General features: G+C 32.9%; 1 protein-coding gene and 1 non-coding gene across 2 annotated transcripts; both read right to left on the bottom strand.

The window, feature by feature from the left end:
* Positions 1 to 69536: 69536 nt before the first annotated feature.
* LOC139874939 (uncharacterized) lies at positions 69537 to 286330 on the bottom strand. The gene is made up of 4 exons (XM_071862329.1): positions 286208 to 286330; positions 182749 to 182758; positions 69927 to 70060; positions 69537 to 69770 (listed from the first exon to the last, which is right to left on the bottom strand). The coding sequence occupies exons 1-4, from the start codon at positions 286328 to 286330 to the stop codon at positions 69537 to 69539; spliced, it is 501 nt and encodes a 166-aa protein (XP_071718430.1).
* On the bottom strand, positions 135688 to 135794 carry LOC139878967 (small nucleolar RNA R71). The gene has a single exon (XR_011769826.1). It is a non-coding gene; the product is annotated as a small nucleolar RNA R71 (small nucleolar RNA).
* Positions 286331 to 288358: the final 2028 nt, after the last annotated feature.

The following is a 288358-nucleotide window of genomic DNA, read 5'->3' as shown; positions in this document are numbered from 1 at the left end:
CATTAGTGAGTTTCTCTTTAAGAATATTAAAAGATTTGATACACTCATCTGAAAAGATGAATGGAGCATCCTTTTCTAGGAGTTTATTCATAGGAGTGGCAATTTTAGAAAAATATTTTATGAAACGTCGGTAAAAACCGGCATGCCCTAGAAAACTCCTAACTCCTCTAACATTGGTGGGATGTGGAAGTTTAGCAATTACATCTACTTTAGCTCTATCCACTTCAATTCCTTCTTTTGAAATTTTATGTCCAAGAACAATGCCTTCTTTAACCATGAAATGGCATTTCTCCCAATTAAGTACTAGATTTGATTGTTCGCATCTAAGAAGCATTCGTTCCAGATTAACTAGACATGATTCAAATGTATCACCGAAGACTGAAAAGTCATCCATGAAAACTTCCATGCATTCTTCTATCATGTCGTGAAAAATCGCCATCATGCACCTTTGAAAGGTTGCAGGGGCGTTGCAAAGTCCAAATGGCATGCGTTTGTAAGCAAAAGTACCATAAGGGCACGTGAATGTGGTTTTCTCTTGATCTTCGGGTGCTATTGGAATTTGAAAATATCCGGAAAATCCATCTAGAAAACAATAGTAACTATTTCCGGCTAGTCTTTCCAACATTTGATCAATAAAAGGTAAGGGAAAGTGATCTTTTCTGGTGGCGTCATTTAATTTTCTATAATCAATACATACACGCCATCCTGTTACAGTCCTAGTAGGAATAAGCTCATTTTTCTCATTTGTAATGACAGTCATGCCACCCTTCTTAGGCACGCATTGAACTGGGCTTACCCATGGACTATCAGAGATTGGATAAATTAAACCTGCATCTAGCAGTTTAATAATCTCTTTCTTAACTACATCTTGCATATTAGGATTTAGTCTTCGTTGGAGTTGCACATACGTTTTATGACCTTCTTCCATAAGGATTTTATGTGTGCAATACGAAGGACTTATTCCTTTAATATCATGAATCTTCCATGCAATGGCTGGTTTATGAGCTTTCAACACAGAAATGAGTTGTGATTTCTCATTTTCAGTAAGAGTAGACGATATTATTACAGGTAATTCAGATTCACCATGTAAATAAGCATATTCCAAATGGTTTGGAAGTGGCTTTAACTCTAATTTCGGGGGTTCTTCTATCGATGATTTATATCGATATCTGTCTTCTTCTTTTAGCATTTGAATTTCTTCTGTTGTTGGTTCATATCCATTAGCTATAAGTGTAGCTAACATTTCAGCTTCATCAATTGGTTCATTACCTTCTCCTAAAGAGCATTCTCCTGTTCCTTGTAATTCTGGAAATTCTTCTAATAATTCTGCATGTGCATCTATAGTTTGAATATAATAACATGTTTCATCTGCAGATTGTGGTTGTTGCATTGCTCTATCAACTGAAAAGGTAACACTCTCATCCTCTATACTTAGGGTCAGTTTCTTACCGAACACGTCTATCATTGCTTTAGCCGTGTTTAAGAATGGTCTTCCTAATATGAGAGGAACTTGAGAATCTTCTTCCATGTCCAGAACAACAAAATCTACTGGGAATACTAAAGTACCAACTTTAACTAGCATGTTTTCCATTATCCCTCTAGGATATTTTATTGATCTATCGGCTAGTTGTATGCTTATTCTGGTTGGTTTTAATTCTCCAAGGTCTAGTTTAGCGTATAGTGAATACGGCATTAAATTTATACTAGCACCTAAATCTGCTAATGCTTCTATTGAACTAAGACTACCCAGAAAACATGGAATTGTGAAACTTCCTGGATCAGATAGTTTTTCTGGTATCTTATTCAACAGCACTGCTGAACAATTAGCATTCATAGTAACAGCCGAGAGTTCTTCCATTTTCTTTCTATTTGAGATTAGATCTTTCAAGAATTTAGCATATCTAGGCATTCCTGAAATCACATCAATGAAAGGAAGATTTACATTTATCTGTTTAAACATATCCAAGAATTTGGATTGCTCGGCTTTAAGTTTTTCTTTCTTCATTTTACTCGGATAAGGAAGTGGTGGTTGATATGGTTTAACATAAGGTTTAGCCTTAGCTGTGTTATCTTCATTAATCTTTTCAACTACCGGTTCTTTTTCCTTATCTTGATCAGGTTGTGGTTCTTGTGGAGTAGGAATGGCTTCATCAGAAGTTACAGGTATTTCAGGTGGTTTAAGTGTTGTACCACTTCTTTTGGTAATGGCTTTAGCTGTTTCATTTCGGGGGTTAGCGTTTGTATCACTAGGTAGACTTCCCGGTTTTCTTTCACCTATTAATCTTGCTAGGTTACTTACTTCTTGTTCCAGATTTTGAATAGAAGCTTGTTGATTTCTAAATGCTTGAGCATTTTGTTCATTAGTTTGTTTTTGAGAGGTGAAAAACTGCGTTTGAGTTTCAACTAGCTTCGTCATCATATCTTCTAAATTTGGCTTTTTATCATCGGTTTGTTGTGGTGGTTTGTTTTGAAAATTCGGTCTTTGCTGGTTGTAAGTATTATTGGATACTTGTTGATTGCTAGGACCTTGTTGGTTGTTGTATGGAATATTTCGGTTATAATTTTGGTTTTGATTGTAAATCGGTCTTGGCGGTTGATAATTATTCTGATAATTATTTCCAGGCCTTTGGTTTATGTATGAAATATTCTCTCTTTGTTCCATTGTTAATTCAATACTGAGACAATCTTTTGTCAAATGTGGTCCTCCACACTGCTCACAACTAATTCGTATTGAGTGAATATCCTTAGTCATCTTTTCCATTCGTCTCTCCACAACATCTATCTTTGCGGAAATGGAATCTAAGTCATGGCTAGAATCAGCTCTAGCTGCTTTAGATGATCTAATGATATCTTTTTCTTGGTGCCACTCATGTGAGTGGGAAGCAGTGTTATCAATAATTTTGTAAGCATTAGTTTCGGTTTTCTTCATAATAGAACCACCAGCTGCTATATCTATGTCTTTCTTTGTAGTGATGTCGCATCCTTGGTAGAATATTTGTACTATTTGACAGGTGTCTAAACCATGTTGCGGACATCCTCTTAACAACTTTCCATATCTTGTCCATGCCTCATATAGAGTTTCATTTGGCTTCTGTGTAAACGTAACAATTTCTGCTTGAAGTCTTACGGCTTTAGATGCAGGAAAGAATTGTTTAAGAAATTTGTCAACTAAAACATCCCATGTATCAATCGCCCCTTCAGGTAACGATTCCAACCAATCTTTGGCTTCTCCCTTTAAAGTCCAGGGAAATAACATGAGATATATCTGTTCATCCTCCACTTCTCTGATTTTAAATAGTGTGCAGATCCTATTAAAGGTACGTAGATGTTTATTTGGATCTTCCTTCGGCGCACCACTAAATTGGCATTGATTAGTCACCATGTGTAGAATTTGTCCTTTAATTTCATAATCTGGCGCATTAATGTCTGGATGAGTAATTGAGTGACCTTGGCCAGTGCGTTTAGCTCTCATTCGGTCTTCCATACTTAAAGGTTCCAGATTCTCCATAATTGAATTTGTTGAATCGGTATCACTAGATGATTCTGATTTAATGGTTCGTTCCTCAACAATCTCTGTTTGAATGATTGGTGGCTCCGGAGGAAAGTTTAGTGGTTCAGGATCTACGAACCGTTCCTGAATATTCTCCGGATTCTCAATTGTGAGGTCAGGTTCAAAAAATGGATTATCGGAAATTTGAACTGAAGTACTTGGTCGACTGGATGACGATTCTAAAGAAAAATCAACGGCGGTTATATTTGCTAAATGTCTTGATCTAGTTACAGGTGGTGAACGTACAAAAGGTGGTGAACGTCTTGCTCGGTGCATTCACTGAATATCCTATTAGTTTTAAAAAGGAAGAAAAATTATAATAAGTTATCCAATTAATAGACTTTTCTGATTTTGCCCACGTTTCGAATAGCCAAAAGATGCAGCAGAGGGGCAGGATTCGTTTGGTCTCAATATAATTGAGGACTGTTTGGCTCCAATAACCCGGTCCACGTACAAATCCAACTATTACTACGAACCAGAAAATTTTGATGTATATTAATTTAACCACTTAAAATAAATTTTCGTAATTTTAAGAAATTTAGATAAGAAAAAATCTATGTCCTAAAACTAGAATAGCGAGAAATAAGAAAGAAAAAGAGTTCGTCGAAAAAAAAAAAATCGAAAAAGAAAAATGGTTGAAAAATAAAAGGTGACGGAAAAATAAAAGAAACTTATAAAACTTAAAAATACTTGACTAACCTAACCTTATTACTACAACTAACTTAAAATTATAATCGCAAATTGAGATTACTAATTGGAATGATAATTGATACATAGTAAAAGGTCGTCTAAAAATATTAAAGCTTACAAGAAAAACTAAATCCCAAATGGAAATAACTTAAAAAGAAACTAAAACTTAAAAAGGCGTCGCAAAATTCTAAAGTACCTAAATCTTAGTCTAAAGAAAAAGCACTTAAGGAATTCTACGGCAAAGCCTAAAAATCTAGGAGTAAAAATAACTATGGCAAAAACTAAGTTTAAAACTAAATATGAGCTAAAAATACAAAAGTTACGCTAAAGAGATTAAAAAGGGACAAAATATAAAAATACACAAAAAGTTGTAAAAATTACAATTTTTATAAAAATATTATTTTTATATTATTTATTTATTAAAACTACTAATTTTACAATTTAATTAAACTAATTAAACTAAATAAAACAAATTAAATAAAAAGAAATTTTAAAATAAAACTTAATTTTAATAATAATTGATAATTAGGGTTTTATATTAATAATTATTATAATTACCCGTAATTAATGCTTGATTAGGGTTCTGGTCAGCTGTGTCAGATGGTCTCCGCGACTTGCGGTATTCAAGGCTTCAAACCCCGCGACTCGCGGGGTTCCAAAATTCAGCTCACATGTTATTTTAAATTCGACGCGTTTTTCTTTATTTTTTTTTTTATTTTTTATTTTCTGTTTTTAAATATGTGTATTAATAAAACTTTATATTTAAAACTTAAATAAAAATAGAATTACTTTATAATTTTATAAATAAAAATCTTAAAACTAGATTTATATATATATTTTTTTTTTATGTTTTTAAATAAAAACAAAATACTTAAATAAAACTTATGTTTTTATAAAATAAAAACAAAGAAACTTTATAAAACTTAAATATTTATCAAACTCCTAAAAATATTTATATTTTTGTTTTTCTTTTTATATTTTCGAATATTTAAAACTTTTTTTTTTTATATAGAGCGTTGCGCTTCCGGCATTTAGAAAGTTCCCCGGCAGCGGCGCCAAAAATACTTGATGTCAAAGCTAAGGTATACGAAATAGTTTATATTTTACTAGGAAAAACTATTAAATACGATACAATTTTACACAAGATATTTATTTATTTATAGAATGGATATACTTAAACCTTGCTACAACACTTATAGGCAGTGTACATAATCGTACAGTAGTGTAGTTTTTAGTAAGTCCGGTTCGTTCCACAGGGAATCTTTTTTTTTAAACAAAGCTCAACGCTATATTAGTTTACTTTTATAAAAATACAAATATATATATAAGTAATATTATTATTATAAAGGGGGGTTTTTACCGTTTAATGACCGGTTTGTCGATTTTAAAACTTTAGTCGCAGTTAAAACCAAATGTAAAATATTAAAAATAAATACAAGACTTAAATTAAAGCATGAAGTAAATAACGATAAATGAAATTACGAATAATAAAAGTGCGATAAAATAAACTTGCGATAATTAAAAAGTACGATAATTAAAAGTGCAATTAAATATAATAACAATAAAAATGTGATAATTAGAAGTGAAATTAAATATAAAATAAAGGAAATTAAATATGAAATAAAAGAATTATGCTTATTTAAACTTCCGTAATCATGATGTTTGACGTGTTGATTTTAGTTTTATGCCCATGAGTTAATTGTCCTTTGTCCTGGATTATTTAATATGTCCGTCTGGTTTTTGTCCATAACAGTCCATCAGTCATAAATATAAAGTGCGAGTGTCCTCGTCAAATTATCCTTATACCCGAAGTCAAATATTCCAACTAATTGGGGATTCGAATTGTAACAAGGTTTTAATACTTTGTTTAATGAATACACCAGGTTATCAACTGCGTGTAAACCAAGGTTTTACTACTTTGTTAGCAATTACACCAATTACCCTTGAATGTAATTTCACCCCTGTTTTAATTATTCTAGTGGCTATTAATCCATTCCTGTGTCCGGTTAAATGAACGATTATTCGTACATATAAATACCCCGCCCATCGTGTCCGATCGAGTGTATATGGTAATTTATAGGGACGCCCAATTGTAAATCTTTATATTAACATTAACAAACTTTCATTTAGTTAAACAAATATAAAGCCCATTAATAGCCCATAGTCTAATTTCCACAAGTGTCGTTCTTTTGTCCAAACCCCAATTATGGTACAAAGCCCAATTACCCAATTTTAGTAATTAGCCCAACATCATGATTACTTCGTTTTAAATAAGCATAATAATAACTTAGCTACGAGACATTAATATAAAAAGGTTGAACATAACTTACAATGATTAAAAATAGCGTAGCGTTACACGGACAGAATTTTGACTTACACCCTTACAATATTCGCTAACATACCCTTATTATTAGAATTATAATTAAAATTAAAATATAAATTATAAATATATATATATATATATATATATATATATATATATATATTTTACGTATGAGAAGAAGAAGAAAAAGATGGATGAAAATGATCAGAATTCGGTTTGCTTTATAGGGAGTTTTAAAACTGGGGGCTCCGCGACTCGCGGCCTTTTTGGCCTTCAAACTCCGCGAGTCGAGAGTTTCAAATTACAGCTCAAAACTTTTGGAGTCTTTCTTGCCGACGGATTTTATATATAAATATAAAATATAAATAATTAATATAATTATTTATATATTATATTATATTCTTGTGCATAGTAGACTTGTAATTTTTAGTTCGTTGCGTCGAGCGTTGAGAGGTGACTCATGTCCCGGTTCCGGATTTTTGAACGTCCTTGCGTACAATTTTATATTTTGTACTTTGCGTTTTGAATCTTGTACTCTTGTAATTTCGAGACGTTTCTTATCAATAATTAGAACCTCTTTGATTGTCTTTTGTACTTTTGAGCTTTTTGGTCGTTTGCGTCTTCAATTCGTCGAATCTGTCTTTTGTCTTCACCTTTTATTATTTAAACGAATATCACTTGTAAATAGAACAGTTGCAATTAAAAGCTTGTCTTTCTTGAGGAATAATGCTATGAAATATATGTTCGTTTTTAGCATTATCAGAATAGCTGTCAGAATCCGAGGAACTCGAACTAATTGCGGGATCCATCTTGTACGATCAGGGAAATGATTTTTGATATGAAGTAAATTATATGACTTAGTTTGGTATTCTTCAATACATAATTTACATATGTATATATAATACCAAAATCCCATAAATTATAGAGGAACTTTCGGAAGATGTCGGGCAAATTTTACTGTAATAGATATGCTAAGATATGAATTTGTCTATACACTATCTATGCAATAAATTGAAACAACCCCAATCCGTTTATCCAAAAACGGAGTACATTTTTTTTTTTTATATATGTTAAGTCCCAATAGCAACCAAGTACACAACCATTTCAAAATAGTTTTCCGTATACAATTTATCATAATAACACGTTAACGTTTTATCTCGACTCTTGTTTTACAAATGACATCATACATCCTTACGAGAATGTATTTCACGTACAAGGTTTAACTCGACACAACCAAACCATACGACCCCGAAACATTTATTCAACACCACGGTTAAGACACAATAGCCCAACCCGATACAAAGAGCATAATCCCGAGGATCTACCAAATCCCCAATCCGCATCCGTATCCGAAAGCTACCCCATCGAGCCCAAGCGCTCCTACGCATCTAGTCTAACAACTTGCTAGATTCACAATCACAATACCGGTAAAAAGGTAAACAACGAGAGGGGTAAGCATAAAGCTTAGTGAATGCAATAATTATACACATACATATATAACCTACTTACTTGCAATCACTTACACAAATACCTCATACACGTTAGCATTTTAAATTAGCATACCATCTCAAAGTACAATACTAAATCCCCGATATCAAGAGCTAGCACAATCAATAGCATATAACACGAACAATATAATATGCTATACTACAACACGTAACCATGGTTAACCAATTGTATAAGGAATGGTACTCGAATTTCCCATCGGTGTTCATAACAACCATTAGAGTACTTAACACGTCGTACACTAATCCCACGGGTGGCATCTTAACACGTCGATGCTTCACCCCGGGTGGCATCTTAACACGTCGACACTTCACCCGTGATAATTCTTGGAGTGACATCTTAACACATCGATACTTCACTCCGAGTGGTGTCTTAACACGTCGACACTTCACTCTTCATATTACTCGAGGTGGCATCTTAACACATCGATACTTCACCCGTCAATTTCTTTGAGTGGCATCTTAGCACATCGATACTTCACTCCGGGTGGCGTCTTAACACATCGACACTTCACCCCGACTGGCGTCTTAACACATCGACGCTTCACCCGTCATACTACTTGGAGTGGTGTCTTAGCACATCGACACTTCACTCGCTACGCGAATATGGTGTCTTAGCACATCGACACTTCACATCTCACACTACACAAATAAATACATTATATACCTACGCATATAATTATTCCACTCACCTTGGGATGCCCGCACAAGTCATATATGTAAAACGTCTCCAAACGCAACCGAGCAAGCTTTTACCTATAATACGCATATAGATATACACACAATCAACATGCACTCTCTACAAGAGAATTCGACGCCAATGCCCTTAACCAAGGGTTTATACCTACCTCCACAATCCGCCCATTTAGACACCTAAAGTGGACTCCACCAATTACCACTAAGGGTGGTAATTCAAACTCACACTACAAAGTACAATTTAATCCTAATTATACTTAACACCAAATTAGACCAACCTAGGTCCCGACACTAGGTTACTACTTAGGTAATGACCATTTCAAACGCCATGTTCACCAAAATCATAACACTTGCAATATTGACCCATATTGCTTTGACTACCTTTGACTTTTGTTAAAATGCCATTTTAACCCAAAATCACTTCCCAAGATTACTTTCATTCAAAAACGCCATTTAACACTTAACAAAAGTGTTTAACATCCATTTAATTCAAAATTAGTGTCATTACCAAATTCGACCCAATCAAAGTCAACCCATTTTGACATAAGTCCCAAAAATGCCCAAAATCACTAACGGCTAGTGATTATATTTCCAAAACACCAATTAACACCTAAATCAAGTATTTACATACTTGATTCACCAAAACTTGGCTCAAAACTCATTTTGACAACAAACCAAGTCAACACCCATTTTGACTAGCAAACATGTTCTTAAGAACATCAAAATCACCAACACACTTACAATCTAGTAATTAACACCCAAACCCATGACAAATCTAGCCAATTTCAACATTAAACCCTAAACCCACCAACAACAACAATAACTAGCTACAAATAACCCATTTGAGGTCTAGATGGGTTTTTCTCACCAATTAAAGCTCAAACCTTAACTAGAATATCAAAGTAACAAAATGAAATTCAGAGTTAGAACTTACCAACACTATCAAAACATAGCCGTTCACGAGATGAACAACTTTAACACTTGAGGTTCGACCCGAAACACTCTTCTTCTTCTCCAAATGGAGCTTTCTCTCTCTACTCTATCCTCTCTCTCTAGGGTTGAAGATGAGAGTGTTTGGTGTGTGAATGAGGATAAGATTGAGATTGGATCAGTTTTAGTGACTCAAAACCGACCCTCAAGTGAAAAGACTCAAATACCCCTCAAAAACCCCAAAATTGAGTTTAAATTCGTAACCAGCCTGCACCAATATTGCGGCCGTAATCCCCAATATTACGGCCGTAATCCCCAATATTGCGGCCATAACTTGGCTGTTTTCAGAAACATGTCTCCCTGCTCAAAAGTTGCGGCCGTAAAGCCATAAAATGCCGCCGTAAGTTTTGGTTTTCAGGGCCTTTTTCGTTTTATGACTAGATTAAACAAACGTGGCTAAAGTCAAACACAATAAAGATCGAATACGCACCTTTGGACTTCGTACGTCGACCAAAACAACATGCCAAAGGAAAAACGGGGTGTTAGAACTCTCCCCCACTTATAATGGATCACGTCCCCGTGATCCTCATCATTTACCAAGAGGTAAATACTACATTGCCTTAACCCTTACACACAATAGGGACCACGCCCTACGATCCTACGAAACACAACCAGGCTCGACATCCATAATATCTTCCGTTAATCCGAAAATTTCACCACATGCTATAATCACTAGAGTGCATTACCGCAACCAGCGATATCTCGTACACTCAACGTCAAAATACGGAAAACACCATTTTCCCTTCAAGTTCTCTCGACTAAAACTCACAACAAGCTGCATCCATAACTATATCACCCAACGCGATCTACTAGGTCCACTACGTCGTGAACTAAGTCTTGCAATAATCCAAATCGAGAAGGATACATGCCTCATTAAAACTCCGTACTTCATCGGTTCATAAACGTACTACTCATACTAGGAACACAACTTTCCCATCATTTGCTCCGCCAACGATCATTCGTCACTAAATTAATTCAAGACGACAATAATATACCACGATCTAGCCAAAACATCAACACTCGACACCGGATTTCTCCCATAAACCCTACAACACGCCCATACAATACGGCTTCCTAGTACTATCATGGAAACTATTCATGTACTAGAATCCTGGCAATAGCGAATTATCGCCACAACAAATTCGCAATTCGCCGCACGACCTACAAAAATATTCATCAATGCCTGGCGAATCCTCCAACCTAGACCGTCCGTTAAGGATGGTCTCGACATTTTAATGCAACTAACGGGTTACATCACTAGGGAACACATCCTCGCAAACAAACAACATCCGCGCGTCTCGATGTGAGACGATCAGAACCGACACTCCCCGCCCTACAATCGTCCATAAAGTGGAATAATCCGCTAACAATTTCCACGATCACGTTTCCCGATAGGGAAGAATACAGTATTCACCACCATATCGAACTCGTACTCACTCGACAGTACTATCCGAGTTTCACACCAACCCAAATTTATATCACGAGAGCACCCGCAATAACAGTTACATTCTCTCACTTCCGTGATCTCAAACTTCACACTTGGTCTCACACCGCACTTTGGCACTACACGACCACCTTACGTAAGAAATTTTACACTTCACTTGATCTAGTACCACGGGAGCTTCCTCGGGCGGCAGTAAAAACTCCCCCACTTAGGATTTAGCTCCACTTTCTTACCGCAAAGATGGTAACATCCTGCGGAATTTCCATTCCACAACACACATGATCATTCTCATCACTGATCCTAAACACCGAATCACTGCAAATTCACTTTGGGCTCTCAGAGCTGTCGTACAAAATTACCAGAGATGTCGTACACGCGACGACTTTGTACCTTCATACCACAAATCACAATTTACAGTTCTTCATCGTTCGCAAAACGAACTCCACCAAAGTCCCACATACGCCTCTATGACTAGGCATATGCCACTCCGCTTGATCAGTCGTGCATCACAGTCGAGATCACCCGACCTTCTACGCAACGAACCTTTATCAACAATTACTCACTCTCATGGGGAAGAGTGACCAAATCCGGCACAATAATTGCATCGACCGCAATATCAACGCTTCATCATAACCTTCGACCTAATCGACCATTATGTCCATCACCGGCTCACCGGTCATCCTTACCCATCTATCACTTAAGAGCAACAAGATTCGCTCATCCCTCACTTCATAAGAAGTATTTCTGCAATGCTCTTAAACTTTGACTTTCGCAACCGTCGAGTTACAATCACTCGTCGATCACTATTGTAATCTCCGCTGCTTCCAAGGGCATCTCACGGTCACCCTAAGCACAAAGTGATCACACCACTACCGGAGTTGAACATTACACTAGCAGGTATAAAGGGGCACCTGACACAGTGTCATGCAGACTCCCACCACAATCCACTGAATTTTAGAAACTCGTCCTTTAGGTTCCATACACCCGATGTCACCCATCTCTCTATAATAATGACCCGAAGTCATACCTATCCGGCAAACCTTACGGTTTATCGTCTTATCGCAAGTTCCTAGCGATCACACGCTACCCGCAATTTCCACAAGGTCAGAACGATATAGCCTAACGAAACCTTTCATCCAACACTAAGGAGATGCTTGGGAACACCAAGTCTTACATCCTTCCACACCTCGATAAAACCACTACTACGAGGGATATTCCATTAGGAACGTTACCCCATAATCCACAATTTACAAACACACTCGTCATTATACGGGTCCCACTCCCATGAGTTTAACGACCCGGAGACTCCTCTATTCTCCAATTTCCAAGATGACTCATAACTAGAATCCTTACGCGATCCCCTAACCACACACTCTTCGGAGTGTAACCCAATTCTACAATCATTAGACTTACTACGTCCCATTACGAGATTTAAGTCTTCGTAGCACACACACTCGCTAATCGGTCATCCTAGTTACGATGAGTAACTACAATGAATGACAATCTCAATAATGCACCCACTACTTAGGGTGACCAAGTACGAGTCGAACTAGTGAGTTGGCTCACTCACTTAACTAACCGAATCCACCGTACACTTCCCGACTCGCAATGAACTCGATGTGACAACAAGCACATCACTCGAGACCACTATATCCTAGGAACCAATAAAAGATTCCTAATACGTCCCGTTCTACCCCAACCATGCCACGTTTCCTCCGTTCGGTACTTGTCATGTCATGCTTGGTGTCAAGATACACGGTTGTAATAATGGTGATCAATCACTATTACAATTGCATACCTTACCATTTTCACATGGTCACGCAAAGTACTTTACCCGGACTGGCGCGACATTCACACAAAATAACACGTGATAACTCCTAGTACCCGAATGACCAAAGTCCTTACCATGAACTTGATCACTCAAAACCGCCAAACATTCGAATCTCTCCAATAGATCCGTCTGTAGGACACTGCACCAAATAGATACCAGTATATATACACCTATATACAATATAATAATAAATGTACACAAGTACACCGCAACAACAAGTCAACCTACAACCTAGGTGACTATCACTAAAACAATGTCCAGGTTCACCTACTTACATTAGGCACTTTCAAAACTCAGTCTGACCCGTATTCCTACAAGTCCCGCATATAATGCATAACCGCCAATAAGTCTAAGACTAGACACCTATTCCAAGGTCACCTAATTCCCTTAGACTATGCTCTGATACCACTTGAAACAACCCCAATCCGTTTAACCAAAAACGGAGTACTTTTTTTTTTTATATGTTAGGTCCCAATAGCAACCAAGTACACAACCATTTCAAAATAGTTTTTCGTATACAATTTATCATAATAACACGTTAACGTTTTATCTCGACTCTTGGTTTACAAATGACATCATACATCCTTACGAGAATGTATTTCACATACAAGGTTTAACTCAACACAACCAAACCATACGACCCCGAAACATTTATTCAACACCACGGTTAAGACACAATAGCCCAACCCGATACCAAGAGCATAATCCCGAGGATCTACCAAATCCCCAATCCGCATCCGTATCCGAAAGCTACCCCATCGAGCCCAAGCGCTCCTACGCATCTAGTCTAACAACTTGCTAGATTCACAATCACAATACCTGTAAAAAGGTAAACAATGAGAGGGGTAAGCATAAAGCTTAGTGAATGCAATAATTATACACATACATATATAACCTACTTACTTGCAATCACTTACACAAATACTTCATACACGCTAGCATTTTAAATTAGCATACCATCTCAAAGTACAATACTAAATCCCCGATATCACGAGCTAGCACAATCAATAGCATATAACACGAACAATATAATATGCTATACTACAACACATAACCTTGGTTAACCAATCGTACAAGGAATGGTACTCGAATTTCCCATCGGTGTTCATAACAACCATTAGAGTACTTAACACGTCGTACACTAATCCCACGGGTGGCATCTTAACACATCGATGCTTCACCCCGGGTGGCGTCTTAACACGTCGACACTTCACCCGTGATAATTCTTGGAGTGACATCTTAACACATCGATACTTCACTCCGAGTGGTGTCTTAACACGTCGACACTTCACTCTTCATATTACTCGAGGTGGCATCTTAACACGTCGATACTTCACCCGTCAATTTCTTGGAGTGGCATCTTAGCACATCAATACTTCACTCCGGGTGGCATCTTAACACATCGACACTTCACCCCGGATGGCGTCTTAACACATCGATGCTTCACCCATCATACTACTTGGAGTGGTGTCTTAGCACATCGACACTTCACTCGCTACGCGAACGTGGTGTCTTAGCACATCGACACTTCACATCTCACGCTACAAAAATAAATACATTATATACCTACGCATATAATTATTCCACTCACCTTGGGATGCCCGCACAAGTCATATATGTAAAACGTCTCCAAACGCAACCGAGCAAGCTTTTACCTATAATATGCATATAGATATACACACAATCAACATGCCTTCTCTACAAGAGAATTCGACGCCAATGCCCTTAACCAAGGGTTTATACCTACCTCCACAATCCGCCCATTTAGACACCTAAAGTGGACTCCACCAATTACCACTACGGGTGGTAATTCAAACTTACACTACAAAGTACAATTTAATCCAAATTATACTTAACACCAAATTAGACCAACCTAGGTCCCGACACTAGGTTACTACTTAGGTAGTGACCATTTCAAACGCCATGTTCACCAAAATCATAACACTTGCAATATTGACCCATATTGCTTTGACTACCTTTGAATTTTGTTAAAATGCCATTTTAACCCAAAATCACTTCCCACGATTACTTTCATTCAAAAACGCCATTTAACACTTAACAAAAGTGTTTAACATCCATTTAATTCAAAATTAGTGTCATTACCAAATTCGACCCAATCAAAGTCAACCCATTTTGACATAAGTCCCAAAAATGCCCAAAATCACTAACGGCTAGTGATTATATTTCCAAAACACCAATTAACACCTAAATCAAGTATTTACATACTTGATTCACCAAAGCTTAGCTCAAAACTCATTTTGACAACAAACCAAGTCAACACCCATTTTGACTAGCAAACATGTTCTTAAGAACATCAAAATCACCAACACACTTACAATCTAGTAATTAACACCCAAACCCATGACAAATCTAGCCAATTTCAACATTAAACCCTAAACCCACCAACAACAACAATAGCTAGCTACAAATAACCCATTTGAGGTCTAGATGGGTTTTTCTCACCAATTAAAGCTCAAACCCTAACTAGAATATCAAAGTAACAAAATGAAATTCGGAGTTAGAACTTACCAACACTATCAAAACATAGCCGTTCACGAGATGAACAACTTTAACACTTGAGGTTCGACCCGAAACACTCTTCTTCTTCTCCAAATGGAGCTTTCTCTCTCTACTCTATCCTCTCTCTCTAGGGTTGAAGATGAGAGTGTTTGGTGTGTGAATGAGGATAAGATTGAGATTGGATCAGTTTTAGTGACTCAAAACCGACCCTCAATTGAAAAGACTCAAATACCCCTCAAAAACCCCAAAATTGAGTTTAAATTCGTAACCAGCTTGCACCAATATTGCGGCCGTAATCCACAAAATTGCGGCCGTAATCCCCAATATTGCGGCCGTAATCCCCAATATTGCGGCCATAACTTGGATGTTTTCAGAAACATGTCTCCCTGCTCAAAAGTTGCGGCCGTAAGTTTTGGTTTTCAGGCCCTTTTTCGTTTTATGACTAGATTAAACAAACGTGGCTAAAGTCAAACACAATAAAGATCGAATACGCACCTTTGTACTTCATACGTCGACCAAAACAACATGCCAAAGGAAAAACGGGGTGTTACATAAATGCAGTAAGAGGTGTCTAGACTGAAAAATGATAAGCAGGTAATTTCTGACAAGGAATGATAAGCAAAACTTTTGACATGCAGACACGGTCGAAGTCCAGACCCACTAATGCATCCTAACAAAGACCAGTTAGACACACTAATGTAAAATCTGGTTCGCTAAGACCAACGCTCTGATTCCACATGAAACGACCCGTCCAAATCCATATGGATGAATACATCAACATCTGGTCCCATTGCGAGGTACTGACCTCTATATGATACGTTTTACAAGCATTGCATTCTTTTAAAAGACAAACTTTCATTTCAATGAAAATTTATAAATATGCCTACCAATGATATTATCATGTTTCCCAAAAATAAATGATTAATCTATCATTTATTTAATAACAATTTTTTTGAACTCAAATGATTTGAATGCAACGTCTTTTGAAATATGCCATGAACGACTCCATGTAATGTCTTTAAAATGAGCAAATGCACAGCGGGAGATTTCTTTCATACCTGAGAACAAACATGTTTAAAAGTATGAACCAAAAGGTTGGTGAGTTCATAGGTTTATAATAAACAATAATTTCAGTAATTTTAATAGACCACAAGATTTTAATTTGCTTGGCAGAGATAGGTCCGTATCCTATTCTCCCCCGTAGGTTGCCTCGCAATTTTTAAATATAGTACACCTATCACGTGTACAAAAATAATTTTTCATAAATGCTTAGCAGAGGCAGGGACGTACCATTTTCTCCCCCGTAGGTTGCTTCACGATTTTTAATAACTGTACACATATCTCGTGCACAAAATAACATACACATAACATGTGTATAAAATCATTCTTTCTATAACATTGCCTGGTAAACGTCCTTAACAAAGATGCATATAGAATATCCCCAAAACATACAGAACCTTTCGTCTGTAATACATGTATCTCATCTGTATAATATAAACCTCGAAGTACTAAAGCATTCCATTTTCCAGAATGGGGGGTGTTAGTGCCCATAGATCTACCTTTAGGATTCGTGTCAATTAGTGGCCAGCTCACTAATTCTTAGGTTACCAAGCTAAAATAAACAGGGATATCGGGTATAACAATTCATTCGAGGAATGTTTTACTTGTGTCTATTTCGTCAAACATTTATAAAAGCATTTCATGTATTCTCAGCCCAAAAATATAGATTGCAAAAGTATTTAAAAAGGGAGCAAATGAAACTCACGCATATAAATTTTGTAAAACATTTATTAAAACATTGCATGTATTCTCAGTCAAAAAAATGTAAAGAGTAAAAGTGATCAAATAAACTCACGATACGATATTTTGTAGTAAAATATGCATACGACGGAACTGAACAATGCAGGGTTGGCCTTGGATTCACGAACCTATATCAATTATATATATTAAAATATATAATAATAATTAAACAAGTTTATATATTATTATTTGTAATATATTAATAAATTATATGTGATATTAATAATTAAATAACTTATTTTTATTCTATATTTTTTAATTATTTAATATTTATTTTCATAGTACATTTAATAATATTAATATAATAAATACTTATTAAAGTAGTTTAATAATATAATTTTTATCATTCATTATAATATATTAATAATAAAAATTTATATTAAGGTTTATATGTGATAAGAATATATGTTTATATATTGATTAATATAATTTATATATAGCTTAATTAATATCATTTTAATGATAAAAATATAGTGATATGTAATATTAATATAATTGTAATGTATTTTTATATAGGTAATATTTATTGCAGTAATACTAATAACAGTGATAATAAAAATAATGATAATACTATTAATATTTACTAATGATAATATTAGTAATAGTATTAATGATAATAATATTAATGATTAATAATTCAATTAAATCATAAATAAATTTTAATTTTAATTATTCTCATAATAATATTTGTATTTAAAATCTTTATTTTTATAACCATAACCTTAAAAAAGTTATTAAAATCTTAATTTTCATAATATTAATAATAATAATAATGATAATAATAAAAAATAATAATAATGATAAAAATGATAATTTTAATAATAATGATAATTTTAATAAAAATGATAATTTTAGTAATAATCTAAATGATAATACTAATAATAATAATCATGATAATAATATTAATAATAATGATAATAAAAATTGATAATTTTAATAATAATGATAATAATGATAATTTTAATAATAATATCAGTGATAATAATTATAACAATCATATTAATAATAATACTAATATTAATGTTAATGATAATTCTAATAATAATAATAATAATAATAATAATAATAATAATAACAATAATGATAATAATAATAATAATACTAATAATACTAGTAATAATATTAGGTAATAAAAATGGGACTGTAACTCACGTATCAATATTGTGTTCAATATTGCAGGAAATTATGCAGACACAACGGAGATGACAATTGTTAGGTTGGCCTTTGATTCACGAACAATACCCAGGAACTATACCCATAACCTCCTTAGATATAACCAGTAAATTCCTTAGCTTTAACCCGTTTAAACTTATTTTGAGATCACACGAACATAACCCCTTCGTAATATTTTATGTGTATTATTTATAACAATAATAATACTACTAATAATAATACTAAGACTAATAATGATATTAATAATCTTAATAATAATAATAATAATAATAATAATAATAATAATAATAATAATAATAATAATAATAATAATAATAATAATTTAAATAAAATAAATACGGAGTAATAGATGAGATAGATAGATATATGAATGAATTGAAACCAGAACACGTTCGAGTTTTATAGAACTTTTCTGGAACCCACACCCCCGCGATCGCGGAGGGTTTAAAGGCATTTGGCCCGCTATCGCGTGGCCCACCATTACATCTCAAGACCCATTACAAATTCTGCCGACACTTATATATATATATATATATATATATATATATATATATATATATATATATATATATATATATATATATATATATATATATATATATATATATATATATATATATATTTATATATATATATATATTTAATTAAATCACGGACAGTTACCAATAATAATTGTCAAAAAGTTTCAAAAAAATTCCAAATTTTAGAATATCGTTAAAATCTTTATCCTTGTCATGTCAGTTGAGAAACGAGTTGTTAAAAGTGGTTTTAGATATTTATAAAATTGTATGCATTTTAAAGAAGACGTAACACTCCAAATTATATATATAATTTCTATAATTTATAAAAATAAAAAGTAATGACATTTTTAATAATATTGTTTTCTTTTATATATTCAAAATGTTTTATATTTAAGTATAATATATATATATAAATATTTTCTAACAATATATTTTGAACCGTTGTAAAATATATTATCATTTTGTAATATAAGTTTGTACGTTTTATATTTTTGAAATAAAAAATATATATATATATATATATATATATATATATATATATATATATATATATATATATATATATATATATATATATATATATATATATATACTTGTAAATTTAATTTAATATTTATAGCATAAAGCTTTAATTAGGTTTTCTAATTTTATATACATATTCAAATTACATTATAAAACGTTTTAATAACAAAGTTCTTTTAGACTGAAAAATATTTTCGTACGTTTGAAACTAAATCAAATAAATATTATAAAATTTGGTTTTCCAAAACTAATTATATTAAAAATCCTTTTATTAAAAGGTTGTAATAATAAAAATGGTTATATCATAAAACGTTTTCATTTAAGAAAGTAAAATTATATATAAATCAATACGGGTTTCAGGTTTTAAATTACAGTTTGTTCGTGAATCGTAGGGTAAAGTCCAATGGATGATTAAACTTATGAAATCATTCTAATGTAACACGTCAATTTACTTAACTTGTCAGGAATATCAAATCATGGAATAGTTCATTAATATATATAATTATTTATATATAATTATTTATATATCCATATCTATTTACAAATAATTGTTCGCAAATTGTTGAAAATAGTCGAAGGGTAATTGAGTATATGAACACAGTTCAAAATTTTTGAGACTCAACTTAACAGACTTTGCTTATCGTGTCAAAAATATTAATTCATTTAGAGATTTGAGTTAAAAATAAGTCAAAATTTTCCGGGTCGTCACAGAAATGACCCGTGAAATCACGGGTTTGTTTAAACGAAATAATTTAATGACATGTTTTAGCTATTAAATGAATGTAAATGTTAAAGTCATTTATTTTAATGACCCGTTTGACTAAGAAACTTGTCGTTGTTTTTACAAATATATAGAGACATGTATTTTTTTGGGTAAAGGGTTATACCCGGAGAATTATAGTGACATGTATTTTCGCATACATATGTAACGTAATTAGTTTCGTAAAAAGAATCCATATTTGAATATTAATAATATAACAATTATAATTATAATTATTATATTAAAAGTAAATAATAATAATAAAGTTAGCTCAAAGTTGAGTATTTATATTTTTAATAATAATTATTATTATTAGTAATAATAAATGACTTTTAATTTTTTTTAGAAAATTAAGATACAATTATTATATAAAAGTTATACAATATTCTTTAAAATTTGAGTGTTCTGTAGAAGATTTTTACAATTTAGGAGAGATTAGTATTTTATTTTATAAAAGATTTTATATTATTTTTTAATTAAATTAATATAAAATTATGACATCATCATTATGAAAATTAAAGGATACTGTAATTAACTTAATGATGATATCATCATTTTAGAGCTTTATATGACTATATAGATTATGGAATATTAAAATATTAATTTCACCACACATGTATTTATATATTTTAATCACCAAATATTTTATTTACTATGAAAAAATAAATAAATAAGCTAAAAATGTTAATATGTACAATTTTTTTTCCATACATGTAGGCTTGTTAGCTACATATATTTATAGTTATCATTATTTCTTTATGAAAAAAAATATGTCACTATCACGTACTAATTCATTCTTTATATTCTTCACATATTTGAGTGTTGAATTTTTAAGCTTGCTTTCATCATCCACTAGTTTTTAATTTTGTTGTAGTGCTTGTTTTCCGGCCGCAAAACCTTGGTTCGTAGTTGTCTATCGTAATGTCAACATTTTGAAAGGTTTATGGTTGTCCATTGGTGACTTCTGATTTGGTTTGTGGTGGGTTGTCCTCGTTTGTTGGTTCTTTAGTGTGTTCAGAAGTCCGTTTTGGTGATATTGGGATCTCGATAAGTGTTTCAAGTGTTAGTTCATTCAATAAGTGGTTTCGTTCAATTGAATGACTGTAATAGTTTATGTTTGTAATTGGTTGGGTATAGTTTTTTCATTGGATTGGTCTTTAGTTTAGTTTCGTGCAATAGAGTCTAGATCAATTATTAATTCAAATGATCGTCGTAGCTTCAATCAGGCGGTAATAAGTTATAACACATTTTGATCTTTTTGATTTCATTATATTTAATTTTCTGTGTTTCGTTTAAATAAATAAAGGTACGAACCTTTGGGCCTTGGGGTGGCAGGGTGGGCCTTATTCTTCCCAAAACTCTGTTAAAAATGTAAATTTTATATTACACGTAACTAGTCCAATTTTAAAGTCCATAACCAATACTTCAATAGGTAACCATTACCAAATTCTGATTCCTTTTAATTTAAGTTAAACTAGTTAAATGACCAGTAAATTCACGATTTTGTTCAAGAAAATTATTTAAAAAAAATACAAGCATAGTTACAATTATTGTTATATATTGATACCGTTGGTCTTAACAGATTTTTAATGTAAATTCAAAATATAGATTGAAGATAAAATATATTATCATAGATGATCAAAGATAAAAATCTGAATATAAATCTCTTTTTAATTTAATAAAACATTTACAGATGTGATAGATTCATTGTTCTTATATTATATCTGATTTTATTTTAATAAACAAAATGGAATATAGATTTAATTTAACTTTCTTATATCGAATATAATAATGCTTTTAACATTTATGAACGTAGATATGAATACATCATTGTTCTGAAACAATAATTTCTTTGTAGAAGATAAATATCATCTAGCTAAGGAATAAAACCAAACTTCACAGAATTTTTGATAAAAAAATGAAAATATAAAAATCGAAATGTCACGATTTAAAAAACCCGTGTGAAGGTACAAACTTTTATTTTAAGTTGAATATCGAACGAAGAAGATCGAATGACCAGAATATTCGAGCTGCGAAAATACGAAAAAAATATGTGATACATAATGACAAATCAGATTTAATGAATGAATTTAATTCTCGAGTTTATTTAACCGTATTTAGTTATTACACCAATTTTTTGTTTAAATTTTGTGAATTAGTTAAAAAAATATATATATGTTGATTATATTGACTTATTTTAATGGAGGATTAAAAAGAGAATAATTAAACATTTAAATTAGGCAGAAGTTAATTCTCTATTTTCTTAAAAAATTAAAATTAATAGGTTATATATGACATCATCATAAGCCCTTATATCGCGACACATGTCAAGTCTTTTATTTAAGATGACATCATCAAATTAGTATTTTAATATAATCAAATTAGTATTTTAATATATACTATAGAAGATTTTAATTAAATCAGTTTATTTAGGCAGATACTCCGTAATTAAAATTTTATTGCCAGTGGATGGTTAGCCTACAAGTATAATAATAAGGTCACATTGCTGAATCTTGATCCAGTGAAATGTAATTACGAAGAAATATATAATATATCATGAGCTCGGTTGACAGTTGACACATAATAAAACTGAACTTTTTAAAATATACTATGTAAATACATATATATAAAACATAGCGATAAATATAAAATAATGTTAAAATAGTTAATTATTCATCTACCAATGGTCTAGTATTAAGAGAATCATCGACCTATCAATCGGTTTCATCCAACATTTATCTTAGTAAACTAAGATTTACTTGTATCTAAGTTTTAGCTAGTTATACTTAACTACGGGTTCGGATAGTGTGGAGTACACGCCTATAAAAGTTGGTTACTAACTGTCGCGTAAACTGCGGGGGTCAAGGGGTCACACCAACTAGCGTATAACAACTTCCCGCCAAAATGATAGGTTGCACCCTTTCATTTTACAACTGCCAATTAAACAGTTTTGATAATTGAATTTTTTTTTTTTTTTTTTTTTTTTTTTTTTTTTTTTGGCATTCTTGTACCACACGAAGTGATAGAAAACACATACTCTTTGATAATGATTTGTAATTTTATTGTCAAAAACACAAATTGCGTTCTTGTCTTATCCTTGTAAAGATTTCGTGAAACCAAGACAATTATTGGGCCGAAATACTTTATAGAGAAAGTGACTACACGATTCAAGAATCAATCCGGACATTCAAATCATACCGTGTTTCTAACATCAACTTTGAGATTGGGAGTTTGAGTTCTTTGATGGAAAGGAAGATGTGTTTGATATTATATATATATATATATATATATATATATATATATAGGTTGGAGAATATGTGACTGTTATACATGTAAGTTGGGTGTAGAATCAACATGTCATTGGTTAAAAAATAAGTCGGGTGCACATTTTCTAAAGTTTTAAAAAAAAAATTAATCATATGAACCAATCATATTTTGGTTCAACACCCAACTGTTGGTCCGATTAAGGATCATTGACAACCATATTCGAGCCAAATCAAATACGGAAGAGATAAACACGATGAATCAAACATAAATCAATATTATTAATATAAAAGTTAAACTTACAATTGATTTAAACGAAGAAACATCGGTTGGCCAGGGGAGATCGAGCATGATCTCCCCTATGCACTGGAATCGCCAAAATGGCTCTTCCAAATTAGGGTTCTAGCCTGACCCCAATTAGGGTTCTACTCTCTTGACCCTAAACACATGTGATACTGATATATATAGACTAACTAGACTTATGTTACCCTAATGGGCCTATCAATATGAACGGCCCAACAGTCGGCCCAACAGTCACATATGCTCCTGTAACTGATCAGTTTCACGCGTGTAATACATCTAGGTGTACAATGTAAGAATAAACGTTATTCGCCCAGCGACGACCATACAAAATATGCATCAACAATTTCCCCCTTGGACGTTGCTAGCGAATTTTGTAAACACCTCTTGCAATCTTCAGTCAATCTCTGCAGTAGTACCATAATCTTATGAATCACAAGCTCCATCAAAAGTCTTTCAGAATACATGAAAACCCAAACTTCGAACATCAAAGTCTTCCAGCATTGAAGTCAAAATGCTAATCGTCATCCTGTAGTCTCTTCAAACTTCACTCGTACGTGTTACCATAGTACCTATGCAGCAAGATTCCCACTAAGACTGAGCTGAGATCCCTATCGACATCTCTGATAAAATCTTCAAACAAACCGACTCTCTCAGAATCATACACTGTAGAATCTTCCCCTCACTGTTAGTTGTATCCTATTAAACATCATAGCACTAACGTTCATCCTGACTTGCATCTTGTAAAGGCAAAATATATAGAGGAGTCTGATCCACAATTAATAACTCAAATAAGTCTTTATTGCCATCAAACTCACCAAAGAAAGTCAAATAGGTACCACATGATCGCGAAATATCAACCTCAGTTCGCTTCACAAAGCGGAACTGGAACAAACATATTCCCTCCATAAAGCGAAATATCGAGAAGTACGAAATAATAAACGTTGTTGGCCCATAAATAGTCGTATGCTCCCGACTACCCCACTAATACTTCTCAAAACAAGTGTTTTCGTACTCACCTACTAAATAAGTCTAACTGGCAAGGAGGTTGTCCATTAAATCTGTACATTATTTCTTCAGTGAATAATACGATAGAAAGGTTTCGTGTGAAAATAATAATAAATAATTAACAGTGAATTGTAACGGCCGTTAAATAAGATTTGAGAATGATACAGCAAAAACAAAAAAATGTTAGTATTTAAATACTAAGAAAGGGGATGTGGACCCACCAGAAAAGTTAAAAGCTGAATAATGGAGTCCACCGAGAATAAATAAAAATCGGACTAGTTTAGAACACATGCGAGTCTTGTGTGTGGGGGAACAAGGAACAAAATAAGAAACACGTAGGTCCCACCAGTTAACCTTCACCCAAAATTACAACCATGCCACCCGAATATATTAGCTGTTTCTGCTTCTTCTTCGCACAAAAACGCGTACCAGGTCAGTTTTTCAAGCTCAAAATTCGCGAAATTTTTTGCGTTAATTTTCCAAAAACTCGCTTGAAAGATATTCTCCAGCGTGTTAGTTACATGTTTAAGCTTTTAACACGCGCGAAGATGCATGAACACGTGAGAAAATCGAAGATGAACATAGTGGGGGAGATGCGGTGGTTCATGGTGATCGGTGGCGGTGTTCATCAAAACCACCTTAAATCATCACCAAAATTCAGGAAATTTTGCAGATAGTAGCATTGAACCACGACTAACATTTCTCCATTCTCATATTTCCCAAAAACATAACGAATCTAGCATAATAAATCGATTTTTACACAAAAATTTCGGACCAAAAAATTTCCAGATCTCGATCTATATAACGAATTAGATTCTGAAACTTTGAAGAAACATTCACGAGATGATTTCTAACCTTTCTATTTAAACACTTTTCTTTAATTCGATCTAAATCTTCAAAAGCCCAAAAAGTCAACAAAAGTCAACTGTTGAGATCTAAAACGAATTTCAGCATATTTAACGTCTTTTACCTTTGATCCAATCAAGAGCTCGGTTGTACCAGCTCTGATACCAATTTGTTGGTCCGATTAAGGATCATTGACAACCATATTCGAGCCAAATCAAAGATGGAAGAGATAAACACGATGAATCAAACATAAATCAATATTATTAATATAAAAGTTAAACTTACAATTAATTTAAACGAAGAAACATCGGTTGGCCAGGGGAGATCGAGCATGATCTCCCCTATGCACTGGAATCGTCAAAACGGCTCTTCCAAATTAGGATTCTAGCCTGACCCCAATTAGGGTTCTACTCTCTTGACCCTAAACACATATGATACTGATATATATAGACTAACTAGACTTATCTTACCCTAATGGGCCTATCAATATGAACGGCCCAACAGTCACATATGCTCCGGTAACTAATCAGTTTCACGCGTGTAATACATCTAGGTGTACAATGTAAGAATAAACGTTATTCGCCCAGCGACGGTCATACAAAATATGCATCAACACCAACTACATGTATAACAGTCTCATATACACTTTACTCATATATATATATATATATATATATATATATATATATATATATATATATATATATATATATATATATATATATAGTCATAATCAAGAGGGAAGCACTTTTTGGGGAAAGTGGGGGGAAGTAAATTTTTTTCGTTTTTTTTTTTTAATTTTTTTTTTCAGGCATCAAGTTTAGGTGAAAATATGAACATTTAAAAAAGACACTTTGTGATGAATGTTATTATTTTGGCGGTAAAACGCTCGAAGAAAAAAATGAAAACATTCAATGCATTGAATGTTTTGATTCTGAGTTTATTTGCATCGTTTTGTTTTCATCTTTTGTGAAGTGTTTTTTTCGAAATTTAGCCCGATTTAGAGTTTAGGGTTTAGGGTTTAGTCCCTAAACCCAAAACCCAAAATCCTAAACCCTAAACCCTAAACCCTAAACTCTAAACCGTTCGTGTTAAAATATTTGTAACAACCCAAACCAAACCACAATCGAACCCGCTTAAAATATCAAAAAAAATTTTTTTGCTGGTACAGCACATGGCGCGGCGCGCCACCTTTCTGCGCGGCGTGCAGAATAGCCTGGACAGACTGCTGTCCCAAAAAGTCAAAAACGCGAAAATGTTTGACCACTTCCCGACTTATTTAGGCAAAACGCTTTTAACAACAAGTTCCCATATGTAAAACTAACACGAATCAAACATAAAATAAGTTTTACAAAGCGGGGCCCACATCGGCCGTTTTACGAGTTTCATACAAAAGTTTGAGTTTCGACCACATTAGTTTAATTTCCAAACGACACTACGAGCATGGTATTTGGGGTTAAACTACCCAAGCCTCGGTCAAATTCCAAAAGCTAACTCATCCAAAAAGCGTCCCCCAATCAACAAAGCGGAATCTCTAATCCAAGATAATGCCCTTACCCTTGTCCACAACCGAACCTATAAAAAGGTAAACAACGAGAGGGTAAGCAAAGCTTAGTGAATGCAATAATTACGCATACATATATATAACCCATCTATTTGCAATCACATTCATCAAATACCTCATAAGAACTCGTAACTCAATTAGCATACCATCGTACCCAAAACACTTAACATGTAGTGACCCGAACTTTTCCATGTTTATATATATTAATTGAGATTGATATTTACATGATTAAATGTTTCCAACATGTTAAGCAATCAAACTTGTTAAGATTTGATTAATTGAAATATGTTTCATATAGACAATTGACCACCCAAGTTGACCGGTGATTCACGAACGTTTAAACTTGTAAAAACTATATGATGACATATATATGGATATATATATAGTTAACATGATACTATGATAAGTAAATATATCATTAAGTATATTAACAATGAACTACATATGTAAAAACAAGACTACTAACTTAATGATTTTTAAACGAGACATATATGTAACGATTATCGTTGTAAAGACATTTAATGTATATATATCATATTAAGAGATATTCATACATGATAATATCATGATAATATAATAATTTAAAATCTCATTTGATATTATAAACATTGGGTTAACAACATTTAACAAGATCGTTAACCTAAAGGTTTCAAAACAACACTTACATGTAACGACTAACGATGACTTAACGACTCAGTTAAAATGTATATACATGTAGTGTTTTAATATGTATTTATACACTTTTGAAAGACTTCAATACACTTATCAAAATACTTCTACTTAACAAAAATGCTTACAATTACATCCTCGTTCAGTTTCATCAACAATTCTACTCGTATGCACCCGTATTCGTACTCGTACAATACACAGCTTTTAGATGTATGTACTATTGGTATATACACTCCAATGATCAGCTCTTAGCAGCCCATGTGAGTCACCTAACACATGTGGGAACCATCATTTGGCAACTAGCATGAAATATCTCATAAAATTACAAAAATATGAGTAATCATTCATGACTTATTTACATGAAAACAAAATTACATATCCTTTATATCTAATCCATACACCAATGACCAAAAACACCTACAAACACTTTCATTCTTCAATTTTCTTCATCTAATTGATCTCTCTCAAGTTCTATCTTCAAGTTCTAAGTGTTCTTCATAAATTCCAAAAGTTCTAGTTTCATAAAATCAAGAATACTTTCAAGTTTGCTAGCTCACTTCCAATCTTGTAAAGTGATCATCCAACCTCAAGAAATCTTTGTTTCTTACAGTAGGTTATCATTCTAATACAAGGTAATAATCATATTCAAACTTTGGTTCAATTTCTATAACTATAACAATCTTATTTCAAGTGATGATCTTACTTGAACTTGTTTTCGTGTCATGATTCTGCTTCAAGAACTTCGAGCCATCCAAGGATCCATTGAAGCTAGATCCATTTTTCTCTTTTTCAGTAGGTTTATCCAAGGAACTTAAGGTAGTAATGATGTTCATAACATCATTCGATTCATACATATAAAGCTATCTTATTCGAAGGTTTAAACTTGTAATCACTAGAACATAGTTTAGTTAATTCTAAACTTGTTCACAAACAAAAGTTAATCCTTCTAACTTGACTTTTATAATCAACTAAACACATGTTCTATATCTATATGATATGCTAACTTAATGATTTAAAACCTGGAAACACGAAAAACACCGTAAAACCGGATTTACGCCGTCGTAGTAACACCGCGGGCTGTTTTGGGTTAGTTAATTAAAAACTATGATAAACTTTGATTTAAAAGTTGTTATTCTGAAAAAATGATTTTTATTATGAACATGAAACTATATCCAAAAATTATGGTTAAACTCAAAGTGGAAGTATGTTTTCTAAAATGGTCATCTAGACGTCGTTCTTTCGACTGAAATGACTACCTTTACAAAAACGACTTGTAACTTATTTTTCCGACTATAAACCTATACTTTTTCTGTTTAGATTCATAAAATAGAGTTCAATATGAAACCATAGCAATTTGATTCACTCAAAACGGATTTAAAATGAAGAAGTTATGGGTAAAACAAGATTGGATAATTTTTCTCATTTTAGCTACGTGAAAATTGGTAACAAATCTATTCCAACCATAACTTAATCAACTTGTATTGTATATTATGTAATCTTGAGATACCATAGACACGTATACAATGTTTCGACCTATCATGTCGACACATCTATATATATTTCGGAACAACCATAGACACTCTATATGTGAATGTTGGAGTTAGCTATACAGGGTTGAGGTTGATTCCAAAATATATATAGTTTGAGTTGTGATCAATACTGAGATACGTACACACTGGGTCGTGGATTGATTCAAGATAATATTTATCGATTTATTTCTGTACATCTAACTGTGGACAACTAGTTGTAGGTTATTAACGAGGACAGCTGACTTAATAAACTTAAAACATCAAAATATATTAAAAGTGTTGTAAATATATTTTGAACATACTTTGATATACATGTATATATTGTTATAGGTTCGTGAATCAATCAGTGGCCAAGTCTTACTTCCCGACGAAGTAAAAATCTGTGAAAGTGAGTTATAGTCCCACTTTTAAAATCTAATATTTTTGGGATGAGAATACATGCAGGTTTTATAAATGATTTACAAAATAGACACAAGTACGTGAAACTACATTCTATGGTTGAATTATCGAAATCGAATATGCCCCTTTTTATTAAGTCTGGTAATCTAAGAATTAGGGAACAGACACCCTAATTGACGCGAATCCTAAAGATAGATCTATTGGGCCTAACAAACCCCATCCAAAGTACCGGATGCTTTAGTACTTCGAAATTTATATCATATCCGAAGGGTGTCCCGGAATGATGGGGATATTCTTATATATGCATCTTGTTAATGTCGGTTACCAGGTGTTCACCATATGAATGATTTTTATCTCTATGTATGGGATGTGTATTGAAATATGAAATCTTGTGGTCTATTATTATGATTTGATATATATATATATAGGTTAAACCTATAACTCACCAACATTTTTGTTGACGTTTTAAGCATGTTTATTCTCAGGTGATTATTAAGAGCTTCCGCTGTCGCATACTTAAATAAGGACGAGATTTGGAGTCCATGCTTGTATGATATTGTGTAAAAACTGCATTCAAAAAACTTATTTTGTTGTAACATATTTGTATTGTAAACCATTATGTAATGGTCGTGTGTAAACAGGATATTTTAGATTATCATTATTTGATAATCTACGTAAAGCTTTTTAAAACCTTTATCTATGAAATAAAGGTTATGGTTTGTTTTAAAAATGAATGCAGTCTTTGAAAAATGTCTCATATAGAGGTCAAAACCTCGCAACGAAATCAATTAATATGGAACGTTTTTAATCAATAAGAACGGGACATTTCAGTTGGTATCCGAGCGTTGGTCTTAGAGAACCAGAATTTTGCATTAGTGTGTCTTATCGAGTTTGTTAGGATGCATTAGTGAGTCTGGACTTCGACCGTGTTTACTTGAAAAATGATTGCTTAACAAATTTTGTTGGAAACTATATATTTTTAACATGTGAATATTATGTGATATATTAATCTCTTAACACGTTTGATATTATGTGATAGATGTCTACCTCTAGAACAAGTCCCATTGACTCACCTAATAATAATGAAGAGTCAAATGTAAATTGGAATGATTCGTGGACTGATTCACAAGTTCCCGAAGAGGAACAGGAAGAAGAATCGGAACCGGAAGAAGAATCGGAACCGGAAGAAGAATCGGAACCGGATGAAGAAATAGAACCGGTGGGGGAAATAATAAAACGGTTAAGTAAAAGAAAATCCTCAACCAACCGACCAAGGTTAATTATGGTCAATGGTGTTTCCGCCAAGGAAGCAAAATATTGGGAGGATTACCAATTCTCCGATGAATCGGATTCCGACGAGAATTCCGATGATGTTATAGAAATTACCCCAACTGAATTTAAAAAGGCAAAAGAAAATAATAAGAGAAAGGGCATAAAAATAGAGAAATCTAATTCCAACCCCGATGAACTTTATATGTATCATCAACCCCCGAAGTCCTTAAGTTGTAACAATGACCCGGGAACCTCTAAACCACCAGGTTTTTCTAAACCAATGTGGATCACGACGGCTCGTATTAGGGGAACATCATATATCCCTAGAAACTTGGCAAAACGAACCAAAACCGAAGAAGAAGAAACAAGCGAGTCGGAATAAGATAGTTGTATTCGTGTGGTGTAATATATGTAATATAGTGTGCTTATGCTTTATGATATATGTAAAAATTGCTTGTATTAATAAGTATTTTTTTTTATGAATCTAACTCTTGTCTATTTTACAGTATAAAAACACAAAATGGATAGACAACCCAATATTTTAAGAGACCTACCCGGAGACATGATTGATGAAATCTTGTCTAGAGTCGGTCAGAATTCTTTGGCACAACTATTTAAGGCGAGATCAGTTTGTAAGACATTCGAAGAACGTTCCAAGAATGCCTTGGTTTATAAAAGGCTTTCGTTCGAAAGATGGGGGATATCACATTGGGAAATCCATAAGTTACGATGTGTTTACTTTGACGCATATTTTGCGGGGAACCCAAATGCTATTTTACGCAATGGGTTAAGAAATTATTTTGACTCAATATATCCGAATATTGGACTTCGTGATTTAGAAAAAGCGGCTAACATGCAACATAAAGAAGCATGTTATGCTTACGGATTAATAATGTTCGCTTCTCACCAAAGTGAGAACAAGAACATCGGGCTACAACTATTAAACAAAACGTTTCCACAAGTGACGGAGTCGGTAATTGGGGTAAGAAATGAGGTTTTTAGATTGTTACGGGACTGTTGGACATTACGTAACCCTCGTCCCTTTGACGACGTTACAACACGCTGTCTTATCAACAGCCATAACGGTTATGTTCCACAAGACCAAGGATGGGAAGTAATCCTAGTAAAACCAGAATGCATGACTTGTTTCTGGACGTATGAATTACGTGTCTTTATTGCCTTTGCTGAACGACTTGTGTACTAGCTAGAATTATCTTCACAACCATCTTGTATCAAATTTATTGTGTGCTATATTTCATGCTATATGTAAAATAAGCGGTATTGTAAGTTTGTAAAATATTGTGGAAAAGTTTGAACGCGAAATATTATTATAATCAGTTTTTCATATAGAATTGTAGTAGTTGAATTGTATATTAGCTACTAAGTATGAACTTAACGGGTAGGTACTACCCGAATTTAAACTTATAAAACGCTAATATGAAGAAAAAGCTTTTATAAATGAGTTCATATTATGCTACGAAATACTATTAACTACTCTTAATATTCTGTATGATTAACTTTTTCCATTTAACTATTTTGAAGGAAATGGCACCGACTACTCGACACACCGTGAATATGAATGAAGAGGAATTCCGTACTTTTCTAGCTTCAAACATAGCCACAGTACAGGCTGCGCTACATACCAACAATAACCTTGGATCTAGCAGTACAGGAAATCGTGTAGGATGCACCTACAAAGAATTCACTGCCTGCAAACCTTTGGAATTTGATGGAACCGAAGGACCGATCGGATTGAAACGGTGGACCGAGAAGGTTGAATCGGTGTTTGCCATAAGTAAGTGTACTGAAGAGGACAAAGTGAAGTACGCTACGCATACCTTCACAGGTTCTGCGTTAACATGGTGGAATACCTATCTAGAGCAAGTGGGACAAGACGATGCGTACGCACTACCATGGTCAGCATTCAAGCACTTGATGAACGAGAAGTACCGTCCCAGAACCGAGGTCAATAAGCTCAAGATAGAACTTAGAGGGTTACGAACCCAAGAATTTGATATTACCACGTACGAAAGACGATTCACAGAATTGTGCCTATTGTGTCCGGGAGCATTCGAAGATGAGGAAGAGAAGATCGACGCGTTTGTGAAAGGATTACCGGAAAGAATCCAAGAAGATATAAGTTCACACGAGCCCGCCTCCATACAACAAGCATGTAGAATGGCTCACAAACTAGTGAACCAGATTGAAGAAAGAATTAAAGAACAGACTGCTGAAGAGGCCAATGTGAAGCAAGTCAAAAGAAAGTGGGAGGAAAACGGTGATAAGAATCACCAATACAACAACAACAGCAATTATAACAATAATCGCAACAACTATCCTAACAATCGCAACATCAATCGCAACTACAACAAACGGCCCAACAACAACAACAACAACAACAACAACAACAACAGCAACCACAACAATCATCTTAACAACAATAATAACCGCAACAACAACAACAATCAGAAGCAGCTATGCCAAAGGTGTGAAAAGTATCACTCGGGGTTCTGCACCAAATTTTGCAACAAGTGTAAAAGAAATGGTCATAGCGCGGCGAAGTGTGATGTCTACGGACCAGGGGTTAACAGAACGAAAGGAACAAATGGTGTCGGAACGAGTAATGGCGGAGCAAGTAGTGTCGGAGCAAGTTATGCCAATGTAGTTTGTTATAAATGTGGAAAACCGGGCCACATTATTAGAAATTGCCCGAACCAGGAGAACACGAATGGACAAGGCCACGGAAGAGTTTTCAATATTAATGCGGCAGAGGCACAGAAAGATCCGGAGCTTGTTACGGGTACGTTTCTTATTGACAATAAATCTGCTTACGTTTTATTTGATTCGGGTGCGGATAGAAGCTATATGAGTAGAGATTTTTGTGCTAAATTAAGTTGTCCATTGACGCCTTTGGATAGTAAATTTTTACTCGAATTAGCAAATGGTAAATTAATTTCAGCAGATAATATATGTCGGAATCGAGAAATTAAACTGGTTAGCGAAACATTTAAGATTGATTTGATACCAGTAGAGTTAGGGAGTTTTGATGTGATAATCGGTATGGACTGGTTGAAAGAAGTGAAAGCAGAGATCGTTTGTTACAAAAATGCAATTCGCATTATACGAGAAAAAGGAAAACCCTTAATGGTGTACGGAGAAAAGGGCAACACGAAGCTACATCTTATTAGTAATTTGAAGGCACAAAAACTAATAAGAAAAGGTTGCTATGCTGTTCTAGCACACGTCGAGAAAGTACAAACTGAAGAAAAGAGCATCAATGATGTTCCCATTGCAAAAGAATTTCCCGATGTATTTCCGAAAGAATTACCGGGATTACCCCCACATCGATCCGTTGAATTTCAAATAGATCTTGTACCAGGAGCTGCACCAATAGCTCGTGCTCCTTACAGACTCGTACCCAGCGATATGAAAGAACTACAAAGCCAATTACAAGAACTTTTAGAGCGTGGTTTCATTCGACCAAGCACATCACCGTGGGGAGCTCCTGTTTTGTTTGTCAAGAAGAAAGATGGTACATTCAGGTTGTGTATCGACTACCGAGAGTTGAACAAACTTACCATCAAGAACCGCTACCCACTACCGAGAATCGATGACTTATTTGATCAACTACAAGGCTCGTCTGTTTATTCAAAGATTGACTTACGTTCCGGGTATCATCAAATGCGGGTGAAAGAAGATGATATTCCAAAGACTGCTTTCAGAATACGTTACGGTCATTACGAGTTTATGGTCATGCCGTTTGGTTTAACTAATGCACCAGCTGTGTTCATGGACCTTATGAACCGAGTGTGTGGACCATACCTTGACAAGTTTGTCATTGTTTTCATTGATGACATACTTATTTACTCAAAGAATGACCAAGAACACGGTGAAAATTTGAGAAAGGTGTTAGAAGTATTGAGGAAGGAAGAATTGTACGCTAAGTTTTCAAAGTGTGCATTTTGGTTGGAAGAAGTTCAATTCCTCGGTCACATAGTGAACAAAGAAGGTATTAAGGTGGATCCGGCAAAGATAGAAACTGTTGAAAACTGGGAAACCCCGAAAACTCCGAAACACATACGCCAGTTTTTAGGACTAGCTGGTTACTACAGAAGGTTCATCCAAGACTTTTCCAGAATAGCAAAACCCTTGACTGCATTAACGCATAAAGGGAAGAAATTTGAATGGAATGATGAACAAGAGAAAGCGTTTCAGTTATTGAAGAAAAAGCTAACTACGGCACCTATATTGTCATTGCCTGAAGGGAATGATGATTTTGTGATTTATTGTGATGCATCAAAGCAAGGTCTCGGTTGTGTATTAATGCAACGAACGAAGGTGATTGCTTATGCGTCTAGACAATTGAAGATTCACGAACAAAATTATACGACGCATGATTTGGAATTAGGCGCGGTTGTTTTTGCATTAAAGACTTGGAGGCACTACTTATATGGGGTCAAAAGTATTATATATACCGACCACAAAAGTCTTCAACACATATTTAATCAGAAACAACTGAATATGAGGCAGCGTAGGTGGATTGAATTGTTGAATGATTACGACTTTGAGATTCGTTACCACCCGGGGAAGGCAAATGTGGTAGCCGATGCCTTGAGCAGGAAGGACAGAGAACCCATTCGAGTAAAATCTATGAATATAATGATTCATAATAACCTTACTACTCAAATAAAGGAGGCGCAACAAGGAGTTTTAAAAGAGGGAAATTTAAAGGATGAAATACCCAAAGGATCGGAGAAGCATCTTAATATTCGGGAAGACGGAACCCGGTATAGGGCTGAAAGGATTTGGGTACCAAAATTTGGAGATATGAGAGAAATGGTACTTAGAGAAGCTCATAAAACCAGATACTCCATACATCCTGGAACGGGGAAGATGTACAAGGATCTCAAGAAACATTTTTGGTGGCCGGGTATGAAAGCCGATGTTGCTAAATACGTAGGAGAATGTTTGACGTGTTCTAAGGTCAAAGCTGAGCATCAGAAACCATCAGGTCTACTTCAACAACCCGAAATCCCGAAATGGAAATGGGAAAACATTACCATGGATTTCATCACTAAATTGCCAAGGACTGCAAGTGGTTTTGATACTATTTGGGTAATAGTTGATCGTCTCACCAAATCAGCACACTTCCTGCCAATAAGAGAAGATGACAAGATGGAGAAGTTAGCACGACTGTATTTGAAGGAAGTCGTCTCCAGACATGGAATACCAATCTCTATTATCTCTGATAGGGATGGCAGATTTATTTCAAGATTCTGGCAGACATTACAGCAAGCATTAGGAACTCGTCTAGACATGAGTACTGCTTATCATCCACAAACTGATGGGCAGAGCGAAAGGACGATACAAACGCTTGAAGACATGCTACGAGCATGTGTTATTGATTTCGGAAACAGTTGGGATCGACATCTACCGTTAGCAGAATTTTCCTACAACAACAGCTACCATTCAAGCATTGAGATGGCGCCGTTTGAAGCACTTTATGGTAGAAAGTGCAGGTCTCCGATTTGTTGGAGTGAAGTGGGGGATAGACAGATTACGGGTCTGGAGATTATACAAGAAACTACCGAGAAGATCATCCAAATTCAACAACGGTTGAAAACCACCCAAAGTCGACAAAAGAGCTACGCTGACATTAAAAGAAAAGATATAGAATTTGAAATTGGAGAGATGGTCATACTTAAAGTTGCACCTTGGAAAGGCGTTGTTCGATTTGGTAAACGAGGGAAATTAAATCCAAGGTATATTGGACCATTCAAGATTATTGATCGTGTCGGACCAGTAGCTTACCGACTAGAGTTACCTCAACAACTCGCGGCTGTACATAACACTTTCCACGTCTCGAATTTGAAGAAATATTTTGCTAAAGAAGATCTCACTATTCCGTTAGATGAAATCCAAATCAACGAAAAACTTCAATTCATCGAAGAACCCGTCGAAATAATGGATCGTGAGGTTAAAAGACTTAAGCAAAACAAGATACCAATTGTTAAGGTTCGATGGAATGCTCGTAGAGGACCCGAGTTCACCTGGGAGCGTGAAGATCAGATGAAGAAGAAATACCCGCATCTATTTCCAGAAGATTCGTCAACACCTTCAACAGCTTAAAATTTCGGGACGAAATTTATTTAACGGGTAGGTACTGTAGTGACCCGAACTTTTCCATGTTTATATATATTAATTGAGATTGATATTTACATGATTAAATTTTTCCAACATGTTAAGCAATCAAACTTGTTAAGACTTGATTAATTGAAATATGTTTCATATAGACAATTGACCACCCAAGTTGACCGGTGATTCACGAACGTTTAAACTTGTAAAAACTATATGATGACATATATATGGATATATATATAGTTAACATGATACTATGATAAGTAAATATATCATTAAGTATATTAACAATGAACTACATATGTAAAAACAAGACTACTAACTTAATGATTTTTAAACGAGACATATATGTAACGATTATCGTTGTAAAGACATTTAATGTATATATATCATATTAAGAGATATTCATACATGATAATATCATGATAATATAATAATTTAAAATCTCATTTGATATTATAAACATTGGGTTAACAACATTTAACAAGATCGTTAACCTAAAGGTTTCAAAACAACACTTACATGTAACGACTAACGATGACTTAACGACTCAGTTAAAATGTATATACATGTAGTGTTTTAATATGTATTTATACACTTTTGAAAGACTTCAATACACTTATCAAAATACTTCTACTTAACAAAAATGCTTAAAATTACATCCTCGTTCAGTTTCATCAACAATTCTACTCGTATGCACCCGTATTCGTACTCGTACAATACACAGCTTTTAGATGTATGTACTATTGGTATATACACTCCAATGATCAGCTCTTAGCAGCCCATGTGAGTCACCTAACACATGTGGGAACCATCATTTGTCAACTAGCATGAAATATCTCATAAAATTACAAAAATATGAGTAATCATTCATGACTTATTTACATGAAAACAAAATTACATATCCTTTATATCTAATCCATACACCAACGACCAAAAACACCTACAAACACTTTCATTCTTCAATTTTCTTCATCTAATTGATCTCTCTCAAGTTCTATCTTCAAGTTCTAAGTGTTCTTCATAAATTCCAAAAGTTCTAGTTTCATAAAATCAAGAATACTTTCAAGTTTGCTAGCTCACTTCCAATCTTGTAAGGTGATCATCCAACCTCAAGAAATCTTTGTTTCTTACAGTAGGTTATCATTCTAATACAAGGTAATAATCATATTCAAACTTTGGTTCAATTTCTATAACTATAACAATCTTATTTCAAGTGATGATCTTACTTGAACTTGTTTTCGTGTCATGATTCTGCTTCAAGAACTTCGAGCCATCCAAGGATCCATTGAAGCTAGATCCATTTTTCTCTTTTCCAGTAGGTTTATCCAAGGAACTTAAGGTAGTAATGATGTTCATAACATCATTCGATTCATACATATAAAGCTATCTTATTCGAAGGTTTAAACTTGTAATCACTAGAACATAGTTTAGTTAATTCTAAACTTGTTCGCAAACAAAAGTTAATCCTTCTAACTTGACTTTTATAATCAACTAAACACATGTTCTATATCTATATGATATGCTAACTTAATGATTTAAAACCTGGAAACACGAAAAACACCTTAAAACCGGATTTACGCCGTCGTAGTAACACCGCGGGCTGTTTTGGGTTAGTTAATTAAAAACTATGATAAACTTTGATTTAAAAGTTGTTATTCTTAAAAAATGATTTTTATTATGAACATGAAACTATATCCAAAAATTATGGTTAAACTCAAAGTGGAAGTATGTTTTCTAAAATGGTCATCTAGACGTCGTTCTTTCGACTGAAATGACTACCTTTACAAAAACGACTTGTAACTTATTTTTCCGACTATAAACCTATACTTTTTCTGTTTAGATTCATAAAATAGAGTTCAATATGAAACCATAGCAATTTGATTCACTCAAAACGGATTTAAAATGAAGAAGTTATGGGTAAAACAAGATTGGATAATTTTTCTCATTTTAGCTACGTGAAAATTGGTAACAAATCTATTCCAACCATAACTTAATCAACTTGTATTATATATTATGTAATCTTGAGATACCATAGACACGTATACAATGTTTCGACCTATCATGTCGACACATCTATATATATTTCGGAACAACCATAGACAATCTATATGTGAATGTTGGAGTTAGCTATACAGGGTTGAGGTTGATTCCAAAATATATATAGTTTGAGTTGTGATCAATACTGAGATACGTATACACTGGGTCGTGGATTGATTCAAGATAATATTTATCGATTTATTTCTGTACATCTAACTGTGGACAACTAGTTGTAGGTTATTAACGAGGACAGCTGACTTAATAAACTTAAAACATCAAAATATATTAAAAGTGTTGTAAATATATTTTGAACATACTTTGATATACATGTATATATTGTTATAGGTTCGTGAATCAACCAGTGGCCAAGTCTTACTTCCCGACGAAGTAAAAATCTGTGAAAGTGAGTTATAGTCCCACTTTTAAAATCTAATATTTTTGGGATGAGAATACATGCAGGTTTTATAAATGATTTACAAAATAGACACAAGTACGTGAAACTACATTCTATGGTTGAATTATCGAAATCGAATATGCCCCTTTTTATTAAGTCTGGTAATCTAAGAATTAGGGAACAGACACCCTAATTGACGCGAATCCTAAAGATAGATCTATTGGGCCTAACAAACCCCATCCAAAGTACCGGATGCTTTAGTACTTCGAAATTTATATCATATCCGAAGGGTGTCCCGGAATGATGGGGATATTCTTATATATGCATCTTGTTAATGTCGGTTACCAGGTGTTCACCATATGAATGATTTTTATCTCTATGTATGGGATGTGTATTGAAATATGAAATCTTGTGGTCTATTATTATGATTTGATATATATATATATAGGTTAAACCTATAACTCACCAACATTTTTGTTGACGTTTTAAGCATGTTTATTCTCAGGTGATTATTAAGAGCTTCCGCTGTCGCATACTTAAATAAGGACGAGATTTGGAGTCCATGCTTGTATGATATTGTGTAAAAACTGCATTCAAAAAACTTATTTTGTTGTAACATATTTGTATTGTAAACCATTATGTAATGGTCGTGTGTAAACAGGATATTTTAGATTATCATTATTTGATAATCTACGTAAAGCTTTTTAAAACCTTTATCTATGAAATAAAGGTTATGGTTTGTTTTAAAAATGAATGCAGTCTTTGAAAAATGTCTCATATAGAGGTCAAAACCTCGCAACGAAATCAATTAATATGGAACGTTTTTAATCAATAAGAACGGGACATTTCATAACAAGTCGTACATTATCCCAAAACCGCATTAGCATATACTCAACACAATGTATATATATAAACAATATGCTAAATAAACGACAATCTCAATATGGTTAACCATAAACGCTATGGTGCTACCGGCTCGTGGTTCACACCATACGCAATTGAGTCATACTCTTTTATAGTGCTACCGGCTCGTGGTTCACACTCGATGCTACCGGCTCGTGGTTCACATCTTATTTTATAGTGCTACCAGCTCGTGGTTCACACTCGATGCTACCGGATCGTGGTTCACATCTAGTTTATAGTGCTACCGGCTCGTGGTTCACACTCGATGCTACCGGCTCATGGTTCACATCTTATCGCACACATGTTATGGCACTACCGGCTCGATGGTTCATACCATAACACCCACAAATAAACACGTCATATACACATACGTATAATTACTCCACTCACCTCAAAGTCTCTTGTGAAAAGTAATCAAATTCGGAAATCTTCAATGTAACGTACCTATTACATTATACATAATATCAATCACAACTCAAGTTGGTCAACCAACTAAAACTCCATTCTAGTATTATCTTGACCCATGGTGCAATTTCAACCCATTTGCGCCCTTAACCCTAATATTTGGGTTAACATCCCCAAAACCCTAATCATTAGCCAAGTTAGGTTTAAAACACATTTCAACACAAGGTTTATGCATAAATCACAAATTTTAACTAACTTAGGTCCAATTTGACCCATTTGACCAAATTAAGGTCAACACACCAATTTCGGGTCATCCACTAACCCACACAACGCCCATTTACTTATCTCTAGGTGTTCTAGTAATTAACTAACTAATTTAAGCTCATAAACATGAATTAATACTTTGAAAACCCTAGTTAGTCAACTTTGAGTCTACATGACCCAAATTCACCCAAAAACCCCTAATTCACTAACAAATGGGTTTTATGTACAATACCTCCCAAACCCTAACCCTTAATACAATTAAAGTAAGAAATTAGGTTTTATAACTTACCAACACAATCACCACGTAGCTAGCGACTAGATGAACGACTTTAGAACTCGCACTAAGATCCGATTCAACCTCCTTCTTCCTTTAATGGAGCTCTTTCACTCTAGAACTTCCTCTCTCTAGGATTTAATGGAAAGTGATAAGGTAGATGGAAATGGAGTAAATGAGACTCCAACAACTGGTCTAAAGCCTTAAAGTCGGATTCCTTGTGATTTTACCAATTTGCCCTCAAAATATCTAATTAAAAAGGAATCTGTCACAGACTACTGGTGCGGCGCGCCAAATGGCAGCGCGGTGCGCAACACCCCCAGCTCAAAATCTTTCTCCTTTTAAATATGTACAACAAAACCCCACTTCAAGCATCTTATTTACACCTATGTACACAACAATTATTTGGGTCTTACAACTCTCCCCCACTTGAATCGGAGCGCGTCCTCGCGATCCAAGCCGCATGACAAGAAGGAAAATAAACCAACACGAATTCTTCGGGCTCCCACGTAAACTCGGAACCTTTACTCCGACGCCATTGAACTTTAAAATTCCTCACTTCTTTATTTCTCAATCTTTTGACCTTCTCGTCAAGTATAGCAATCGGCTCCTCAACATACTCTAACTTGTTGTTTAACTCGATTTCGTCTAGAGGCATCCAAGAAGAATCATCCGCAAGACACTTACGGAGATGGGAAACATGAAATGTATTATGGATCCCCGCAAGCTCTTCGGGTAATTCCAAACGATACGCGACTTCACCGACACGAGCTAAAACCTTAAATGGTCCAATAAACCGAGGAGCTAACTTTCCCCGTTTTCTAAACCGAATAATGCCATTCCATGGCGAAACCTTAAGCATCACCATGTCACCCTCTTGAAATTCGATCATTCGCCTACGTTTGTCGGCATACGACTTTTGTCTATCTTGAGCCTTTTTCAAATGATCTCGAATCATATCAATCTTACTATTCGTCTCTAAAACCAAATCGGTACTCCCGATTTCTCTTTGACCAATTTCACCCCAACAAATCGGAGTTTGGCACCTCCGCCCGTAAAGCATCTCGTAAGGTGGCATCCCGATACTAGTATGATAACTATTATTGTACGAGAATTCCACCAAAGGTAAGTGCTCGTCCCAACTACCGCCAAAATCAATAATACACGCCCGTAACATATCCTCCAATGTTTGATTCGTACGTTCGGTTTGACCGTCCGTTTGAGGATGATACGCCGTGCTCAATTTCAATTGCGTACCCATATCTTTGTGAAACTTTTCCCAAAACCGAGATGTAAAACGAGTATCTCGATCCGAAATAATAGATATAGGAACACCGTGTCGAGAGATGACTTCCTTGATGAACAACTTAGCCAAGGTCCCCGACGATATCGCTTCCCGAATGGGAAGAAACAAAGCACTTTTCGTCAATCGGTCCACTATAACCCAAATCGAATCAAATTGGGTTCTCGCCGTTTTAGGTAACTTTGTGATAAAATCCATGGTAATGTGTTCCCATTTCCATTTCGGGATTTCTAACGGTTGTAACTTACCATACGGCTTTTGGTTCTCGACTTTAACTTGCAAACACGTGACGCATTGCTCAACATACTTCACAACATCACGTTTCATGCCCGGCCACCAATAATCTTTCCTTAAATCTAGATACATTTTTGTCGCGCCCGGATGAATGGAATACTTTGACTTATGTGCCTCATCAAGTAGCACTTGTCGATAATCACCCATCTTAGGCACCCACACTCTTCTTTGAAAAGATAACAAACCATGCGGACCTAAGGTAATAAACTCCATTTGCCCCACGATTCGTTCTTCATGCTTATTGTTAACAAAAGCTTCGATTTGAGTCTCGCCAAGCCTTGCAAGAAAATCGTTAGTAATAATCATACGTAACAATCCCAATCGTAACGCCGGGTGATGACTCTTTCGACTTAACGCATCCGCGACCACATTCGCCTTGCCCGGATGATAAAGTATTTCACAATCATAGTCTTTCACCACATCCATCCACCTACGTTGACGATAATTTAAATCTCGTTGATCGAAAAGGTGTTTCAAACTCTCGTGATCCGAATAAATCGTACACTTGACACCATACAAGTAATGGCACCAAATTTTCAACGCATGTACCACCGCCGCCAACTCAAGATCATGAGTCGGATATCTAGTCTCGTGTTCCTTTAATTTTCGAGAGGCATAAGCGATGACTTTACCTCTTTGCATTAGAACACAACCGATCCCATTTAAAGACGCATCACAATAAACCGTCATGTCTTCTACACCTTCCGGCAACACTAACACCGGAGCTTGACATAACTTCTCTTTTAACAATTGAAAAGCAATTTCTTGCTCGTTTTCCCAATTAAATCTCGCGTTCTTCCTTGTCAACTTCGTCAAAGGAGAAGCGATCTTAGAAAAATCTTGGATAAACCGACGATAATAACCGGCCAATCCGAGAAAACTTCGGATTTCCGTAGGCGTAGTCGGTTGTCCCCAACTCTTCACCGTCTCTATCTTCCCCGGATCTACTTGAATACCGTCTTTGTTCACAATGTGGCCAAGGAATTGAACCTCCCTTAGCCAAAATTCACATTTGGAGAACTTAGCATACAACTTCTCCTTTCGTAACGTCTTCAATACTTCACGCAAATGACGTTCATGTTCGTTCATACTCTTCGAATAAACAAGTATATCGTCGATGAACACAATTACCGACTTGTCCAACATAGGTTGGCACACTCGGTTCATAAGGTCCATGAATACTGCCGGTGCATTCGTAAGACCAAAAGGTATAACCACAAACTCAAAATGCCCATAACGCGTTCGAAAAGCCGTTTTCTCAATATCTTCCTCACAGACCCGCATTTGGTAATAGCCGGACCGTAGGTCGATTTTAGAGAAATACGTTGCACCTTGGAGTTGGTCAAGCAAATCGTCAATCCGAGGTAATGGATAACGATTCTTGATCGTTACTTTATTTAACTCCCGATAATCGATGCACATCCGCATACTACCATCCTTCTTTTTCACAAATAAAACCGGAGCGCCCCATGGCGAAGCACTCGGTCGAATAAAACCCTTTTCAAGTAACTCTTGGGTTTGATTTAACCACTCTTGCATTTCCGTTGGTGCTAAACGATAAGGAGTTTTAGCAATAGGAGTAGCTCCCGGAACCAACTCAATGCGAAATTCAACTTGTCTTTCCGCCGGAACACCCGGTAACTCATCCGGAAAAACGTCTTCAAACTCACTAACCACCGGAATTTCATGAATGGGTGGTGGCTCATCTCGAGTATCAACAACATGAGCAAGAAAAGCCATGCCACCACTAACAAGAAAACGACGTGTCCGTGCAAAAGTGCATATCGGCACAAGTCTTCTTCGCTTATCACCGTGAATAATTAACTCTCCCCCACTTGGGGTCTTCACACGAATAAATTTTTCGTGGCATGCGATATCGGCCCTATTATGATCGAGCCAATCCATACCAACAACGATATCAAAATCACCCAAAGTCATCGGGATAAGATCTATCTTAAAGTTTTCGGCACAAAAAAGACATCACAATTTTTACACACATCAACCACTAGCACCGTTTTGCCGTCCGCTATTTCGACTTCAACCGGACAACTTAACTTAGCTAACGGTCTATTAAGTTTAGGCACAAATTTTGGAGATACAAACGACAAATTTGCACCGCTATCAAATAGAATCCTTGCCGGATTTGAGTTAACCATAAAAGTACCTGAAACAACTTTTTTGGATTTATTGGCCTCATCATTGGTCATCAAGTAATTGCGACCCCAAGCCGTACCCGCCGCCTTTTCTAACATCTTGACATGATCATTATTCAAATCGGGACATTCCGGCCTCTTGTGTCCCTCTTTACAACAATTAAAACAAGTAAGCTTGGTCGACGCCTTGGTACAATCACGGGCTATGTGCCCTCTTTGATTACAATTATAACACGTGGGTCCGAAACCCCCGGAAGCACCCTTCTTCACACTATTAATGCTTTCGGAGCCTTTCTTGTTCTTTTTATTTGAGAAGTTCGAATAACTCGAACCATCAAACTTTCGCTTTGAAAAAGTGAAATCGCTTTTTCTTGGAACTTCCAGCTCGAAACCCCGAGCCAGTTCAAATAACTCTTCAAAAGACTTAGCCGCTCCTCGACTAATCTTACCCTTAAACTCATCATTCATGGTACGATAGAAATCCTTCATCAACTTGTGATCATCACCAACATATTCCGGACAAAAACGAGTCTTTGCCAAGAAGGTAGACTTGAGAGTAACCAAGTCCATTGAACCTTGTCGCAAATTGTGTAACTCGTCCCGGATTCTATCAAGGTCGGAAGAAGTTCGATATTCCTTGAAGAATTCCTTCTTAAACTCCTCCCACGTCAAGCTCATGCATTGTTCTTCACCATATAATTGGATTTTATCATCCCACCACAACTTTGCCTCTTCTCGTAACATGCTAGAACTATACCTCGCCTTCTTCTCGGGAGGACATTCCGCGGTACGGAAAGCTCCCTCGATATCGAAAATCCAAGATGTGCTTTTCAACGGATCTCGTACCCCATTAAACATCGGGGGTTGAGCATCCTTAAAATTTTTGTAATGGAAGTCCCGCCTTCCATTCCCACCGTTACCATCACCCCCTTCGCCACGAGGATGAATGTTTCTAACTTCTAATGCCTCCTCGATCGCGGCATTCATTCGCTCATTGATCATTTCGGTTACTTGCCCATCAACGATTCTTGGAAAACCTTTCGGACATCCTCAAGGAATTCCGCTCTTTGCTTTTTAATAATGGCCTCAACCTTGGCTGTGAACTCGGCGCCTTCACTAGTACCTCCGCCGTTAATATCATGCCCATTTCTCATCTTCATTCTATAAGATGGAAAAGATTAAACAACGAAACGAAAGGACTTATCACATATGTATATACATATACACCACACTACCCCATCTTGCTCAACAATCGTCGTACATCACTTATTTGATACGATTTGAACCCGTAACAATGGTAGCTAATCATTGTTACGCGAGCAGTCGCATTAACTTGCTAGTACAACGTCTATCTCGCTTGATGATTGCTAAACACAACACAAAACAATTAGTGCAAGGTTAGTTCACATAAACCCTAGCACTATCCAATCCCCGGTCCGACCCGTCTCCTACAAGTCCCGCATAACGCGCATACACAATAAATTCTAAGTCTAGGTACCTATCTCAAGTCGCCTAAATCCCTTAGACCATGCTCTGATACCACTTGTAACAATCCAAACCAAACCACAATCGAACCCGCTTAAAATAACAAAAAAAAAATTGCTGGTACAGCACATGGCACGGCGCGCAGAATAGCCTGGACAGGCTGCTGTCCCAAAAAGTCAAAAACGCGAAAATGTTTGACCACTTCCCGACTTATTTAGGCAAAACGCTTTTAACAACAAGTTCCCATATGTAAAACTAACACGAATCAAACATAAAATAAGTTTTACAAAGCGGGGCCCACATCAGCCGTTTTACGAGTTTCATACAAAAGTTTGAGTTTCGACCACATTAGTTTAATTTCCAAACGACACTACGAGCATGGTGTTTGGGGTTAAACTACCCAAGCCTCGGTCAAACTCCAAAAGCTAACTCATCCAAAAAGCGTCCCCCAATCAACAAAGCGGAATCTCTAATCCAAGATAATGCCCTTACCCTTGTCCATAACCGAACCTATAAAAAGGTAAACAACGAGAGGGTAAGCAAAGCTTAGTGAATGCAATAATTACGCATACATATATATAACCCATCTATTTGCAATCACATTCATCAAATACCTCATAAGAACTCGTAACTCAATTAGCATATCATCGTACCCAAAACACTTAACAAGTCGTACATTATCCCAAAACCGCATTAGCATATACTCAACACAATGTATATATATAAACAATATGCCTAATAAAACGACAATCTCAATATGGTTAACCATAAACGCTATGGTGCTACCGGCTCGTGGTTCACACCATACGCAATTGAGTCATACTCTTTTATAGTGCTACCGGCTCGTGGTTCACACTCGATGCTACCAGCTCGTGGTTCACATCTTATTTTATAGTGCTACCTGCTCGTGGTTCACACTCGATGCTACCGGCTCGTGGTTCACATCTAGTTTATAGTGCTACCGGCTCGTGGTTCACACTCGATGCTACCGGCTCATGGTTCACATCTTATCGCACACATGTTATGGCACTACCGGCTCGATGGTTCATACCATAACACCCACAAATAAACACGTCATATACACATACATATAATTACTCCACTCACCTCAAAGTCTCTTGTGAAAAGTAATCAAGTTCGGAAATCTTCAATGTAACGTACCTATTACATTATACATAATATCAATCACAACTCAAGTTGGTCAACCAACTAAAACTCCATTCTAGTATTATCTTGACCCATGGTGCAATTTCAACCCATTTGCGCCCTTAACCCTAATATTTCGGTTAACATCCCCAAAACCCTAATCATTAGCCAAGTTAGGTTTAAAACACATTTCAACACAAGGTTTATGCATAAATCACAAATTTTAACTAACTTAGGTCCAATTTGACCCATTTGACCAAATTAAGGTCAACACACCAATTTCGGGTCATCCACTAACCCACACAACGCCCATTTACTTATCTCTAGGTGTTCTAGTAATTAACTAACTAATTTAAGCTCATAAACATGAATTAATACTTTGAAAACCCTAGTTAGTCAACTTTGAGTCTACATGACCCAAATTCACCCAAAAACCCCTAATTCACTAACAAATGGGTTTTATGTGCAATACCTCCCAAACCCTAACCCTTAATACAATTAAAGTAAGAAATTAGGTTTTATAACTTACCAACACAATCACTACGTAGCTAGCGACTAGATGAACGACTTTAAAACTCACACTAAGACCCGATTCAACCTCCTTCTTCCTTTAATGGAGCTCTCTCACTCTAGAACTTCCTCTCTCTCTAGGATTTAATGGAAAGTGATAAGGTAGATAGAAATGGAGTAAATGAGACTCCAACAACTGGTCTAAAGCCTTAAAGTCGGATTTCTTGTGATTTTACCAATTTGCCCTCAAAATATCTAATTAAAAAGGAATCTGTCACAGACTACTGGCGCGGCGCGCCAAATGGCCGCGCGGCGCGCAACATCCCCAGCTCAGAATATTTCTCCTTTTAAATATGTACAACAAAACCCCACTTCAAGCATCTTATTTACACCTATGTACACAACAATTATTTGGGTCTTACAATATTCAATCTAAACCCTAATTTCTAAACTCTAAACCCTAATTTCTAAACCCAAAACCCTAATTTTTAACCCCGTAATTTCTAAACCCTAATTTCTAACCCCTTAAAAAAACTCAGAATTAAAACATTCAATGCATTGAATATTTTCATTTTTTTTCTTCGAGCATTTTACCGCAAAAATAATAACATTCATCACAAAGTGTCTTTTTAAATGTTCATATTTTCATGTGATCTTGATGCCTGAAATTTTTTTTTTAAAAAAAAACGAAAAAAATTACTTTCCCTCAAAAAAGTGCTCCCCTCTTGATTAAATATCTCCATATATATATATATATATATATATATATATATATATATATATATATATATATATATATATATATATATATATAATAACAAAATTTCATCTTATAGCGGAGAATTATCCAATATTATATGTTATGTCCTGTGTTATTTTTCGTCCAAGCCTTAACTGTAGCTTTCGAATCGGCCTTTTCTTATAGCGGTCAAGTTATATCGGATAGAAGGTGACCGTTATAAATAAAAATGTTGTTATTTCTATTATTTATTGTGTTAGCGTTATGACTTTTGTTTATATTGAATACATTATTGTTTCTCAAACGTTAAAAAAACTGAACCACTAAAATCGAATCCGAGTCCAATAAATATCCGAAAAACCAGTCGAGAAACGAAAAAGAACCGATTTCGAAAAAAATCCAAAAAAGTAAACCAACCTCGAGAACCGGAACTGATTCCGAAAAACCTGGTTTTTTGACCGGATCCGGATCAAGTCTGAATCCGGTTTTGTGCACCTGTAATTGGTTGGGTATGGTTTGTTTATTGAATTGGTAATTAGTTTAGTGCTCGTGAGATAGAATAAATTGTTATTTTAAAAGATCGTTGTATCTTCAATCGGACGGTTTGAATCAACTATTTACATTTTTTTTTACCTAATTGTATGTAATTTTTTATTTTTCGAGAAAAGAATAATCATGTACGGACCTTTGGGTGGCAGGGTGGGCCTTGGTCCTCCGATAACAATAGCAACAACAAAACTCAATACCATGTATGAGGTTGGTCCTCCTATGACTGTTAAAAATGTAAATTTAATATTACGGGCAACTAGTCCAATTGTAAAGCCCATAGCTAAAGAAATTACAACACATTGTAGGTTCCTTTTTTTTCTAGCCCATCACAATCATATAAGCTAATGAGGTTCTATTCTAAAACCAATTGGTAATAGAGGGAGTAGCCCACTAACTTATATATTGCCCTTGAAATTTATCTCCCTCCTATGTGGGATTGGGTTTGCACCCCAACACACATCATGAGCTGACGCATAACAAAATTGAACTTCTTAAATTTATAATATAGATTATAGATTATATATATAAATATATAAATATATAACGATAAATATAAATAGTTAAAATAAGTTATTCATCTTATAGCCGAGAGTTTGTGAAAATGGATTATAACAATATCAATTGGTCAACTACACAGCCATTTTGTTGCTTAAAAAAATAATAATGGATAAAATAAACTTTGTTAGAACAAGTATTACATCACTCATTTGTGATTTGTAAGCACAAAAATTGTGATTAATACAATAACTGTAGGATTAATGTGCAAGGTACAACATATAACTATATGGCCAACATCATTTGAGCCTTCGGGATCACACACATATACACCGAGACGTCAAATAAAATATATATATGATGTATATATATTACTCAAGTAACAAAATAGTAAATCGAAATTAATTCATTTACTATTCATATGAATAGTAAATGAATCGAAATTAATTAATTTACTATTCACAAGAAAGCGACATGATAGAAATTATTAATTATAAGTTACATAACATACCCCTGAAGTATTTGAGAAATACGACTTTATGATATTATATAAATCGAATACAATAAAAAAGATTCACGGGTTTTCCTAAAAAGCAATATATATATTATCTCTTTTGCAAGTGTGGAAGTAATATTATTTCCATTTTTGGTCGTGAGAGAAAGAAAGAAAAATAAATAACATTGTTTCATAGGGAGTATTATTTTGGGTTCAAAATATTAATCAAATGTTGATTAATTATTACTTGAGTTTGGACTAGCATCCATTGAAGTTGTTTGAAGTGTAGTGTGGACTATCCAAAGAGACGATCATACTTTTGATCGTAAGTTTCTCTCCATCTCAATCAGTTTCTTCAAGAAAGGTATATCGTTTACTCACTTTGTGAATTACATATTTTGACAATTATTAGTGGTGTAACTAGATCATTGGGAAAGATTAATCGTGTGCATGTTTCATTAAATAAGTGAAAATTTAATCTTGTTAAATTTAGTTCATAAAATAATAAAAGATTATTAGTTTAACTATCCGTTGCGTTAATCTGTTTTGGTAAAAGTACACACGATTTTCCATCAGTGGTATCAGAGCCGCTTTTACATCATCTTAATTGTCGCGTGATTTTCTTTAGATTTAGTTTTGTGGTGAATTGGTAACAGTCAAAATCTTTATGGTTTTGAAAGTCAACTTTGTTGATTACCTCATGACGCACAAATAAGATCTGGAAAAAATCACTGTTATAAATTTTGAATTTATTTTTATGGCTTGAATAATTGTTGTTTATTTCATTCCATGGTTGTACACATGCATTGTAACCATGGACAAGCCATATGTAGATTTTAATAATGTAGTTATTAAAATTGTGATTGCACACATAGCCTATAATGCCCCGACCTATGTATGATTGTTGTGATTGTTGATTACGGCAATATTATGTCATGTTGATTATTTATTAGAAAGGCCATTTTGAAGCCAAAGTTGTATTATATTTATTTTTTAATTTTCATAGTATTGTATTTAAGTTTATTCTAAATTGTAAAAGTACTAGATTAGTTGAATTTTTCAATTTTAAATATATGTAATAAGATGAAGATTAAAGATAAAGATGCAACGTGGAGTTTGACTTAGAAGATGGCGAACAGGTCAAGTTTACAACAATGGCGTTTGTCAAGTTTTCATTTGATTCTTGAATTAAGTGGGAGCTATGATATTACCCTTAGTTTGACCTCTTGATCCCATGTCGGCTCATGGGATTAAGCATAGGATTTTTGGGCTAGGCTATGTGTGTGTGATGCATGGTATGGTTGTGTTTTATTTTTACGCATTTATATTTAATTGTTGATTATAATGTATGCTAAATGTTTTTGATGAAAACATCAAATAAAACTAGTAACGAGTTTCAAAGGTTAAAATTGATGATTTTAAAAAGTTAAACTCTAATGAGTTTAAAGTTAAATATTTTTTTTGAAACTCAAATAATATATATGGGCGACATCTTTTAAAAATATTTTAAAATGATACACAATGTGTATTTGTTATTTTTTTTATATAAAATAAAATAACAAACTAGACGCATAAACACGATCGACATATATAAAATTGGTTAAAATGATTTTTAACAAATAGTGTAGCGAATCTTGTGTGCATGCATTATTCGTTAACACGAACATTTTCAAAATACCCGTCAAATTTAAGTCATGCCATCCAATGAGCTTGCAAACACTCCTCGTTATTTTTTGATTACGGTGAGACCTAATCGAATTATAGCCACGAGGTGAATTTTCAGTTACGAGTGAGACTAGACTGAATTTCCACTGTTTCCAAATTGGACGACTTAATCATATTCACGATGAGATCTGAGTTCGAGGCAAGGATGGGACAAACATGCCAATAGATAATAGTGGTTTGTTAGACTACACATATTTCAAGGTCCCATAAAGATCTAAGAGTTGCACCTGTGATGCAATTGGTACTCGCTACTTACCAGTAGACTCTATAACTGCTAGCTGATCAACAGATGTAGTTATGGAACCTCTATGTGGATCTTAGGCTTTCGTAAATTAATTGTTTTTAAATATATTAAAACTTGGGTAATTAATTTATTAAAGTATTATATCGAAAATACTAAAATTGAACCTTGTTCTTTTGTAGATGTCAAACAATCAAAACGTAAACCAAAACACCCTCCGTTCTTTGTTGGAGAAGGAGAAACTCAATGGTTCAAACTTCCTCGATTGGTACCGCAACCTGAGAATTGTTCTCAAATATGAAGGGAAGTTGAACAAAATTGAAGAACCCTTACCCGAAGCTCCTCCTGAGACAGCTACTGCTGCTTAAAAGAATGCTTATCAGAAGTTGTTTGATGAGCAAGAGAAGATAGCTTTAATCATGCTTGCTAGTATGACTTCTGACCTCCAAAAGGAAATGGAAGATCGCACAGCATATGATATGATGACTGAGCTGAAAAATATGTTTCAAAAACAGGCTAGTCAAGAGTTATATGAAACTTATAAGCTTCTTCAAACATGTAAAATGGAGGAGGGTCAATCAGTGAGCTCTCATGTCTTGAAAATGAAAAGCTACATTGACCGATTGGAAAAACTTGAAACTACCTTGCCACCTAACTTGGCTGTGAACACGGTTTTGGTTTCACTACCACAATCGTATCACCAATTTGTAATGAATTACAATATGCAAGGTTGGGAGAAATCTCTGGCAGAGGTGCACTCGATGCTCAAAACTGCTGAACAGGATATTCCATATAAGGTTTCCAATCCAGGTGTCCTGATGATTAGGGATGGTAAGGTGAAAAAGAATAAGTCGAAAACTTAGGGAAAAGAAAAAGGCAAGTCAATTGCTAAGAAAAAGATTCCACCACCTCCCAAGAAAGAAAACCCAGCGAAAGATGCCGAATGTTTCCACTGTGGAAAAGTTGGCCACTGGAGGAGGAATTGTCCTTCCTACCTATCTGAGTTGAGAAAAGGCAAAGCTGGTCAGATCAGCAAATTAGGTATATTTCATATACAGTTATATACTTTTTCTAGTGATTCCTGGATTTTTGATACTGGTTGTGGTACTCACATCTGTAACAATATGCAGGGAATGAGAAGAAGTAAGAAACTGAAGAACAACACACTAGACTTAAGAGTGGGGAATGGGGCTCGAGCTGCTGTCGAAGCTATTGGCACCTATGAGCTTACTCTACCTAGTGGTCTTATTGTTTTGTTGGAACAATGTCATTATGCTCCTAGTATTACGAGTAATGTAATTTCAGTTTCTCTTTTGAAAAATGTTGGTTTTGAACTAACATTTACGCACTTTGGTATTTCAGTTTCTAAGAATAATGTATTTTATTTTAATGCTATTCCACGTGATGGTATTTTTGAAATTGATATGCGTGGTGTAATTTCAAATAATAATTCTGTAAATACATGTACTGCCAAACGAGTCAAGAAAGACTTGAATAATACCTATCTATGGCATTGTCGTCTTGGTCATATAAACAAACAACGCATTTCAAAACTCCAATCTGATGGGCTTTTGGAATCAACTGGCTCTGAGTCATTTGATGTATGCGAGTCATGTTTATGTAGAAAGATGACAAAGGCTCCTTTCTCAGGTTTAGGGGAAAGAGCTAAAGATCTTTTAGGACTAATACATACTGATGTATGTGGCCCTTTTAGAACTATGTCTAGAAATGGTGAATCATACTTCGTTACATTTACTGATGATTATAGTAGATATGGTTATGTTTACTTGCTGAAACATAAACATGAAGTTTTTGAAACATTCAAAATCTTCCAAAATGAAGTAGAGAATCAACTTGGAAAGACCATTAAATCCCTTCGCTCTGATCGGGGAGGGGAATATATGAGTCAAGAGTTTTTGGACCACATGAAGAATTGTGGGATTGTCTCACAGTTCACTCCACCTTACACACCACAACACAATGGTGTGTCGGAGCGGAGGAATCGAACTTTACTTGATATGGTTCGATCTATGATGAGTCTAACTACTCTGCCGATGTCTTTTTGGGGTTATGCATTAGAGTCTGCTGCACGCATACTCAATATGGTTCTAACCAAGAAGGTAGAAAAGACACCATATGAATTATGGTATGGAAAGAGTCCTAAGTTGTCTTATTTGAAAGTCTGGGGTTGTGAAGTGTATGTGAAACGTGACACTTCAAACAAGTTAGAACCCAGAGGTATCAAATGTCACTTTGTGGGATACCCAAAGGAAACAATGGGTTACTACTTTTACTACCAAGCTGAAAACAAAGTGTTTACTGCTCGGTTTGCTGAATTCTTGGAAAGAGATCTTCTCTTACAAGAAGTTAGTGGGAGTAAAGTAGATCTTGAAGAAATTCAAGAATCACAAAGTAACATACCTTCTGAAGGCACTAACCAACCGCACGTTGAAGCTGAACACACTGTTGGTGAGCCAGAACGTGTTGCACCTATACTTCGTAGATCTAGTAGAACTCCTCATCAACCTGAGAGGTTAAATCTTCTGATTAATTCAGATGAACCTCATCTAGGGGATTATGATGAACCCTCTAGTTATGGTGAAGCCATGTCAGATCCACAATCTGACAAATGGGGAGATGCTATGAAGGCAGAGATGCAGTCCATGAAAGATAATCAAGTATGGGACTTGATTGATCTTCCACCCAATTGCAAGACAGTGGGCAGTAAATGGGTCTTCAAGAAGAAGGTTGACATGGACGGTAATGTAAACACTTTTAAGGCTCGATTGGTGGCAAAAGGTTATACTCAAACTCAAGGAATTGATTATGAGGAAACTTTTTCACCAGTAGCGAGCATTAAATCAATTAGGATACTTATTGCCATAGCTGCTTTTCATGATTATGAAATATGGCAAATGGATGTCAAAACCGCTTTCCTAAATGGCGACCTAAGCGAGGATGTATATATGGTTCAGCCGGAAGGGTTTGTGAATCCTAAGCATCCTACTAAAGTATGCAAGCTTCTAAAATCCATTTATGGATTAAAGCAAGCATCCAGGAGCTGGAATCTTAAGTTTGATCAGAAAATCAAAGAGTTTGGTTTTTCTCAAAACCAAGATGAGCCCTGTGTTTACATTAGAGCTAGTGGGAGCAAAGTTGTCTTCTTGATCTTGTATGTTGATGACATACTACTTATTGGAAATGACATTCCAACTTTGCAAGATGTCAAATCTTGGCTTGGAAAATGTTTTGCCATGAAAGATCTTGGAGAAGCTAAGTATATTCTAGGAATCGGGATCTATAGAAATAGATCCAAAAGGCTTATTGGTTTGAGTCAAAGTACATACATTGACAAAATCTTACGAAGATTTAACATGCAAAACTCCAAGCGCGGAGCATTGCCCATGCAAAAGGGCATAACCTTGAGCAAGTCTCAAAGTCCTATCACACCTGATGAGATAAGACGAATGAAATGTGTTCCGTATGCTTCGGCTATAGGATCCATTATGTATGCCATGTTATGTACTAGACCTGATGTCTCGTTAGCTTTGAGTTTGACGAGTCATTATCAACAGAATCCAGGTGAAGAACATTGGATTGTTGTTAAGAGCATTCTTAAATATTTGCGGAGAACTAAAGATATGTTCTTGGTTTACGGTGGTTTGGAAGAAGAGTTGAGTATTAGATGTTATACAGATGCTAGTTTCCAAACTGATCGAGATGATTCTCGATCCCAGTCAGGGTATGTCTTTGTCATGAATGGCGGGGCAGTTGATTGGAGAAGCTCAAAGCAGAGCACAGTTGCACAGTCTACAACGGAAGCAGAATACATTGCTGCCTCAGAAGCTGCTCAAGAAGCTGTCTGGATAAGGAAGTTTATTGCTGAACTCGGAGTAGTTCCCAGCATTGAATCCCCTATGGAAATGTACTGTGATAATTCAAGTGCTATTATACTTGCGAAAGAATCACGTGTACGTAAAGGTAGCAGACACATTCTTCGAAAGTTTGACTACGTTCAAGAAGTCGTTGAGAGGAATGACATTAGTATTCTTAAGGTTCATACAGATGATAATGTGGCTGACCCGTTCACGAAGCCCATGGCACACAACAAGCATGATGATAATGCTAGTAGTATTGGACTTCGTTATGCTGCTGATATTTTTAATTTGTAATTTAGTATTTGGATATTTTTGGAACATTAAACAGTTTTATCATAATGAATTGATATATTGATGGTATGATCGTTTTCATATATATCATTGTGTTCTATATTAGCATGTTTAATCCATGAGTAATTGTTGATTATTCAAAATCTCCATAATCAATCATGTTATGGGAATAACATGAATTAAGATTAATATGAAGTTTTGGTTATATTTATTGATGATAAATAGTTAACTTGTTGAGACCAAATTTCATATGTATTCATTGATAATGAATATTGGAATGACCCAACCATGAGATGTCACTACATGGATCGTAGTCAGTAGTGAATCTTTTAGTGATTATGTCTTTGTGTCCTTAGACTTGAGATGCACGTCCGTCTTGATGAGTGTAGCATTGTACTTTAATATGGTTAAACGATGTCCTGAATAAGGCTGTTATAAAGGCCATTATTGGGTATAATGTAAAGCTCGTGATAGACACGTGTATGCAATATAGGATTTGTTCCTACGAAATGTTTGGAGTTAGATATTTTTGAGCTCCTCGATGAATGAATAAGATATTTGTGTGGCCGCACCCAGATATAATTAAGATGAGACTTAATTAATTTGGTGATCTAATTCAGTTCTAAGATCGAGAAACAAAATTGTTAAACAAATGAGAATGACCGATGATTCATATCTCAAGTTTAACTAAAGTTATCTGAAACAAAAGGATGAATGACATTTAACACTTACCATAAACAGTTTTGAGAAACTACCCTCACATGAATTTGGGGACAATGACGTGTTGCTAGACGCTTACCATTGTTTGTATAGTTACTTGATGTTGTGCCATGCACAAGTGGGAGTCTGTAGGATTAATGTGCAAGGTACAACATATAACTATATGACCAACATCATTTGAGCTTTCGGGGTCACACACATATACACCGAGACGTCAAATAAAATATATATATGATGTATATATATTACTCAAGTAACAAAATAGTAAATCGAAATTAATTCATTTACTATTCATATGAATAGTAAATGAATCGAAATTAATTAATTTACTATTCATAAGAAAGCGACATGATAGAAATTATTAATTATAAGTACCCCGAAGTATTTGAGAAATACGACTTTATGATATTATATAAATCGAATACAATAAAAAAGATTCACTGGTTTTCCTAAAAAGCAATATATATATTATCTCTTTTGCAAGTGTGGAAGTAATATTATTTCCATTTTTGGTCGTGAGAGAAAGAAAGAAAAATAAATAACATTGTTTCATAGGGAGTATTATTTTGGGTTCAAAATATTAATCAAAGGTTGATTAATTATTACTTGAGTTTGGACTAGCATCCATTGATGTTGTTTGAAGTGTAGTGTGGACTATCCAAAGAGACGATCATACTTTTGATCGTAAGTTTCTCTCCATCTCAATCAGTTTCTTCAAGAAAGGTATATCGTTTACTCACTTTGTGAATTACATATTTTGACAATTATTAGTGGTGTAACTGGATCATTGGGAAAGATTAATCGTGTGCATGTTTCATTAAATAAGTGAAAATTTAATCTTGTTAAATTTAGTTCATAAAATAATAAAAGATTATTATTTTAACTATCCGCTGCGTTAATCTGTTTTGATAAAAGTACACACGATTTTCCATCAATAACATCATCAATGCTACCTAAAATTCTATCTAAAATCCAAATCAGTATTAAATCAACTGTCAATTGTCAAAAATATCAATATCAGCTATTTCTTCATGTTTCTTGATGATCATCGGCTAAGGCTTTCGCTAGCCTTTGGGATACAATGCACTTCTCCGCAGTGAATAACTTCTCTTGTACCGAACACGATGTGACCAAATCTTGGAGTTCTGAACCGAGTTCCTGCACATTGCATACCAGTTTATGATTACGTCTAAAGATGAACACTACGTATATATTCCTGAAAAAATTATTTTAATAGACGAATTAATTACCGGAGATGAGGACATTAGTTGCAAGACACTAACTTGAGCTTGCAAGAACTTGATGTATTTATAAGCAGCTCGAAACATCTCGGCCGTTGTCAACTTTTGACCACCGGGAACTAACTTCCCAAGCGCAGATGTTTTTTCACTTATCTTCCTTCTACGTACTCTAGCCGCCATACTTTGTGCCGATAACCTCCTTTCTCCGTTTCTCTCAGCAGCCACATCAGCATTACACCCGTAATTCGGTACCATTTCACTCGAAGGACAACCATATTGGTAAATTTGCGGTTGCACCATATCCATTGGACATAGATCATGAACCATTGGATAAGTAATATGCGAATAGTATTCTGGTTGCATTTGCTCCATTGGGTTTAATGCTAACAAATCAGGGCCGAAACCAACTTCCGGCCCTACACTAAAATTATCCTGAAATCATTAAAAAATTATAATTTACTCCGTAACAATTAAGTATCAATAAAGATAAGCAGAGGGTCACGTCAAGTAGGTCAACTTGACCTGACCCGCTTAATATTCTAGCCATATAAGAATTAATAAAAACTCAAAACCTGAATTTGTCCATGAACAAACTCGTCTTGATCATATACGTTAGGAACGAATAGTGGGTTCGAGTAACATTTGTAAGCCTCGATTGGATTATAAGAAGACGATAAAGCCGGGTACTTGGTAGAGTTATTGTGAAATGGTAGATAGTTGTTGGTGGTGGTGGTGTAGCCATTGTTGAAAGTTGAGGAGTGAGTGTTATCGGAAAAGGTAAAGTTGTCATGTGAGAGCTCCAGTGGTGGTGGGACGGCGGTGTTATGGTGGTAGGTTGGCCAGTTATTTGAGTAGAAACTTAAGCCCGGCATTATAGTAAATAACCTTAGAAATCAAGTAGAAAAGAAGTAAATATTTTGTGACGGTTTGTAAGTGAAGTTACATGTTTGGTTATAAATAGATTTGATCGATAGAAACGGGATTTGCATACACTATTTTTGACCACGTTCTTGCTTGACTCTGTCAAAATTCTAATAAAATTCTTTGATTATATTCTTACTTTCTTTTTAAGTTTCTTCTTTAGTATTTGTTCATTTGATAATTAAGGCTTAATCTTTATTATTTTTAAAAAAATTGTTATTATTAGTATTAGTAGTACGATTTTTCTAAGGAAAAGCTACAAAGTATAATTTATAGGGATTGAATTATTCTAAAATTTCCACCACTAAACTAATCGTTAGGGTTACTAATATGGACAAATTTATTTAAAAGTGTATAATTGGACAAAATATTTTTTAAATTCAGTCCATTAAGTTTAACTCAAACATGGCTTTTAGTACATACTCAACACCACATGAAATCCGACACAAAGAGAAAAGGATCGGGTTTGAGGTTTCCGATTAAAAAAATTAATTACTCCGTCATTGTCCAGTTTACTACGGAGTATTTCATTTGTCAAAAAAATATTATCAAGTTGCATAAAATAACTACTACGTATTAAAAATTATTAAACTCCTTAATTTAGCTTCATACTCATAATCATGAATTTCACTAAAAGTTTCATTTAAACAGACAAATTAGTGCTTCATACTCATAATCATTAATTTAATTAAAATTTTCAATTAAACAGACAAATTAGTTAAAATGGGACCAAAAGAGTTAATTTTTTAGTCGGTTTTGACTTTTGAGTCGGGTATATATACAATCAGGTTGGCCCACTAAATCGTTTAAAAGGTTTTATAAATAGTTTACTCTATGTAAAGAAACAAAATTTTAATATGGAGTATATAACTGAATGGATGTGTATAAAATACTGTCTTTAGTGCGTTTTGTTTCGTTTTTTACCCTAGGACATTACTCCAATTACTCCAATTATAGTGACGATGAAAGTAGTATGGTTACATGTAGATGATTTTTAGGGGAGGTTAATTAGGATGTAAAGATTACGTGTGAAAACATATGGGAATCGGTCAATAATGAGGTTAACGGATCCCCTAATTAATAGGAAAAGACTTTTTTTTTTTTTTTTTTTTGAAAGGCCAACAAACTTTATTGATAATTATAAAAGGAGATACAACATGAGAGATAAAATAAATACAATGGAAACTAGAAAAAAATAAGAGAACCCGACTAGCTAAATTATTACAAACATGAAGAAATAAAAGAAACCGGAGACTAACTATACAAGAAGGAATGATTAGCAAGATGAAAGCAGGAAAAAGCCATCATCTTTCGTTTACTAAACAAGATAACGGGGACAACTTGTAACGACAAGCTGGGGAATAGACTAGACACAGTGCTGTACCAAGGCAGCGACAAAGCATCCAGGCCATACCCCACTTAGCCCCGAGACAAGAAGAAAACGAAAGATTCCGGCATAAAAAACCCGCGCTAACCGATTCCTTCTTTTGTGGCTATACCATCGAAGTATCTCGGGTTCGAGGTCCATTTTAACCAATCAAGATTTCCTTTCTTCCACCGACTATTGATCCATTCGAAGCTTCTTGTTTGAATGTCAGAGATAATTTTTGTTGAGCTAAGGAAATTTCTACCAAAAACTCGATCATTACGGTTAAGCCAAATATGATAACATGTGATCCAAACTACAGCTTGCCAGAAAGTCTTCCCTAACGTGGAATTTAATTGACTATTATTGCATAATTCGAGATCCTGGATACGTGAAAAGTTTATTTGATTAAGATTCCACCAAGTTCGGATGCCGTTCCAAATGTCGATTGAATTATTACACGATAGTAAAGTATGATGAAGAGTTTCAATATCGTCGTCACACACCGGGCATCTTGTAGAATGCAAATCGATTCCTTTTTTATCAAGTTCAAATCTTACGGGTAGTTTGTTTTGTTTCGCCCTCCATAAGAAAATCTCTATTTTTTGTGGGACGAAAGGGTTTTGGATAGTGCGGCCCGCTGGAATTTGGGAAGGTATAGAGAGCGAATTTAGAAGTTGCATACACGAGTCGGTGGTAAAGATGCCACTGACGTCATGTATCCAAGACCACGAGGAAGTATCATTATTCGAAAACGAGTGATGTTTGATCAGGTTTATGAGCTCCATGAGTTCATCAACAGCCCGCCATTTGGGTTGTGTATACCATGCCCAGTTTAGAGTTATTACCCGACCCGATGTAGTTGTAACTTTGGTCGAAAAGGGTGGAAAATTTGCAGCGTCAGTGGGATCAGGGGAGGCAGGAGCTGCACTGTTTGGAGACGCGGTTGAGGGGGCAATATCTGTATTAATTGCGGCTACAGGAACAGAATGGTCCAAGTTGATTCGGTTCGCAACAGAGGCACTTTTATCGACCTCCAGCCTGAAAAGCCTTGGAAACTTAACACGCAATGGGGAGTCACCGATCCACTTGTCATTCCAAAAAGAAGTGTCACGGCCCGAACCTACATCCTTAACAAACGAGTTAGATAAATTACACCCTAACTTGGTTAGGGGTTGATCAATGCTAATGATATTAGACCAAGTGCGGCCCGAGAGCTTTTTTAAGTTTTGTTTGTCAATGTTTGAAAAACAACCCAACCCGCCATGTTTCCCATAAATGCTTTTAATTATGCGAACCCAAAACGAGTTCTCGTTGGATAAAAATCGCCACCGCCATTTTGATAGGAGGGATAGATTTTTTAATTTTAGGGAGCAAACATTTAGACCGCCGAATTCGAGTGGCAATAGTATTTGATCCCATTTGACCCAAGCCATTTTCCTTTCATCACTCGACCCGCCCCAAAAAAAATCCCGACGCAAACCTTCAAGATCTTTTATCACGCTTACCGGAGCCTTGAAAAGAGAGAAATAGTATTGTGGAAGGCTACTTAAGACCGCTTTGATGAGAGTTAGACGACCCCCATACGAGATGGATTTTGCTTTCCAATCGGCAAGTCTCTTTTTAAACTTATCAAAAACAGGTGACCAACTATTATATCATTTTAGATTAGCACCTATTGGCAAACCTAGGTAGTGGAAAGGAAATGAACCTTCTTTACATCCGAACTAAGTGGCTAAATTAGTTAATTCGATATTAGAGGTGCCGATTCCATAAACACAACTTTTGCAAAGATTAATTTTAAGTCCCGATAGATCTTCGAAACATTTTAGGATTTTCAAAATATTCCTAACTTCTACCTTATTCCAATTGCCAAAAATAATGGTGTCGTCAGCGTATTGAAGGTGAGAAACGACGACCTTATCAGTTCCAATTTTGACACCATTTATCAAACTTTTACTTGTTGCAACTTTTAAGAGGTGGTTTAAACCTTCACCCGCAATAATAAAAAGGAACGGAGAGAGAGGATCTCCTTGCCTAACTCTTCTTTTGGGAAAAAATTGGTCAGTTGGTGATCCGTTAATTAAAACCGAGATAGAGGTCGACCCTAGACACGATTGAATCCATTTTACCCATTTGGAACCAAACCCCATAGATCTCATTATGGAACTAAGGAAGTCCTAATCTAGACAATCAAAGGCTTTTTCGAAATCTACTTTAAAAATAAAACTTTTTTGATTTCTAGATTTGAGATCATCGATAGTTTCAAGGGCAATGAGAACTTCGTCCGAAATGTATCTATTCGAAATAAAAGCGCTTTGCTCATCGCCTATTAGCCTCGGGATTATTTTCCTGATTCTATTTTATAGCATTTTTGAAAGGATTTTATAATAGCTACCGATGAGGCTAATAGGACGAAAGTTAGAGAAATTAAGAGGGTCTTTAACCTTGGGAATGAGGGTGATGAACGAAGCGTTACATCCGTTTGAGATTTGACCTGTTTCCCGGAACCAGTTGATTGCTCTTATTAGGTCTCCTTTGATGATGTCCCAGAATTTCGAATAGAACTTGATGTTAAAGCCATCGGGTCCTGGTGCTTTGTTTTTTCCACACCCTTTGATTGCCTCGATCACTTCGCATTCTGTAAAAGGAACTTCCAATGCAACGGCCATATGATCTTCCAATTTCGAGCCATCCCACTTATTAAGCATCCATCCTTCTGAATTATTTTTATTGAAGAGACCCTGAAAAAAATTAAAAGCTTCAGTTTTTATTTTCTTAGGATCGGAAGTCCAAATACCTGCAGCATTAATCCCGTGAATGTTATTTTTTTGGTGCCTCCGGCGAATGTAAGAGTGGAAAAATTTGCTGTTTTCGTCTCCTTCTAGCGCCCATTTATATCTAGCTTTTTGTTTGAGCATCTCTACATGTGTTTTTTCTTTTTGAAAAAGAAGTTCTCGATCCTTCGCCCAAATCTGATATTTTTCTTCACTGAGATCACATTCCTCGGCTTTTCGTTCCCAATCATTCACGCTTTTCGTTAAATCTTCGATTTCAATTTTCATCTTGTCATGAGAAGTAGAAAACCATTTTCTAAGTTCCTGTTTCACTTTTTTCAATTTCTCTCGAAAGATCATGTCGGGTCTATTGCTGTTAACATGTATGTTCCAAGCAGACTTAATGATATTGTGTGATTCCGTGTGATTCAACCAATCGTCAAAGACTTTAACAGGTTTTGGCCCAAAATCAATGTCACCATCCTTTAAGATTAGGGGGCAATGATTTGTATGTTTCTTGTCAAGGACTAAGACATTTACGTTCGTCCATTGTTGTATGAAGTTTTCGGAAACTAAGAATCGATCAAGCTTGCTAAACTTTCTACCGTTGTCGCTGATCCGTGTGTATGTTCTACCCCCTAAAGGGAGATCGAGGAGGGAGTTTTCTTTGATAAAATCGTTGAAAAGTTTTGCTCGTCTTTCACATAATTCAGTGTTCTTTCTTTCGGAATTAAATCTAACTTCATTGAAATCCCCGAAAATGGCCCACATAGCGTTCGGATATCTCAGGATATCGGAAAAGTCGGCCCACATTTGCTTTTTTTCGCTGTCATTTTGAGGTCCATATGTATTCACCAGTATAAGCTCCGTACCTACATCTTTCCAATGTCCTTTTATCGCAATAAAGGACTCTCTTTCAACAACACGGTTAGTAACGAAAATATTTGGATCCCAAACCGTTAGTATCCCGCCCGAATTCCCTTAAGATTTTTTAAAGGCGTATTTATAGTCACAATTACCCCAAATCTTTTCGATCCATTGTTCAGAAATCTTTTCCGCTTTCGTTTCTTGCAAGGCGATTATATTTGGTTTTTGTTGAAAGCAAACTTTTTTAAACCAATTAAATTTCAATTTATCATCCAACCCTAATCCTCTAATATTTAGTGAAAGAATTTTCATGGCTAAACAATTAAAAAAAGAAAAAAGCTCGAGAGGAAGGAACCTGTGTTTATGCAATACCCGACTGTAGTTTCTTTTTTGTTAGTCCAAGACTCAGTCCCATTTGTTCACAGTTCAGTGATTTCCCAGAAAGAGATTGCGATTCTTTTGATTTCGATGAACGAGCTTTTGAGGGGGGATTGGCAATTCTGATGGTTCGATTCTTATTGATATTTCTGGCTTGACTTTTGGCACGTAATATTTTGGATGAGGTGTTCCATCTGCGGATGTTTGTCCAAATTGATTCAGATGAGTTTTTACTTGAGAGTTTACGTTTTTTGTTAGGGAGGGTAGTAGGGGTATTGGTTTTTTCTGGTTTTTTACTGAAGGATTTCCTCGAGTTGAAGGTAAATGGTGCAGAGACGTTTTGTTTAGTGGCATAATGATTTTCAAGAAATTCCAATGAAAAGCAGGGATTTGAGAGGCCCAAGTTTTCTTCGATGGGCTCACGCACGTTAATGGGATTTGGGCTGTAATTTGGAGGTGGGCTTGAAGGGTTCTTTAATGGGCTAAAAGTATCCGAGATATGTTCTGATTCATTAGAAGTATTTGGGATAGTGTTTTCTTGTGTGGAGTTGGGGTGATTTTGGGAAGAGTTTGCTTTAAATATCTTATCTTTGGAAATCTCACAAACATTACAGCTATCACCGGAAGTCGAGGGGTTGGCATTTATATCAGCTTGTGGAAATGGGCCGTTAAACTTGGAGTCGTGATCATTAATGTCACCCAAATCTGCTGACGTGGCTACAAACCTGGAACTTTCGTCTTCTCCGGTGTGATGATGATGATCGGTTTCTGGTGGATATTCAGCTTCTTCATCTGATTCTTTGCCGAAATGTTCAGAATCATAATCATTCTCGTAGTTGTTGTTGGAGTCGGTATTATCTTCATTGGATTCTAATTCCTCCATTTCAATTTCTACAATGCTTTGGAGATCCTCCATAATTTGGACATAGTACATATTATCTTTTGTTCTCACTTGGACAATTGTATTGAGCAGCTCGTTTCCCCATCTTTTGACTAGGACTTTCCCGGTGATAAGATTCTGGTTACCATTGAAATTGCAATTGTAGGTGTCAAGTATAGTCCCGTACCAGCTTGCGATCTTTTTGAAGTTATTTTCGGACCAATATGAGATGGGGACGCCCCTTATAGAAAGCCATGAAAGTCTAGCCGTTTTAAAGCTTTTGTCTTCCACTCTTCTTATGTTTTTGAGCCATTGGTGTATGACATGTTGTTTGTCATTGATAATGTTGGTAATTGTATCTTCGTCTTCGAAGGTAAGGCACAATTCAAGGCCCCCTAAATATTTGATATTGAATTTCGAAAGTCCTTCCGCAGTGCAGAGAGAGGGGAAACCTTCAATTAAATCAATGTCAATGATCTCTCCGATTACTGCCTTACTTAAAATTTCCTTATTCGAAACAACTTCATCCAAAATTACTTGTCGCGGTTTAAGGCTTGGGTGGTCGTTTGGGATGGTGTTATTTTGTAAGTTTGATTGAGGATGGGGAATGTTTGGAGGGTTTGGTTCAGTGTAGGTAGTTGACTGTTTTGGACCGGTAACGTTTACATTGGGTGTCGATTTGGGTCTGTAAACTTTTTGGGGGAGAGTGGTTTTTGTGTTAGGGAAAGGTGGTCTGGTAGATGAGGTTTTCGGGATAGCAGGTGTGGAAGATTTATCAGGTTGAGTAGTGTTTTGATCTTTGAGGGGATTGCTGTAGTTCAAAGGCTGATAGGAGTTTCTGTCATGAGCTTTGTACGCCCTAAGCCAATTCCCATCTAAATATATAGTGTTTAATCTTTTGAGTAGAAAATCGAGATCAGGAATGCTTTCAAATCTAACAAAACCAAATTGCTTCCCATTCCTTAATTTTTTACCAGTAGGAACATAGACATCAGAGACTTTGCCATACCTTTTGAAAAAAATTCTGAGATCAAAATTATTCCAGTGTTCTGGATGATTGAAAAACATGATGGATGTTGATTGATTCCGATCGGCATGAGAGGTGTATTGGTGGTTACATACAGGGATATTGTTAGGGGAGGAGACGAACGGTCGGCAATTATGTTTCAATGGAGGAGATAGATTGGGGTTGTGGTTTGAGTAATTACCATACTTCCGGATTAAATCTCTGAGGAAAAAATTGTCTTTTGTTTGTTTTCTTTCAGCGCGAAACCAGCCATATTTGTCGGATTTGGTATTGAATCTTGGTTTAACAGTGGGGGTTCGATGGGATGTGGGGGTGAAAGGTGAAGTAGGAAAAGAAAACATGATTGCTTTGAGGTGAAAAAAGTGAATTGTGTAGAGATTAGAGTAAAAAGACGGGAGATTAGAAGTTACCGGAGAAATAATTTGCCGGAGTTATTGCCGGAAAATTAGAGAACATGTAGGAAAAGACTACGGTTATACTACAAATAAATGTTCACATTTTGACGCTTCCATTATTTTTGACGCTAAACTATATGAATAAATTCGCATGTTTTTAACATCTATAAGTGTCACAAAGTTGGAAGCGTGGAAAAATATGGTGTCAAAAATTTGAAGTGTCAAAAAATATGGTGTCAACAATTATTAACTTTTTGACACTTTTAAGTGTTGATGAGTTTTTTTTTTTGACGCTTTTAAGTGTCAAAAACTTTGTGACACTTATGGGTGTCAAAAACATGTTAAATTATTCACATTTTAAGGCGTTAAAAACTAAGCAAGTGTCACAAAATGAAAACTTTTTTGTAGTAATTATTTTAATGTAATTAACAAACTAATTTTGATATTTTAGAAAGATTTAATTCAATATAACTTAAGATTTTTATGTAATTATTGTTAAGTGCATAGATGTATTGTACACTAACGTTATGAGGTAACTGCTCTGTATAATAAATTAATGCGCGACTGCGCGTTATTTTATTATTTGGATATGTTTGTTTTTAATTTCATGAAAATAAATAAGTTTTAATATGAATTTCATAAAGTAATTAGACTATTCCTAACCGTAATTGTGATGTTAAAGCAAGTGATGTACTTTTTAGTGATGTGGCAAGGTCAAGTGGTGAAGTTGTTTAAAGGGGAAGGTCAAATTTGAGGGTTAAATTTGTGGTGGGTGATGTGGTAAAATATTATTGGTAGTTGGGTATAAAATTTATTAATTAATAATATATAAAAATATGTGGTAAAATCTGATTGCCTGAAACAAATTTGACACTTCCGTAAAATTTCCGACTGACACCCCGGGAGTCAAATTTTGACACCGCGTTAGGGGCGTCAAGGGTGTCAAACAAGCTGCCATGTGGGATGACGGAGTAAAAGTGACGCCGGGTTAAAACCAGCCTTACGTTTTCAGAATTGACATAAGTGAGTCATTAGCATGTTAAAATGGTAACTTTAGTTATTTATAAAAGACATTACATGTTATCAATTGTGGACTTGAAAAATAAAAAACAAACATGCATGACCTAGTTGGTAAATAAGTTGAAACTACATATACTTGCTTAATCCAATACATTTTTTTTGAAGGCAACAAATTTATAAATAAATATAAATTAGCAAGACGCTAGTAATTACTGCAATCCTACATGATAACTTTAACAAACACGATTTCACGAACTACATTTCAATTTATGAAAGACCTTAGCACTCGATTCAACAACCAACCTCAAAAAGTACAACAAATATGACCACAATACAACAATCTAGAAAACGATCCGACATCCAATAAATACTACACAAGACCACTTAATCATGTAGAAAAAACATGTAGAGGGGAAAAAAGAAAGCATGTAAACAGGAAAAAAACCAACCACAACCAACTTATGATAAGTGTGACAAAACTGACTGAATCCTTAAACCAAATAGTTTCAATCAAACAATTTAACTAAATAGTATTATCATGAAATGTAGAAAACTAGAAATGTTAGCTGAGAAAGAAACCAAGATTGTAAAACTATAACCAACATTCCCACGAACCACTAAATTAACAAGAAACCACGATTATAAAAATTACTCCACCGAACTAACCATGAAATAACCCAACACACCTTTAATACAACCATAACAATCTAATACCTAGATCCCGACTGGCCTTAACACCACGACCTATAAAACACTTCTAAAAACATCCAAAACCACCACCTAACACCACGCCACAACACACCACAACCTGAAACCACCTCAATCACCACCTGGAACTACTACTAGAAACCATATTTTATTTAAACTCAAAGGCTTGTAAAGTGACACTAGTATACTAGTAAATTATGCTAAAACCATACAGGTTGCCCACAATAAACATGTACAGTTACATTCATCCAGTACTATTTCCTAGAGGTCTAAATTATTAAAGTTGAAGTAGCTGGTATGATATAATGTAGGATAAATCAAAATAATCAAAAATAGTTTAACCCCACAATAAACAAGTACAGTAACACTCATTTAAAGGTTCGATGGCAACAGAGGCCTTAAACTTTGCAACTAAATGTGGCAATAAGTTGAGGTTTTCTTTGAAAGACTGGTTAACACATGATTCCATACTCTTTATTACATCAGTCATGCTGTTTTCGAGCTTTCTGTTTTCGAGCTTTGCACGAAAGAATTCTTTTTGGCATACACCAATTGACCGAGTCAATCGTTCCTGAAAGTGATTTATCAACACCAGTAAAGATAATATTAAGGATACTCACATAATTTTGAGTTTATTTTAGTTAACAGATGCAAATAAGAGTAGAAAATGCTAGGTTAAGAAAATAACTCAATAACATTACGAAAGTATAGACTATTGCGAAATTACCTGAAACTTAGCCATTTCGGCTTTAACGAGCTTCTGAGCTTGAAGATCAGGAATATTACAACTCTCAACACAATTACTTTTATCTTCAGGATGTCTCCTTCTATCGAAACACTCATACGCACATTTGAAACGCACTATCTACACAATCGAATCTAATCACAAAATCAAACTACAAATACACCTTCTTAATACATTAATAATGACGTACGTCACGTCATGCCCCGTCACGTGCCTAGTCACGTGTAACGCATGACGTCTGGCACACGAGCCTGTCGGGAACCTAAGGCTGTGTCACGTGAAGCAACGTGATGTGCAGTTAAAAGGTCAAACTTGTGTATTCAAGTCACCTCCACGTGACTGGTAACGTGACGTCCTCACGAGGTTGACTTGGTATTGCTGAACTGGACTATAACCCTATATTTCAGGAACGTGGAGAACGTGGAGTAGGTTGTAGGCATGATTAGAAGGTTCTAGTGGCAGTTATGGATCGTGGGTGCTATTATAGTGGTTATTATGCATAACCGTCAATTATCAATCTATAAATAGCACCCCCAGGACTCATTTAAAGGCTAATCAATCAATCAATCAATCAATTAATCAACTTGCACACACTAATCTTCTCTTCAAGCTTACCTTGGAGGCTCGACAAAAGACAAACAACACCACACCCTTCATATCCCATTCAGCCGGAGGAACCACTTCTGAAGGTTAGATTCCATTCTATTCACCTGCACTCGAATCGAACAATTTTGGTTCGATCATTTGGCGCCATTCGTGGGACCCTTTGATCAACACTTTCGTACAAGATGACAGGAGGTTCCAACCCATCACCAACTACCAACGCTGGCAAAGAACCATATGATCCTTTGAAGCCTAACGACGATAGCACTTTTGAGACTCCAAATGATTCCACCAAACGCACCAGGTTTCAGTTTGACGTTGATGAAGACGAAACCAACCGGCGTGATGCGGAGGGGGCAAGAACCCTAGAAACGAATGTAGGTCAGCTCAAACCCATCGACAGCGAAGAAGCCATACGCTTCCTGGCAAAAGGAGAGTTCGTTTTGCCTTCACTCATGTCCAAAGGCGGCGAAAGGCCCACCGGCATGTCCAAAGCTCAACCACGATGTGACGACCCGGGAATTTCCGACCAAATTTAAACTTGATCTTTAATTACTTTCGACACGATAAGCAAAGTCTGTAATGTCGAGTCTTAAAATTTTGAACTATATTTATTTGACCTTCGACCATTCCCGACGATTCACGAACAACTATTTGTAAATAGATATATATATATATATATATATATATATATATATATATATATATATATATATATATATATATATATATATATATATATATATATATATATATATATATATATATATGTATATATGTATATAAATATGTATACTACTTGTAAATATATAAAATAATATTAAATATATTTGTTTAAAAATATATAATATATATCTATGTGATAAGACTGGTTATTTAAAACTGATTATATATAGAGAGAGAGTAAATGAAAAATGAATGATTTCGAGCTTAATTAGTAAACGTCTGTAACACTCGGTTGATGTTTTGTTAATTTTAATATAGATATTGTACATATTCATGAAGGGTTGAAATAAAAGTTGGACTGTAAATTGATTACGAATATTTTAGATTTTTTAAAAATATTTTTACATTTTAAGTTTAAATATTAGTACTCCGTACACATTAATTGGAACAGAAAATAAATAATTATCGAACCTTTTTGATCAGGTTTCAAACAGTTAATGAGTGAAATAATTAATTTTATTTAATCTAAAAATTTGGGATTTTTAGGAACACTTTTATACGCTAACTGTTTAGCAATGGACACGATATAATCATCCGGGACAAAGTGTCGGTAGAGTAAGTTAAATGAAACAACTGCTCCACTATTTGTGTGATACTGTTTTGGTTTGTTTGTGATCATCTTCTTCTTATATTTACATTGTTATAATTCAGTAGGCTTATAACTACCTTTAATGGTTATAAGAACAAAGAGAGAAAAAGAGAGAAGAAGGAGAGAAGAAATATTGATATTGATATTTCAAGAGAAATGGTGCACCTTAAATGGTTACCATACATGTCTATTTATAGTATAAAATATTACTATGCAAGAAATATAATAATAATAAAATTAACATCCAATCTAGATATTTTATAACACAATCTAGATATTTTATAACATTCCCCCTTGGATGACAATTTTATTAGAGAATAACTAGTACTGCCTCGTTAAAAACCTTGCTAAAGAAAACTCATTGGGATAAAACTTTAGCTAAGGAAAAAAGAGTGCAGCATAAAGTTGACTCCCCCTCAAGTAGGCAACGCCTGAGTTGTTACATCTTCTGAACATGCCTCATGCCAATATTATGAACGTGTGTTCTGAAAATAGCAGTTAGCAGTGCTTTGGTATAAAGATCAGCAGAGTTGTTGATTGAACGTATCTCATTTTAATCTGGTTGTCTTTTACGATATCTTGAGTATATGAGAAAAATCTGAGGTTTTCATCTGAAACTGTATCATCTAAATCTTTTATGTACAAGTTTGGCCCTCGTGATTTGTCTACAGTCTCCTTCATGGTTTGTTCAAACTGTTGTTTCAGTTCCTATTCCCTTTCAGTCTTTTTCTGAGCCTTACCAATATACCATTCTTTTCCATCAAACTTATGACCGTTAAGACCGTTTATAGCTTTAGCGCCTCGTCAGCATTTATGTTTTGTTCTGTCATTTTTGATACTCTTCTTTCATTTGTATTATGTAAGCTGTATTATCTTCATAGATAGTTGTTACGCTTTTATAGCGTTCTAGTCCACAAGAATCAATAATGATTTGTATCATTGATCTTAACTAAAATCATTCCCGAGTAGCTTCATGTAATGCAATCACTTCGGCATGATTTGATGATGTTGCAAAAAGTGTTTGTTTTGAGAACGTCATGATATTGCGGTGCCTCCATTTAGGAATACATATCCAGTTTGAGATTTAGCTTTATGTAGATCGGATAAATAATCTGCATCTGTATAACCAAACAAATCTTGTTTCGAGTTGTTAGAATAAAATAATTATAAATCAGTAGTTCCCCGAAGGTATCAAACTATTTGTTTGATCCCATTCCAATGTCTTTTGGTAGGGGCTGAGCTGAACCTTGTCAACAAATTAACTGCAAAAGAAATGTCAGATCTTGTATAATCTATAAGATACATAAGAACCTCAATTGCACTAAAATATAGAACTTCCGATCTGTTAAAATTTTCATGATCTTCGCAGGGATGAAATAGATCAGTGTCAATATTGAGTGATCTAACAACAATGAGTTTGTCTTTAAAAAAAAAATGTTTTAAAATCTTTTCGGTATAAGTTGTTTGATGTACAAGTAAACCATTAGGCATATGCTCAATTTGCAATCCAAGGTAATACTTGGTTTTTTCAAGATCTTTCATTTCAAAATAATTCTTTAGAAGTTGAATGATTTCATAGATCTCTTTATTTGTTCATATGATGTTAAGAACATTGACATAAACAACTACGATCTCATATCCGAACATTGTTTTTATAAAACATACGTGCAAAATAAGTTTATATTTATACCCTTTTTTTTATCAAGTAGTCATTTAATCGGTTATACCACATACGTCCCGTTTGTATAAACCCACTTAGAAATCTTTGTGATTTAATGGAATATATTCCCTTGGGTTTTACATTAGATGCTTATGATACCTTAACCCTTTAGGTATATTCATATATATCACTATTAAGTGATCCATACAGATAAGTAGTAACAACATTCATGAGATGCATTTAAATAACTACCAGGTTGATTAAGTATCTAATAAGTAATTGTATCCATTATAGGAGGATAATTTTTCCTCCTAATTCATTTCTGGTCTTTGTGGGAAATATTGAGTTACAAGTCTAGTTTTGCCTTGTAACTTCATTTGCACATTTCTTTTCGGATAAAAATTCATTTGTATCCCATACGTTTCACATCTTTAAAAGTGATAACGATTGATCCGAAAACTTTTCTTTTATCGAGCGATTCTAATTCAGCTCTTATTGCTCCTTTCCATTGAGCTCAATCATGTCCATTTTGTATATTCAATGACAGATTTTAGTTCCAGATCATCATCTTTATTCATGATGTCATTGTAACATTATATGAAAATATCTCATAGAGATTTTAGTTTCATTTCGGTTCCATAATATTGCATAATTTATCGCAATTTTAGTATTTACATTTATCAATATCCTCTGCAGAAGGAATATTGATTTGTGGTTCTTCTTGAACACTTTCTCTTACCTCATTATCAGCTGATTTTCTTTTTCGAGGATTTTTATCTTCGAAACCAATTGATCTTCCACGTTTGATGCGTGGCAAAGACTCAACAGTGACATTATTGCCAGCTTTTGGAATTTCAGTTCGAGCTGGAGAATTTATCGCTGGTATATATGATTTAGTCACTTTTTTATATCTGTAAATGCATAAAGTAATTAATTTGCAAGTTCTTGCATATGCATTATTTTTGAACTTTCGTTTCACATTCTTTTGTGCGAGTTCAATATACCTTAATTGATGTTCACATCATGAAGCATCATTTTATTTTTTATTTTTATTTCTCCCCCTAATCTAGGGAACAATGTTTTATTAAAATGACAATCAGCAAAACGTGCTGTAAAAACATCACCCATCATGGGTTCAATATATCTTATGATTGAAGATGTTTTATATCCAAAATATATTATCATCTTTCTTTGAAGAACCATTTTATTGTGTTGTGGTGATACAATTGGAACATACACTGCACAACCAATGTTTTAAGGTAGAAAATATTTGGCTCTTGGCCAAAATCAAGTATTAAGTGAAAATATTTACGACTTCCACATGGTATAATGCGAATTAATGTCGCAGCATGTAAATTTACATGTCCACATATAAATATTGAGAGATTTGTACTCATTATCAATTGTCTAGTTATTAGCTGTAAGCGTTTATCTATTGATTCAGCTAAACCAATTTTGTGTATGCACATGAGCAACTGGATGTTCAACAACAATCCCTGTAGATATATAATGATCATTAAATGCTTGAGATGTTAACTCACCAGCATTATCAAGTCTCATCCTTTTAATGGTGTAATCAGAATAATGTGTTCTCAATTTAATAATTTGTGCAAGAAACTTTGCAAATGCCATATTACGGCTTGATAACATACAAATATGAGACCATCCGCTAGATGCGTCTATTAGAACCATGAAATATCAAAATGGTTCACATGATGGATGAATTGGTTCATATATCTTACCTTGAATTCTTTCAAGAAACATTTGTGATTCTTTTTCACAATATACTTTTCATTAATCACCATATGTGCTTTCCATTAATCACCATATGTGTTTTTTTTTTTTTTTTTTATAAATCACCATATGTGTTTTTTTTTTATCATATATCCTTTTCACCATATACGCTTTTAATCATATGCGCTGTGTTTTTCACCATATGCGCTTTTAATCATATGCGATTTTCATCATATGCGTTGTGCTTTTCATCATATTCGCTTTTTATCATATGCGCTTTTTTATGTGAATAGTAAATTAATTAATTTCGTTTTACTATTCATATGAATTAATTTAGATTTACTATTTTGTTAATTGAGTAATATATATATACATCATATACTTGTGACTCCGAAGGCTCAAATGAATTTGACCATATAGTTATTCGTTGTACCTTGCACATTAATTTTCAGTAGAAGCTTTAGATGCATATTATTTTCAGTAGAAGCTTTAGATGCACTTTTTTTTTTAATCACCAAATACCACAAACACTTTGTTTGCGTTTGTTCATAGTCATCAATGAAAACCATTTTCTTTAATTTTATTTTATACAATAAAATTAACGCATCATTATTCTTTTCAAAAACAATAATCTATTGTTATTGTTCACTTGTGCCATGTTTAACAACAAAAGTCAACAACCTCTGTCTTGTTTGTTGTGGCAACCAAAAACAACCTTTGCTTTTGTTACCGAGAATCCAAGACCAAAAAAACAATTAATTTTTAATTAATCTTTTATCAAAACCATAAATGATTTTATTGATCTACGTTGATATGGCCATAAAGAATTGAAGGCTGACCTACTTTTGTAAGTGTATTTCGGCTATCATCCCGAAAACGCACAACGACCTTTTTTTTTTTTTTTATGAACTATTTGTTTCATATCTAGCTTAGGCAATTATTGTGAACATTTGGTCCCTATAAGAGCATTTATTTTTTAGACTTTTAGTTGATTTGTACTTGTCACAATTAGGGATAGCACCCGCGGGTCGTGGATGCGGATCCATTGAATCCATCACCCGTACCCGCGGATTTTTTTTTAAGAGACATCCAATTGAACCCTTGTTCGTTGAAACAATTTGACTATATTTTTACTCCCCATTATTAAACGGGCCATTTTGATGCACACTCTTAAAAAAATAATTTGTTTTTTAAGTTTTATTATTCAACCTCCTTTTTTCAACGGTCACGTTTTTAACAAAACATTTGACAAGTTTGAAAAAAAGTTTTTTATTGATTATCATCAAAAGTTTTCTATTGTCACTCTACTGGATGGAATTATGGCATACAACCAAAATTGCAACCCAACACTACATAAGAACAAAAAGGTTGTTTTTAATTAACATATGTATATGTGTTAAACTCGGAATAATAATAACTTATTTTAGAAAATTAACATAAGACATGTTGAAACATTTTTGTCACATTTAGCTCATCAAGTCTAATACTTATCATTGATAGATTTTATCACGTCTAGGAGATGTTTACTTTTTTCTTGTATTAAGTCCTACTTTCATTTACCTTTGTTTGGAAAAAAGTTTTTTTTTTACTTTGCTTTCCCCCTTTCTGTAAAACTCATTTAAACACTTTCTTTGTTTTTTTTTTTTAAAAAAAACTTCCTTTTTTTTACGTTACCCGTAAATTATAAATATATAAAAAAAACTTTTTGTTTAAATTTTTTTTTCTAGTTTTTAAAAGAACACTTGACCAATTTTTTTAATTCTTTCACAACACCTGATATCGTGATCGTGACCTTTCACCAAAGCAAGAGATATTCTTGATAAACTAAACACGGACTCGTGTTTGAAATTGTCGGCCACAAAAAAATTCATTTGATAAAAGTATATATATATTTTTTAGTTATAGAAGTAGACCACTTCATTTTCAATACTTCATTTTTGACAAAAAACTATTCTATTTTACCATCCCCTTTTTTTTTCTTACTTTAACTTTTAAGATATACTTTTAATAAAAATACAAACTACTTTTTCTTATTTTAACTTTTAAGATTTACTTTTAATAAAAATACAAACTACTTTTTGTATTTTAACTTTTAAGATTTACTTTTAATAAAAGTACAAACTACTTTTTCTTATTTTAACTTTTAAGATTTACTTTTAATAAAAATACAAACTATTTTTTTATTTTAACTTTTAAAATTATAAATTTAAGAATAAACATTAGTATGCATGAAATAAATAATGATTAATTGCATAAGTAATCATAAATGTTAGATAACATATAAAGACCCCGTCGTATTCGTATTGATCGGAATTAATCTCGACCCATGGTACCGTGTTGTCAAATGACGTGTTGCGTACATAAAGTACCGTGTTGTCAAATAACGTGTTGCGTACAATCATGAGGTCTTATTAACATAAATATAAATGTTAGTGAAGTTAATAAGAGTTAGATTATAGAAAATATAATTCAGGTGGTATAACCGACCATATATAACTTAAATAACATAAATATAAATGTTAGTGAAGTTAGTAAAAGTTAGATTACAGAAATATAATTCAGGTGGTATAACCGACCATATATAACTTAAATAACATAAATATAAATGTTAGTGAAGTTAGTAAAAGTTAGATTACAGAAATATAATTCAGTTGGTATAACCGACCATATATAACTTAAATAACATAAATATAAATGTTAGTAGTCCAAAATTTGATATATTCGAGTCTGAAAATTATTAATAATTTCATACCTTGATTAGTGATTCGTGATCGTTTGAGATATCTTTTAATTACACTAAGCTTTTCGTGCTGATAACGTGTTATAATTCAGTAGGCTTATAACTACCTTTAATGGTTATAAGAACAAAGAGAGAAAAAGAGAGAAGAAGGAGAGAAGAAATATTGATATTGATATTTCAAGAGAAATGGTGCACCTTAAATGGTTACCATACATGTCTATTTATAGTATAAAATATTACTATGCAAGAAATATAATAATAATAAAATTAACATCCAATCTAGATATTTTATAACACAATCTAGATATTTTATAACATACATTATATTATATCTATATACATAATAGATATGTATACTCTTATATGAGAAACTAAAAACCTTTTCCAATTCTATTTCTTTCTTCTTTGCCGAGCACCAAACCATACAACCGCCTTCATTGATCACCATAATTCGATTTAGAACCAATTGTCAAAATCTATAAATGCAGAGTTCTTAGGAATCATCCATATATACTATCTGTAAGTTTTCATAACTCAATTTAATCTTTTGATTATGAATTTTGAAGTCAAACTTTTAAATCAAAAAGTCAAATATTTTGTTCATGAAGAAATTCGAAGTTCTTTTGATGTTTCAGATTAAATTGAGTATTCAAAAGGTTTTCAGGAATCATTTAAAACATATTTCATATTGTAATTATAATCTAAAACTACTTAAAAATTAAAGTCCAATTTAGAGTTTATAATGTTCTTGGTTCAATTATTCAAAAACTAGAATTAGAAATCAATTGCAAAAAGTAATAATGTAGTGTTGTTATAAATCATCCACTTAAACTTTCTTCAAAATTGCAAGTTCCAATTCCTCAAAACGAATTTGAATTTCGAAGTCAAGGTTTTGGTTTTAAAAAGTCAAACATTTTTTCTTCAAACGAATTAGTGTAATCTGTTATGATTAAGGTTAAATTGATGATGCTAGTGTATACTAATGATCATTTAAAAGATAGTTCAAGTAGAAAAATTTGTCCAAAACGTACTCGATGTTGAAAACATATTTTTTTTTACAAAGCTGCGACAACAGCTATTATACTTGTTTTATTTTTTTTATTTATTTTTATTTTATGTTAATCAACCATTAATTATTTTTATTTCAGATTTAAATCCTAAAAAGTTGTTAATTGGTTTAATCCTTGGTTGAATTGATCTTGAGGAAGATGATTACACAGCGAATTTACTTGTTAAAAATATAATAGTGCGAATTATATCATAAATGCAAGGATAGATGAATGGTTGAGGGTGTTGGGTGTAACCAAGTGGTCACGGGTTCAATCCCCAGCCATGACAAAATTCTTTTTAAATAAACAACAGAACTGCTGGGCCACTAGTTTCGATGATGGGCCGAAAAATCTAATTAGGATTAAAACGATTTAGTAGTTGGGTTATTAAAGGTTGGGCCAAGAGAAGTTGGGCCGAGATCAATGTTATCAGATTGGACTAGCCGGTTTTGGGTTAAGTATATTAAGTTTATATTATAGATCAGAAAGACAGTCATGGAGCCATGGTTAAGGAGGGTTGCGAGTGAGTGGGAGGTCGCAGGTTCGAGCCCTGCTTGAGGCATTTTATTTTTAGGAAAGCATTAAAGGTAGTTTTTATTAATATTATTATTAGTATTATTAAAACTATCATTTTTAATATTATCATTACTAATAATTATTTTTATCATTTTTATTAAGATTATTTTTTTTATTTATTTAAAAATTAATATTTTTATTATTATTATTATTATTATTAGAATTATTTAAATTATCATTTTATGATCATTAAAACTATCTTTATTACTATAACTATTTTAAGTATTATCATTATTATTATTATCATAAAATAATACAACTTTTTATTTATTATTACTAATACTATTTTACCAATTAACGATCAGTTACATAAAATAAAACTATATTTAATACATATAACATATAATTTATTAAAATAACAAGTATATCATTAATAGTATATAAGTTATTCGATTACAATTACATGTGTTAATATATATATAAATGATATAGGTTCGTGAATCCGAGATCAACCCTGCATTGTTCAATATAGTCATATGTATTTTTACTACAAAATACAGTATGGTGAGTTTCATTTGCTCCCTTTTTAATTGCTTTTGCAATATATATTTTTGGGCTGAGAATACATGCGCTGTTTTATAAATGTTTTACGAAATAGGCACAAGTACTAAAACTAATTCTACGTGGGTTTAAACCAGAAATATACCCTTAGCTTGGTAACATTAAACTACTTGTCTATGTACGGTAGGCGCGAATCCTAAAGATAGATCTATTGGGCCTAACAAACCTCATCCTGACTATGAGATGCTTTAGTACTTCGAGGTTATTTTAAACACACATGATCTGGTGTACTTCAGAGGGTAAAACATGAACGTTAAGGCTTGTTACCGGGTGCCTACAACTTATAGAATACTTTTATACACTTGCGAGTCTACATATATTTATAAACGGAAATCTTGTGGTCTATTAATATATTGAAATGATTATTATGATAAATCTATGAACTCACCAACCTTTTGGTTGACACTTTTAAGCATGTTTATTCTCAGGTACAAATTAAGTCTTCCGCTGTGCATTTGCTCGTTTGAAAGATATTACTTGAAGTCATTCATGGCATATTTAGGTCAGTACTTCACGATGGGACCAAATGTTGAAGATTTCGTCCAGGTGGATTAGGACGGGCCTTGACAGTTGGTATCAGAGCGTAGGTCTTAGAGAACCAGGTCTTGCATTAGTGTGTCTAACTGATAGTTGTTATGATGTATTAGTGAGTCTGGACTTCGACCGTGTCTGCTTGTCAAAAGTTTTTGCTTATCATTTCGTGTCAAAAATTACCTGTTTATCATTCTTAGTCTAGACACGTCTTACTGCCTCTATTGCATAGACAGTGTATAGATAAATTCATATCTTAGCGTATCTATTACTGTAAACTTTGCCTAGTATATTCCGTAGATTCCTCCGTAACTTATGGGATTTTAGTATTATATATGCATATGTAAATTATGTATTGCAGGATACGAATCTACATCCTATAATCTAATTCCTATTAAAAATTCTTCATCTGATCGTACGAGATGAATCCCTCAACTAGCTCGAGTCCCTCAGATTCCGATAGCTATTCCGATAGTTATTCCAACAGCTATTCCGACATGGATATTCACCTAAGCTCCGAAAGCAGTGTAAATGAAATGGATCAACCAAACTAGTCATCTTCAATTCTGGATGAATTGAGGATGGGTTCGTAGTCGACTTAACCGATGGAGACGCGAAGAAAGCGATTCCTTCCATCAACCGAATTCACCTCTTGGTAAAGAACCTGAAGCACTTACCGGTGAACCAGTCCGAAACACCATTTTCAGCCTCATTACCCGAATATCTCGCCATGATTATATTCTATCTAAAATTCTAAACCTTACTCATCCGCTCGTTCCGACTAACAATCATCCTTGAGTAATGGAAGAAGTCAACGAGCTTCGCGCTTGAGTAATAATTTTGGAGAATATGGTGGAAAACTTACCAGCTTCAACAACATCACCAGCACCAGCACCAACATCAATACCAGTACCACCAACAACCCAAGTATCAACAATCCATGCCTCAACATCTCATTATGTACCTCGAACATAATCATCGTTCTACGTATCATTCTACATTATTGATCTTCGTTCGACATGGTGATTATGTAATCTCTAATGTTTTAGAGATTATATATTCTTGTTCTAATGATAAAATCAAATGAGATTAATATCATATTAATTCCTTAAATCCATGATTACATCTGAAGAAAATATATATGTATATATGTTTTCATAAAGATTGTAATTAAAAATTCTTTTGTACAAACTGTTAATGGTGAAATTATTTTAACGGGTAGGTAATACCCGAGGAATATTTAGATTTCACATTAATAAGTTACAATGTACATTCTTCGAATCTGATTCAACAGTCATATACTATCCTACTTACACCCACGGATATACATATCCGTTCACCGCAGAATAACCATTTTTATTCAATTTCATATTTGGATTTTGACCTATCAAAATCCCACAAGTGGCATAATGAAGAAAACATTGGACAAAAATAAAATTTGTTTGAAACAAACAAATTAACTATGAGAAACTTTGTTAAGAATCCGCGCTAATTGTTCCTAGCTAACTGTTCCTAGCTAACTGATTACATTTTATTTATCGCAATTTATTTATCGCAATTTTAATTATCGCAATTTTAATTATCGTCATTTAATTTCTGTTATTTATTTTACGCACTTTAAAAATCGGGACACGCATACAAGGTTTTGACATATCATATCGACGCATCTATATATATTATTTGGAATAACCATAGACACTCTATATGCGGTAATGCTCGAGTTAGCTATACAGGGTTGAGGTTGATTCTCAAATAATATATATACTTTGAGTTGTGATCGAGTCTGAGACATGTATACAATGGGTCACGATACGTATTAATTAATTCAAATATTATATATTAAACTATATATGAATTATTGAATTTCTAACTGTGGACTACTAACATTGGACAATTAAAACGAATTAAAATATTAATTATAATATATGAAACTAAATATTTCTTCAAGTTTGCCACTTGATTTCATCCTTTGTAACTTGATTTTATCTTAAACCTCATTTGTATCTTGACGATTCCAATCCGCGTTCAAACATTTCATAATTCTTGAAAACACCTCAATCGGGAGGATGAACCAACAGCACTTCATCTACGAAAGAAAAGATTTATGCATATAGTCATGCACCTGAAAACACTCGGAACCTGAGTAAACGTTTAACACGTATCTGTGCTAACTCCTTTGGTATTGTTATTACCGAAAATAGCATTGCAATTCTTTTTCAAATTAGCCAATTTTGTCACAGCTCCAGCAAATCAACTTCAATTTTTCCTTCGAATAAACTTTATTATAAAAATTACCCCTTCATCATCGTTACCGGGGAACCGTTTATATTCCACCACATTAGCAGTAAACTTACCAGCAACTTTATTACTCATTGACTTAAGCCTCTCCGAAGAACCATTATATTTGTTCATTAAAAACCAGCCTTCAAAGAATCCAAATAATTCAGTATCTGCTGAAGTCATTAACGAATACCTTGCTCCTGACTCAACATTTTTACGGACAAATCTTCATCATCATTCAACGATATTAGAAATTCTAAGATATCATCATATCTTTCATTATAAATATCCTCAATATTTCTGAAGACATCTTCATAAATATTCTCGTCCGATATTAATTATCTCTCCGCGCTATCTGTGTTATATCATAAGAGGAAACTGTTTTAATTTCTATATTCTGTAAACCTTCGAATTTAAAATATGGATGTTTTAGAAGTAGTGTTGGGAACTGAAGCATGAGTTAGTATAATATAATGACACTTGATTAACGTGATTATATTACAGTAAGTCATGCTGAGTTTTTAATGGAACGTGATGATTCACAGATCATAACGTCATCATGTGCCATGTTGCACGATTCTTACATTCTATCTAATATATAAACATATCAAGAACATAATTTCTTTATAGTTCTATCTTTTCTCTTGAATTCTGGTAATTTAACCAATCAAGATCGTGCTATTACAATTTCTCTCTTAGAACATTAGTCATGTTCATTCGAAACTCCATACCTACAAATTCGGAATCATTATTCGCTTGACTTAAAATCAGGAAGAGGAAACAAAAGTATGAATTGAGGAAGAAAGAATAGAAAGTGTGAGTTGTGAAAATAAGGAAAAGAAGGGAATGGATTTATAGTGAAATATCCGACAAAGCAATCGAGACAGATCATCGCATTTAATCAAAGAAGATCCTAATTTCCTTAATTTTCGAAAAATCAAATCATTTAGATTTCGAAGATTTTCTTTAAATCCCTTGAATTCCGGAATTCAATCGCGACTACGTCAAAAGTTATGGAAAAATCTCCATTTCTTCATCTCGTTCTTTTGTGATAGCTTCATTCATACGCTTCGATTAATCGAATCATTTTATCCATATTACTCAATGATGATAAAACTCTATTTATCAACTCATATTCGTCACGAAAACATTTTTATTGTTAGCCATGACCACCTCACTCAAATTTCGGGACGAAATTTCTTTAACGGGTAGGTACTGTGACGACCCGGGAATTTCTGACCAAATTTAAACTTGATCTTTAATTACTTTTGACACGATAAGCAAAGTCTGTAATGTCGAGTCTTAAAATTTTGAACTATATTTATTTGACCTTCGACCATTCCCGACGATTCACGAACAACTATTTGTAAATAGATATATATATATATATATATATATATATATATATATATATATATATATATATATATATATATATATATATATATATATATATATAAATATGTATACTACTTGTAAATATATAAAATAATATTAAATATATTTGTTTAAAAATATATAATATATATCTATGTGATAAGACTGGTTATTTAAAACTGATTATATATAGAGAGAGAGTAAATGGAAAATGAATGATTTCGAGCTTAATTAGTAAACGTCTGTAACACTCGGTTGATGTTTTGTTAATTTTAATATAGATATTGTACATATTCATGAAGGGTTGAAATAAAAGTTGGACTGTAAATTGATTACAAAGATTTTAGATTTGTTAAAAATATTTTTACATTTTAAGTTTAAATATTAGTACTCCGTACACATTAATTGGAACAGAAAATAAATAATTATCGAACCTTTTTGATCAGGTTTCAAACAGTTAATGAGTGAAATAATTAATTTTATTTAATCTAAAAATTTGGGATTTTTAGGAACACTTTTATACGCTAACTGTTTAGCAATGGACACGATATAATCATCCGGGACAAAGTGTCGGTAGAGTAAGTTAAATGAAACAACTGCTCCACTATTTGTGTGATACTGTTTTGGTTTGTTTGTGATCATCTTCTTCTTATATTTACATTATATTATATCTATATACATAATAGATATGTATACTCTTATATGAGAAACTAAAAACCTTTTCCAATTCTATTTCTTTCTTCTTTGCCGAGCACCAAACCATACAACCGCCTTCATTGATCACCATAATTCAATTTAGAACCAATTGTCAAAATCTATAAATGCAGAGTTCTTAGGAATCATCCATATATACTATCTGTAAGTTTTCATAACTCAATTTAATCTTTTGATTATGAATTTTGAAGTCAAACTTTTAAATCAAAAAGTCAAATATTTTCTTCATGAAGAAATTCGAAGTTCTTTTGATGTTTCAGATTAAATTGAGTATTCAAAAAGTTTTCAGGAATCATTTAAAACATATTTCATATTGTAATTATAATCTAAAAATACTTAAAAATTAAAGTCCAATTTAGAGTTTATAATGTTCTTGGTTCAATTATTCAAAAACTAGAATTAGAAATCAATTGCAAAAGTTAATAATGTAGTGTTGTTATAAATCATCCACTTAAACTTTCTTCAAAATTGCAAGTTCCAATTCCTCAAAACGAATTTGAATTTCGAAGTCAAAGTTTTAGTTTTAAAAAGGCAAACATTTTTTCTTCAAACGAATTAGTGTAATCTGTTATGATTAAGGTTAAATTGATGATGCTAGTGTATACTAATGATCATTTAAAAGATAGTTCAAGTAGAAAAATTTGTCCAAAATGTACTCGATGTTGAAAACATATTTTTTTTTACAAAGCTGCGACAACAGCTATTATACTTGTTTTATTTTTTTTATTTATTTTTATTTTATGTTAACCAACCATTAATTATTTTTATTTCAGATTTAAATCCTAAAAAGCGATTCGTTGTTAATTGGTTTAATCCTTGGTTGAATTGATCTTGAGGAAGATGATTACACAGCGAATTTATTTGTTAAAAATATAATAGTGCGAATTATATCAGAAATGCAAGGATAGATGAATGGTTGAGGGTGTTGGGTGTAACCAAGTGGTCGCGGGTTCAATCCCCAGCCATGGCAAAATTCTTTTTAAATAAACAACAGAACTGCTGGGCCACTAGTTTCGATGATGGGCCGAAAAATCTAATTAGGATTAAAACGATTTAGTAGTTGGGTTATTAAAGGTTGGGCCAAGAGAAGTTGGGCCGAGATCAATGTTATCAGATTGGACTAGCCGGTTTTGGGTTAAGTATATTAAGTTTATATTATAGATCAGAAAGACAGTCATGGATCCATGGTTAAGGAGGGTTGCGAGTGAGTGGGAGGTCGCGGTTTCGAGCCTTGCTTGAGGTATTTTATTTTTAGGAAAGCATTAAAGGTAGTTTTTATTAATATTATTATTAGTATTATTAAAACTATCATTTTTAATATTATCATTACTAATAATTATTTTTATCATTTTTATTAAGATTATTTTTTTTATTTATTTAAAAATTAATATTTTTATTATTATTATTATTATTATTAGAATTATTTAAATTATCATTTTATGATCATTAAAACTATCTTTATTACTATAACTATTTTAAGTATTATCATTATTATTATTATCATAAAATAATACAACTTTTTATTTATTATTACTAACACTATTTTACCAATTAACGATCAGTTACATAAAATAAAACTATATTTAATACATATAACATATAATTTATTAAAATAACAAGTATATCATTAATAGTATATAAGTTATTCGATTACAATTACATGTGTTAATATATATATATATATATATATATATATATATATATATATATATATATATATATATATATATATATATATATATATATATATAAATGATATAGGTTCGTGAATCCGAGGTCAACCCTGCATTGTTTAATATAGTCATATGTATTTTTACTACAAAATACAGTATGGTGAGTTTCATTTGCTCCCTTTTTAATTGCTTTTACAATATATATTTTTGGGCTGAGAATACATGCGATGTTTTATAAATGTTTTACGAAATAGGCACAAGTACTAAAACTAATTCTACGTGGGTTTAAACCAGAAATATACCCTTAGCTTGGTAACATTAAACTACTTGTCTATGTACGGTAGGCGCGAATCCTAAAGATAGATCTATTGGGCCTGACAAACTCCATCCTGACTATGGGATGCTTTAGTACTTCGAGGTTATTTTAAACACACCTGATCTGGTGTACTTCAGAGGGTAAAACATGAACGTTAAGGCTTGTTACCGGGTGCCTACAACTTATAGAATACTTGTATACACTTGCGAGTCTACATATATTTATAAACGGAAATCTTGTGGTCTATTAATATATTGAAATGATTATTATGATAAACCTATGAACTCACCAACCTTTTGGTTGACACTTTTAAGCATGTTTATTCTCAGGTACAAATTAAGTCTTTTGCTGTGCATTTGCTCGTTTGAAAGATATTACTTGAAGTCATTCATGGCATATTTAGGTCAGTACTTCGCGATGGGACCAAATGTTGAAGATTTCGTCCAGGTGGATTAGGACGGGCCTTGACACACGAAGCTCTACACATTCAGTGTCGAAGGCTGGTAAGAGTTCCGGCAAGACCAGGGAGGAGGCTCGTAACGATTTAATTCAGAACTTGATCCTGGCCGCACCGGAATCCATGAGTGCCCAAGTCGAACAGCCAGACGTGGCGGACAATATGCTGAATAACTGGTACGCCATGATGGGCGGAGACAAGGTGAAACGACCATTCGAAGTTTCCGCGACGTCGGAAAAATTCACTCGAGAGATAGCCACTCATCCGCTACCCACTGTCCTTACCACCCCCTTCACGCTGGGGATGTATGACGGTAGCATAGACTCGGAAGACTTTTTACAGCAATTTGAACATGCTGTCAAAACACAGCATTGGGACAACCCATGCCACATGTTCTCGGGACAACTTCAGTCTGTCGCGAGGGAGTGGTTCGCCAAGTTACCCGCTTTGAGTATCACCAGCTTTACGAACCTCTGGACCAAGTTCGTGCAGCGCTTTCAGAACTTTAAACGTACCGAGTTGACTCACCTGGACGCGCATAACATTAAAATGAGGCCACGCGAGTCTCTGATGAATTTTACCACCCGCTTCACGGCGGAATGCCAGAAAATTCCAGATTTGCCGGAGTCGCAACAAATTTCTGCATACATCATGGCGATCTTCCAGGTTCGACATTTATCTCTGGTAAAAACGATGCGGCGTAAGTTACCAAAAACGTATGTCGAGGCGGTAAAGATGGTGAGGGATTATGTATGATCAGAGGAGTTCGCTGATGCTGCCATCGGAGAACAGAGGTCAATGGACCGTAGCGATAAAGATGACAAAGGTAATGGTAAGGGGCACGCGAACAGCAAATATAAGGGAAGCGGTAGTAGCAGCGGCGGAAACTACGGACGCTCTAGTCATAAGTCTAGTGACCGCCACAACTATCGCCCGTATGAACGGTACGGTTCTAAGAGGTTTTCACATGAAGAGGAAAGCTTGATAAAGTCATTGTCCAAAACTCCCAAGGAAATCTTGGCGACGGAGGACGTAAGCAAACATTTCCCACCGCCGAAACCAATGCAGCCGCACTTAGCGGTTGACGAGAATAAATGGTGCATTTTTCATGAGGATAAAGGTTATGAAGTTTCCAAGGCCCGTCCTAATCCACCTGGATGAAGTCTTCAACATTTGGTCTCATTGCGAGGTACTGACCTAAATATGCCATAGATGACTCCAAGTAATGTCTCTAAAATGAGCAAATGCACAGCGGAAGTCTTAATTCGTACCTGAGAATAAACATGCTTTAAAGTTTCAACCAAAGGTTGGTGAGTTCATAAGTTTATCATAAATAATACTTTCAATAACAGTAATGGACCACAAGATTTCAGTTTCCATAAATATACGTACACTCGCAAGTGTATAAAAGTATTCTATAACCATGGGCACCCGGTAACAAGCCTTAACAATAATAATGATGAATACCCCTGATGTATAATAATATCTGCACCGAATCAAGTGCGTTTCGTTAACCTCGAAGTACTAAACACCCGTTAAATGCTAGCGCGACTAGCCCGGGTAGGGTTGTCAAACCCGATAGATCTATCAATAGGATTCGCGCCTACCAGTTCATAAACCAATAGATTAATGTTACCAAGCTAGGGGAATATTTGTGATTCTAACCCACGTAGAATTAAGTTTAGTACTTGTGTCCATTTCGTAAAACAGTTTATAAAATATTGCATGTATTCTCAGCCCAAAAATATATATAAAAAAGGAGCAAATGAAACTCACCATACTGTATTTTGTAGTAAAAATACATATGACTATATTGAACAATGCAGGGTTGGCCTCGGATTCACGAACCTATATCATTTGTATATATATTAACACACATAATCGTAATCGAATAAAATATATTATTTTTAATACTATACTTGTTAAATTATTTGTTATATAGATATAGATATATTAATTTTTATATTTTTATTTAACTAATGTTTATCTTTTATTATAACATAATAGTTTATATTAGGGTTTATATATAAAAAATATATATATGTATATATTATTTGATATATTTTATATATAACTTAGTTACTATCTTGTTAATAATAAAATTATATTGATATATGATATTAATATTCTTGTAATGTATTTTTATATAAAAATATCTATTAGTAGTAATACAAATAATAATAACTATGATTATAAAATTTTACTACTGATGATAATAATGATAATAAGTTTAATTACAGCCATAACTTAATCTTCTTATAATAACTGTACTTCTATTAATTAATATATTGAATTTAATTTCCATTATCATATTGAATTCTCACATAATAATAATAATAATAATAATAATAATAATAATAATAATAATAATAATAATAATAATAATAATAATAATAATAATAATAATAATAATAATAATAGTAATAGTAATAGTAATAGTAATAGTAATAATAATAATAAAAGTAATAATAATAATGAAAGTTCTACCTTAAAGAATACGCTTCCTAAAAAGAATTGTCATAGACCGGACTCGAACCCACGACCCCTCGTTCACCCTGACAACACCCTACACCACTCAACCATTTTTGTCTTTGTGATATAATATGAACCCGTTTAATTTTATTCTATTCTCTTCGGCCCAAATTACTTCAGGAGCCCAACAGCAAAATTTTAATCACGGCCCAACCGAAATTAGATTTTTGGCCCAACTATAATCTAATTGGAGCCCATCTAAATCTCATTCTCAATACAGATTTAAAAAGGGACCAGCGGTTTAAAAAAAATATAATTAATTTTTTTTATTTAAGTTGTAGCCAACCTTCTTAATCATCATCATCATCATCATCATCATATACAGTTCAACATCATCATCATCGAATTTTCATCATCATCACCATATATCATCACTGTTCATCGTCTCTTTCACCCATCATCATCATATTCATCGTAAAACATCATCTTAACAGAATCATATCATCTATCATCATCACGTCTTCCACCATCATTATCATAATGTTAACGGATCATCATCCCTCATCTTCGATCCTCGTCACAACTATTCATCAACGTTTGTCATCACCATCGCCCCAACATTTATATCGTTGTTATCATTCGGGAAGGAGAAAGGAAAACACGCAGTAACAGTCTCGAAATAGTCTTGATGTTTTTCGACCGGAACAGAAAGAAGAGACAGGAACAAAACAAAAAAAAATAAAAAAATAAAGAGGATGTTTGTGGTGGTTCGGTGTGGAAGTGGCTGTGGCCGGGGTTTTCGACGAATGAGAAAGAAACATAGAACAATAAAAAAAAAATAGGACGAGCAGGTTGTTCTCGATTATGAATGGAAGAGAGAGAGAGTCTAAAGAGGGATGATGGCGGTGAGAATGGTGAAGTGGTGGTGATGCTTCAGTTATGGTGGCTGAAAGTGGTGAGGTGGGTGGAGTGATGGTTCATGGGTGAAGAAGTTTGAGGTGGTGAAGAGGGTTTTTGCGAGAGAGAAGGCAAAAGAGGAGGAGGTGGCGAAGTGTGATCTGCTGAAGTGATGGCCACGGTGGTGAGGGTGGCTCCGACATAGGTGATGCAGGGTTGGTGTTAAGGTGATGGAAGGTGATGTGGTAGTTCGGTGGTTAACCGAGATGAAATATGATGGTTTGTGTTGATATATCTATAACCTTACATATGTATATATGTATATGAATGTAGAATAGGTAGATACTGTTATATATATAATATTAATTAGATTGATCAAGTTGGTGATGTTAACGTTAAATGACCATATGCAGAGATGTATCTATAATATCTACTCCATGTATTATTGGTTTTAACTAGTGGTTAGAAGGAATAATAACAATAATAATATAATAATATCGAATAATCAAGTAGGAGATTTAAACATGTACATGAGATGAATTGAAGTATCACAATAAAGCCATCATAACTTTTTATCAATTCAGTCGACATCCATAATTAAGGATATAATTTCGTGCTTCATTGATAACCAGTGACGCATAAAATTATTCGGAAAAATTCCAAATTAATAGATTATCTATATTTATTTATTTTGATCATTATGGTATAAAATTCGATCCTTAATTTGTTAAATAAAAATTACATCAACTGTCCCTCTCATTTATGGGTAAAATATAAAAAGTGTTAAAATTAAATAATTAGGTCCTAAATATACTTTTAACAAGCCTATAACTTATATAACTCATTTTCGTATCACCATTTATTTTAAAACCAAATAAGTTCCTTTCTAACCCATTTACTATTAATCGAATTTACAATTGAGCGTTACCGTTGTTTACTAAATAACTTTGAAATCACAAAATATATTTAATATACTTTTTATGTATATATATAGATCTATTTTATATAATAAATTTTATTATCTCTTATATTATTTTATCATATATTAAATCATCTATATTTCAAAGTATTATATATATTTATATATTTAAATATATATGTCTTTATTTATTTACATGTTATAGTTCGTGAATCGTCGGAAATGGTGGAAGTTAATTTGATTGTATGAAAATAGTTCAAAATTTTTGAGACTCAACATTACAGACTTTGCTTATCGTATCTGAAATATATAAAGATTAAGTTTAAATTTGGTCGGAAATTTCCGGGTCGTCACAGTACCTACCCGTTAAAGAAATTTAGTCCCGATATTTGAATGAGGTAGTCATGGATAACAATAAAAATGTTTTCATGACGAATATGAGTTGATAAATAGGGTTTTGTCATCATTGAGTAATATAGATAAAATAATTCGATTACTTGAAGAGTACGAGTGAAGCTATCACAAAATAGTGAATTGAGTAAATATAAGTTTGTCTTAACCGGTGACGTAGTCACTGTTGATTTTTTCGGAATTTAAGGGATTTAGAGAAAATCTTCATAATCTATAAGATCTGATTCTTCGGCGAATAAGGAAGTTAAGATCTCTTTAATTATATGCGGTAATCTGTCTCGATTGCTCTGTCGGATATTTTACTATAAATCCACCCTCTTCATTTCCTTTATATTTTGGAGTTCCACCCTTTTGTTTTCTCTTCTCGATTTTAAGTCAAGCGAATAATGGTCCAGAATTTATAACTATAGGGTTTCAAATGAACATGACTAATGTTCTAAGAGAGAGATAACACGATAATTGGTTAAATTACCAGAATTCAAGAGAAAAGATAGAACTATCAAGAAAATATGTTCTTGATTTATTTGGAGGTTAGGTAGAATGTAAGAGTCGTGTAACATGGCACATGATGACGTTATAATCTGTGAATCATCACATTCCATTTAGAAACTCAGCATGACTTACTGTAATATAATCACGTTGGCTAAGCACCATCATATTATACTAACTCATGCTTCAATTCCCAATACTTATCCACAATTCATTCATAATTTATACTTAGATTTTACGGAAGTTTCCAATATAATGAAATACATAAAACACGAAGAGGTAGATAATTTTGGACAAGAGTATTTATGAAAATATCCTCAGAAATATCGAAGATATTTATGATGATATTTTGGAATTTCTAAGTTCGAAGGTTGGTGAAGAAAAATTTTCCGCAAGATTTTAACATGACTTCGGAGCAAGATATTCTCTAAAGATTTCATCGGATCTAGAATTACCTGGATTCTTTGAATATTGGGTTTGGTCCTTGTATTTGTCCTTGGTCTCCTTCATGGTTAGCTCAATCTGTTTTTCAGTACTAAATTTTCTATCGAGCGTTCCCAACATTCCATTCTTTATCATCAAACTTTTGGCCGTTTAGACCATCTACCATTTTTCTGTTTCCTCTGCATTTAATGCTACGATATCTGAATCATCGGTTATCAATCCGAGGTGGTTTCAAGAGAATTGTGTTTTTAAATGAATAAACGCTGATGGTAATATGGTGGAATATAAAAGGTTCTCTGGTAACAATAAAAGAGTACACATATATATCAAGGTTATAATAAGGTTGTTTCGAATGAAAAGTCGAAGTTATCTTGTTAGAGCTGTGACAAAATTTGCTACTTTGAAAGGAATCACCAAGTTATTTTGGTGATAATAACACTAAATGAATTAGCACAGCTACGTGTTAAACGTTTACTCAGTTGCCGAGGGTTTCTCAGGTGCATAACTATATGCATAATTCTTTCCTTCCGAAGATGAAGTGCGGTTGGTTCATCCTCTCGATTGAGGTATTTTCAAGAATCATGAAAGGTTTGAACGCAGATTGAAATCGTCAAGATTCAAATGAGGTTTAAGATGAAATCAAGTGGCAAACTTGAAGAATTGTTTAGTTTCATATGTTATAATCAACATTTTAATTCATTTTAATTGTCCAATATTGACAGTCCACAGTTAGCAGTCCAATATTTCATATATAGTTTAATATATAATATTTGAATTAATTAATACGTATCGTGACCCGTGTACATGTCTCAGACTCGATCACAACTCAAACTATATATATTATTGTAGAATCAACCTCAACCCTGTATAGCTAACTTCAGCATTACTGCATATAGAGTGTCTATGGTTATTCCAAATAATATATATAGATGCGTCGATATGATATGTCAAAACCTTGTATACGTGTCCCGATATTTAAAGTGCGTAAAATAAATAACAGAAATTAAATGACGATAAATAAAATTGCGAAAATTAAAATTGCGATAAATAAAATGCGATAAATAAATTGTGATAAATAAATTGCGATAAATAAAAGGTAATACGGAATTAACAGTTAGCTAGGAACAGTTAGCTAGGAACAGTTAGCGTGGATTTATTAACAAAATTTCTTATAGTTAATTTGTTTATTTCTAACAAATTTTATTTTGTCAAATGTTTTCTTCATTATGCCACTTGTTGAATTCTGATAAATCAAAATCCAAATATGAAATTGGATGAAAATAGTTATTCTGTGGTGAACGGATTCGTATATCTGTGTATGTAGGTAGAATAGTAAATGACTGTTGAATCGGAATTGAAAGAATGTACAGTGTAACTTATTAATGTGAAATTTAAATATTCCTCGGGTATTACCTACCCGTTAAAATATTTTCACCATTAACAATTAGTACAAAATAATTTTTAATTACAATCTTTATGAAGATATACTTACATATATATTTTCTTCAGATGTAATCATGGATTTAATGAGTAGATATAATATTAACTCATTTGATTTACCGTTAGAACTAGAATACATAATCTCTGAAATATTAGAGATTACATAATCATCATGAAGAACGAAGATAAATGATGTAGAACGTCATGTAAAACGAAGATTATGCTCGAGGTACAGATGAGATGTTGGGGCGTGTGATGTTGAAACTTAGGTTGTTGGTGGTACTTGTGCTGTCTATTGATGGTACTGTTGGTACCGATGATGTTGTTGAAGCTGGTAAATTTTGCACCATATTCTCCAAATTGATTACTCGAGCGCGAAGTTCGTTGACTTCTTCTATTACACCGGAATGATTGTCGGTCAGAACGAGCGGATGAATAAGGTTTTGAGATAGTATATAATCGTGACGAGATATTCTGGAAATGAGAGAGAAAATGGTATTATGGACAGGTTTGCCGGTAAGTGCTTCAGGTTCTTCGTCAAGAGGTGAATTCGGTTAGTGGAAAGGATCGAATTATTCTCATCTTCAATGAATAACTAGATCACGAACCCATCCCCAATTCATCCAGAATTGAAGATGACTAATCGGTTGGTCCATTCCGATTGCACTGTTTTCAGAGCTCGTGTGGAAAATCATATTGGAATAGCTGTCGGAATCCGAGAAACTTCAACTGGTTGCAGAATTCATCTTACACGGTTCGATAAAGGATTTTCGATATGAAATGTTTTTCGGATATCGAATGATATTCTAATTACATAGAATACCTTTATGTAGTACAGAAGATCTCGTAGATTACGGCAGAACTTTCGGGAGTTATCAGGCAAAGTTAAATAACAGATACGCTAAGATATGAATTTTGTCTATACACTATCTATGCAGTAAATGCAGTAAGACGTGTCTAGACTAAGAATGATAAGCAAGTAATTTTCGACACAAAATGATAACCAAAACTTTTGACATGCAGACACGGTCGAAGTCCAGACTCACTAATGCATCATAACAACTATCAGTTAGATACACTACTGCAAGACCTGGTTCGCTAAGACCTCTACTCTGATACCAACTGTCAAGGCCCGTCCTAATCCACCTGGACAAAGTCTTCAACATTTGGTCCCATTGCGAGGTACTGACCTAAATATGCCATAGATGACTCCAAGTAATGTCTCTAAAATGAGCAAATGCACAGCGGAAGTCTTAATTCGTACCCAAGAATAAACATGCTTTAAAGTGTCAACCAAAGGTTGGTGAGTTCATAAGTTTATCATAAATAATACTTTCAATAACAGTAATGGACCACAAGATTTCAGTTTCCATAAATATACGTACACTCGCAAGTGTATAAAAGTATTCTATAACCATGGGCACCCGGTAACAAGCCTTAACAATAATAATGATGAATACCCCTGATGTATAATAATATCTGCACTGAATCAAGTGCGTTTCATTAACCTCGAAGTACTAAACACCCGTTAAATGCTAGCGCGACTAGCCCGGATGAAGTTGTCAAACCCGATAGATCTATCAATAGGATTCGCGCCTACCAGTTTATAAACCAATAGATTAATGTTACCAAGTTAGGGGAATATTTGTGATTCTAACCCACGTAGAATTAATTTTAGTACTTGTGTCCATTTCGTAAAACAGTTTATAAAATATTGCATGTATTCTCAGCCCAAAAATATATATAAAAAAGAAGCAAATGAAACTCACCATACTGTATTTTGTAGTAAAAATACATATGACTATATTGAACAATGCAGGGTTGGCCTCGGATTCACGAACCTATATCATTTGTATATATATTAACACACATAATCGTAATCGAATAAAATATATTATTTTTAATACTATACTTGTTAAATTATTTGTTATATAGATATAGATATATTAATTTTTATATTTTTATTTAACTAATGTTTATCTTTTATTATAACATAATAGTTTATATTAGGGTTTATATATAAAAAATATATATATGTATATATTATTTGATATATTTGATATATAACTTAGTTACTATCTTGTTAATAATAAAATTATATTGATATATGATATTAATATTCTTGTAATGTATTTTTATATAAAAATATCTATTAGTAGTAATACAAATAATAATAACTATGATTATAAAATTTTACTACTGATGATAATAATGATAATAAGTTTAATTACAGCCATAACTTAATCTTCTTATAATAACTGTACTTCTATTAATTAATATATTGAATTTAATTTCCATTATCATATTGAATTCTCACATAATAATAATAATAATAATAATAATAATAATAATAATAATAATAATAATAATAATAATAATAATAATAGTAATAGTAATAATAATAATAAAAGTAATAATAATAATGAAAGTTCTACCTTAAAGAATAAGCCTCCTAAAAAGAATTGTCATAGACCGGACTCGAACCCACGACCCCTCGTTCACCCTGACAACACCCTACACCACTCAACCATTTTTGTCTTTGTGATATAATATGAACCCGTTTAATTTTATTCTATTCTCTTCGGCCCAAATTACTTCAGGAGCCCAACAGCAAAATTTTAATCACGACCCAACCGAAATTAGATTTTTGGCCCAACTATAATCTAATTGGAGCCCATCTAAATCTCATTCTCAATACAGATTTAAAAAGGGACCAGCGGTTTAAAAAAAATATAATTAATTTTTTTTATTTAAGTTGTAGCCAACCTTCTTAATCATCATCATCATCATCATATACAGTTCAACATCATCATCATCGAATTTTCATCATCATCGCCATATATCATCACTGTTCATCGTCTCTTTCACCCATCATCATCATATTCATCGTAAAACATCATCTTAACAGAATCATATCATCTATCATCATCGCGTCTTCCACCATCATTATCATAATGTTAACGGATCATCATCCCTCATCTTCGATCCTCGTCACAACTATTCATCAACGTTTGTCATCACCATCGCCCCAACATTTATATCGTTGTTATCATTCGGGAAGGAGAAAGGAAAACACGCAGTAACAGTCTCGAAATAGTCTTGATGTTTTTCGATCGGAACAAAAAGAAGAGACAGGAACAAAATAAAAATAAAAAAATAAAAAAAATAAAGAGGATGTTTGTGGTGGTTCGGTGTGGAAGTGGCTGTGGCCGGGGTTTTCGACGAATGAGAAAGAAACATAGAACAATAAAAAAAAAATAGGACGAGCAGGTTGTTCTCGATTATGAATGGAAGAGACAGAGAGAGAGAGTCTAAAGAGGGATGATGGCAGTGAGAATGGTGAAGTGGTGGTGATGCTTCGGTTATGGTGGCCGAAAGTGGTGAGGTGGGTGGAGTGATGGTTCATGGGTGAAGAAGTTTGAGGTGGTGAAGAGGGTTTTTGCGAGGGAGAAGGCAAAAGAGGAGGAGGTGGCGAAGTGTGATCTGCTGAAGTGATGGCCACGGTGGTGAGGGTGGCTACGACATAGGTGTTGCAGGGTTGGTGTGAAGGTGATGGAAGGTGATGTGGTAGTTCGGTGGTTAACCGAGATGAAATATGATGGTTTGTGTTGATATATCTATAACCTTACATATGTATATATGTATATGAATGTAGAATAGGTAGATACTGTTATATATATATATATATATATATATATATATATATATATATATATATAATATTAATTAGATTGATCAAGTTGGTGATGTTAACGTTAAATGACCATATGCAGAGATGTATCTATAATATCTACTCCATGTATTATTGGTTTTAACTAGTGGTTAGAAGGAATAATAACAATAATAATATAATAATATCGAATAATCAAGTAGGAGATTTAAACATGTACATGAGATGAATTGAAGTATCACAATAAAGCCATCATAACTTTTTATCAATTCAGTCGACATCCATAATTACGGATATAATTTCGTGCTTCATTGATAACCAGTGACGCATAAAATTATTCGGAAAAATTCCAAATTAATAGATTATCTATATTTATTTATTTTGATCATTATGGTATAAAATTCGATCCTTAATTTGTTAAATAAAAATTACATCAATTGTCCCTCTCATTTATGGGTAAAATATAAAAAGTGTTAAAATTAAATAATTGGGTCCTAAATATACTTTTAACAAGCCTATAACTTATATAACTCATTTTCGTATCACCATTTATTTTAAAACCAAATAAGTTCCTTTCTAACCCGTTTACTATTAATCGAATTTACAATTGAGCATTACCGTTGTTTACTAAATAACTTTGAAATCACAAAATATATTTAATATACTTTTTATGTATATATATAGATCTATTTTATATAATAAATTTTATTATCTCTTATATTATTTTATCATATATTAAATCAACTATATTTCAAAGTATTATATATATTTATATATTTAAATATATATGTCTTTATTTATTTACATGTTATAGTTCGTGAATCGTCGGAAATGGTCGAAGTTAATTTGATTGTATGAAAATAGTTCAAAATTTTTGAGACTCAACATTACAGACTTTGCTTATCGTATCTGAAATATATAAAGATTAAGTTTAAATTTGGTCAAAAATTTCTGGGTCGTCACAGAAGTCGACGATTGTGGAGAACTTAAGAAAGTGATAATCGAAAGTGATGTGCTTTCGGAGTGGTATAATAAAATATATAATATAATATTAAAATGAATAGAAAATACTATTAATTACGTTACAATTTACACAAGTTATTTATTTATTTATAGAATGGATATACCTAAACTTTGCTACACACTTATAGGTAGTGTACATAATCGTAGAGTAGTGTAGTTTTTAGTAAGTCCAGTTCGTTCCATAGGGATACAGTTACAGATTGAAAACGTACTATATATTCTTACAAATATAAATATATATAAGTAGTAGGATTATTATTATTATAAAAAGGGGGGTTTTTACCGTTTAACGACAGGTTTGTCAATTTTTAAGTTTTAGCGTAAAGATAAATGACAATAATTAAAGTGCGTAAAATAAATAACGATAAATAAATGACGATAAATAAAATTGCGATAGAATATGAAATAAAAGAATTATGCTTATTTAAACTTCCGTAATCATGACGTTTTTATTTTAATTTGTTACTCAGGGTTAATTGTCATTTGTCCTGGATTATTTGATATGTTGATCTAGTTTTTGTCCATAATAGTCCATCAGTCATAATTATAAAGTGTGAGTGTCCTCGTCAAATTACCCTTATACCCGAAGTCATATATTCCAACTAATTAGGGATCCAAACTGTAACAAGGTCTTAATACTTTGTTAATAACTACACCAGGATATCGACTGTATGTAGTCCATGGTTTTAATATTATGTTAACAATTACACCAGTTGTCACTGTATGTAATCCACCCCTATTTCAATAAGTCCATTGATTATTAATCCATACCTGTGTCCAGTCAAATGGAAAATTATTAGTATATATAAATATCCAGCCCATCGTGTCCAATAAGGCGTATGTGGTTATTTATAGGTACGTCAAATTGTAAATCTCTATATTAAATTAACGAACTGTCATTCAGTTAAACAAATATAAAGTCCATTAATAGTCAATAGTCTAGTGTCCACAAGTGTCGGTCTTTTGTCCAAATCCTAATTATGGTCCAAAGTTCAATAACTCCGTCTTAATATTTAGTCCAACATCACGATTACTTCGATTTAAATAAGCATAATAATAACTTAGCTACGAGACATTAATTTAAAAAGGTTGAACATAACTTACAATGATTATAAATCGAGTAGTGTTACACGGACAGAGTTTCGACTTACAAAACCTTAAAACATTCGTTACAATAACCTTATTATTAAATTAAAATTAAAATTAAAATTATAATTATAAATATAAATATTTATTTGAGAGAATAGAGAGAAAGATTGAAATTAAGTGTCTCATTTCAAGCAGAAAACGTTCCAATTTATAGATGTGGCCAGCCTTCTGGGGTCATGCGATCGCATGGTTTCCCTTCTTCCTGGCCATGCGATTGCATGGCCAGCTGTGTCAGGATATTTTCTTTTACAAAACGTGGGCTGTCGAGTTATAATAATATATAATAATAATATAATATATATAATTTTATATAATTATATATATATTATATTATATTCTTGTGCATAGCTGACTTGTAATTTTATCTCCGTTGAGTCGTACATTGTTACTCGGCTTATGTCCCGGTTTCGGATTTTCGAACGTCTTTTCGTATGCTTAGATATCATGTACTTTGCGTTTCGCAACTTGTTCTCTTGTCATTTTAGACGTTATTCATCAATAAATTGAACCACTTGGATTGTAACTTGTACGTTTGAACATTTTAGTTATTTGCGTCTTCAAATCGTCGATTCTGTCTTTTGTCTTCACCTTTTATTATTTAAATGAATATCACTTGGAAATAGAACAATTACAACTAAAAGCTTGTCTTTCTGGAAGGATAATGCTATGAAATATATGTTCGTTTATAGCATTATCAAATATTCCCATACTTGAGCGTTGCTTATCCTCAAGCAATATAGAACTTTAATATAACTTCACACTAATCACTTCTTTATTGTTCACACTTTATACATCAGTGATTTTGATACAGCGGTATGAACAATGATAGTAACGTTGTGGTTTACAGTCCCACATGACTATAAAAATTTAGATCCTTTAGAAAATTGGATCTTTATGAAAACATTTGATCTTTTGAAAATTCAAGCTAGATTTTACCCTAGACAAGTTTTCCGGAATAACCCTTCACCGGTGTTTGCAAAATTGTTTTTGTGGGTTGTGGGTTTCAGATTTTAAAATTTTAGCTCAAAACTTGTGGTTTTGTGTCACCCACTTGCTAACCTTGTATTAGGAAAGCACACTTCCAGTCTACTTGTCCCGTATATTACCTTTCGGTAAACGACCGTCCGGTTGTAAAGGAAAACGATGAACAAGCAACTTTTAAGGCGATGTCTAATGACATGCAGATGATCATGGTCTAAAACGTGTCGGATGCGGTTACTATCCTTTGAAGGAGCAATAGTAAAGACCATCCTATAGTTTTTCGGTCTGGCACAAGGTCCTGTCTTTGACCATGCTATGCAACCATCGTTCTTACGGTTGACACCCGATTTGGTTCAGGTGACCTAATGAATTCTGATGAATTCTCAGAATTTTACGTTCAATGGTAATGAACGCATTGAAAATAGGTTTTTTAGAAAACAAATCGGTTTTAATTTTGATCAAAATATTTTCTCGTTCAAGCTCGAGTTTAGATATCATTGAATTCCATGAGTTTGAATTCTCAATCTTTAATATCAATCTCAAGGATTGAGTAATATCAGGCTTAAAAGCTGATTTTTGATCTTTAAGGAGATTAGCCTTTCTGGGGATCTGATTCATTAGTCTTATCCAGCTAATTTGCACGGCACCCTCCCCATTTTACGAGACAGATCCTCTCATGGTTAGAATAAGTCTGACCACTTGGCAACCCTGTTTGATGCTGAGGTCCGTGGATTTCCTGCTGATTTTAGAGATGACTTTTCTAGATTTTTTGTCAACCTACAGCTGGTCTGGACGACAACTTCTTGACCTAAATCAAGAAGCACGTGTCTTTTTCGGAAGACTTTACTTCCTATAATGATGGAATTGATTCATCGTGTAGATCCATCTTTCTTTCATTTATATTACAGTAAACCAAGTAAAACTGATTAGTTTAGTCCAAAGCAAAAGTACCTGCAATAATCTTGTACAAAAATATGTGATATATGCTTTAAATAACTTGGTAATTCTTCCCACATTAACCCAGAGTAACAAATTAAAATAAAAAAAGTCAAACATCATGATTACGGAAGTTTAAATAAGCATAATTCTTTTATTTCATATTCTATCGCAATTTTATTTATCATCATTTATTTATCATCATTTATTTTACGCACTTTAATTATTGTCATTTATCTTTACGCTAAAACTTAAAAATTGACAAACCGGTCGTTAAACGGTAAAAACCCCCTTTTATAATAATAATAATAATCCTACTACTTATATATATTTATATTTGTAAGAATATATAGTACGTTTTCAATCTGTATCTGTATCCCTGTGGAACGAACCGGACCTACTAAAAACTTTTAATTTTGATCAAAATATTTTCTCGTTCAAGCTCGAGTTTAGATATAATTGAATTCCATGAATTTGAATTCTCAATCTTTAAGGTCAATCTCAAGGATTGAGTAATATCAGGCTTAAAAGCTGATTTTTGATCTTTAAGGAGATTATCCTTTCTGGGGATCTGATTCATTAGTCTTATCCAGCTAATTTGCACGGCGCCCTCCCTATTTTATGAGACAGATCCTCTCATGGTTAGGATAAGTCTGACCACTTGGCGACCCTTTTTGATGCTAAGGTCCATGGATTTCCTGCTGATTTTAGAGATGACTTTTCTAGATTTTTCGTCAACCTACAGCTGGTCTGGACGACAATTTCTTGACCTAAATTAAGAAGCGTGTGTCTTTTTCGGAAGACTTTACTTCCTATAATGATGGAATTGATTCATCGTGTAGATCCATCTTTCTTTCATTTATATTACAGTAAACCGGGTAAAACTGATTAGTTTAGTCCAAAGCAAAAGTACCTGCAATAATCTTGTACAAAAATATGTGATATATGTTTTAAATAACTTGGTAATTCTTCCCACACTTAGCTTTTATTTATGTTTTTCTTTGCCTTTTTATTCATGTCTATTCCATTTTAAATGATTTCTAGCGTTTTAGGTTGTTTCTCAATTTATGTCCTTTCCAAGATAACAATAATTTCGGTAATAAAACCTAGTTTTATCGTTCATAAATATGTATAAACATAATTTTGAATTCATTTAATTGAAAATTTTTTAAACTAAGTGTATTAATAGTATGTTTAAACTGAAAGAATTTAATCCATTCCCACACTTAAGATCTTATAATGCCCTCATTTGCAAGAAATTAGTAACAATTTAAATTCATGAGGGTGATTAGCGTAGAAAAATGATTAAAATTTTACCAAAGTTTCCAAACATATTGTTGTTTGTTTGAATGATAAATGGTGAAATCGTTTGTTCATTCCATCATTTGTTACATCACATTTGTTTTTCATCTTATCGTCAAAATTAGTAGCTTTTGCTGAACTTAATGCCAGTCTTTGAAAGTTCGCTGTTTTACCCTGTTGTGTACAATTGACAATATACAATACAGATATAAACATGCAATAATTTGAAATAGAACTTAGAATCCCACTTTCAAATTATAAATACAATAAATGAAAATATTAATAATAAAAGTTTTTTTTTAAAAAAAACTACAATATAGAAAATATTAAATGTTTAAACAAAACAAGAAAGAAAATGTTAGAAACATGAATAATAAACAATGGAACAGATAATCAATCTGGATACGGGTTTTGTAACGACCCGAACTTTTCCATAATTATATTATATGTGACTAATATTTACATGACTAAATATTTCTAACATGTTAAGCAATCAAACTTGTTAAGACTTGATTAATTGAAACGGATTTTACATAAACGTTTGACCACCCAGTTGTCCGACGATTCATGAACGTTAAAACTTGTAAAAATGACATGATATATATATATATATATATATATATATATATATATATATATCCATATATATATATCCATATATATATATATATATATATATATATATATATATGGATATATATATATATATATATATATATATATATATATATATATATATATATATATATATATATATATATATTTGACATGGTATTATGATAAGTAAGTATCTCACTAAGTATATTAATAATGAGTTATATCCATAAAATGAGACTACAAAATTAAGAAACTCGAAACAATATATATAACGATTATCGTTATAACAACGTCTTAATTAAAATAAATACATATGTATCATATTAAGATATTAATACACTATGTTTAACATGATAAAATGATAATTGAATATATCATTAAGTGTATGAACAATGAACTACATATGTAAAACAAGACTACTAACTTAAGGATTTCGAAACGAGTTATATATGTAACGATTATCGTTGTAATGATGTTTTAATATATATATATATATATATATATATATATATATATATATATATATATATCGTATTAAGATATATTCATACACCATGTTATCATGATAATATAACAATTTAACATCTCATTGGATATAATAATAATGGGTTGATTACATTAAACAAGATCGTTAACTTATAAGCTTCGAAACAACACATACATTTAACGACTAACGATGAGTTAACGACTTAATTAAAATGTATATATATGTATTGTATTAAGATGTATTAATACACTTTTGAAAGTCTTAATGACATGTAACAAAATACTTATACTTAACAAAAATGATTACATTTACATTCTCATTCGTTTTCATCAACAATTCTACTCGTATTCATACAGTATTTGTACTCGTATTGTACGCAGCTTTTAGATGTATTTACTATTGGTATATACATATCAAATCATCATCTTAGCAGCCCAAGATCAGCCATCAAACATGTGGGAACCATTCTTTGTAATCTAGTGTGAATTATTTAGCAAGATTACAAAAATATTATTAATCATTCATGAATTATTTACAAGAAAACAAACTTACACATCCTTTATATCTAATCCATATACACGACCCAAAACACATACAAATGCCTTCATTCTTCAATTTTATTCATCTAATTGATCTCTCTCAAGTTCTATCTTCAAGTTCTAAGTGTTCTTCATAAATTCTATAAGTTCTAGTTTCATAAAATCAAGAAGACTTCAAGATTTCTTTCAATCCTTTTAATCCAACCCAACAACTCATCAAAGATCAAGAATTTCCATCTAATCTCAGTAAATTTTCATCTCATAATCAAGGTAATAAACTTATTCAAGCTTTGGTTCAATTCTTATAAACATAACTATCTTAAATCAAGATAGAATTCTTACTTAAACTTGTTTTCGTGTCATGATTCTACTTCAAGAACTTCCAAGCCATTAAAGATCCTTTGAAGCTCAAGTTTATTTCTCATCATTTCCAGTAGGTTTACCTACTATACTTGAGGTAGTAACTATGTTCATAACATCGTTCGATTCTTACTTATATAACTATCTTATTCGAAGAAAATAACTTGTAATCACTAGAACATAGTTTATTTAATTCTAAACTTGTTCGCAAACAAAGTTAATCCTTCTAACTTAACTTTTAAAAACAACTATACACATGTTTTATATCTATATGATATGCTAACTCAATAATTTAAAACTTGGAAACACGAAGAAGACCGTAAAACCGGACATACGCCGTCGTAGTAAAACCGGAGGCTGTTTCGGGTTGGATAATTAAAAAAAAAACTATATTAGACTTTGATTTAAAGATTTGTATTTTAGGAAAATAATATTTCATATAAACATGATAAAATATCCAAAAAATATGTTTAAACTCAAAGTAGAAGTATGTCGAGATAACTTCAAAGACAACAGTTTGTACAGTGGGTCGTGATTAAACCTTAGAAAATATATATACAATACGTCAGATAAATCGTAAGACACATGTACACAACACGTTGAGATAACTTCAAAGACAATAGTTTTACAATGGGTTGTGATTGAGTCTTAGACAATATATTTACAATACGTCAGATAAATCGTAAGACACATGTACACAACACGTCGAGAAACTTCAAAGACAATAGTTGTACAATGGGTTGTGATTGAGTCTTAGACATTATATTTACAATACGTCTTGATTATTCCAGGGTGATATATTGAACTATATATATGGACTACTAACGTTGGACTGCTAACATTGGACTACTAACGTTGGACTGCTAACTTGACAACTTAAATCATCAACACGTAAATAAAAATATGATTTGAATATATTTATCATACTTTGATATATATGTATATATTTGTTATAGGTTCATGAATCGATTCGTGGCCAAGTCTGATTTTCAACGAATTAAAAATCTGTGCAAGTGAGTTATAGTCCCATTTTTACTATCTAATATTTTTGGGATGAGAATACATGCACTTTTGTAAATGTTTTACAAAATAGACACAAGTACTTGAAACTATATTCTATGGTTGAATTACGAATACCGAATATCGCCCCTTGTTAGCTTGGTAGCCTAAGAATTAGGGAAATGGCCCCTAATTGACGCGAATCCTAAAGATAGATCTATGGACCTTGACACGTCCCATTCGGGTTACGAATGCTTTAGTACTTCGATTGATATATACTAATTGCGACGGCTGGTATATAGCATGCAGATTGCGAAATGCCTGTATGCGGAGGATATTCTATATGCATCTTGTTAGTTCGGTTACCAGGTGTTCACCATATGAATGATTTTTATGCAGATTGCGAAATGCCTGTATGATGTTTATGAAAAATGAAATCTTGTGGTCTATTATTATGAATTATTATATAGGTTAAACCTATGACTCACCAACATATTTTTGTTCACGTTTTAAACATGTTTATTCTTAGGTGATTATTAAAGACTTCCGCTGTAGCATGCTATTTAAAAGACAAGACTTGGAGTCAGCATGCTTGTATAATATTGTTTAAAAACCGCATTCGGAGTTATAAAATGTTGTAATATATTTGTAATGGTCGTGGGATAAATATGTATTTATAGATTATCATTGATTGATAATCTATATTATGTCATTTAAACCTTTATCGAATAAATAAAGGTTATGGTTTGTTTTAAAAATAAATGCAGGTTTCGAAAAACGTCTCATATAGAGGTCAAAACCTCGAAATGAAACCAATAAATATGAAACGTTTATAATCGATATGAACGGTTCATTTCAATTGGTATCAGAGCGTTGGTCTTAGAGAACCAGAAAATTTACATTAGTGTGTCTAACCGAGTTTGTTAGGATGCATTAGTGAGTCTGGACTTCGACCGTGTCTGTTTTAAAAACGACTGCTTAACATTTTTGTTGGAAACTATATATGCTTAACATGTAAATATTATGTGATATATTAATTTCTTAACATACTTACTATTATGTGTTAGATGACTTCATCCGATCACGCTAGGCTATCAAATGACTCCGATTACAGTAGTCATTCAAGCGACTCAGATATTGAGTCAAAATCTTCAACCAATGTACCAAAGTTAAAAATGGTCGATGGTGTCTCAGCTGAGGAAGAAAAATACTGGGAAGACTCCCAATTCCCTGAGGAACTGGAAGAGAATCCGGATGAGGATTCCGACAAAGTGATATAAATTACATCGGCTCAGTTTGATAAAAAGAAAAAGGGGAAATCTCCATCTATCAAGATAGAGAAACCTGATCCCAAGTCCTATGGACCATTAGTTATCAGAAATAACCCTGACCGTTCTTATCGTAAACACTCGTATCACTTAAACTTTAATTTTCGACCTGGAACATCTCAGAGACTACGTCCTTCTGAAAAGGGTGTGAAAATGACTGCTCGTATTAGGGGCGGAATGGGTATTGGTAAGAAATTAGCTGAACGAACTAAGTCAGAAGAGGAAGAAACAAGTGAGTCAGATTGAAGAGTTCATAGTAATGAGTTTTACCATGCCTTGTAATATATGTATGATAACGTGCTTGTGCTTTTATGCTATATGTAAAATTTTCTTGTAATGTCTTGTTATTTTCATTATCAGACTTAAGTATAATTTTCGTCTCTTTTACAGTTTATAACGAAATACAAAATGGACGTTAGGGATAGACAACCGAATATTTTAGAAGACCTACCACAGGAAATGGTTGTTGAAATCTTGTCTAGAGTGGGTTAAGATTCAGCTCAATTGTTTATGACGAAGTTAGTTTGCAGGGAATTTGAAAGGCATTCCGAGCATGCCTTGGTTTATAGAAGGCTTTTCTTCAATAGGTGGTGTATCTCACACTGGGGACACCCTAAGTTGGCCCATATTTTCTTTATGGCTATGTATTCTGGAAACCCTAATGCAATTTTTCGCTACGGGTTGAGGGCTTATTTTGACTCTAATTATCCCAATATAGGACTTCGTTCATTAGAGAAGGCTTCAAACATGCAACTTAAAGAAGCATGCTACGTTTATGGGTTAATTATGTTTGCCTCTCGTGAAACTGAGAAAAAGAACATCGGGTTACAACTTCTTAATAGAACATTCCCACTGGTAACAGATGTAGTAGTTGAGGTGAGAAATATGGTTTTTGACTTGTTACGGCGCTGTTGGATATTACGTAACCCCCGTCCTTTTGACGACGTTACAACATGCTGCTCTACCAAAGACCACAACGGTTATTTTCCACTTGACCAGGGATGGGAAATATTATTGGTTAAACCAGAGTGCATGACTTGTTTTTGGTCCTATGAATTACGTGTTTTTATTGAACGATTTGAGTTTAACTAAAATTGTCTTAACAGCTGTCTTGTATTATAATTATCGTGTGCTATATTTCATGTTGTATGTAAAATAGCAGTATTGTACGATTGTAAAATATTGTACCAAAGATTTAAATATGAAGTATTATTGTAATTTGTTTTTCATGATAGAATTGTAGTAGTTGAATCGTATATTAGCTATTAAGTATGAACTTTAACGGGTAGGTACTACCCGAATTATAATTATAAAATGCTAATTTGAAGAAAAGGCTTTTATAAATAAGTTCATATTATGCTATGAAATACTATTAACTACTCCTGATATTCTATATGATTAACTTAACTCTTTTGGCTATCTTTGAAGGAAATGGCACCGACTACCAGACAAACCGTGAATATGAACGTGGAAGAATTCCGTAACTTTCTTGCAATGAGCATAGCCGCAGTACAGGCTACATTAACAACAATCCCTCAGGGTCCAGTAGTGGGACTAACTCTAAAGGGAACCTTGTAGGATGCTCCTACAAGGCTTTCACTGCCTGTAATTGAGTTCGATGGAACCGAAGGACCAGTCGGACTAAAATGGTGGACTGAGAAGGTCGAGTCTGTATTTGCTATAAGCAAATGTACTGAAGAGGATAAGGTGAAATATGCCACACATACTTTCACAGGTATTGCGTTAACATGGTGGAACACCTATCTCGAGCAGGTGGGACAAGATACTGCTTACGCACTACCATGGGCCGTGTTCAAACACTTGATGAATGAGCTGTACCGTCCCAGGAATGAGGTCAACAAGCTCAAGACAGAGCTTAGAGAACTTCGAGCGCAAGGAAACGATATCACCACATATGAGCGACGATTCACATAATTGTCTCTAATGTGTATTGGTATGTTTGAGGACGAGGAAGAACAGATCGAAGCGTTTGTGAAAGGGCTACCATTTAGAATTCAGGAAAATGTAAGTGCATCCGCACCTACATCAAGGCAGAAAGCGAGTCAAATGGCTCACAAACTCATGGGCCAGATTGAGGGAAGAAATAAAGAGTTGGCAACCGGGGAGGCCAAAATAAAAGAAGGCAAAAGGAAGTTGGAAGAAACCAGTGACAAGGGTCACCAGTACAACAACAATAATAATCACAACCTCAATCGCACCATATATCGCAATAACAATCGCAACAACAATCTTAACCCCAACAACAACAACTACAACAACCGTCTCAACAACAACAACTACAACAACTGTCTCAACAACAACAACAACTACAACAACCGTCTCAACAACAACAACAACTACAACAACCGTCCCAACAACAATACCAATCGCAACAACAACAATAACAACAATGACGACAAGAGGCAGAAAATTCCGTGCCAAAGGTGTGAAGGGTACCATCCGACTACTTACTGTTTGGCATCATGTACCAAGTGTAATAGAAAGGGTCATGGTGAGACGAAGTGTGAAGTCTACGGACCAGTGGTTAAAGGAACAAATATTGCCGACATTACTTATTTCAGATGCGGGAAGAAGGGCCATTACAAAAGTGCGTGCCCAAACCAAGGGAATAACAATGGGTAGGGCCGAGGAAGATTCTTCAACATTAACACGGCTGAAGCGCAGGAAGACCCGGAGCTTGTTACGGGTACGTTTCTTATTGATGAAAAACCTGCTTATGTTTTATTTGATTCGGGTGCGGATAGAAACTATATGAGTAGAGATTTTTGTGTCAAATTAAACTGTCTATTAACGCCGTTGGATAATAAGTGTTTACTTGAATTAGCTAACGGTAAACTAGTTAAAGCCGATAAAATATGCCGGAACCGAAAAATTAAACTGGTTGGCGAAACGTTTAAAATTAATTTGATACCAGTAGAATTGGGGAGTTTTGATGTAATAATCGGCATGGACTGGATGATCAAGGAGAAAACAGAGATCGTTTGTTACAAGAATGCGATTTGCATTCTGTACGAGAAGGGAAAACCCTTAATGGTGTACGTAGAAAAGGGTAACGCAAAGTTAAATCTTATTAGTAGCTTGAAGGCGCAAAATCTAATAAGAAAAGGTTGCTATGCAATTTTAGCGCACGTCGAGAAAGTCAAGCCCAAAGAAAAGAACATCAATGATGTTCCCGTCGCAAAGGAATTTCTCGATGTATTTCCAAAAGAATTACCGGGACTACCGCCACACCGATCCGTCGAATTTCAAGTAGATCTTGTACCAGGAGCTGCACCGATAGCTCGTGCTCCTTACTGACTTGCACCTAGTGAAATGAAAGAATTACAAAGCTAATTACAAGAGCTTTTGGAGCGTGGTTTCATTCGACCAAGTACATAACTATGGGGAGCTCCTGTTTTGTTTGTCAAGAAGAAGGATGGTACGTTCAGGTTATGTATTGACTACCGAGAGTTGAACAAGCTTACCATCAAAAACCGTTATCCACTACCTAGAATTGACGACTTATTTGACCAACTACAAGGTTCGTCGATTTATTCGAAGATTGATTTACGTTCCGGTTATCATCAAATGCGAGTGAAGGAGGAGGATATTCCAAAGACTGCTTTCAGAATGCGTTACGGTCATTATGAGTTTATGGTTATGCCATTTGGATTGACTAATGCACCAGCTGTGTTTATGGACCTCATGAACCGGGTGTGTGGGCCATATCTTGACAAATTTGTCATTGTTTTCATCGATGACATACTTATATACTCTAAGAATGATCAAGAGCACGGAGAACATTTGAGAATGGTGCTAGAATTGTTGAGGAATGAAGAACTGTACGCTAAGTTTTCTAAGTGTGCATTTTGGTTGAAAGAAGTTCAATTCCTCGGACACATAGTGAGCAAGGAAGGTGTTCAGGTTGATCCGGCAAAGATTGAAACTGTTGAAAACTAGGAAACCCCGAAAACCCCAACGAACATACGCTAATTTTTAGGATTGGCTGGTTACTACAGAAGATTCATCCAAGATTTTTCCAAAGTAGCAAAACCCTTGACTGCATTAACGCATAAAGGGAAGAAATTTGAATGGAAGGTTGAACAAGAGAAAGTGTAATGGCCCGTCCAAATCCATATGGACGAATACAATAACATTTGGTCCCATTGCGAGGTTTTGACCTCTATATGATACGTTTTACAAACATTGCATTCATTTTTAAAAGACAACTTTCATTACAACGACAGTTGACAAGTATGCATACCATTTTACAATATAACCAAACTTTAAATGACTTAATCTGTCATTTACTTAATAATATAATCTTTTTGAACTCAATGACTCGAATGCAATGTCTTTAGAAATATGCCAAGAATGACTCCATGTAATATCTTTAATTTGAGCAAATGCACAGCGGAAGATTTCTTTCATACCTGAGAATAAACATGCTTAAAAGTGTCAACCGAAAGGTTGGTGAGTTCATTAGTTTATCATAAATATTTATTTCTAACAATTTAATAGACCACAAGATTTCCATTTTTCATTTTCATTTCCATAATCATTATACAGGCATTTCGCAATCTGCATAAAGATAAAATCATTCATATGGTGAACACTTGGTAACCGAACTAACATGATGCATATAGAATATCCCCCGCATACAGGCATTTCGCAATTTGCATGCTATATACCAGCCATCGCAATCAGTATATATCAATCGAAGTACTAAACCATTCGTAACCCGAATGGGACGTGTCAAGGTCCATAGATCTATCTTTAGGATTCGCGTCAATTAGGGGCCATTTCCCTAATTCTTAGGCTACCAAGCTAACAAGGGGTGATATTCGGTATTCATAATCCAACCATAAAATATAGTTTAAGTACTTGTGTCCATTTCGCAAAATAGTTTATAAAACAGCGCATGTATTCTCAGCCCAAAAATATAATAAAAGGGAATAATGAAACTCACTTTAACAGATTTTCAATTCGTCGAAAATCAGACTTAGCCACAGATCGATTCACGAACCTATAACAAATATATACATATATATCAAAGTATGATAAATATATTCAAATCATATTTTTATTTACGTGTTGATGATTTAAGTTGTCAAGTTAGCAGTCCAACGTTAGTAGTCCAATGTTAGTAGTCCAATGTTAGCAGTCCAACGTTAGTAGTCCATATATATAGTTCAATACATCACCCTGGAATAATCAAGACGTATTGTAAATATAATGTCTAAGACTCAATCACAACCCATTGTACAACTATTGTCTTTGAAGTTATCTCGACGTGTTGTGTACATGTGTCTTACGATTTATCTGACGTATTGTAAATATATTGTCTAAGACTCAATCACGACCCATTGTACAACTATTGTCTTTGAAGTTATCTCGACGTGTTGTGTACATGTGTCTTACGATTTATCTGACGTATTGTAAATATATTGTCTAAGGTTTAATCACGACCCACTGTACAAACTGTTGTCTTTGAAGTTATCTCGACGTATTGTGTACATGTGTCTTACGATTAACCAAGACTAGTATAGTATAAGGAAATATGTATAAATACATGTATAATACAAGAAAAGTTAGCTAGGACATGGTTAGTATAGATTTTTGCAAAATAATCCCGTAGCTATTTTGTTGATTTCTAACCAATCTTGTTTTGCCCATATCTTCTTGGTTATAAATCGGTTTTGAGTGATTCAAATTGCTATGGTTTTGTAACGAACTGTAGTATTTAGAATAGTGGTTTGTAGTTGGAGTTACAGGTTACAAGTCCATATTTGAAAGAGGTAGTCATTTTCGTCGAAAGAACGACATCTTGATGACCATTTTGAAAAAAACATACTTCTACTTTGAGTTTAACCATAATTTTTGGATATGTTATCATGTTTATATGAAATATTATTTTTCCAAAATACAAATCTTTAAATCAAAGTCTAAGATAGTTTTTTTTATCCAACCCGAAACAGCTCCCGGTTTTACTACGACGACGTATGTCCGGTTTTACGGTGTTCTTCGTGTTTCCAAGTTTTAAATTATTGAGTTAGCATATCATATAGATATAAAACATGTGTTTAGTTATTTTTAAAAGTCTAGTTAGAAGCATTAACTTTGTTTGCGAACAAGTTTAAAATTAACTAAACTATGTTCAAGTGATTACAAGTTATTTTCTTCGAATAAGATAGTAATATAAGTAAGAATCAAACGATGTTATGAACATCATTACTACCTCAAGTTTAGTAGGTAAAACTACTGGAAGTGACAAGAAATGATCTAGCTTCAAAGGATCTTGGATGGCTTGAAAGTTCTTGAAGTAGAATCATGACACGAAAACAAGTTCAAGTAAGATTATCACTCGAATTAAGATAGTTATAGTTATAGGAATTGAATCAAAGTTTGTATATGAGTATTACCTTGATTTAGAATGATATCTTACTGTAAACAACAAGGATTTCTTGAGGTTGGATGATCACTTTACAAGATTGGAAGTGAGCTAGTAAACTTGGAAGTATTCTTGATTTTATGAAACTAGAACTTGTAGAATTTATGAAGAACACTTAGAACTTGAAATGGAACTTGAGAGAGATCAATTAGATGAAGAAAATTGAAGAATGAAAGTGTTTGTAGGTGTTTTTGGTCGTTGGTATATGGATTAGATATAAAGGATGTGTAATTTTGTTTTCATGTAAATAATTCATGAATGATTTATAATATTTTTGTAATTTTGTGTAAACATGCTAGTTGCCAAAAGATGGTTCCTAAATGTTTAATGACTCACATGGGCTACTAAAGAGCTGATGATTGAGTGTATATACTAATAGTATATACATCTAGAAGCTGTGTATTGTACGAGTACGAATACGGGTGCATACGAGTAAAATTGTTGATGAAAATGAACGAGAATGTAATTTTAAGCATTTTTGTTAAGTATAAGTATTTTGATATATGTTCTTAAGGCTTTCAAAAGTGTATTAATACATATTAGTACAATACATATATATACATTTTAATTAAGTCGTTATTTCATCGTTAATCGTTACATGTATATATTGTTTCGAAACCCTTAAGTTAGTAGTCTCGTTTTTATGTATATAGTTCATTGTTAATACACTTAATGATATACTTAATTATCATTATATCATTTTAAACATAATGTATTAATATATCTTAATACAATACATATGTATTTATTTTAATTAAGACGTTATTACGTCGATAACCGTTACATATATATCTTGTTTCAAATTCCTTAATTTAGTAGTCTCATTTTATGTATATAACCCGTTGTTAATATACTTAATGAGATACTTACTTATCATAATACCATGTTAAATATATATATATATGTCCATATATATATATCATCATGTCGTTTTTACAAGTTTTAACGTTCGTGAATCGTCGGACAAACTGGGTGGTCAAACGTTTATGTAAAATCCGTTTCAATTAATCAAGTCTTAACAAGTTTGATTGCTTAACATGTTAGAAACATTTAATCATGTAAATATCAATCTCAAATATATACATATATTTATATACATATCTTATTTACAAATAGTGGTTCGTGAATCGTCCGGAAAAGTCGAAGGTTACATGAACACAGTTCCAAATTTTTGAATTTCAACTTAACAGACTTTGATTATCTTGTCGGAAACATTAATTCATTTAAAGATTAAGTTTAAATTTGGTCAGAAATTTTCGGGTCGTCACAGTACCTACCCGTTAAAGAAATTTCGTCCCGAAATTTGTTTAAGGAAAGTTTGATAATGGAAGTAAGCTTATTCTTGTTTCAAGAACTATAATTTGAATTCTTATCATGAATTCGATCGTTCATATAATCATTATCAAGGAAATAGATTAATGGAGTATTTTGAATACCTTGAATGAGTAGAGTTCCGTTTATGAATAGCACGAGTTCAATAAATATAGAGTTTTTTTTTTCATCTTTGCGAAAATATGGATAGAACAATTCGATTACGCGAAGAGTATGAATGAAGCTATCGTAAAAGATGGAATTGAGGAAATAAAGTTTCGTCTTAATTTTTGACGTAGTCACAGTTGATTTTCGTATTTCAAGGAATGTAAAGAAAATCTTCGAAATCTATAAAAGATTTGATTTTTCGGGATTTAAGGAAATTAGGATCCTCTTTAATTAAATGCGGTAATCTGCCTCGATTGCTCTGTCTGTTATATCCACTATAAATTGACCTCTTCCGATTCATTATTATCACCATCCCTACTTTCTTCATCAATTCATACATCCAAAAGATTGTGAAAAATGCTCAATCCAGTTCTGGTTCTTGACCTAATATTGACGTTCGCCACCATTATCCTTCTTTTCCTGCTCCCTCCGGAGAAATCTGTTTATTTCTATTATGCTCTAGGGATTGTTGTATTTATCATTCTCCCGTGTCTTTATATTGCTATACGCATTGATATACACGGTTTGTAATTTCTGATTTGTTATCGGGCTTCATATTTTCATTTATATTTAGGAGCTCCATGCTTTTGTTTTCTCTTCTCAACTTTAAGTAAAGCGATCAAGACGTCTCGATTTTGTAGGTACGAAATTTCAAATGAACATAACTAATGTTTTAAGCAGAAAGGAATTATAATAGCACGATTTAATTTGGTAAATTACCGGTATCATGGAAAAGATAGAACTATCAAGAAAATATGTTCTTGATATTTTTAGAGGTTAAATAGAATGAAAGAATCATGTAACATGGCACACGATGACGATATAATCTGTGAATCATCATGTTCCATTAGAAACTCAGCATGACTTACTGTAATATAACCACGTTGATCAGGCGCCATTATATTATACTAACTCATGCTTTGATTCCCAACACTACTTCAAAAACATTCATAATCTAAACTCGAAGTTTATAGAAATTTAGAAACTAAAACAGTTTCCTTTAAGATGTAACGCAGATAGCACGAAGAGAGAAGTAATTTCGGACAAGAATATTTATGAAAATATCCTCAGAAATATCGAGGATATTTATGATGATATTTTTGGAATTTCTAAGATCGAAGGTTGATGAGGAAAATTCTTCCTCAAGTATATAGAATAAGTAAGGAGCAAGATATTCGCTAAAGATTTCATCGGATACAGAATCATCTGGATTCTTAATGTACAAGTTTAGTCCTTATGATTTGTTCACCGTATCCTTCATAGTTTTGCTTAATCTGTTTTCTAGTATCAATTTTCTGTTGAGCGTTTCCAACATTCTATTCTTTATCGTCAAACTTTTGACTGTTAAGGTCGTTTACAGTTTTTGCTGCTTCTTCAGCATTTTCAAAACTCAAAGAACTAATTCGCAGGTTGGGGTGCTTTTCAGAATTCCAGAATTGGAGTACGTAAGTCCAGGAGATAGACGTCATATGTAAGTATATAACAGTTGATGTAGAAACGTTGCGAAATTCGAAATAATGATTGATGCTTCCCGGTATGTGGTATGACAGTTATCGTTACAAGACGTTGATGAGTATATGATGGATTTCAATGAATAATGATAGTGATATTTTGGAGTGATTTAAGTTGAAAAGTAACGAAGTCGCTGGTATGTTTACTGCTAATATGGTGGAACATAAACGGTTCCTGGTAACAATGATAGAAAGGCAATCGTATATATATCAAGGTTTAATTAAGGTTTCTCCAAATGAAACGTCGAAGTTGTCTTGCTGAAAGTGTGACAAAACTGGATACTTGAAAAGGAATTGCAAAGTTATTTTCAGTAATAATAATGCCGAAGGATTTATCACGGATACGTGTTAAAGTCTTACTTAGGTTTAGAGAGCTTTCCAGGTGTATGACTATAAGTATAACTCTTTCTTTCTATCGATAATGTGTGGTTGGTTCATCTTCTCGATTGATCAGTAGTTGGGGGTATTTTCAAGAATCATAAAGGGTTTGAACGCAGGTTGTAATCGTCAATATACATATGATGTTCAAGATGAAATCATTCATGATTTTGAATGAATATATTTATGAGTTTTATGAATAAGAGTGATGTTCTAGCACAGTTTTGGATTCAAAGTATGGTTTTAAAAGATGTAAGGATCTAAGAGTGATGCTATCTGTTATATCTTGACTTCGATTCTGATATGTCAAAATCAGAATATGTAATTGAATCTGAATGAAAATGGTTGTTCTGATTTCTATGGAAGAATATATATCATTGTGAAAGTAGTGAGTATAGATAATGAATATCGAATAATTGAAGAGTGTACAGTGTAACATATTAATTGTGAACTTAAATATTTCTCGGTGGAAGATGTTGGTGTTCGTGGAATTCTTGTGAATTTCGCAAGGTACGAATGATATTTTCTAGAAGGTTTCAGGTACATCTGAAATGAAAGTGTAAAATCAAACATAATTGAATAATACACTTGGTTTATTAGGGGACATAATTATTTGAGGTGATGTAGAGATTTAGGTTGTTAACGAAGGATGTATATCATGGCATTTTCGTAATGTGAATTAATTGAGTAGTATTTACCCTTCAAAATTCACATGTAACAGCTTAGTATGAAAAGATATAATATGGTTTCAAAATTCATATATATATAAAATATATATATATAAACTCTTTGGAAATAATGAGTTAATATTTTATAACTCGATAGTATAATATTCTTATTGGTGATTGATGTGTTGATATCTGCGATGGTTATGGAACTTGTGGAGCTTGTGGTACTGCCAGTGTTGATGATGATGGTGAGACTGCTGGTGATACAGGTGCAGTTGATGGGGGTACTGGTGATGCCGGTGGTGTTGCTGGTGCTTGTAAGTTGTGCACCATATTCTCCAGATTGATTACTCGATTGCGAAGTTCGTTGACTTCTTCTATTACTTCGGGATGATGGGCGGTCGGAACGAGCGGATGAATAAGGTTTAGAATAGTAGATATGACGTAATCATTGCGAGCTATTCTGGAAATGAGGGTGAAGATGGTGTTCCGGACAGGTTCGCCGGTAAGTGCTTCAGGTTCTTCGCCAAGAGGGAAATTTGGTGGATGGAAGGGATCGCCTTCTTCTTGTCTCCACTGATTAAGTCGACTACGAACCCATCCCCAATTCACCCAGAATTGGTGATGGCTGATTGGTTGATCCATTCCAGTTACACTGATTTCGGAGCTCAGGTAGAAATCCATATCGGAATAGCTGTCAGATTCTGAGGAACTCGAACTAGTTGCAGGATTCATCTTGCACAGTTAGATAAAGGATTTTCAGTATGAAATGATTTTTGGATATCGGATGATATTCTATTTGCATAGAATACCTATATAGAGTATAAAGGATTCCGCAAATTACGGAGGAATTTTCGGAAGCTGTCAGACAAAGTTTACAGTAACAGATACGCTAAGATATGAATTTTGTCTATATACTAATCATGCAATCAATGTAGTAAGACGTGTCTAGACTAAGAATGTTAAGCAGGTAATTCCTGACAAGAGATGATAAGCAAAACTTTTGACATGCAGACACGGTCGAAGTCCAGACTCATTAATGCACCATAACAACTTATCAGTTAGACACACTAATGCAAGACCTGGTTAGCTAAGACCAACGCTCTGATACCAACTGTAATGGCCCGTCCAAATCCATATGGACGAATACAATAACATTTGGTCCCATTGCGAGGTTTTGACCTCTATATGATACGTTTTACAAACATTGCATTCGTTTTTAAAAGACAACTTTCATTACAACGACAGTTGACAAGTATGCATACCATTTTACAATATAACCAAACTTTAAATGACTTAATCTGTCATTTAATTAATAATATAATCTTTTTGAACTCAACGACTCGAATGCAACGTCTTTAGAAATATGCCAAGAATGACTCCACGTAATATCTTTAATTTGAGCAAATGCACAGCGGAAGATTTCTTTCATACCTGAGAATAAACATGCTTAAAAGTGTCAACCAAAAGGTTGGTGAGTTCATTAGTTTATCATAAATATTCATTTCCAACAATTTAATAGACCACAAGATTTCCATTTTTCATTTTCATTTCCATAATCATTATATAGGCATTTCGCAATCTGCATAAAGATAAAATCATTCATATGGTGAACACTTGGTAACCAAACTAACAGGATGCATATAGAATATCCCCCGCATACAGGCATTTCGCAATTTGCATGCTATATACTGGCCATCGCAATCAGTATATATCAATCGAAGTACTAAAGCATCCGTAACCCGAATGGGACGTGTCAAGGTCCATAGATCTATCTTTAGGATTCGCGTCAATTAGGGGCCATTTCCTTAATTCTTAGGCTACCAAGCTAATAAGGGGCGATATTCAGTATTCGTAATCCAACCATAGAATATAGTTTAAGTACTTGTGTCCATTTCGTAAAACAGTTTATAAAACAGCGCATGTATTCTCAGCCCAAAAATATAATAAAAGGGAATAATGAAACTCACTTTAACAGATTTTCAATTCGTCAAAAATCAGACTTGGCCACAGATCAATTCACGAACCTATAACAAATATATACATATATATCAAAGTATGATAAATATATTTAAATCATATTTTTATTTACGTGTTGATGATTTAAGTTGTCAAGTTAGCAGTCCAACGTTAGTAGTCCAATGTTAGTAGTCCAATGTTAGCAGTCCAACGTTAGTAGTCCATATATATAGTTCAATACATCACCCTGGAATAATCAAGACGTATTGTAAATATAATGTCTAAGACTCAATCACAACCCATTGTACAACTATTGTCTTTGAAGTTATCTCAACGTGTTGTGTACATGTGTCTTACGATTTATCTGACGTATTATAAATATATTGTCTAAGACTCAATCACGACCCATTGTACAACTATTGTCTTTGAAGTTATCTCGACGTGTTGTGTACATGTGTCTTACGATTTATCTGACGTATTGTAAATATATTATCTAAGGTTTAATCACGACCCACTGTACAAACTGTTGTCTTTGAAGTTATCTCGACGTATTGTGTACATGTGTCTTACGATTAACCAAGACTAGTATAATATAAGGAAATATGTATAAATACATGTATAATACAAGAAAAGTTAGCTAGGACATGGTTAGTATAGATTTTTGCCAAATAATACCGTAGCTATTTTGATGATTTCTAACCAATCTTGTTTTGCCCATAAATATTCATTTCCAACAATTTAATAGACCACAAGATTTTCATTTTTCATTTTCATTTCCATAATCATTATACAGGCATTTCGCAATCTGCATAAAGATAAAATCATTCATATGGTGAACACTTGGTAACCAAACTAACAGGATGCATATAGAATATCCCCCGCATACAGGCATTTCGCAATTTGCATGCTATATACCGGCCATCGCAATCAGTATATATCAATCGAAGTACTAAAGCATCCGTAACCCGAATGGGACGTGTCAAGGTCCATAGATCTATCTTTAGGATTCGCGTCAATTAGGGGCCATTTCCCTAATTCTTAGGCTACCAAGCTAATAAGGGGCGATATTCAGTATTCGTAATCCAACCATAGAATATAGTTTAAGTACTTGTGTCCATTTCGTAAAACAGTTTATAAAACAGCGCATGTATTCTCAGCCCAAAAATATAATAAAAGGGAATAATGAAACTCACTTTAACAGATTTTCAATTCGTCAAAAATTAGACTTAGCCACAGATCGATTCACGAACCTATAACAAATATATAAATATATATCAAAGTATGATAAATATTTTTAAATCATATTTTTATTTACGTGTTGATGATTTAAGTTGTCAAGTTAGCAGTCCAACGTTAGTAGTCCAATGTTAGTAGTCCAATGTTAGCAGTCCAACGTTAGTAGTCCATATATATAGTTCAATACATCACCCTGGAATAATCAAGACGTATTGTAAATATAATGTCTAAGACTCAATCACAACCCATTGTACAACTATTGTCTTTGAAGTTATCTCGACGTGTTGTGTACATGTGTCTTACGATTTATCTGACGTATTATAAATATATTGTCTAAGACTCAATCACGACCCATTGTACAACTATTGTCTTTGAAGTTATCTCGACGTGTTGTGTACATGTGTCTTACGATTTATCTGACGTATTGTAAATATATTATCTAAGGTTTAATCACGACCCACTGTACAAACTGTTGTCTTTGAAGTTATCTCGACGTATTGTGTACATGTGTCTTACGATTAACCAAGACTAGTATAATATAAGGAAATATGTATAAATACATGTATAATACAAGAAAAGTTAGCTAGGACATGGTTAGTATAGATTTTTGCCAAATAATCCCGTAGCTATTTTGATGATTTCTAACCAATCTTGTTTTGCCCATATCTTCTTCGTTATAAATCGGTTTTGAGTGATTCAAATTGCTATGGTTTCGTAACGAACTGTAGTATTTAGAACTAAACTTAAAAAGTAGTGGTTTATAGTCGGAGTTACAGGTTACAAGTCCATATTTGAAAGAGGTAGTCATTTCCGTCGAAAGAACGACCTCTTGATGACCATTTTGAAAAAAACATACTTCTACTTTGAGTTTAACCATAAGTTTTGGATATGTTATCATGTTTATATGAAATATTATTTTCCCAAAATACAAATCTTTAAATCAAAGTCTAAGATAGTTTTTTTTTTATCCAACCCGAAACAGCCCCCGATTTTACTACGACGGCGTATGTCCGGTTTTACGGTGTTCTTCGTGTTTCCAAGTTTTAAATTATTGAGTTAGCATATCATATAGATATAAAACATGTGTTTAGTTATTTTTAAAAGTCTAGTTAGAAGGATTAACTTTGTTTGCGAACAAGTTTAGAATTAACTAAACTATGTTCTAGTGATTACAAGTTATTTTCTTCGAATAAGATAGTTATATAAGTAAGAATAGAACGATGTTATGAACATCATTACTACCTCAAGTTTAGTAGGTAAACCTACTGGAAGTTACAAGAAATGATCTAGCTTCAAAGGATCTTGGATGGCTTGAAAGTTCTTGAAGTAGAATCATGACACGAAAACAAGTTCAAGTAAGATTATCACTCGAATTAAGATAGTTATAGTTATAGGAATTGAATCAAAGTTTGTATATGAGTATTACGTTGATTTAGAATGATATCTTACTGTAAACAAAAAGGATTTCTTGAGGTTGGATGATCACTTTACAAGATTGGAAGTGAGCTAGTAAACTTGGAAGTATTCTTGATTTTATGAAACTAGAACTTGTAGAATTTATGAAGAACACTTAAAACTTGAAGATGGAACTTGAGAGAGATCAATTAGATGAAGAAAATTGAAGAATAAAAGTGTTTGTAGGTGTTTTTGGTCATTGGTATATGAATTAGATATAAAGGATGTGTAATTTTGTTTTCATGTAAATAATTCATGAATGATTTATAATATTTTTGTAATTTTGTGTAATCATTCATGCTAGTTGCCAAAAGATGGTTCCCACATGTTTAATGACTCACATGGTCTGCTAAAGAGCTGATGATTGAGTGTATATACCAATAGTATATACATCTAGAAGCTGTGTATTGTACGAGTACGAATACGGGTGCATACGAGTAAAATTGTTGATGAAAATGAACGAGAATGTAATTGTAAGCATTTTTGTTAAGTATAAGTATTTTGATATATGTTCTTAAGGATTTCAAAAGTGTATTAATACATATTAATACAATACATATATATACATTTTAATTAAGTCGTTATTTCGTCGTTAATCGTTACATGTATATATTGTTTCGAAACCCTTAAGTTAGTAGTCTCGTTTTTATGTATATAGTTCATTGTTAATACACTTAATGATATACTTAATTATCATTATATCATGTTAAACATAATGTATTAATATATCTTAATACAATATATATGTATTTATTTTAATTAAGACGTTAGTACGTCGATAACCGTTACATATATATCTTGTTTCAAATTCCTTAATTTAGTAGTCTCATTTTATGTATATAACCCATTGTTAATATACTTAATGAGATACTTACTTATCATAATACCATGTTAAATATATATATATATATGTCCATATATATATATATATCATCATGTCGTTTTTACAAGTTTTAACATTCGTGAATCGTCGGACAAACTGGGTGGTCAAACGTTTATGTAAAATCCATTTCAATTAATCAAGTCTTAACAAGTTTGATTGCTTAACATGTTGGAAACATTTAATCATGTAAATATCAATCTCAAATATATACATATATTTATATACATATCTTATTTACAAATAGTGGTTCGTGAATCGTCCGGAAAAGTCGAAGGTTACATGAACACAGTTCCAAATTTTTGAATTTCAACTTAACAGTCTTTGCTTATCATGTCGGAAACATTAATTCATTTAAAGATTAAGTTTAAATTTGGTCAGAAATTTCCGGGTCGTCACAGAAAGCGTTTCAATTGTTGAAGAAGAAGTTAACTACGGCACCTATATTGTCATTGCTTGAAGGGAATGATGATTTTGTGATTTATTGTGACGCTTCAAGGCAAGGTCTTGGTTATGTATTAATGCAACGAACGAAAGTAATTACTTATGCATCTAGACAATTGAAGATTCACGAGCAGAATTACACTACTCACGATTTGGAATTAGGCGCTGTTTTTTTTGCATTGAAGATGTGGAGACATTACTTATATGGGGTCAAATGTACCATATATGCCAACCACAAAAGTCTCCAACACATATTTGATCAGAAGCAACTGAACATGAGGCAACATAGGTGGGTTGAACTGCTAAATGATTACGACTGTGAGATTCATTATCACCCGGGGAAGGCGAATGTGGTAGCCGACGCTTTGAGTAGAAAGGAAAGAGAACCAATGCGGGTAAAAGCTATGAATATAATTATTCATACTAACCTTACTACTCGAATAAAATAGGTGCAACAGGGAGTTTTGAAAGAAGGTAGTTTTGAAAAGGAAATACCCAAAGGATTGGATAAACAGCTTACTATTCGGGAGGATGGAACCCGGTATTTGGCTGAAAGAATTTGGGTACTAAAGTTTGGGGATTCGAGAGAAATGGTACTTAGGGAAGCACATAAAACCAGATACTCAATACATCCCGGAGCGGGGAAAATGTACCAAGATCTCAAGAAACATTTTTGGTGGCCGGGCATGAAAGCCGATATTGCTACATACATAGGAGAATGTTTGACTTGTTCTAAAGTCAAAGCTGAGCATCAGAAACTATCAGGTCTACTTCACCAACCTGAAATCCTGGAATGGAAATGGGAAAACATTACCATGGATTTCATTACTAAATTACAAAGGACTGCAAGTGGTTATGATACTATTTGGGTAATAGTCGATCGTCCTACCAAGTCAGCACACTTTCTACCAATGAGAGAAGATGATAAAATGGAGAAATTGGCATGACTATACTTGAAGGAGAAATCATCCAGATTCAACAATGGTTGAAAACAGCATGACCATGTCGACAATGGTTGAAATCATCCAGATTCAGTAACGGTTGAAAACAGCCAGGTGTCGACAAAAGAGCTACACCGATGTCAGAAGAAAACCTTTAGAATTTGAGGTTGGTGACATGGTCATGCTTAAGGTATCACCTTGGAAAGGTTTCATTCATTTTAGCAAACGAGGGAAGCTAAACCCTAGATACATTGGACCATTCAAGATTATTGATCGTGTTGGGCCAGTAGCTTATCGACTTGAACTACCTCAACAACTCGCCAGTGTACATAACACCTTCCACGTCTCGAATTTAAAGAAGTGTTTAGCTAAAGAAGATCTCACTATTCCTTTAGACGAGATTAAGATCGACGAAAAACTTCAGTTCGTCGAAGAACCTGTCGAAATAATGGATCGTGAGATTAAAGGACTTAAGCAAAGAAAAATACCGATCGTTAAAGTTTGATGGAATGCTCATAGAGAACCTGAGTTTACATGGGAGTGAGAAGATCAGATGAAGCAGAAATACTCGCACCTATTTCCAGAAGATGCGTCAACACCTGCAACTACTTAAAATTTCAGGACGGAATTTATTTAACGGGTAGGTACTGTAACGACCCGAACTTTTCCATAAATATATTATATGTGACTAATATTTACATGACTAAATGTTTCCAACATGTTAAGCAATCAAACTTGTTAAGACTTGATTAATTGAAACGGATTTTACATAAACGTTTGACCACCCAGTTGTTCGACGATTCACGAACGTTAAAACTTGTAAAAATGACATGATGATATCTATATGGACATATATATATATATATATATATATATATATATATATATCGTATTAAGATATATTCATACACCATGTTATCATGATAATATAACAATTTAACATCTCATTGGATATAATAATAATGGGTTGATTACATTAAACAAGATCGTTAACTTATAAGCTTCGAAACAACACATACATTTAACGACTAACGATGAGTTAATGAATTAATTAAAATGTATATATATGTATTGTATTAAGATGTATTAATACACTTTTTAAAGGCTTAATGACATGTAATAAAATACTTATACTTAACAAAAATGATTACATTTACATTCCCAATCGTTTTCATCAACAATTCTACTCGTATTCATACAGTAGTTGTACTCGTATTGTACGCAGCTTTTCGATGTATTTACTATTGGTATATACATATCAAATCATCACCTTAACAACCCTAGATCAGCCATCAAACATGTGGGAATCATTCTTTGTAATCTAGTGTGAATTATTTAGCAAGATTACAAAAATATTATTAATCATTCATGAATTATTTACAAGAAAATAAACTTACACATCCTTTATATCTAATCCATATACCAAGACCCAAAACACATACAAACACCTTAATTCTTCAATTTTCTTCATCTAATTGATCTCTCTCAAGTTCTATCTTCAAGTTCTAAGTGTTCTTCATAAATTCTATAAGTTCTAGTTTCATAAAATCAAGAAGACTTCAAGATTTCTTTCAATCCTTTTAATCCAACCCAACAACTCATCAAAGATCAAGAATTTCCATCTAATCTCAGTAACTTTTTATCTCATAATCAAGGTAATAAACTTATTCAAGCTTTGGTTCAATTCTTATAAACATAACTATCTTAAATCAAGATAGAATTCTTACTTGAACTTGTTTTCGTGTCATGATTCTACTTCAAGAACTTCCAAGCCATTAAAGATCCTTTGAAGCTCAAGTTTATTTCTCATCATTTCCAGTAGGTTTACCTACTATACTTGAGGTAGTAACGATGTTCATAACATCGTTCGATTCTTACTTATATAACTATCTTATTCGAAGAAAATAACTTGTAATCACTAGAACATAGTTTAGTTAATTCTAAACTTGTTCGCAAACAAAGTTAATCCTTCTAACTTAACTTTTAAAAACAAATAAACACATGTTTTATATCTATATGATATGCTAACTCAATAATTTAAAACTTAGAAACACGAAGAACACCGTAAAACCGGACATACGCCGTCGTAGTAAAACCGGGGGCTGTTTCGGGTTGGATAATTAAAAAAAAATTATCTTAGACTTGATTTAAATTTTTGTATTTTGGGAAAATAATATTTCATATAAACATGATAACATATCCAAAAATTATGGTTAAACTCAAAGTAGAAGTATGTTTTTCAAAATGGTCATCGAGATGTCGTTCTTTCGACGGAAATGACTGCCTCTTTCAAATATGGACTTGTAACCTATAACTTAGACTATAAACCACTAATTTTTCAGTTTAGTTCTAAATACTACAGTTCATTACAAAACCATAGCAATTTGAATCACTCAAAACCGATTTATAACAAAGAAGATATGGGCAAAACAACATTGGTTAGAAATCACCAAAATAGCTACAGGATTATTTTGCAAAAATCTATACTAACCATGTCCTAGCTAACTTTTCTTGTATTATACATGTATTTATACATATTTCCTTGTACTATACTAGTCTTGGTTAATCGTAAGACAAATGTACACAATACGTCGAGATAACTTCAAAGACAACAGTTTGTACAGTGGGTCGTGATTAAACCTTAGAAAATATATATACAATACGTCAGATAAATCGTAAGACACATGTACACAACACGTTGAGATAACTTCAAAGACAATAGTTTTACAATGGGTTGTGATTGAGTCTTAGACAATATATTTACAATACGTCAGATAAATCGTAAGACACATGTACACAACACGTCGAGAAACTTCAAAGACAATAGTTGTACAATGGGTTATTATTGAGTCTTAGACATTATATTTACAATACGTCTTGATTATTCCAGGGTGATATATTGAACTATATATATGGACTACTAACATTGGACTGCTAACATTGGACTACTAACGTTGGACTGCTAACTTGACAACTTAAATCATCAACACGTAAATAAAAATATGATTTGAATATATTTATCATACTTTGATATATATGTATATATTTGTTATAGGTTCGTGAATCGATCCGTGGCCAAGTCTAATTTTCAACGATTTGAAAATCTGTGCAAGTGAGTTATAGTCCCATTTTTACTATATAATATTGTTGGGATGAGAATACATGCAGTTTTGTAAATGTTTTACAAAATAGACACAAGTACTTGAAACTATATTCTATGGTTGAATTACGAATACCGAATATCGCCCCTTGTTAGCTTGGTAGCCTAAGAATTAGGGAAATGGCCCCTAATTGACGCGAATCCTAAAGATAGATCTATGGACCTTGACACGTCCCATTCGGGTTACGAATGCTTTAGTACTTCAATTGATATATATTGATTGCGACGGCCGGTATATAGCATCCAGATTGCGAAATGCCTGTATGTGGGGGATATTCTATATGCATCTTGTTAGTTCGGTTACCAGGTGTTCACCATATGAATGATTTTTATGCAGATTTCAAAATGCCTGTATGATGTTTATGAAAAATGAAATCTTGTGGTCTATTATTATGAATTATTATATAGGTTAAACCTATGACTCACCAACATATTTTTGTTGACGTTTTAAGCATGTCTATTCTCAGGCGATTATTAAAGACTTCCGCTGTAGCATGCTATTTAAAAGACATGACTTGGAGTCAGCATGCTTGTATAATATTGTTTAAAAACTGCATTCGGAGTTATAAATTGTTGTAATATATTTGTAATGATCGTGGGATAAATATGTATTTATAGATTATCATTGATTGATAATCTATATTATGTCATTTAAATCTTTATCGAATAAATAAAGGTTATGGTTTGTTTTAAAAACGAATGCAGGTTTCGAAAAACGTCTCATATAGAGGTCAAAATCTCACAATGAAACCAATAAATATGAAACGTTTATAATCGATATGAATGGGGCATTTCAGGTTTCAGTTCATGTTGTCTTCCGGGTTCCATTGTTGGTGATACGTGTCCTGGTAGGCTTGGTTTGGGTCATAAAGGGCGTAGGGTGGTCTCATATCGGGCTGAAATGGTGGATAGTATGCAGGTTGAGTCGGAATGTAGTTCTGTGGTACCTGTTATGATAGATGGCTCATGATTTGGTGCTGATGAACATCCCATCTATCATGTTGTCGCTGCCTCGATTGCTCGTACTCATCTGCAGCTCTCCACTGTACATACTGATTATGTCGACTCTCGGCATTCATTTCCAACTCTTCTATACGCTGATATACATCAATATAACTATCTCTTACAACTTCCTTAATATCAGCTGCTTCCTCCATTTCCTCATCTGAGCCCCTTTCCACTTGTGGCCTGCTACCCTGATATTGTACTGCCCTATTCTGTCTCCGTGACAGTACCAGTGCCCCCTGATAAACCGAAAGGCCTATAGGTTTGGTTTGTTCCGGAACCTCAATCATTGGACCCCCTTGATACCTATTTACACCCAAATACTCTCCTATTAGAGTGACAAATATACCACCCCCGATTATACCGCCTTCCTGTATACCTTATACTACTTTAGCCAAATAATAACCAATGCAGTAGGGGATGTTAACAAAGCTTCTGGGGTCTCGAATGCACTTAAGGTAAAATAGATCATGTAAAGTAATCTTTTCCTTATTTTTACCCCGTTGTGTAATCGAGTTCGCTAAAAACCTATGAATCACGCAAAGCTCTGCTCTGTCAATATCTAAATAGGAGTGTTTTCCACCCCTCCTAAACACATCAAATTTTGACATTCGCCTCCAAATGGCATTAGCGTCAAAATTTCTATCTACCCTATCACCTTCATAAATCAAAGTTGTACAATCAGGTGATAATAAATCAGCGGGGGTGTAAATGAGCAAGGCCCTAGCCATGTTCAATAGGGACATCCTATACATCCTACCTCTAAGCAAAAATCTAAGAAAACTTCTATCTTCTAACACAGATACATCAGTATTAATTACAATAGTGCTCATAAATTCAACGCACCACTCCTTATATACCGGCCTACGTGTGGTAAACGAACGTTCCCAATCATGAAACAAAGAATTTCCATACCTTTGAATCAGCAAAATTCCTAACCGGTCCGGCTAGGTTAACCGCTTCCAAAGGTATCTAATCTATTACCCTTGGTACTTCCACATTTTTCGTGTAAAGCTTGTGTTTGTTGCGTTGGTACCTCGGGTAATCTATCCAATATCATTTAAATCTGAGATTGGGATGTAATTCCTGTTCATGAACAAGTGGGTGTACTATTAACTCGTGAGGTTGGAACTGTCTGTAAGCGTTAGCGAATTCTGGGTTGGGTTCATGGTATGGCAGGTGTTGATCATAATGTTGCTGCTCTTGTTGTGGCTCAGGTTGTGGTTTAGGTTGTGGCTCTGGTTGTGGTTCTGGCTCTGGCTCTGGTTGTTGAGCAGCTTGTCTAGAAGATGATCCACCATCAGTATCTGTATATCTCTGCAAAACACATTAGACACAAAATTTTGTGCATCCAAATAATGCATTAGTGTTAGCAAAATAACAAATTAAAACAATTACAATAACATGTTTAATCACAATTAAACATATACACATTTTCATAAATTTAACAATTCTACACTTTTTCAAATAAGCATATATGAAAATGTATACAATGTTCATAAGCATTAATCTTCTAAAACATGTCAAAATAATCATTATAACAATTTAAACGAGTTCCAAATAGCATTCATATCAAAATAACCAAGTTCATGCATTTTTGACTTGAAAAGTCAACAATCTTGCTCAAAAGTCATGTTTAGGATCAAAGTTTGGATCATTTAGCAACCTAAACATGTTACATTACTTAATTTAGCATGAATTCATAACAAAAATTGGCCAAAACTCCTTTATATCAAAAAGTCCCAAATTGCTCAAGAACACTAACCCTAGATTTCTAAAAATTTTGAAGTTTAAGGCTTCAAATCATGACAAATAGCATCAATCTAGGCTATACAAGCATAATATATGAATAATTTAACTATAATTAAGCTAGAAATCATCAAATATAAATTAGTGCAATTAGTTGACATAATCACTAAAATTGAGAATTTAAAGAGTTTATGGGTGAAATCGTTACATTTTTCTTTTCAAATCCGAGGAAAGGCATGTTTAGAGCGGATTGTAGCAACAAATTTGGCGAATTTTGGTTGAAAAACGAAGATTTTTGGGAGTATTTTGAGTTGAATTGCGTATGTGTGTGTGTATTGTGAATGAGGCAGAGAGCAGAGCCTGCGAGTTTTATCATTCTCTCCTGCCCCTGGTCCCCATGCGATCGCATGGGTTCCAAGGGCAAACCCCATGCGATCGCATCGGGTCTGTTTTTTTTTTTTTTTTTATAAAACCTTTAACTAATGAAACAATTAATTGATTATATTTAAAATTTTGTTTTCCTTTTTATTTAGGATGAGGTAGTGATAATGCTACAAACGAACATATATTTCATAGCATTATCCTTCCAGAAAGACAAGCTTTTAGTTGCAATTGTTCTATTTACAAGTGATATTCGTTTAAATAATAAAAGGTGAAGACAAAAGGCAGAATTGACGATTTAAAGACGCAAATGACAAAAAAGCTCAAATGTACAAGATACAATTCAAGTGGTTCAATTTATTGATAATTAACTTCCAAAAATGACAAAAGTACAAGTCGCGGAACGCAAAGTACAAGATATCTAAGCATACGAAACAGCGTTCGAAAATCCGGAAACGACACATGAACCAACTATCAACGTACGACTCAACGGAGCTGAAAGTACAAGTCAACTATGCACGAGAATATAATATAATATTTAAATAATTACTTAAATATTATATTATATATATTATGTCGACAAGCTAGGATCCAAATCAACAACCAGCTGGAAATGGGACCTCCGCGATCGCGGAGCCCCAAGGCACAAAAGTGCCGCGATCGCGGAGCAGCCAGGATTCAGAAATGCCTATAAAAGCAGCCGAGTTCTGCTGAATCCAAGGACACCAGATTGAATCCAAATTCAATTTTCTTCTTTCTCTATTTCTATATCTATATTTGTGTTATAATTTTAAGTTAAGATAATTTCAATAATAAGGTTATTGTTACAAATGTTTTAAGGTTTTGTAAGTCAAAACTCTGTCCGTGTAACACTACGCGATTAATACTCATTGTAAGTTATGTTCAACCTTTTTACTTTAATGTCTCGTAACTAAGTTATTATTATGCTTATTTGAGCCGAAGTAATCGTGATGTTAGACTAAATATTAAGACCGGATTATTGAACTTTGGACCATAATTAATGTTTGGACAAAGAACGAGACTTGTGGACATTGGACTATGGACTATTAATAGATGGGGGTATTGTCTAATCGAGTGACAACTCATTAGAGTCTGTCGAACCTATCTTCAAATTAATTAGCCTAATAATTAAATAATGATTATCGTTGTCCTATTTAGTGACGTTCATACGGAGTCTATTATAATCATTTAATTAATTATTCGGGTTGGGTAATTGAGTATTCAAACTGATCAAGTGGGTAAATTAATATTCATATCTAATTAAAACAGGGGTGGATTATATACAGTGATAACTGGTGTAATTGTTGACAGAAGTGATAACTGCGTCACAGTTTAAATCCTTAATTAGTTGGACTATTTGACTTCGGGTATAAAGGTAATTTGACGAGGACACTCGCACTTTATATTTATAACCGATGGACTATTATGGGCAAAAGCCAGATAGACGTATCAAATAAACCAGGCCAAATAACAATTAATCCGGGGTAATAATATATAATTAAAATGTCAAACATCATGATTTCGGAAGTTTAAATAAGCATAATACTTTTATTTCATATTTTATAGCCATTTTATTTACTCGCAATTTATCTTTATCGCTAAAACTAAAATTTGACAAACCGGTCGTTAAACGGTAAAAACCCCCCTTTTATAATAATAATTATATATATATATATATATATATATATATATATATATATATATATATATATATATATATATATATATATATATATATATATATATATATATATATATATATATATATATATATGTGGAACGAACCGGACTTACTAAAAACTACACTACTCTACGATTAGGTACACTGCCTATAATGTGTAGCAAGGTTTAGGTATATCTATTCTATAAATAATTAAATAACTTGTGTATATTGTAGCGTAATTAATAGTATTTTCTAAGCATTTATATATATATTTTATATATACCTCGTTGCACATCAAGTATTTTTGGCGCAGCTGCCGGGGACAAATCGGTTAAACGCTATATTTTTGTAAAATATAAAAATATATAATCTTTATTTTTAATTTTGTAAAAATAGATTTTTTTTTGTAATAATATAAAATATAAAACTAAAAATCCAAAAATATATATATTTATTTTTAAGAATTTTAATATATAATTTTATTTTAAGTTTTTAAATATAAGTTTATTTTTATTTTATATAAATTATATATCTTTTATTTTATAAAACTTAAAATCTTAAAAAATTTATTTAAAAACGTACTGGGCCAGTGAAGCCCAATTCAATTTTTTATTAAAATCAAACTGGGCCGGAACTGTTTCAGCCCAATTACAATCGGATACTATTGAGCTCCGCGATCGCGGAGCCTCAAAGGCAGAAAACTCCGCGAACGCGGAGCCGTCTCTGACAGACTCATTAATTGCAGAATTAGGGTTTAATTAATTATTATTATTATTATTATTATTATTATTATTATTATTATTATTATTATTATTATTATTATTATTATTATTATTATTATTATATTAATTAGGGTTAATTATTAAATTAATTAATTTTAGTTTTAATTTTAATTTAATTTGTAATTAGTTTTATAAAAAATTAATACTTTTATAAAATAATAATATAAAAATAATATTTTTATAAAATTTGTATTTTTAGCATTTTAGTTATAATTTGTATTTTTATCGTTTAATTCGTAATTTTTAATAATTATCGTTCGTAATTAGTTTTAAGTTATAGTTTTTGCCATAGTTATTTTTATTTCTAGACTTATAAGTTTTGCAGTAAAATTCCTTAAGTGCTTTTTTCTTAAAATTAAGATTTAGGCGCTTTAGAATTTTGCGACGCCACTTTAAATTTATAGATTTTAGTGCTTTTTAAGTAATTGTCGTTTTTCGTATTGATTTGCATTTTTAAGTTTTAATACCTTTAGGCGTAAACTTTTTTTATTTAGTTTGTATACTTTTTAAGTTTCGACGTTTTTCTTTCTTATTTTTATTTTTCGACGGTTTTTGACGCGCTTTTTCTTTTTCCTTTTTCACGCTCTAGTTTTTAGGACCTAGAATTTTGTTTATTTTTCTTTAAATTTTGGCGAAAAATTATTGTAAGCAATTAAATTGATAGACATCCAAATTTTCTGGTTCGTAGTAATAGTTGGATTTGTTAGTGGCGAGTTGTGGACTTCCGATTTAAAGGGTCCTGGCTACCTGCTGCATCTTTTGGCTATTCGAAACGTGAGAAAAATCAGAAAAGTCTATTAATTTGATAACTTATATAATTTTTATTTTTATAACTAATAAGATATTCAGTGAATGCACTGAGCAAAACGTTCACCACCTTTCGTACGTTCACCACCTGTAACTCGATCAAGGCATCTAGCAAATATTGCTGCCATTGAATTTTTAAAATCATCATCCAGTCGAACAAGTACTTCAATTCAAATTTCTGATAATCCATTTTTTGAACCCGACTTCACAATTGAGAACCCGGAGGATATTCAGGGACAATTCCAAGATCATGAACTATTAAACATTCCTCCTGAACCATAATTTATTCAAACGGAGTTTGTCGAAGAAGGAACTATTAAATTAGAATCTTCTAGTGATTCGGATTCAACTAGTCAAAATATGGAAGATCTAGAACCTCAAACTATGGAAGACCGAATGAGAGCCACACGTACGGGCTAAGGTCATGCCATTACTCAATCAGAAGTTACTGCACCAAATTTTGAAATCAAAGGACAAATTATACACATGGTTACTAATCAATGCCAATTCGGTGGTACATCAAAAGAAGATCCAAATGAACATCTTCGAACCTTTAATAGAATTTGTACTTTATTTAAAATCCGAGAAATTGAAGATGAAACGATCTATCTTATGTTGTTCCCTTGGACTTTAATTGGGGAAGCTAAAGATTGGTTAGAATCATTACCCGAAGGAGCAATTGATACATGGGATGTCTTAGTGGAGATATTTCTTCAAAGATTCTTTCCGGCATCTAAAGCCGTGAGACTTCAAGGAGAAATTGCCACGTTCGCACAAAATCCAAATGAAACGTTATTTGAGGCATGGACAAGATTCAGAAAGATGTTGAGAGGATGTCCTCAACACGGATTAGACACTTTCCAAATAGTTCAAATATTCTATAAAGGCGTTAACATCGCTACAAGAAAAGATATTGACACAGCTGCTGGTGGTTCCATTATGAAGAAAACCGCTACTGAAGCTCACAAGATTATTGATAAAACAGCCTCCCACTCACATGAGTGGCACCAAGAGAAAGATATCTTACATTCATCCAAAGTGGCTAGAGCCGATTCTAGCCATAACTTTGATTCCGTTTCCGTAAAAATAGATGCTTTTGAAAGACGAATGGAAAAGATGACTAAAGATATTCACGCAATACAAATCAGTTGTGAGTAATGCGGTGGACCACACTTAACGAAGGATTGTAATGTTGAGCAAACGATGGAACAACGTGAGAATGTTTCCTACATAAACCAAAGGCAGGGAAATAATTATCAAAATAATTATCAACAGCCAAGGCAAAACCTAAACCAAAGTCAAAACATTCTTTACAATCCAAATGGACCCAACAATAACAATAATAATCAAAACAACACTTTCAATCAACAAAGGCCAGGCTTATATAAACAACCACAACAAACTGAAGAGAAAAAGTCAAATCTGGAAGAAATGGTATTAAAGTTAGTTGAATCTCAAAAACAATTTATTGCATCTCAAACCCAAACAAATTTGATCAATCATTTAGAATTCAACAAACTTCCATTTTAAATCTAGAAAAACAAGTAGGTACTCTAGCGGGCCTGATGAGTGAAAGGAAACAAGGAAAGCTACCAAGTAATACTGAAATAAATCCTCGTAATGAAAATGTTAACATGGTTTCAACGAATTCTGAAAAACCAGAAATAAAGGAGGAAAAGATTTCAGACGATGAAGAAATAGCACCACCACCAGGTTTTGAAAAACCAATATATGCACCATACAAACCACCTATTCCGTTTCCAATAAAAGTTTAATATGAGCAAGAAATAGGTACTAAAATTTGTGTTGGTGATACCTCGAAAAGAAAAAGGAAGAGTAAGCAAGAACAAGAAACTAAAGCCATAAAAATAGAACCATTGAATACTATTCCACCGGAATTTCCACCTAAGTCGGGTGATCCTGGTGAATTTATTGTTTCTTGTTTACTTAGTGATTGTGTCATGTATAATGCACTAGCAGATCTAGGTACAAGTGTAAGTATTATGCCTCTTTCATTATATAAGAAGTTAGATGTAGGAGGATTAAGTCCAACAAAAATGAGTGTTCGATTCTTTGACCAAACCATTAGACACCCAGTTGGAATTGCTGACAACCTACCCATTCAAGTAGGTAATTTAACCTTTCTAGTCAAATTTGTTATCATAGACTTAGAAGAAGACTCAAACTTTCCTCTACTTTTAGGCCGACCATTCTTAGCGTCAACTAAGGCGTTAATTGATGTAAGAGAAGGTAGAATGACACTTAATGATGGTGAAAAATCGATCACCTTTGTGAGTCGAAAGTCTAGATCTCCACCAACCAAAGCCGTTGAACCAATAACTCCAACGGTAGTGCTTAACAATGTTAAAATGCCTAAGTATGGTGAAGATGAAGTAATACCTAATAATGACCAGAAAACACAGAACCCCATTAATGATACGAAATTAGATGACCTCGTTATTAACAGTTCAATGAAAAAGCTTTATAAACGAGTTCGCAATGCTAGGATTAAGGGGAACTTTAAGTTATGTAACCGATTAGTATCCAATCTATCATCAAAATAAAAAGAGAAATTAGTTGATTTTGTGATGATTACAAAAGAAACCGACCAATGGCTTAAAACAAAAATCACAGATATGCATGTTGATGATGGTCTGATGGAAGTTGACGATGAAGTTAATCACGATTTCAACACCACAGCTAACTAAGTGTGGGGAGATTCAAAAGTTTTAAAGATAATTTCATGCTATCTAGAAGTTAGATATTCTGTTTTCGTGTAGTTCCGAGAATGGAATCCGATTGGTCTTTTCTACTAGCAGACCCTAAAGAACTAGTCCTCTCCCCCCATTCTGAATTTTTTTTTTAGGTTTTAAAGATGAAGCATGCATTTGATATCAGCCATGGTTTAATAAGCTTCAAAGGTAAGTTTTTATTTATTTTATGCTTTTAACCTTTTGTTTTTAAACGCTAAATTTTCACTATAAAGTATTAAATTGATATTCATTAAAATTAGGTATAATAAACCGAAATTACTAATATCAATACAAAAATTTAATCCATCACTGTGAAATTTACCGTTTATTCACAAGGTATAAATATCTTTAATCAATCAACTAAAAATATTTCAAAAATTCGTCAGGAGTAAAACTAGGTAATATAGCCAAAATTACTTTAAAAGGGACGTATATTTTTGTTAATATTTGATTGATTAAAGTGGGATAAAAGACCAAAAAGATTTTTATTTTTATTTTTCCTTCTTTTTATAATTAATATATAACTATTTTATTTTAATATAGTATTTTTAAATTTTTAAATTTTAATGTATAAAAATATTAAAAATATTTATATTTTATTAATATGCATTTTAAATTTAAAGTTTTGTGTGAATTTTAAAAACAAAATTTACTTTATTTTATTAAGTTAAAAATATGATTTTTAAAATTCGTCGTAAGTTAAACACTAGGTCTTGAACCGAAATTGCTTTACCCGAGGGAGGGACGAAAAATTTTGTTATTATTATTTTTAATCTTATTGATATAAAGTATGCCAAAAACATTAAAAAACCAAAAATCTTTGTTTTTAAAACAATCGCTTTAAAATGACAAATTTTGAAATTTTGTTGAGGGACGAACTAGGTGAACGTACCGAAACGACCTCACTCTAAATACCAAGGAAAAAAAATTTTAAAATTATTTATTTATTTGTTTTAATTAAGTAAAGGTTTATATAAAAAAAAATACTGAAAAATACTGCTCCGCGATCGCGGAGCAGTGAGGGTATATCTCTCCGCGATCGCGGAGAGACCTAATTCCAAAAAGGATAAACTGGTCGACAGACCAGTCCCCTTCCCCATTCCATTATTTTTTTCTGCGAAAAAACCCGAAAAAACACACCCCAAATCGCGATTTTTGACCGTTAATCACCAAATTTTTCACTAAAAACACGATGAGGAGATATCTACCAAGGAGTTTTTCAAGAAAAAGGGTAAATTTCTACACACTACACTCTTTAATTCGGATTTATAGTGTTCTTGAGCATATTTTTACCTAATTTGATTTTGATGATTTCTAGCTTGTTTATAGTTAAATTGTTTGTATATTATGCTTGTATAGCCTAGATTGACGTTATTTGTCATGCTTTGAAGCCTTAAACTTCAAAATTTTTAGAAATCTAGGGTTAGTGTTCTTGAGCAATTTGGGGATTTTTGATATAAAGGGGTTATGGCCGATTTTTGTTGTGAATTCATGCTAAATTAAGTAGTATAACATGTTTAGGTTGCTAAATGATCCAAACTTTGATCATAAGCATGATTTTTGAGAAAATTGTTGACTTTTTAAGTCAAAAATGCATGAATTTGATATGAATGCCATTTGGAACTCGTTTAATTGCTATAATGATTAATTTTGACATGTTTTAGAAGTTGAATGCTTATGAACATTATATATATTTTCATATAAGCTTATTTGAAAAAAGTGTAGAATTGTTAAAAATATGAAAATGTGTATAAGTTTGATATTGTTTAGACATGTCATTGTAATTATTTTGATTTATGATTTTGCTAACACTAATGCATATTTGGATGCATAAAAATTGTGTTTAATGTATTTTGCAGACTGAAAGGGGTGAATCATCATCCGTAGCTCAAGCTTCTAATGCTCCTCCGGAGAATGAAGACGAACAACAGATCAACAACCAGTACAGGCAATATGAACCACATCCATTCATCTCATTGACGAACATAACAGAGGCGAATCTACACCCAAATTTAAGATTTGACTAATTTTGGATAGATTATTCAAAATATCAGAGGAACTTGAGCATTCTTCATCCTAAAGAGGTTGAAGTGCCCAGGGTGATAGATTGGGATCCATTAGAGACGGTGGGATTGGCCGAACTAATCAGAGAATTACTTTACCAAAGGTATGGTAATTCTACCTTTAACGATTGCGAACGTTTATTCACCATACGTAGGCCTGTATATAAGGAATGGTGTGTAGAATTATTAAGTACAGTAGAAATAAATGATCAGGTATCTAATATAACTGATCAGAGTTTTATTAGATTTTTGTTAGGCGGTGTGATGCGCCATATGTCTCTTTTAGAGATGGCTCAGGCTTTGAACATATATACGCCTGAGGAACTAGAATCTTATGATTGTAGGCAGTTAATATTTAATGGAAGACGGGTTGATGAGAACTTTGATATGAATGGATTATGGAGTAGAATGACTAGCCATAATCGATTTCGTGGGGACATTACTCTTACACCGATATTGATAGAGCTGAGCTTAGAGTTATTCATAGATTTATAGCTAACTCGATTACACAACGAGGTAAGAATAAAGATAAGGTAAATGAAAATGATTTATTTTACCTCATGTGTATTAGAGACCCACAGAGCTTCGTGAACATACCTTATTGTGTGGGTTATTATTTATCGGTGATGGTAAGTGGTATGCAGCACCATAGTATAATAAGAGGTGGTATTTTTATTACCTTGATTGCTGAGTACCTCAATGTGGATAGAACTCGTGGGAGAGAATTAGTAGCAGTACCCGAACAACACGGGAGAATTGATATACGCGTATATGCTGGTGCAAAGGTTTTATTGAAAAGACGTAACGTTGCACTATCATATGAAGGTAGACATCCACAGGTAGAACGGGATCAAGAGCAAGGTAATGTAGGTGGAGGAAACCAAATGACAGACATGCAAAGGTTAATGGCTCAAAATGAATATGAAGCTGCTAGGCTACATGAGTTTCAGGCATGGGATTTCCATCAACGTCAAATCCAAGTCCATTTAGCCTACCAAGGTAGGAACTACATACCTACCGAGCCGGCCAACTTTCCTCCATGGACTATAGATACAAGACCACCGTTTCCTACATACGATCCATTTCAAGCATATCAGGACACATACCACGAACCATGGAACCCCTACTGGTATCCTTATCAACCATCGTTTTTCTTATTCTTATTTTCTTATTTTTATTTAATTTTTGTAATTTGTAAAGTTTATATTCTTTAATATTTATTTTGATATTGTAATAGTTTATTAGTTTTCTAACATTTTAGATTTTAGATTTTATAAATTTTTGAATGTGGGGTTATAAAACCAAACTTCAAAAATATGCATATATGTTTGTAGTTTATGTCATATACAAAGCAGGGTAAAACAGCGCATTTTCAAAGACTGGCAATAAGTTCAGCAAAAGCTACCAATTTTGACGACAAGACGAAAAACAAAAGTGATATAACAAATGAAGGAATGAATGAATGATGTGCACCATTTATCATTCAAACAAACAAATCAACAAAATGTTTGAAAACTTTGGTAAAATTTTAATCATTTTCTACGCCAATCACCCTCATGAATTTAAATTTTTACTGATTTCTTGCAAATGAGGGCATTGCAAGATCTTAAGTGTGGGGAGGGATTAAATTCTTTCGGTTAAACATATTATTAATACATTTAGTTTAAATTGCCAAATTTTATGAAAATTTGAAAAAATTTCAATTACATGAATTTAAAATCATGTTTATACATATTTATGAACGATAAAACTTGGTGATAAAAACGAAATTATTGTTGCCTCAAAAAGGACAAAAATTGAGAAACAACCTTAAATACTAGAATTCATTTAAGAATGAAATGGCGGAGAATAAAAAGGCAAAGAAAAACATAAATAAAAGCTAAGTGTGGGAAAAATTACCAAGTTATTTAAAACATATATCACACATTTTTGTACAAGATTATTGCAGGTACTTTTGCTTTGGACTAAACTAATCAGTTTTACCCGGTTTACTGTAATATAAATATATGAGAAAGATGGATCTACACGATGAATCAATTCCATCATTATAGGAAGTAAAGTCTTCCGAAAAAGACACGCGTTTCTTGATTTAGGTCAAGAAGTTATCGTCCAGACCAACTGTAGGTTGACAAAAAATCTAGAAAAGTCATCTCTAAAATCAGCAGGAAATCCACGGACCTCAGCATCAAACAGGGTCGCCAAGTGGTCAGACTTATCCTAACCATGAGAGGATCTGTCTCGTAAAATGGGGAGGGCGCCGTGCAAATTAGCTGGATAAGACTAATGAATCAGACCCCCAGAAAGGATAATCTCCTTAAAGATTAAAAATCAGCTTTTAAGCCTAATATTACTCAATCCTTGAGATTGACCTTAAAGATTGAGAATTCAAACTCATGGAATTCAATGATATCTAAACTCGAGCTTGAACGAGAAAATATTTTGATCAAAACTAAAACCGATTTGTTTTCTGAAAAATCCATTTTCAATGTATTCATTACCATTGAACTTAAAATCCTAAGATTTCATCAGAATTCATTAGGTCACCTGAACCAAATCGGGTGTCAACCGTAAGAACGGTGGTTGCATAGCATGGTCGAAGACAGGACCTTGTGCTAGACCAAAAAACTATAGGGGGATCTTTACTATTGCTCCTACCAAGGATAGTAACTGCATCCGACACGTTGTGGACCATAATCATACGCATGTCATTAGACATCGCCTTAACAGTTGCTTGTTCATCGCTTTCCTTTACAACCGGACGGTCGTTTACCGAAAGGTAATATACGGGACAAGTAGACTGGATGTGTGCTTTCCTAATACAAGGTTAGCAAGTGGGTGACACAAAACCACAAGTTTTGAGCCAAAATTTTAAAATCTGAAACCCACAACCCACAAAAACAATTTTGCAAACACCGATGAAGGGTTATTCCGGAAAACCTGTCTAGGGTAAAATCTAGCTTGAATTTTCAAAAGATCAAATGTTTTCATAAAGATCCTATTTCCTAAAGGATCTAAATTTTTATAGTCATGTGGGACTGTAAACCACAATGTTACTATCATTGTTTATACCGACGTATCAAAATCACTGATGTATAAAGTGTGAAGAATAAAGAAGTGATTAGTGTGATTCAAGTTCTATATTGCTTGAGGACAAACAACGCTCAAGTGTGGGAATATTTGATAATGCTACAAACGAACATATATTTCATAGCATTATCCTTCCAGAAAGACAAGCTTTTAGTTGCAATTGTTCTATTTACAAGTGATATTCGTTTAAATAATAAAAGGTGAAGACAAAAGGCAGAATTGACGGTTTGAAGACGCAAATGACTAAAAAGTTCAAATGTACAAGATACAATTCAAGTGGTTCAATTTATTGATAATTAACTTCCAAAAATGACAAAATTACAAGTCGCGGAACGCAAAGTACAAGATATCTAAGCATACGAAACAGCGTTCGAAAATCCGAAAATGACACATGAACCAACTATCAATGTACGACTCAACGGAGCTGAAAGTACAAGTCAACTATGCACGAGAATATAATATAATATTTAAATAATTACTTAAATATTATATTATATATATATTATGTCGACAAGCTAGGATCCAAATCAACAACCAGCTGGAAATGGCACCTCCGCGATCGCGGAGCCCCAAGGCACAAAAGTGGCGCGATCGCGGAGCAGTCAGGATTCAGAAATGCTGATAAAAGCAGCCGAGTTCTGCTGAATCCAAGGACACCAGATTGAATCCAAATTCAATTTTCTTCTCTCTCTATTCCTATATCTATATTTGTGTTATAATTTTAAGTTAAGATAATTTCAATAATAAGGTTATTGTTACAAATGTTTTAAAGTTTTGTAAGTCTAAACTCTGTCCGTGTAACACTACGCGATTAATACTCATTGTAAGTTATGTTTAACCTTTTTACTTTAATGTCTCGTAACTAAGTTATTATTATGCTTATTTGAGCCGAAGTAATCGTGATGTTAGACTAAATATTAAGATCGGATTATTGAACTTTGGACCATAATTAATGTTTGGACAAAGACCGACACTTGTGGACATTGGACTATGGACTATTAATAGATGGGGGGTATTGTCTAATCGAGTGACAACTCATTAGAGTCTGTCAAACCTATCTTCAAATTAATTAGCCTAATAATTAAATAATGATTATGGTTGTCCTATTTAGTGACGTTCATACGGAGTCTATTATAATCATTTAATTAATTATTCGGGTTGGGTAATTGAGTATTCAAACTGATCAAGTGGGTAAATTAATATTCATATCTAATTAAAACAGGGGTGGATTATATACAGTGATAACTGGTGTAATTGTTGACAGAAGTGATAACTGCATCACAGTTTAAATCCTTAATTAGTTGGACTATTTGACTTCGGGTATAAAGGTAATTTGACGAGGACACTCGCACTTTATATTTATAACCGATGGACTATTATGGGCAAAAGCCAGATAGACGTATCAAATAAACCAGGCCAAATAACAATTAACCCGGGGTAATAATATATAATTAAAATGTCAAACATCATGATTACGGAAGTTTAAATAAGCATAATACTTTTATTTCATATTTTATAGCCATTTTATTTACTCGCAATTTATCTTTATCGCTAAAACTAAAATTTGACAAACCGGTCGTTAAACGGTAAAAACCCCCCCTTTTATAATAATAATAATTATATATATATATATATATATATATATATATATTTATAGTTTTGTAAAATATAGTATTTAATAAAATAGATATCCTTGTGGAACGAACCGGACTTACTAAAAACTACACTACTCTACGATTAGGTACACTGCCTATAAGTGTGTAGCAAGGTTTAGGTATATCCATTCTATAAATAATTAAATAACTTGTGTATATTGTAGCTTAATTAATAGTATTTTCTAAGCATTTATATATATATATTTTATATATGCCTCGTTGCACATCAAGTATTTTCAGTACGTTCACCTAGTTCGTCCCTCGACAAAATTTTAAAAATTGTCATTTTAAAGCGATTGTTTTAAAAGCAAAGATTTTTGGTTTTTTAATGTTTTTGGCATACTTTATATCAATAAAATTAAAAATAATGATAACAAAATTTTTCGCCCCGCCCTCGGGTAATGCAATTTCTGTTCCACGACCTAGTGTTTAACTCACGACGAATTTTAGAAATCATTTTTTTTTAACTTAATGAAATAAAGTAAATTTTTTTTAAATTCACACAAAACTTAAATTTAAAATGCATATTAACAAAATTTAAATTTAAACATAAAGATAATTTAAATAAATATTAATTTTATAAATTTATATTAAATTAAATTTAAAATAAAATAGTAATATATTAAATTTAAAAACAAGGAAAAATAAAATAAAATAAAAATCTTTTTGTTCTTTTATCCCACTTTAATCAATCAAATATTAACAAAATTATACGTCCCTTTTTTTGGTAAAGTAATTTCGGCTATAGTACCTAGTTTTACTCTTGACGAATTTGTGAAATATTTTAAGTTGATTGATTAAAGATATTAATACCTTATGAATAAACGGTAAATTTCGCATTGATGGATTAAATTTTTGTCTGATATCAATAATTTCGGTTTATTATACCTATTTTTCACTGAATATCAATTTAATGCTTTAAAGCGAAAGTTCAGCGTTTAAAAACAAAAGGTTAAAAGCAATAAAAATAAAAAAATAAAAACTGTACATACTTACCTGCTAGATGGAATTCTCAGTGACCTGCTCTAGTCGACTCATAGGAGAGTTGATTGATTTGGTTTTCCATTGCTACATAAGCGTAACCTCGTTCATTTAATAACTTTTCATCTAAGCACGTGAACGGTCCTTCTCTGCATAGAGTAACGAACTCATTATTGGAGTATGTCTGATTGTTAGAACATTTTCCTTCGTGTGACCATTTTCCGCATTTATGACATCTTTCAAGGTGTCGTGCTCTTCTTTTTTCTGCGGAAACTGATTTTCCTTTACCGAAATGTATCTTATTATGATTGTTTCGGAGTTCTTTTCTCACTTCATCACATTTGCTTCTTATCATGAACACCAGTTCACTCAGGAGGTTGTTGTTATTGCATTTAGTAATCATAGCGTGTAGCAATAGACCATGGTTCAAATCAAAAGAATCCTTCATCTTGTAAAACCTATAAAACAAAAATTCAGAATGGGGGGAGAAGACTAGTTCTTTAGGGTCTGCTAGTAGAAAAGACCAATCGAATTCCATTCTCGGAAACTACAAGAAAACAGAATATCTAACATTAGACAGCATAATAATTATACTTAAAACATTTGAATCTCCCCACACTCATTTAGCTGTGGTGTTGAAATTTTGATTAACTTCATCTTCAACTTCCATCGGACCATCAATATAGTGTTTAACTCTGTGACCATTAACATTAAATTCAATCCCGTTTGAATTTATTAATTCTATTGCTCCGTATGGAAAAACTCTTTCGACTATAAATGGTCCAGACCATCTTGATTTCAACTTTCCAGGAAATAGTCTGAATCTTGAATTGAAAAGAAGAACTCTGTCTCCTTCCTTAAATTCTTTTCAACTTCAGATTCTTTTATCATGCCATTTCTTTGTTCTTTCCTTATAGATTAACGAATTTTGATATACATCATGTCTTAATTCTTCTAATTCGTTTAGTTGACTTAACTGTAGGCGTCCAGCTTCATGCAAATCAAGATTACATGTCTTCAAAGTCCAAAATTCTTTGTGCTCAATTTCTATTGGAAGGTGACATGCTTTTCCGTAAACGAGTTTAAAAGGTGTGGTGCCAATTGGAGTTTTGTAGGCTGTTCTAAAAGCCCAAAGTGCATCCTCCAATTTCATGGACCATTCCTTCAGATTTGCTCCTACAGTTTTCTCTAGAATACGTTTTAATTCTCGGTTGGTATTTTCAACTTGTCCACTTGTTTGTGGATGATAAGAGGTTGAGAGTTTATGAGTTACTCCATATCTTTTGAGAACTTTCTCAAGTTGATTATTACAAAAATGAGTACCCCGATCACTTATTAAAGCTTTCGGTGTTCCGACCCTTGCAAAAAGACGTTTTAAGAAGTTGACTACAACTCGTGCATCATTAGTTGGGAGAGCTTGCGCTTCCGCCCATTTAGATACATAATCAATGGCAAATAGAATGTAGAGATTATTATGAGATTTTGGAAACGGACCCATAAATTCAATACCCCAAATTTCGAATACTTCACATACTTGAATGACATTTTGTGGCATTCATCACGTTGACTTATTTTTCCGGCCCTTTGACATGTATCACAGTATTTACAGAGAAGGTGTGCATCTTTGAAAATTGAAGGCCAATAGAATCCAGCTTCGTAGACCTTTCTTCCAGTGAGTTGAGGCCCATAATGCCCTCCAGTTGGTCCTGTGTGACAATGGTTTAAGATTTGTATAGCTTCATTTTCGAATACATATCGGCGTACTATTCCGTCGGGACAACTTTTAAACAAATGTGGATCTTCCCAGAAATAGTGTTTTATATCACTAAAGAATTTCTTTCGTTTTTGGTACGACAACCCTTTTTCAAGGAATCCACTTACTAAGTAGTTCGCATAGTCTGCAAACCATGGAATTTCACTATAATCGATTTTCAAAAGGTATTCATCAGGAAAGTTATCTTATATGGCTAACTCATTTAGAACTTCTAATTCAGGATTTTCAAGACGAGAAAGATGATCAGCGACGAGATTTTCTGCTCCCTTTTTATCTCGGATTTCAATATCGAATTCTTGTAAGAGTAAGATCCAACGGATTAATCGTGGTTTGGCATCTTGTTTTGAAAACAAATATTTAAGGGCAGAATGATCAGTATAGACCACCGTTTTAGCTAGAACGAGGTATGAACGAAATTTGTCAAAAGCAAAGACAGTAGCAAGGAGTTCTTTTTCAGTAGTTGTATAATTCGTCTGTGCTTCTTGTAACGTCTTACTAGCATAGTATATAGGTTTGAATCGTTTATCAATTCTTTGACCTAAAACGGCTCCCATTGCAAAATCACTTGCATCGCACATAAGTTCAAATGGTAGCTTCCAGTTTGGAGTTATCATGATCGGCACATTAGTGAGTTGTTCTTTAAGAATATTAAAAGATTTGATGCATTCATCCTAAAAGATGAATGGAGCATCTTTTTCAAGGAGTTTGTCATTGGAGTGGCAATTTTAGAAAAATCTTTTATGAAACGTCGGTAAAAACCGGCATGTCCTAGAAAACTACTAACTCCTCTAACATTGGTGGGATGTGGAAGTTTAGCAATTACATCTACTTTAGCTTTATCCACTTCAATTCCTTCACTTGAAATTTTATGACCAAGAACGATGCCTTCTTTAACCATGAAACAACATTTTTCCCAATTAAGTACTAGATTTGATTTCTCGCATCTAATAAGCATTCGTTCAAGATTAACTAGACATGTTTCAAAAGTATCACCGAAGACTGAAAAGTCATCCATGAAAACTTCAATGCATTCTTCTATCATGTCATGAAAAATCACCATCATACATCTTTGAAAGGTTGCAGGGGCGTTGCAAAGTCCAAATGGCATGCGTTTATAAGCAAAAGTACCATAAGGGCACGTGAAAGTGGTTTTCTCTTGGTCCTCGGGTGCGATTGGAATTTGAAAGTATCCGGAGAAACCGTCAAGAAAACAATAGTAACTATTTTCGGCCAACCTTTCTAACATTTGATCAATGAAAGGTAATGGAAAGTGATCTTTTCGTGTGGCATCATTTAATTTTCTATAATTAATACAAACACGCCATCCTGTTACAGTCCTAGTAGGAATAAGCTCATCATCATCATTTGTGATGACAGTGATGCCACCCTTCTTAGGCACGCATTGAACTGGGCCTACCCATGGACTATCAGAGATTGGATAAATTAAACCTGCATCGAGCAGTTTAATAATTTATTTCTTAACAACATCTTGCATATTTGGATTTAATCTTCGTTGGCGTTGCACATATGTTTTATGATTTTCTTTCATAAGGATTTTATGTGTGCAATAGGAAGGACTTATACCTTTAATGTCATGAATTTTCCATGCAATAGCTGATTTGTGAGCTTTTAGCACAAAAATGAGTTGAGATTTTTCATTTTTAGTAAGAGAAGACGAGATTATTACAGGTAATTCAGATTTACCATGTAAATAAGTGTATTCCAAATGGGTTGGAAGTGGCTTTAACACTAAGGTCGGTGGTTCTTCTATCGATGATTTGTATCGATATCTGTCTTCCTCTTTCAATACTTGAAGTTCTTCTGTTGTTGGTTCGTATTCATTAGCTATAAGTGTAGCTAACATTTCACCTTCATCAATTAGTTCATCTCCTTCTCCTAAAGAACATTCTCTTGTTCCTTGTAATTCAGGAAATTCTTGTAACAATTTTGTATGTGAATCTATAGTTTGAACATAATAACATGTATCATCTGCAGATTATGGTTGTTGCATTGCTTTATCAACAGAAAAGGTAACACTCTCATCCTCTATACTTAGGGTCAGTTTCTTACCAAACACGTCTATTATTGCTTTAGCCGTGTTTAAGAATGGTCTTCCTAATATAAGAGAAACTCGAGAATCTTCTTCCATGTCCAGAATAACAAAATCTACTGGGAATACTAAATTACCAACTTTAACTAGCATATTCTCCATTATCCCTCTTGGATATTTTATTGATCGATCGGCTAGTTGTATGCTTATTCGTGTTGGTTTTAAATCTCCAAGGTCTAGTTTAGAGTATAATGAATACGGCATTAAATTTATACTAGCACCTAAGTCTGCCAATGCTTCTATTGAACTAAGACTACCCAGAAAACATGGAATTGAGAAACTTCCTGGATCTGATAGTTTTTCTGGTATCTTATTCAACAATACTGCAGAACAATTAGCATTCATTGTGACAGCCGAGAGTTCTTCCATTTTTCTTCTATTTGTGATTAGATCTTTCAGAAATTTAGCATATCTTGGCATTCTTGAAATTACATCAATGAAAGGAAGATTGACATTTATTTGTTTAAACATATCCAAGAATTTGGATTGCTCGGCTTCAAGTCTTTCTTTTCTCATTTTACTCGGGTATGGAAGTGGTGGTTGATATGGTTTAACATAAGGCTTTGTCTTAACTGTGTTATCTTCATTAACCTTTTCAACTACCGGTTCAGTTTCCTTTTCTCTCTCAGGCTGTGGTGCCTGTGAAGTAGGAATAGAGTAATCAGAAATTGCTGGTATTTCAGGTGGTTTAAGTGTTATACCAATTCTCGTGGTAATAGCTTTAACTGTTTCATTTCGGGGGTTAGCATTTGTATCACTAGGTAGACTCCCCGGTTTTCTTTCACCAATTAACCTTGCTAGGTTACTTACTTCTTGTTCCAAATTTTGGATTGAAGCTTATTGATTTCTAAATGCTTGAGCATTTTGTTCATTAGTTTATTTCTGGGATGTAACAAACCGCGTTTAGGATTCAACTAGCTTTAATACCATATCTTCTAAATTTTTCTTTTTCTCTTCAATTTGTGGTGGTTTATTTATGTAACCAGGTCTTTGCTGATTGCTAGGACCTTGTTGGTTGTTGTGTTGGGCATTTTGGTTTTAAGGAGCATTTCGATTGTAGTTTGGCCTTGGCGGTTGATAATTATTTTGATAATTATTTTTCGGCCTTTGGTTTATGTATGAAACACTCTCTCTTTGTTCCATAGTTTGTTCAATACTGAGACAATCTTTTGTCAAATGAGGTCCTCCACACTCCACACAACTGATTCGTATTGCGTGAATATCTTTAGTCATCTTTTCCATTCATCTCTCGAAAGAATCTAGCTTTGCGAAAATGGAATCAAAGTCATGGCTAGAATCGGCTCTGGCCGCTTTGGATGAATGTAATATATCTTTCTCTTGGTGCCACTCATGCGAGTGGGAGGCTGTATAATCAATAATATTGTGAGCTTCAGTAGCGGTTTTCTTCATAATGGAACCACAAGCGGCTGTGTCGATGTCTTTTCTTGTAGCGACGTCGACGCCTTTATAGACTATTTGAACTATTTGAAAAGTGTCTAAACCATGTTGAGGACATCTGTGACAACCCGGATATTTCTGACCAAATTTAAACTTAATCTTTAAATGAATTAATGTTTCCGACACGATAAGCAAAGTCTGTTAAGTTTAAATTCAAATTTTGGAACTGTGTTCATGTAACCTTCGACTTTTTCGGACGATTCACGAACCACTATTTGTAAATAAGATATGTATATAAATATATGTATATATTTGAGATTGATATTTACATATATATAAATGTTTCCAACATGTTAAGAAATCAAACTTGTTAAGACTTGATTAATTGAAACGGATTTTATGTAAACATTTGACCACCCAGTTTGTCCGACGATTCACGAACGTTAAAACTTGTAAAAATGACATGATGATATATATATATATATATATATATATATATATATATATATATATATATATATATATATATATGAACATATGTATATATTTAACATGATACAATCATAAGTAAGTATCTCATTAAGTATATTAACAATGGGTTATATACATAGAATGAGACTACTAAATTAAGGAATTCGAAACAAGATATATATGTAACGGTTATCGACGTAATAACGTCTTAATTAACATAAATACATATGTTTTGTATTAAGATATATTAATACATTATGTTTAACATGATAAAATGATAATTAAGTATATCATTAAGTGTATTAACAATGAACTATATACATAAAACGAGACTACTAACTTAAGGGTTTCGAAACAATATATACATGTAACGATTAAGGACGAAATAACGACTTAATTAAAATGTATATATATGTAATGTATTAAGAAGTATTAATACACATTTGAAAGACTTAAAGATATAAATAAAAATACTTATACTTAACAAAGATAGTTATAATCGTATTCCCATTCGTTTTCATCAAGAATTCTACTCGTATTCATATGGTATTTTCACCCGTATAATACCCAGCTTCTAGATGTATATACAATTGATATATACACTCAAATTATCAGCTCTTATCAACCCTCAATTAGTCAACAAACATGTGAAACCAACCATTAGACAACTAGCATGACTTATGAGCAAGAAAATAAAACAAGAACTCCTTTAACCCCACTCACCACTCACCACTCACCATTCACTTCATTTCATTTCTAATTTTCTTTCTAATTCTCTCTCAAAACACATACACACCCTCAAGAACGAAATTTCTAGTAAACTAATCATCATCTTCATCAAAAACTACTTCAAGAATCAAGCTATAATTATCATAGGAAGAACACTTCAAGAACACTTCGAAAATCCTTTCAAGTTTGCAAGATTACTTTCAATCTTTCTAGTCCATTCCAAGTAATCATCTAAGATCAAAAAACTCTTGTTATTTACAGTAGGTTATCATTCTAAATCAAGGTAATATTAATATTCAAGCTTTTATTCAATTTCTATAAATATAACTATCTTTAATCAAGTAGTAATCTTACTTGAACTTGTTTTCATTCCATGATTCTACTTCAAGAACTTTCAAGCCATCAAAGATCCTTTGAATCTCAAGTTTAATTCTTGTAATTTACAGTAGGTTTACCTACTAAACTTGAGGAAGTAATGATGTTCATAGCCTTGCTCGATTCTTACATATATAACTATCTTATTCGAAGAATATAACTTGTAATCACTAGAACATAGTTTAGTTAATTCTAAACTTGTTCACAAACAATCTAAATCCTTCTAACTTGACTTTAAAAACAACTTCACAAATGTACTATATCTATATGATATGCTAACAAAAGGATTTAAAACTAGAAAACACGAAGAACACCGTAAAACTGGACATACGCCGTCGTAGTAAAACCGGAGGCTGTTTCGGGTTGGATAATTAAAAACTATCTTAAACTTTGAATTTAAAGTTGGTTTTCTAATAAAAATGATATTTCATATGAACATGTTAATATATCTAAAAATGGTGGTTAAACTCAAAGTAGAAGTATGTTTTTCAAAATGGTCATCAAGGTGTCGTTCTTTCGGCAGATATGACTACTCTTTATAAATAGACTTATAACCTGTAACTCTGACTATAAACCACCACTTTTTCAGTTTAGTTTTATAAAATAGAGTTCATTACAAAACCATATCAATTTGATTCACTCAAAACCGATTTGTAACGAAGAAGATATGGGCAAAACAATATTGGTTAAAAATGGCTAAAATGACTACGGGATTGTTTTTATAAAATCTATACTAACCATATCCTAGCTAACTTTTCCTGTATTATACATATATGTAAACATGTCATGACTATTTCCTTGTAATATACTAGTCTTGGTTAAGTCCGAGACATCATCATGTAATCTTGATTAGTTAAGACAATAGTTATACAATACGTCGGATAAATCGAAAGACACCATGTACACAATACATCTAGATTAATTCTAAGACAATAGTTGTACCTTGGGTCATGATTGAGTCTTGTACAATACGTATACAATACGTCTTGATTATTCCAGGGTGATATTTTGGACTATATATACGGACTACTAACATTGGACTACTAACGTTGGACTGCTAACTTGACAACTTAAATCATCAACACGTAAATAAAAATATGATGTGAATGTGTTTCTATCATACTTTGATATATGTATATATTTGTTATAGGTTCATGAATCGATCCGTGGCTAAGTCTGATTTTCGACGAATTGAAAATTTGTGAAAGTGAGTTTCATTACTCCCTTTTTATATATATTTTTGGGCTCAGAATACATGCACTATTTTATAATTGTTTTACGAAATGGACACAAGTACTAAAACTATATTCTATGGTTGGATTATGAATACCGAATATTGCCCCTTGTTAGCTTGGTAGCCTAAGAATTAGGGAAATGACCCCTAATTGATGCGAATCCTAAAGATAGATCTATGGACCTTGACACGTCCCATTTTGGTTACGAATGCTTTAGTACTTCGATTGATATATACTGATTGCGACGGCCGGTATATAGCATGCAGATTGCGAAATGCCTGTATGTGGGGGATATTCTATATGCATCTTGTTAGTTCGGTTACCAGGCGTTCACCATATGATTGATTTTATCTTTATGCAGATTGCGAAATGCATGTATAATGTTTATGAAAATGAAAATGAAAATCTCGTGGTCTATTAAAATGATGGAATTGATTGTTTATGTTAAACTAATGAACTCACCAACCTTTTGGTTGACACTTTTAAGCATGTTTATTCTCAGGTACGAAAAAATCTTCCACTGTGCTTTTACTCAAATTAAAGATATTACTTGGAGTCATTCATGGCATATTTCTAAAGATGTTGCATTCGAGTCGTTGATTTCAAAATTATTATCATTAAGTAAATGACAGATTAAGTCATTTATAATTTGGAGATATTATGAATTGATATGCATATTTGTCAACTATCGTTGTAATGAAAGATTGTCTTTTAAAAACGAATGCAATGTTTGTAAAACGTATCATACAGAGGTCAGTACCTCGCAATGGGACCAAATGTTATTGTATTCATCCATATGAATTTGGACGGTCCATTACAGTTGGTATCAGAGCATTGGTCTTAGCGAACCAGGTCTTGCATTAGTGTGTATAACTAATAGTTGTTATGATGCATTAGTAAGTCTGGACTTCGACCGTGTCTGCATGTCAAAAAGTTTTGCTTATCATTTCTTGTCGAAAATAACCTGCTTATCATTCTTAAGTCTAGACACGTCTTATTGCATTTATTGCATAGATAGTGTATAGATAAATTCATATCTTAGCGTATCTGTTACTGTAAACTTTGTCTGACAGCTTCCGAAAGTTCCTCCGTAATTTGCGGGATCCTTTGTACTTTATATAGGTATTCTATGCAAATAGAATATCATCTGATATCCAAAAATCATTTCATATCGAAAATCCTTTATCTAACCGTGTAAGATGAATTCCGCTACTAGTTCGAGTTCCTCGGATTCTGACAGCTATTCCGATATGGATTTCTACCTGAGCTCCGAAAGCAGTGTAACCGGAATGGATCAACCAATTAGCCATCATCAATTCTGGATGAATTGGGGATGGATTCATAGTCGACTTTATCAATGGAGACAAGAAGAAGGTGATCCCTTCCATCCACCGAATTTCCCTCTTGGCGAAGAACCTGAAGCACTTACCGGTGAACCTGTCCGAAACACCATCTTCACCCTCATTTCCAGAATAGCCCGCAACGATTACGTAATATCTACTATTCTAAACCTTATTCATCCACTCATTCCAACCGCCAATCATCCCGGAATAATAGAAGAAGTCAACGAGCTTCGCGCTTGAGTAATCAATCTGGAGAATATTGTGCACAACTTACAAGCACCAGCAACACCACCAGCATGAACAGTACCCCCAGCATCAACAGCACCTGTACCACCGACAACATCCGCATCACCCTCCTCAACATCACAATCCGTACCTCGAGCATAATCTTTATCCAACATCTCTCATTTTTGTTCTATATATCATTCTACATCAACATCATATGCCTCGTAGACACCAAAGAAAACCAACAATGAAAAACGATGAAGTATTGATTCATAGCTTCATTAGAGAAATATTCCGCGGCGATTATGTAATCTCTAAAGTTTTATTGATTATTTATTCTAGTTCTAGTCGTAGATCAGATAAATGGATGGATAGTAACGATAAAGGGTGGAGTAGAAACCCTGACAAGTGTAATGCGTGACCTATAAGCTAGACTTGTTATACAAGCACCACCAGCAGAACCGATAGCATCTCCAACAGTATCACCAGCAACACCTACAGCACCACAAGCTTCATAACCATCACAAATATCAACACCTCAATCAAAATTATGATGTATTAACTCATTCTTTCTGAGGAATTTATATGTATATTTTATATATATATATATATATATATATGAATTTTGAAACCATAATATATCTTTTCGTACTAAGCTATTACGTATGAACTTTTAAAGGGTAGATACTACTCGGTTAATTCATATTACTAATATGTTATGATGTACATCATTCTTTAACAACTTAACAATCGTTAACTATAATCTCTGCTTCAACTCAATAAACTCGATCTCTTAATAAATCAAGTGTATTATTCAATTACCTGTTTGATTTTACACTTCCATTTCCGATGTACTTAAAAACTTTCTAGAAAACATCATTCGTGCCTTGCGGAGTTCACAAAAATTCCACGAACACCAACATCTTTCACCGAGGAATGTCAATAAGAATAAAAAATGAAGTATTGATTACATTAGCAAAATACTCTACGAAGATTATCTAAAATTTTAGAGATTATTCATTTTTAGTTCCAGCCAAAAATCAAATGAGTTTAATAACTCATTAAATCTGTATTACATCTGAAGAAAATATACATACTTATATTTTCATAAAGATTGTAATAAAAATTCTTTTGTACAAAATATTACTTGTGAAATTTTTTTTAACGGGTAGGTAATACCCGAGAAATATTTAAGTTCACAATTAATGTGTTACAATGTACATTCTTCAATTATTCGATATTCATTATCTATACTCACTACTTTCACAACGATATATATATCCTTCCATAGAAATCAGAACAACAATTCTCATTCAAATTCAATTACATATTCTGATTTAGGCAGATCAGAATCCAAGTCAAGATATTACAGATAACACCACTCTTAGATTCTTATATCTTTCAAAACTGTACTTTGAATTCAAAACTGTACTAGAACATCACTCTTATTCATAAAACCCAGAGATATATACATTCAAAATCCTGAATGATTTCATCTTGAACATCATACGTTTATTGACGATTACAACCTGCGTTCAAACCCTTCAAAAATTCTTGAAAACACCTCAATCAATCGAGAATATGAACCAACCACACATTATCGATCGAAGGAAAGAGTTATACTTATAGTCATACACCTGGAAAGCTCTCAAAACCTAAGTAAGACTTTAACACGTATCTGTGATAAATCCTTCGATATTATTATTACTGAAAATAACTTTGCAATTCCTTTTTCAAAGTATCCAATTTTATCACCCTTTCAACAAGTCAACTTAGACTTTTCATTCGGATAAGCCTTAATTAAACCTTGACATATACGGTTGCCTTTTCTATTGTTGTTACCGGGGAACCTTTTATATCCCACCATATTAACAGTAAACGTACCAGCGACTCCGTTACTCAACGACTTTAATCTCTCCGAAAATCACTATATTTATTCCTTGAAATCTTATCATGTACTCATCAATGCCTTGTAATGATAATTGACATACCAGATACCATGAAACATAAATCGTTAACTTCGATTTTCACAACATTTCTACGTCAACAGTTACATATATACATATGACGTCTATCTCCTGGACTTACGTACTCCAATTCTGGAATTCTACAAAGCACCCCAACCCTTGAATTAGTTCTCCGAGTTTGAAAATACTGATGAAGCAGCAAAAACTATAAACGACCTTAACAGTCAAAAGTTTGATGATAAAGAATGGAGTGTTGGAAACGCTCAATAGAAAATTTGGTACTGAAAAACGGATTGAGCAAACCATGAAGGAGACTGTGGATAAATCATGAGGACTAAACCTTGTATTCAAAGAATCCAGATGATTCTGTATCCGATGAAATCTTTAACGAATACCTCGCTCCCTACTTATTTTAAATCCTTGCGAAAAATCCTAAAATATTATCATATCTTCATTATAAATATCTTCGATATTTTTGAAGATATCTTCATAACTATTCTTGTCCGAAATCACTTATCTCTTCGTGCTATCTATGTTACATCATATAGGAAACTATTTTAATTTCTATATTTCTATAAGCTTCGAGTTTAAATTATGAATGTTTTTGAAGTAGTGTTGGGGATTGAAGCATGAGTTAGTATAATATAATGACGCCTGATCAACGTGGTTATATTACAGTAAGTCATGCTGAGTTTCTAATGGAACGTGATGATTTACAGATTATACCATCATCATGTGCTATGTTACACGATTCTTTCATTCTATTTAACCTCTAAACATATCAAGAACATATTTTCTTGATAGTTCTATCTTTTTCGTGATACCTGTAAGTTACCAAATTAAATCGTGCTATTACAATTCCTTTCTGCTTAAAACATTAGTTATGCTCATTCAAAATTTTGTACCTACAAATTTGAGACATCTTGATCGCTTTACTTAAAGTCGAAAAGAGAAAACAAAAGCAAGGAGCTCCAAAATATAAGGGAAAATATAAAGCCCGATAACAAAACAGAAATTACAAACCGTGTATATCAATGCGTATTGCAATATAAAGACACGGGAGAATTATAAATACAACAATCCCTAGAGCATAATAGAAGTAAACAGATTCCTCCGGTGGGAGCTGGAAAAGAAGGATGATTGTGGCGAACGTCAATATTAGGTCAAGAACCAGAACTGGATTGAGCATTTTCACAATCTTTTGAATGTATGAATTGGGGAAGAAAGTAGAGATGGTGAAAATAATGAGACGGAAGAGGTCAATTTATAGAGGTAATATCAGACAGAACAATCGAGGCAGATTACCGCATTTAATTAAAGAAGATCCTAATTTCCTTAAATCCCGAAGAATCAAATTTTATATAGATTTCGAAGATTTTCTTTAAATCCCTTGAATTACGAAAATCAACCGTAACTACGTCAAAAGTTAAGACGAAACTTTATTTTTCTCAATTCCATCTTTTACGATAGCTTCATTCATACTCTTCGCGTAATCAAATTGTTCTATCCATATTTTCGCAAAGATGAAAAACTCTATTATTTATTGAACTCATGATATTAATAAACAGAACTCGACTCATTCATGTATTCAAAATACTCCATTAATACATTTTATTATATTCTTTTGATGATGATTTGTAGAGACCCGTCCTTATCCCCCAGGACGAAGTCATCAACATCTGGTCCCATTGCAATGATAGACTCCAAGTAATGTCCTTAAAATGAGCAAATGCACAGCTGAAGACTTAATTCGTACCTGAGAATAAACATGCTTAAAAGTGTCAACAAAAAGGTTGGTGAGTTCATAGGTTTGTTATAACAATCATTTCAATATGTTAATAGACCACAAGATTTCATAATTATAAACATAATACACTTGCAAGTGTATGTAAAGCATTCTAAGTGGTTGAGCACTTGGTAACCATACTTAACTATTAATCAACGTCGCATATTCCCTTTATTATGAAATCTCACTACACTGTACCAAGTATAGCCTACAAAACGAAGTACTGTGCAACCGTTGAATACTGGTCGTCCAGTCCGGTTGGGGTTGTCAGGCCCGATAGATCTATCAACAGGATTCGCGTTTACAATACCCATGTAAATAGTAGTTACCAAGCTACAGGGAAGTATGCCAGTGGTACAACTCAACGTAGAATGTATTTTTAAGTACTTGTGTCTATTTCGTAAACATTTATAAAAGCAGCGCATGTATTCTCAGCCCAAAAATATATATTGCAAAAGCAATTAAAAAGGGAGCAAATGAAACTCACCATACTGTATTTTGTAGTAAAAATACATATGACGACATTGAACAAGTATAGGGTTGATCTCGGATTCACAAACCTATATCAAGTATATATTTAAAGCAATTAATATTTATACATATAATTATATATATATATATATATATATATATATATATATATATATATATATATATATATATATATATATATATATATATATATAATCAATAATCAATAATTTGTTATATGTAATATATATATATAAAAAAATTAATATGTTCAATATATAATTATATGTAGTATTAATATAAGTATATTTTTATATACATAATATTTATTTGTTATGAAAATAATAATAATGATAATAATAATAATAATAATAATGATAGTTTCAACCATAATGATAATACTAATAATAATATTAAAAATAAAAGTTTTAATGATCAAAATGATATTTTTAATGAAAATGATAATTTTACTAGTCAAGATAATAGTAATACATATTTTCGTAATTAATAATGATAGTAATATTGATGGTAATACTAATAATGAAAATAATAATAATGATAATAACTTACTACTTTAAGGTATAAACTTCAAAAAAAAAAATATAAAATTGTCTCTACCAAGACTCGAACCCGCGACCTCCCGTTACTCCAACAACACCTCAACCATTCCTCTATAAGTTCTCTTTCTGATTTAATGTAGGACTCGAGTTTAATTAACCCGTTTCTAGTTTTAGTCTGCCCATGGCCCAACATAGTATTCGGCCCAATAGCTAAATAAATCTCGGCCCAATAGATTAATCAAATTGGAGCCCAATTAGTCTATTAATCCATTAGTCTATACGTGTGATAGTGGACAGCCGAAATTTTGATTTTAAAAATCAAACTGCTCGACGATTATGTGCAAAAAAGGATAATTCGATCAGGAACATACATGCATCACCTTGACCTTTACAACTCCATCGAAAAATATATATATATACACGGCTCAGAATATTTTTGATAAACATGGTGGCCCATCAATCACTTAGCAACCCCCTTTCAATTAATAAATCGTCCACTAGACTAAAAGGAATCATAATGTGTTGCCAACTTTAATTTGTATGGGTCGTGATTTTTTTAAAAAAAATATTAACCGTACGTCCCTTTATAAACTTAAATGTTTATGTACTAAATCATCATAATATCATAGTGACAACGTTAACATCATGTGGTTCTAGGAAGTTTTGGTTTTTGCAGTGATTATGGTGAGAGTTTTGAAGATGGAACTGCGATGGTTTTGGGTGGTACGGTTGAAGGTGGAACCAGACGTGTTCATCGACCAAAGAAGCAGGTTCATGATGATCTTTGGTGGTTTCCTTGGTAATTTAGGCTTAGATAGAACAGAGATTAAGAGTAAACCGAAGGCTGTAGATGGCAGCTATGTAAGTCGTTGGGTGGTGATTTTATGGTGAAAGGTGGCTGCCGAATCCAAAGGAAAGGAGAAAGAAGAATATGAAGAGTGGTGGGTTGTGGTTCTTTGTAATACGGAGTACATATCAAATGAATTGCAAATCACAGAGTATTATGTCAAGGCTAAACGATAATAATACAGCTGTTGTGACCTAATCAAAGTTCGTTTTGTAGTTTAATTGATTTTGTGAAAATTATTCGTTCAGTACATAATTAGAAATAAAAAAAAAAAAGTTAGATTTGATTCTGCATTAGGTTGTACGTTGGATTCGATTGTTAATCATTTTTAGAGACATAAACAAACTTCATAAACAGTTCGATTGTGACTTGAAACAAATTTGGATACGTATTTGGTTTTTATATATATTAGTTATTATTAAATGTATTTATATTATTAATAATAATTCTAAAAAAATAATACTAATATTAATATCAACTACATTGATAATCATTAATAATAAAGTTAGTAATGATAATAATAAAATATTCTTATTGGTCAATATCAAAATAATAATTTTTGGAAAAATGATAATAATATAATATTATTATTAATAATAATAACAATAATAATAATAATATTGATAGAACACTAATACTAATACATAAAGAAAATAATGATAACAATAATAATATGATAAGTCTTACTAATGGTAGATAATTTATTTTAAATGTAAATTTATAGTTTTAAGTATTCTCCTAATAATATTTATAATGTTACTAAAAAATATGATAATAATAATATTAATTTATAATAATACTAATACTTCTTAATAATGATAATAACATCTAATAATAATATAAGTGATATGAAAGATATATCAAGTTACATGTATTCTATTTTCGTATTAGATTAATGTTATTAATAATTTTGATATCGATATTAATAATAGTAAAAGTAATACTAATATTATACAAATATATTTTCAACTTGTAATTACATTTATATACATATACATATTTATTTACAAACAATAGTTCGTGAATCGTCGGGAATAGTCAAAGTCAAATGCATTCATGTAAATTGTTCCAGAGTTTTCGAGTCTCAATATTACAGACTTTGCTTATCGTGTCAAAATATATAAAGATTAATGTTTAAATTTGGTCGGAATTTTTCGGGTCGTGACAGTACCTACCCGTTAAAGAAATTTCGTCCCGAAATTTGATCGAGGTCGTCATGGCTCACAATAAAAATGTTTTTATGATGAATATGAATGAATAAATAGAGTTTTATCATCATTGAGTAATATGAATAAGACAATTTGATTACTCGAAGAGTACGAGTGAAGCTATCACAAAAGAGTGAAATATGGAGGATAAAGATTCGTCTTAACTTTTGGCTTAGTCATGGTTGATTTTCGGAATTCAAGGGATTTAAGGAAATTATCTAATTAGAAAGAAAATGTATTAGTACGAATTATTAGCAACTGTTGGAATTACGGAAATATCAAGGAAATATTTCCGTGATATGCTTAGAGATTAAGTAGAATGAAAGAGTCGTGTGACATGGCACCTGTTGACGTTATGGTTTGTGAATCATCAAGTTCCATTAGAAACTCAGCATGACTTACTGTAATATAATCACGTTGGCCAAGCGCATTATATTATACTAACTCATGCATCAGTTCCTAACACTTCTCCACAATTCATTCATAATTTATACTTAGATTTTACAGAAGTTTCCAATATAATGGGATACAGATAGCACGAAAAGGTATATAATTTCGGATGGGAATATTTATGAAAATATCGTCAGAAATATCGAAGATATTTTATGATGATATTTTGGAATTTCTAAGTTCGAAGGTTGATAAAGAAAATTTTTCCGCAAGATTTTAACATGACTTTGGAGCAAGATATTCTCTAAAGATTTCATCGGATCTGAAATTACCTGGATTCTTTGAATATAGGGTTTAGTCCTTGTATTTATCCTTGGTCTCCTTCATGGCGTGCTCAATCCGATTTTCAGTACCAAATTTTCTATCGAGCATTCCTAACACTTCCTTCTTTATAATCAACTTTTGGCCATTAAGACCATCTACAACATGCTGCTTTGTTAGCATTTTCAAAGTTAACGGATCTGGGACATCGGTTATTAAACCGAGGTGGTTTCAGGAGAATTGTGTTTTTAGATGATTAAACGCTAATGGTAATATGGTGGAATATAAATGGTTTCCCGGTAACAATAAATGAGCATGCATATATATTAAAGTTATAATAAGGTTGTTTCGGATGAAAAGTCGGAGTTGACTTGCTGGAGCTGTGACAAAATTTGCTACTTTGAAAAGAACTACCAAATTATTTTGGGTAATAATAACACTAAAGGAATTAGCACAGCTACGTGTTGAACGATTACTCAGTTTCCGAGAGTTTTTCAGGTGCATAACTATATGCATCAATCTTTTCTTTCATAGATGAAGTACGGTTGGTTCATCTCCTCGATTGAGGCGTTTTCAAGAATCATGAAAGATTTGAACATGGATTGGAATCATCAAGATTCAAATGAGATTTAAGATGAAATCAAGTGGCAAACTTGAAGAATTGTTTAGTTTCATATGTTATAATCAATATTTTAAATTCATTTTTAATTGTCCAATATTGATAATCCAATAATTGGTTTATATGTATATAATCTTAGAATTATCCCACGACGTATTGTATACGTATTGTCTTTGCATCAACCCAGAGACGTATTGTAGACGTATTGTCTTAGAATTAACTAAGACGTATTGTGTACGTATTGTCTTAGGATTTATCAAAACGTATTATATACTTATTGTGTTAGAATGTACCAAATATTCGAATTAATAAATACGTATCATGACCCATTGTACAACTTATTGTCTCAGAATTAATCCAACGTATTTTGTACATGTGTCCCGATTTATCCGACGATATGTAAAGGGCGTAAAATAAATAACAGAAATTAAATGACGATAAATAAAATTAAGATAAATAAATTGCGATAAATAAAATGTAATAAGTTAGCTAGGAACAGTTAGCATGGATTCCTAACAAAATTTCAATTAGTTAATTCGTTTGTCTCTAACAAATTTTATTTTATCCAATGTTTTCTTCATTATGCCACTTGTTGGATTCTGATAGGTCAAAATCCAAATATGAAATTTGAATGAAAATGGTTATTCTGTGGTGAATAGATTCGTATATCGGTGAATGTAAATAGGATAGTAAATGACTGTTGAATCAAATTCGAAGAATGTACAATGTAACTTATTAATGTGAAATCTAAATATTCCTCGGGTATTACCTACCCGTTAAAATATTTTCATCATTAACAGTTGGTACAAAAGAATTTTTAATTACAATCTTTATGAAAATATACATACATATATATTTTCTTCAGATGTAATCATGGATTTAATGAGTTAATATGATACTACCTCATTTGCTTTTCGGTTTGAGCTAGAATAAGTAATCTATAAAACTATTAGGAACCACATATTCTTCGCAGAATATTAATGAAGTTATGGTCCAATACTTCATCGTTCATTGTTGTTGGTACTCCTTGGTATATATGGTGCGTATGATGTTGATGTTCGTGGTAAAGATTTTTAATGATGAGATGTGGGATGCGGATGTTGATGTTGTTGATGGTACTGTTGCTGCCGGTGATGCTGCTGGTGCTTATGGTATTGAGGCTTGCGATGTGGACGTTACTGGTGGTACTGGTGTTACTGATGGTGCTTGTAATCTTTGCACCATACGTTCCAAAGCCACTACTCGAGCGCGAAGCTCGTTGACTTCTTCTATTACACCGGGGTGATTGTCGGTTTGGACGAGCGGATAAATAAAATCTAGAATTTGATGTATTATATAATCGTGGCGAGATACTCTAGAAATGAGAGAGAAAATGGTGTTTCGGACAGGTTCGCCGGTAAGTGCTTCAGGTTCTTCACCCAGAGGTGAATTCGGTTGGTGGAAGGGATCACCTTCTTCTTGCCTTCAATGATTAAGTAGGCTACGAACCCATCCCCAATTCATCCAGAATTGGTGATGACTAATTGGTTAATCCATTCTGGTTACACTGCTTTCGGAGCTTGAGTGGGACTCCATATCGGAATCCGAGGGACTTGAACTAGTGGCGAGTTCCATTTTGCCCGGTTAGATAAAGAGTTTTTGGTATGAAATGAATTTCGGATATCGAATGATATTCTAATTACATAGAATATATATGTATAGTACAGAAGATCTCATAGATTACGGAGAGAATTAAGGAAACGTGTCAGACAAGACTTAATGTGATGGGATGTGAATTTGTCTGTACACCGTCTATGCAATAATTGCAATAAGATGCGTCGAGACTGAAAACGACAAGTAGAAATTTTTCAACAAATGGTGGTAAGCAAACACTTTTAACATGGAGACCAGGTTCAAGTCTAGACTCATTAACATAACCTAACAACTACTAGGTCGAAGTCCAGACTCCTTAATGCATCCTAACAACTACTAGTTAGACACACTAATGCAAGACCTGGTTCGCTACGACCACCGCTCTGATACCACCTGTAGAGACCCGTCCTTATCCCCCAGGACGAAGTCATCAACATCTGGTCCCATTGTAATGATAGACTCCAAGTAATGTCCTTAAAATGAGCAAATGCACAGCGAAAGACTTAATTCGTACCTGAGAATAAACATGCTTAAAAGTGTCAACCAAAAGGTTGGTGAGTTCATAGGTTTATTATAACAATCATTTCAATATGTTAATAGACCACAAGATTTCATAATTATAAACATAATACACTCGCAAGTGTATGTAAAGCATTCTAAGTGGTTGAGCACTTGGTAACCATACTTAACTATTAATCAACGTCGCATATTCCCTTTATTATGAAATCTCACTACATTGTACCAAGTATAGCCTACAAAACGAAGTACTGTGCAACCGTTGAATACTGGTCGTCCAGTCCGGTTGGGGTTGTCAGGCCCGATAGATCTATCAACAGGATTCACGTTTACAATACCCATGTAAATAGTAGTTACCAAGCTACAGGGAAGTATGCCAGTGGTACAACTCAACGTAGAATGTATTTTTAAGTACTTGTGTCTATTTCGTAAACATTTATAAAAGCAGCGCATGTATTCTCAGCCCAAAAATATATATTGCAAAAGCAATTAAAAAGGGAGCAAATGAAACTCACCATACTGTATTTTGTAGTAAAAATACATATGACGACATTGAACAAGTATAGGGTTGATCTCGGATTCACAAACCTATATCAAGTATATATTTAAAGCAATTAATATTTATACATATAATTATATAATTATATATATATATATATATATATATATATATATATATATAATTAATATTTAATCAACAATCAATAATTTGTTATATGTAATATATATATATATATATATATATATATATATATATATATATATATATATATATATATATATATATATATATATAATTAATATGTTCAATATATAATTATATGTAGTATTAATATAATTATATTTTTATATACATAATATTTATTTGTTATGAAAATAATAATAATGATAATAATAATAATAATAATGATAGTTTCAACCATAATGATAATACTAATAATAATATTAAAAATAAAAGTTTTAATGATAAAAATGATATTTTTAATGAAAATGATAATTTTACTAGTCAAGATAATAGTAATACATATTTTCGTAATTAATAATGATAGTAATATTGATGGTAATACTAATAATGAAAATAATAATAATGATAATAACTTACTACTTTAAGGTATAAACTTCAAAAAAAAAATATAAAACTGTCTCTACCAAGACTCGAACCCGCGACCTCCCGTTACTCCAACAACACCTCAACCATTCCACTATACGTTCTCTTTCTGATTTAATGTAGGACTCGAGTTTAATTAACTCGTTTCTAGTTTTAGTCTGCCCATGGCCCAACATAGTATTCGGCCCAATAGCTAAATAAATCTCGGCCCAATAGATTAATCAAATTGGAGCCCAATTAGTCTATTAATCAATTAGTCTATACGTGTGATAGTGGACAGCCGAAATTTTGATTTTAAAAATCAAACTGCTCGACGATTATGTGCAAAAGGGATAATTCGGTCAGGAACATACATGCATCACCTTGACCTTTACAGCTCCATCGAAAAATATATATATATACACGGCTCAGAATATTTTTGATAAACATGGTGGCCCATCAATCACTTAGCAACCCCCTTTCAATTAATAAATCGTCCACTAGACTAAAAGGAATCATAATGTGTTGCCAACTTTAATTTGTATGGGTCGTGATTTTTTAAAAAAAATATTAACCGTACGTCCCTTTATAAACTTAAATGTTTATGTACTAAATCATCATAATAGCATAGTGACAACGTTAACATCATGTGGTTCTAGGAAGTTTTAGTTTTTACAGTGATTTTGGTGAGAGTTTTGAAGATGGAACTGCGATGGTTTTGGGTGGTACGGTTGAAGGTGGAACCAGACGTGTTCATCGACCAAAGAAGCAGGTTCATGATGATCTTTGGTGGTTTCCTTGGTTATTTGGGCTTAGATCAAACAGAGATTAAGAGTAAACCGAAGGCTGTAGATGGCAGCTATGTAAGTCATTGGGTGGTGATTTTATGGTGAAAGGTGGCTGCCGAATCCAAAGGAAAAGAGAAAGAAGAATATGAAGAGTGGTGGGTTGTGGTTCTTTGTAATACGGAGTACATATCAAATGAATTGCAAATCACAGAGTATTATGTCAAGGCTAAACGATAATAATACAAATGTTGTGACCTAATCAAAGTTTGTTTTGTAGTTTAATTGATTTTGTGAAAATTATTCGTTCAGTACATAATTAGAAATAAAAAAAATAAAGTTAGATTTGATTCTGCATTAGGTTTTACGTTGGATTCGATTGTTAATCATTTTTAGAGACATAAACAAACTTCATAAACAGTTCGATTGTGACTTGAAACAAATTTGTATACGTATTTGGTTTTTATATATATTAGTTATTATTAAATGTATTTATATTATTAATAATAATTCTAAAAAAATAATACTAATATTAATATCAACTACATTGATAATAATTAATAATAAAGTTAGTAATGATAATAATAAAATATTCTTATTGGTCAATATCAAAATAATAATTTTTGGAAAAATGATAATAATATAATATTATTAATAATAATAATAACAATAATAATAATAATATTGATAGAACACTAATACTAATACATAAAGAAAATAATGATAACAATAATAATATGATAAGTCTTACTAATGGTAGATAATTTATTTTAAATGTAAATTTATAGTTTTAAGTATTCTCCTAATAATATTTATAATGTTACTACAAAATATGATAATAATAATATTAATTTATAATAATACTAATACTTCTTAATAATGATAATAATATCTAATAATAATATAAGTGATATGAAAGATATATCAAGTTACATGTATTCTATTTTCGTATTAGATTAATGTTATTAATAATTTTGATATCGATATTAATAATAGTAAAAGTAATACTAATATTATACAAATATATTTTCAACTTGTAATTACATTTATATACATATACATATTTATTTACAAACAATAGTTCATGAATCGTCGGGAATAGTCAAAGTCAAATGCATTCATGTAAATTGTTCCAGAGTTTTCGAGTCTTAATATTACAGACTTTGCTTATCGTGTCAAAATATATAAAGATTAATGTTTAAATTTGGTCGGAATTTTCCGGGTCGTGACATGATTTTATGAACAATCGAGTTCATGATGAGAATTCAAGTTATATCATATTCCTTGATACGAGAATATTCTGGTTTTCGTTATCAACTTTCCTTAACCAAATTTCGGGACGAAATTTCTTTAATGGGTAGGTACTGTGATGACCCGAATATTTCTGACCAAATTTAAACTTAATCTTTAAATGAATTAATGTTTCCGACACGATAAGAAAAGTCTGTTAAGTTGAAATTCAAAAATTTGTAACTGTGTTCATGTAACCTTTGACTTTTTCGGACGATTCACGAACCACTATTTGTAAATAAGATATGTATATAAATATATGTATATATTTGAGATTGATATTTACATATATAAATGTTTCCAACATGTTAAGAAATCAAACTTGTTAAGACTTGATTAATTGAAACGGATTTTATGTAAACGTTTGACCACCCAGTTTGTCCGACGATTCAGGAACGTTAAAACTTGTAAAAACGACATGATGATATATATATGAACATGTGTATATATTTAACATGATACGATGATAAGTAAGTATCTCATTAAGTATATTAACAATGGGTTATATACATAAAATGAGACTACTAAATTAAGGAATTCGAAACAAGATATATATGTAACGGTTATCGACGTAATAACGTCTTAATTAACATAAATACATATGTATTGTATTAAGATATATTAATATATTATGTTTAACATGATAAAATGATAATTAATTATATCATTAAGTGTATTAACAATGAACTATATTCATAAAACGAGACTACTAACTTAAGGGTTTCGAAACAATATATATACATGTAACAATTAACGACGAAATAACGACTTAATTAAAATGTATATATATGTAATGTATTAAAAAGTATTAATACACATTTGAAAGACTTAAAGACATAAATCAAAATACTTATACTTAACAAAGATAGTTATAATCGTATTCCCATTCGTTTTCATCAAGAATTCTACTCGTATTCATATGGTATTTTCACCCGTATAATACCTAACTTCTAGATGTATATACTATTAATATATACACTCAAATGATCAGCTCTTAGCAGCCCTAAATTAGTCAACAAACATGTGGAACCAACCATTAGACAACTAGCATGAATTATGAGCAAGAAAACAAAACAAGAACTCCTTTAACCCCACTCACCACTCACCACTCACCATTCACTTCATTTCATTTCTAATTTTCTTTTCTAATTCTCTCTCAAAACACACACACCCTCAAGAACGAAATTTCCAGTAAACTAATCATCATCTTCATCAAAAACTACTTCAAGAATCAAGCTATAATTATCATAGGAAGAACACTTCAAGAACACTTCGAAAATCCTTTCAAGTTTGCAAGATTACTTTCAATCTTTCTAGTCCATTCCAAGTAATCATCTAAGATCAAGAAACTCTTGTTATTTACAGTAGGTTATCATTCTAAATGAAGGTAATATTCATATTCAATCTTTGATTAGATTTCTATAAATATAACTATCTTTAATCAAGTAGTAATCTTAGTTGAACTTGTTTTCATTCCATGATTCTACTTCAAGAACTTTCAAGCCATCAAAGATCCTTTGAAGCTCAAGATTAATTCTTGTAATTTACAGTAGGTTTATCTACTAAACTTGAGGTAGTAACGATGTTCATAGCCTTGCTCGATTCTTACATATATAACTATCTTATTCGAAGAATATAACTTGTAATCACTAGAACATAGTTTAGTTAATTCTAAACTTATTCACAAACAAACTAAATCCTTCTAACTTGACTTTAAAAACAACTTCACGAATGTACTATATCTATATGATATGCTAACATAAGGATTTAAAACTAAAAAACACGAAGAACACCGTAAAACTGGACATACGCCGTCGTAGTAAAACCGGGGGCTGTTTCGGGTTGGATAATTAAAAACTATCTTAAACTTTGAATTTAAAGTTGGTTTTTAGAGAAAATGATATTTCATATGAACATGTTAATATATCTAAAAATGGTGGTTAAACTCAAAGTAGAAGTATGTTTTTCAAAATGGTCATCAAGGTGTCGTTCTTTCGGCAGATATGACTACTCTTTATAAATAGACTTATAACCTGTAACACTGACTATAAACCACCAATTTTTCAGTTTAGTATTAGAAAATAGAGTTCATTAAAAAACCATAGCAATTTTATTCACTCAAAACCGATTTGTAACGAAGAAGATATGGGCAAAAGAATATTGGTTAAAAATGGCTAAAATGACTACGGGATTGTTTTTACAAAATCTATACTAACCATATCCTAGCTAACTTTTCCTGTATTATACATGTATTTAAAAATGTCATGACTATTTTCTTGTAATATACTAGTCTTGGTTAAGTCCGAGACAATATCATGTAATCTTGATTAGTTAAGACAATAGTTATACAATACGTCGGATAAATCGAAAGACACCATGTACACAATACGTCTAGATTAATTCTAAGACAATAGTTGTACCTTGGGTCATGATTGAGTCTTGTACAATACATATACAATACGTCTTGATTATTCCAGGGTGATATTTTGGACTATATATATGGACTACTAACATTGGACTACTAACGTTGGACTGCTAACTTGACAACTTAAATCATCAACACGTAAATAAAAATATGATGTGAATGTATTTCTATCATACTATGATATATGTATATATTTGTTATAGGTTCGTGAATCTATCCTTGGCTAAGTCTGATTTTTGACGAATTGAAAATTTGTGAAAGTGAGTTTCATTACTCCCTTTTTATATATATTTTTGAGCTGAGAATACATGCACTATTTTATAACTGTTTTACGAAATGGACACAAGTACTGAAATTATATTCTATGGTTAGATTACGAATACCAAATATCGCCCCTTATTAGCTTGGTAGCCTAAGAATTAGGGAAATGACCCCTAATTGACGCGAATCCTAAATATAGATCTATAGACCTTGACACGTCCCATTCGGGTTACGAATGCTTTAGTACTTCGATTGATATATACTGATTATGATGGCCAGTATATAGCATGAAGATTGCGAAATGCCTGTATGCGAGGGATATTCTATATGCATCTTGTTAGTTCGGTTACCAAGCGTTCACCATATGAATGATTTTATCTTTATGCAGATTGCGAAATGCCTGTATAATGTTTATGAAAATGAAAATGAAAATCTTGAGGTCTATTAAAATGATGGAAATGATTGTTTATGTTAGACTAATGAACTCACCAAACTTTTGGTTGACACTTTTAAGCATGTTTATTCTCAGGTACGGAAGAAATCTTCCGCTTTGCTTTTACTCAAATTAAAGATATTACTTGGAGTCATTCATGGATTATTTCTAATGACGTTGCATTCGAGTCGTTGAGTTCAAAAAGATTATTATTAAGTAAATGATAGATTAAGTCATTTATAATTTGAAGATATTATGAATTGATATGCATATTTGTCAACTATCGTTGTAATGAAAGATTGTCTTTTAAAAACGAATGCAATGTTTGTAAAACGTATCATATAGAGGTCAGTACCTCGCAATGGGACCAAATGTTATTGTATTCGTCCATATGAATTTGGACGGTGTAACGACCCGGAAATTCCCGACCAAATTTAAACTTTAATCTTTATATGTTTCCGACACAATAAGCAAAATTTGTAATATTGAGTCTCGAAAGTTTTGAAATCTATATTCATGTGATTAATTACCCTTTGACCATGCCTGACGATTCACGAACTATTATGTACATTAGATATATAATACTTTATATGGATGTATTTTATTTTAATTAACGAGATTAAATGATAATATAATCAGATATTTTGATTACGAGTCATTATTATGAGGTCCACTTTGAATTAGGAAACCCTTACTTTTAACGATATCCGGAATATTTGGTAAAGTGATTCTGTGTAAGAACAAAAGTGTTATTATTGAGGATTAGACAGAGGTTAGCGGAGAGTCTCGTTTAATTTTCAAAAGCGTACCTTGCAATGATTGACTTGTGTCACTTGATAGGCTAATTATTTAGTTTTCTTAATATTGAAAACGTTTTACGATGTATATGAAACCTTTTAAAGAATGATTTTGAATATAATTAATCCTGGAAAACTAAATTATATTTATTCAATTTAGTACGAACACATTTTTCGATATAATAGAATTTGATTATAAAATATTTTTATGGATTTTCAATGATATAAAAATAAAAATAAAGATAAAATAAAGATTTCTAATGAGCACCAAAAGACTACAACATTTCATCACAAGATTGTAAGTTAAAATGTTGGAAATCACTAAACCTGCGCACTTGCACGAGAAAAATCATAACTAATTCATACTGACTCGAAAAAGGGTGATTCTGGTGTCCAAACGACCGCAACTCAAAACTCTACAACTTTCGTGAAGACACCTTACGTGGATCACGTACCTATCTACGCGAAACGCGTAATGTTTTGCCGACATAAAAAAGGTGATGGCAACTTGGACGACAAAACTTCTTTAAATATCAAATTCTGGTTCCATTTTTTTTATTCTTTCACTCATATTACTCCGTAACATATTATTAATTATAATTATTATTATTATTATTAAAATTATTATTATTATTATTATTTAGATTTAGATTAATATTATTATTAATCTTAGGATTAGGAGTATTATTAGTACTAAATATACATAAAATACTATGACGAGGTTCTGCCCAAATGTTTTCAAAACAAGTTTCATGAGTGAGATAGAATTATTGAGATTATGGGTTATAGCTATGGAGGTTATGGGTAATGTTCGGGGGTTTTGCTCGTGAGATAAACTAGTGTTTATCATCTCCGTTGCGCCTATGTACTTTTCTGCAATATTGAATCTCAATATTGATACGTTCGTGAATCCGAGACCAACCCCACATTTGTTCAATGACGTCTTGAGTATTTTTACTACAAAATACAGTATGGTGAGTTTCATTTGCTCCCTTTTTAATTGCTTTTGCAATATATATTTTTGGGCTGAGAATACATGCGCTGCTTTTATAAATGTTTACAAAATAGACACAAGTACTTAAAAATATATTCTACGTTGAGTTGTACCACTGGCATACTTCTTTGTAGCTTGGTAACTACTATTTACATGGGTATTGTAAACGCGAATCCTGTTGATAGATCTATCGGGCCTGACAACCCCAACCGGACTGGACGACCAGTATTCAACGGTTGCACAGTACTTCGTTTCGGTGACTACACTTGGTACGGTGTAGTGAGATTTCATAATAAAGGGAATATGCGACGTGATTAAATGTTAAGTATGGTTACCAGGTGCTCAACTACTTAGAATGCTTTACATACACTTGCGAGTGTATTATATTTATGATTATGAAATCTTGTGGTCTATTAAAATATTGAAATGATTGTTATGATAAACCTATGAACTCACCAACCTTTTGGTTGACACTTTAAAGCATGTTTATTCTCAGGTACGAATTAAGTCTTCCGCTGTGCATTTGCTCAATTTAAGGACATTACTTGGAGTCGATCATCGCAATGGGACCAAATGTTGATGACTTCGTCCAGGTGGACAAAGATGGGTCGTCACAGGTGGTATCAGAGCGGTGGTCTTAGTGAACCGGGTCTTGCATTAGTGTGTCTAACTAATAGTTGTTAGGATGCATTAGCAAGTCTGGACTTCGACCTTAGCTGCATATTATACGTATTGTTTATCATTCCTAGTGGAAAATTTCCTGCTTAGCATTCCTAAGTCTAGACACGTCTTACTGCCTCTATTGCATAGACAGGGTATAGATAAATTCATATCTTAGCGTATCTGTTATTGTTACCTTTGCCTGACAGCTTCCGTAGATTCCTCCGTAACTTATGGGATTGTAGTACTATATATGCATATGTAAATTATGTATTGCAGGGTACTAATCTACATCCTATAATCTATTTTTTTTTTCAAAAATCCTACATCTGATCGTACGAGATGAATTCCTCAACCAGTTCGAATTCCTCGGATTCCGACAGCTATTCCGATATGGAGGTTCACCTAAGCTCCGAAAGCAGTGTCACCAGAATGAATCAACCAATCATCCATCCCCAATTCATCTGATGGGTTCGTAGTCGACTTAATCAATGGAGACGCGTAGAAGGTGATCCCTTCCACTAATCGAATTCACCTCTTGATGAAGAACCTGATGTAGTGACCCGAACTTTTCCATGTTTATATATATTAATTGAGATTGATATTTACATGATTAAATGTTTCCAACATGTTAAGCAATCAAACTTGTTAAGACTTGATTAATTGAAATATGTTTCATATAGACAATTGACCACCCAAGTTGACCGGTGATTCACGAACGTTAAAACTTGTAAAAACTATATGATGACATATATATGGTTATATATATATAGTTAACATTATATTATGATAATTAAACATATCATTAAGTATATTAACAATGAACTACATATGTAAAAACAGGACTACTAACTTAATGATTTTGAAACAAGACATATATGTAACGATTATCGTTGTAACGACATTTAATGTATATATATCATATTAAGAGATATTCGTACATCATAATATCATGATAATATAATAATTTAAAATCTCTTTTGATATTATAAACATTGGGTTAACAACATTTAACAAGATCGTTAACCTAAAGGTTTCAAAACAACATTTACATGTAACGACTAACGATGACTTAACGACTCAGTTAAAATGTATATACATGTAGTGTTTTAATATGTATTTATACACTTTTGAAAGACTTCAATACACTTATCAAAATACTTCTACTTAACAAAAATGCTTACAATTACATCCTCGTTCAGTTTCATCAACAATTCTACTCGTATGCACCCGTATTCGTACTCGTACAATACACAGCTTTTAGATGTATGTACTATTGGTATATACACTCCAATGATCAGCTCTTAGCAGCCCATGTGAGTCACCTAACACATGTGGGAACCATCATTTGGCAACTAGCATGAAATATCTCATAAAATTACAAAAATATGAGTAATCATTCATGACTTATTTACATGAAAACAAAATTACATATCCTTTATATCTAATCCATACACCAATGACCAAAAACACCTACAAACACTTTCATTCTTCAATTTTCTTCATCTAATTGATCTCTCTCAAGTTCTATCTTCAAGTTCTAAGTGTTCTTCATAAATTCCAAAAGTTCTAGTTTCATAAAATCAAGAATACTTTCAAGTTTGCTAGCTCACTTCCAATCTTGTAAGGTGATCATCCAACCTCAAGAAATCTTTATTTATTACAGTAGGTTATCATTCTAATACAAGGTAATAATCATATTCAAACTTTGGTTCAATTTCTATAACTATAACAATCTTATTTCAAGTGATGATCTTACTTGAACTTGTTTTCGTGTCATGATTCTGCTTCAAGAACTTCGAGCCATCCAAGGATCCATTGAAGCTAGATCCATTTTTCACTTTTCCAGTAGGTTTATCCAAGGAAATTAAGGTAGTAATGATGTTCATAACATCATTCGATTCATACATATAAAGCTATCTTATTCGAAGGTTTAAACTTGTAATCACTAGAACATAGTTTAGTTAATTCTAAACTTGTTCGCAAACAAAAGTTAATCCTTCTAACTTGACTTTTAAAATCAACTAAACACATGTTCTATATCTATATGATATGCTAACTTAATGATTTAAAACCTGGAAACACGAAAAACACCGTAAAACCGGATTTACGCCGTCGTAGTAAAACCGCGGGCTGTTTTGGGTTAGTTAATTAAAAACTATGATAAACTTTGATTTAAAAGTTGTTATTCTGAGAAAATGATTTTTATTATGAACATGAAACTATATCCAAAAATTATGGTTAAACTCAAAGTGGAAGTATGTTTTCTAAAATGGTCATCTAGACGTCGTTCTTTCGACTGAAATGACTACCTTTACAAAAACGACTTGTAACTTATTTTTCCGACTATAAACCTATACATTTTCTGTTTAGATTCATAAAATAGAGTTCAATATGAAACCATAGCAATTTGATTCACTCAAAACGGATTTAAAATGAAGAAGTTATGGGTAAAACAAGATTGGATAATTTTTCTCATTTTAGCTACGTGAAAATTGGTAACAAATCTATTCCAACCATAACTTAATCAACTTGTATTGTATATTATGTAATCTTGAGATACCACAGACACGTATACAATGTTTCGACCTATCATGTCGACACATCTATATATATTTCGGAACAATCATAGACACTCTATATGTGAATGTTGGAGTTAGCTATACAGGGTTGAGGTTGATTCCAAAATATATATAGTTTGAGTTGTGATCAATACTGAGATACGTATACACTGGGTCGTGGATTGATTCAAGATAATATTTATCGATTTATTTCTGTACATCTAACTGTGGACAACTAGTTGTAGGTTACTAACGAGGACAGCTGACTTAATAAACTTAAAACATCAAAATATATTAAAAGTGTTGTAAATATATTTTGAACATACTTTGATATATATGTATATATTGTTATAGGTTCGTGAATCAACCAGTGGCCAAGTCTTACTTCTCGACGAAGTAAAAATCTGTGAAAGTGAGTTATAGTCCCACTTTTAAAATCTAATATTTTTGGGATGAGAATACATGCAGGTTTTATAAATGATTTACAAAATAGACACAAGTACGTGAAACTACATTCTATGGTTGAATTATCGAAATCGAATATGCCCCTTTCTATTAAGTCTGGTAATCTAAGAATTAGGGAACAGACACCCTAATTGACGCGAATCCTAAAGATAGATCTATTGGGCCTAACAAACCCCATCCAAAGTACCGGATGCTTTAGTACTTCGAAATTTATATCATATCCGAAGGGTGTCCCGGAATGATGGGGATATTCTTATATATGCATCTTGTTATTGTCGGTTACCAGGTGTTCACCATATGAATGATTTTTATCTCTATGTATGGGATGTGTATTGAAATATGAAATCTTGTGGTCTATTGTTACGATTTGATATATATAGGTTAAACCTATAACTCACCAACATTTTTGTTGACGTTTAAAGCATGTTTATTCTCAGGTGAATACTAAGAGCTTCCGCTGTTGCATACTAAAATAAGGACAAGATTTGGAGTCCATGTTTGTATGATATTGTGTAAAAACTGCATTCAAGAAACTGATTTCGATGTAACATATTTGTATTGTAAACCATTATATAATGGTCGTGTGTAAACAGGATATTTTAGATTATCATTATTTGATAATCTACGTAAAGCTTTTTAAACTTTTATTTATGAAATAAAGGTTATGGTTTGTTTTAAAAATGAATGCAGTCTTTGAAAAACGTCTCATATAGAGGTCAAAAACCTCCAACGAAATCAATTAATATGGAACGTTTTTAATCAATAAGAACGGGACATTTCACCTGAAGCACTTACCGGCGGACCTGTTTGTAACACCATTTTCACCCTCATTGCCCGAATATCTCGTCACGATTATATCATAACTCAGATTCTAAACCTTATTCATTCACCCTTTCTTACAAACAATCATTCCGGAATAATAGAAGAAGTCAACGAACTTCGCGCTCGAGTAATCAATTTGGAAAATATGGTGCAAAATTTACCAGCTTCAGTAACATAACCCGCTTCAGCACCAAAGGTACCAGTACCACCAATAACCCAAGTTTCAACAATCCATGCCTCAACATCTCATTCTGTACCTCGAGTATAATCATTGTTCAACGTATCGTTCTATCTACTTTATCTTCGTTCGACATGGCGATTATGTAATCTCTAATGTTTTAGAGATTATATATTCTTGTTCTAATGGTAAATCAAATGAGTTTAATATCATATTGACTCATTAAATCCATGATTATATCTGAAGAAAATATATATGTATATATATTTTCATAAAGATTGTAATTAAAAATTCTTTTGTACAAATTGTTAATGGTGAAAATATTTTAACGGGTAGGTAATACCCGAGGAATATTTAGATTTCACATTAATAAGTTACACAGTACATTCTTCAAATCTGATTCAACAGTCATTTACTATCCTACTTACATTCACCGATATACGTATCCGTTCACTGCATAATAACCCTTTTCATTCAATTTCATATTTGGATTTTGACTTATCAAAATCTAACAAGTGGTATAATGAAGGAAACATTGGACAAAATAAAATTTGTTAGAAACAAACGAATTAACTAATTGAAATTTTGTTAAGAATCCACGCTAACTGTTCCAGCTAACTGTTCCTAGCTAACTGATTACATTTTATTTATCACAATTTAATTATCGCAATTTTATTTATCGTCATTTAAATTCTGTTATTTACTTTACGCATTTAAGTTATCTTTATTTAATTTATGTTATTTACTTTACGCACTTTATTTATCGTTATTTAATTTCTGTTATTTATTTATACACTTTAAATAACGGGACACGTATACAAGGTTTCGACATATCATATTGACCCATCTATATATCTATCTTGGAACAACCATAGACACTCTATATGCAAATGACGGAGTTAGCTATACAGGGTTGAGGTTGATTCCAAAATATATATATAGTTTGAGTTGTGATCAATACTGAGACCGGTACACGTGTCACGATGCGTATTAATTAATTCGAATATTATATATTAAACTATATATATGGACTATTGGACTATTGGACTATTGGACTACTAACTTTGGACAATTAAAATGAATTAAAATATTGATTATAACATATGAAACTAAACAATTCTTCAAGTTTACCACTTGATTTCATCTTAAACCTCGTTTGTATCTTGACGATTACAATCTGCGTTCAAACCTTTCAAAATTCTTGAAAACACCTCGATCGAGAGGATGAACCAGCCGCACTTTATCTACGAAAGAAAAGATTGATGCATATAGTTATGCATCTGAAAAACTTTCGGAAACTGAGTAAACGTTTAACACGTAGATGTGCTAATTCCTTTAGTGTTATTATTACCCAAAATAATTCGGTAATCCCTTTCAAAGTAGCAAATTTTGTCACAGCTCCAGCAAGTCAACTCCGACTTTTCATACGAAATAACCTTATTATAACCTTGATATATATGCGTACTCTTTATTGTTACTGGAGAATCTTTTATATTCCACCATATTACCATCAGCGTTTAATCATCTAAAAATACAATTCTCCTGAAACCACCTCAGTTTGATAACCGATGACCCAGATCCGTTAACTTTGAAAATGCTGACGAAGTAGCATGTTGTAGATGGTCTTAATGGCCAATAGTGATGATAAAGAAGGAAGTGTTAGGAACGCTCGATAGAAAATTTGGTACTGAAAATCGGATTGAGCACACCGTGAAGGAAACAAAGAACAAATACAAGGACCAAACCCTATATTCAAAGAATCCAGGTAATTCTGGATCCGATGAAATCTTTAGAGAATATCATGCTCCGAAGTCACGTTAAAATCTTGCGAAAATTTTTTTTTTTCTCTTCATCAACCTTTGAACATAGAAATTCCAAAATATCATCATAAATATCTTCGATATTTCTGAAGACATTTTTATAAATATTCTCATCCGAAATTATATATATATATTTTTTTATGCTATCTGTATTCCATTATATTGGAAACTTCTGTAAAATTTAAGTATAAATTATGAATGAATTGTGGACAAGTGTTGGGAACTGATGTATGAGTTAGTATAATATAATGCGCTTGGCCAACGTGATTATATTACAGTAAGTCATGCTGAGTTTCTAATGAAACGCGATGATTATCAGTACCATCATCATGTGTCATGTTACATAACTCTTTCATTCTACATAACCTCCGAACATATCAAGAAGAATATATTCTTGATAGTTCTATCCTCAGTAATTTTGATAAATTTGAAAATCAAAACATGCTATCACATTCCTTCCTGCTTAGAACATTATAATCATTCGAAATTCTATATCTACCAATTCTGGACCATTATTCGCTTGACTTGAAGTCGGGAAGAGAAAACAGAAGCATAGAGCTTCAAAATATAAGGGAGAATATAAAGCCCGATAACAACACATAAATTACAAACCATGTATATCAATACGTATCATAACGTAAAGACATGGGAGAATTAAAAACATTAAAACCCCAAAGGCGAAGTAGAAGAAAGTAGATTCCTCTGGTGGAAGTTGGAAAAGGAGAATGAATGTTGCGATAGTAAGGATGAGGACAAGAATTAGAACTAGATTAAGCATTTTCACAATCGTTTGAAAGTATGGATCGAGAAAGAAAGAATTGGAGTGGTGAAAATAATGGAACGAAAGAAGTTCATTTATAGAGAAGATACCAGACAAAGCAATCAAGACAGATAATCGCAATAAATTAAAGAGATCCTAATCTTCCATAAATCCCGAAGAATCAAATCCTATAGATTTCAAGATTTTCTTTTAAACCCCTTAAATTCCGGAAATTCACTGTGACTACGTCAAAAGTTAAATCTCTATCTCCATCTCTTGTGATAGCTTCACTCGTACGCTTCACATAATCGAACTGTTTTACCACTATTACTAAATGGTGATAAAACTCTAGTTATCAATTCATATTCGTCATAAAAACATTTTATTGTTAGTCATGACGATCTCGATCAAATTTCGGGGACGAAATTTCTTTAACGGGTGGGTACTGTAACGACCCGGAAATTCCCGACCAAATTTAAACTTTAATCTTTATATGTTTCCGACACAATAAGCAAAATTTGTAATATTGAGTCTCGAAAGTTTTGAAATCTATATTCATGTGATTAATTACCCTTTGACCATGCCTGACGATTCACGAACTATTATGTACATTAGATATATAATACTTTATATGGATGTATTTTATTTTAATTAACGAGATTAAATGATAATATAATCAGATATTTTGATTACGAGTCATTATTATGAGGTCCACTTTGAATTAGGAAACCCTTACTTTTAACGATATCCGGAATATTTGGTAAAGTGATTCTGTGTAAGAACAAAAGTGTTATTATTGAGGATTAGACAGAGGTTAGCGGAGAGTCTCGTTTAATTTTCAAAAGCGTACCTTGCAATGATTGACTTGTGTCACTTGATAGGCTAATTATTTAGTTTTCTTAATATTGAAAACGTTTTACGATGTATATGAAACCTTTTAAAGAATGATTTTGAATATAACTAATCCTGGAAAACTAAATTATATTTATTCAATTTAGTACGAACACATTTTTCGATATAATAGAATTTGATTATAAAATATTTTTATGGATTTTCAATGATATAAAAATAAAAATAAAGATAAAATAAAGATTTCTAATGAGCACCAAAAGACTACAACATTTCATCACAAGATTGTAAGTTAAAATGTTGGAAATCACTAAACCTGCGCACTTGCACGAGAAAAATCATAACTAATTCATACTTACTCGAAAAAGGGTGATTCTGGTGTCCAAACGACCGTAACTCAAAACTCTACAACTTTCGTGAAGACACCTTACACGGATCACGTACCTATCTACGCGAAACGCGTAATGTTTTGCCGACATAAAAAAGGTGATGGCAACTTGGACGACAAAATTTCTTTAAATATCGAATTCTAGTTCCATTTTTTTTTATTCTTTCACTCATATTACTCCGTAACATATTATTAATTATAATTATTATTATTATTATTAAAATTATTATTATTATTATTATTTAGATTAATATTATTATTAATCTTAGGATTAGGAGTATTATTAGTACTAAATATACATAAAATACTATGACGAGGTTCTGCCCAAATGTTTTCAAAACAAGTTTCATGAGTGAGATAGAATTATTGAGATTATGGGTTATAGCTATGGAGGTTATGGGTAATGTTCGGGGGTTTTGCTCGTGAGATAAACTAGTGTTTATCATCTCCGTTGCGCCTATGTACTTTCCTGCAATATTGAATCTCAATATTGATACGTTCGTGAATCCGAGACCAACCCCACATTTGTTCAATGACGTCTTGAGTATTTTTACTACAAAATACAGTATGGTGAGTTTCATTTGCTCCCTTTTTAATTGCTTTTGCAATATATATTTTTGGGCTGAGAATACATGCGCTGCTTTTATAAATGTTTACAAAATAGACACAAGTACTTAAAAATATATTCTACGTTGAGTTGTACCACTGGCATACTTCTCTGTAGCTTGGTAACTACTATTTACATGGGTATTGTAAACGCGAATCCTGTTGATAGATCTATCGGGCCTGACAACCCCAACCGGACTGGACGACCAGTATTCAACGGTTGCACAGTACTTCGTTTCGGTGACTACACTTGGTACGGTGTAGTGAGATTTCATAATAAAGGGAATATGCGACGTGATTAAATGTTAAGTATGGTTACCAGGTGCTCAACTACTTAGAATGCTTTACATACACTTGCGAGTGTATTATATTTATGATTATGAAATCTTGTGGTCTATTAAAATATTGAAATGATTGTTATGATAAACCTATGAACTCACCAACCTTTTGGTTGACACTTTAAAGCATGTTTATTCTCAGGTACGAATTAAGTCTTCCGCTGTGCATTTGCTCAATTTAAGGACATTACTTGGAGTCGATCATCGCAATGGGACCAAATGTTGATGACTTCGTCCAGGTGGACAAGGATGGGTCGTCACAGACGGGCCATTATAATGTGAAAAAGGAGGTATACGAAAATATATTAGTTTTTAATACAAAATACAGTATAAATTACACAAGTTTTTTTTATTTATTACAAATGGGATATACCTAAACCTTGCCTCACACTTATAGGCAGTGAACCTAATCGTAGAGTAGTGTAGTTTTTAGTAAGTCTGGTTCGTTCCACAGGGAGCCTTTATGTGTCTAGAAAAACATAAGTTTATATATTTTATAATATAAGTTTGTATATATATAGTAGTAGTATTATTATTATAAAGGGGGGGGGGGTTTACCGTTTAACGACCAGTTTGTCAAATTTTTAGTTTTTGCGATAATTTAAATTGCGATAAAATAAATTGCGAGTAAATAAAATAGCGATGAAATATGAAATAAAAGTATTATGCTTATTTAAACTTCCGTAATCATGATGTTTGACATTTTATTTATATATTATTACCCCGGGTTAATTGTTCTTTGTCTTGGTTTATTTGATACGTCTATCTGGCTTTTGCCCATAATAGTCCATCGGTCATAAATATAAAGTACGAGTGTCCTCGTCAAATTACCCTTATATCCGAAGTCAAATAGTTCAACTAATTAAGGATTTAAACTGTGATGCAGTTATCACTTCTCTCAACAATTACACCAGTTATCACTGTATGCAATCCACCCCTGTTTTAATTAGATATGAATATTAATTTACCCACTTGATCAGTTTGAATAATCAATTACCCAACTTGAATAATTAATTAAATGACTATAATAGACTCTGTATGAACGTCATTAAATAGGATAACCATAATCATTATTTAATTATTAGGTTAATTAATTTGAATATAGGTTCGACAGACTCCAATGAGTTGTCACTCGATTAGACAATACCCCTATCTATTAATAGTCCATATTCCAATATCTACAAGTGTCGGTCTTTGTCCAAACATTAATTATGGTCCAAAGTTCAATAACCCGGTCTTAATATTTAGTCTAACATCACGATTACTTCAGCTCAAATAAGCATAATAATAACTTAGTGACGAGACATTAATTTAAAAAGGTTGAACATAACTTACAATGATTAAAAATCGCGTAGTGTTACACGGACAGAGTTTCGACTTTTGAAACCTTAAAACATTTGTTACAATAACCTTATTATTAAAATTAACTTTAAATTAAAATTATAATATAAATTATAAATATAGAGAGAGAAAAAAAGAGATTAATAAAATCTCTGGTGTTTTTGGTGTACTGAATTCGGCCAGAAAATGATCAATTTAAAGACCTGGCCAAGTTTTCCCTGCCATGCGATAGCATGGATTTCTTGCCTCCAGGCCATGCGATCGCATGGCCTTCTGATCCAGCTCACAATATTTTAGTTTTTAGTTTGTCGACATATTATTTAAATATATATATAATATATATAATTTTATATAATTATATACATATTATATTATATTCTTGTGCATAGTTGACTTGTACTTTTAGCTCCGTTGAGTCGTACGTTGTTACTCGGTTTATGTCCCGGTTCTGGATTTTCAAACGTCTTTTTGTATGCTAAGATATTTTGTACTTTGCGTTCCGCGTCTTGTACTTTTGTCATTTTTAGACGTTAATCATCAATAAATTGAACCACTTGGATTGTAACTTGTACTTTTGAGCTTTTTGGTCAGTTGCGTCTTCAAATCGTCAATTCTGCCTTTTGTCTTCACCTTTTATTATTTAAACGAATATCATTTGTAAATAGAACAATTGCAACTAAAAGCTTGTCTTTCTGGAAGGATAATGCTATGAAATATATGTTCGTTTTTAGCATTATCAAATATTCCCAAACTTAAGCGTTGCTTGTCCTCAAGCAATATAGAACTTGAATCTTCACACTAATCACTTCTTTATTCTTCACACTTTATACATCAGTGATTTTTATACAGCGGTATGAACAATGAGAGTAACTTTGTGGTTTACAGTCTCACATGACTATAAAAATTTAGATCCTTTAGGAAATAGGATCTTTATGAAAACATTTGATCTTTTGAAAATTCAAGCTAGATTTTACCCTAGACAGGTTTTCCGGAATAACCCTTCACCGGTGTTTGCAAAATATTTTTGTGGGTTGTGGGTTTCAGATTTTAAAATTTTAGCTCAAAACTTGTGGTTTTGTGTCACCCACTTGCTAACCTTGTATTAGGAAAGCACACGTCCAGTTTACTTGTCCCGTATATTACCTTTCGGTAAACGACCGTCCAGTTGTAAAGGAAAGCGATGAACAAGCAACTGTTAAGGCGATGTCTAATGACTTGCGTTTGATTATGGTCCACAACGTCTCAGATGCAATTACTATCCTTGGTAGGAGCAATAGTAAAGACCACCCTATAGTTTTTCGGTCTGGCATAAGGTCCTTTCTTCGACCATGCTATGCAACCACCGTTCTTACGGTTGACACCCGATTTAGTTCAGGTGACCTAATGAATTCTGATGAAATCTTAGGATTTTACGTTCAATGGTAATGAACGCATTAAAAATGGGTTTTTCAGAAAACAAATCGGTTTTAGTTTTGATCAAAATATTTTCTCGGTCAAGCTCGAGTTTAGATATCATTGAATTCTATGAGTTTGAATTCTCAATCTTTAATGTCAATCTCAAGGATTGAGTAATATCAGGCTTAAAAGCTGATTTTTTATCTTTAAGGAGATTATCCTTTCTGGGGATCTGATTCATTAGTCTTATCCAGCTAATTTGCACGGCGCCCTCCCCATTTTACGAGACAGATCCTCTCATAGTTAGGATAAGTCTGACCACTTGGCAACCCTGTTTGATGCTGAGGTCCATGGATGTCCTGCTGATTTTAGAGATGACTTTTCTAGATTTTTCGTCAACCTACAGCTGGTCTGGACGACAACTTCTTGACCTAAATCAAGAAGTGCGTGTCTTTTTCGGAAGACTTTACTTCCTATAATGATGGAATTGATTCATCGTGTAGATCCATCTTTCTCATATATTTATATTACAGTAAACCGGGTAAAACTGATTAATATCATCTAAAGCTAAAGTACCTGCAATGATCTTGTACAAAAATGTGTGATATATGTTTTAAATAACTTGGTAATTCTTCCCACACTTAGCTTTTATTTATGTTTTTCTTTGCCTTTTTATTCTAGACTATTCCATTCTTAAATGAATTCTAGCATTTAAGGTTGTTTCTCAATTTATATCCTTTTTGAGGCAACGATAATTTCGGTATTATCGCCTAATTTTATCGTTCATAAATATGTATAAACATGATTTTGAATTCATTTAATTGAAATTTTTTCAAATTTTCATTAAATTTGGCAATTAAACTAAGTGTATTAATAATATGTTTAACCGAAAGAATTTAATCCCTCCCCACACTTAAGATCTTGCAATGCCCTCATTTGCAAGAAATCAGAAATAATTTAAATTCATGAGGGTGATTAGCGTAGAAAATGATTAAAATTTTTATCAAAGTTTTCAAACATATTGTTGATTGTTTGTTCGAATGATAAATGGTGCACATCATTTGTTCATTACGTCATTTGTTACATCACATTTGTTTTTCGTCTTGTCGTCAAAATTAGTAGCTTTTGCTGAACTTAATGCCAGTCTTTGAAAATGCGCTGTTTTACCCTGTTGTGTACAATTGATAACATACATACAATACAAATATAAACATGCAATAATTTGAAATGGCACTTAGAATCTCACTTTCAAATTATAAATACAATATATGAACATAATAATAATAATAAAAGTTTTAAATACTACAAAATAGAAAATATATCAAATGTTTAAACATAATAAGAAAGAAAATGTTAGAAACATAGATAATAAACAATGGAACAGATAATCAATCTGGATACGGATTCCAGTTCATGTTGTCTTTCGGGTTCCATTTTTGGTGATACGTGTCCTGGTAGGCTTGGTTTGGGTCATAAAGGGTGTAGGGTGGTCTCATATCGGGCTGAAATGGTGAATAGTATGCAGGTTGAGTTGGAACGTAGTTCTGTGGTACCTGATATGATAGATGGCTCATGATTTGGTGCTGATGAACGTCCCATCTATCATGTTGTCACTGCCTCGATTGCTCGTACTCATCTGCAGCTCTCCACTGAACATACTGATTATGCCGCATCTCGGCATTCATTTCCACCTCATCTATCCGCTGATATACATCAATATAACTATCTCGAACAACTTCCCTAATATCAGCTGCTTCCTCCATTTCCACGTCTGAGCCCCTTTCCACCTGCGGTCTGCTACCCTGATATGGCACTGCCCTATTCTATCTCTGTGACAGTACCTGTACCCCCGGATAAACCGCAAGACCTATAGGTTCGGTTTGTTTCGCAACCTAAATCATTGGACCCCCTTGAAATCTATTAACCCCCAAATACTCTCCTATCAGAGTGACAAATATACCACCCCCTATTATGCCGCCTTCTTGTATACCTTCTACAACCTTCGACAAATAATATCCAACACAGTAGGGGATGTTGACAAAGCCTCTTGGGTCTCTAATACACTTAAGGTAAAACAAATCATGCAACGTAATCTTTTCCTTATTTTTACCCCGTTGTGTAATAGAGTTCGCTAAAAACCTATGAATTATGCGAAGCTCTGCCCTGTCAATATCTAAATAGGAGTATTTTCCACCCCTCTTAAACATATTAAATTTTGACATTCGCCTCCAAATGGCGTTAGCGTCAAAATTTCTATCTACCCTATCACCTTCATAAATCAAAGCTGTACAATCAGGTGATAATAAATCAGCAGGGGTGTAAATGAGTAAAGCCCTAGCCATGTCCAATAGGGACATCCTGTACATCCTACCTCCAAGTAAAAATCTAAGAAAAGATCTATCTTCTAACAAAGATACCTCAGTATTAATTACAATAGTGCTCATCAATTCAATGCACTACTCCTTATATACCGGCCTACGTATGGTAAACAACCGCTCCCAATCATGAAATAAAGAGTTACCATACCTTTGGATCAGCAGATTCCTAACCGGGTCGGCTAGGTGAACCGTATCTAAAGGCTCCCAATCTATTACCCTTGGTACTTCCACATTTTTCGTGTAGAGCTTATGTTTGTTGCGTTGGTACCTCGGATAATCTATCCAGTATCGTTCAAATCTCAGATTGGGATGTAATTCCTCTTCATGAACAAATGGGTGAACTGTTAATTCATGCAGCTGAAACTGTCGGTAATCATTCGAGAATTCCGGGTGTGGCTCATAGTATGGTAAGTGTTGATTAAAATGTTAATGTTCTTGTTGTTGCTCAGGTTATGGCTCTGGTTGTGGTTCAGGTTGTGGTTCTGGCTGTTGTGTAGGACCTTGGTATTGTCCTGAAGATGATCCAGCGCCATCGGTATATGTATTTCTCTGCAAAACACATTAGACATAAAATTTTGTGCATCTAAATAATGCATTAGTGTTAGCAAAATAACAAATTAAAACAATTACAATAACATATTTAATCACAATTGAACCTATACACATTTTCATAAATTTAACATTTCTACACTTTTTTCAAATAAGCATATATGAAAATGTATATAATGTTCATAATCATTCATCTTCTAAGACATGTCAAAATAATCATTATAGCAATTTAAACGAGTTCCAAATGGCATTTATATCAAAATAACCTAGTTCATGTATTTTTGACTAGAAAAAGTCAACAATCTTCCTCAAAAATCATGTTTAGAATCAAAGTTTGGATCATTTAACAACCTAAACATGTTACATTACTTAATTTAACATGAATTCACAATAAAAATCGGCCATAACCCCTTTATATCAAAAAGCCCCAAATTGCTCAAGAACACTAACCCTATAATTCTAAAAAATTTGAAGTTTAAGGCTTCAAATCATGACAAATAACATCAATCTAGGTTATACAAGCATAATATACAAACAATTTAACTATAAACAAGCTATAAATCATCAAATTTAATTTAGGTAAAAATTGTTCATAATCACTATAAATTCGAATTTAAGGAGTTTAGGGGTGAAATCGTTAGCTTTTTCTTCCCAAATCCAAGGAAAGGCATGTTTGTAGCGGATTGTAGCAACAAATTTGGTGAAAATTTGATGAAATTTGAGAGAGTTTGTGTGTGTGTTCGTGTTTGTGTGTGTGTGTGTTTAAGGCAGAGAGCAGAGAACTCGAGCCTTTTGTTTCTGCCCAGTTTATGATCCCCATGCGATCGCATGGGGTACCAGTGCAAATCCCATGCGATCGTATGGGATGCCTGGTATTTTTTTTATATATAAAAACCTTTACTTAATTAAAACAAATAAATAAATAATTTTAAAATTTTGTTTTTCCTTGGTATTTAGAGTGAGGTCGTTTCGGTACGTTCACCTAGTTCGTTCCTCAACAAAATTTTAAAATTTGTCATTTTAAAACGATTGTTTTAAAAACAAAGATTTTTGGTTTTTTAATGTTTTTGGCATACTTTGTGACGACCCGGGAATTTTCGACCAAATTTAAACTTAATCTTTATATGATTTAGATACGATAAACAAAGTATGTAATGTTGAGTCTAGAAAACTTTAGAACGATGTTCATATATTCAATCCAACCTCGGCCAAATTACGACGATTCACGAACCATTATTTAAACGGATATAATTATATATATATGTGTATATATTATAACCTGAAATATTAATAAAGTATTTAAACGTATAATACTTTACATGAACGTATTTGTTCAATATTCTTATCGATGGAATTAGAAGATGATATCAAATGTTTGATTTGTCAGATACATTGTATGAGTGCGAGTCTCCGTTGAAAAGTCCACTTTGATTTAAGAACCCTTTTCTTTTAGCGGTATTCGGAATATTTGGTAAAGTGATTTACATGTAAGAACAAATGTGTCAATTGACGAACGTTAGACAAAAGTTAGTGGAGAATTGGATTTCATAATATTCGACTGACCTATTTTCAAATGTGAGTAAACGATTTCAAAAACTGAATTATTATAATAACGATAAATTGATTTTATAGAGTTAGAAGAATTTAAGCTTTATATTATAAATATATATATATAGCGTTTCAAGAACGTAAACGTAATACGACATAGTAAATTCTCTTATTTAAATGATTATATATAATAATCTTTGAAATATGATTATTTTGGAAAGACTAAAAATCTTATTATTAGATAAATATTTCAAACATATATATTATGTATAAATTTATAATTCTAAATGAAAATATAAATATATATATATTTTAAATTACTCATAAAACGTTTCGATTTAAAATAATACATTTTGGTAAACAATGAGACGTTGATTTATAGAAGCAAGTGACCACAACACTCGAATGATTAGGTTACACTTTGAGTGGGTTAGTTTTTCATTAATTTGAGTCTTGTTATTTATAAAGGTACTCGTCACGAAACGTAAAGTGCTAGTTTTCTAAGTGTACGAAAGGGCGTTTGAAAAACCGGAACCGGCACGTAAGTCGAGCGTCAACGTACTATTCATCGGTGCAAAAATTACAAATCAACTAGGCACGAGAATATAATATAATATTTAATTAATTCTAAAGATTAAATATATTATATATTAAATAAATAAATATATATATATATATATATATATATATATATATATATATATATATATATATATATACATAATGAAAGTGTCGGCAAGACTTAAATGCGATTGTGAGCTGGATTCCTCTTAGTGTCGTGATTGCGGAATATATGTACACAACACCTTTGCAATTTAGAGGTGACGATGAGAAGAATTGGGTTATAAAAGCTCGAATTAATCTGCTCGTTGAATTCATTTTACATTCTCCTATATATGCTCCGTATATTACTTAAGTTAATTAATATTATTAAAAATAATATTATTATTAATCTTAAGGTTATTATTATTAATATTATACATAAAATATTACGACGAAGTGCTATTCGAGTGATTTCAAAACGGGTTTTATGAGCGGGATAGAGTTAAGGAAATTATGGGTTATAGCTATGGAGGTTATGGGTATGGATCAGGGGTATAGCTCGTGAGGTCAATCTAGTGTTTATCGTCTCCATTGCGTCTACGTACTTTCCTGCAATATTGAATCTCAATATTGATACGTGAGCACTCATAACTTAACTTTTACATATTATTAGTGTATCCCTGACTAGTGCTCGAGTAGATATGATTATGCATGCATGTATGTTTAATTTAGTCGTTAGATAGTTTTGATGAATCATAAGTTTGACACATATGCCACTGAGATAAGGTATAGGATATGTATGTCGTTGGAAAGCTGGCGAAAAATTGATAACTTTTCATTTAGAACTCGTGTGATTTCGATGAATGGATTAAAAGATATAGTCAACTGAATTATTATTACTTTTAGTATATTTATTGTTAAAATGATTATTATTACTATCGTCGTTATTATCGTTGTTATAATTATTATCTAATTATTATTATTATCATTATCGTTATTAATAAAAGGTATTATCATTAAAAATTATTATTTTTATTATTATTACTATCGTTTTTTATCGTTAAGATTATAATTAGTCTTATTATTATTATTATTATTATTATTATTATTATTATCAATAAAATAGTTATTAGTATTACCATTAATATTATCATAATATTTATTATTATTAGTATTATTATAATTAAAACTAATATTAGTAACATCTAATTATTATAATTACTATTATTATCATTATTATGAACGCGATATAAAAGACGACTAAAAGCTATTAACAAATTGATTAGGAAATAATGAGTATAAGTATCATGATGATATTAAAATATTGAAAGGTATTGATTTAGATAAAAATATCGTTTTCATTATTTTTATCATTATTATTATTAAAAGTATTATTAATATTAAAACTATCATTTTTACAAAAATTATTATTTATAGGAATATCATTGTTAATATAAAATATCATTTTTATTATCATTTTTATAAGAATTATCATTTTATCATAATATCATTTTTAGTAAATATAAATATTGTTATTTGTAGAATAATAATAATTATTATTACAAAATAATACAAATTTTACGTACTATTGTTATTATCGATATTATTTTATCAAATAAATATGTGATACAACGATATTTTACTACGTGTAATATAATTACATTAATAATACCTATCATATTATTTTTTATGATATTAAATGAACTTTATAAATTTTATTACTTAAGATATATAAAAGTATATTTTTATTATATAAATTTTAATATAAAATTTTATTTATTAATAAATGAATTATATTAGTTACTCTAATAAAATCTGTTAAAAATATTTAAATATATAAAATGACTATATTTAAACTATATAATAATCATGTATAAATTTTGGAAGTCATTTTGGTCAAGATGACTTTTGTTGACTTTTGCATATTTAGTCTCGAGCATTAGGATTGCGATACACTACGACTTGACTTAAATTGTTAAACAAATATTGACCAACATATAAATATATATATACTTAATATAGGTTCGTGAATGCGAGGCCAACCTTGCACTTGTTCAATGCCGTCATATGTATTTTTACTACGAAATACAGTATCGTGAGTTTCATTACTCCCTTTTTTTATATATATATTTTTGGGCTGAGAATACATGCGCTGTTTTATAAACTGTTTACGAAATAGACACAAGTACTGAAACTATATTCTATGGTTGGATTACGAATACCGAATATCGCCCCTTGTTAGCTTGGTAGCCTAAGAATTAAGGAAATGGCTCCTAATTGACGCGAATCCTAAAGATAGATCTATGGACCTTGACACGTCCCATTCGGGTTACGAATGTTTTAGTACTTCGATTGATATATACTGATTACGACGGCCGGTATATAGCATGCAGATTGCGAAATGCCTGTATGCGGGGGATATTCTATATGCATCCTGTTAGTTCGGTTATCAAGTGTTCATCATATGAATGATTTTATCTTTATGCAGATTGCGAAATGCCTGTATAATGATTATGGAAATGAAAATGAAAAAGAAAATCTTGTGGTCTATTAAAAACTTATAGAAATGATTGTTTATGATAAATTAATGAACTCACCAACATTTTGGTTGACACTTTAAGCATGTTTATTCTCAGGTACGAAAGAAATCTTCCGCTGTGCATTTGCTCAATTTAAAGATATTACTTGGAGTTATTTGTGGCATATTTCAAAAGACGTTGCATTCGAGTCGTGAGTTCAAAAGATTATTATTAAGTAAATGGCAGATTAAGTCATTTATAATTTGAATATATTATGAATCGGTATGCATACTTATCAATTATCGTTGTAAAGAAAGATTGTCTTTTAAAAACGAATGCAATGTTTGTAAAACGTATCATATAGAGGTCTGTACCTCGCAATGGGACCAAATGTTATTGTATTCGTCCATATAGATTTGGACGAGTCTCGACAGTTAGTATCAGAGCAGAGGTCTTAGTGAACCAGGTCTTGCATTAGTGTGTCTAACTGATAGTTGTTATGATGCATTATTAAGTCTAGACTTCCACCGTGTCTGCATGTCAAAAAATTTTGCTTATCATTTCATGTCAAAAAGTACCTACTTATCATTCTTAAATCTAGACACGTCTTACTGCAGTTACTGCATAGATAGTGTATAGACAAATTCTTATCTTAACGTATTTGTTATTTTAACTTTGCCTGACAGCTTCCAAAAGTTTCGCCGTAATTTACGGGATCTTCTGTACTACATAAAGGTATTCTATGTAATTAGAATATCATCTGATATTCGAACATCATTTCATATCAAAATCATCTATCTGATCGTGTAAGATGAATCCTACACCTAGCTTGGATTCTCTTAGTTTCAGAAGCAATTTCGAGATAAATATCGAAGAAGACTCCGAAGTCGATGAACCAGAAGTGTCTCAACCGTTTAACTATTTTTCTTTTTGGATGGACTGGGGATGGGTTCGTAGCCGACTTAATCAATGGAGACTCGAAGAAGGTAATCCTTTCCATCAATCTTATTGCCCTCTTGGCGAAGAACCTGAAGCACTTACCGGCGAACCAGTCCGAAATACCATTTTCACCTTCATTGCCAAAATATCTCACAACGATTACATAATATATAGAATTCTAGACTATATTCATCCGCTCGTTCCAACCGCAAATCATCCTGGAGTAATGGAAGAAATCAACGAACTTCATGCTCGAGTAGTAGCTTTGGAGAATATGGTGCAAAACTTACAAGCACCAGCATCATCACCGGCACCAACTGTACCACCAGCATCAATAGTACATATACCACCAACAACATTCGCATCACACGCCTCAACATCTCAAACTATACCTCAAGTATAATCTTCGTTCTATCTATCATTCTATATCAATTATCTTCGTTCTACGTATCTTTCTATATCGATTATCTTCGTGCTACATATTATTCTACATCGTTTATCTTCGTTCTAAATGATGACTATGTAATCTTTAATGTTTTAGAGATTATGTATTCTAGTTCTAATCGTAAATCAGATGAGTTAGTATTATATTAACTCATTAAATCCATGATTACATCTGAAGAAAATATATATATATATATATATATATATATATATATATATATATATATATATATATATATATATATATATATATATGTATTTTCATAAAGTTGTAATTAAAAATCCATTCGTACAAACTAATTAATTGTGGAAATATTTTAACGGGTAGGTAATACTCGAGGAATATTTAGATTTCACAGTTATATGTTAAACTGTACATTCTCCAATTCTGATTCAACCGTCATTAACTATACTCTTTACAACCACAGATATACGTATCCGTTCATTCAAAGCATAACCACTTTCATTCCAATTCGATTACATATTCGGATTTTGATCGATCAGAATCCAAGTCAAGACTTAACAGGTGGCATAATGAAGAAATAATGAACACAATAAAATTTGTTAGAAAACAAACTAATACTGTATGAGAAATTTTATTAAGAATCCACGCTAACAATATCCTAGCTAACTATTCCTATATCCTTTATGACTATTTCTTATAATTTACTAGTCTCGGTTAATCCCGGGACAATATAACATAATCTTCGAATTAAATAAGTCGAATAAATCTTAAGACACATGTACACAATACGTCGAGATTACTTCAAAGACAATAGTTGTACAATGGGTCGTAGATATTACATATACAATACGTCGAATAAATCTTAAGACACATGTACACAATACGTCGAGATTACTTCAAAGACAACAGTTGTACAATGGGTCGAGATTGAGCCTTAGATAATACAATACGTCTTAATTAATTCGAAGATTATATATTAAACTATATATGAACTATTGGACTATTGGACTATATTTGGACTAATAACTGTGGACTACTAATATTGGACAATTAAAAGGTATTAAAATATTGATTATAACATATGAAACTAACCATTTCTTCGGGTTTGCCACTTGACTTCATCTTGAACATCATACAAATCTTGACAATTACCATCAGCATTCAATCATCTAAAAAAATCAAATCTTCTCGAAACACCTCGAATTAATAACCACAGATTCAGATATGGTAACATTAAATGCAGAGGAAACAGCAACATTGTAGATGGTCTTAATGGCCAAAAGTTTGACGATAAAGAATGGAGTGTTAGGAACGCTCGATAGAAAATTTGGTACTGAAAAACGGATTGAGCAAACCATGAAGGAGACCAAGGAAAAATACAAAGACCAAACCCTACATTCAAAGAATCTAGATAATTCTGTATCCGATGAAATCTTTAAAGAATATCTTGCTCCTTACTCATGTTAAATCTTGCGGAAAATCTTTCTTCATCAACCTTCGATCTTTGAAATTCTGAAAATATCATCATAAATATCTTCGATGTTTCTGAAGATATTTTCATAAATATTCTTGTCCGAAATTATCTATCTCTTCGTGCTATCCGTGTTACATCATAAGGGAAACTGTTTTAGTTTCTGAATTTCTATAACATTCGAATTTGAATTATGAATGATTTCTAGAGAAGTATTGGGAATTGAAGCATGAATTAGTATAATATAATGGCGCCTGGCCAACGTGATTATATTACAGTAAGTCATGCTGAAATTCTAATGGAACATGATGATTCACAGATCATAACGTCATCATGTGCCATGTTACACGACTCGTTCATTCTGTTTCACCTCTGAACATATCAAGAAAATATATTCGTGATAGTTTTATGCTCAGTGATTCTGGTAATTTGACAAATCAAATCATGCTATTATGTTCTTTCTTGTTTAGAACATGAAGTTCATTCGAAACTCCATACTTACGAATTCTGGACCATTACTCGCCTTACTAGAGGTCGAGAAGAGAATAAAAAGGCAAAGAGCTCCAAAATATAAGAGAAAATATAAAGCCCAATAATAACACGGAGGTTACAAACCGTGAATATTAATACGAATAGCAATATAAAGACACGGTAGAATTAAGAATAGTATCACCTCAAGGTAATAGTAGAAGTAAACAGACCTTTCTGGTGGAAGATTGAAAAGAAGGATGACAGAAATGATAATTAGGAAAATATCAGGGATTAGAATGGGATTAAGCATTTTCACAATCTTTTGAATGTATGAACTAAGAAAGAAAGTATAAGAATGGTGAGAATAATGGAACGAAAGAAGTTTAATTGATAATGGAAATATCAGACAGAGTAATCGAGGCAGATCACCGTATTTAATTATAGAGATCTTAATTTCCTTACTCGCCGAAGAATCGAATCTTATAGATTTCGAAGATTATCTCTAAATTTCTTAATTTTCAAAAATCAACCGTGACCACGTCACCAGACAAGACGAATCTGCATTTATTCATTTCATTTTTTTTGTGATAACTTCACTTGTACTCTTCACAAAAGTCAAATTGTTTTATCTATATTACTCGATGATGATAAAACTTTTATTCTTAGCTTGTACGCGTCATGAAAACATACTTATTGTCAGCCATGACGATTCCACTCAAATTTCGGGACGAAATTTCTTTAACGGGTAGGTACTGTGACGACCCGGGAATTTCCGACCAAATTTAAACTTAATCTTTATATGATTTCGATACGATAAGAAAAGTATGTAATGTTGAGTCTAGAAAACTTTGGAACGATGTTCATATATTCAATCCAACCTCGACCAAATTCCGACGATTCATGAACCATTATATAAACGGATATGATTATATATATATATATATATATATATATATATATATATATATATATATATATATATATATATATATATATATATATTATAACCTGAAATATTAATAGAGTATTTAAACGTATAATACTTTACATGAACGTATTTGTTCAATATGCATATCGATGGAATTAGAAGATGATATCAAATGTTTGATTTGTCAGATACATTGTATGAGTGCGAGTCTCCGTTGAAAAGTCCACTTTGATTTAAGAAACCTTTCCTTTTAGCGGTATTCGGAATATTTGGTAAAGTGATTTACATGTAAGAACAAATGTGTCAATTGACGAACGTTAGACAAAAGTTAGTGGAGAATTGCATTTCATAATATTCGACTGAACTATATTCAAATGTGAGTAAACAATTTCAAAAACTGAATTATTATAATAAGGATAAATTGATTTTATAGAATTAGAAGAATTTAAGCTTTATATTATAAATATATATATATAGCGTTTCAAGAACGTAAACGTAATACGACATAGTAAATTCTCTTATTTAAATGATTATATATAATAATCTTTGAAATATGATTATTTTGGAAAGACTAAAAATCTTATTATTAGATAAATATTTCAAACATATATATTATGTATAAATTTATAATTCTAAATGAAAATATAAATATATATATATATATTTTAAATTACTCATAAAACGTTTCGATTTAAAATAATACATTTTGGTAAACAATGAGACGTTGATTTATAGAAGCAAATGACCACAACACTCGAATGATTAGGTTACACTTTGAGTGGGTTAGTTTTTCATTAATTTGACTCTTGTTATTTATAAAGGTACTCGTCACGAAACGTAATGTGCTAGTTTTCTAAGCGTACGAAAGGGCGTTCGAAAAACCGGAACCGGCACGTAAGTCGAGTGTCAACGTACTATTCATCGGTGCAAAAATTACAAATCAACTTGGCACGAGAATATAATATAATATTTAATTAATTCTAAAGATTAAATATATTATATATTAAATAAATATATATATATATATATATATATACATAATGAAAGTGTCGGCAAGACTTAAATACGATTATGAGCTGGATTCCTTTTAGTGTTGTGATTGCGGAGTATATGTACACAACACCTTTGCAATTGCGGAGGTGACGATGAGAAGAATTGGGTTATAAAAGCTCGAATTAATCTGCTCGTTGAATTCATTTTGCATTCTCCTATATATGCTCCGTATATTACTTAAGTTAATTAATATTATTAAAAATAATATTATTATTAATCTTAAGGTTATTATTATTAATATTATACATAAAATATTACGACGGAGTGCTATTCGAGTGATTTCAAAACGATTTTTATGAGCGTGGTAGAGTTAAGGAAATTATGGGTTATAGCTATGGAGGTTATGGGTATGGATCAGGGGTATAGCTCGTGAGGTCAATCTAGTGTTTATCATCTCCATTGCGTCTACGTACTTTCCTGCAATATTGAATCTCAATATTGATACGTGAGCACTCATAACTTAACTTTTACATATTATTAGTGTATCCCTGACTAGTGCTCGAGTAGATTTGATTATGCATGCATGTATGTTTAATTTAGTCGTTAGATATTTTTGATGAATCATAAGTTTGACACATATGCCACTGAGATAAGGTATAGGATATGCATGTCGTTGGAAAGCTGGCGAAAAACTGATAACTTTTCATTTAGATCTCGTGTGATTTCGATGAACGGATTAAAAGATATAGTCAACTGAATTATTATTACTTTTAGTATATTTATTGTTAAAATGATTATTATTACTATTGTCGTTATTATCGTTGTTATAATTATTATCTAATTATTATTATTATTATCATTATCGTTATTAATAAAAGGTATTATCATTAAAAATTATTATTTTTATTATTATTACTATCATTTTTATCGTTAAGATTATAATTAGTCTTATTATTATTATTATTATTATCAATAAAATAGTTATTAGTATTACAATTAATATTATCATAATATTTATTATTATTATTATTATTATAATTAAAACTAATATTAGTAACATCTAATTATTATAATTACTATTATTATCATTATTATGAACGCGATATAAAAGACGACTAAAAGCTATTAACAAATTGATTAGGAAATAATGATTATAAGTATCATGATGAAATTAAAATATTGAAAGGTATTGATTTAGATAAAAATATCGTTTTCATTATTTTTATCATTATTATTATTAAAAGTACTATTAATATTAAAACTATCATTTTTACAAAAATTATTATTTATAGGAATATCATTGTTAATATAAAATTTCATTTTTATTATCATTTTTATAAAAATTATCATTTTATCATAATATCATTTTTAGTAAATATAAATATTGTTATTAGTAGAATAATAATAATTATAATTACAAAATAATACAAATTTTACGTACTATTGTTATTATCGATATTATTTTATCAAATAAATATGTGATATAAAGATATTTTACTACGTGTAATATAATTACATTAATAATACCTATCATATTATTTTTTTATGATATTAAATGAACTTTATAAATTTTATTACTTAAGATATATAAAAGTATATTTTTATTATATAAATTTTAATATAAAATTTTATTTATTAATAAATGAATTATATTAGTTACTCTAATAAAATCTGTTAAAAATATTTAAATATATAAAACGACTATATTTAAACTATATAATAATCATGTACAAATTTTGGAAGTCATTTTGGTCAAGATGACTTTTGTTGACTTTTGCATATTTAGTGTCGAGCATTAGGATTGTGATACACTACGACTTGACTTAAATTGTTAAACAAATATTGACCAACATATAAATATATATATACTTAATATATGTTCGTGAATCCGAAGCCAACCTTGCACTTGTTCAATGCCGTCATATGTATTTTTACTACGAAATACATTATCGTGAGTTTCATTACTCCTTTTTTTTATATTTTTGAGATGAGAATACATGCGCTGTTTTATAAACTGTTTACGAAATGGACACAAGTACTGAAACTATATTCTATGGTTGGATTACGAATACCGAATATCGCCCCTTATTAGCTTGGTAGCCTAAGAATTAGGGAAATTGCCCCTAATTGACGCGAATCCTAAAGATAGATCTATGGACCTTGACACGTCCCATTCGGGTTACGAATGCTTTAGTACTTCAATTGATATATACTGATTACGACGACCGATATATAGCATGCAGATTGCAAAATGCCTGTATGCGGGGGATATTCTATATGCATCCTGTTAGTTTGGTTACCAAGTGTTCACCATATGAATGATTTTATCTTTATGCAGATTGCGAAATGCCTGTATAATGATTATGGAAATGAAAATGAAAACGAAAATCTTGTGGTCTATTAAAAACTTATAGAAATGATTGTTTATGATAAATTAATGAACTCACCAACCTTTTGGTTGACACTTTAAGCATGTTTATTCTCAGGTACGAAAGAAATCTTCCGCTGTGCATTTGATCAATTTAAAGATATTACTTGGAGTCATTTGTGGCATATTTCAAAAGACGTTGCATTCGAGTCGTGAGTTCAAAAGATTATTATTAAGTAAATAACAGATTAAGTCATTTATAATTTGAATATATTATGAATCGGTATGCATACTTATCAATTATCGTTGTAAAGAAAGACTGTCTTTTAAAAACGAATGCAATGTTTGTAAAACGTATCATATAGAGGTATGTACCTCGCAATGGGACCAAATGTTATTGTATTCGTCCATATGGATTTGGACGGGTCTCGACATACTTTATATCAATAAGATCAAAAATAATGATAACAAAATTTTTCGCCCCGCCATCGGGTAAAGCAATATCGGTTCAAGACCTAGTGTTTAACTCACGACGAATTTTAGAAATCGTATTTTTAACTTAATAAAATAAAGTAAATTTTGTTTTTAAAATCACACAAAACATAAATTTAAAATGCATATTAATAAAATATAAATATTATTAATATTTTTATACATTAAATTTTATAAATTTTAAAATACTATAATAAAATATTAAAATAAAATAGTTATATATTAATTATAAAAAGAAGGAAAAATAAAAATAAAAATCTTTTTGGTCTTTTATCCCACTTTAATTAATCAAATATTAAAAATATACGTCTCTCTTTTAAAGTAATTTCGGCTATATTACCTAGTTTTACTCCTGACGAATTTTTTGAAATATTTTTAGTTGATTGATTAAAGATATTTATACCTTATGAATAAACGGTAAATTTCGCAGTGATGGATTAAATTTTTGTATTGATATTAGTAATTTCGGTTTATTATACCTATTTTTAAAGAATATCAATTTAATGCTTTATAGCTACAATTTAGCGTTTTAAAAACAAAAGGTTAAAAGCATAAAATAAATAAAAACTTATCTTTGAAGCTTATTAGACCATGGCTGATATCAAATGCATGCTTCATCTTGTAAAACCTAAAAATAAAAAATTCAGAATGGGGGGAGAGGACTAGTTCTTTAGGGTCTGCTAGTAGAAAAGACCAATCGGATTTCATTCTCGGAACTACACGAAAACAGAATATCTAACTTCTAGATAACATAAAATTATCTTTAAAACTTTTGAATCTCCCCACACTTAGTTAGCTGTGGTGTCGAAATTGTGATTAACTTCATTGTCAACTTCCATCGGACCATTATCAACTTGCATATATGTGATTTTTGCTTTAAGCCATTGGTCAGTTTCTTTTGTAATTTTCACAAAATCAACTAATTTCTCTTATTCTTTTGATGATAGATTGGATACTAACCGGTTACATAACTTAAAGTTCCCCTTAATACTAGCATCGTGAACTCGTTTATAAAGCTTTTTCATTGAACTGTTAATAACGAGGTCATCTAATTTCGTATCAATAATGGGGTTCTTTGTTATCAGGTCATCATTAGGTGTTACTTCATCTTCCCCACACTTAAGTGTTTTAACATTGTTAAGCACTACCGTTGGAGTTATTGGTTCAACGGTTTTGGTTGGTGGAGATCTAGACTTTCGACTCACAAAGGTGATAGATTTTTCACCATCATTAAGTGTCATTCTACCTTCTCTTACATCAATTAACGCCTTGGTGGACGCTAAGAATGGTCGACCTAAAAGTAGAGGAAAATTTGAGTCCTCTTCTATGTCTATGACCACAAATTCGACTAGAAAGATTAAATTACCTACTTGAATGGGTAGGTTGTCAGCGATTCCAACTGGGTGTCTAATGGTTTGGTCAAAGAATCGAACACTCATTTTTGTTGGACTTAACCCTCCTACATCTAATCTCTTAAATACTGAAAGAGGCATAATACTCACACTTGCACCTAGTTCTGCTAGTGCATTATACATGACACAATCACTAAGTAAACAAGGAACAATAAATTCACCCGGATCACCCGACTTGGGTGGAAATTCTGGTGGAATAGTATTCAGTGGTTCTATTTTTACGGCTTTAGTTTCTTGTTCTTGTTTATTCTTCCTCTTCCTTTTAGAGGTATCACCAACACAAACTTTATTACCTATTTCTTGCTCATATTCAACTTTTATTGGAAACAGAATAGCTGGTCTGTATGGTGCATACATTGGTTTTTAAAAATCAGGTGGTGGTGTGATTTCTTCATTGTCACTCATATCTGAAATTTTCTCCTCTTTTATTTCTGGTTTTTCAGAATTCGTTGAAACCATGTTAACATTCTCATTCTGAGGATTTACTTCAGTATTACTTGGTAGCTTTCCTTGTTTTCTTTCACTCACCAGGCCTGTTAGAGTACCTACATGTTTTTCTAGATTTAAAATGGAAGTTTGTTGAGTTCTAAATGACTGATCAAACCTTTCATTTGTTTGAGTTTGAGATGTAATAAATTGTTTTTGAGATTCAACTAACTTTAATACCATTTCTTCTAGATTTGACTTTTTCTCTTCGGTTTGTTGTGGCGGTTTATATAAGCCTGGCCTTTGTTGATTGAAAGTGTTGTTTTGATTATTATTGTTAGGTCCATTTGGATTGTAAAGAATGTTTTGACTTCGGTTTAGGTTTTGCCTTGGCTGTTGATAATTATTTCCCGGCATTTGGTTTATGTAGGAAACATTCTCACGTTGTTCCATCGTTTGCTCGACATTACAATCCTTTGTTAAGTGTGGTCCACCGCATTGCTCACAACTGATTTGTATTGCGTGAATATCTTTAGTCATCTTTTCCATTCGTCTTTCGAAAGCATCTATTTTTGCGGAAATCGAATCAAAGTCATGGCTAGAATCGGCTATAGCCGCTTTAGATGAATGTAAGATATCTTTCTCTCGGTGCCACTCATGCGAGTGGGAGGCTGTTTTATCAATAATCTTGTGAGCATCAATAGCGGTTTTCTTCATAATGGAACCACCGGCAGCTGTGTCGATGTCTTTTCTCGTAGCGACGTTGACGCCTTTATAGAATATTTGAACTATTTGGAATGTGTCTAAACCGTGTTGAGGACATCCTCTCAACATCTTTCCAAATCTTGTCCACGCGTTAAATAACGTTTCATTTGGATTTTGTGCGAACGTGGCAATTTCTCCTTGAAGTCTCACGGCTTTAGATGCCGGAAAGAATCTTTGAAGAAATTTCTCTACTAAGACATCCCATGTATCAATTGCTCCTTCTAGTAATGATTCTAACCAATCTTTAGCTTCCCCAATTAAAGTCCAAGGGAACAACATAAGATAGATCATTTCATCTTCAATTTCTCGGATTTTAAATAAAGTACAAATTCTATTAAAGGTTCGAAGATGTTCGTTTGGATCTTCTTTTGCTGTACCACCGAATTGGCATTGATTAGTAACCATGTGTATGATTTGTCCTTTGATTTCAAAATTTGGTGCAGTAATATCTGGTTGAGTAATGGCATGACCTTGGCCCGTACGTGTGGCTTTCATTCGGTCTTCCATAGTTTGAGGTTCTGGATCTTCCATATTTGTATTTGTTGAATCCGAATCACTAGAAGATTCTGATTTAACGGTTCCTTCTTCGACAATCTCTGGATAAATAAATTATGGTTCAGGAGGAATGTTTGGATCAGGATCTTGGAATTGTCCCTGAATATCCTCCGGGTTCTCAATGTTGAAGTCGGGTTCAAAAAATAGATTATCAAAAATTTGAATTGAAGTACTTGTTCGACTAGATGATGATTCTAAAAATTCAATGGCAGCAATATTTGCTAGATGTCTTGATCGAGTTACAGGTGGTGAACGTATGAAAGGTGGTGAACGTTTCGCTCGGTGCATTCACTGAATATCCTATTAGTTAAAAAGATAAAAATTATATAAGTTATCAAATTAATAGACTTTTCTGATTTTGCCCACGTTTCGAATAGCCAATAGATGCAACACGTAGTTAGAACCCTTTAAATCGGAAGTCCACAACTCGCCACTAACAAATCCAACTATTACTACGAACCAGAAAATTTGGATGTCTATCAATTTAATCGCTTACAATAATTTTCCGTTGAAATTTAAAGAAAATAAAGAAAATTCTAGGTCCTAAAAACTAGAGCGTAGAAATGAAAAAGAAAAAGCGCGTTGAAAAACGTCGAAACTTAAAAGTCTAAAAACTAAATCTAAAAAGTTGCGCCTAAATGTATTAAAACTTAAAATGCAATTCTAAACGGAAAACGGCAATTACTTAAAAAGGCACTAAAATCTATAAACTTAAAATGGCGTAAAATTCTAAAGCGCCTAAATCTTAATTCTAAGGAAAAAGCATTTAAGGGATTTTACGGCAAAACCTATAAGTCTAGAAATATAGAATTAACTACGGCAAATACTAACTTAAAACTAATTACGAACGATAAATAAGTACAAAATAAACGATAAAAATACAAATTATAAAAATAAACTAAAGTTATAAAAATACAATTTTTATAAAAATATTATTTTTATATTATTATTTTATGAAAGTATTTAATTTATAAATATTATAAAAACTAATTAAAACTTAAAATACAAATTAATTAAAACTAAAAACTAAATAATAAATTAATTAAACCATAATCTAATTAATTAATAATAATAATTATATAATTAAAATCCTAATTCGATCAGCTGAGGTAACCTGGCCAGTCACATCACCTCATGCGATCGCATGAGGTATGTGTTGGATTTCCATGCGTTCGCATGGATTAGGTTACCAGGCCAAATTCTTTTGGGCTGCTACAGTACCGGCCCGATTACTTTTTTTTTTTAATTTTTGATTTTATGGTTTTTAATATTTAAATTACAAAACTCAAAAATAAATACAAAGTTAAATAAATAAAAATAAATATATATATATATATATTACTTTCTTTTTTTCAACTTAACCACAGGTCCCTGGCAGCGGCGCCAAAAATATACTTAATGTGCAAAAGGAGATATATGAAAATATATTAGTTTTTAATACAAAATATAGTATAAATTACACAAGTTTTTTTTATTTATTACAAATGGTATATACCTAAACCTTGCTACATACTTATAGGCAGTGTACCTAATCGTAGAGTAGTGTAGTTTTTAGTAAGTCCGGTTCGTTCCACAAGGAGCCTTTATGTGTCTAGAAAAACATAAGTTTATATATTTTATAATATAAGTTTATATATATATATATAGTATTATTATTATTATTATTATTATTATTATTATTATTATTATTATTATTATTATTATTATTATTATTATTATTATTATTATTATTATTATTATTATTATTATTATAAAAGGGGGAGTTTACCGTTTAACGACCGGTTTGTCAAATTTTTAGTTTTTGCGATAATGTAAATTGCGATAAAATAAATTGCGAGTAAATAAAATAGTGATGAAATATGAAATAAAAGTATTATGCTTATTTAAACTTCCGTAATCATGATGTTTGACGTTTTATTTATATATTATTACCCCGGGTTAATTGTTCTTTGTCTTGGTTTATTTGATACGTCTATCTGACTTTTGACCATGATAGTCCATCGGTCATAAATATAAAGTGCGAGTGTCCTCGTCAAATTACCCTTATATCCGAAGTCAAATAGTCCAACTAATTAAGGATTTAAACTGTGATGCAGTTATCACTTTTGTCAACAATTACACCAGTTATCACTGTATGCAATCCACCCCTGTTTTAATTAGATATGAATATTAATTTACCCACTTGATCAGTTTGAATAATCAATTACCCAACTTGAATAATTAATTAAATGATTATAATAGACTCCGTATGAACGTCACTAAATAGGACAACCATAATCATTATTTAATTATTAGGTTAATTAATTTGAAGATAGGTTCGACAGACTCCAATGAGTTGTCACTCGATTAGACAATACCCCCCATCTATTAATAGTCCAAAGTCCAATATCTACAAGTGTCGGTCTTTGTCCAAACATTAATTATGGTCCAAAGTTCAATAACCCGGTCTTAATATTTAGTCTAACATCACGATTACTTCGGCTCAAATAAGCATAATAATAACTTAGTTACGAGATATTAATTTAAAAAGGTTCAACATAACTTACAATGATTAAAAATCGCGTAGTGTTACACGGACAGAGTTTCGACTTTCGAAACCTTAAAACATTTGTTACAATAACCTTATTATTAAAATTAACTTTGAATTAAAATTATAATATAAATTATAAATATAGAGAGAAATAAAAGAGATTAATAAAATCTCTGGTGTTTTTGGTGTACTGAAATCGGCCAGAAAATGATCAATTTATAGACCTGGCCAAGTTTTCCCTGCCATTTGATCGCATGGATTTCTTGCCTCCAGGCCATGCGATCGCATGGCCTTCTGATCCAGCTCACAATGTTTTGGTTTATAGTTTGTCGACATATTATTTAAATATATATATAATATATATAATTTTATATAATTATATATAAATATTATATTATATTCTTGTGCATAGTTGACTTGTACTTTCAGCTCCATTGAGTCGTACGTTGTTACTCGGTTTATGTCCTGGTTCCGAATTTTCAAACATCTTTTTGTATGCTAAGATATCTTGTACTTTGCGTTCCGCGTCTTGTACTTTTGTCATTTTTAAACGTTAATCATCAATAAATTGAACCACTTAGATTGTAACTTGTACTTTTGAGTTTTTTGGTCATTTGCGTCTTCAAATCGTCAATTCTGCCTTTTGTCTTCACCTTTTATTATTTAAACGAATATCACTTGTAAATAGAACAATTGCAACTAAAAGCTTGTCTTTCTGGAAGGATAATGCTATGAAATATATGTTCGTTTTTAGCATTATCACATTACAACATCCTCTCAACATCTTTCTGAATCTTGTCCACGCCTCAAATAACGTTTCATTTGGCTTTTGCGCGAATGTGGCAATTTCTCCTTGAAGTCTCACGGCTTTAGATGCCGGAAAGAATCTTTGAAGAAATTTCTCAACTAAAACATCCCATGTATCAATCGCTCCTTCGGGTAATGATTCTAACCAATCTTTGGCTTCCAAATGTAAAGTCCAAGGAAACAACATAAGATAGATCGTTTCATCCTCAATTTCTTGGATTTTAAATAGAGTACAAATCCTATTAAAAGTTCGAAGATGTTCGTTTGGATCTTCTTTTGCTGTACTACCGAATTGGCATTGATTAGTGACCATGTGTAGGATTTGTCCTTTGATTTCAAAATCTGGCGGTCTAACTTCTGGTTGATTAATGGCATAACCTTGGCCCGTACGTGTGGCTCTCATTCGGTCTTCCATACTTTGAGGTTCTGGATCTGCCATATCTTGACTAGTTAAATACGAATCACTAGAAGATTCTGATTTAACAATTCCTTCCTCGACAACCTCTGGATGAATAATTTGTGGTTCAGGAGGAATGATTAATGGATCAGGATCTCTGAATTGTCCTTGAATATCCTCCGGGTCCTCAATTATGAAGTCGGGTTCAAAAAATGGATTATCGGAAATTTGAATTGAAGTACTTGTTCGACTAGAGGATGATTCTAAAGAAAAATCCACGGCGACAATATTGGCTAGATGTCTTGATCGAGTTACAGGTGGTGAACGTATGAAAGGTGGCGAACTTTTTGCTCGGTGCATTCACTAAATATCCTATTAGTTATAAAAATAAAAATTATATAAGTTATCAAATTCATAGACTTTTCTGATTTTGCCCACGTTTCGAATAGCCAAAAGATGCAGCAGGTAGTCAGGACCCTTTAAATTGGAAATCCACAACTCGCCACTAACAAATCCAACTATTACTACGAACCAGAAAATTGGGGTCTATTGATTTAATTGCTTAAAATAATTTTTTCGTCTAAATTTAAAGAAATTTCTATGTCCTAAAAACTAGAGCGTAGAAATGAAAAAGAAAAAGCGCGTCGAAAAACATCAAAAATTAAAAATAAGAAAGAAAAACGTCGAAACTTAAATGTCTAAAAACTAAATCTAAAAAGTTGCGCCTAAAGGTATTAAACTTAAATGCAATTCTATTCGGAAAATGAAAATTACTTAAAAAGGCACTAAAATTTAGAAACGGCGTCGCAAAATTCTAAAGCACTTAAGGGATTTTACAGCAAAACTTAGAAACTAAAAATATAACTAAAGCGAATAATGAAACTAAAACTAATTACGAGTTAAATGACTAAAACGACACAAAATATAAAAAGATATATTAGAAAAATGATAAAAATAAAATCTTATATAAAAATTATTTTTTTATATTTTTATTTTATAGAAATATTATTCTATATATTTAATAATAATAATAATAATTAAACTTAATAAAACTAATTAAAACTTAAAAACTAAAATTAGAAACTAATTAAATAATTAAACCCCAATTAATTAATTAATTAAAAAAATAAAAACCCTAAACTGCAATTATTACATACCAGGTTTGTCATGTCAGCCTACTCCATGCGATCGCATGGAATTAAGGCACCCGGCTCATGCGATCTTATGGGCCTGGATTCCAGAAATGATTTGGGCTTCGACAGGCTTCGGCCCAATTTTTAATTTTATTTTTGATTTTTATATTAATTTCTGATTTTAATTTATATAAAATATTTATATAAAATATAATAAACTTAAATTTTAAAAACTAAAAATAAAAATAATTTTTTTTATAAACAAAACTCGTAAAAATAAATAAATATATATATTTTTAAACAACACTTATATATATATATATATATATATATATATATATATATATATATATATATATATATATATATATATATATATATATATATATATATAAGTTTTTATATTTAAAACTTATATATAATTATATTTTTACAAAAATATTATAGCGTTCCGCTTTCGGTTAGTATTGTCCCCGGCAGCGCCGTCAAAAACTTGATGTGCTTTTGGAGTGATATAATAAAATATATAATATAATATTAAAATGAATAGAAAATACTATTAATTACGTTACAATTTACACAAGTTATTTATTTATTTATAGAATAGATATACCTAAACCTTGCTACACACGTATAGGCAGTGTACCTAATCGTAGAGTAGTGTAGTTTTTAGTAAGTTCGGTTCGTTCCACAGGGATACAATTACAGATTGAAAACGTACAATATATTCTTACAAATATAAATATATATAAGTATTAGGATTATTATTATTATTATAAAAAGGGGGTTTTTTACCGTTTAATGACCGGTTTGTCAATTTTTAAGTTTTAACGTAAAGATAAATGACAATAATTAAAGTGCGTAAAATAAATGACGATAAATAAATGACGATAAATAAAATTGCGATAGAATATGAAATAAAAGAATTATGCTTATTTAAACTTTCATAATCATGATGTTTGACGTTTTTATTTTAATTTGTTACTATGGGTTAATTCTCATTTGTCTTGGATTATTTGATATGTCTATCTTGTTTTTGTCCATAATAGTCCATCAGTCATAATTATAAAGTGCGAGTGTCCTTGTCAAATTACCCTTATACCCGAAGTCAAATATTCTAACTAATTAGGGATCCAAACTGTAACAAGGTCTTAATACTTTATTAATAACTACATCAGGATATCGACTGTATGTAGTCCAAGGTTTTAATACTATGTTAACAGTTACACCAGTTGTTACTGTATGTAATCCACCCCTATTTCAATAAGTCCATTGATTATTAATCCATACCCGTGTCTAGTCAAATGGACAATTATTAGTATATATAAATATCCAGCCCATCGTGTCCAATAAGGCATATGTGGTTATTTATAGGTACGTCAAATTGTAAATCTCTATATTAAATTAACGAACTGTCATTCAGTTAAACAAATATAAAGTTCATTAATAGTCAATAGTCTAGTGTCCACAAGTGTCGGTCTTTTGTCCAAACCCTAATTATGGTCCAAAGTTCAATAACCCCGTCTTAATATTTAGTCCAACATCACGATTACTTTGATTTAAATAAGCATAATAATAACTTAGCTACGAGACATTAATTTAAAAGTTTAAACATAACTTACAATGATTATAAATCGCGTAGTGTTACACGGACAGAGTTTCGACTTGCAAAACCTTAAAACATTCGTTACAATAACCTTATTATTAAATTAAAATTAAAATTAAAATTATAAATATAAATATTTATTTGAGAGAATAGAGAGAAATATTGAAATTAAGTGTCTCATTTCGAGCAGAAAACGTTCCAATTTATAGATGTGGCCAACCTTCTGGGGCCATGCGATCGCATGGTTTCCCTTCTTCCTGGCCATGCGATCGCATGGCCAGCTGTGTCAGGATATTTTCTTTTACAAAATGTGGGCTGCCGAGTTATAATAATATATAATATAATATAATACATATAATTATATATATATATATATATATATATATATATATATATATATATATATATATATATATATTATATCATATTCTTGTGCATAGCTAACTTGTAATTTTAGCTCCGTTGATTCGTACGTTGTTACTCGGTTTATGTCCTGGTTCCGGATTTTCGAACGTCTTTTCGTATGCTTAGATATCTTGTACTTTGCGTTCCACAACTTGTTATCTTGTCATTTTTAGACGTTATTCATCAATAAATTGAACCACTTGGATTGTAACTTGTACATTTGAACATTTTGGTTATTTGCGTCTTCAAATCATCGATTCTGTCTTTTGTCTTCACCTTTTATTATTTAAACGAATATCACTTGGAAATAGAACAATTGCAACTAAAAGCTTGTCTTTCTGGAAGGATAATGCTATGAAATATATGTTCGTTTATAGCATTATCAGAAAGGTTAAAGTTGGGTGAACTTGATCACCTCAAACCGTCATGTGTCAACACTCCCGGTACGAAAAAATTCGCGTGGCAACCGGGAAAGGATAGGGCTCCAGAGAAGCATATCCACATGATACAGATGTAGTACGCCGGCCACGTTCGGAAAGCCGAAGTGTTGGAAGAATGGGCGTGCGCCCCGATCACGTTCCCTGCTTTCTGGCGAGTATGTCCCACTGACCTACCCGTTCCGATAACTGCGACGGTAGGACACTGCAAGGTTTCTAGAATTTATGTCAACACGGGTAGTGAAGTTGATGTCCTATATGAGCATTGTTTCTTCAAATTTCCCCAAGACATACAGGATAAGTTAAAGCCACCACTGCATCCCGTCGCGGGATTCACAGGTGAAACTACTTGGCCCCTCGGACGGGTAAGTATTGACGTTACATTGGAGGAAAATGAAAAACGGCAAACGGTGGCCCTAAACTTCGTGGTTGTTAGAAGTCAGTCAAGATACAACATCATTATGGGACGGGAAGCACTCTGTGAGTTTGGCGCGATTGTGTCCACTGTACATGGAATGATGAAGTTTCCAACACCGCTAGGCGTGGCAACTGTTTTCTCGGACCGGATACCGATTGTAGGTCAAGTAGAGTCATCACAACTGCCGACGACGCCCATTGAAAAAGGGGGAAACGTTGTTGTCAATCACTCCTTTCCGGAAAAAGTTATACAGATTGGGAACACGTAATCCAATGAGATAAAAAGCGCATTATGTGAACTTTTATCAAACAACGCTGACGTGTTCGCGTGGCAGGAGTCAGATATGACAGGGGTTCCGCGTAGCGTTGCAGAGCATCATCTAAATGCCAACCCCAGCCTAACCCCAGTACGGCAGAAAAAACGAAGCATGGCCCCGGAACGTAGTATTTTTCTCAAGAACGAAGTAGAGAAATTGGTACAAGCTGACATACTAAGGGAAGTTAAGTATCAGACGTGGGTTGCTAATTCGGTACTGGTCAAAAAGGCAAACGGATCGTGGAGAATGTGTGTAGACTTCAAAGATATCAACAAAGCTTGTCCCAAGGACAATTATCCGTTGTCGAAAATCGACTGGAAGGTTGAATCGTTGGCAGGGTTTCATTTCAAATGTTTCCTCAATGCGTATAAGGGTTATCACCAAATCCAAATGGCTGAGCATGATGTGACGACCCAAATTTTCCGGACTACTTGATTATACTATCTACATGATTTAATGATTCCGACTTGATAAGCAATGAATTTTAATAAATCTTGAACCTCCGGAAAGAGTTTTACACAAGCTTTTGGTCACCCTTTTATTCCTACGATTCACGAACGTCATAACTTGTACTAATTATATATATGTATATATATATATATATATATATATATATATATATATATATATATATATATATATATATATATATATATTTAACTTGAAAATATGACAATTAGATATCTCATTAAGTATATTAACAATGTATTATATATACATTTTCATACTACTAATTTAAAGAGTTTTCGAACAATATATATGTTACTTGTTAAACGACGTAATTAACTTATGTTAAAATGTATTTACATACAATGTATTATGAGTATAAATACATCCTTAAAAGTATTGAATACACTTTATAATATACAAATACAGATAAGGGATAGCTATATTCATATTTTCGTTCATTTTTCTCAAGAATTCTACTCGTATTTATACGGTATTTATACGGTATTTATACGGTATTTATACGCATATTATATGCAGCTTCTAGAAGTATTTACTATTAGTATATACCAATAGTAATCTACAATTACGTATTTATACGCGTATTATACGCAACTTATAGAAGTATTTACTATTGGTATATACGAATAGAAATCTACAATTATTGATGTATTATGTCATGCATGACCTCATGGTATAACTTATACTAGATATTTTTCATAAAACAACAAATTACAACTAGTATATAACGACCTTACATGGTATATTTTTTTACACACATTTACATCCATTCTAGTCTCTCTCTCTAAAAACACTCTATAATATCCTCTCTTCAAGTTCTAATAAGCCTTCCTCATCTACAACAAAAACTAGTTACAAAAACAAGCCATAAACACCATAGAAGTAGTAATCAAGAACACCTCCTTTAATTCAAGTTTTGCTTTCAAGTTGGTCTTCTTTAAGCACTCTTTCAAGAAGCCTTTTAAGCTCAAGAAATTCACTTCATATTCAGCAAGTTCTCTTTCTTAAATCAAGGTATCAGCCTTACCAAAACTCTTGTTTAATTCATACGTTTATAGCTATCTATATAAGAGATCACAATTAATAACAACTAGAACATAGTTTGGATGATTCTAAACTTGTTTGAAAAACTAATCTAATCTTTCTAACTTAACTCTAATAACACTTATTTATATGTATTATGATGTTATATTGAGATATTATAAGAACTTATAACTTGTACATATGAAGAACACCTTAAAAACTATATTAACCATATCCTTGCTAACTTTTCCTATATTCTATATATATTTGGACATGTTATCATTAGTATAACAAAATATGATAATCTTGGTTGATTCCGAGATTGTATATATATAATAATCTTGGTACGTTCCATGACAATACGTCTACAATACGTTTTGATAAATCCTAAGTCAACATGTCTCTGGATTGATGCAAGACAATATGTACACAATACGCCGTGGGGTAATTCTAAGATTATATATATATACCGATTATTGGACTGTTGGACTTTTCGGACTATTTTGGACTTTTCGGACTATTTTGGACTACTAATAATGGACTACTAACAAAGGACTACTAACAATGGACTACTAACATAAAATGTTAAAAATTATTATATAAGTATTCTATGAACTTGCTATATTGATTTTGTTCACATATATTATTATCTGAATCGTTATTATTGTTATAGGTTCGTGAATCCAAGGACGTCGGCTATATTTTAATAAGTTGGAAACTTGTTAAAAATATACTTTTACGACAGTGAGTATATAGTCCCATTTTTAAACTCTACAAATATTTTGGGATGAGAATACATGCAGCTTTTGTTTTTCAAAATAGACACAAGTACTTAAATATTTATTCTATGTTGAGTTGTACCTTTGTATATATCCCTAATAGTCTGGTAACTATTTGTTACATGTGGTTAACATGTAAGCGCGAATCCTATTGATAGATCTATTGGGTTTGACAACCCCACTCGGGCTAGTTAGCACTAGTTCATAACGGGTGTTTATTACTTCGTTTTACTACACTTGGTATGGTGTAGAGATAACTTTGGAAAGGGAATATGTACGGAAAACATCTGTTAAGTATAGTTACTGGGCGCTCAACAACATATAGAATATCTTTGCAGAAACGTTTATAACATGAAATCTTGTGGTCTATTATTATATCTTATGTTGGCTTTAAAACCTATATCTCACCAACCTTTGTATTGACAGTTTAAGCATGTTTATTCTCAGGTCTTTAAAAGTCTTCCGCTGTTGCATAATCTGAGCAAGCTGTGCATGGAGTCTCTGCTTTTGTTTAAATGAAGTATTGCATTCAAATAAACCTTTGTCGTGTATTATATTCGACTGTTATGTCACGTGTGTAGTATTTGGAAACCGATGTAATATGGGGATTATTCCTTAAATAATCGCCCACTCGTTTAAAAACATGTATTATGTATAATAATGGTGTGCTTTTTATGAAACGAATGCAATATTTTCTAAAACGTATCATATAGAGGTCAAATACCTCGCTATGGGACCAATGAATGATGTACCTCGTTTATGGTAATATGGACGGGTCGTTTCAGTTGGTATCAGAGCAGAGGTCTTAGCGAACCAGAAATTGCATTAGTGTGTCTGACCGGTATTTGTTAGGATGCATTAGTGAGTCTGGACTTTGACCGAACTTGTTTTTGAAAACCATTGCTTATCATTTTTGGTCAGAAATTGAATATTATAGCATGTAAATATTATGTGATATATTTCTAATGTGGTAGTTAATGTGTGATAGATGTCTACTTCTAGCACCAATCTCATTATCACAATCAGCGACTCCGAAGATGAATCTCCAGCAAAAGTACCAGTCATCGATTTATCTGATAATGACGATGACCCGAAGGAAATCATCTATACAACTGATGACGATGATGACCTGGAGTTGGACGCATTTTGGGAAGATTCACAAATCCCAGAGGAACCGAAGGAGGAACCTGAGGAGAATGAAGTAAAAGAAATTACAGAGGCGGAATTTAATGAGGAAAAGGAACTTGTGGTCCGCCCACTAGAATTTCTTGATCCGGAGTATAATAAAAGATTTATTTCTAAAAGTGAATCTGACACTTCTACCCCTAGTCATACTCCTGTTATTAACTCTATTGAGGCACCATCCCGACCAAGGTACAAACGTACCGCTAGAATGAGAACGATGTCAGTAGCTGAAACGCGAAAACTCTTTGGTTTCCCAGATCCCGCAGATTTCCCAGATTTGTCCCAAAACAATAAGAAGTCTCGTCATTTTTAATCTATCCCAGCAGCTACCATACTTCACGCCTTGTATAATAGTTATCGTGTGCTATATTTTATCTTACCTATGTTTTATGTAAAATAGTGGTATTGTATTTTTGTAAAATATTGTACCAAAAGTTTAAGCGTGAAGTACTAATGTATTAAGTTTTTCACGATAGAATATTATCTTGATTGTAGTAGTTAATTTGTGTACTAGCTATTAAGTATGAACTTTAACGGGTAGGTACTACCCGAACTGTAATTATAAAATGCCAATAAGAAGAAAAGAGGCTATACAAATTAGTTCATATTATTAGTATGCTACAAAGTACTATTAACTACTTATAATATTCTATATATGATTAATTTATATCATTTGGCTATTTTTGAACGAAATGGCTCCAGTTACCAAACAGCACATGAACATGAGCGAGGAAGATTTCCGTAGTTTTCTTACTATAAATGTAACTGCAGTATTGGCTGCACTTAACAAAAACAACCATTCAAGGTCTAGCAGTGGAACTCATCATGGTACAACAGAAAATCGTGTAGGATGTTCCTACAAAACTTTCATGAGTTGTAAACCCCATGAATTTGAAGGAACGGAAGGTCTAGTTGGACTAAAGCATTAGATTGAAAAAGTAGAAGCTGTTTTTGCTATAAGTAATTGTGCAAAAGAAGACCGCGTAAAATACGCTTCTCATACTTTCAAAAATAACGCTTTAACATGGTGGAATACCTACCTAGCAAACGTGGGGGAGAATACTGCTTACGCCCTACCTTGGGCAGCATTTAAACACTTGTTGTGTGAGCATTATCGCCCCCAGAACGAGATGAATAAATTGAAAACAGAGTTGAGGGAATTGCGCACCAAGGGTGATAACATCACTGCCTACGAGCAACTGTTCATAGAGCTAGCGTTAATGTGTCCTGGAGTATTTGAAGGTGAAGAAGCAAAAGTTGAATAGTTTGTGAAAGGATTACCTGAGCTAATCCAAGAAAATGTAAGTGCATCTAATCCAACAACAATGTACGAAGCAAGCAATATGGCCCATAAGTTAATTGTGATGACCTGGATTTTTCCCGACTACTTGATTATACTATTTACATGATTTAATAATTCCGACTTGATAAGCAATGAATTTTAATAAGTCTTGAACCTCCGGAAAGAGTTTTACACAAGCTTTTGGTCACCCTTTTATTCCGACGATTCACGAACACCATAACTTGTAATAATTATATATTGGTGTATATATATCTAACTTTATAATATGGTAATTAAGTATCTCATTAAGTATATTAACAATGAAGTATATACATAAAAATGAGACAACTAACTTAAGGGTTTCGAAACGATATATATATATATATATATATATATATATATGTTACATTTAACGACGTAATAACTCTTAAGTTAAAATGAATATATATGTATTGTATTAAGAAGTGTTAATACATATTTAAAAGACTTAAATACTTAAGTTAACATACTTATACTTATTAAAGATAGCAACATTCGTATTCCAATTCATTTTTATCAAATATTCTACTTGTATTTGCACGGTATTTATACGTGTATTATACGCAGCTTCTAGAAGTATTTACTATTGGTATATACCAATAGAAATATGCATTAATGGAATAATATGTCATGCATGACTTAATACATTTTAACTTATCTTAGATATTTTTCGCTAAAAACCAAATTTATAAGCCTATAAATAAGCACCATTTCTAACTCATTTTTACACATTCATTTTCCAAATTTTACTTCCAATTTTCACATACACTTGCAAGAACTCTATCAAGTTTTGTTCTACTACTTATTTCCAGAAACATCACATTCTAAACTTTAGGTAAAAACTCTACTTCAACTCTTGTTCAATTCATATATTTATAGCTATCAATATAAGAGTTCATAAACTAGAAAATAGTTTAGTTGATTCTAAACTTGTTTGAAAAACTAATATAATCTTTCTAGATTAACTCTAATAACACTTATTTATATGTATTATGATGTTATATTAAGTTAATATAAGAACTTATAACTTGTACATATGAAGAACACCTTGAAACTTAACATATATCGTTTAATCTCCATTCGGTAAAAAGCGGGCTGTTTTGGGTTGGGAATTAAAAACCTATCTTAGACTTTGAGTTCGAGGCTAAGACTTTGGAAATATGTTAATATATGAAATTAAGACTTCCAGTAATTTTTTCATGATTTTAGACAAAGTGGAAGTATTTTATCAAAAATCATATATCGGGTGGATGCCGGGATTCTTCCAAATCTGACCACCGGCACAAAAAGAGGATAAAACTCTAAAAATTATTACTTGGGCTGAACTTTTCAAATTAGTTTTTAAAAATTAACTTCATAAGAAATCCATAGCAATTTGATTCACTTTAAACGGAGTTGTAATGAATATTTGGCGAGCAAAACAAAATCTGCTAAAATTAACTTTATATGGACGAAATTTATCGTATAAAAGCTATATTAACCATATCCTTGCTAAATTTTCCTATATCCTATATATATTTGGACATGTTATCATTAGTATAACAAAATATTATAATCTTGGTTGATTCCGAGATTGTATATATATAATAATCTTGGTACGCTCCATGACAATACGTAAACAATACGTTTTGATAAATCCTAAGTCAACAAGTCTCTGGATTGATGCAAGACAATATGTACACAATACGCCGTGGGGTAATTCTAAGATTATATATATATACCGATTATTGGACTGTTGGACTTTTTGGACTATTATGGACTACTAACAATGGACTACTAACATAAAAATGTTAAAAATTATTATATAAGTATTCTATGAACTTGCTATATTAATTTTATTCACATGTATTATTATCTGAATCGTTATTATTGTTATAGGTTCGCGAATCCAAGGACGACAGCCATATTTTTAATAAGTTGAAAACTTGTTATTAATATACTTTTACTACCGTGAGTTATAGTCCCATTTTTACCATCTAATATTTTTGGGCTGAGAATGCATGCACTTTATTTGTACGCAATGGACACAAGTATTTAATCATTTAATTCTACACTGAGTTTAAACAGAAAATCCCTTAACTTTGGTAACTAGTAGCTGCCAGTACATAGGATGTGGACTGGTGGGCGCGAATAATTGTATATGGATCCATAGGGCTTGACATCCCCGTCCGAGCTAGTAGCGCTAGCCTTTTAACGGATGTATGTTATTTGAGTTTACAACACGTTGGTTTGTGTGTATTAAAAAGAATAGGGTAATTATTATTATAGCGTTAAGTTTAGTTACCAGGGTGCTCTGTTACGTAGAATCTATTGATAAACTTTTGATGAAATCTTGTGGTCCATCTTTATATACTTATGACTCAAGCAATTAAACCTATAACTCACCAACATTCGTGTTGACCTTTTTAGCATGTTTTATTCTCAGGTCCTTAGACTGCTTCTGCTGTGATGTGCTTGTGGCCTGCATAGAGTCTCTCATGCTTTGTTTAAAGTTTATTGCATTCGAAACAAAACTATGTTGTGTAATAAATAAGTTGGCTGTGATGTCAACCTGTATTATTAAAACTTATGTATTTTGGGGATTTTCTTACACTTAAGCACTCACCCACATGTTTATAACTTTCTATGTTTAGAAAGTTGTTTAATTAATGAATGCAATATTTTATCAAAACGTAACATATAGAGGTCAAAACCTCACTGTGAAATCAATGAATAACGTACCACGTCAATAGCGATTTTGACGGGTCGTTGCAGTTGGTATCAGAGCTTGAGGCTATAGGGAACCAGAATTTGCATTAGTGTGTCTAACTGGTAATTGTTAGGATGCATTAGTAAGTCTGGACTATGACCATATCTGTTTTTACCAATTTTTACTTATCATTTTTGGTCGGAAATTGAATATGTTATCATGTAAATATTATGTGGTATATTACTAACGTACTAGTTATTATATAGATGTCTACATCTAGCTTGGAATTAGTATTCACTTTCAGCGACTCCGAAATCGAGTCCAACTCTCCAGCAAAGGTACCAATCATCATTTTGTCTGATGATGATGAAGATCCGAAAGAGGACACATTCTAGGGAGATTCACAATTTCCGGAAGAACCGGAAGTGAAAGAACCTGAAAACGATCCTGAGGAGGAGGAAGTAAAACAAATTACTAAAAAGGAATTCAAACTTTTTATAAATAATAAAAACAACCACAATAATAAAAAGTCCTTAATTATTAAAAAGGAACAGGACCATTCGGTCCGTAACCATCCTTACCATATTAAACCCACTGAGGCACCAGGTACCTCAAAACCTCGACCAATAATTAAATACACTTCTCGTATGCGTGTCGGACCATGCACACACAAACAATTAGCGGAAAGAACCAAGTGGGAAGAATCTTCTGATAGTTCTAAATAAACGACATCGCAACCATAAATCTTCCATGCGCTATTCTATTGCTTATGTGTGCTACTCTATCTTATTATATAAAATAAGCATATGTAAAATATCGGTATTGTATGGTATTGTATTATTTGGTTTATTAATAATAAAAGCATGGAATGATTATTTGTATTATTACTACTTATTATTATTATTACTACATAATAACGTAGTAACTCGCTATAATTTTTCATAGTGGAATATTATTAGGATTTTAGTAGTTAATTCCTTGTACTAGCTATTATGTATGAACTTAATGGGTAGGTACTACCCGAGTTATAATTATAAAATGCTAATAAAGAAGAAACAGCTTTTATAATAATTGGTTCATATTATTAATATGCTACGATGTAATATTGACTACTCATTATACCTATAATGTTCTATATGATTAATTTATCTATGTTGTGTTTATTGAAGAAACATATCTCAAATGTCGGATGCTGAGTTTGAGGTACTAGTCGAGAAATGTGTGAATGAAAGAATTGCTGCAGCCGAGGCAGCAAAAGCAGCAGCTGAAGCAGCAGCCATGAATACAAACTCACGAAACGGATGTTCATACAAAACCTTTCAAGCATGCAAACCACAGACATTTAGTGGAACTGAGGGACCAGTCGGTCTAACCCGATGGTTCGAAAAGATGGAGTCCATTTTTAAAATCAGTAATTGTGCGGACGGAGACAAGTCAAAGTACGCTTCGTGCACATTGCAAGACGGTGCACTTACTTGGTGGAACAATTATGCTAAAGCAGAAGGAGTAGATACGGCATACGATATCTCTTGGGAAGAATTGAAAAAGATGCTAATCGAGGAGTACTGTCCTCGAAACGAGATCAGAAAAATGGAAACTGAATTACGTAATCTGAAGGTTGTAGGTGCGAATCTCACCAACTATGAAAAGCGTTTCATGGAACTAGCTTTGTTGTGTCCAGAATAAGTACCAAACGAGAAACGAAAGATAGAGATGTATATTGACGGTTTGTCAATCAATATCAAAGGAAATGTTACATCGTCCAAACCAAATACGATGCAGGAAGCCATGAGAATGGCACACCAACTCATGGACTAGATCACGGAGAGTTCGATTAAGGCACCAACTACCGAAGTCAAGACAACAGAAGGAAATAGGAAATGGGAAGACCATAAGGGCAAAATTTCTCACCCGAAGAGGCAAGAGACTTTTAAGGGTAAACAAGATGGGATAATTGCTAGTCCAAACTACAAGGGACCCCATCCATTCTGCAAAAGATGTTACACACATCACTCAGGTTATTGCCAGGTGGTCTGTGATAAATGCAACAAGAAAGGACATGTGGCGAAAGATTGTTTTGCCACTGTTTCTGGAGTGAAGACAAACCCGACCGATGTCAAGAAATATTTTGGATGTGGGAAGCCTGGTCACTTTAAAGATCAATTCCCTGATAAGGAGAAGAATAAAGAACCCGCACGGGGGAGGGCATTTAATATTAGTGCCAGTGAAACGCATGAGGATCCTGATCTTGTCACGGGTACGTTTACCATTAATAACCTATTAGCCTACATTATATTTGATACAGGTGCCGATAGAAGTTATATGAGTAGAAACTTTTGCACTAGGATAAACTGTCCATTGTTACCTCTAGATGATAAACATACTGTAGAGTTAGCTAATGGTAAGCTAATAAAAGTTGATAAAATTTTCCGTGATTGTAAGATAAACTTTGCTGGTGAAACATTCAAAATCGATTTGATACCCGTAGAATTAGGAAGTTTTGACGTAATCGTTGGCATGGACTGGATGTCCAAAACAAGAGCGGAAGTTGTTTGCGCTGAGAAAGCGATCCGCATCCCTCGTAAGGATGAAACGTCATTAATGATTTATGGGGAGAAGAGAAACTCGAAGCTGAACCTCATCAGCTGTATGAAGGCCCATAAACTTAAAAGAAAAGGTTGTTATGTTGTTCTGGCACATGTGAAGAAGATTAATACCGAAGAAAGAAGCATTGATGATGTGCTAGTTGTAAGAGAATATCCCGAAGTATTTCCAGAAGAATTACCTGGGCTACCTCTACATAGATGTGTAGAATTCCAGATTGATCTCGTACCAGGAACCGCACCCGTAGCCCGATTCCCATATAGACTTGCACCTTCAGAAATGCAAGAATTACAAAACCAGTTACAAGAATTATCGGATCGTGGATTTATTCGTCCCAATTTTTCACCTTGGGGTGCTCCTATTCTGTTCGTCAGGAAGAATGATGGATCTATGAGAATGTGCATAGATTACCGAGAATTAAACAAATTAATGATCAAGAATCGGTACCCATTATCGAGGATTGATGATTTGTTTGGTTAATTGCAAGGATTAAGTGTTTATTCTAAGATTGTCTTACGCTTCGGATATCATCAGCTGAGGGTGAAGGAAGAAGATGTTCCTAAAACCGCGTTCAGAACCCGTTACGGTCACTATAAGTTTTTAGTCATGCCTTTTGGATTGACTAATGCTCCAGCAGTATTCATGGATCTAATGAATCGCATCTGCAGACCATATTTAGACAAATTTGTCATTGTTTTTATCGATGACATATTGATTTACTCGAAGAACAAGGAAGAACATGAGCAGCACTTAAGACTGGTACTAGAAATACTCAAGAAAGAAGAACTATACGCAAAATTTTCAAAGTGTGATTTATGGTTACAAGAAGTACAGTTTTTGGGCCATGTTGTCAGTAAACATGGAATTAAAGTTGACCCTGCTAAGATCGAAGCCATTAGTAAATGGGAAACACCGAAGACTCCAACACAAATTTGCCAATTCTTAGGTCTTGCTGGTTACTACCGAAGATTCATTCAAGATTTCTCTAAAATTGCTAAACCCTTAACTGCATTGACTCAAAAGGGAAAGAAGTATGATTGGTCCACGGAACAGGAATCCGCATTTCAACTATTAAAGAAGAAGTTAACGTCTGCACCTATTTTGTCATTACCGGAAGGAAATGATGATTTCGTGATCTATTGTGATGCTTCGTGCCAAGGTTTAGGATGTGTATTAATGCAACACACAAAAGTTATCGCATACGCCTCACGACAACTAAAAATTCACGAAAGGAACTATACGACGCACGATTTGGAACTTGGAGCCGTAGTTTTTGCACTCAAAATATGGAGACACTATCTATATGGAACCAAGTGTACAGTGTACACCGACCATAAGAGTCTTCAGCATATTTTTGATCAAAAACAACTCAATATGAGGCAACGTCGCTGGGTAGAGTTATTGAATGATTACGATTGTGAAATCTGTTACCACCCCGGAAAGGCGAATGTTGTAGCTGATGCCCTAAGTCGGAAAGAAAGAGTAAAACCTCTTAGGGTCCTAGCTTTAAACATTACAATTCGTACGGATCTCACAAAGCGAATTCAAGCAGCACAGTTAGAAGCTTTAAAGGAAGAAAACGTAAAAGGCAAAATGAGCAAAGGGTTAAAAAAACAACTTGAAGTAAAAGCCGATGGAACCCTGTATTTTGCTGGTAGGATATGGGTACCAAAACATGGAAACCTAAGGCAACTAGTACTAAATGAAGTGCACAAAACGAGGTACTCAATTCACCCAGGAAACGGGAAAATGTACCACGATCTCAAAAAGTTCTATTGGTGGCCTAATATGAAGGCAGAGATTGCTACTTATGTAAGCAAATGATTGACATGTGCGAAGGTCAAAGCTGAACACCAAAAGCCGTCAGGGTTACTGCAGCAACCGGAAATTCCTCAATGGAAATGGGAAAGAATAACTATGGATTTCATTACGAAATTGCCAAGGACTGCAAGTAGTTACGATACTATTTGGGTGATAGTTGATCGCCTCACTAAATCAGCTCACTTTCTACCAATAAAGGAGACAGACAATATGGAGAGATTAGCACGCTTATATTTGAAAGAAGTAGTTTCCAGGCACGGTGTACCTATATCCATCATATTTGATCGCGACACCCGATTCACATCACATTTTTTGCAGTCATTACAAAAAGCATTGGAACTCGATTAGATATGAGCACCGCTTATCACCCACAGACAGATGGCCAAAGTGAAAGAACAATACAAACATTTAAAGACATGTTACGAGCATGCGTGATCGACTTTGGAACCAGTTGGGATCGACACTTACCCTTGGCAGAATTCTCATACAATAACAGCTATCATACGAGCATCAACGCAGCGCCATTTGAAGCACTTTATTGTAGAAAGTGCAGATCTCCTATTTGTTAGAGTGAAGTAGGAGAAAGACAACTTACTGGACCAGAAATTATTCATGAAACCACTGAAAAGATCATTCAAATACAACAGCGATTGAAAACGGCCATGAGTCGTCAAAAGAGTTATGCTGACGTAAGAAGAAAATCGCTAGAATTTCAAGTTTGTGACAAAGTCATGTTGAAAGTGTCACCCTGTAAAGGCGTTGTACGATTCGGTAAACGAGGAAAGCTAAGTCCTAGGTACGTAGGACCCTTTGAAATCACTGAAAGAATTGTAACAGTTGCTTATCGATTAAAGTTACCGCAAGAACTTAGTGTTGTTCACGATACATTTCACGTGTCAAATTTGAAGAAATGTTTAGCTGAAGAGGATGTCGTAATTCCTCTTGACGAAATACGAATCAATGATAAACTCCATTTTATCAAAGAACCTGTTGAAATCATGGACCGTGAGGTCAAACAATTAAAACAAAGCAAAATACCGATAGTTAGAGTTCATTGGAACGCTAGACGAGGACCCGAGTTTACTTGGGAACGTGAAGATCAAATGAAGCAAAATTATCCACATTTGTTCACTTATATCGCTCATAAAACAAGTAATACCCAAAATTTCGGGACGAAATTTTCTTTAACGGGTAGGTACTGTGATGACCTGGATTTTTTCCGACTACTTGATTATACTATTTACATGATTTAATAATTCTAACTTGATAAGCAATGAATTTTAATAAGTCTTGAACCTCCGAAAAGAGTTTTACACAAGCTTTTGGTCACCCTTTTATTCCGATGATTCACGAACGCCATAACTTGTAATAATTATATATTGGTGTATATATATCTAACTTGATAATATGGTAATTAAGTATCTCATTAAGTATATTAACAATGAAGTATATACATAAAAATGAGACAACTAACTTAAGGGTTTCGAAACGATATATATATATATATATATATATATATATATATATATATATATATATATATATATATATATATATATATATATATATATATATATGTTACATTTAATGACGTAATAACTCTTAAGTTAAAATGAATATATATGTATTGTATTAAGAATTATTAATACATACTTAAAAGACTTAAATACTTAAGTTAACATACTTATACTTATTAAAGATAGCAACATTCATATTCCGATTCGTTTTTATCAAATATTCTACTTGTATTTGCACGGTATTTATACGTGTATTATACGCAGCTTCTAGAAGTATTTACTATTGGTATATACCAATAGAAATATGCATTAATGGAATAATATGTCATGCATGACTTAATACATTTTAACTTATCTTAGATATTTTTCACTAAAAACCAAATTTATAAGCCTATAAATAAGCACCATTTCTAACTCATTTTTACACATTCCTTTTCCAAATTTTACTTCCAATTTTCACACACACTTGCAAGAACTCTCTCAAGTTTTGTTCTACTACTTCTTTCTAGAAACTTCACATTCTAAACTTGAGGTAAAAACTCTACTTCAACTCTTGTTCAATTCATATATTTATAGCTATCAATATAAGAGTTTATAAACTAGAAAATAGTTTAGTTGATTCTAAACTTGTTTGAAAAACTAATATAATCTTTCTAGATTAACTCTAATAACACTTATTTATATGTATTATGATGTTATATTAAGTTAATATAAGAACTTATAACTTGTACATATGAAGAACGCCTTGAAACTTAACATATATCGTTTAATCTCCATTCGGTAAAAAGCGGGCTGATTGGGTTGGGAATTAAAAATCTATCTTAAACTTTGAGTTCGAGGCTAAGACTTTGGAAATATGTTAATATATGAAATTAAGACTTCCAGTAATTTGTTCATGATTTTATACAAAGTGGAAGTATTTTATCAAAAATCATATATCAGGTGGATGCCGGGATTCTTCCAAATCTGACCACCGGCACAAAAAGAGGATAAAACTCTAAAAATTATTACTTGGGCTGAACTTTTCAAATTATTTTTTGAAAATTAACTTCATAATAAATCCATAGCAATTTGATTCACTTTAAACGGAGTTGTAATGAATATTTGGCGAGCAAAACAAAATCTGCTAAAATTAACTTTATATGGACGAAATTTATCGTATAAAAGCTATATTAAACATATCCTTGCTAACTTTTCCTATATCCTATATATATTTGGACATGTTATCATTAGTATAACAAAATATTATAATCTTGGTTGATTACGAGATTGTATATATATAATAATCTTGGTACATTCCATGACAATACGTAAACAATACGTTTTGATAAATCCTAAGTCAACAAGTCTCTGGATTGATGCAAGACAATATGTACACAATACGCCGTGGGGTAATTCTAAGATTATATATATATATATATATATATATATATATATATATATATATATATATATATATATATATATATATATATATATATATACCGATTATTGGACTGTTAGACTTTTCGGACTATTATGGACTACTAACAATGGACTACTACCAAAGGACTACTAACAATGGACTACTAACAAAGGACTACTAACAATGGACTACTAACATAAAAATGTTACAAATTATTATATAAGTATTCTATGAACTTGCTATATTAATTTTATTCACATGTATTATTATCTGAATCGTTATTATTGTTATAGGTTCGCGAATCCAAGGACGACAGCCATATTTTTAATAAGTTGAAAACTTGTTATTAATATACTTTTACTACCGTGAGTTATAGTCCCATTTTTACCATCTAATATTTTTGGGCTGAGAATACATGCACTTTATTTGTACGCAATGGGCACAAGTATTTAATCATTTAATTCTACACTGAGTTTAAACCGAAAATCCTTTAACTTTGGTAACTAGTAGCTGCCAGTACATAGGAAGTGAACTGGTGGGCGCGAATAATTGTATATGGATCCATAGGGCTTGACATCCCCGTCCGAGCTAGTAGCGCTAGTCTTTTAACGGATGTATGTTATTTGAATTTACGACACGTTGGTATGCGTGTATTAAAACGAATAGGGTAATTATTATTATAGCATTAAGTTTAGTTACCAGGGTGCTCTGTTACGTAGAATCTATTGATAAACTTTTGATGAAATCTTGTGGTCCATCTTTATATACTTATGACTCGAGCAATTAAACCTATAACTCACCAATATTCGTGTTGACCTTTTTAGCATGTTTTATTCTCAGGTCCTTAGACTGCTTCTGCTGTGATGTACTTGTGGCCTGCATACAGTCTCTCATGCTTTGTTTAAAGTTTATTGCATTCGAAACAAAACTATGTTGTGTAATAAATAATTTGGCTGTGATGTCAACCTGTATTATTAAAACTTATGTATTTTGGGGATTTGCTTATACTTAAGCACTCACCCACATGTTTATAACTTTCTATGTTTAGAAAGTTGTTTAATTAATGAATGCAATATTTTATCAAAACGTATCATATAGAGGTCAAAACCTCACTGTGAAATCAATGAATAACGTACCGCGTCAATAGCAATTTTGATGGGTCGTTGTAGTTGGTATCAGAGCTTGAGGCCATAGGGAACCAGAATTTGCATTAGTGTGTCTAACTGGTAATTGTTAGGATGCATTAGTAAGTCTGGACTATGACCATATCTGTTTTTACCAATTTTTGCTTATCATTTTTGGTCGGAAATTGAATATGTTATCATGTAAATATTATGTGGTATATTAATAACGTACTAGTTATTATATAGATGTCTACATCTAGCTTGGAATTAGTATTCACTTTCAGCGACTCCGAAATCGAGTCCAAATCTCCAGTAAAGGTACCAATCATCATTTTGTCTGATGATGATGAAGATCCGAAAGAGGACACATTCTGGGGAGATTCACAATTTCCGAAAGAACCGGAAGTGAAAGAACCTGAAAACGATCCTGAGGAGGAGGAAGTAAAACAAATTACAAAAAAGGAATTCAAACTTTCTATAAATAATAAAAACAACCACAATAATAAAAAGTCCATAATTATTAAAAAGGAACAGGACCATTCGGTCTGTAACCATCCTTACCATATTAAACCCACTGAGGCACCAGGTACCTCAAAACCTTGACCAATAATTAAATACACTTCTCGTATGCGTATCGGACCATGCACACACAAACAATTAGCGGAAAGAACCAAGTGGGAAGAATCTTCTGATAGTTCTAAATAAACGACATCGCAACCATAAATCTTCCATGCGCTATTCTATTGCTTATGTGTGCTACGCTATCTTATTATGTAAAATAAGCATATGTAAAATATCGGTATTGTATGGTATTGTATTATTTGGTTTATTAATAATAAAAGCATGGAATGATTATTTGTATTATTACTACTTATTATTATTATTACTACATAATAACGTAGTAACTCGCTATAATTTTTCATAATGGAATATTATTAGGATTTTAGTAGTTAATTCCTTGTACTAGCTATTATGTATGAACTTAACGGGTAGGTACTACCCGAGTTATAATTATAAAATGCTAATAAAGAAGAAACAACTTTTATAATAATTGGTTCATATTATTAATATGCTACGATGTACTATTGACTACTCATTATACCTATAATGTTCTATATGATTAATTTATCTCTGTTGTGTTTATTGAAGAAACATGTCTCAAATGTCGGATGCTGAGTTTGAGGTACTAGTCGAGAAACGTGTGAATGAAAGAATTGCTGCAGCCGAGGAAGCAAAAGCAGCAGCCAAAGCAGCAGCCGTGAATACAAACTCACAAAACGGATGTTCATACCAAACCTTTCAAGCATGCAAACCACATACGTTTAGTGGAACTGAGGGACCAGTAGGTCTAACCCGATGGTTCGAAAAGATGGAGTCCGTTTTTAAAATCAGTAATTGTGCGGACGGAGATAAGTCAAAGTATGCTTCGTGCAAGTTGCAAGACGGTGCACTTACTTGGTGGAACAATTATGCTAAAGCAAAAGGAGTAGATATGGCATACGATATCTCTTGGGAAGAATTGAAAAAGATGCTAATCGAGGAGTACTGTCCTCGAAACGAGATCAAAAAAATGGAAACTGAATTACGTAATCTGAAGGTTGTAGGTGCGAATCTCACCAACTATGAAAAGAGTTTCATGGAACTAGCTTTGTTGTGTCCAGAATTAGTACCAAACGAGAAACGAAAGATAGAGATGTATATTGACAGTTTGTCAATCAATATCAAAGGAAATGTTACATCGTCCAAACCAAATACAATGCAGGAAGCCATGAGAATGGCACACCAACTCATGGACCAGATCACGGAGAGTTCGATTAAGGCACCAACTACCGAAGTCAAGACAACAGAAAGAAAAAGGAAATGGGAAGACCATAAGGGCAAAATTTCTCACTCGAAGAGGCAAGAGACTTTTAAGGGCAAACAAGATGGGGCAATTGCTAGTCCAAACTACAAGGGACCCCATCCGTTCTGCAAAATATGTTACACACATCACTCAGGTTATTTCCAGGTGGTCTGTGATAAATGCAACAAGAAAGGACATGTGGCGAAAGATTGTTATGCCACTGTTTCTGGAGTGAAGACAAACCCGACCGATGTCAAGAAATGTTTTGGATGTGGGAAGCCTGGTCACTTTAAAGATCAATGCCCTGATAAGGAGAAGAACAAAGAACCCGCACGGGGGAGGGCATTTAATATTAGTGCAAGTGAAGCGCGTGAGGATCCTGATCTTGTCACGGGTACGTTTACCATTAATAACCTATTAGCCTACATTATATTTGATACGGGTGCCGATAGAAGTTATATGAGTAGAAACTTTTGCACTAGGCTAAACTGTCCATTATTACCTCTAGATGATAAACATACTGTAGAGTTAGCTAATGGCAAGCTAATAAAAGTTGATAAAATTTGCCGTGATTGTAAGATAAACTTTGCTGGTGAAACATTCAAAATTGATTTGATACCCATAGAATTAGGAAGTTTTGACGTAATCGTTGGCATGGACTGGATGTCCAAAACAAGAGCAGAAGTTGTTTGCGCTGAGAAAGTGATCCGCATCCCTCGTAAGGATGAAACGTCATTAATGATTTATGGGGAGAAGAAAAACTCGAAGCTGAACGTCATCAGCTGTATGAAGGCCCAGAAACTTATAAGAAAAGGTTGTTATGTTGTTCTGGCACACGTGAAGAAGATTAATACCGAAGAAAGAAGCATTGATGACGTGCCGGTTGTAAGAGAATATCCCGAAGTATTTCCAGAAGAATTACCTGGGCTACCTCCACACAGATGTGTAGAATTCCATATTGATCTCGTACCAGGAGCCGCACCCGTAGCCCGATCCCCATATAGACTTGCACCTTCAGAAATGCAAGAATTACAAAACCAGTTACAAGAATTATCGGACCGTGGATTTATTCGTCCCAGTTTTTCACCTTGGGGTGCTCCTATTCTGTTCGTCAGGAAGAAGGATGGATCTATGAGAATGTGCATAGATTACCGAGAATTAAACAAATTAACGATCAAGAATCAGTACCCATTACCGATGATTGATGATTTGTTTGATCAATTGCAAGGATTAAGTGTTTATTCTAAGATTGACTTACGCTCCGGATATCATCAGCTGAGAGTAAAGGAAGAAGATGTTCCTAAAACCGCGTTCAGAACCCGTTACGGTCACTATGAGTCTTTAGTCATGCCTTTTGGATTGACTAATGCTCCAGCAGTATTCATGGATCTAATGAATCGCATCTGCAGACCGTATTTAGACAAATTTGTCATTGTTTTTATCGACGACATATTGATTTACTCGAAGAACAAGGAAGAACATGAGCAGCACTTAAGACTGGTACTAGAAATACTCAAGAAAGAAGAACTATACGCAAAATTTTCAAAGTGTGATTTCTGGTTACAAGAAGTACAGTTTTTGGGCCATGTTGTCAGTAAACATGGAATTAAAGTTAACCCTGCTAAGATCGAAGCCATTAGTAAATGGGAAACACCGAAGACTCCAACACAAATTCGCCAATTCTTAGGTCTTGCTGGTTACTACCGAAGATTCATTCAAGATTTCTATAAAATCGCTAAACCCTTAACTACATTGACTCAAAAGGGAAAGAAGTATGATTGGTCCACGGAACAGGAATCCGCATTTCAACTATTAAAGAAGAAGTTAACGTCTGCACCCATTTTGTCATTACCGGAAGGAAATGATGATTTTGTGATCTATTGTGACGCTTCGCGCCAAGGTTTAGGATGTGTATTAATGCAACGCACAAAAGTTATCGCATACGCCTCACGACAACTAAAAATTCACGAAAGGAACTATACGACGCACGATTTGGAACTTGGAGCAGTAGTTTTTGCACTCAAAATATGGAGACACTATCTATATGGAACCAAGTGTACAGTGTACACCGACCATAAGTGTCTTCAGCATATTTTTGATCAAAAACAACTCAATATGAGGCAAAGTCGTTGGGTAGAGTTATTGAACGATTACGATTGTGAAATCCGTTACTACCCCGGAAAGGCTAATGTTGTAGCTGATGCCCTAAGTCGGAAAGAAAGAGTAAAACCTCTTAGGGTCCGAGCTTTAAACATTACAATTCGTACGGATCTCACAAAGCGAATTCATGCAGCACAGTTAGAAGCTTTAAAGGAAGAAAACGTAAAAGGCGAAATGAGCAAAGGGTTAGAAAAACAACTTGAAGTAAAAGCCGATGGAACCCTGTATTTTGCTGGTAGGATATGGGTACCAAAACATGGTAACTGTGACGACCCGGAAATTTCCGACCAAATTTAAACTTAATCTTTAAATGAATTAATGTTTCTGACATGATAAGCAAAGTCTGTTAAGTTGAAATTTAAAAATTTGGAACTGTGTTCATGTAACCTTCGACTTTTCCGGACGATTCACGAACCACTATTTGTAAATAAGATATGTATATAAATATATGTATATATTTGAGATTGATATTTACATGATTAAATGTTTCCAACATGTTAAGCAATCAAACTTGTTAAGACTTGATTAATCGAAACGGATTTTACATAAACGTTTGACCACCCAGTTTGTCCGACGATTCACGAACGTTAAATCTTGTAAAAACGACATGATGATATATATATGGACATATATATATATATATATATATATATATATATATATATATATATATATATATATATATATATATATATATATATATATATATATATATATATATATTTAACATGGTATTATGGTAAGTAAGTATCTCATTAAGTATATTAACAATGGGTTATATACATAAAATGAGACTACTAAATTAAGGAATTTGAAACAAGATATATATGTAACGGTTATCGACGTAATAACGTCTTAATTAAAATAAATACATATGTATTGTATTAAGATATATTAATACATTATGTTTAACATGATATAATGATAATTAAGTATATCATTAAGTGTATTAATAATGAACTATATACATAAAACGAGACTACTAACTTAAGGGTTTCGAAACAATATATACATGTAACGATTAAAGATGAAATAATGACTTAATTAAAATGTATATATATGTATTGTATTAATATGTATTAATACACTTTTTAAAGCCTTAAGAACATATATCAAAATACTTATACTTAACAAAAATGCTTACAATTACATTCTCGTTCATTTTCATCAACAATTTTACTCGTATGCACCCGTATTCGTACTCGTACAATACACAGCTTCTAGATGTATATACTATTGGTATATACACTCAATCATCAGCTCCTTATCAGCCCATGTGAGTCATTAAACATGTGGGAACCATCATTTGGCAACTAGCATGAATGATTACACAAAATTACAAAAATATTATAAATCATTCATGAATTTTTTACATAAAAATAAAATTAGACATCCTTTATATCTAATCCATATATCAATGACCAAAAACACCTACAAACACTTTCATTCTTCAATTTTCTTCATCTAATTGATCTCTCTCAAGTTCCATCTTCAAGTTCTAAGTGTTCTTCATAAATTCTACAAGTTCTAGTTTCATAAAATCAAGAATACTTCCAAGTTTACTAGCTCACTTCCAATCTTGTAAAGTGATCTTCCAACCTCAAGAAATCCTTGTTGTTTATAGTAAGATATCATTCTAAATCAAGGTAATACTCATATACAAACTTTTATTCAATTCCTATAACTATAACTATCTTAATTCGAGTGATAATCTTACTTGAACTTGTTTTCGTGTCATGATTCTACTTCAAGAACTTTCAAGCCATCCAAGATCCTTTGAAGCTAGATCATTTCTTGTCACTTACAGTAGGTTTACCTACTAAACTTGAGGTAGTAATGATGTTCATAACATCGTTCGATTCATACTTATATAATCATCTTATTTGAAGAAAATAACTTGTAATCACTAGAACATAGTTTAGTTAATTCTAAACTTGTTCGCAAACAAAGTTAATCCTTCTAACTTGACTTTTAAAAATAACTTAACACATATTTTATATCTATATGATATGCTAATTTAATGAGTTAAAACTTGGAAACACGAAGAACACCGTAAAACTGGATATACGCCGTCGTAGTAAAACCGGGGGCTGTTTCGGGTTGGATAATAATAAAAAAAACTATCTTAGACTTTGATTTAAAGCTTTGTATTTTGGGAAAATAATATTTCATATAAACATGATAACATATCCAAAAATTATGGTTAAACTCAAAGTAGAAGTATGTTTTTCAAAATGGTCATCAAGATGTCGTTCTTTCGACGAAAATGACTACCTCTTTCAAATATGGACTTGTAACCAGTAACTCCGACTATAAACCACTACTTTTTCAGTTTAGTTCTAAATACTAAAGTTCGTTACGAAACCATAGCAATTTGAATCACTCAAAACTGATTTATAACGAAGAAGATATGGGCAAAACAAGATTGGTTAGAAATCACCAAAATAGCTACGGGATTATTTTGCAAAAATCTATACTAACCATGTCCTAGCTAACTTTTCTTGTATTATACATGTATTTATACATATTTCCTTGTACTATAGTAGTCTTGGTTAATCGTAAGACACATGTACACAATACGTCGAGATAACTTCAAAGACAACAGTTTGTACAGTGGGTCGTGATTAAACCTTAGACAATATATATACAATACGTCAGATAAATCATAAGACACATGTACACAATACATCGAGATAACTTCAAAGACAATAGTTGTACAATGGGTTGTGATTGAGTCTTAGACAATATATTTACAATACGTCAGATAAATTGTAAGACACATGTACACAATACGTCGAGATAACTTCAAAGACAATAGTTGTACAATGGGTTGTGATTGAGTCTTAGACATTATATTTACAATACGTATTGATTATTCCAGGGTGATGTATTGAACTATATATATGGACTACTAACGTTGGACTGCTAACATTGGACTACTAACGTTGGACTGCTAACTTGAAAACTTAAATCATCAACACGTAAATAAAAAATATGATTTGAATATATTTATCATACTTTGAATATATATGTATATATTTGTTATAGGTTCGTGAATCGATCCGTGGCTAAGTCTGTTTTTCGACGAATTGAAAATTTGTGAAAGTGAGTTTCATTATTCCCTTTTATTATATTTTTGGGCTGAGAATACATGCGCTGTTTTTATAACTATTTTACGAAATGGACACAAGTACTAAACTATATTCTATGGTTAGATTACGAATACCGAATATCGCCCCTTTTTAGCTTGGTAGCCTAAGAATTAGGGAAATGGCCCCTAATTGACGCGAATCCTAAAGATAGATCTATGGACCTTGACAAGTCCCATTCGGGGTACGAATGCTTTAGTACTTCGATTGATATATACTGATTGCGACGGCCGGTATATAGCATGCAGATTGCGAAATGCCTGTATGCGGGGGATATTCTATATGCATCCTATTAGTTCGGTTACCAAGTGTTCACCATATGAATGATTTTATCTTTATGCAGATTGCGAAATGCCTGTATAATGATTATGGAAATGAAAATAAAAACGAAAATCTTGTGGTCTATTAAATTGTTAGAAATGAATATTTATGATAAACTAATGAACTCACCAACCTTTTGGTTGACACTTTTAAGCATGTTTATTCTCGGGTATGAAAGAAATCTTCTGCTGTGCATTTGCCCAATTTAAAGATATTACTTGGAGTCATTCATGACATATTTCAAAAGACGTTGCATTCGAGTCGTTGAGTTCAACAAGATTATATTAAAGTAAATGATAGATTAAGTCATTTATAGTCTGATTATATTGTGAAATGGTATGCATATTTGTCAATTATCGTTGTAATGAAAGTTGTCTTTTAAAAACAAATGCAACGTTTGTAAAACGTATCATATAGAGGTCAAAACCTCGCAATGGGACCAAATGTTATTGTATTCGTCCATATGGATTTGGACGGGCCATTACAGTAACCTAAGGCAACTAGTACTAGATGAAGCGCACAAAACGAGGTACTCAATTCACCCGGGAAACGGGAAAATGTACCACGATCTCAAAAAGTTCTATTGGTGGCCTAATATGAAGGCAGAAATTGCTACTTATGTAAGAAAATGTTTGACATGTGCGAAGGTCAAAGCTGAACACCAAAAGCCATCAGGGTTACTGCAACAACCGGAAATTCCTCAATGGAAATGGGAAAGAATAACCATAGATTTCATTACGAAATTGCCAAGGACTGCAAGTAGTTACGATACTATTTGGGTGATAGTTGATCGCCTCACTAAATCAGCTCACTTTCTACCAATAAAGGAGACCGACAGTATGGAGAGATTAGCACGCTTATATTTGAAGGAAGTAGTTTCGAGGCACGGTGTACCTATATCCATCATATCTGATCGCGACACCCGATTCACATCACATTTTTGGCAGTCATTACAAAAAGCATTGGGAACTCGATTAGATATGAGCACCGCTTATCACCCACAGACAGATGGCCAAAGTGAAAGAACAATACAAACATTAAAAGACATGTTACGAGCATGCGTGATCGACTTTGGAACCAGTTGGGATCGACGCTTACCCTTGGCAGAATTCTCATACAATAACAGCTATCATACGAGCATCAACGTAGCGCCATTTTAAGCACTTTACGGTAGAAAGTGCAGATCTCCTATTTTTTGGAGCGAAGTAGGAGAAAGACAACTTACTGGACCAGAAATTATTCATAAAACCACTGAAAGGATCATTCAAATACAACAGCGATTGAAAATGGCCATGAGTCGTCAAAAGAGTTATGCTGACGTAAGAAGAAAATTGCTAGAATTTCAAGTGAGTGACAAAGTCATGTTGAAAGTGTCACCCTGGAAAGGCATTGTATGATTCGGTAAACGAGGAAAGCTAAGTCCTAGGTACGTAGGACCCTTTGAAATCACTGAAAGAATTGGAACAGTTGCTTATCGATTAAAGTTACCGCAAGAACTTAGTGTTGTTCACGACACATTTCACGTGTCAAATTTGAAGAAATGTTTAGCTAAAGAGGATGTCGTAATTCCTCTTGACGAAATACGAATCAATGATAAACTCCATTTTATCGAAGAACCTGTTGAAATCATGGACCCTGAGGTCAAACAATTAAAACAAAGTAAAATACCGATAGTTAGAGTTCGTTGGAACGCTAGACGAGGACCTGAGTTTACTTGGGAACGTGAAGATCAAATGAAGCAAAATTATCCACATTTGTTCACTTATATCGCTCATAAAACAGGTAATACCCAAAATTTCGGGATGAAATTTTCTTTAACGGGTAGGTACTATGATGACCTGGATTTTTCCCGACTACTTGATTATACTATTTACATGATTTAATAATTCCGACTTGATAAGCAATGAATTTTAATAAGTCTTGAACCTCCGGAAAGAGTTTTACACAAGCTTTTGGTCACCCTTTTATTCCGATGATTCACGAACGCCATAACTTGTAATAATTATATATTGGTGTATATATATCTAACTTGATAATATGGTAATTAAGTATCTCATTAAGTATATTAACAATGAAGTATATACATAAAAATGAGACAACTAACTTAATATATATATATATATATATATATATATGTTACATTTAACGACGTAATAACTCTTAAGTTAAAATGAATATATATGTATTGTATTAAGAAGTATTAATACATACTTAAAAGACTTAAATACTTAAGTTAACATACTTATACTTATTAAAGATAGCAACATTCGTATTCCGATTCATTTTTATCAAATATTCTACTTGTATTTGCACGGTATTTATACGTGTATTATACGCAGATTCTAGAAGTATTTACTATTGGTATATACCAATAGAAATATGCATTAATGGAATAATATGTCATGCATGACTTAATACATTTTAACTTATCTTAGATATTTTTCACTAAAAACCAAATTTATAAGCCTATAAATAAGCACCATTTCTAAATCATTTTTACACATTCATTTTCCAAATTTTACTTCCAATTTTCACACACACTTGCAAGAACTCTCTCAAGTTTTGTTCTACTACTTCTTTCCAGAAACTTCACATTCTAAACTTGAGGTAAAAACTCTACTTCAACTCTTGTTCAATTCATATATTTATAGCTATCAATATAAGAGTTCATAAACTAGAAAATAGTTTAGTTGATTCTAAAATTGTTTGAAAAACTAATATAATCTTTCTAGATTAACTCTAATAACACTTATTTATATGTATTATGATGTTATATTAAGTTAATATAAGAACTTATAACTTGTACATATGAAGAACACCTTGAAACTTAACATATATCGTTTAATCTCCATTCGGTAAAAAGCGGGCTGTTTTGGGTTGGGAATTAAAAACCTATCTTAGACTTTGAGTTCGAGGCTAAGACTTTGGAAATATGTTAATATATGAAATTAAGACTTCCAGTAATTTTTTCATGATTTTAGACAAAGTGAAAGTATTTTATCAAAAATCATATATCGGGTGGATGCCGGGATTCTTCCAAATCTGACCACCGGCACAAAAAGAGGATAAAACTCTAAAAAATATTACTTGGGATGAACTTTTCAAATTGGTTTTTATAAATTAACTTCATAATAAATCCATAGCAATTTGATTCACTTTAAACGGAGTTGTAATGAATATTTGGCGAGCAAAACAAAATCTGCTAAAATTAACTTTATATGGACGAAATTTATCGTATAAAAGCTATATTAACCATATCCTTGCTAACTTTTCCTATATCCTATATATATTTGGACATGTTATCATTAGTATAACAAATTATTATAATCTTGGTTGATTCCGAGATTGTATATATATAATAATCTTGGTACGCACCATGACAATACGTAAACAATACGTTTTGATAAATCCTAAGTCAACAAGTCTCTGGATTAATGCAAGACAATATGTACACAATACGCAGTGGGGTAATTCTAAGATTATATATATATACCGATTATTGGACTGTTGGACTTTTCGAACTATTATGGACTACTAACAAAGGACTACTAACAATGGACTACTAACAAAGGACTACTAACAATGGACTACTAACATAAAAATGTTAAAAATTATTATATAAGTATTCTATGAACTTGTTATATTAATTTTATTCACATGTATTATTATCTAAATCGTTATTATTGTTATAGGTTCGCGAATCCAAGGACGACAGCCATATTTTTAATAAGTTGAAAACTTGTTATTAATATACTTTTACTACCGTGAGTTATAGTCCCATTTTTACCATCTAATATTTTTGAGCTGAGAATACATGCACTTTATTTGTATGCAATGGACACAAGTATTTAATCATTTAATTCTACACTGAGTTTAAACCGAAAATCCCTTAACTTTGGTAACTAGTAGCTGCCAGTACATAGGATGTGGACTGGTGGGCGCGAATAATTGTATATGGATCCATAGGGCTTGACATCCCCGTCCGAGCAAGTAGCGCTAGCCTTTTAACGGATGTATGTTATTTGAGTTTACGACACGTTGGTTTGCGTGTATTAAAACGAATAGGGTAATTATTATTATATCGTTAAGTTTAGTTACCAGGGTGCTCTGTTACGTAGAATCTATTGATAAACTTTTGATGAAATCTTGTGGTCCATCTTTATATACTTATGACTCGAGCAATTAAACCTATAACTCACCAACATTCGTGTTGACCTTTTTAGCATGTTTTATTCTCAGGTCCTTAGACTGCTTCTGCTGTGATGTGCTTGTGGCCTGCATGGAGTCTCTCATGCTTTGTTTAAAGTTTATTGCATTCGAAACAAAACTATGTTGTGTAATAAATAATTTGGCTGTGATGTCAACCTGTATTATTAAAACTTATGTATTTTGGGGATTTGCTTATACTTAAGCACTCACCCACATGTTTATAACTTTCTATGTTTAGAAAGTTGTTTAATTAATGAATGCAATATTTTATCAAAACATATCATATAGAGGTCAAAACCTCACTGCGAAATCAATGAATAACGTACCGCGTCAATAGCGATTTTGACGGGTCGTTGCATTAATGGACCAAATCAAAGAAAGAAACAATGAAAAGGCGGCTGCTGAGGCCAAAACAAATGACCATAAGAGGAAGAACGAAAATCGTGATAAGAATCACAACTATCAACACCACAAAAAGAAGCAGGAAGTCTCGCAGGGTGTGAGTAACGAGAGGAACCAGAATACCTACCAGGAGAAACAACCCCAATGCCAGAAATGCAAGAGACACCACTTTGGGAATTGCACGGTGGTGTGTAAAAATTGCAACAAAGTAGGGCATCAAATTCAAAATTGTAGGCTTCCTCTCACAGATGTGAATAAAGCCGCTCTTGAAGCTGTCGTTTGTTATGGGTGCGGGAAAAAGGACCATTACAAGAACAAGTGCCCGAACCAAAAGAATGAATATGGTACAGTCCGTGGAAGAGCATTTAATATAAATGCTAACGATGCACGAGAAGACCCGGAGCTTGTTACGGGTACGTTTACTATCGATGAATTACCTGCCTATATTTTATTTGATACTGGTGCCGATAGAAGTTATGTAAGTAAAGAATTTTGCTCTAAACTAAATTGCCCCTTAGTGCCCCTGGAGGATAAATGTATTGTAGAATTAGCAAATGGTAAACTAGTTAAAGCTGATAAAATCTGTTGTAAACGTAAGCTTAAATTAACTAGTGAGACATTTGTAATTGATTTGATACCTGTTGAGTTGGGGAGTTTTGATGTAATTATTGGTATGGATTGGATGTCTAAGATGAGAGCGGAAGTTGTTTGTTATAAAAAGGCGATTCGTTTTCCCTGCGTGAACGGGAAACCATTGATGGTGTTCGGAGAAAAGGGTAATCATAAGCTAAACTTTATTAGCTGTTTGAAGGCCCAAAAGTGCATAAGGAAGGGATGCTATGCTATCTTAGCACATGTGAAGAAGATCGACACGAAGGAGAATAGCATTAGTGACATGCTTGTGGTAAGAGATTTTCCCGAAGTATTTCCGGAAGAATTACCGGGATTACCTCCGCATAGATTGTAGAATTTCGAATAGACCTAGTACCGGGAGCTGCACTAGTGGCTCGTGCTCCGTATAGACTCGTACCATCTGAAATGAAAGAACTACAAAGTCAGTTGCAGGAATTACTAGATCGTGGATTTATTCGACCGAGTACTTCACCATGGGGAGCTCCGATCCTATTCGTTAAGAAGAAAGATGGATCCTTCTGAATGTGTATAGACTACCACGAGTTGAACAAGCAAAACTATCAAGAATCGGTACCCATTGCCGAGAATTGATGACTTGTTTGATCAGCTGCAAGGATCACGTGTTTACTCCAAAATTGACCTAAGATCGGGTTACCATCAGTTGCGAGTAAAAGAAGAAGATATTCCGAAGACCGCATTTAGAACACACTACGGTCACTACGAATTTTTGGTCATGCCTTTCGGGTTGACAACCTGCTGTATTCATGGACCTCATGAATCGAGTATGTAGTCCGTATTTAGATAAATTTGTTATCGTCTTTATTGATGACATCCTTATTTACTCCAAGAATGAGCAAGAACACGAGCAACATTTAAGGTTGGTGCTAGAACTGTTAAGAAAAGAACAGTTATATGCCAAATTTTCCAAGTGCGCATTTTGGTTGAAGGAAGTACAATTCCTTGGTCACGTCGTTAGCAGTCAAGGAATTCAGGTTGATCCCACGAAGGTCGAAGCCATTGAAAAATGGGAAACCCCAAAGACTCCGACACAAATACGCCAATTTTTGGGTTTAGCTGGTTATTACAGAAGGTTTATTCAAGATTTTTCTCAAATAGCCAAACCATTAACCACAAAGGGAAGAAGTATGAATGGACCTCCGAGCAGGAAACTGCATTCCAGCTATTGAAAAAGAAACTAACTTCGGTGCCTATTTTATCATTACCTGAAGGAAACGAAGACTTCGTAATTTATTGTGACGCATCGCGACAAGGTTTTGGTTGTGTTCTCATGCAACGAACAAAGGTTATTGCTTACGCCTCTCGACAGTTGAAAACTCATGAACGGAATTATACGACACATGATTTGGAGTTAGGAGCAGTTGTTTTTGCATTGAAAATGTGGAGACACTACTTATATGGGGTCAAATGTACAGTGTACACTGATCACAAAAGTCTTCAACACATATTCGATCAAAAACAATTGAATATGAGGCAACGACGGTGGGTTGAGCTAATAAACGACTACGATTGTGAAATTCATTATCATCCCGGGAAAGCAAATGTAGTAGCTGACGCTTTAAGCAGGAAAGAAAGAGAACCGATTCGAGTACGAGCAATGAATATGAAAATTCGTACGAACCTCACCTCACAGATAAAAGAGGCTCAACAAGGAGCTCTTACTGAAGAAAACTTTGGAAATGAGATGCTCAAGGGTTTAGACAAGCAACTCGATATATGAGAAGAAGGAACCCGATATTTTAATGGACGCATTTGGGTACCAAGGTTTAAAGGGTTAAGAAAATTGGTTTTGGACGAGGCGCATAAGACGAGATACTCGATACATCCCGGAGCTGGAAAGATGTATCAAGATCTTAAGGCACATTTTTGGTGGCCTAATTTAAAGGCAGATATTGCAACATATATAGGGGAGTGCTTAACATGCTCCAAAGTTAAGGCGGAACACCAGAAACCATCAGGGTTGCTTCAACAACCAGAAATCCCAGAATGGAAATGGGAATGTATTACCATGGATTTCATCACGAAGCTACCAAAGACTGCATGGGGTTATGACACCATTTGGGTAATTGTAGATCGTCTCACCAAATCTGCACATTTCCTGCCTATGAAGGAAATGGATAAGATGGAGAAATTGGTACGATTATACATGAAGGAAGTCGTTTCAAGACATGGAGTACCTATCTCCATTATATCCGATCGCGATAGTAGGTTTACGTCAAGGTTCTGGCAATCACTACATGAAGCTCTAGGAACTCGTCTGGATATGAGCACTGCATATCATCCTCAAACCGATGGGCAAAGCAAAAGGACCATTTAGACTCTTGAAGACATGCTTAGAGCATGTGTGATAGATTTTGGGAACGGATGGGATAAATATTTACCATTGGCAGAATTCTCGTATAACAACAGTTATCATACGAGCATTAATGCTGCACCATTCGAAGCACTTTATGGAAGAAAGTGTAGATCCCCTATCTGTTGGAACGATGTAGGTGACAGACAACTTACTGGTCCTGAGATCATACATGAGACTACCGAAAAGATTGTGCAAATCAAGGAGAGATTGAGAATCGCTCAAAGTCGTCAAAAGAGCTACGCTGATGTTCGAAGAAAGCCATTGGAATTTTAGGGTGGCGACATGGTTATGTTAAAGTTGTCACCTTGGAAAGGTGTGATACGCTTTTTCAAGAGGGGTAAACTTAACCCAAGGTACGTAGGGCCGTTTAAAATCATCGAACGCATTGGACCGGTGGCCTATCGACTTGAATTACCTCAACAACTTGCCAGGGTAAATAATACCTTTCATGTTTCAAACTTGAAGAAATTCCTTGCAAAAGAAGACCTCATTATTCCGCTAAAAGAAATCCAAATCGATGAAAAGTTACATTTTATCGAAGAACCCGTCGAAATTATGGACCGGGAAGTCAAGCGACTCAAGCAAAGCAACATACCGATTGTTAGAGTCCGATGGAAAGCTCAGAAAGGACCCGAGTTCACTTGGGAATGAGAAGATCAGATGAAGCAGAAGTACCCACATCTGTTTACTGATATCATACGTTGAATAGGTACTACTTTAAATTTCGGGACAAAATTTCTTTAACGGGTAGGTACTGTGACGACCCGGATTTTCCGGACTACTTGATTATACTATCTACATGATTTAATAATTCCGACTTGATAAGCAATGAATTTTAATAAATCTTGAACCTCCCGAAAGAGTTTTACACAAGCTTTTGGTCACCCTTTTATTCCTACGATTCACGAACGTCATAACTTGTATTAATTATATATATGTATATATATGTGTGTGTGTATATATATATATATATATATATATATATATATATATATATATATATATATATTTAACTTAAAAATATGACAATTAAATATCTCATTAAGTATATTAACAAGGTATTATATATACATTTTCATACTACTAATTTAAAGAATTTTCGAACAATATATATGTTACTTGTTAAACGACGTAATTAACTTATGTTAAAATGTATTTACATACAATGTATTATGAGTATAAATACATCCTTAAAAGTATTGAATACACTTTATAATATACAAATACAGATAAGGGATAGCTATATTCGTATTTCCGTTCATTTTTCTCAAGAATTCTACTCGTATTTATACGGTATTTATACGCATATTATACGCAGCTTCTAGAAGTATTTACAATTGGTATATACCAATAGCAATCTACAATTACGTATTTATACGCGTATTATATGCAGCTTTTAGAAGTATTTACTATTGGTATATACGAATAGAAATCTATAATTATTGATGTATTATGTCATGCATGACCTCATGGTATTTAACTTATACTAGATATTTTTCATAAAACAACAAATTACAACTAGTATATAAAGACCTTACATGGTATATTTTTTTACACACATTTACATCCATTCTACTCTTTCTCTCTAAAAACACTCTCTAATATCCTTTCTTCAAGTTCTAATAAGCCTTCCTCATCTACAACAAAAACTAGTTACAAAAACAAGCCATAAACACCATAGAAGTAGCAATCAAGAACACCTCCTTTAATTCAAGTTTTGCTTTCAAGTTGATCTTCTTTAAGCAGTCTTTCAAGAAGCCTTTTAAGCTCAATAAATTCACTTCATATTCAGCAAGTTCTCTTTCTTAAATCAATGTATCAGCCTTACCAAAACTCTTGTTTAATTCATACATTTATAGCTATCTATATAAGAGATCATAATTAATAACAACTAGAACATAGTTTGGATGATTCTAAACTTGTTTGAAAAACTAATCTAATCTTTCTAACTTAACTCTAATAACACTTATTTATATGTATTATGAGGTTATATTGAGATATTATAAGAACTTATAACTTGTACATATGAAGAACACCTTAAAAACTATATTAACCATATCCTTGCTAACTTTTCCTATATTCTATATATATTTGGACATGTTATCATTAGTATAACAAAATATGATAATCTTGGTTGATTCCGAGATTGTAGATATATAATAATCTTGGTACGTTCCATGACAATACGTCTACAATACGTTTTGATAAATCCTAAGTCAACATGTATTTGGATTGATGCAAGACAATATGTACACAATACGATGTGGGGTAATTCTAAGATTATATATATATACCGATTATTGGACTGTTGGAATTTTCGGACTATTTTGGACTTTTTGAACTATTTTGGACTACTAACAATGGACTACTAACAAAGGACTACTAACAATGGACTACTAACATAAAATGTTAAAAATTATTATATAAGTATTCTATGAACTTGCTATATTAATTTTGTTCACATGTATTATTATCTGAATCATTATTATTGTTATAGGTTCGTGAATCCAAGGACGTCGGCTATATTTTAATAAGTTGGAAATTTGTTAAAACTATACTTTTACGACAGTGAGTATATAGTCCCATTTTTAAACTCTACAAATATTTTGGGATGAGAATACATGCAGCTTTTGTTTTTCGAAATAGACACAAGTACTTAAATATTTATTCTATGTTGAGTTGTACCTTTGTATATATCCCTAATAGTCTGGTAACTATTTGTTACATGTGGTTAACATGTAAGCGCGAATCCTATTGATAGATCTATTGGGTTTGACAACCCCACTCGGGCTAGTTAGCACTAGTTCATAACGGGTGTTAAGTACTTCGTTTTACTACACTTGGTACGGTGTAGAGATAACTTTGGAAAGGGAATATGCACGGAAAACATCTGTTAAGTATAGTTACTGGGCGCTCAACAACATATAGAATATCTTTGCAGAAACGTTTATAACATGAAATCTTGTGGTCTATTATTATATCTTATGCTGGCTTTAAAACCTATATCTCACCAACCTTTGTGTTGACAGTTTAAGCATGTTTATTCTCAGGTCTTTAAAAGTCTTCCGCTGTTGCATAATCTGAGCAAGCTGTGCATGGAGTCTCTGCTTTTGTTTAAATGAAGTATTGCATTCAAATAAACCTTTATCATGTATTATATTCGACTGTTATGTCACGTGTGTAGTATTTGGAAACCGATGTAATATGGGGATTATTCCTTAAATAATTGCCCACTCGTTTAAAAACATGTATTATGTATAATAATGGTGTGCTTTTTATGAAACGAATGCAATATTTTCTAAAACATATCATATAGAGGTCAAATACCTCGCTATGGGACCAATGAATGACGTACCTCGTTTATGGTAATATGGACGGGTCGTTTCACATGACGAGGATAAAACTACGTTTCACACAGATCAAGGCATTTTCTGCTACAAGAAGATGCCTTTCGGATTAAAAAAACGCAGGGGCAACGTACCAAAAGGTGATAGACGCCGCGTTCAAGGGGCAAATCGATCGAAACGTTAAAGCGTACATTGATGACATTATGATCAAGAGTCACACTGAAGCGGACCTTTTGAAGGACATCCAGGAGACGTTTGACTCTTTGAGAAAAATCAACATGAAGCTCAATCCGGAGAAGTGTAGTTTTGGATTTGAAGAAGGGAAATTCTTGGGACATGTTGTCACGACGCGTGACATTAGAGCAAACCCCAAGAAAATCCAAGCCATCGACAAAATGATGGCACCAAGAACGAAGAAAGAGGTGCAAATCCTGAATGGCAAGCTCGCGGCATTGTCCAGGTTCCTGTCCAAGGCAGCAGAAAGGTCATAGCCGTTCTTCAAAGTGTTGAAAGAAAGCGTTGGCCGGAACTTCAACTGGACACCCGAAGCGGAACAGTCTTTTCAAGAAATGAAGGCACTAATCAGAACGTTGCCAACGCTCACCGCCCCGGTGCCGGGAAACGTAGCCGTTCCAATTTATTTTTATTTGCATGGTAAAACGAATATTTTGACATTAACGTTTCAAGTTTTCAGGAGAAACTTTGACAATTTACCTAGCGGCGGGAACCGAAGCAGTCAGCTTGGTACTCATCGCGGAGAGAGGCGGCACGCAGATGCCTGTTTACTTTGTTAACAAAGTGCTGCAAAACGGCAAAGTCAACTACAAGCCAATTGAGAAACTCATTTTTGCGCTACTTCATACCCCGAGGTAGTTAAGACGGTACTTCCAGGCACACCCGATGCTGGTGTTAACAGATTCACCAATCAAGCAGGTACAGCATGACGATAACGGCTAGGACACTTGGGAGGAATTTACTAACAATTTTTTACATGCAGGTGTTAAACAAACCGGAGGTCTCTGGCCGGCTAGCTAAGTAGGCAATCGAACTTGGTGAGCACGAAATTAATTACGCTCCCCGTACCTCAGTCAAAGGTCAGATCATGGCAGACTTTATAGTCTAATTTATCGGCGCCACGCAATCAACGCCGGTCCTTGAAGAAGTGCCTAACATCGTTACGTGGGAACTATTCACTAACGGAGCGTCAAGTATTGACGGCGCAGGTGCATGATTAATCTTAATAAATCCAGAAGGGGAGGAACACACTTATGCGTTGCGTTTTGCGTTCCCCGCCTCCAACAATGAGGCTGAATATGAGGCGCTTCTATCAGGCTTAAGAATTGCTGAAAAGATGGGTATCAAAGCCCTCAAAGTCTCGGTTGATTCTCAGCTCGTATCAAATCAAATGAACGGGACGTTTGAGGCTAGAGACCCAGCTATGCAGAAATATCTCAAATTGGCGGAGGACATGGCCAACAAATTTGAAACGACCCGTCCATATTACTATAAACGCAGTACGTTATTCATTGGTCCCATAGCGAGGTATTTGACCTCTATATGATATATTTTTAGAAAATATTGCATTCGTTTCATAAAAAAACACACCATTATTATACATAATGCATGTTTTAAACAAGTGGGCAATTATTTAAGGAATAATCCCCATATTACATCGGTTTACAAATACTACACACGTGCCATAACAGTCGAATATATTACATGACAAAGGTTTTATTAAATGCAATACTTCATTTAAACAAAAGCATGAGACTCCATGCACAGCTTGCTCAGATAATGCAATAGCGGAAGACTTTCTTAAGGACCTGAGAATAAACATGCTTAAACAGTCAACACAAAGGTTGGTGAGATATATAGGTTTAAAGCTAGCATCGATATAAATATAGACCACAAGATTTCATAGTTATAAACATTTCAATAAAGATATTCTATAAGTTGTTGAGCACTTCGGTAACCATACTTAACCAATAATGTGGCATATTTCCTTTATTATGAAATCTCCCTACACTGTACCAAGTGTAGTAATAACGAAGTACTATGCAACCGTTTACGATACTAGAGCGACTAGCCCGGTTGGGGTTGTCAAACCCGATAGATCTATCAATAGGATTCGCGCTTACATGTTCTTACAATATGTAAATATTAGTTACCAAGCTATTAGGGAAGATATGCAAGGTGGTACAACTCAACGTAGAATATATTTCAAGTACTTGTGTCCATAGCGTAAAACATAAAATGCATGTATTCTCATCCCAAAATATTTTTAGAGTTTAAAAAATGGGACTATATACTCACGGTAGTAAAAGTATATTAATAATAAGTTTTCAACTTATTAAAAATATGGCCGTCGTCCTTGGATTCACGAATCTATAACAATAATAATGATTCAGATAATAATACGACATATGAATAAAATAAAGCAAGTTCATAGAATACTTATATATTAATTTTTAACATTTTCATGTTAGTAGTCCTTTGTTAGTTGTCCTTTGTTAGTAGTCCTTTGTTAGTAGTCCAGATATAGTCCAATAGTCCAATAGTCCAATAGTCCAACAGTCCAACAGTCCAATAATCAGTATGTATATATAATCTTAGAATTACCCCACGGCGTATTGTATACGTATTGTTATAGACTCAATCATGACCCATGGTACGCGTATTGTCTTAGAATTAACCCAGACGTATTGTGTACATGGTGTCTTTCGATTTATCCGAACGTATTGTATACGTATTGTCATGGAACGTACCAAGATTATTATATATATACAATCTCGGAATTAACCAACATTATAATATTTTGTTATACTAATGATAACATGTCCAAATATATATAGGATATAGGAAACGTTAGCAAGGATATGGTTAATATAGTTTTTATAAGATAAATTTCGTTCATATAAAGTTAATTTTAGCAGATTTTGTTTTGCTCGCCAAATATTCATTACAACTCCGTTTAAAGTGAATCAAATTGATATGGATTCCTTAAAAAGTTAATTTTTCAAAACTAATTCGAAAAGTTCAGCCCAAGTAGTAATTTTTAGAGTTTTACCCACTTTTTGTGCCGGTGGTCAGATTTGGAAGAATACCGGCATCCACCCGATATATGATTTTTGATAAAATACTTCCACTTTGTCTAAAATCATGAAAAATTTACTGGAAGTCTTATTTACATATATTAACATATTTCCAAAGTCTTAGCCTCGAACTCAAAGTCTAAGATAGGTTTTTTAATTCCCAACCCAAAACAGCTTGCTTTTTACCGAATGGAGATTAAACGATATATGTTAAGTTTCAAGGTGTTCTTCATATGTACAAGTTATAAGTTCTTATATTAACTTAATATAACATCATAATACATATAAATAAGTGTTATTAGAGTTAAGTTAGAAAGATTAAATTAGTTTTTCAAACAAGTTTAGAATCAACTAAACTATGTTCTAGTTTATAAACTCTTATATAGATAGCTATAAACATATGAATTGAACAAGAGTTGAAGTAGAGTTTTTACCTCAAGTTTAGAATGTAAAGTTGCTGGAATTAAGTAGTAGAATAAAGAATGAGAGAGTTCTTGCAAGTGTGTGTGAAAATTGTAAGTAAAATTTGGAAAATGAATGTGTAAAAATGAGTTAGAAATGGTGCTTATTTATAGGCTCATAAATTTGGTTTTTAGTGAAAAATATCTAAGATAAGTTAAAATGTATTAAGTCATGCATGACATAATACATCAATAATTATAGATTACTATTCGTATATACCAATAGTAAATACTTCTAAAAGTTGCGTATAATACGCGTATAAGTACCGTATAAATACTGTATAAATACCGTATAAATACTGTATAAATATTGTATAAATACCGTATAAATACGAGTAGAATTCTTGAAAAAAATGAATGGAAATACGAATATAGCTATCCCTTATCTGTATTTGTATATTGTTAAGTGTATTCAATACTTTTAAGGATGTATTTATACTCATAATACATTGTATGTAAATACATTTTAACATAAATTAATTACGTCGTTTAAAAAGTAACATATATATTGTCCGAAAACTCTTTAAATTAATAGTATGAAAATGTATATATAATACCTTGTTAATATACTTAATGAGATATTTAATTATCATATATATATATATATATATATATATAATTAATACAAGTTATGACGTTCGTGAATCGTAGGAATAAAAGGGTAGTCAAATGCTTATATAAAACTCTTTCCGGAGGTTCAAGACTTATTAAAATTCATTGTTTATCATGTAGGAATTATTAAATCATGTAAATAGCATAATAAAATAGTCGGAAAAATCCGGGTCATCACAGTACCTACCCGTTAAGGAAATTTCGTCCCGAAATTTTAAGTAGTACCTATTTAATGGGCGGTGTTTGTAAACAGATGTGGATACTTCTGTTTCATCTGGTCCTCTCTTTCCCAAGTGAACTCGGGACCTCTTCGAGCATTCCAACGAACCTTAACTATAGGTATGTTGCTTTGCTTGAGCTTTTTGACTTCACGGTCCATGATTTCGACAGGTTCTTCTATAAAATGCAGTTTCTCGTCGATTTGGATTTCTTCAACAGGAACAGTGAGGTCTTCTTTTGCAAGGCATTTCCTTAGGTTCGAGACGTGAAAGGTATTGTGTACTCCAGCAAGTTGTTGTGATAGCTTAAGTCTATAAGCCACTGGTCCAATACGTTCGATGATCTTGAATGGTCCTACGTATCTTGGGTTCAGTTTACCCCTCTTACCAAAGCGTATCACACCTTTCCAAGGTGACACCTTTAACATAACCATGTCATCAACCTGAAATTCCAATGGCTTCCTTCGAACATCGGCATAGCTCTTTTGACGACTTTGGGCGGTCTTTAATCTCTCCTTGATTTGCACAATCTTTTCTGTAGTCTCCTGTATGATCTCGGGACCAGTTAGTTGTCGGTCTCCTACTTCATACCAACAGATCGGGGATCTACACTTTCTTCCATAAAGTGCTTCAAATGGTGCAGCTTTAATACTCGTATGGTAACTGTTGTTATACGTGAATTCTGCTAATGGTAGATATTTATCCCATCCGCTTCCGAAATCGACCACACATGCTCTAAGCATGTCTTCAAGAGTCTGTATGGTCCTTTCACTTTGTCCATCAATTTGTGGATGATATGCGGTGCTTATATCTAAACGAGTTCCTAGGGCCTCCTGTAGTGATTTCCAGAACCTTGACGTAAACCTACTGTCACGGTCGGATATAATGGAGATAGGTACTCCATGTCTAGAGAAAACTTCTTTTAAGTATAGTCGTGCTAATTTTTCCATCCCATCCTTCTCCTTCATAGGTAGAAAATGTGCGGACATGGTGAGACGATCGACAATTACCCAAATGGTGTCGTAACCCCATGTAGTCTTTGGTAGCTTCGTGATGAAATCCATTGTAATACATTCCCACTTCCATTCTGGGATTTCTAGTTGTTGCAGTAGACCTGACGGTTTCTGATGTTCCGCCTTGACTTTGGAGCAAGTCAAACATTCTTCGATGTACGTTGCAATATCAGCTTTCAAATTTGGCCACCAAAAGTGTGCCTTAAGATCTTGATACATCTTTCCTGCTCCAGGATGTATCGAGTATCTTATTTTATGTGCTTCGTCTAGTACCGATTTCCTTAACCCTTTAAACTTCGGTACCCAAATGCGTCCAGCAAAATACCGGGTTCCGTCTTCCCATGTAACAAGCTGCTTATCTAACCCTTTAAGCATCTCATTTCCAAAGTTTTCTTCAGAAAGAGCCCCTTGTTGAGCCTCCTTAATTTGGGTGGTGTGGTTCGTACGAATCTTCATATTCATTGCTCATACTCGAATTGGCTCTCTTTCCTTCCTGCTTAAAGCATCTGCTACTACATTTACTTTCCCGAGATGATAGGGAATTTCACAATCATAGTCGTTTATCAGCTCGATCCACCTACGTTGCCTCATGTTCAGTTGCTTTTGGTTGAAGATATGTTGAAGGCTTTTATGATCGGTATACACAGTACATTTAACCCCGTACAAGTAGTGTCTCCAAATCTTTAATGCAAACACCACTGCTCCCAATTCTAGATCATGAGTCGTATAATTTTGTTCATGAATCTTTAGTTGTCGGGATGCATATGCAATAACCTTCTTTCGTTGCATGAGGACACAACCAAAACCTTGTCGCGAAGCATCACAATAAATTACAAAATCATCGTTACCTTCAGGTAACGATAGAATAAGCGATGTAGTCAACTTCTTCTTCAATAATTGAAATGCGGCTTCCTGCTCAGAAGTCCATTCGTACTTCTTCCCTTTGTGTGTTAATGCTGTCAATGGTTTGGCTATCCGGGAAAAATCTTGAATAAACCTTCTGTAATAGCCAGCAAGACCCAAAAATTGGCGTATTTGCGTTGGAGTCTTTGGGGTCTCCCACTTTTCAATAGCTTCAATCTTGGCTGGATCAACCTGAATTCCTTCACTGTTGATAATATGACCAAGGAACTGTACTTCCTTCAGCCAAAAGGCGCACTTAGAAAACTTTACGTATAACTGTTCTTTCTTTAACAGTTCCAACACCAACCTTAAATGTTGTTCATGTTCTGTTTCATTCTTAGAATAAATAAGAATGTCATCAATAAAAACAATAACAAACTTATCTAAGTACGGACAGAATACCCTATTCATGAGGTCCACGAATACAGCTGGTGCGTTGGTCAACCCGAACGGCATGACCAAAAATTCATAATGACCGTAGCGTGTCCGAAATGCGGTTTTCGGAATATCTTCATCTTTAACTCGCAACTGATGATAACCCGATCTTAGATCGATCTTGGAGTAAACACGTGATCCTTGCAGCTGATCAAACAAGTCGTCAATTCTCGGTAATGGGTACCGATTCTTGATAGTTAAATTGTTTTGTTCACGGTAATCTATACACATGCGAAAAGATTCATCTTTCTTCTTAACGAATAAAATCGAAGCACCCCACGGTGAAGTGCTTGGTCGAATGAATCCATGGTCCAGTAGTTCTTTTAACTGGCTTTGTAACTCATTCATCTCAGACGGTGCAAGTCTGTATGGAGAACGAGCCACTGGTGCAGCTCCTGGTACTAGATCCATTTGAAATTCTACAGATCTAAATGGCGGTTATCCCGATAACTCTTCCGAAAAGACTTCAGGAAAATCTCTTGCCACAGGCACGTCGTTGATGCTCTTCCCTTTCTCCTTTGTTTCGAATTTATTAACATGTGTTAAGATAGCATAGCACCCTTTCTTCAAGCACTTTTGGGCTTTCAAACAGCTAATGAGTTTTAGCTTTGAGTTACCCTTCTCTCCATAAATCATTACTGGCGTTTTATTCTTACGAGGAATGCGAATTGCCTTCTTGGCACAGACAACTTCATCTCCTATTTTAGACATCCAGTCCATGCCGACTATTACGTCAAAACTTCCTAATTCTACGGGTATCAAATCAATTTTAAACATTTCTCCGGCTAAATTTATTTTACAATCACGGCAAATTTTATCGGCTTTAATTAGTTTACCATTAGCTAACTCAATCATGTACTTAGCATCTAGAGGTAATGAGGAACAATTCAATTTAGCGTAAAAGTCACTACACATGTAACTTCTATTGCCACCAGTATCAAATATTATAGATGCTGATAAGTTATTAATGGTAAACGTACCCGTGACAAGCTCCGGGTCTTCACACGCCTCTCTAGCATTAATATTAAATGCTCTTCCACTTGCAGGTCCATTATTCTTCTCTGGATTCGGGCACTGGCTCTTAATATGACCTTGTTTCCCACACCCGTAACAAGTAACAGTAGCCAGGGCAGTTCTATTTGCATTGGTTGCAGGAGTCTTGGTGCAATTTGTATTTGTAACGGGAACCCTACAATCTTCAGCAAGATGACCCCTTCGATCACAATTGTTGCACACCACATTACAAAAACTAGAGTGATGTTTGTGGCATCTGTTACATAAGGGACTTCGTCCTTTGTAACCCGAGCTTGAACCACTACCCGCACCTTGCGTAGTTTCCTGTTTCTTGAGAGATTGTTGTTGGTGACCTTGATCACGGTTTCCATTCCACTTTCTTTTGTTATCCGATACCTTGGCATCGATATTTGATGCATTCTTATCCAGAATGATCTGATCCATTAGCTCGTTTGCCATGGTGATAGCTTCATGAATTGTCTTAGGTTTGGATGATGTAACATTGGCCTTGATGTTTTTTGGCAGGCCATCCTTGTACAATTCAATCTTTCGCTCTTCAGTTGGTACTAATTCAGGACATAACAAGGCTAATTCCATGAATCGCCTGTTATAGTTGGTAAGTTCCGTGCCGACAACTTTCAGATTACGTAACTCGGCTTCCATCTTCCTAACCTCGTTCCTTGGGCAGTATTCGCTGATTAACATATTTTTCAACTCTTCCCAAGTAGTATCATATGCTGCATCGCCCCCTACAGCTTTTACATAGTTTTTCCACCATGTAAGTGCACCATCTTGTAATGTGCACGAAGCATACTTTGTCCTATCCCCTTCCGCACAACCACTAATTTTAAATAAGGATTCGAGCTTTTTGAACCATCGGGTTAAACTGACTGGTCCTTCTGTTCCACTGAATGATGAAGGTTTGCAACCTTGAAATGCTTTATCTGTGCATCCAACACAAGGGTTTGTGTTGTTTGCTGCTGCTCTTGCCACTTCGACCCAAAGCATTCGGTCATTTACGCGTTGGTTGATAAGCTCCTCAATTTCTTGTGCTGTCATTCGGTTGAATCGAGCCATGTTTCTTTAATAAACATATAAGATAATTAATCACATAGAATATTATAGATGTAGCGAGTAATTAATGGTACATCGTGGCATATTAATAATATGAACCCATTATTATAAAAGCCTTTTCTTCTTATTAGCGTTTTATAATTATTTCTAGGGTATTACCTACCCGTTAAAGTTCATACTTAATAGCTTAGTACAACAATTAACTACTACCATCCAAATAATATTCTATCATGAAAAACTAATGCATTATCATTTCACGCTTTATTCTTCAATGCATTATGGTACAACAATACAATACCACTTATTCACATAAATTAATTTTACATAAAACATATGTAGGATAAAGTAAAGCACACTAGATAATATTATACAATGCGTGAAGTGATGTCGTAGCAGAAATGGTTTTAAAAATGGCGGGGCCTCTTGTTATCAGGTACTGGCATACCGCTTATTCGAGCGGTACGTTTATATCTTGGTCGGGGTTCTAAGGTACTTGATACCTCAATAGAGTTGGTAAGACAAAGATGATTAGGGGTAGAAATGTCAGGAGTACTTTTTACAACAAATGCTTTATTAATTTCCGGATTTGCAAATTTTGGTTTGGTGACTACACGTTCCTTTCCCTTTTTAAATTCTTTCTCAGTAATCTCTTTTACTTCCTCCTCATCCTCAGGATCGTTTTTAGGTTCTTTCACTTCCGGTTCTTCTGGAAATTTTGGATCTTCCCAAAATGTGTCCTCTTTCGGGTCTTCATCATCATCAGACAAATTGATGATCGATACTTTTGCTGAAGATTTGGACTCAATTTCGGAGTCGCTGAAAGTGAATACTAATTCGAAGCTAGATGCAGACATCTATCATATAATAACTAGTGCGTTAGTAATATACCACATAACATTTACATGTTAAAATATTCAATTTCCGACCAAAAATGATAAGCAATGGTTTTCAAAACAGACGCGGTCAAATTCCAGACTCACTAATGCATCCTAACAAACACCGGTTAGACACACTAATGCAATTCATGGTTCGCTAAGACCTCTGCTCTGATACCAACTGAAACGACCCGTCCATATTACTATAAACGCAGTACGTTATTCATTGGTCCCATAGCGAGGTATTTGACCTCTATATGATACGTTTTTAGAAAATATTGCATTCGTTTCATAAAAAAACACACCATTATTATACATAATGCATGTTTTAAACAAGTGGGCAATTATTTAAGGAATAATCCCCATATTACATCGGTTTACAATTACTACACACGTGCCATAACAGTCGAATATATTACATCACAAAGGTTTTATTGAATACAATACTTCATTTAAACAAAAGCATGAGACTCCATGCACAGCTTGCTCAAATAATGCAACAGCGAAAGACTTTCTTAAGGACCTGAGAATAAACATGCTTAAACAGTCAACACAAAGGTTAGTGAGATATATAGGTTTAAAGCTAGCATCGATATAAATATAGACCACAAGATTTCATAGTTATAAGCATTTCAATAAAGATATTCTATAAGTTATTGAGCGCTTCGGTAACCATACTTAACTAATAATGTGGCATATTCCCTTTATTATGAAATCTCCCTACACTGTACCAAGTGTAGTAATAACGAAGTACTATGCAACCATTTACGATACTAGAGCGACTAGCCCGGTTGGGGTTGTCAAACCCGATAGATCTATCAATAGGATTCACGCTTACATGTTCTTACAACATGTAAATATTAGTTACCAAGCTATTAGGGAAGATATGCAAGGTGGTACAACTCAACGTAGAATATATTTCAAGTACTTGTGTCCATAGCGTAAAACATAAAATGCATGTATTCTCATCCAAAAATATTTTTAGAGTTTAAAAAAATGGGACTATATACTCACGGTAGTAAAAGTATATTAATAATAAGTTTTCAACTTATTAAAAATATGGCCGTCGTCCTTGAATTCACGAACCTATAACAATAATAATGATTAAGATAATAATACGACATATGAATAAAATAAAGCAAGTTCATAGAATACTTATATATTAATTTTTAACATTTTCATGTTAGTAGTCCTTTGTTAGTTGTCATTTGTTAGTAGTCCTTTGTTAGTAGTCCAGATATAGTCCAACAGTCCAATAGTCCAATAGTCCAATAGTCCAATAGTCCAATAGTCCAACAGTCCAACAGTCCAATAATCGGTATGTATATATAATCTTAGAATTACCCCACGGCGTATTGTATACGTATTGTTATAGACTCAATCATGACCCATGGTACACGTATTGTCTTATAATTAACCCAGACGTATTGTGTACATGGTGTCTTTCGATTTATCCGAACGTATTGTATACGTATTGTCATGGAACGTACCAAGATTATTATATATATACAATCTCGGAATTAACTAAGATTATAATATTTTGTTATACTAATGATAACATGTCCAAATATATATAGGATATAGGAAAATTTAGCAAGGATATGGTTAATATAGTTTTTATAAGATAAATTTCGTTCATATAAAGTTAATTTTAGCAGATTTTGTTTTGCTCACCAAATATTCATTACAACTCCGTTTAAAGTGAATCAAATTGCTATGGATTCCTTAAGAAGTTAATTTTTCAAAACCAATTCGAAAAGTTCAGCCCAAGTAGTAATTTTTAGAGTTTTACCCACTTTTTGTGCCGGTGGTCAGATTTGGAAGAATCCCGGCATCCACCCGATATATGATTTTTGATAAAATACTTCCACTTTGTATAAAATCATGAAACAATTACTGGAAGTCGTATTTACATATATTAACATATTTCCAAAGTCTTAGCCTCGAACTCAAAGTCTAAGATAGGTTTTTTAATTCCCAACCCAAAATAGCCCGCTTTTTACCGAATGGAGATTAAACGATATATGTTAAGTTTCAAGGTGTTCTTCAAATGTACAAGTTATAAGTTCTTATATTAACTTAATATAACATCATAATACATATAAATAAGTGTTATTAGAGTTAATTTAGAAAGATTAGATTAGTTTTTCAAACAAGTTTAGAATTAACTAAACTATGTTCTAGTTTATAAACTCTTATATAGATAGCTATAAACATATGAAATGAACAAGAGTTGAAGTAGAGTTTTTACCTCAAGTTTAGAATATAAAGTTGCTGGAATTAAGTAGTAGAACAAAGAATGAGAGATTTCTTGCAAGTGTGTGTGAAAATTGTAAGTAAAATTTGGAAAATGAATGTGTAAAAATGAGTTAGAAATGGTGCTTATTTATAGTCTCATAAATTTGGTTTTTAGTGAAAAATATCTAAGATAAGTTAAAATGTATTAAGTCATGCATGACATAATACATCAATAATTGTAGATTACTATTCGTATATACCAATAGTAAATACTTCTAGAAGCTGCGTACAATACGCGTATAAATACCGTATAAATACCGTATAAATACCGTATAAATACGAGTAGAATTTTTGAGAAAAATGAACGGAAATACGAATATAGCTATCCCTTATTTGTATTTGTATATTATTAAGGGTATTCAATACTTTTAAGGATCTATTTGTACTCATAATACATTGTATGTAAATACATTTTAACATAAATTAATTACGTCGTTTAAAAAGTAACATATATATTGTCCGAAAACTCTTTAAATTAATAGTATGAAAATGTATATATAATACCTTGTTAATATACTTAATGAGATATTTAATTATCATATTTTCAAGTTAAATATATATATATATATATATATATATATATATATATATATATATATATATATATATATATATATATATATATATATATATATATATATATATATATATATATATAATTAATACAAGTTATGATGTTCGTGAATCGTAGGAATAAAAGGGTAGTCAAATGCTTATATAAAACACTTTCCGGAGGTTCAAGACTTATTAAAATTCATTGTTTATCATGTAGGAATTATTAAATCATGTAAATAGCATAATAAAATAGTCGGAAAAATCCGGGTCATCACAAAATTCGAGCGCTTCTGAATCACGCAAGTGCCACAGTTTATGAACAAGAATGCCGACGCGCTAAGTAAACTTGCCACAAGCGCGTTCAGTCACTTCGCCAAGGATGTTTGGGTGGAAGTCCTGAATAAAAAATCCACTGACGTGGTACAGGTATTGAAATGCCCCGTCCAAATCCCTTTAGACGTAGTATATCATTTATCGATTTCATTGCGAGGTATTGACCTCTATATGATACGTTTTGTAAACATTGCATTCTTTTGAAATAGTACACTATCAATTGAATATATATATCCAAGGTTTTCCACATTTGATGATTTCTGCGTATAAACAATCATCGTAAATAATAGTTTTTGATAATACATCTGTTGATAATACTGTCAAAATAAGATACATGGTGATGATTTTGTGAATGCAAAGTTTTCTCAAATAAAGCATGTATAACTCCATGCACATAGCTTGTATAATGTATAAGCAAACAACGAAAGACTTCTAGGGACCTAAGAATAAACATGCTTAAAAGTGTCAACACAAAGGTTGGTGAGTTCATAGTTTTAATATCGCGCATAATCTATATATAAAGGTGGACCACAAGATTTCAGTTATTTCATCCAAAACATTTATTAAAATATTCTACGAAATTGAGCACCTTGGTAACTAAACTTAACATATATATAATAAGTACCCCTGTTTTAATATACATGCAACCAACATGTCAATACACGCAAACCAACGTGTACTAAACTCAAATAGCATACGTTCACTTTATAGTTCAGGCTAGGGTCTCTATACCTGGAACGGACGAGGATGTCAAGCCCTATGGATCCATATACAACTACTCGCGCCCACCAGTTCTTATAACCGGCAGTTACTAGTTACCAAAGCTAAGGGATTTTCGGTTTAAACTCAGTGTAGAATTAAGTATGTACTTGTGTCCATTACGTATAAATAAAGTACATGTATTCTCAACCTAAAAATATTTAAAGCATTTAAAAAGGGAGACTATAAACTCACATATCAATATTTTGGTTTAATATTGTAGGAAAAGTATGCAGACACAACGAAGATGACAAATGAAAGGTTAGCCTTTGATTCACGAACAATACCCATGGACATCACCCATAACCTCCTTAGCCATAACTCATAAATTTCTTAGCTTTAACCCGTTTGAAAACCCATTTTTATAATCACCCAAACATAACATCGTCGTAGTATTTTATGTATACTAATAATATCTTGAAATAATACGGAGTAAATATATATGTGTAAATCGATTGAGAGATATTAGAGAAAAATATTTTCAAGTTTTATGAAATAATGAAACCTATTTAATTCTATTTATAATAGATTTTTGAATTATTAAAGTGAATTATTAAAGTATGAATTATTAAAGTGAATTATTAAAGTAAATTATTAAAGTATGAATTATTAAAGTGAATTATTAAAGTATGAATTATTAAAGTGAATTATTAAAGTTAAAGTAAATTAAAGTAAAGTTAAAGTAAAGTTAAAGTAAAGTAAAAGTAAAGTAAAAGTATAAAACTATGTACGTATAATACGCGTATAAATATATATAATATTCATTTAAATCGTTATATATATTTAATAAAATAAAATCTAAATATCGTTATCTTTTAATATTTTCAAAACGTTTAATATTTAAATATATAATATATAAATATTTTCTAACAATATATTTTTGTTACGTCGTAATATATATATATATATATATATATATATATATATATATATATATATATATATATATATATATATATATATATATATATATATATATATATATATATATATATATATATATATTAACATTTTGAAACATAAGTTTGTACATTTTATATTTGAAACACGATATTTATATATGAAATTGAGATCTTGTAACCTTAATTATATAAAATTTTGTTTTTCAAAGCTAATTATATTACTAATTTTTAAAAACATTTTAATAATAGAAGTTATCTTAACGTTTTCATTTAAGAAAGTAAAATCATATAATATATATATCTTGACGGGTTTTGAGTTTTAAATTATAGTTTGTTCGTGAACCGCAGGGTAAAGTCCAATGGAAATTATTGTAAAGCATGCATTGAAAAATGAGCATGAATCTCCACTAACTTTTGTCTAACTCCCGTTATATGACACTTTGTTCTAACATGTAGATTTACTTTACCATCTATTCTAAATACTGTCAAAAAGGGAAAGATTTCCTAAATCAAAGTGGACCTCACAATAGAAACACGTAACAATATCACAATAGTTATGGAATTGTTAAATGCTAACAAAATATTTTTTAATTCAATCATTTGGCATTATCGTTTAATTCCGTAGATAAATATATATTATATATATATTTAAAACAATTACGTTTAATGCAAAGCATTATACCTTTAATTCTTTGTTAGCGTTTTCAAGTTAATATATATATATATATATATATATATATATCTATTTACATATAATTGTTCGTGAATCATCGGTACTGGTCGAGGTTAAATGAATGTACGAAAATAGTTCAACATTTTTGAGATTCAACATTATAGACTTTGCTTATCGTGTCGAAAATATTAAATCATATAAAGATTAAGTTTAAAATTTGGTCGGAAATTTCTGGGTCGTCGCAGTACCTACCCGTTAAAGAAATTTCGTCCCGAAATTTGATAGAGGTTGTCATGGCTGGCAATAGGAATATTTTTTATGACGAATATGAGTTGAAAATTTGAATATATCACAATCGAGTAATACGGATAAATCGATTCGATTATGCCAAGAGTATGAGTGAAGCTATCGCAAAAGAGTGAAATAGAGATTTGTTTTATCTTTTGACGTAGTCACGGTTGATTTACAGAATTAAAGAAAATCTTCATAATTTATATAAGATTTGATTCTTCGGTAATTAAGGAAATTCTGATCCTTTTTAATTAAATGCGGTAACCTGCCTCGATTGCTATGTCTGATATTTCGCTATAAATTAACCTCTTCCGTTTCATTATTCTCATCACTCATATACTTTCTTCCTTAATCCATACTTCCAAAGATTGTGAAAATGCTTAATCCAGTTTTGATCCTTGTCCTTATCTTGACTATCGCAACGATTATTCTTCTTTTCCAACTCCCACCGAAGGAATCTGTTTATTTCTACTTCGCTCTAGGTGTGATATTATTCATAATCCTACCGTGTCTCTATATTGCTATACGCATTGATATACACAGTTTGTAATTTTCTATTTGCTGTGATTTATACTCGTATTTATGTTTCGAAGCTCCATGCTTCTGTTTTCTCTTCTCGACCTTAAGTAAAGCCATTAAGACGTCTCAGATTCGTAGATTAAATCTTTGAATTTCGAATGATCATGACTAACGTTTTAAGAAAGAAATGGTAATAGCACGATCTGATTTGTTAAATTACCAGAAGTTACGAGAAAAGATAGAACTATCAAGAAAATATGATCTTGATATGTTTAGAGCTTAAGTAGAATGAAAGAGTCGTGTAGCATGACACATGATGAGGGTATGATCTGTGAACCGTCATCAAGTCCCATTAGAAATTTAACATGACTCACTGTAATATAACCACGTTGGCCAGGCGTCATTATATTATACTAACTCATGCTTCGATTCCCAACACTTCTCCATAAATTATTCATAATTTAAACTCGAATTTTACTAAAATTTAGAAACTAAAACAGTTTCCTTTATGATGTAACACAGATAGCGCGAAGAGATAGATAATTTTGGACAAGAATAGTTATGAAGATATCCTCAGAAATATCGAGGATATTTATGATAATATCTTTGAATTTTAAAATATCTAAGATCAGAAGATGATGAAGAAATTTGTCCGCAATGGTTTAGAATAAGTAAGGAGCAAGGTATTCGCTAAAGATTTCATCGAATCATCTGGATTCTTTAAGTACAGGTTTAGTCCTTGTGATTTGTCAACAGTCTCCTTCATAGTTTGCTCAATCCGTTTTTCAGTACCAAATTTTTCTATTGAGCGTTTCCAACACTCTATTCTTTATCATCAAACTTTTGACTGTTAAGGTCCTTTATAGTTTTTGCTGTTTCATCAGTTTTTCGAAACTCAGAGAACTAATTCGCAGGTTAGGGTGCTTTTCAGAATTCCAGAATTGAAGTTCGTAAGTCCAGGAGATAGACGTTATATGTATATATATATAATTGTTGACATAGAAACGTTGCGAATTTCGAAATAATGATTAATGCTTCCCGATATATGGTATGACAATTATCGTTACAAGGCATTGATGAGTACATGATAAGGTTTCAATGAATAAATATAGTGATTTTTTGAAGAGATTTAAGTCGAAGAGTAACGGAGTTGCTGGTATGTTTACTGTTAATATGGTGGGATATAAAAGGTTTCCCGGTAACAATGACAGAAAGGGCAACCGTATATATCCAGGTTAATCCGAATGAAAAATTGAAGTTGACTTGTTGAAAGTGTGATAAAAACTGAGTACTTTGAAAAGTAATTGTAAGGTTATTTTCAGTATAAACAATGCCAAAAGATCTAGCACGGATACGTGTTAAACTTTTACTTAGGTTCCGAGAGTTTTCCCAGGTGTATGACTATATACATAAATCTTTTTTTTTGTAGATAACGTGTGGTTGGTTCATTCTCTCGATTGTTCCTTAATTGAGGTGTTTTCAAGAATCATAAAGGGTTTGAACGCAGGTTGTAATCGTCAATATACATATGATGTTCAAGATGAAATCATTTAGGATTTTGAATGAAATGAATATATTTCTGGGTTTTCTGAATAAGAGTGATGCTATCTGTTATATCTTGACTTAGATTCTGATCTGTCAAAATCAGAATATGTAATTGAATTTGAATGAGAATGGTTGTTCTGATTTCTATGAAAGAATATATATCGTTGTGAAAGTAGTGAGTATAGATAACAATTATTGAATAATTGAAGAATGTATAGTGTAACACATTAATTGTGAACTTAAATATTTCTCGGGTATTACCTACCCGTTAAAATTTCACAAGTAATATTTTGTACAAAAGAATTTTTATCACAGTCTTTATGAAAATATATGTATGTATATTTTCTTCAGATGTAATACAGATTTAATGAGTTAATATAATATCAAACTCATTTGATTTTTGGCTGGAACTAGAAATAAATCGTCTCTAAAACATTAGAGATTACATAATCTTCGCGGAGTATTTCACTAATGTAATCGATACATCATTATTTATTCTTATTGACATTCATCGGTGAAAGATGTTGGTGCTCGTGGAATTCTTGTGAACTTCGTAAGGCACGAATGATGTTTTCTAGAAGGTTTCAAGTACATTGGAAATGAAAGTTTAAAATTAAACATGTAATTGAATAATACACTTGGTTTATTATGAAATAAAATTTATTGAGCTGAAGCAGAGATTATAGTTAACGATTGTTAAGTTGTTAAAGAAGGATGTACATCATAGCATATTAGTAATATGAATTAACCGAGTAGTATCTACCCTTTAAAAATTCATACGTAATAGCTTAGTACGAAAAGATAAATTATGGTTTCAAAATTTATATATATAAAATATACATATAAATTCCTTGAAAAGAATGAGTTAATATTTCATAACTCGATAATACAATATACATATTGGGGATTGAGGTATTGATATCTGAAGTGGTTATGGAGCTTGTGGAGCTTGTGGTGCTGCGGATGTTGCTGGTGATACTGCTGGTGATCCTGACAGTTCTGCTGGTGGTGCTTGTATAACAAGTCTAGCTTGTAAGTCACACATCATTCTTTGTCAGGGTTTCTACTCTACCCTCTATCATTCCTATCCCTCCATCCATCTGATCTACGGTTAGAACTTGAATAAATAATCTCTAAGACTTTAGAGATTACATAATCGATGTAGAATATTTCTCCAATGAAGTTATGAATCAATACTTCATCGTTTGTCGTTGTTGGTTTTCCTTAGTATCTACGGGGTGTATGAAGTTGATGTAGAACGATATGCAGAACGAAAATGAAGGATGTAGGACGAAGATTATGCTCGAGGTACGGATTGTGATGTTGAGGCATATGATACGGATGTTGTTGGTGGTGGTATTGGTGGTATTGGTGCTGTTGGTGCTGATGCTGGTGGTGCTTGTGATGCCTGCAAGTTGTGCATCATATTCTCCAAAGTCACCACTCAAGCGCGAAGCTCGTTGACTTCTTCTATTACTCCGGGATGATTGGCGGTTTGAACATGTAACAACCCGGAAATTTCCAACCAAATTTAAACTTTAATCTTTATATGTTTCCGACACGATAAGCAATATTTGTTAAGTTAAATTTCAAGAATTTTAAACTATGTTCATACATTCATTCAACCTAGACCAAGTTCCAACGATTCACGAACCATTAAACGAATATGATTATATATGTATATGTGTATATATATTATAACTTGAAACGTAAACAAAATATTAGATTAAATACTTTATATGATTGTATCTGTTTCAAAATATTTATCAATGGAATTAGAAGATAAGATCAAATGATTGAATTATCAGATATATTGAATTATGATTACAAGTCTCTGTTGAAAGGCCCGCGTTGATTTGAGAAATCTTTCCATTTTAACAATATTCAGAAAATGGTAAAGTGATTTATAAATAAGAACAAATTGTCAATCATTAAGAACTAGACAAAGGATAGTGGAAGATTGAATCTCATAAAGACTCGATTGATCTATTTAGTTTCAAACATACAAAAACGTTTTCAGTTTAAAAAGAACTTTATTATTAAAACGTATATAACTTTTATAAATATCTAGAACCACTTTTGACAACTCATTACTTAACTAGTATGATAAAGATAAAGATAACGATATTTATATTATATTTTATTAAATATATATAACGATTTAAATTAATATTATATATATTTATACGCGTATTATACGTACATAGTTTTATACTTTTAATATACTTAAACTTTACCTTTACTTTATTTTTACTTTACTTTAACTTTAATAATTCACTTTAATAATTCATACTTTAATAATTCACTTTAATAATTCAAAAATCTATTATAAATAGAAATCAATAGGTTTCATTATTTCATAGAAACTTGAAAATATTTTTCTATAAACTCTCTCAATCGATTTACATATATATATTTACTCCGTATTATTTCAAGATATTATTAGTATACATAAAATATTACGACGGAGTGCTGTCCGAGTGATTTCAAAATTGTTTTTCGAGTAGGATAGGATTAAGGAAATTATGGGTTATAGCTATGGAGGTGATTGAGTATGGTTCATGGGTATGCTCGTGAGGTCAATATAGTGTTTATCATTTCCGTTGCGTCTACGTACCTTTCCTGCAATATTGAATCTCAATATTGATACGTGAGTACTCATAATTTAACTTTTACATATTAATAGTGTATCCCTGACTAGTGCTCGAGTATTTAGGATTATGCATGCTTGTACTTTTGATATTGCCCTTAGACAGGTTAGGTTGAATCTTGAATTAGTTACACTTGCGGTTGAGATAAGGTATAAGATATGCATGTCCTTGGAAAGCTAGCGAAAAATTAAGAACTTTTCCTTTAGATATCGAATGGTTTCGATGAACGGATTAGAAGTTATAATCAATTGAATTTTCGATATTTTTATTAAAAATGTTTATTATTATCGTCGTTTTTATCGTCGCTCTAGTTTTATCTTATTATTATCATTATTATTATCTTTATCAATAAAATGGATTTATCATTAAAAATTGTTATTTTTTTTATTATTACTATCGTTATTATCGTTAAAGTTATAATTAGTATTATTATTATCCAATTATTATTATTATTATTATTATTATTATTATTATTATTATTATTATTATTATTATTATTATTATTATTATTATTAGTATTATTATCATTATTAATATATATATCATTATTTAAAAATGGTTATTGTTATTGTTATTATTATTATTACTATATTATCATTAAGATAATTATTAGTATTATCGTTAATAATGTTATAGTAACTATCATTATTAATATTAGTGTAATTAAAACAAATATTTGTAACACCTAATTACTTTGATTACTATTATTATCATTATTATGAACACGATATAAAAGACGATTAAAAGCTATTAAACGAAATGATTAGGAAGAGTATCATGATGAAATTAAAATATTATAAGATATTGATTTAGATAAAATTATCGTTCTTATTATTTTTATCATTACTATTATTATTAAAAGTATCGTTAGTATTAAAACTATCATTTTAACAAAAATTATCATTTTAATAGAAATGTCATTGTTACTGTCATAACCCGTCCTTAACCATAAGAACGTGTTAGATAACGTATGATTTCATTGCGAGGTATTGACCTCTATATGTGACATTTTTAAAAGAACAACTGCATATATTTTACATTACAAACCATAATTCTTATTTTGATACAAGCTTTAGACAAAATAAAGATGATTATCGTTTAGCGATAATCTTAGACTTACAAACTTTACATGTGATGATAACAATACGATTTCTAGCATATTTTACATTACAAATCCTCCGATATGCAGTTTTATTTTTGACACAAATATGCATACTCAAGATCTTGTTTAAATTCAACATGTTGCAGCGGAAGCTTCTAATTATCACCTGAGAATAGACATGTTTAAAACGTCAACATAAAGTTGGTGAGATATAGGTTTAATGCCGGCAGCGATATAAATATAGACCACAAGATTTCATATATAAACATTTTAATAAAAATATTCTAAGTGGTTGAGCACTTGGTAACCATACTTAACATTTAATCACGTCGCATATTTCCTTTATTATGAAATCTTACTACACCGTACCAAGTGTAGTCATAAAACGAAGTACTGTGCAACCGTTGAATACTGGTCGTCCAGTCCGGTTGGGGTTGTCAGGCCCGATAGATCTATCAACAGGATTCGCGTTTACAATACCGCTGTAAATAACAGTTACCAAGCTACAGGGAAGTATGCCAGTGGTACAACTCAACGTAGAATATATTTTTCAGTTACTTGTGTCCATAACGTAAAACATAAAATACATGTATTCTCATCCCGAAATACTTAGAGTTTAAAAGTGGGACTATATACTCACTTTTGTCTTGAAGATATGTAATTTCGACTTGCTCTCCGATTGATATCACGAACCTATCCATATATAGTTTATCAATATATTTCTATTTTAAACAATCGTCACATATATATACTTTTTATACTTTTAATAGTTTTAATAATTTCCTAGTCCGTAGTTAGCAGTCCGATGTTAGTAATTCAATTTTAATGGTTCATTTTTAGGTGTTTAATAAACCCCCAATGAAATAAATAAAAAACCCCATCGTATATGTATTGGTCGAGATTAATCTTGACCCACGGTACCGGTGTTGTCAAATGACGTGTTGCGTACATAAAGTACCGGTGTTGTCAAATGACGTGTTGCGTACAATCATGGGATCTTATGATTAATCTTCTCGTATTGTTTACGGGTGATCCTGAACCATATAAAATTAAATTATGAGTACATATATATAAAATATCATGTTATTTTAAAAAGATGTGATTTATTTAATTTTCTCCAATTATTTTCGTAGCTAAACTAGTCTTAGATATCCGATCTCGTTTTGGTCATAGTTTCTTCGTTACAACTCCGTTTTCGTTGATTCAACTTGCCACTTCCTTGGATTGAGTCCCTCTTTAAGACTATGAACTGTAAATACCTTAGTTTGTATTCGAAATCACAGGTCATAGGTCAAACTTTAGTGAAACTTATGGAGTTGATCATTTTCCATCATGTAAACAACCTTAAATGATTATTTTTCTAAAAATACTTATACTTTGAGTTAAATCATGAAATTTTTATGTGTTAACATATTCATAGTAAATATCAATTTTCCAGAAAATAAGCCTCCAATTCAAAGTTCAAAATAGTTTTTAATTATCCAACCCAAAAAAGCCCCCGGTTACACTCCGACACCGTAGATTCAGTTTTAAGGTGTTCTTTGAAAAACCAAGTTATACCTTGTTAAATTAGCATATATTTAAGTTATATTACAGGTCTTGAAGTATTTTAAAAGTTAAGTTAGAAGGATCTATTTAGTTTGCAAACAAGTTTGAAAACATTCAAACTATGTTCTTGTTGTTAAAATTTTATACCATAAAATAAGATAGCTATATATATATGAATCGAATAAGGTTATGAACAAAGTTACTACCTCAAGTTACTTGGACAAGATTGCTGTAAAAGAGGAGTAAGAACCTAGAACCAAAAGAGTGATGGAATTGGATGAAAGATTGGAAGTAAACTTGTGTTCTTGAAAGGATTCTTGAAGTGTTCTTGTATGGTTTTTCTTATGATGATTAAGGGTTGTTTTTGAAGCTAAATGATGGGGAAAATGCTTGGAGATGATCAAGTATGAAGTTAAGAGTATTTTGAGAGAGAAATGGGAGTGTAAGTATGAGAAAATGGGGTGAAGAAATGGTGTGCATGCATAAAAACGTTTTTAGGTTATAAAGGAAAAAAAAGATACCTAACTTTGTTTTCTTGCTAAATAATTCATGCTACTTGACAAATGGTTGGTTCCACATGTTTCTTAATCATTTAAGGCTGCTAAGGAGCAGATTTTTATTGGTATATACCAATAGTAAATACATCTAGAAGCTGCGTATGATACGGGTACATATACCCTAGATATACGTGTAGAAATCTTTGAGAAAACGGAACGAGGATTCAAATATAGCTATCTTTTGTAAATATACTTATATTGTTTTATGTATGTAAGCCCTTTAAAAGTGATAAAATACATATCTATACGATGCATGTATAAGTATTATAGGTTATAAGTATTTATGTCGAAGAACGTTACGTATAGTTATCGTTTTGAAAACTTAAGTTAGTAGTTTCAAAATATACTTATAACTCATTGTTATTAGTACCCAATGAGATGTTAAACATCCTTAGATCATGTTAAATATATATAAATACATATATATACATAAACGTATAATTATCGTATGTTATATAGTTCGTGATATCATCGGTCAAATTGGACGGTCAAACGTTGTGTAAAACTCTTTTCAAAAACATAAATCTCAACAATTTAGATTGCTTATCATGTTGGTAAGGTTTAATTTATGTAAATATTAATCTTATAAGTATAAATTGATCGAAAAAGTCCGGGTCATTACAGTACCTACCCGTTAAATAAATTTCGTCCCGAAATTTTAAAATCGTACCTATTTTGCGTCATCGGGAAACAAATGCGGGTATTTTTGTTTCATTTGATCCTCTCGCTCCCAAGTAAACTCGGGACCTCTTCGTGCATTCCAACGAACTTTAACGATCGGTATGTTGCTCTGCTTGAGCCGTTTAACTTCACGATCCATGATCTCGATTGGTTTTTCTATGAATTGTAGTTTCTCGTCAACTTGAATTTCTTCAAGAGGAATGGTGAGGTCTTCCTTTGCAAGACACTTCTTAAGGTTCGAGACGTGAAATGTATTATGTACTCCGGCGAGTTGTTGCGGTAACTCGAGTCGATAAGCTACCGGTCCAATGCGTTCGATGATCTTGAACGGGCCTACATATCTTGGGTTCAGTTTACCTCTTTTACCGAAACGTATTACACCTTTCCAAGGTGACACCTTTAGCATAACCATGTCACCGATCTGAAACTCTAATGGTTTCCTTCGGACATCGGCGTAGCTCTTTTGGCGACTACGGGCTGTTTTCAATCTCTCCTTGATTTGTACTATCTTTTCAGTAGTTTCATGTATGATCTCGGGACCAGTTAATTGTCGATCTCCTACTTCATTCCAACAGATAGGAGATCTACACTTCCTTCCGTACAATGCTTCGAATGGCGCAGCTTTAATGCTCGCATGATAACTATTATTATACGAGAATTCTGCTAATGGTAAATATTTATCCCATCCGTTTCCAAAATCGATCACACATGCCCTGAGCATGTCTTCAAGAGTCTGAATTGTTCTTTCACTCTGCCCGTTAGTTTGCGGATGATATGCGGTGCTCATATCCAAACGAGTTCCTAGGGCCTCCTGTAGTGATTGCCAGAACTTTGAGGTAAATCTACTATCACGATCAGATATAATGGAAATAGGTATTCCATGCCTTGAAACAATTTCCTTTATATACAATCGTAATAGTTTCTCCATTCTATCCGTTTCATTTATAGGCAAGAAATGTGCAGACTTGGTGAGACGATCAACAATCACCCAAATGGTGTCGTATCCCCAGGCAGTCTTTGGTAACTTCGTGATGAAATCCATGGTAATACCGTCCCATTTCCATTCTGGAATTTCTGGTTGTTGAAGTAACCCTGACGGCTTCTGGTGTTCTGCTTTGACTTTGGAACAAGTTAAACATTCCCCAACATATGTTGCAACGTCTGTCTTCAAATTAGGCCACCAATAATGCGTCTTAAGATCTTGGTACATCTTTCCAACTCCAGGATGTATCGAATATCTTGTCTTATGTGCCTCGTTCAATATCAACTTCCTTAATCCACCCAACTTCGGTACCCAAATACGATTTGCAAAATATCGAATTCCATCTTCCCGCATAACGAGTTGCTTCTCATACTTCTTCATTATTTCATTTCCTATATTTTCTTTAGTAAGTGCTTCTCGTTGAACTTCTTTGATTTGTGAGTTGAGATTCATGCGAATTTTTATGTTCATCGCTCGTACTCGAATTGGTTCTCGTTCCTTTCTGCTTAGAGCGTCGGCCACCACGTTCGCTTTCCCGGGATGATAACGAATTTCACAATCATAGTCATTTATTAACTCAACCCACCTACGTTGCCTCATGTTCAGCTGTTTTTGATCGAAAATATGTTGAAGGCTTTTATGATCAGTAAACACAGTGCATTTAACCCCATACAAGTAGTGTCTCCATATCTTCAATGCAAACACGACTGCTCCCAGTTCTAGATCATGCGTCGTATAATTCCGCTCGTGAATCTTTAATTGTCGGGATGCGTATGCAATAACTTTCTTTCGTTGCATAAGAACACAACCAAAACCTTGTCGCGAAGCGTCACAATATATTTCAAAATCATCGTTCCCTTCAGGTAACGATAAAATAGGCGCCGTAGTTAACTTCTTCTTCAGTAATTGAAATGCGTTCTCCTGCTCCGAGGTCCATTCGTATTTCTTCCCTTTTTGCGTTAATGCTGTCAACGGCTTAGCTATTCGGGAAAAATCTTGAATAAACCTTCTATAATAACCGGCTAAACCCAAAAATTGGCGTATCTGCATTGGTGTTTTAGGAGTCTCCCATTTTTCAATGGCTTCAATTTTTGCTGGATCAACCTGAATTCCTTTGCTACTAACAACGTGGCCAAGAAATTGCACTTCTTTCAACCAGAAAGCACACTTAGAAAATTTAGCGTATAGCTGTTCTTTTCTCAACAACTCTAATATCAACCTTAAATGCTGCTCATGCTCTTGCTCACTCTTGGAATAGATAAGAATGTCATCAATGAAAACGATAACAAACTTATCTAAATACGGACTACAAACTCGATTCATGAGGTCCATGAATACAGCTGGCGCATTCGTCAATCCAAACGGCATGACCAAAAATTCGTAATGACCATAACGTGTCCGAAAAGCAGTTTTCGGAATGTCCTCTTCTTTGACACGTAGTTGATGATAGCCCGATCTTAGGTCGATTTTCGAATAAACACATGATCCCTGGAGTTGATCAAATAAGTCGTCAATTCTTGGTAGTGGATACCGATTTTTGATAGTTAACTTATTTAATTCACGATAATCTATACACATCCTAAAAGATCCATCTTTCTTTTTAACAAATAGAATCGGAGCTCCCCACGGTGAAGTACTTGGTCGTATGAATCCATGATCCAGTAATTCTTTTAACTGACTCCGAAGTTCTTTTAACTCGGACGGTGCAAGTCTATATGGAGCACGAGCCACTGGTGCGGCTCCTGGTACTAAATCTATTTGAAATTCTACAGATCTAAATGGAGGTAATCCCGGCAACTCTTCCGGAAAAACTTCAGGAAAATCTCTTGCCACAGGCACGTCGTTGATGCACTTCTCTTTTTCTTTCTTTTCGACTTTATTAACATGTGCTAAGATAGCATAGCACCCTTTCTTCAAGCACTTTTGAGCTTTCAAATAACTAATGAGTTTTAGCTTTGAGTTACCCTTCTCTCCATAAATCATCACCGGCATTCTATCCTTACAAGGAATGCGAATTGCCTTCTTGGCACACACAACTTCAGCTCCTACTTTGGACATCCAGTCCATGCCGACTATTACATCAAAACTTCCTAATTCTACGGGTATTAAGTCAATTTTAAATGTTTCTCCGGCTAAATTTATTTTACAATCACGGCAAATTTTATCGGCTTTAATTAGTTTACCATTAGCTAACTCAATCATGTACTTAGCATCTAGAGGTAATGATGAACAATTCAATTTAGCGTAAAAGCCTCTACTCACGTAACTTCTATCGGCACCAGTATCAAATATAATAGATGCGGATAAGTTATTAATGGTAAACGTACCCGTAACAAGCTCCGGGTCTTCACACGCCTCTCTAGCATTAATAACAAATGCTCTTCCACGTGCAGATCCATTATTCTTCTCTGGATTCGGACACTGGCTCTTATAGTGACCTTGTTTTCCACACCCATAACAAGTAATGGTAGCCAAAGCAGTTCTATTTGCATTGGTGGCAGGAGTCTTGGTACCATTTGTATTTGTAACGAGAGCCCTACAATCTTCAGCAAGATGACCCTTTCGATTACATTTGTTGCATACCACATTACAGTAGCCAGAGTGATGTTTGTGGCATCGGTTGCATAAAGGATTTTGTCCTTTGTAACCAAAGCTTGAACCACTACCTGCACCTTGCATGGTTTCTTGTTTCTTAAAAGATTGTTGTTGGTTACCTCGATCATAATTTCCATTCCACTTTCTTTTGTTACCTGATACCTTCACATCAGTATTGGATGCTTTCTTATCCATGATGACCTGATCCATTAGCTCGTTTGCCATGGTTATAGCTTCATGAATTTTCTTAGGTTTCGATGCTGTAACGTTTGCCTTGACCTTTTTGGGCAAACCATCTTTGTACATTTCAATCTTCCGTTCTTCGGTTGGAACCAATTCAGGACATAGCAAAACTAATTCCATGAATCGCTGATTGTAGTTGGTGATTTCAGTACCAACAACCTTCAGGCTTCGTAATTCATCTTCCAACTTCCTAACCTCGTTCCTTGGACAATACTCGTTGATTAACATTGTTTTGAATTCTTCCCAAGGAGTATCATAAGCTACATCTCCTCCTACAGCCTTCACATAATTTTTCCACCACGTGAGTGCACTATCTTGTAAAGTGCACGATGCATACTTGGTCATGTCCTTTTCAACACAACCACTTATTTTAAACACAGTCTCCATCTTTTCTATCCACCGGGTTAAACCGATCGGTCCTTCTGTTCCACTGAATGATGAGGGCTTGCAAGCTTGAAAAGTTTTGTAAGTGCACCCCACATGAGGATTTGGGTTAACTGCAGCACCTCTTGCAGCCTCGACCCATAACATTCTTTCGTTCACTCGCTGATTGATGAGTTCCTGGATTTCTTGTTCCGTCATTCGGTTCAATCGCGCCATATTCTTCTATAAGAATGAAAAGAAAATAATTATTCACATGGAATATTATAGATGTAGTGTATATTTACAGTACATTATAGCTTATTAATAATATGAACCAGGTATTATTATAAAAGCCTTTTCTTCTTATTAGCGTTTTATAATTATATCTAGGGTAGTACCTACCCGTTAATGTCCATACTTAATAGCTTAGTACAGAATCAATTACTACCATCTAAGTAATACTTAACCATGGAAAATTATTGCATTTCACACTTCACTATTTTACATATGCTTATCTTACATCGAACATTAAGCAAACCACACTAATAATATTATACAAAACATTATATGATCCCATGGTTTAATACGGCAGCGCATCGTTTGGTCTATTTTCTAGGACGTTTAGGTTCAAAGAATCCCTTAACGCTTATCCTGGCTGTCTGCCTATATTTTGGTTGTGGGGCTGAAGAACTGGATGCCGGGATAGAACGAATAGGAATAGCGGGAATAGGGGTGGTAGTGTCTAGTGGAGTTGGTGCCACATCATCCTTACTAAACTCGGGATTTGAATTTTCTAATTCATTAGCCTTTCGTTTCTTTCCTAGTTCGAACTCGTCTTTTGTAATTTCCTGTATTTCTTCCTCGGGTTCACTTTCCTCCTCGGGTTCACTTTCCTCCTCGGGTTCACTTTCCTCCTCGGGTTCACTTTCCGGGTTCTCTATAGTCGGTTCATCCGGAATTTGTGAGTCTTCCCCAAAGATATTATTTTCGTCATCGGATAGGTTAATGTTTGGAACACCATCTGAAGATTCTGGTTCGGAGTCGCTGAATGTGATGACAAGTTTTGAGCCCGACATCTATCACACAACAACTAACCCATTAGTACTACATAATATTTACATATAAATTTTAACCAACAATGATAAGCAATGGTTTTTAAATCAGACCCGGTCAAAGTCCAGACTTACTAATGTATCCTAACGACTTATCGGTTAGACACACTAATGCAAACCTGGTTCGCTAAGACCACCGCTCTGATACCACATGTCATAACCAGTCCTTAACCATAAGAACGTGTTAGATAACGTATGATTTCATTGCGAGGTATTGACCTCTATATGCGACATTTTTAAAAGAACAACTGCATATATTTTACATTACAAACCATAATTCTTATTTTGATACAAGCTTTAGACAAAATAAAGATGATTATCGTTTAGCGATAATCTTAGACTTACAAACTTTACATGTGATGATAACAATACGATTTCTAGCATATTTTACATTACAAATCCTCCGATATGCAGTTTTATTTTTGACACAAATATGCATACTCAAGATCTTGTTTAAATTCAACATGTTGCAGCGGAAGCTTCTAATTATCACCTGAGAATAGACATGTTTAAAACGTCAACATAAAGTTGGTGAGATATAGGTTTAATGCCGGCAGCGATATAAATATAGACCACAAGATTTCATATATAAACATTTTAATAAAAATATTCTAAGTGGTTGAGCACTTGGTAACCATACTTAACATTTAATCACGTCGCATATTCCCTTTATTATGAAATCTTACTACACCGTACCAAGTGTAGTCACAAAACGAAGTACTGTGCAACCGTTGAATACTGGTCGTCCAGTCCGGTTGGGGTTGTCAGGCCCGATAGATCTATCAACAGGATTCGCGTTTACAATACCGCTGTAAATAACAGTTACCAAGCTACAGGGAAGTATGCCAGTGGTACAACTCAACGTAGAATATATTTTTCAGTTACTTGTGTCCATAACGTAAAACATAAAATACATGTATTCTCATCCCGAAATACTTAGAGTTTAAAAGTGGGACTATATACTCACTTTTGTCTTGAAGATATGTAATTTCGACTTGGTCTCCGATTGATATCACGAACCTATCCATATATAGTTTATCAATATATTTCTATTTTAAACAATCGTCACATATATATACTTTTTATACTTTTAATAGTTTTAATAATTTCTTAGTCCGTAGTTAGCAGTCCGATGTTAGTAATTCAATTTTAATGGTTCATTTTTAGGTGTTTAATAAACCCCCAATGAAATAAATAAAAAACCCCATCGTATATGTATTGGTCGAGATTAATCTTGACCCACGGTACCGGTGTTGTCAAATGACGTGTTGCGTACATAAAGTACCGGTGTTGTCAAATGACGTGTTGCGTACAATCATGGGATCTTATGATTAATCTTCTCGTATTGTTTACGGGTGATCCTGAACCATATAAAATTAAATTATGAGTACATATATATAAAATATCATATTATTTTAAAAAGATGTGATTTATTTAATTTTCTCCAATTATTTTCGTAGCTAAACTAGTCTTAGATATCCGATCTCGTTTTGGTCATAGTTTCTTCGTTACAACTCCGTTTTCGTTGATTCAACTTGCCACTTCCTTGGATCGAGTCCCTCTTTAAGACTATGAACTGTAAATACCTTAGTTTATATTCGAAATCACAGGTCATAGGTCAAACTTTAGTGAAACTTATGGAGTTGATCATTTTCCATCATGTAAACAACCTTAAATGATTATTTTTCTAAAAATACTTATACTTTGAGTTAAATCATGAAATTTTTATGTGTTAACATATTCATAGTAAATATCAATTTTCCAGAAAATAAGCCTCCAATTCAAAGTTCAAAATAGTTTTTAATTATCCAACCCAAAACAGCCCCCGGTTACACTCCGACACCGTAGATTCAGTTTTAAGGTGTTCTTTGAAAAACCAAGTTATACCTTGTTAAATTAGCATATATTTAAGTTATATTACAGGTCTTGAAGTATTTTAAAAGTTAAGTTAGAAGGATCTATTTAGTTTGCAAACAAGTTTGAAAACATTCAAACTATGTTCTTGTTGTTAAAATTTTATACCATAAAATAAGATAGCTATATATATATGAATCGAATAAGGTTATGAACAAAGTTACTACCTCAAGTTACTTGGACAAGATTGCTGTAAAAGAGGAGTAAGAACCTAGAACCAAAAGAGTGATGGAATTGGATGAAAGATTGGAAGTAAACTTGTGTTCTTGAAAGGATTCTTGAAGTGTTCTTGTATGGTTTTTCTTATGATGATTAAGGGTTGTTTTTGAAGCTAAATGATGGAGAAAATGCTTGGAGATGATCAAGTATGAAGTTAAGAGTATTTTGAGAGAGAAATGGGAGTGTAAGTATGAGAAAATGGGGTGAAGAAATGGTGTGCATGCATAAAAACGTTTTTAGGTTATAAAGGAAAAAAAAGATACCTAACTTTGTTTTCTTGCTAAATAATTCATGCTACTTGACAAATGGTTGGTTCCACATGTTTCTTAATCATTTAAGGCTGCTAAGGAGCAGATTTTTATTGGTATATACCAATAGTAAATACATCTAGAAGCTGCGTATGATACGGGTACATATACCCTAGATATACGTGTAGAAATCTTTGAGAAAACGGAACGAGGATTCAAATATAGCTATCTTTTGTAAATATACTTATATTGTTTTATGTATGTAAGCCCTTTAAAAGTGATAAAATACATATCTATACGATGCATGTATAAGTATTATAGGTTATAAGTATTTATGTCGAAGAACGTTACGTATAGTTATCGTTTTGAAAACTTAAGTTAGTAGTTTCAAAATATACTTATAACTCATTGTTATTAGTACCCAATGAGATGTTAAACATCCTTAGATCATGTTAAATATATATAAATACATATATATACATAAACGTATAATTATCGTATGTTATATAGTTCGTGATATCATCGGTCAAATTGGACGGTCAAACGTTGTGTAAAACTCTTTTCAAAAACATAAATCTCAACAATTTAGATTGCTTATCATGTTGGTAAGGTTTAATTTATGTAAATATTAATCTTATAAGTATAAATTAATCGAAAAAGTCCGGGTCATTACAGTTACTATAAAATATCATTATTATTATTATTATTTTAAATAGAATTATTATTTTAAAGATAATATTAAAAATTATCGTAAATATTAAAGTTATCATAATTAGAATTATAGTTTATCATAATGTCATCTTAGTAATTATAAATATTGATATTTTTATAATAATAATTATTATTACAAAATAATACAACTTTTACTTACTATCATTATAGATATTATTTTATCAAATAAATATGTGATACAAACATATTTTACTACGTGTAGTAACTTACTTTAATAATACCTATCATATTATCTTTATGATATTAAATGAACCCTATAAATTTTATTACTTAATATATATAAAAGTATATTTTATTATATAAATTTAATATAAAATTTTATTTATTAATAAATAAATTATATTATTTACTCTAATAAATCTTTTAAAAATATTTAAAAATATAAAACAACGATATTTAAACTATATATTAATCATGTATAGATTTTTGGAAATTATTTTGAGTCAAATTTACTTTTGTTGACTTTTGCATATTAGTCTCGAGCATTAGGATTGTGGTACACTATGACTTGACCTAATTTGTTAGACAAATATTGACCAACACGTAAATATATATATTTAATTTAGGTTCATGAATCCGAGGCCAACCTTGCACTTGTTCAATGACATTATATGTATTTTTACTACGAAATACAGTATGGTGAGTTTCATTTGCCTTTTTACCCTTTATATTTTTGGGACTGAGAATACATGCGCTTTTATAAATGTTTGACGAAATAGACACAAGTAATTGAAACTACATTCTATGGTTGAATTATCGAAATCGAATATGCCCCTTTTTATTAAAGTCTGGTAATCTAAGAATTAGGGAACAGACACCCTAATTGACGCGAATCCTAAAGATAGATCTATTGGGCCTAACAAACCCCATCCAAAGTACCGGATGCTTTAGTACTTCGAAATTTATATCATGTACGAAGGAGGATCCCGAAATGATAGGGGATATTCTTATATGTATCTAGTTAATGTCGGTTACCAGGTGTTCACCATATGAATGATTATTTTTGTCTCTATGCATGGGACGTATATTTATGAGAACTGGAAATGAAATTTTTGTGGTCCATTAAAATGATGGAAATAAATGATTATGATAAACTAATGAACTCACCAACCTTTTGGTTGATACTTTAAAGCATGTTTATTCTCAGGTGTTAAAGAAATCTTCCGCTGTGCATTTGCTCATTTTAAAGATATTACTTGGAGTCTTTCATAGCATATTTCGAAGAACGTTGCATTCGAGTCATTGAGTTCATCAAAGATTATTATTAAATCAATTTATAGTTGGATAGTGGATATTATGAAATGGTATGCATGCCTGTCAATTTTCAATGTAAAGAAAGTTTGTCTTTTAAAAACGAATGCAATGTTTGTAAAATGTATCATATAGAGGTCAAATACCTCGCAATGTAATCAACTATTGTGAATCGTTTATAATGTATATGAACGGGTCCTTTCAGAACAAGGGGGTGAATATGATTTAGAATAGTAGATATTACGTAATCGTTGCGAGCTATTCTGAAAATGATTTAGAATAGTAGATATTACGTAATCGTTGCGAGCTATTCTGAAAATGGTGTTTCGGACCGGTAAGTGCTTCGGGTTCTTTGCCAAGAGGGAAATTTGGTGGGTGGAAAGGATCGCCTTCTTCCTGTCTCCATGGGTTAAGTCGACTACGAACCCATCCCCAATTCATCCAGAATTGATGATGGCTAATTGGTTGATCCATTCCGATTACACTGCTTTCGGAGCTCAGGTAGAACTCCATATCAGAATAACTGTCAGAATCCGAGGAACTCGAAGTAGTAGCATAATTCATCTTACACGGTTATACAAAGAATTTTGGATATGAAATGATTTTCAGATATCGGATGATATTCTAATTACATAGAATACCTATATATAGTATAAGGGATCCCGCAGATTATGGAGGAACTTTCGGAAGCTGTCAGGCAAAGTTTACAGTAACAGATACGCTAAGATATGAATTTTGTCTATACACTATTCATGCAATCAATGCAGTAAGACGTGTCTAGACTAAGAATGATAAGTAGGTAATTTTTGACAAGAAATGATAAGCAAAACTTTTGACATGCAGAAATGGTCGAAGTCCAGACTCACTAATGCATCATAACAACTATCAGTTAGACACAATAATGCAAGACCTGGTTTGCTAAGACCAACACTTTGATACCAACTGAAATGCCCCTTCCAAATCTCTTTAGACGTAGTACATCATTCATCGATTTCATTGCGAGGTATTGACCTCTATATGATACGTTTTGTAAACATTGCATTCTTTTGAAATGGTACACTATCAATTGAATATATATATATCCAAGGTTTTCGACATTTGATGATTTCTACGTATAAAAAATCATCGTAAATAATAATTTTTGATAATACATCCGTTGACAATACAGTCAAAATAAGATACATGGTGATGATTTTGTGAATGCATAGTTTTCTAGAATAAAGCATGTATGACTCCATGCACATAGCTTGTATAACGTATAAGCAAACAGTGGAAGACTTCTAGGGACCTGAGAATAAACATGCTTAAAAGTGTCAACACAAAGTTTGGTGAGTTCATATTTTTAATATCGCGCATAATCTGTATATAAAGGTGGACCACAAGATTTCAGTTATTTCATCCAAAATGTTTATCAAAATATTCTACAAAATTGAGCACCTTGGTAACTAAACTTAACATATATATAATAAGTACCCCTTTTTTAATATACATGCAACCAACATGTACAATACACGCAAACCAACATGTACTAAACTCAAATAGCATACGTCCGCTTTATATTTCAGGCTAGGGTCTCTATACCTGGAACGGACGGGGATGTCAAGCCCTATGGATCCATATACAACTACTCGCGCCCACCAGTTCTTATAACCAGCAGTTACTAGTTACCAAAGCTAAGGGATTTTCGGTTTAAACTCAGTGTAGAATTAAGTATGTACTTGTGTCCATTACGTATAAATAAAGTACATGTATTCTCAACCCAAAAATATTTAAAGCATTTAAAAAGGGAGACTATAAACTCACATATCAATATTGTGGTTTAATATTGTAGGAAAAGTATGCAGACACAACGAAGATGACAAATGAAAGGTTAGCCTTTGATTCACGAACAATACCCATGGACATCACCCATAACCTCCTTAGCCATAACTCATAAATTTCTTAGCTTTAACCAGTTTGAAAACCCATTTTTATAATCACCCAAACATAACATCGTCGTAGTATTTTATGTATACTAATAATATCTTGAAATAATACGGAGTAAATATATATGTGTAAATCGATTGAGAGATATTAGAGAAAAATATTTTCAAGTTTTATGAAATAATGAAACCTATTGAATTCTATTTATAATAGATTTTTAAATTATTAAAGTGAATTATTAAAGTTTGAATTATTAAAGTGAATTATTAAAGCATGAATTATTAAAGTGAATTATTAAAGTATGAATTATTAAAGTGAATTATTAAAGTGAATTATTAAAGTATAAATTATTAAAGTGAATTATTAAAGTTAAAGTAAAGTGAAAGTATAAAACTATGTACGTATAATACGCGTATAAATATATATAATATTCATTTAAATCGTTATATATATTTAATAAAATAAAATATAAATATCGTTATCTTTTAATATTTTGAAAACATTTAATATTTAAATATATAATATATAAATATTTTCTAACAATATATTTTTGTTACGTCGTAATATATATATATATATATATATATATATATATATATATATATATATATATATTAACATTTTGAAACATAAGTTTGTACATTTTATATTTGAAACACGATATTTATATATGAAATTGAGATCTTGTAACCTTAATTATATAAAATTTAGTTTTTCAAAACTAATTATATTCCTAATTTTTAAAAACATTTTAATAATAGAAGTTATTTTACCGTTTTCATTTAAGAAAGTAAAATCATATAATATATATATCTTCACGGGTTTTAAGTTTTAAATTATAGTTTGTTCGTGAACCACAGGGTAAAGTCTAATGGAAATTATTGTAAAGCATGCATTGAAAAATGAGCATGAATCTCCACTAACTTTTTCTAACTCCCGTTATATGACACTTTGTTCTAACATGTAGATTTACTTTACCATCTATTCCAAATACTGTCAAAAAGGGAAAGATTTCCTAAATCAAAGTGGACCTCACAATAGAGACCCGTAACAATATCACAATAGCTATGGAATTGTTAAATGCTAACAAAATATCTTCTAATTCAATCATTTGGCATTATCGTTTAATTCCGTAGATAAATATATATTACATATATATTTAAAACAATTACGTTTAATGCAAAGCATTATACCTTTAATTCTCTGTTTGCGTTTTCAAGTTATAATATATATATATATATATATATATATATATATATATATATATACATACATACATATCTATTTACATATAATTGTTCGTGAATCGTCGGTACTGGTCGAGGTTAAATGAATGTACGAAAATAATTCAAAATTTTTGAGATTCAACATTACAGACTTTGCTTATCGTGTCGAAAATATTAAATCATATAAAGATTAAGTTTAAAATTTGGTCGGAAATTTTTGGGTCGTCACAGGTATCGACATGCTTCGATAATATATACGCTATATGCATAATCATTCTAAAAAAAAAAAACAACAACGTAACCTGACATGCTAATTTTCTGGTTCCATAACGTGTTAACAGGAAGTCGCTCCTGTTGAGGAAGTCGATACTTGGATGAGTCCAATCATTGTGTATCTCAAGAACGGTACGCTACTTGTTGATAGGGTGGTGGCAAGAAAAATTAGAATGAAAGCACCCTCTTAAATTTGAGTCCCTCGAGGTTAGGTCGGCGAATAGTTTGGCCAAAATCCATCTCTGCAAGAAAAGGTAAATGTTAAATATAAATAAAAATGGAACGAGGAAACTTACAAAGAACGCTACGGCATGAAGAGCATACCCGTTCCATTATAAAGTACCATTGGAACTTTATTCGCCCAAGGCCAGTAACATCGAACGTTACCGAGCTTCAGCATCACCTCGCCGTAAGGACGCATGTCAAGTTCAGTGTCCTTACAGAAATTGAACAAATCCTGTTCTTCTAGAGTCAAGTCCGGCGTCTTGGACAGTTCTGGAGAAAGACTGAAGCGCCACGGAACCAAGTGGGCATACCCTTCGCCTAGCGCATCCCGATGTACAAACACAAACATATCCCTCCAATCATGAAGAGATGGGGATTTCTTCGAGGTGAAGTTGCACTTCTTCTCGAATGTATACCAACCCTTCCCGGAGGCCGACAACTTGAACGTCGCACGGAACACTTTCAAGAGCGCCGGTCAATTTTGTCCTCTAAAGAACATCTCGAATATAATCACGCGTTGCCACGCGTGAGGGTGGAGTTGTGAAACGCCGATTTGATAATGTCCCAAAACCGATGCAACGAATGGCGTAAGTGGTAAACGCAAGTTTCCCATAGATATCGCCTTCAGGTACAACGTGAAGTAGTCGGTTGGCGGATTATGTGCACGTTGTTCGTCCGTGGATACCATTATACGCCATCCGGCAAGCGGTGGATAATCGGCAATGTACTGCTCTAACAAGTCAGTGGTCACGTTGCTATACTTCTGCTCTACATCAGCCTTCGACATGATGAATACACTGACCTTCGAAACAAAGAAATATGGCACGCGAATAGAGAATGCAAGACACGCGAAGCTAACAGGAGTAGAATTAAATATTAATTTGTAAGCGCAAGGGGTAAGTAAAAATGAGAGGGTTAAAGCCCCTATTTATAGGAAATTCCTTGAGTGGGCCTCGGCTATGGGCTTTCATCCTGAGCGTACACGTGTCTTTTCACCGTCAGTTCATAGCCGTTGGATTCGCGTCGTTCCACTTCTTACAGCTGTAACAATGATGGCGTTTACCTAGGGAACAGCATGTTTGGCGGCTGATTGAACGTTTTCGATGTCAGAATCACTCATGATGTTATTTAAACATTATAAAATTCAATTAATCATCATTTTATAATGCATAAATACCATCATTTCGCATGCCGTATCGCTTATGATATGTTTACATTTTCGGACTAAGTTTGGTCATGTACAAGTACAGTTTGTACCCAACCAAACTAGGGGGACTTAATGACGTACGTCACGTCATGCCCCGTCACGTGCCTAGTCACGTGTAACACATGACGTCTGGCACACGATCCTGTCGGGAACCTAAGGCCGTGTCACGTGAAGGAACGTGATGTTCAGTTAAATGGTCAAACTTGTGTATTCAAGTCACCTCCACGTGACTGGTAACGTGACGTCCTCAAGAGGTTGACTTGGTATTGCTGAACTGGACTATAACTCTATATTTCAGGAACGTGGAGAACTTGGAGTAGGTTGTAGGCATGATTAGAAGGTTCTAGTGGCAGTTATGGATCGTGGGTGCTATTATAGTGGTTATTATGCATAACCGTCAATTATCAATCTATAAATAGCACCCCCAGGACTCATTTAAAGGCTAATCAATCAATCAATTAATCAACTTACACACACTAATCTTCTCTTCAAGCTTACCTTGGAGGCTCAGTAAAAGACAAACAACACCACACCCTTCATATCTCATTCAGCCGGAGGAACCACTTCCGAAGGTTAGATTCCATTCTATTCACCTGCACTCGAACCGAACAATTTTGGTTCGATCAATTAACATTATAAAAACACTAAACAATGAAACAAATACGAACATTAAAGTCCACAGTGAATTTGAGGGGATCCTTAATAGAAGAAAGCTTCGATTGAGCAGCAGAATTAACTTCGTTCAGTTTTTGATTTAATCTCTCTGTTACGATTTGTTCTTCAGCTGCATCGATGTCATGCATATTTGATTTTCTTTCTATTTATTTTTTGGTTCGTTCAATTTGGGGGATATGACATAGGGTTTTATCTAGGTCTTGGTGATTATTTCTTATAAATATCGTTTTTTGATTATTTCTTACGCAAAGGGTTTTGTGATTATTTCTTGCACAAAGGGTTTAGTGGTTGTGCACATGTTCATCGTGCTCTTTTTAATTTACATTGTTACACTTTGACCCTTGCCTATTTAGCATTTTAACGAATTACCGTTAAAGGATTTATCAATCTGTCACGGTTTATTAATAGAGCTTGTGTCAAGCACGTGACTCTAAAGGAAACAAGCAACAACAAACTTAATAGAAGTAACAGTATTAGTAGTATAAATGCCACTCTTAGATGTAAGATTAGGGCAGTTATGATTTGTACTGTGTGAAAACACTTGTTCTCCCTTCATTTCTGTAATCTTAGATTGTAACAACAATTTCACTTTAATTGTGATCTCAATCTTTTGTAATCAATTTCAATGCTCGATTCTTTCTCTAAAGCTTTCAGGTTGATTACTAGGGCTTCGATCTGTAGAGATTCAGGAAGTTCATAACAATTGGTATCAAGAGCAATTTTCTGGGCAATTTGCAAAATCAAGATTAAAGAAATCGAAGTTTTAAAGGTCTGTCTATGGAGGCTATTGGAAAAACAAAACTGGATCAAGAATTTAAACAAGAAATAGGCGATTCTATCAAACAATCTCTCCAGGATGTCTGCAATTCTATCAAGAATTTAAACACGAAATTGACAATGGTTGAAAATAGTCAGGAGTTCTTGATTAGTGAAATACAAAGCCTGCGAGAAGAAAAACAAGGTATGAGACGAAATTTAAAATTTTCAAGTAATGTCTTTAGCAAATCAGGACGTAAACTGGATTTGGTTGGTGAATTGAAAGCATCTAGGTTAAATAATAGTGATGATGCAGACAAAACTGAAAGTAAGAAATATACACAACATGTGTTTGATGAAATGCCTACAAGAAAAGGATTTAAACAAGATAAGACAGTGGAAGAATATTATGATGCTTTTCATTCTTTATATGATAAGATGTGTTTGGATGAAGGGTATGTCATTAGTCTTTTCATTTGGGGATTGAAACCAGAAGTCAATAGTGGTGTTAGCGTGTTCAACCCGAAAAGCCTTCATGATGCTTATTGTTTGGCTATGGTACAAGAGGATATCAACAATGTCATGAGAAAAAGAACCAATCCTTCGTTGTTGCATATTCATAGTCCTAGTGTTTCAAATGAAGTGAAGAATGACAACATTATTGTAGCTGATAATGAAAGGCTGAATGAGAGGCCGAGCAACATTTCTTTGGAATCAATATCTTCTTTAGAAGTTAAAGATTCAAGCATCGTAGGAAACAACAATGATATATCAGGTATTTGTGAAAAGTTTAATAAAGATAATCAAAGCAAGGTTAGTCCGACATTAGTAGAAGAGGAAATCAAAGTTATAGGTCTGGTTAGTGGTAAAGAATCCAATAATAGGGTTGTTGGAAATCAAAATTATAGGGCAGAAGGAGCTATGTCTACTAAACAAGCTATTGTCGAGATAACAGTTAATAATAATCCATTTGTGTTATCAAAAGTGGCTACCTCTGAGAAGACTGTTGTTAGAGATTTAAAGTCTGTGAACCGATCTCAAGCTGATATTAACAAAAGCGCGAATATAATAGCTGCTTAGAGAAGAAAGCATGAGTACCTTTCTAATTACCTTAAGTGCAGACATGGACTAACTGATATGGAGTGGGTCTTAGCTAGCGAGTTTGCTTTGATCCTAAACTATAAGGATCGATTCAAAAGGAAGGTAATGATGTACTTGTGGCCCAAATGGAAGTCTAAGCAGTTGATTGTTACTAATTTGTTGGGTCAGGAGATTCTAGTTTTACATGTAAATGGGAGTGGGAAATTTAAAAAAGGTAGAGGTAAAGTGGGTCAATGGTTTCTTGATGAAGAGGCAATTCAAAACTATATTCATCAACTTGTATCAATTAGTGACTTGGA

The sequence above is a fragment of the Rutidosis leptorrhynchoides genome, chromosome 11, assembly GCF_046630445.1.
Source record: "Rutidosis leptorrhynchoides isolate AG116_Rl617_1_P2 chromosome 11, CSIRO_AGI_Rlap_v1, whole genome shotgun sequence".
Lineage (NCBI taxonomy): Eukaryota > Viridiplantae > Streptophyta > Magnoliopsida > Asterales > Asteraceae > Rutidosis > Rutidosis leptorrhynchoides.
The sequence above is the reverse complement of the archived record's forward strand: the minus strand, read 5'-3'. Positions and strand labels throughout refer to the sequence as shown.

Excerpts from the sequence above, each read along its gene's own strand:
- LOC139874939 (XM_071862329.1), bottom strand. The coding sequence starts at position 286,330 with ATGCATGACATCGATGCAGCTGAAGAACAAATCGTAACAGAGAGATTA. Across the intron at positions 69,771-69,926 it reads CCGAAATGGCTAAGTTTCAG|GAACGATTGACTCGGTCAAT; the intron begins GTAATTTCGCAA and ends AATCACTTTCAG.